The sequence below is a fragment of the Saimiri boliviensis genome, chromosome Y (genome assembly GCF_048565385.1).
Source record: "Saimiri boliviensis isolate mSaiBol1 chromosome Y, mSaiBol1.pri, whole genome shotgun sequence".
NCBI lineage: Eukaryota > Metazoa > Chordata > Mammalia > Primates > Cebidae > Saimiri > Saimiri boliviensis.
The window spans coordinates 21,604,125-21,892,482 of NC_133471.1; the positions used below are offsets into that span (position 1 = coordinate 21,604,125).

At 48.8% G+C, this 288,358-nt stretch overlaps 2 protein-coding genes across 19 annotated transcripts; both read left to right on the top strand.

Annotated features, from left to right (window-relative positions):
* The first annotated feature begins 25,759 nt into the window (after positions 1 to 25,759).
* DHRSX (dehydrogenase/reductase X-linked) lies at positions 25,760 to 221,655 on the top strand. Of its 15 annotated transcripts, none has more exons than XM_074392360.1 (11): positions 25,760 to 25,932; positions 71,198 to 71,305; positions 71,525 to 71,617; positions 75,651 to 75,719; positions 153,259 to 153,360; positions 164,126 to 164,333; positions 184,108 to 184,315; positions 204,510 to 206,068; positions 207,069 to 209,494; positions 211,771 to 215,877; positions 217,365 to 221,655. In XM_074392360.1, exons 1-8 carry the CDS (start codon positions 25,824 to 25,826, stop codon positions 204,714 to 204,716), a joined length of 1,104 nt encoding a protein of 367 aa, XP_074248461.1. In that variant the 5' UTR covers positions 25,760 to 25,823; the 3' UTR covers positions 204,717 to 206,068; positions 207,069 to 209,494; positions 211,771 to 215,877; positions 217,365 to 221,655. The 15 variants fall into 15 exon arrangements, with proteins under 15 accessions (XP_074248461.1, XP_074248464.1, XP_074248467.1 ...); XM_074392363.1 differs by having other exon boundaries at positions 211,771 to 214,800; positions 215,713 to 221,655; XM_074392366.1 differs by having other exon boundaries at positions 211,771 to 211,996; positions 215,713 to 221,655.
* On the top strand, positions 25,852 to 42,776 carry ZBED1 (zinc finger BED-type containing 1). Of its 4 annotated transcripts, none has more exons than XM_039475503.2 (2): positions 25,852 to 25,932; positions 38,204 to 42,776. In XM_039475503.2, the coding sequence occupies exon 2, from the start codon at positions 38,261 to 38,263 to the stop codon at positions 40,361 to 40,363; it is 2,103 nt and encodes a 700-aa protein (XP_039331437.1). In that variant the 5' UTR covers positions 25,852 to 25,932; positions 38,204 to 38,260; the 3' UTR covers positions 40,364 to 42,776. The 4 variants fall into 4 exon arrangements, with proteins under 4 accessions (XP_039331437.1, XP_039331438.1, XP_010334317.1 ...); XM_039475504.2 differs by having other exon boundaries at positions 25,854 to 25,932; positions 38,207 to 42,776; XM_010336015.3 differs by lacking the exon at positions 25,852 to 25,932 and adding an exon at positions 26,076 to 26,452.
* Positions 221,656 to 288,358: the final 66,703 nt, after the last annotated feature.

Consider the following 288,358-nt stretch of genomic DNA (forward strand, 5'->3'; position numbering starts at 1 on the left):
AAAAATCTGGTGGTCTCTTTCGCACCCAGGTGGGAAAATCTCATCAGCAAATGACGGTTTAGGTATTTGATGGGTGGGACCAACACTGGCCGTGAATGAACATATCAAATGAGACAGAGTTGCACAGGTGGCTACATTTCATTTTTTTTTTTTTTAAAAAAAAGCCTATTATTTTAAAAATAGAAGGATTTAAGTGCACAAAAACAAAAGATAAAAAAAACAACTCTAGTATTAACTTGCAGTTTTAGCTGAAAGGCAAGGACATATAAGAATGCTTATTTGCCAAACAGATCTGTTATATAAACTGGCTCTCCTCTGTCTCCCAAAAAAATATAAATAAAACAGAACAGGAAATACACTAAGATGAATAATGTATTTGTTCAATGTTTAAAACAAGTCCAGCCCTTCACGAACATGCCCTAAGAATGTAGTTCAAATAATTAACCGAAGGATAAGAAGTCACACAGCATGAGAAACAGAGCAGGACACAGAGATAAGATCTAGCCACGTAATTGACATTCCCTCTGCGGAAACGTCCTGGCTTTTCAGGGTGACGTCTGGTCCATGGTGAAAGGTGAAGTGACAGCAGGATCCCTTCAAAATTCCCGTTGAGGTTTAATCCCTGATCCAACCGTATTAAGAGGGGGGCCTCCAGGAAGTGATTAAGTCGCAAGGTCTCTGCCTTAATGGGCGGAATTAGCAGGGCCAGAACTACAGAGCCCCAGTCTTGGAAACAAAGAGACAGTCCCCACGAGTGACTCATCTCTCACACCTTGATCTTGGATTTCCAAGGGCCAGCACGGTGACCCATAAATGCCTGTGGTTTATAAGCCACCCAGTCAATGATTGCCTGTCGTTTGCAAGCCACCGAGTCTATTGATATTTTTGTCACACTAGCACAGACAGGTGATCGAATCAGGGCCCACCTTAATCCAGCGTGATCTTGTTTTCACGTAATTAATGATATTTACAAGGACTCTGTTTTCAAAGAAAGTCACACACATAGGTTTCGAGAGTTATCATTTTTCCATATCTTTGGGGGAGAGGGGATATAATTGAACCCATAACCAGTTCATGCATCAAATATTTAATTACCGGCTGAGCACCGGTGGCTCATGCCTGTAATCCCAGGACTTTGGGAGTGTGGAGTGGATGTCCTAACGCCAAGAGTTCGAGACCAGCCTGGTCAACATGGTGAAACTCCATCTCTACTAAAAATACAAAAATTAGCTGGGCATGGTGGTGGGTCCGCCTCCTGGGGTCAAGTGATTCTCCTGCCTCAGCTTCCTGAGTAGCTGGGACTACAGGTGTGCCCCACCACGCCCAGCTACTTGTTTGTATTTGTAGTAGAGACGGGGTTTCACCCTATTGGCCAGGTTGCTCTGGAACTCCTGACCTCATGATCCACCTACCTAGGCCTCCCAAAGTGCTGGGATTACAGGCATGAGCCACCACGCCCGACCAGAAGTTGCGTATCCTTTCATGCTGATCTTGCTAGCATTCAGGTCCACAATGCACAGCCTCAAATACATATTTCGACCATGTTTTTAGGAGAATTTCCTTATGTGTTACAATTTCCGGGAGACATTATTTATCTGTTTAGAGCAGAAACTTTCTGTTTCAATACCAATTCTTTTGCAAAGGCTGGTTCAGGCTGGACCAAGCCCTGTTCCAAGAGCAGCAATCACCACTTTATTTATTTCTTTAGTTAGTTAGTTAGTTAGTAAGTTAGTTAGGTGGTTGAGATGGAGTTTCACTCTTGTTGCCTAGGCTGGAGTGCAATGGCGCAATCTCGGCTCACTGCAACTTCTGCCTCCCGGGCTCAAGGGATTCTCCTACCTCAGCTTCCCGAGTAGCTGGGATTACAAGCACGTGCTGCCACACCCAGCTAAGTTTGTATTTTTAGTAGAGACAGTTTCTCCATGTTGGTCAGGCTGGTCTCGAACTCCTGACCTCAGGTGATCCACCCGCCTCAGCCTCAAAAGTGCTTGGGTGATAGCTGTCAGCCACCGCATCAGGGTATTTTTAAAAAATATTTTTTCAACTTTTATTTTGGCATCAGTGGGTAGCTGTGCAGGTTTGTTACCAAGGTGTATTGTGTGAGGCTGAGATTTGGAGTACGGATGAAACCATCACCCAGGTAGTGCGCTCGGTACCCAACAGATCGTTTTTTTTAACCCTTATCCTCCTATTCTCTCCCCCGCTGTATTCCCAGTGACTGCTGTTCTCATGTATACGTCCACCTGTACACAATGCTTAGCCCCCCACGTATAAATGAGAATATGTGGTATTTGGTTTTTCACTGAGGACCAGCTTGGCCCGGGAGACCCCCACCCAGGTGGCGCTGAAGGCGATGAGAGGCAGACAGCCAGATAGAACAGCCAAGTGTGTCTAGCGGGGGGCCAGCAGCCTTCAGAGCTGAGGGTCTCAGGGGCTGGCGGCATTCCAGGCTGAAGACTCCGCAGCAGATTCTGATCCACAGAGTTATTCTCTCTGAACAGGTGATTCTTCTTAATTAACAGGTGTTCTGTACTTACTCATAACTCAAAAATACACCAGGTAGGCAGCTGTTACCACCTCCCACTCATTGCCAGCTAAAAGTTATTCTCCACAAGGGAGCCACTGGGGAAGGGTAAACTTAATGTTTCTCCGCCGTTTTCTGTTTCTTTGTTAATTGACTTAGCATCATGAACTCCGGCTCTATTCACGCTGCTGCAAAAGACACGATTTTACTCCTTTTTCCCCATTCTAGTAAGTGTTCAAGACTGATGTCAGTTGGAGCCAAAGCTTGCAGGCAGCGTCTACAGTGAGGGTGGTCCTGACGGCCGCTCTGTCTGACTTTACAATTTGACACACTCACGACGGCAAGCATCTGGCTGGGACTTACTGAGTGCCTTGCGATCCAAGTTCCACTTTGCTTAGGGGATGCACAGCAAAGCAAATGAAACATTTGGAAAGGACTATTAATTAAACTCACCAGTGGGCGGGGCGCGGTGCCTCACGCCTGTCAGCCCAGCACTATGGGAGGCTGAGGCGGGCGGATGGCCTGAGGTCAGGAGTTCGAGACCAGCCTGGCCAAAAAGGCGAAACCCTGTCTCTACCAAAAAGACAAAAATCAGGCCGGGCGTGGTGGTTCACGCCTGTAATCCCAGCACTTTGGGAGGCCGAGGTGGGTGAATCACCTGAGGTCAGGAGTTCAAAACCACCTTGACCAACAAGGTGAAACTCTGTCTCTTAAAAAAAAAAAATTACAAAAATTAGCTGGGTGTGATGGCACATGCCTGATAATCCCAGCTACTCGGGAGGCTGAAGCAGAAGAATAGCTTGAACCTGGGAGGCGGAGGTTGCAGTGAGCTGAGATTACGCCACTGCATTCCAGTCTGGGTGACAGAGTGAGTCTCAGAAAAAACCTAAATAAAAATAAAAATAGGCTCACCAAGAGTGATGAGACCTTAATCATGGAGAAAAGTCCGGGTTTTCTTTCTCTGTTTGGTAGTTTTACCCTGAAAATGACTCATTCTCTATCCAGTTCTCACGGATTCCCCAATCACCAGTGATGATACTGCTTTCAATACAAAGTTTCGCCTAACTTGGCTTAACTAAATGGCTTCCTGTGTTGACATGTGGAAACGTACATTTATAGATTCTTTTTAGAAGAAAAATTATAAAAGAAAATCATTGATTTGAAAATCGGTGTTCCAGGCAAGTTTAGATATATGAAAAGCCTAACTCATAATGCATGGGAGAATGTTTGCCAGACCGGTTCACAAGAATCTTCCAATGCTTGGGCTGAACATGCATTTAAAACTTGGAAAGGACATGGCTCGGTGGTTCACCCTTCTCATCCCAGCACTTTGGAAGGCCGAGGCGGGTGGTCAAGAGATCGAGACCATCCTGGTCAACATGGTGAAACCCCATCTCTACTAAAAATACAAAAAACTAGCTGGGTGTGGTGGCATGTGTCGGTAGCTACTCAGGAGGCTGAGGCATGAAAATCGCTTGAACCCAGGAGGCAGAGTTTGCAGTGGGCCGAGATCTCACCATTGCACTCTAGCCTGGTGACAGAGCAAGAGTCCATCTCAAAAACAAAAACAAACAAACTTGGGGAAAAGAATTTTTTTTAAAGTGCAGACATCATTTTCAGCTATCAGTGCCATGGCCATTTTAGAATAAAGTAGGGCAGAGGCTATATGTAAACAGAACAGCAAACCAAACTTCTTTCATGACCGAAGTGGCTAGGGAGAAGACACCTGAGCCTCCAGCTGGATGTCTGATACTAGGTTGGGACTTGCAGTGTGAACCTTACCCGCCCCCCTCCCACCCCGTTGTCACATGGAGAGTTCAAATCGTTGATCATGTGATTCTTCAAGAAAAGGCGAGACCAGATTTAATTTGTACGAAGATTAATAATATAATCTGAGGAAAGTCGACACGTATTGAAAACCACATTCAGTCCTTGAATGTGTGTGTGTCTGTCTGTGTGTGTACATGCGTTTGTGTGCGTCTTGTGTTTTGGGGGTGATATGATTCGGCTGTGTCCCCGCCCAAATCTCACCTTGAACCGTGACTCCCATAATTCCCCTGTGTTGTGGGAGGGACCCGGTGGGAGTTCATTGAATCACATTGTTCTCATGTAGTAAACAGGTCTCACGAAATCTGAGGGTTTTATGAGCCGTCTTTCCTTTCACTTGTCTCTCATTTTCTTTCTTGTGTGCTGCCATGTAGGACACACCTTTCGCCTTCTGCCATGGTGGTGAGGCCTCCCCAGCCACGTGGAACTGTGAGTCCATTCAACTTTCTTTCTTTATAAATCACCTACACTTCGATGGGCACAGTGGTTTGTGCCTGTCATCCCAGCACTTTGGGAGGCTGAGGCAGGTGGATCACCTGAGGTTGGGAGTTTGAGACCAGCTTGGCCAACATGGTGAAACCCCATCTCTACTAAAAAGTACAAAAATCGGCCGGGTGTGGTGGTGTATGCCTGTAACCTCAGCTACTAGAGAGGCTGAGGCAGGAGAATTGCTTGCATCGGAGAGGCGGTGGTTGTAGTGAGCCAAGATCACACCACTGCATTTTAGCCTAGGGGGCAGAAGGAGACTCTCAGAAAAATTAAAATAAAAAAGAAATTACTCAATCTCAGATATGTCCTTATCAGCAGGGTGAAAATGGACTAGTACCTTAGTGGAGGTAAAGCATCCTGAAATGTAACATGTATTAATTATGAAAATATGTGTCGGAAACAGAGGCTCTGTGCCCCAAGGCAAAATCAGATCTGAGATAGAGGATCTCTCAGCAACTCAGTTTTTACCTCCTGGGCTGCAGGGAGGGGACCCTCACTGGCCATCAAGCCCCGAGAATACGATGAACAAAGAAAAACACACACATTGATCCCTGACGCATGTGGGGTCGTCCTTCCTGCCATGTCTGAGCTCCATGGGCTGGAGCCAGACCTCAGCATCTAAACTCAAACCCGACTGGCTAATAACTTAAAACTTTTTTAGCCGGGCGCGGTGGCTCAAGCCTGTAATCCCAGCACTTTGGGAGGCCGAGGCGGGTGGATCACAAGGTCGAGAGATTGAGACCAACCTGGTCAACATGGTGAAACCCCGTCTCTACTAAAAATACAAAAAATTAGCTGGGCATGGTGGCGCGTGCCTGTAATCCCAGCTACTCAGGAGGCTGAGGCAGGAGAATTGCCTGAACCCAGGAGGCGGAGGTTGCGGTGAGCCGAGATCGCGCCATTGCACTCCAGCCTGGGTAACAAGAGCGAAACTCCGTCTCAAAAAAAAAAAAAAAAAAAAAAAACTTTTCTAAACAGGTAAAAGCCACGGAGTGCCGGGACACACCTGTGAGCACGTCCAGCACAGGTGTCTCGGTGACAGTACAGGGACACAGAATGTACTATGTGCCTGTGAGTACGGCGGGTCTAACAGCTGCAGAGGATAGGGCCGCACACAGTTATGAGCACACTTATGATTTATTCTTTAACAAGAAAGAAACTTTAAAAAGGAACTTTTCTACTTCCCGCATCCTGCCTGAGTTCCCCTCCGTCTCAAAAAAAAAAAAAAAAAAAAAAAAAAAAATAGCAGGGGAGAGAATGAGCAGTTCTGCAAAGAATGGCAGCTAAATCAAGAAGTGAGGCGCTGTTCTTGCTGTGCAGTGCCATGCCTCTCAGGGAGATGGTTCATGTGGCCAGCTGACAGCCCCGTTCTGATACCCATTCATTCGAAATCTTTTTTTTTTTGAGACGGAATTTCGCTCTTGTTACCCAGGCTGGAGTGCAATGGCGCGATCTCGGCTCACCGCAACCTCCGCCTCCTGGGTTCAAGCAATTCTCCTGCCTCAGCCTCCTGAGTAGCTGGGATTACAGGCACGTGCCACCATGCCCAGCTGATTTTTTGTATTTTTAGTAGAGACGGGGTTTCACCATGTTGACCGGGATGGTCTCGATCCCTTGACCTCGTGATCCACCCGCCTCGGCCTCCCAAAGTGCTGGGATGACAGGCTTGAGCCACCGCGCCCGGCTTCATTCAAAATCTTAATGCGTCACTGTAACGACACTTTAAGGACTGATGGAGACGTAGACTCTGGAGAATCGCTTGAACCCAGGAGGCGGAGTTTGCAGTGAGCTGAGATCGCGCCACTGCACTCCAGCCTGGGTGAAAAATAAATTACCCAGTCTCAGGTGCGTCTTTATCGGCAGTGTGAAAATGGACTGATACATGGAGGGGAGGTAAAGGATGGTGAACTATAATATGTATTAATTATGATAATATGTAAATAAAACATAAGGTGCCTCATGTAAACCATGTTTAAGTGTAGCACGTGGTGACATGAATTACATTCACGCTGTTGTGAAACCATCAGTATTTTCCAAGTATTTTTCTTTTCTTTTTCTTTTTTTTTTTTTTTTTTTTGAGACGGAGTTTCGCTCTTGTTACCCAGGCTGGGGTGCAATGGCGCAATCTCGGCTCACCGCAACCTCCGCCTCCTGGGTTCAGGCGATTCTCCTGCCTCAGCCTCCTGAGTAGCTGGGAACACAGGCACGCGCCACCATGCCCAGCTAATTTTTAGTATTTTTAGTAGAGATGGGGTTTCACCATGTTGACCAGGATGGTCTCGATCTCTTGACCTCGTGATCCACCCGCCTCGGCCTCCCAAAGTGCTGGGATGACAGGCTTGAGCCACCGCGCCTGGCCTCCAAGTATTTTTCATGTAACGATTCGAGGGGAAAAAATCTGCTTGCTTTCTAAAAACATGTTGGGGCAAATGCTTTTAGAGGGAATGCCAACAAATCTTTCCAGAAACGATGAAATCTCACTGGCGTCTGCTAACGCTGAGGCCGTCAGGAAGCAAACACTGCTGTGCGTTTTGTTCACCACAGACCCTGGGTTTCTTTTCAGGTCCTAATGCTGCCTGGCCGTCAGACATCTCCGCTAAATGAATGAATGCGGCCCCTCCCTGCCTTCCTCAGTCCCTTCTGTTTTTCCTTTGTTACATACTAATTAGGGTTCTTTTTCCCCTATTAAAATGTTTCAATGGTAGAAAAGCGTGGCACGTCTCCTCATCTATCTGCTGTCACTTTTCTTGAATGCCTGCGCCAGGTTCTTTCCTTGTGTGTCTCTGAGTCACTTTGTACGTTTCTCCAACCTTCTCAGCCCAGGGGAGAGCCGAAGGGGCCATGGCGAGGCAGGGAGGCCGAGGCTGACGCACAGACACCGCGTGCGTGGGGTTCTCTTGCCTTCCGGATGCCAGTTTTGGGTCTGACCCTGGGGAATCCCCACCGAGGTTGGAGACAGGAGGAGAGTAAGATCGGAGTGACTTAGCCCTGGGTTCCCTCTGCCCTTGGCTTTCTCCTTCTGTTTTGTTTCATTTTGTTTTTTGAGATGGCATCTTGCTCCGTTGCCCAGGCTGGAGTGCAGTGGCGCCATCTCAGCTCGCGGTAACCTCCGCTTCCCGGGTTCAAGCGATTCTCCTGTCTCAGCCTCCAGAGTACTGGGACTACAGGCACCCACCACCATGCCTGGCTAATTTTTCTTTTTTTTTTTTTTGTACTTTAGTAGAGACGAGGTTTCACCCTGTTGGCCAGGATGGTCTCGATCTCCTGACCTCCTGATCCACCTGCCTTGGCCTTGCAATGTGCTGGGATGACAGGGGTGCGATGTCCCAGCACCGGTCAGGTGGCCTTGTTCGTGGAGTTGTTCCTCGCTGGCTTCTGGCCTCTGCCTCTTTCTTTTGCCGTCATTCTCTGAGTTGGGGGGCGAGCTCTCCTGTTTCCGAGCCTGCAGCTTCTGCCCCATCTCTGGATGCTTGCCCCAGTGTCCTGGCTAGACATCGGTAAAGAGTCCCTTTATGAAATCCTCCTTCCCCGCCCACCTTCCCTGCACCACCCGCTTCCTGCTACACCCGTCTGTGTGTGTACACCCCTGCGCTCTTGCTCTAGACCCACGAGCCTACGCTCTGTGTGAGCACTTTGGCGATCACTGCAAGTTAACGGGAAGCTAACCGTCTTAGTCTGTTTTCACGCTGCTGATCAAGACAGACCTGGGGAGACCGGGTGATTGATCATGAAAAAGAGGTTTTTACTATTATTATTATTATTGTACTTTAAGCCCTGGGGTGCACGTGCACATCGCACAGGGTTGTTACATAGGTACACACATGCCATGGTGGTTTGCAGGCTCCGTCCCCCCATTGCCTACATCAGGCATTTCTCCCAGTGTTTTCTCTCCCCAGCCTGTCCACCCCCGCTGTCCCTCCCCTAGCCCCTCACCCCCCAACCCACCCCAGTGTGTGATGCTTCCCTCCCTATGCCCACGTGTTCTCATTGTTCAACACCCGCCTATGAGTGAGAACTTGTGGTGTTTGGTTTTCTGTTCTTGTGTCGGTTTGCTGAGAATGATGGTTTCCAGATTCACCCATGTCCCTGCAAAGGACATGAACTCATCGTTTTTCATGGCTGCATAGTATTCCATGGTGTCCATATGCCACATTTTCCTTGTCCAGTCTATCATCAATGGGTATCTGGGTTGGTTCCAGGTCTTTGCTATTGTAAACAGCACCGCAATGAACATACGTATCCATGTGTCTTTATAACAGAATGATTTACAATCCTTTGGGTATATACCCAGTCATGGGATTGCTGGGTCAAATGGAATTTCTATTTCTAGATCCTTGAGGAATCCCACACTGTCTTCCACAATGGCTGAACTAGTTTACACTCCCACCAACAGTGTAACAGTGTTCCTGAAAAAGAGGGTTGATGGACTCACAGTTTCACGTGACTGGGAGGTCTCACAATCATGGTGGAAGGTGAAGGGCATGTTTTACATGGCGGCACTCAAGAGGGAACGAGACCCAAGCGAAAGGGGTTGTCCCTGATAAAACCATCAGATCTCTCAGACTCATCCACTACCACAAGAGCAGTATGGGGGAACCACCCCCATGATTCAATTACCTTCCACCTGGTACCTCCCACACCACCTGGGAATTATGGGAGCTGTAATTCAGGATGAGATTTGGGTGGGGACACACCCAAACTGTAACGCCAACATTCTTCCATGCCCTCAAATTCTAAAGGATTTCTGCAATATGTGTTTATTTTTCCTAAGTCAAATCCAAACGCACTACCTGTGAGGCAAACAGTCACCTAACTAGACTTAACTAAATGGCTTAACTTTGTTGACTCATGTATTTATGGATTTCTAGAAAAAGTTTTTAAAGGGCCGGGCGCGGTGGCTCATGCCTGTAATCCCAGCACTTTGGGAGGCCGAGGTGGGTGGATCATGAGGTCAAGAGATCGAGACCTTCCTGGCCAACATGATGAAACCCCGTCTCTACTAAAAATACAAAAATTAGCTGGGCGTGGTGGTGCGTGCCTCTGGTCCCAGCTACTTCGGAGGCTGAGGCAGGAGAATCGCTTGAACCCAGGAGGCAGAGGTTGTAGTGACCCAAGATCACGCCACTGCACTCCAGCCTAGCGACAAAGCAAGACTCCGTCTCAACAAAAAAAATTTTTTAAGAAAAATACATATATATACCTTTATATAAATATATTCTATAGTGTTATTTGACAAAAAATATACATTTTAAAGGAAATATATATATATTTAAAGGAATATACATACATATATATATATGTATATATATATTTATATATATATAGCACTATGGAAGGTAACCAAGGCATGGATGTCTGATGAAATATGATGACATATAAGAAAATAATAACTGATAAAATATTTAAAAAAAATAACAGGCTGGGTGCGCTGGCTCATGCCTGTAACCCCAATGCTTTAGGAGGCCAAGGTCGGAAGATTGCTTGAGGCCAGGAGTTCGAGGCCAGCCTGGGCAACATAGTGAGACCCCCTGACCCTTGTCTTTACCAAAAAAACTAAAAAAATATAGCCGAGCACGGTGAGTACATCCTATAGTTCCAGTACTCAGGAGGCTGAGCTGGAAAGACAGCCTGAGCCCGGGGGTTTCATGCCACAGTGAGGGATGATGGTCCACTGAACACCAGCTTGGGTGATGGAGAAAGACCCTGTCAGCAAAGAAGCAAGGCAGGAAGGCAGGAAGGAAGGAGGGAGGGAAGGAAGGAAGGAAGGAGGGAAGGAAAGAAGAGAGAGGAGGCCGGGCGCGGTGGCTCAAGCCTGTCATCCCAGCACTTTGAGAGGCAGAGGCGGGTGGATCACGAAGTCGAGAGATCGAGACCATCCTGGTCAACATGGTGAAACCCCGTCTCTACTAAAAATACAAAAAACTAGCTGGGCATGGTGGCACGTGCCTGTAATCCCAGCTACTCAGGAGGCTGAGGCAGGAGAATTGCCTGAACCCAGGAGGCGGAGGTTGCGGTGAGCCGAGATCGCGCCATTGCACTCCAGCCTGGGTAACAAGAGCGAAACTCCGTCTCAAAAAAAAAAAAAAAAAAAAAAAAAAAAAAAAAAAAAAAAAAGAAGAGAGAGGGGAATGAAGTAAGGAGGGAGGGAGGGAGAGAAAGAAGGAAAGAAGGAAGGAAGAGAGGGAGGGAGGGAGCCAGGGAGAAGGGAGGGAGGGAGAAGGGAAGGTGAGGGAGGAGAGGGGAGGGGAGGGGAGGGAAGGCTAGGCCACGCAGTCCGCAGGAATATGAAAGTGCTACGTATCACATTTGATTTTTAATGGGAATACAGCTACTAGCGTCATTCAACCAGTTCTGAAGTGAAGCAGTGACAGAGGGAGGGTGACATGGGACCCCGGAGGGTGCCGAAGATGAGCTGCAGAGACTGCATTTGCATTATGGCAATTGCATCTGGTTTTTAAAAGAACGGTGTTAGAATGCAGGGATATTTTAAACACCAGGTGATGTGTGATGCTTCTCCTGTCAAGTCCATCTCGCGGGAAAGCGTCTTAGCCTTCCGTGGCATTTAGAGCGTTGCAGACAGCAGCGTTTCTGCACACAGACTCAATCTGGGGCACTGCTGCACTGAGTGAAACATGAAGTGACAGGTCGTGTCTGTATCAGAATCTCCTTGGGCGAATAGGGAATAGGGACGTGTGGAGCCAACATCAGGCCTTCTGGGGCCCCGTCATCCTGCCGGCCGCTGTAATATTACAGATTCCCGTGCACACAGGAGATCGTTCCAGGGTTTTCGTTTCTTTGTTTGTTTTTCATTTTTGTTTTTGGAGACTGAGTCTGGCTCTTGTCACTCAGGCTACAGAGCAACAGCACGACCTCGGCTCCCTGCGACGTCCACCTCCTGGGTTCAAGCGATCGTCCTGCGTCAGTCTCCCTGGACTGCCTGGGACTACAGCTGCGCACCACCACAACCAACTCATTTTTGTATTTTAAGTAGAGACGGGATTTCACCACGTTGGCCAGGCTGGTCTCAAACTTCTGACCCCAGGTGATCCACTCACCGCAGCCTCCCAAAGTGCTGGGAGGAACGGCGTCAGCCACCACGCCAGACCATCTGAGGTGTTTTTAATCACTGCTTTATTGAGAGGAACTTCAATCTCAGTGTTGATGCTTTAACAGAGTGCAGATTTGACATGTCATGTAGAGTTCAGATTTTTTTTTGTTTGTGTGTTTCAGAATCATTTCAGATTTACGGAAAACTTTTAAACATAGCAGGAGTTCTTTTTTCATTATACTTTAAGTTCTGGGGTCCATGTGCAGATCGTGCAGGTGTGTTACATAGGTCTGCATGTGCCATGGTGGCTTGCTGCACCCAGCGTCCCGTCACCTGCATGAGGTATTTATGCCCCATCATAAACATCGTCTGTTGGTATGGTGCCCACGTGGTAATTCACCAAGCAGTACTGATACATTACTATTAATCAGCCCATACCCTATTCAGATTTCTTTAGTTGTTTTTTTTTTTTTTTTTTTTTTTTCCTCCAATGGTTAGGATACCATTCAGGGACTGTCAGTCAAGAAAGATGAGACAAGTCTCCATCATTTGAGGAAATGTATTTGCCAAAGGTAAGGACGCGCACCCATGACACGGCCTCATGAGCTCCCGAGGGAGGGAGGGACGGGGAGAGAGAGATACAGAGAAAGAAGGGAGGAAGGAAAGAAGGAAGGAGAGAGGGAGGGAAGGAAAGAGGGATGGAGAAGAAAAAGGAAGGACAGAGACAGAAAGAGAGAGACGGAGAAAGACAGGGAAGCAAAGAAGCTGTGTGCTAGGTGGCTGGGCACAGCTTGCTTGTATACATTTTAGGGAGACAGGGGACATCAATCAATACAGGTTAGAAGGAACTGGGTTCTGTCGAGAAGGCAGGACGACTGGAAGCAGGGAGGGGGCTTCCAGGTCAGAGGTCGGTGAGAAGCAAATGGTTTCATTCTTCTGAGTTTCTGATTTGTCTTTCCAGCAGAGGCCATGAGAATATGCATGTGCCCCAGTGAGCAGAGGGGTGACCTTGAATAGAATGGGAGGCAGGCTGCCGGGGAAGTTCCCAGCTTGAGGGGAGCCAAGAGATTTTTCTTTCACCGCCCCACGGGGCGTTTCGTTATCACGTCCACTTGGGTTTCTCTTCACCTGGACAGTTTTCCACACTTGTCTTGGTTTGGAACAATGACCTTGACAGCTTTGAAAAGCGCTGGTCGGCCGGGCGCGGTGGCTCACGCCTGTCATCCCAGCATTTTGGGAGGCCGAGGCGGGTGGATCACGAGGTCGAGAGATCCAGACCATCCTGGTCAACATGGTGAAACCCCGTCTCTACTAAAAATACAAAAAATTATCTGGGCATGGTGGCACGTGCCTGTAATCCCAGCTACTCAGGAGGCTGAGGCAGGAGAATTGCTTGAACCCAGGAGGCGGAGGTTGTGGTGAGCCGAGATCGCGCCATTGCACTCCAGCCTGGGTAACAAGAGCGAAAACTCCGTCTCAAAAAAAAAAAAAAAAAAAAAGAAAGAAAGAAAGAGAGAAAGAAAGAAAGAAAAGCGCTGGTCAAGTCTTTTCAGGAAAAATGCTTTATTGGGATTTTTCTGGTGTTGAGCGTACGGTGGCTCACACCTGTAGTGCCAGCACTTTGGGAGGCTGAGGTAGGTGGATCACAAGGTCAAGAGACTGAGACCATCGTGGCCAACATGGCGAAACCCGGTCTCTGCTGAAAATATAAAAATTAGCCGGGCGTTCTGGCACACGCCTATAATCCCAGCTACCCAGGGGGCTGAGGCAGGAGAATCGCTTGAACCTGGGAGGCGGAGGTTGCAGTGAGCCAAGATCACACCACTGCACTCCAGCCTGGGCGACAGAAGGAGACTCTGTGTCAAAAAAAAGAAAAGAAAAGAAAAGAAAGAAATGCTCTTAATTCTTGAATCTCACTTCCAGTCATTGAAGAATAGTGTGGTCCGAACATCCAGGAGATCACAAGGATTAACTCTGGATCAAGTCTTTCAAAAAACAACTTGAAGGCCCTTGGAATATGACCCCAAACAGGCAGAAACGTGAGCTGAGGAACTCTTTGATAAATAGGGAACTGCCCTGTGGAAATCAGGCTTGACGAGCGTTTCTGCAGGGGGTTCCCAAAGCCAGTTAATTTTGGGGAAGTGAGAACGTCTGTAGGTTTACTAGCCTGCAGAATCGTGACAGAGCTGGCAGCTGCCAGAGACTCTGCAACAGGAAGCGGAAATTTTTGTTTTTGAGACTGGGCCTCACCCTGTCACCAGGCTGGAGTGCAGTGGTGCAAGGTCTCCTTACTGCAACCTCCACCTCCCGATTCCATAGACTCTCCTGCCTCAGCATCCCCCGAGAAGCTGGGACTACAGATGCATGCCACCACACCGGCTAAGTTTTTATATTTTTAGTAAAGTTGGGCTTCACCGTGTTAGCCAGGATGGTCTCGATCTCCTGACCTTGTGAATCACCCACCTCGGCCTCCCAAAGTGCTGGGATTACAGGCGTGAGCCACTGTGCCCGAGAGGAGGAATTTTTTTTTTTTTTTTTTGAGACGGAGTTTCGCTCTTGTTGCCCAGGCTGGAGTGCAATGGCGCGATCTCGGCTCACCGCAACCTCCGCCCCCTGGGTTCAGGCAATTCTCCTGCCTCAGCCTCCTGAGTAGCTGGGATTACAGGCACGCGCCATCATGCCCAGCTAATTTTTTGTATTTTTAGTAGAGACGGGGTTTCACCATGTTGACCAGGATGGTCTCGATCTCTTGACCTCGTGATCCACCCGCCTCGGCCTCCCAAAGTGCTGGGATTACAGGCTTGAGCCACCGCGCCCGGCCTGAGGAGGAAATTTTTAAAAGGAGAATATCCAAACACTGCATATGAGTGCTGCCCAGGAAAAAAATGCCCAATGTTCATATTCATGTTCAGAGCTCTTAATACAGTCTCGACAAATTCAGGCAGAATATGTCCGCCATGATTCCTGTTATTCTCTTAGAAATAATGATCAGAGGCCACATAATTATGAAGACTTTTCTGGCACACACAATAAAACTGGAGGTCAAGGGTCCCAGGAAAAGAAGACAAACTCAGCATTCAAGCTTGGTGATAAAAATGATGATGGTGACAGTGAGGATGGTGATGGTGAGGATGGTGATGGTGAGAACGGGGACAATGATGGTGACAGTGATGGTGGTGATGGTGAGGATGGTGATGGTGAGAACGGGGACAATGATGGTGACAGTCATGGTGATGGTGATGGTGGTGATGGTGATGGTGAAGATGGTGATGGTGATGGTGAGGATGATGGTGAGAATGGTGATGATAATGGTGACAGTGAGGATGATGCTGACGATGGTGAGGATGATGATGGTGAGGTTGATGTGATGGTTGTGAGGATGATGATGGTGAGGTTGATGATGATGGTGAGGATGAGGATGGTGAGGATGATGATGGTGATGGTGAGGATGATGATGGTGAGAATGGTGATGATAATGGTGACAGTGAGGATGATGCTGATGATGGTGAGGATGATGATGGTGAGGTTGATGATGATGGTGAGGATGAGGATGGTGAGGATGATGATGGTGATGGTGAGGATGATGATGGTGAGAATGGTGATGATAATGGTGACAGTGAGGATGATGCTGATGATGGTGAGGATGATGGTTGTGAGGATGATGATGGTGATGGTGATGGTGAGGGTGATGATGGTGAGGATGATGTTGATGGTTGTGAGGATGATGATGGTGACGGTGAGGATGATGATGGTGAGTATGATGATGGTTGTGATGATGGTGATGGTGATGATGATGGTGAGGATGATGATGAGGATGATGATGATGGTTGTGAGGATGATGATGGTGATGGTGAGGATGATGATGATGGTGAGGATGCTGTTGATGATGCTGATGATGGCGATGATGATGGCGATGGTGAGGATGATGATGGTGATGATGATGATGGTGATGGTGAGGAGAATGATGGTGATGATGGTGATGGTAAGGATGATGAGGAGGAGGAGGATGATGATGGTAAGGATGATGATGATGGTTGTGAGGATGGTGATGGTGAGGATGATGGTGAGGATGAGGATGGTGAAGATGATGATGATGGTGGTGAGGATAGTGATGGTGATGATAAGGTGATGGTGAGGATGATGCAATCAGGAGTTCGAGACCAGCTTTACCAACGTGGTGAAACCCTATCTCTACCAAAAATACAAAAATTAGCCAGGTGTGGTGGTGCATGCCTGTAATCCCAGCTACTTGGGAGGCTGAGGCAGGAGAATCACTTGAACCCAGGAGGTGAAGGTTGCAGTTAGTGGAGATCGTGCCACTGCACTCCAGCCTGGGTGACAGGACGAGACTCCATCTCAAGAAAAAAAAAAAAAAAGAAAGAAAACAGAAACCTCAGGCTGGTTTTGGTGGCTCATGACTGTAATCCTAGCACTTTGGGAGGTGAAGGTGGGAGGATCACTTGAGGCCAGGAGTTTAAGACCAGCCTAGGCAACATAGCAAGACCCCATCTCAAAAGGAAGAAAAGAAAGAGAAAGGAAGGAAGGGAGGGAGGAGGAGGAGGAGGAGGAAGTAGGAAGAAGGGGGAAGAGGAGAGAAAGGGAAAGAAAGAGAAATAAAGAAATAAATCAATCTGACCTTACAGACTAGAGCTGAAATAAAAAGTCATCATTAGCTATTTAGAGTTTCTTTTTTTTTTTTTTTTTTTTTTTTTTTTGAGACGAAGTTTTGCTCTTGTCACCCAGGTTGGAGTGTCATGGCACAATCTCGGCTCACTGCAACCTCCGCCTCCGGGGTTCAGGCAATTCTCCTGCCTCAGCCTCCTGAGTAGTTGGGATTACAGGTGCTGGCCACCATGTCTGGCTAATTTTTTGTATTTTTAGTAGAAACAGGGTTTCATCATGTTTGCCGGGCTGGTCTCAAACTCCTGACATCAGGTGATCCACCTACCTCGGCCTCCCAAAGTGCAGGGATTACAGGTGTGAGCCGTCGCCCCCGGCCTAAAGTCCACTTTCAATGAAAGCACACAGCCAGGTGTATGTGGGGTTTGGTGACTGGCAGGCGTCTGAATCTCAGGAAGCTTCCCGCTCTCAAGGAAGGACAGCACAGCCAGCCTGCCGTCTCTGCACCTGCTCTTACTGTCTTTCTGCTCCTTACAATGAAAGAGAATTACAGTGGATAACAGATTTAGCAACAGATTTCAAAGGCAGCATCTCTTTCATGCCTCCCACTGCCCCGCCCAGACACTTCAGCTGTAAACATTCTGTGAGTGCCCACATCATCGGTGAAAAGACTGCAGCTGCTTCCAAAACCAAGGCTCTGAAGAGGTCAGAAACGAAAAGCAGAATCCTCTCCAACACTCACTGGGTGGAATGTGCTAAGCGGAATCGTGCAGAGTTTTTAACAGACATCGCTTCAGAAAGCTGACCATTTCTTGTCTCAAGTTCAGAGTAGGAACAGCAGGAAAGCCTGAGGCTGAAAAGAAGCGTTTCTTTTTTTGTTCTGTTTCGTTCTTGTTTTCGTTTTTGAGACAGGTTCTCGCTCTGTGGCTCAGGCTGGCGTGGAGTAACACTGTGATGACCTCCCTGGTCAAACGATTCTCCCACCTCAGCTTCTCAAGTCGCTGGGCCCGCAGGTGCACGCCACCATCCTGGCTAATTTTTTTGTATTTTTCAAAGACAGAGTTCCACCCTGTTACTCAAGCTGGTCTTGAGCTCCTGAGCTCAAGGGAGCTTTTCACTTCAGCTTCCCAAACTGTAGGGAAAACAGGCATGAGCGACCGCACTTGGCCTGAAACCAAAACATTAATCACCATTTTTTTTTTTTTTGAGACGGAGTTTCGCTCTTGTTACTTAGGCTGGAGTGCAATGGCGCGATCTCGGCTCACCATAACCTCTGCCTCCTGGGTTCAAGCAATTCTCCTGCCTCAGCCTCCTGAGTAGCTGGGATTACAGGCACGTGCCACCATGCCCAGCTAATTTTTTGTATTTTTAGTAGAGACGGGGTTTCACCATGTTGACCGGGATGGTCTCGATCTCTTGACCTCGTGATCCACCCGCCTCGGCCTCCCAAAGTGCTGGGATTACAGGCTTGAGCCACCATGCCCGGCTTTTGATCACCATTTTTATGGTCCCCATGCCAATCTGGGCCCTAACGCGCATGCTTTTTTATGCACGGATAGTGAAGTCACACCACGGTCAACGGCTGGGCACACGTAGCTGCCATTCTATGACGGCGGCCTCATGGTAAAATCAGGTTTGTTTGCCGGAGTGAAGAATGGGAAAAAGTCAAGGAAAACACTCCATGTTGTCACTCATGCATGTGAGAGGTTAAAAAAATTCAACTCATGGGGCCGGGCGCAGTGGTTCGTGCCTGTAACTCCAGCACTTTGGGAGGTCGAGGCAAGTGGTTAGGAGTTTGAGAGCAGCCTGACCAACATGGTGAAACCCCGTGTCTACTAAAAATACAAAAATTAGCCAGGTGTGGTGGTGCGCACCTGTAACCCCAGCTACTCAGGAGACTGAGGCAGGAGAATCTCTTAAACCCAGGGGACAGAGGTTGCAGTGAGCTGAGATCACGCCACTGCACTCCAGCCTGGGCAAAAGAGTAAAACTCTGTCTCAAAAACAATAAATGAATAACTCAAAGTTATCCCTCTACTCACGTGAGACAAATGCATACCTGCCTGCTTCCTTTACCCTATTCCTGTAAATTGTGTATTCAGTTAAAAGCTAATCAGACACTCAAAGGAATGCAACCGTTTGTGTCTTAACCTGTGAGCTGGAAGCCCCCTCCCTGCCTCGAGTTGTCCCGCATTCCCGGACAGGACCCACGCACATCTTAACATGTATTGACCGATGTCTCATGCCTCCTCAACAGCTATAAAACCAAGCAGTGCCCCGACCACCTCGGGCACATGCCATCGGGACTGCCTGAGCCTGCGTCTCAGGGGCACGTCCTCAACCTTGGCAAAATAAACTTTCTGAATTGATGGAGTCTTGTCTCAGGACCTTTTCTGGTTTTCACATGTAGAATAATTAAAAATGGAAAACGAAAACTCAGAAGACTGTCGGCAGCAGTGTGTCTGGGAGATCCTGAGGTCCTGTTTTGGAAATGACATCAGCCTCAGCATCTCCCCAACCCCCTGCGCGGTAGAGAGGTGCTCAGGGAGTTTGTTTGGTGTGGCGGGGTGGGGGCGGGTGGTGAGAATTGCAGCTGTTGCACTTTCTAGGTGCCCTACCTGTCTCTATTCGCAGACTTCCTGTGAGTTCTTGCGGGCAAATGAGCCATGCTGGCTCCAAACAGCTCCTTCTGCTTCTTTTGTGTCTTGGTTTTTGTTTTTGTTTGTTTGTTTTGAGACCAAGTTTCATTCTTGTTGCCAGGCTGGAGTGCCATGGCGTGATTTTGGCTCACGGCAACCTCCGCTTCCCGGGTTCAAGCGATTCTCCTGCGTCGGCCTCCCAAGTAGCTGGGACTACAGGTGTGTGCCACCGCTCCTGGCTAATTTTTGTATTTTTAGTAGAGATGGGGTTTCTCCATGTTGGCCAGGCTAGTCTCGAACTCCTGACCTCAGGTGATTTGCCTGCCTCCGCCTCCCAAAGCGCGGGATTACAGGTGTGAGCCAATGCGCCCAGCTTCTTCTGCTTCTGTTTTGTGTGTGTGTGTGAGATAGGGTTTTGCTCTGTTGTCCAGGCTGCAATCGTACCATCACAGCTCAAGCCATTGTCCCACCTGAGCCTCCCAAGCAGCCGGGACCTCAGGTGCATGCCACTACACTAAGCTCATTTTTTCTTTATTTTCTGTAGAGATGAGGCCTGGCTATATTGCTCAGGGTGCTCTTGAACTCCTAGCCTCAAGCGATCCTCCTGCCTCGGCCTCCCAAACTGCTGGGATTATAGATGTGAGCCAGTGCACCAGGCTGAAGCTCTGCATCTGAAAGAACCCCCTCTAGAATTCAGAGTTAGAAATAGCAAGAATTGTGCACCTTCAGCATCGGAAGGAAGGCCCCCAGTTGGTGAATTTCTCCCTCCCTTGTTATGGAGTCCTTAAGAAACTGAGCTGGGGCCAGCTGTGGGGTTCATGCTTGTAATTCTAGTGCTTCAGGATGAGGAGGTAGGTGGATCACCTGAGGTTGGGAGTCTGAGACCAGCCTGGCCAACATGGGGAAAACCCCTCTCTACTAAAAACACAAAAATTAGCTGGGCGTGGTGGTGGGCACCTGTAATCCCAGCTACTCGGGAGGCTGAGGTAGGAGAATCGCTTGAACTGGGGTGGCGGGATGGGGGCAGAGGTTGCAGTGAGCCGAGATGGCGCCACGGCACTCCAGCCTGCGTCGGAACGCAAGACTCCATCTCAAAAAACAAAAAAATGAAAAAGAAAAAGCCTTGAGAATTGTTCATGTCCAGAGCTAGCTGAGACTACCAGCCAGACACAGAAGGGGAATGAAGGACGCCGCGTCCCTCACCCTCGGGGGGCCCGGCCCACATATCCTGTAACAACCAGGACGGTCCCTTTCCAGCCTGCTAGATTTCCAGGAGAATCTCAAGGTGGGGAGGCACTGAGTTCTCAGGAATTGTGTTCGTGGCCTAAACTTTGGCCCCGCACGTTCTATTTAACAGAACAAGATTCCCTAGAGAAACCTCAAGCTGTGTCTGTTTGAAGTGTGGCTGACCTGACTGTCGTCCTCCTGGGTGACGAGGGGCTGAGGGGAACTGACCACCCAACCCCACAGTGATGTTTTAGGATCAGGTCCCCTGAAGGGCGATACTGAGGCCATCTTTGCCTTTTCTGCTGAAAAACATACCAAATATGGTGGCTCACGTCTGTAACTGAAGGTTTTCGGGAGGCTGAGGCAGGAGGATTGCTTAAGCCCGGGAACTTGAGACCAGCCTGGGCAACGTAGCAAGCTCCCATTTCTGCCAAAAACAAACAAACAAAATAGTGAGGCATAGTGACGTGCACCTGTCGTGCTAGCCACTTCACAAGCTGAGGCAGGAAAATGTTTGGGGCCTGGCGTGGTGGCTCACACCTATAATCCCACCACTTTGGGAGGCTGAGGCAGGTGGATCACAAGGCCAGGAGCTCAAGACCAGCCCGGCCAACGTGGTGAAACCGTGTTTTTGCTAAAAAATACAAAAATGAGCGGGGCACGGTGGCGGACACCTGTAATTCCAGCTACTTGGGAGACTGAGGGAGGAGAATTACTTGAACTAGGGAGACGGAGGCTGCAGTGAGCCACTGCACTCCAGCCTGGCGACAGAAATCAAAGACTTGCTCTCAAAAACAAAAACAAAAACCAGATGCTTTGAACCCCAGAGGCGGAGGCTGCAGTGAGCCGAGACTGCACCACTGCACTGCAGCCTGAGCAACAGACTGAGACCTCATACATCTTATGACTGTGCTGCTAAAAAGACGTATTTTCTGGACTGTGTGCATGATTTACATTCATTATTGTTATTATATACATATATTATTTTCTGATTTGAGGGACATTAACAGAAAGCATGGTTGCAGACTCTGAAGAGTTTCAGGAGCTCCTGACACTCGGCTTAGGATGCGTGGTGGGGAAGTTGGCCCTGGGTCAACCAGAAGCTCAAAGGACAAGGCCCCCCCATGCCGACAATACCCGTCTCTCTTCCACTAGGGTTAAGTCCCTCTACCGAGCACCTCCTCCCCGTGCTGTCTGTTGGAAATAGATGCTCGGTGCTGCAAAGAAGAATCAGCGCTGACACAAAGGATCTTTCCGAAATGCAATTTTTACCTCCTGGACTGCAGGAAGGGTACCCTCGCTAGCCATCTTGTCACGACTGTACAAAGAACAAAGGAAAACACACCAATTTGGGGTTTTACCATGGGCGAGAGAGTGAGACTCTTGTCTCAAAAAAAGAAAAACAATACAGGAAAGTTTTAGTTTATTAGAAACGATTCAATTACAGGCTGGTGCGGTGGCTCACGCCCGTCATCCCAGCACTTTGGGAGACAGAGGTGAGCAGATTACCTGAGGTCAGGAGTTCGAGACCAGCCTGACCAACATGGTGAAATCCCATCTCTACTAAAAATACAAAAATCAGCTGTGCATGCCGGTGCATGCTGCAATCCCAGCTACCCAGGAGGCTGAGAGAGGAGAATCGCTTGAACCCTGGAGGTGGAGGTGGCAGGGAGCTGAGGTTGCACCACTGCACTCCAGCCTGGGCAACAGAGCGAGACTCCATCCCAAAAACAAACAAACAAAAAAAGCTATTCCATTACAGAGGTGTAATACGTTGTGTTTGTTTTAAACTTCGCCTGTATAGGGGTCTGTCTTATCTACGTAAAAGCTAGGTTATGGTCCACGCAGGTAAGCTGACGGGGTGGCATTCATTCCTTTGTTGATTTACAAAGAGCCACTCTGCATTTTCATGGCCAAGCATGTCAAAGCATGACTGTAATTATCTTTAAAAGCATAGTCAGGTGACATGGTGATATCCAGACATTCTGCTGTCGTCTGTGTAGAGTTTTTTGTCATGGAAGGCATTATTAAGCCATTTCTTCTGTTGTAAACATCTCATGACCACAGGCCGTGGCTGGCAAGGAATGTGACTTCCTAGTTTTTAAGATGGAGTTGATTAAAATGGTGTCGCTCTGGCTCTCTGAGGCTCCTGCCTCTAAACATAGCAGGTGCTATGATCTGTGTGGAGTCCTGGATGCCAGGTCTGGGGTCCTCTGGAGGACTGGGTGTGGGACTGGGAGGGTTGTGGTGGGGTGAAGGTCTGGGTGTGTCCTTGTGGGTCATAGTGTGTCTGGGTGGGGAAATCCATGAAGAATTCCAACAGGAGTCTGGGTGAGGGGTCCATGTGGGGGTTTCAGCCTGTCCCCGGCAAGGGTCTGGGTTGGGGGCCCTTGCGGGGTTCAGCCTGTCCCCGGTAACGGTCTGGGTGGGGGGCCCTTGCGGGGTTCAGCCAGTCCCCGGTAAGGGTCTGGGTGGGGGGCCCTTGTGGGGTTCAGCCTTTCCCTGGCAAGGGTCTGGATGGGGGTTCTGTGGTGCTCTGGGGTTCCCTGAGGGAGTCCAGGTAAGTCTGTGGTCATCTGGGGTTCCCATGCAAGGTCTAAGTACAAGTCTGCTGTCCCAGTAGGGATCAGGATGGGGAAGGGGGTTGTTCGTGGTCCCTGGGGTAGTCTGGAGTTCTCTGCAGGAGCCAGGGTCGGGGTCTGCGGTCCCTGCAGGATTGCGGGGCACAGGGCAGTGTAGGGATGGGTTCGGTGGGTGGTGTCTGTGGCCTGGCAGGAATTGGGGTGGGGTCTATGGTCTCAGTAGGAAGTGGGGTGTGGGGTGCAAGGTCCTTGCAGTAGTCCAGAGTCCTCTGTGGGAGTCCTGCCCCACAATCCTGGTGTGGGTCGTGTGGGTCTGGGTGAGACCCATGATTCTGGCTAAGATCCAGCTGGGGGAATGTGGCGCCCATAGTGGTCCCGGTGCCCTGTGGGCTCTGGGTCGGGGATCTTGGTCCCACGGTAGAGGTCCTGGCTGGGGTCTGAATGAGGTTCCATGGTCTTGGTTAGGGTATGGGGTCCCAGCTAGGGTATGGGGTCTTGGGGAGGTGGTCCCAGCTGGAGTCTGTAGTCCTGAGGGGTGTCCTGACTGGGGTCTGTGGTCTCGTGGGGTGCTGGCTGGGGTCTGTGGTCCTGGGGTTAGGGGGTTTGGCCTGTGGTGCTGGGGAGTTTCTGGTGAAGGAGGAGGTCCTGGGAGGGGCTCCAGTGGGGGTCTATGATCCTGGAGAGGAGTCCTGATAGTGGGGGCTCCAGTGGATGTTTGTGGTCCTTGTAGGGGGTGGGGGGAGGCTGGGGAGGATCTGTGGTCCTAGGGAGTCCTGGTGGAGGTGTGTGGTCCTGAAGGGGGTCCCAATAGGAGCCTGTGATCCTGGTGGAGGCCCAGGGGAGGTTTGTGGTTCTGGTGGGCTTCTCGGAGGGGGCCTGTTGTCTGGGGGTACCCCAGTGGGGGAATCTGTGGTCTTGGATGTGGTCCCAGCAGGGTCCTGGGTCCTTGGGGGGATTCTTGGGAGGAGTCTGTGGATCTGGGTTGGGTGCTGGCTGGGATCTGTGGTCCGGGAGGGGGCGGTCCTGGCAGAGGTCTGTGGTCCTGTGGAGCATCCTGGCTGGGGTCTGTGGTCCTGGGGGTTGTCCTGGCTGGGGTCTCTGGTCCTGTGGAGCATCCTGGCTGGGGTCTGTGGTCCTGGGAGGGGGGTCCTGGCTGAGGTCTGTGGTCTTGGTGGGGTGGGGTTTCCCTGCTGGGATCAGTGGTCCTGCGGGCATTTTGGCTGGGGTCAGAAGTCCTGGGGGCTTGAGGTCCTGGCTGGGATCAGTGGTCCTGGCAGGGGGGTTTCTGGCTGGGGTCAGTGGTCCTGGGGGATCCTGGCTGGGGTGAGTGGTCCTGTAGGGAGGTTCTAGCTGGGGTGTGTGGTCCTGTAGGGAGGTTCTAGCTGGGGTGTGTGGTCCTGGGGGGGTCCTGGCTGGGGTAGGTGGTTTTGGGGGGTCCTGGCTGGGGTCTGTGGTCCTTCCTGGCTGGGGTGTGTGGTCCTGGTGGGGGGTCCTGGCTGGGGTCAATAGTCCTGGAGGAGATCCTTGCTGGGGTCAATGGTCCTGGGTGTTGGGGTCCTGGGTGGGGTCTGTGGTCCTGCGGGGGTCCTAGCTGGGGTCTGTAGTCCTGTAGGGAGGTCCTGGCTGGGGTGTGTGGTCCTTCCTGGCTGGGATGTGTGGTCCTGGGGTGTCCTGGCTGGGGTGTGTGGTCCTGGGGGGGTCCTGGCTGGGGTGTGTGGTCCTGGGGGGGTCCTGGCTGGGGTCTGTGGTCCTGGAGGGTTGGGGTCCTGGCTGGGGTCAGTGGTCCTGGCAGGGGGGTTTCTGGCTGGAGTCTGTGGTCCTGAGGGGTGAGGGTTCCTGGCTGGGGTCAATGGTCCCGGGGTGTTGGGGGTCCTGTGTGGGGTCTGTGGTCCTGTGGGGGGATGTTGGCTGGGGTCTGTGGTCCTGTGGCGGGATGCTGGCTGGGGTCTGTGGTCCTGTGTGTGTGGGGGTCCCGGTTGGGGTCTGCGGTCCTGGAGGGGTCCCAGCTGGGGTCTGCAGTCCTGGGGGGTCCCGGCTGGGGACTGCGGTCCTGGGGGGTCCCGGCTGGGGACTGCGGTCCTGCGGGGTCCCGGCTGGGGACTGCGGTCCTGCGGGGTCCCGGCTGGGGTGTGCGGTCCTGCGGGGTCTCGGCTGGGGACTGCGGTCCCGCGGGGGTCCTGGCTGGGGTGTGTGGTCCCGGGGGGTCCCGGCTGGGGTGTGTGGTCCCGGGGGGGGGGTCCTGGCTGGGGTGTGTGGTCCCGGGGGGGTCCTGGCTGGGGTCTGTGGTCCTTCGGGATCCTGGCTGGGGTCTGAGGTCCTGGCGAGGGGGGTCCCGGCTGGGGTCTGAGGTCCTGGGGGGGTCCTGGCTAGGGCGTGTGGTCCTGGGGGGTCCCGGCTGGGGCGTGTGGTCCTGCGGGGTCCTGGCTGGGGCCTGTGGTCCTGGGGGGGGGTCCTTGCTGGAGTCTGTGGTCCTGGGCGGGGGTCCTGGCTGGGGTCTGTGGTCCTGCGGAGTCCTGGCTGGGGTCTGTGGTCCTGGGGGCGTCCTGGCTGGGGTGTGTGGTCCTGCCTGGGGTGTGGTCCTGGGGGTTCCCGGCTGGGGTGTGTGGTCCTGCGGGGTCCTGGCTGGGGTCTGTGCATCTAGGGGGGATTCCAGGCTGAGGTCGGTGGTCCGTGCAGGGTCCCTGGTCCTGCAGGCGTGCGGTGTGGCAGCGGGCCCGGACGGGGGGTGAGGGTCCCCGCAGGCCGGGGCGGGCCGGGGCGGGCCGGGGGCGGGCCGGGACGCGCGCATTTCCGCCGGCCGTCCGGGCGGGCGCAGAGTCCCGCGGGCGGCGCGGAAGCGGCGGCGGCTGCGGCGCTGGCGGGGCAGCCATGTCGCCATTGTCTGCGTTGCGGGCGGCCCTGCGGGTCTACGCAGCCGGCGCCGTCGTGATCCTGGAGCAGCTGCTGCGGCGCTGCCGAGGGGGCTTCCCGGAGCCAGGTCAGCGGGGCGCGGCGGGGCGGGGGTCGGGGCTCCGGGGACCCGCGGGGCGCGGGGCGCGGGGCGGGGGCGCGGGGGCTCCGCGTGACCTTGGCGGGGCTGTGGCGCGCGCGCTCCAGTGGGGGCGCTCCCGGAAGTGGGGCCGGGCGAGCGTCGCGGTGGGGTCGCGGGTCGGGGTCCGGGGTGGGGGGCGTGCGCGCCTGGGACCTTCCGGCCCCGCGCTTCCGGTCCCCCTTGCCCGGCTCCCCCGCGCTCCCGGCGCCGGGCCGGGCCCGGCCGTTCCCTCCGCGCGCGCGTGGCCTCCCCGCCTGCCCCGGGCGGGACTCCCACCGAGAAACCCCCGCGCAACCCCACCCGGTACCCCGACACCTCCCGGGCATGGCCGGGGCCCGCACGCCCCGCGCCCCGCAGCTCGCGCGGCTCCGCCCGCCGCCCGGGGTCGGCCGGTGACCGCACGCCCTTCAGGCCCAGGACGGGAGGAGGGGACGACCCGGGGACCTCCACCCGCACCCGCCCCAGGGTAAGTGAGGACGGGCCTTTCACCCGAGGGGGTGGCTTCGGGGGCACTGGGGAGCCACGGACGTCTCGGGGGGCAGCGCAGGCCCGTTACGCGACAACTTCGTTTGTGACTGCCTGTGTAAACATCTCTGAGTCACTGCAACTTTGCAGGACCCGTTCGCTGTCTCAGCACATCAGTGAGGCCCTTACTGTGTTTCGTCTACGTAGATTATTCAGAGATTTACATGTTCACAATTTATTTATTTATTATTATTTTTAAATAGAGACAGGGTTTCACCATGTTGGCCAGGCTGGTCTCGAACTCCTGACCTCAGGTGATCCACCTGTCTCGGCCTCCCAAAGTGCTGGGAACACGGGCATGAGCCACCTCGCCCGGCCCAGAATTTATGAAACAAAAAAAATTTTTCTTTTTAAAATAGGAAGTACACACAAAGCCTTGCTGTGTTGCCCAGGCTGCTTTGGAACTCCCGGGCCAAAGCGGTCCTCTTGCCTCGGCCTTCCAAAGTGCCGGGATTGCAAGTGTGAGCTGCCACACCCATCCAATGTTTCAAAATTTTTTCTGGAGATAGGGTCTTGCTCTGCTGCCAAAGCTCGTCTGAACTTGTCGGCTGAAGCAGTCCTCCTGCCTGACTTTTCAAAGTGGTAGGGTTGCAGACGTGAGCCACCACGGCCAGCCGCTGTTCTAAATTTTTTGTAGAGATGGCGTCTCACCTTGTTGCCCGGGCTAGTCTCAAACCTGTGGCCTCCAGCAGTCCTTCAGCCTGGGCCTCCCAAACCGCTGGGATTACAGACACGAGCCACTGTGCCGAGCCCATAGTCTCAATTGACACCTAGAAACCTGTAAGCAATTATTTGTGAATTGGTATCAAGGGAGTGTTAATTCTATATTAGGTTAAATGACACTTTGTTTCAAAAGTAACAGTTTTCCTCAACAGAGTGCTCAGAGGGTAGTGTGGTGGACCATACATTGTAGGGAGTGTCTTCAATGTCTTGCCTAGGAAGACAGCTGTTATTTCTGCCTGTGCTGGTGGAAGGTTTCATGGCAAGTCAGGAGGCCTGTCGGGGACTGGGGGTTAGCCAGGTGGAAGAGCATAGGTACCTTGTTGTGAGATGACTTTCAGCTTCCACTATGTACCCACAGAGCGAACCCCCAGGGGTCCCAGGGCCACATTTTGAGAAGCCTGCCTGGAGTGGATTTATTTATTTATTTATTTGAGACAGAGTCTCGCTCTGTCACCCAGGCTGGAGTGTAGTGGTGCGATCTCGGCTCACTGCAACCTCTGCCTCCTGGGTTGTAGCGATTCTAGTGCCTCAGCCTCCCGAGTAGCGGGACCTAAAGGCGCTTGCCACCACGGCAGGCCGATTTTTGTATTTGTAGTAGAGCCGGGATGTCACCATATCGGCCAGGCTGATCTCAAACTCCTGACCTCAAGTGATGCGCCCGCCTCGGCCTCCCTAAAGTGCTGGCGGTGGATGTTTTTAAATGAGACTCACTTTCTCCCGCCTCTGTAGCTAGAGAAAAAGAGCTTTAAGTTTTCTGTGAGTGAAGCATTTGTTTTTCTGCCAGACTGGCCTTCAGTAACCCAGTTAGCATAATTAGAACTGCAGAGAAGGAATTGTACTCAGGCCTGGGGAGGTCGGGAGAGCGCGTCTGTTTGAAGGAAGTAATCATTTGCAAGGTGAAGTGTTTACAGCGGGGGAACAATTTTGCAGATTATGTTTATCTGGGCAGTTTTGCTTACAGAAAGGTCCCATTAAACCTCCTTCGCGGCCTGTGTGTGCCCCGGCGAAGAGGCAGCATTGCATGGAGAGTCCAGTTGGAACACGTCAGGGCCCCTGCGGCAGCCCACCGAAATGCTGGCCTTTGAAAAGCTTGCTCTTTGTGCGGAGAAAGGAGGGCTGCATGCTTATTTTTTCCCCTCTCGGTTTACTGATTAAACAGTTGTTACAGCTGCTGGTGAGTGAGGTCACGTGTCTGCCAGGGGACTCTGTACCCTGGGAGTGTCGGAACAGAATGGCCTTCTCTAAAGATTAACTTTCCTAGCTTGCCGTGATCCTGCCGCTTCCTGTGTATGGATTAAAAAGAATTTTCGATACTGGTGGAGGAATGGCCTTTTCCTCTGTCTGCGGGTGGCTGGCTTGCTAAACGGCATTTTGCATTTGCTTCTAACCGGTAGGCTTTCGCTGCTGACCAGGAAACGAACTTTGTCCAGGGCATTTGAGCTAAAGCTGTTTGAATATCCAAGAGGGCCAATTTCCCCACCGCAGACTGGAAGCCATGGCAGTTTTTTCGTAGAATTTCCAAATGGAGTGGGTTCTTAGCTCTCTTATGACCTAGACTGTGTGAGAAGGAAGAAATTGCTGGTGGAATCCACTCCTCCTGAATGGTGTTTTCTTACAGCCCATCGTGGAAAAACCAGATAATTACAAATTAATCATTGATATTGATCATGTCTTTACAGAGGGGGTCGAAAAGCAAATCCAGAATTCCTCTAAGAGGGTCTGTCTCTGAGTTTCTAAGACCATCCACATGGCCCATTCAGTAACGTGTATCTATCTGTTGGGGGGATTTTAAAATAGGTGATTTAATCAGTGTATTTAATATCCTAATATGGCATCAACACTTGAATGTCGATATGGCCTGAAATCCGTTGAAAATGCTCCCATTGAGTAAAGCACTTCTCTCCCCACCAGTGTTAATCACAGGGTGAACTGTTTAGGACTTACATTTTCTCTGCCACATCAATGCGTTTTGAAAAGGAGAGAAAATTGTTGATGCCTGTTGTGAAGTCCAGTTCCAACACTGCACAGAATCTTCTTAAAAGTCCTGTAGTAAATAATAGGCCACAGAATATTCCTTCATGTTCTGGGATGGAAGATGGACTCGTAAATGCTGTACCACGGGAGTGAGTATTTACAGAAAGTATGCCAACTGGCCCACTTCTAAAGCTATTTATAGAAGTCCTAGTTTTCAAACTTTTTTTAACCTATAAAGGGAAAGTTAATTCTCGTTGGTTTTATGAATAGTGAACAGTGGCTACTAGAATGAGGTAGAAGTAAAAACAGCAGTTTTCCAACTGCTTTTCTTTTTTTTTTGACACGGAGTTTCACTCTTGTTGCCCAGGCTGGAGTGCAATGGGGCGATCTCGGCTCACTGCAACCTCTGCCTCCTGGGTTCCAGCGATTTTCCTGCTTCAGCCTCCCGAGTAGCTGAGATTACAGACACGCACCGCCACGCGCCACTAATTTTGTATTTTTAGTCGAGACTGGCTTTTACCATGTTGGCCAGGCTGGTCTCGAACTCCCGACCTTAGGTGATCTGGCCGCCTCAGCCTCCCAAAGTGCTGGAATGACAGGAGTGAGCCACCTCACCTGGGCTCCAATATCTTCATCATAGAATCCTTTTCAAAAAAATGAGACAGCAGTTTTTGTGGGTTATAACAGTCAATAATTCATCCTGTAAAGACATTAAGCCGGGCGCGGTGGCTCACGCCTGTAATCCCAGCACTTTGGGAGGCCGAGGCGGGTGGATCATGAGGTCAAGAGATCGAGACCATCCTGGTCAACATGGTGAAACCCCGTCTCTACTAAAAATACAAAAAATTAGCTGGGCATGGTGGCGCGTGCCTGTAATCCCAGCTACTCAGGAGGCTGAGGCAGGAGAATTGTCTGAACCCAGGAGGCGGAGGTTGCGGTGAGCCGAGATCGCGCCATTGCACTCCAGCCTGGGTAACGAGAGCGAAACTCCGCCTCAAAAAAAAAAAAAAAAAGACATTAAAAAAGAAATTTAAAACATATTTAATACTTTATTTAAAAGTAATGGTAACAGGCAGATTACCTGTTACTACCAAAAAAAGTATGTATATATTTATTTTTTATATATTTTATTTTCATAAAATTCATATTTATATATTTAGAATAATTTATATTTTTCTATAAATACAAAGTATGAATAGGTTATCTTTATATAATTTAGAGGTCAGTTAAAACCATTTCTTGTTTTCTGTATGTGTACATGTGTACATTTATGGGCTGTGGTGTGATACTTTGCTGTATATTTGCGTTGTGGAAAATTAAATCAAGCTAACATCCATCACCTGCTATTTTTCTTTTGTGGGAACATTTAAAATCTCTTGCAGTCATTTTATGGTTTTGTTTCCATCGGTTATTGGGGAGCAGGCAGTGTCTGGTGACATGAGTGAGTTTTTTGGTGATTTGTGAGAGTTTGGTGCGCCCGTCACCCGAGCAGTAAACACTGCACACAAGACATTGAAAAGCTCCTTTAGCTATTTTGAAACATGTAATATGCTATTAAGTACAGCTGCCATGCTGTGCACGGGGTCACTAAAACTTACGTCTCCTTATGGGACCCTGGTAACCTTTGACTGCACAGTGTATATTTATTAAATAAAAAATGACTGTAATTTCCAAAATAACAAAAACTTAGGGAGAAGAGTGGTGGAGTTTGAGGGCTTTGTCGGCCTCATGCACGAAGGGCCCGGAGGCGGCTGGCTCCTTCCTCTGCTCCTTCGCTCTGGTCCCCTGTGACATGGCGTTCTGGTGGGAGTCAGGTGAGGCACATCCGCTGGCCTCATGGATGTGCAGTTGGGAAGGTGAAATCGCTGGCCCCCCGAGAGCATTTTGGGCGGCGACCCTGGGGATGCTGGACTGTCCTTGAAGAATGAGGCGGGGAGAGGCTGGTTTGCAGCAATACCTTGCTTCATGACCCCACATGCACGGAAGCTCTGCAAGGGAGGCAGAGGGAAGGAGCATCCTCCCGAGCCTGTTACCTGGGTTCAGGTGGAGCCTACCTGCCGTGTGGACGGTTTTTTCCCTGGGAGTGCCATGGATTCCAGCAGCTGCACAGCAGGAGACGGGCTGGGAGGGAGCCTCCCGTGCCTCCATCCCCGAGTCACTCGGGTAGGGATTCGGGAATTTCTGCTCTCAGTGCAAAACTTCATGCCAAATAATCGTAATGATCATCATCGTCATGATAGAATGCAGACCTTTCTTCCAGTTCCTGGGACCTCTTTCACCTAAATAACAACAATAATAATATTGGTAATAGAATATAAACCTTTGTTCGTGGTCCTGGGGCCTCTTTCGGCCTGATAATAATGGTAACAATAGGAATAATGATATAATGATAGAATAGAAACCTTTGCTTCACATCCTGGAACGTCTTTCAGCCAAATAATAACAATAATGATATTAATGATAATAGAATATAAACCTTTGTTCATGGTACTGTTACCTCTTTCGGCCCAGCAGTAATAACAACGATAGAACATAAACCTTTGCCCCAGGTCCTGGGAGGCCTCTTTCAGCCAAATACCAACAATAATATTAATAATAACAGGATATAAACCTTTGTTCCCGGCTGGGCACAGTGGCTCATGCCTGTCATCCCAGCCTTTTGAGAGGCTGAGGTGGGCGGATCACCTGAAGTCAGGAGTTCGAGACCAGCCTGACCAACATGGCAAAACTCTGTGTCTACTAAAAATACCGAAATAAGCGGGGCATGGTGGTGGGCACCTGTAACCCCAGCTACTCAGGAGGCTGAGGCAGGAGGATCGCTTGAGCCTGGGAGGTGGAGGTTGCAGTAAGCCGAGATCATGCCACTGCACTCCAACCTGGGCAACAAAGTGAGAGTCTGTCTCAAAAAAACAAAACATTTCTTCACAGTACTGGGACCTCTTTCAGACCAATAATAACGATAGTAATAATCATTATAATGATAATAGAATATAAACTGTTCTTCTAGGTACTGGGACCTCTTTCAGCCAAACGACAATAATAGTAGTAATAGGATATAGACCTTTTATCCAGGTACTGGGACATCTTTTAGCCAAATAATAATGATGACAACAATAATAATAAAACATAAACCTTTGACCCAAGTACCAGAACCTTTTTCAGCGAAATCACAATGAAATATAACCTTTTGTTCCTTTAAAAAGGATGCTGTTGGCCAGGCACATTAGCTCACGCCTGTAATCCCAGCCCTTTGGGAGGCCGAGGCGAGCAGATCACCTGAGGTCAGGAGTTGGAGACCATCCTGGCCAACACGGTGAAATCCCATCTCTACTAAAAATACAGAAAATCAGCCTGGCATGATGGCACACCTGTACTCCCAGCGACTCGGGAGGCTGAGGCAGCAGGATCACTTGAACCCGGGAGGTGGAAGTTGCAGTGAGCCGAGATCGTGCCACTGCACTCCAGCCTGGTGACAGAGCAAGACTCCATCTCAAAAGAAAAAAAAAAGTAATAATAATAGAATAAAAACCTTCACTCCAGGTTCCAGAACCTTTCAGTCTAATAACAGAATGTAAATTTTTCTTCCAGGTATTGGGACCTCTTCCAGCCCAATAATAGTAGTAGTAATAATAATAATAATAACAACAATAATAAAAACCTTTCTTACAGGCAGCAGGACCTCTTTCAGCCAAATAACAACAATGATAAAGTATAAACCTTTGCTCAGGCACTGGGACCACTTTCAAATAATAACAATAATAATAATAGGGTATCAGCCTTCGCCACAGGTTTCAGAACCTCTTTCAGACAAATAATAACAACAGAGTATAAAGTTTTGTTACAAGTGGCGGGACCTGTGCCAGCCTAATGATAATAGCAATAGTAGCATGTACATCTTTCTTACAGCTCCTGGGACCTCTTTCAGTCACAAAATAATAGGATACAAGCTTTTGTTCCAGGAACAGGGACCTCTTTCAGCCTAGTAATAATAAAAGTAACAATAATAATTACAATATAAACCTTTGTTGCCGGTAATGGGACCCTTCCAGCCTAGTAGTAATAATAATAATAGTAGTGGAAGATAAATCTTTCAGGTTTCAGAACCTGTTTCAGCCACATAATAATAATAATAATAGAGGTTGGGTACTGTGGCTTATGCCTGTAATCCCAGCACTTTGAGAGGCTGAAGTGGGTGGACTACCCGAGGTCAGCAGTTTGAGACCAGCCTTTTCAACATGATGAAGCCATGGCTGTACTAAAAATACAAAAATAAGCTGGGTGTGGTGGTGAACGCCTGTAACCCCAGCTACTTGGGAGGCTGAGGCAGGACAGTCTCTTGAACCCAGGAGGTAGAGGTTGCAGTGAACAGAGATCACGCCACTGCACTCCAGCCTGGGTGACAGAGCAAGACTTCGTCTCAAAAAAAGTAAAAAATAAAAATATTAGAATGTAAACTTTTGTTTAAGGTCCTGGGACCTCTTTCAGCCTCGTCGCACAAATAATACTAATGGAGTGTCGAGCTTTTTCTCCCAAGTAGCAGAACCTGCTTCAGCCACATAAGAATAAGATGATGGTGATGGTGACGTCGGAGGCTCTGGTCCAGCTCCGGCCTGTCAGTCAGGTCGGACTGACAAGGGAGCATTTCCGAGCAACACCGAGGCCTCTCGAGACGCTTTTCCGTCTCCCTTGACTGTCATCTAGGGGCTCCAGCCTAAGTCGGCCGCAGAAGACGCAGCTTGGGGACTCCGCGTTTTCTGGAAGTCCCGGTTGTGACATTCATTCTGCTGGCTTGCTACCTCAGAACACGCCAGGCATTGGTCAGAGGAACCCCATCGTTGCAGCCCACTCCTGGGAAGCGGTGCTGCTGGGCTACAGAGATGCCCAGCTCACCCGGCACTCAGTGGTTTCTCCCTAAAGAGCACAGGGCACGTGCCGTGGACGGAAAGCTGCAGGGCAGGCCGCGAGTGCCCTTGAAGATGGGGGGCTGTTCTAACACCTCCAGGCATCATTTGGGGCAGAATCCACCTCCATAACATACTAGACGCTTTCCGGGGCTCCAGCATCCCTGGGCTTGTGGGCACATCACTCCACTCTCTGCCTGGCTGCCTTCTCTGTGTGTCAGATGTGGACAGATCTTTCTGGGGGCCAGTCTTGGGTTAACTGTAACTGTGTTCAGTTCCTTCTGGAGGGTCTAGAGCAGGGTCCCTCCTGCCTCTTCCAGCTCCCGGGGGCTCCAGAATCCCTGGGCTTGTGGGTGCATCACTGCAGTCTCTGTCTCCACGTGGGCTTCTCCTGTGTCTGTCTCCTCTTCTGCCTCTTAGAAGGACACCTATCCCTGCATTTAGGGCCCACCCGAACCCCAGATGATCTTGTGTCCAGATCCTTAACTAATTAGAGCCACACTTCTTACAACCAAGTCAGATCTCATTCCGGGTCCTGGGCTTTAGGCTATGCACAGATCTTCCCGTGGCCGCTGTTCAGTCCATCATGATTTTATCCAGTTCCTTCGGAGGCTCTGGGGGAGGATCCTTCCCGCCTCTCGCAGCTCCTGGGAGCTCCAGCATCCCCCGGCTTGTGGCCACAGCACACTAGTCTCTGCCTCCATGTGACCTTCTCCTCTGTGTCTGCGTCTCCTCTTCTGTTTTCTTTCTTTTTTTTTTTTTAAGATGGGGTTTCACCAAGATGGCCAGGCTGGTCTTGAACTCCTGACCTCAGGTGATCCACCCACCTCGGCCTCCCAAAGTGCTAGGATTACAGGTGTGAGCCACCGCGCCCGGCCTCCTCTTCTGTTTTCTATTAAGGACACTGGTCACTGCATTTAGGACCACCCTAATTGAGCACAGTCTCGTCTTAAGATCCTTACCTTAATTATTAATACATCTGCAAAGACCCTTTTTGCAAACAGTCCCGTTCACAAGCACCAGGTGGATACAGATTCTTTGGCGGCGGAAGACACTCTTCAGCTCGCTGTGGTCACTACTGACATGTCCTCCTTGTACTGGCTACATCCTGACAGTGACAATGCCTGACTGGAGGCTTTCACTGTTTACCCTCTTGAGCGCCGTACTGCAGACTTGCAGATACACTCACATCTTTTCACAAAGCCCAGCTGCCATTTTAGGCAACCTAGTCACACAGGTAGCCCCTGAGTGCCAGCTGGAAAGGCCTGGTTCTGAGGCAGGAGAATCCCCTGAACCTGGGAGATGGAGGTTGCAGTGAACAGAGATGACGCCACTGTACTCCAGCCTGGGCGACAGAGCAAGACTCAGTCTCAAAAAATAAAAATAATAGAATGTAAACTTTTGTTTAAGGTCCTGGGACCTCTTTCAGCCTCGTTGCACAAATAATACTAATGGAGTGTCAAGCTTTTTCTCCCAAGTAGCAAAACCTGCTTCAGCCACATAAGAATAAGATGATGGTGGCTGGGCGCGGTGGCTCAAGCCTGTAATCCCAGCACTTTGGGAGGCCGAGGCGGGTGGATCACGAGGTCCAGAGATCGAAACCATCCCGGTCAACATGGTGAAACCCCGTCTCTACTAAAAATACAAAAAATTAGCTGGGCATGGTGGCACGTGTCTGTAATCCCAGTTACTCAGGAGGCTGTGGCAGGAGAATTGCCTGAACCCAGGAGGCGGAGGTTGCGGTGAGCCGAGATCAGGCCATTGCACTCCAGCCTGGGTAACGAGCGAAACTCCGCCTCAAAAAAAAAAAAAAAAAAAAGAATAAGATGATGGTGATGGTGATGTCGGAGGCTCTGGTCCAGCTCTGGCCTGTCAGTCAGGTCGGACTGACAAGGGAGCATTTCCGAGCGACACGGAGGCCTCTCGAGACCCTTTTCCGTCTCCCTTGACTGTCATCTAGGGGCTCCAGCCTAAGTCGGCCGCAGAAGACGCAGCTTGGGGGCTCTGTTTTCTGGAAGTCCCGGTTGTGACATTCATTCTGCTGGCTTGCTACCTCAGAACACGCCAGGGTGCTGGCATTGGTCAGAGGAACCCCATCGTTGCAGCCCACTCCTGGGAAGCGGTGCTGCTGGGGGATGTGAGCATTCCCCATCCACAGGTAGCCTAGGGGCTGGCTTCTGGGCCACCTAAGCCGGTTTCTGCACATGATATGCATTTTGAGGGGTTTTAGGGATTGAGAAATCCATGCTCCCTCAGACTATGCCTACAGATCGAGGAGGACCGGCTGCGAAAAACAAAGCCTGCCATGTTCCACATGGCTTCATTTTAAAACGTAAAGTTGGGAAGAGGGTGAAATGCCTCTGAGCCATAGGAAAGCCAGCTTCAGCCACATGGAGGTCCTGTGTGGCCCCTTTAATGCAGTTAATGAAGCTTAGGTGGCGTTGCACAGAGATTCTTGTTGTGATGGTTGGCAGTGGGGGGTCTGCCTGGCTGCTGTGGACTCTCCTATGTAGGCAGCGTCCCTGAAAAAGATGGATGCAGCTTACCGGGCGCAGGGGCTCACGCCTGTGTTCCCAGCACTTTGGGAGGCTGAGGCGGGCGGACCACCTGAGGTCTGGAGTTTGAGACCAACCTGACCAACATGGAGAAACCCCGTCTCTACTAAAAATACAAAATTAACCAGGCATGGTGGTGCATGCCTGTCATCCCAACTACTTGGGAGGCTGAGGCAGGAGAATGGCTTGAACCCAGCAGGCGGAGGTGCAGTGAGCCGAGATCGTGCCACTGCATTCCAGCCTGGGTAACAAGAGTGAAACTCCATCTCAAAAAAAAAACACAAAAAAACAAACAAAAAAAACCACAGTAATATCTATGCAGCTTCACCGTGGTGCGGGTGCTTGGCAAAGCTCGTAGAACTGGAACAATAAGCCCCTGCCATGAACATGGCACTGCCAGGCTGGGCGCAGTGGCTCACTCCTGTAATCCCAGCACTTTGGAAGGCTGAGGTGGGTGGATCACCTGAAGTCAGGAGTTCAAGACCAGACCAACATGGTGAAACCTCGTCTCTACTAAAAATACAAAAACCCCACTCTACTGAAACTACAAAAACCTCGTCTCTACTAAAACTACAAAAATTAGCTGGGCATGATGGCATGCCTGTAGTCCCAGCTACTCAGGAGGTTGAGGCAGGAGAATTACTTGAACCGGGGAGACAGAGGTTGCAGTGAGCCAAGATTGCACAATTGCACTCCAGCCTCTGTGACAGAGTGAGACCCCATATTAAAAAAAAAAAAAAAAAAAAAAAAGTCACTGCCAGGTACACCCCCGCAAAAAATACCACGCTCACTTGGAAAGCCCTATTGTCCACACATGCAGAATGGCTGCATCGGATTGATGTGGAAGAAAGAGCCTGTTCCTCCACTGCTTTGCAAAAGTGACCTGCAGGGTGCTGGGATGCTGACTCCATGATCAATTAGATTGTGTGCTGTGAGCACTGGCAAGGACAACTGAGCCAGGCCCCCCAAGCAGAAAGCTGCTCGGGGGAAAACGACTGGTATAGTAGACAGTACGTGTCTACCACACACCCATTACGCTAGTTCTTAAGCACGGGACGTGTGACCCTGCCCCCGTGGCTCCCTCCTGGAGGATGCTTTCTAGCTTGTCTGTGCTCAGGGGTGAGCAGTTCCCAGCTGCCTACCTCGGTTTTCTTGTTCTGTGAGCAATCACAGGACACCTGCTGTTAATAACCATCACCGGTTCTGGGAGAATAAACGCGTGGGTCAGCGTGTGCTCCAGACCCTCAGTCCCGAATGCTGTCAGCCCGTGAGGCCCTCAGCTCAGAAGGCTGCCGGCCCCTTGGATAGTCTCACTTTGCTGTTCTATCTGGGTGTCTGCTTCTTAATGCCACATCACCGCCGGGGTGGGCATCGCGAGGGCTGAGCTGGGCTTGGTAGCAGCAAGGAAGGTCGACCTGTCGGTCCCAGTGCCTTTCGCTTGAAAGCAGAGCTGCCCCGGCGGCCGGCTGTCAGCCCGGCAGGGTTCCCGCGCATGGCTGGGTGCCTTCTTACGCTCTGTTTGTCTTGGCCCGTTCCCAGCAGGTCCCCACGAATGAGTGGCAGTCCGGGCGGCAGCCTGCGGCGGGCCGAGAAGCGATGGAGACTAATAAAGGGCTGGAGAGCTCGCAGGCAGACCTGAAGCTGGTGGCGCACCCGCGCGCCAAGAGCAAGGTGTGGAAGTACTTCGGCTTCGACACCAACGCGGAGGGATGCATCCTGCAGTGGAAGAAGATCTACTGCCGCATCTGCATGGCGCAGATCGCCTACTCCGGGAACACCTCCAACCTGTCCTACCACCTGGAGAAGAACCACCCCGAGGAGTTCTGCGAGTTCGTCAAGAGCAACACGGAGCAGATGCGCGAGGCCTTCGCCACCGCCTTCTCCAAGCTGAAGCCCGAGGCGGCCCAGCCGCCCGGTCCCGACGCGCTGGCCGCCAAGGCCGCCCACGGCCACGACAGCAAGAAGCAGCAGGAGCTGACGGCCGCCGTGCTGGGCCTCATCTGCGAGGGGCTGTACCCGGCCTCCATCGTGGACGAGCCCACCTTCAAGGTGCTGCTCAAGACGGCCGACCCCCGCTACGAGCTCCCCAGCCGCAAGTACATCTCCACCAAGGCCATCCCTGAGAAGTACGGCGCCGTCCGCGAGGCGGTCCTCAAGGAGCTGGCCGAGGCCACCTGGTGCGGCATCTCCACGGACATGTGGAGGAGCGAGAACCAGAACCGCACCTATGTGACGCTGGGCGCCCACTTCCTGGGTGCGGGCCCCCCCGGCTGCCTCTCCGTGGGCTCGCGCTGCCTCAAGACGTTCGAGGTGCCCGAGGAGAACACGGCGGAGACCATCACGCGCGTGCTCTACGAGGTCTTCATCGAGTGGGGCATCGGCGCCAAGGTGTTCGGCGCCACCACCGACTACGGCAAGGACATCGTGAAGGCCTGCTCGCTGCTGGACGTCGCGGTGCACATGCCGTGCCTGGGCCAGGCCTTCCAGGCCGCCATCCAGCAGGCCTTCCGGCTCCCGAAGCTGGGCGCGCTGCTGGCGCGCTGCCGCAGGCTGGTGGAGTACTTCCAGCAGTCCGCCGTGGCCATGTACATGCTGTACGAGAAGCAGAAGCAGCAGAACGCGCCGCACTGCATGCTGGTCAGCAACCGCGTGTCCTGGTGGGGCAGCACGCTGGCCATGCTGCAGCGCCTCAAGGAGCAGCAGTTCGCCATCGCGGGCGTGCTGGTGGAGGACAGCAACAGCCACCACCTCATGCTGGAGGCGGGCGAGTGGGCCACCATCGACGCGCTGGTGAAGCTGCTGCAGCCCTTCAAGCAGGTGGCGGAGATGCTGTCGGCCTCCCGGTACCCGACCATCAGCATGGTGAAGCCGCTGCTGCACATGCTCCTGAACACCACGCTCAGCGTCAAGGAGACGGACGCCAAGGAGCTCAGCATGGCCAAGGAGGTCATCGCCAAGGAGCTCTCCAAGACCTACCAGGAGGCCCCCGAGATCGACATGTTCCTCAACGTGGCCACCTTCCTGGACCCGCGCTACAAGCGGCTGCCCTTCCTCTCCGCCTTCGAGCGGCAGCAGGTGGAGAACCGCGTGCTGGAGGAGGCCAAGGGCCTGCTGGACAAGCTCAAGGATGGCGGCGGGGGCGGCTACCGCCCGGCGGAGGACAAGATCCTCCCGGCCGCGGCCCCCGAGGAGCCGCCCGTGAAGAAGCTCATGCGCGCGTCCACGCCGCCGCCCACCAGCGTCATCAACAGCATGCTGGCGGAGATCTTCTGCCAGACGGGCGGCGTGGAGGACCAGGAGGAGTGGCACGCGCAGGTGCTGGAGGAGCTCAGCAACTTCAAGTCGCAGAAGGTGCTGGGCCTCAACGAGGACCCTCTCAAGTGGTGGTCCGATCGCCTGGCCCTGTTCCCCCTGCTCCCCAAGGTGCTGCAGAAGTACTGGTGCGTGGCGGCCACGCGGGTCGCACCCGAACGTCTCTTTGGCTCCGCCTCCAACGTGGTCAGTGCCAAGAGGAACCGGCTGGCCCCCGCGCACGTGGACGAGCAGGTCTTTCTGTACGAAAACTCCCGTGGCGGGGCGGAGGCGGAGCCTGAGGACCAGGATGAGGGGGAGTGGGGCCTGGACCAGGAACAGGTGTTCCCCCTGGGGGACGGCGTCAGCGGCGGCTTCTTTGGCATCAGGGACAACAGCTTTCTGTAGCGACGGACCCTCTCGTCTTAGAGGTCACCCCCGCGGGAGTCCGCGGGGTGCTTTACTGTACATACCCACGCGGTTGGCTCCGTTTTGAACCTCAGAGACCATCCACCGTCTTTGATGCCTAGTTGGGAAGGCAGAAAAAGGAAAGAGATGCCAGAAGTGAGAGAGAGCTGGGCGCGGGGGCTCACGCCTGTAATCCCAGCACCTTGGGAGGCCAAAGCGGGCAGATCACCTGAGGTCAGGAGTTCGAGACCAGAGAATCGCTTGAACCCGGGAGGCAGAGGTTGCGGTGAGCCAAGATCGCTCCACGACACTCCAGCCTGGGTGACAAGAGCAAGACTGTCTCAAAAAGAAAAAAAAAAACATGCGAGAGGCAGCTTTGCAGCGGTTGGCTTTCCTCAGCTGTTCCCGGGGCCCTCCCAACTTCTGCTTGGGAATTGCCAGCGCTCCTCCTGGCTTGCCGCAGAGCTTGGAGGAGGGGTTCCTTCACAGACGAGGCATCGCACACCATTTCCCTTTCAGCTCCTCCCTGCGAGAGTTTCTCAGAAATACGGGAACATCCAGGGCTCAGAAATACGGGAACATCCTGGGCGTGGAAGGAGCCTTTCAGCACCGTCGTCGGAAGGGACTTGGAGCTCCTCTGCATCAGCGCATTCATGTTTACATCCTCCTGAAGCCGGGGCCTCTCCCTTCTGAGAAAGGGGGAGGAGACCTTTTAGCCAAAATGCCCTTCTTGAAAAGAGAGACTTTTTTTTTTTTTTTTTTTTTTTTAAACATTCGGTTAAACACATCACAGATGATCACAAGAATGCAGTCACTTATCAGAAAGCAAAAAAAAAAAAAAAAAAAAAGAGGTGTGGAACACCTTGTGTGTTTCACGGGTTGCCGGCAGACACTGTTCGTTCTCTGCTAAAATTCACCTTGCGAAGTTGGTTCTTGAAACTTGGCTGGCGTGGTGGCTCACCCTGAGGTCAGGAGTTTGAGACCAGCCTGGCCAACACCGTGAAACTGCGTCTCTACTAAAAAATACAAAAATTAGCCGGGCGTGGTGGCGGGTGCCTGTCATCCCAGCTACTCGGGAGGCTGAAGTGGGAGAATCGCTTGAACCTGAGAGGCTGAGGTTGCATTGAGCCGAGTTGGTGCCACTGCACTCCAGCCTAGATGACAAGAGTGAAACTCTGTTTCAAAAAAAAAAAAAAGTGGCTGATGGGTCCTGAGGTGGTTGTGTCTTCTGTGTCAGCTCTAAGAGTCCAGTTCACCTGTGCAGCCAGCTTTTCCACATGGACAGGTGTTTCGGATTTTATTCCGGGAGAGGACTGTTGAATTTTCTCTTTTAAACTCGCTCCTATCGGGGAAATGGATTCTGAAGTATTGCCACCGCAGAGTTTCTCTGTGGCTGGACTATTCTAAGTGGCTTTCATTTATTCAGGGAAACAGACATTTTCCAAGAGTGACAACTACTTTTTAACCGGGGAGGGTGCGATGGTGGGGGATACTTCCACGGAGTGACCGGCCCATCACGCCACGAAGCTTCGTGCATTGCTTGGATTCCACGGGCCGTGGGTTCTCTGCCTCCGTGACGACCAGCTGGGGCAGTCGGGGTGCAGGAGGGATGACCCCAGTCAGTTCCAGGCCGTGTTCTGCTGAGACCCTAAAAGCCCTGGGCCTCAGACAGTGAAGCAGGAAGTCCCTGCGTGTTCTTGCCTGGCGGCTTCTCAGGGCCTCGGCATTTTATCCTGACTTCTTGAGCGGGTGTGAGTCGGCAGAAAGTTATGTTCTGGGGAAACCCACGTCACCTGGCTGGCTTGTTAGGGGAAGCGGTTCCCCTGCGAACCTGCCACCCTCTGCTCTGGGTATTCTCAGCAGAAGGGCACTGGAAGCTCACAGTGGGGCCGGCTTTGGGGCTGGCTTCTGCTGTGCCCCGAAGCTGGATGGACACAGCGGGCCGCCGCCGCCCCGTGGTGGGGGGCGGGGGGGACCCTATTCTGTAGCATCAGCAACCTTCCCGTTTTCCAGATCATTCGCTTCTGATCACTCGTGAAGATGCGCGCTGCTCCGGCTGTCTTCATTTTTGTTTTAAAGCCATTGTTCCCTGCTGGACGGTCGCCTCTTTCTTGATGCTTTAAGCCTGGACTCTTGTTCAGTACCGCAGAGGAATAAATCGGCTCCTAATCCACCCGTCTGCCGCGTGTCTGTCTGCACCGCGGGTGCCCTGAACCCCCGAGCCTGGGAGACAGGGAAGGCTTTATTTGCTTTATTTTGTATTTTGTCGTCTTCGTTTAAAACAGTTTTTTCCAGGCCACCTGCAGTCGGTTCTGAGGTCCCTGTTGTCGTCTGTAAATCCTCCAGGGACCGTGTACTTTCGGGCTTGTTGGCATCAGAATATCTGAGTGAATAAAGCCGGCTCCTGGTGAAAGTGTTCTTCGGGCGTGGAGATTTTTGTGGGTTCCTTCACTTAGTGGGTGATTTTATAAACGGAGGCCTGCGGACGAGGTGGCCTGGACGAGGTAGCCTGGGCGAGGTGGCCTGGACGGCGCGTTCCCTCTCCCCTCTCTTCCTGCCTCCCTCCTCCTCCCCGGCGACCCTCCCTCCCTTCTTCAGCAAACCAGTCCTTCCCTCCCTGCCTTCCTCCCCTCCTCTCCCTCCCTCCCTTCCCCTCCTTCCTCCCCCTTCTCTCCCTCCTCCTTTCCTTCTGGGTTCTCCCTCCCTCCCTCCCTGCCTGCCTGCCTGCCCTGCCGTCCCTTCTCCCCTCCTCTCCCTCCCTCCCTTCCCCTCCTTCCTCGCCCTTCTCTCCCTCCGCCTTTCCTTCTGGGTTCTCCCTCCCTCCCTGCCTGCCCTCCCGTCCCTTCTGCCTTTTTCTCCTTCCCTCCCTCCCTGCCTTTGCTTCCTCCTTTCCTTCTTTCCTTCCGTCCCTCCCCCTTCGCTCCCTCCGCCTTTCCTTCCCTGAGTTCTCTCCCTTCCTCCCTTTGTTCCCTCCTCTCCTTCCTTCCTTCCCCCCTTCCCCTTCCCTTCCTTCCCTCCGTTCTCTCTCCGTCCCTCTCGTGTGCCTCCCCTCCGTCCCCTCCCTCCGTCCCCTCCCTCCCTTTTTCCTTCCTTCCTTCCCTCTTCCCTTTCCTTCCTCTCTCCTGTCTTTCACCCTCCCTCCCTCCCCCCGTCCTTCCCTCCCTGCCTGCCTCTGTCCCTCCCGCCTTTCCCCCTGCCTCCCTCCGTGCCTTCCCATCCTTCCCTCTCGTCTTCCTTCCCGTTCTGCTCTGCTCCCTCTCTCCGGCGAGTGCCCCCTCCTAAGAAAACACGGGACCTCGAGAAGCCCAGGCAGGCGGGATGCCGGTCCCCGCGCAGACCTTCCCTTCCCGCCGCTGGCTGGCTGCCCGTCCTTGGGCATCATTAAAATGCCCAGCAGCTTTTTCTTGCACGTTTTGGGCCGAAACGGGTTCCCTTTCAGTCCTCATAACGAAGCATTTGCATCGCGGTGTTGATTCAAGTCGGAGTGTTTACACGTTTCTTCCGGCTGAGGATTTCTGGCAGGGGCGGCCGGGCGCGGTGGCTCACGCCTGTCATCCCAGCACTTTGGGAGGCCGAGGCGGGTGGATCACGAGGTCGAGAGATCGAGACCATCCTGGTCAACATGGTGAAACCCCGTCTCTACTAAAAATACGAAAAAATTAGCTGGGCATGGTGGCGCGTGCCTGTAATCCCAGCTACTCAGGAGGCTGAGGCAGGAGAATTGCCTGAACCCAGGAGGCGGAGGTTGCGGTGAGCCGAGATCGCGCCATTGCACTCCAGCCTGGGTGACAAGAGCGAAACTCCGTCTCAAAAAAAAGAGAATTCTCTGCTGCGGCCCGGGCCAGGCTCCTTCCTCACACGGGTGCTTTGTTTAGGTCTCGTTTTGTTTTCATGCTTGGACCTGGCTGTGCAGCCCTAACTCTGAGCTGGATTTTTGTCTTTTTTTGTCTTTGCAGAATTGCCTGCTTCAAACGCTTTCCACAGCAGGCCTCTGAAGGGCCAGGAAAACAGCGTGGGGGACAGTGAACAGGGTCTCGCAGGCTTTAGCACAGGGCCAGCTGGTGGGGAGGAGCCTGGTGGGCGTCTTGCTGGCACCGACATCTCGGGAAGACATACCGAGACCAGCCCGGCCGTCAAGACCCCCACCCAGGCGGCGCTGATGGCAGTGACAGGCAGACAGCCAGACGGCAAGCAACGGGGACAACCGGGGTGGGGGGGCCTGTGGCCTTCCTAGCTGAGAGCGTCAGGGGCTGAGGGCCTCCAGCAGACTCCGACCCAGGCCGTCATCCTCTCTGAGCAGCTGATCTTTATTACCAAACGGGTGTTCAGGGTTTTCTCATCACACAGAAGTCGACCAGGTAGGCAGCTGTGGCCACTCAGCACTGATCGCACACAAACTGTCCTCCGCAAGGGACCACGGAGGCAGGGCCACGCATCCCGAGCTTGAACTGTTGTAACCGGTGGGTGATAGTTCCATATTGTCCGGCCACTTTACGATGCCCCGGGTCCTTTTCTACTTGGGGGGCGGGCAGCTAGGTTCTCCTCGCCATCCTCCTTCCCAGCGAACAGTGTCTCGGGACTTACCCACAGTGACGCGGGTTTGAGATGAGCCCACGGGAGGCCCACGGCGCGGTCAGCCCCATCTTGGGCTCCGACTTTCCTGCACAGCGTCCAAGTCTCAGAAGCGCTGGGAGTTCAGCAGCTTCTTCAGCGGGCCCTGGGCTGGGTCCATTCCCAACCTCAAGGCGCATCAAGTCCGACCCCGCCACTGGGGCTGCTGGAACAGACAGGGATCTCAGACGCAGGTGCTGGGGAAGCGTCTCTGGGTGGTGGGCAGGGAATGGGCTTGGGTCCTGTGGGTCCCTGAGCCGTCACGCTCTTCTTCCTCTTGCCCGATGCACCCATCGCCACATCCTCATGGTTGCAATTCACATCAAACCTGAGTGAGGGGTTCGGAGGGGCTGTGTGGGGTGGGGGTGGCCCGCTGCTCAGAGGCACAGAGACTGTACTCCCTGGCATAGAAAAATAAATCGGCCCTGGCTGATTCTTTGTATTCTTAGTAGAGAAATTAGAGCCCCTAATTTCTGTACTAAAAATACAAAAAATTTGCTGGTCCCGGCGGCACCTGCCTGTCGTCCCAGCTGCTCGGGAGGCTGAGGCAGGAGCATGGCTTGAACCTGGGAGGCGGAGGTTGCCGGGAGCCCAGATCACGCCGTTGCACTTCGTCCTGGGTGACTGCGGCAAGACTCGGTCTAAATAATAATAATAAATTGGTGGATGGCCTCTCCCAGTGAGTCGTCCTCCGGCAGGTGGGACTCCGATGAGACTTTCTGTCAGATGAACTCCCCGTGTCTGTGCCGGGGAACAGAAAATGCAGGCTCTCACTGGGCCAGCTGCCGACGAGGACAGCAGCCTCTGCCGCACGTCTCCCGCATTGTTGCAAACTGCATGGCTTCCTTTCTCAGGGACTGCCAGGAAGCTTTGAGGTTTCAGGGCTTTGCAGCTGGCTTCCATCCAGCTGCGGCTGCCTGGCGTTTCCTGTTGCAGTCAGACGCGGGCCGAGGCCGTCAGGAGTTCTCCGATGGTGCCAGTAAGGGGAGGACGTTGCACTGAGCCGAGATCGTGCCACTCTGCTCCAGCCTGGGTGACAGAGGGAGACTCTGTCTCAACACGCCAAAAAAGCTGGCCGTGGTGGCTCACTCCTGTAATCCCAGCACTTTGGGTCCTCGATGGCAGATCATGAGGTCATGAGAGCGAGCCTCGGCATCGTTCATTCCTGCCTCTGCAGTTCCTTCTTGTGCCAGGCTTTCAGTTTCGTTTTCTGATGAGATTTCAGTTGGGTTCTTGTGCGCTCCTTCCCTGGGCTGAGGTCACTGGACTCCTATTTTTTCTGTGTCTCACTGGAGAGGCAGGAACTAGGAGAATGTACCATACGGCCAGGTACTGCAGGATTTCCAGAATTTCAGTCGCTTCCAAAACTGGACCCACAAGCTAAGAATGATGCTTAGGCTTTCAAAGGTGTTGCTTTGTTTCTTACAGGTCTCAGTTCTGTGGGGGAGAATCAAAAGAATGATAAGTTTCATGACACAAAAATGATATGAGGCCGGGCACAGAGGCTCACACCTGTAATCGCAGCACTCTGGGAGGCTGAGGAGGTAGGATCACTTCAGCCCAAGAGTTTGAGATCAGCCTGGGCAACAGCCAGATCCTGTGCTTACAAAAATAAAATGAAATGAAAACATAGACCGGGGCGGTGGCTCCCGCTTGTAGTCCCAGGACTGTGGGAGGCTAGGTCAGTAGCATGACGTCAGCTCAGCGGTTTGAGACCAGCCTGGTCAGTATAGTGAGACCCTGTCTCTAGTAATTTAAAAAAAAATTAGCTGGACGTGGTAGTGTGCGATTGTAGTCCCAGCTACACAGGCTGAGGTAGGAGGATCAATCACTTGAGCCTGGGAATTGAAGGCTGCAGTGAAATGCTTAAAGAAAAACAAACCAAACAAAACCCAAAAAGCCAGATGTGGTGGCACACGTGTGTGGTCACAGCTGCGTGCGAGGCTGAGGCTGAAGGATTGCTTGAGGCCATGGAGGTGGAGGCTGCAGTGAGCAACGAACATGCCACCGCTCTCCAGGCTGAGCAGCAGCTTGGGCAAGACCCTGTCTCAACCAAAATGCATTTAAAAAGATAGGACTTTTCTTTACATATTTTAGTTTAAGTTCTGGGGCACACGAGCAGAACGCGCAGGTGCGTTACATAGGCACACACGTGCCATGGTGGCTTGCTGCATCCATCCCCCGTCATCTACATTAGGTATTTCTCCTAATGCGCTCCCTCCCCAATCCCCCCACCCCCATCTACCTCCCCTAGAACCCCACCCGCTGACAGACGCCAGTGTGTGGAAATTTCAGTATGGAAATCGATGTCCCCCACAGCGTCCTGTTTCTTCCCAGCTGGGCTCTTTGTGGACTTCTGCAGGGAGGTTTCTCAGCGCAGCTCACGTGCCGTCAGGAGGATGTGCCCTGCCGTAGCGTCTGTTACGGGACAGCCTGCTCTCAGCAACCCCCCTGAACAGGCCTGGGCCTCCGAGTCATAACTGGAAACACTCACCTCCTAGTGACGGACCTCCTGTGCCCACTGGAAACTCATCCCTCCTGGTCCAGGGTGCGGTGTCCATGCACCTTTTCTGTTTGTTTCCTGTTTTTTTTTTTTCTGAGACAGAGTTTCACTCTTGTCACCCAGGCTGGAGTGCAATGGCGCGATCTTGGCTCACCGCAACCTCCGCCTCCTGGGTTCAGGCAATTCTCCTGCCTCAGCCTCCTGAGTAGCTGGGATTACAGGCACGTGCCACCATGCCCAGCTAATTTTTTGTATTTTTAGTAGAGACGGGGTTTCACCATGTTGACCAGGATGGTCTCGATGTCTTGACCTTGTGATCCGCCCGCCTCAGCCTCCCAAAGTGCTGGGATTACAGGCTTGAGCCACCGCGCCCGGCGGTTTTTTTTTTTTTTTTTTTTTTTTTCTGAGACGGTTTCACTCTTGTTGCCCAGGCTGGAGTGCAATGGCATGATCTCGGCTCACTGCAACGGTCCACCTCCCGGGTTCAAGCGCTTCTCCTGCCTCGGCCTCCCAAGCATCTGGGATTACAGGCGCCCGCCACCGTGCCCAGCTAATTTTTGTATTTTTAGTAGAGGCAGGGTTTCATCATATTAGGCTGGTCTTGAATTCCCGACCTCAGGTGATGCACCTGCCTTGGCCTCTCCACGTGGTGGGATTACAGGCGTGAGGCAGCACACTGGCCAGTGTGGATACATCTTGAGCGCATGGCTGGAATTCCTTTCCTTGGGAACTGGCAGCCCTTTGCGTCCTGGTCATATAAACTGTGTTAAGAAGAGACACCATTAAATATGTCCTAGAAACTCGGACGTGTTTTCATTTCTGCCCGGAAATGTGACTCATTTTTATAGAAAATTTATTTTTTAGCAAAATGAATTGTGTGTGTATATGTGTATATATAGTTTCAGGAATCACATATGAAAGGGTTCCGGTTTACACTTTTAGGACCCAACATGTGAACATGTGAAAACGTTTCTGGTTTGATCTTGCTTTTTTTTTTTTTTTTTTTTTTTTGAGACAGTTTCACTCTTGTTACCCAGGCTGGAGTGCAGTGGCGCGATCTCGGCTCACCGCAACCTCCGCCTCCTGGGTTCAGGCAATTCTCCTGCCTCAGCCTCCTGAGTAGCTGGGATTACAGGCACGCGCCACCATGCCCAGCTAATTTTTTGTATTTTTAGTAGACATGGGGTTTCACTGTGTTGACCAGGATGGTCTCGATCTCTTGACCTCGTGATCCACCCACCTCGGCCTCCCAAACTGCTGGGATTACAGGCTTGAGCCACCGCGCCTGGCTATATGTGTGTGTGTGTGTGTGTGTGTGTGTGTGTGTGTGTGTGTGTGTGTGTATGTATATATATATATGTATGTATATAAATATACATACCCAGCCACCCACCCACACACACAGGCAATGTGATGTTTTGATGCAAATACACATTGTGCAATGATTAAGCTAATTACCATATAACAAGCTAATTAATGCTAATTAACATATTAACAATCAAGCTAATGATCACATTACTGTAACCCTAACTCTAACTAAAATCTATCACCTCACCTACTTTTTGTTGTGGTGAGACTATGTGAAATCTGCATGTAGTCATTTTGAAAGATACGATAGTCACTGTGTGGTGTGATAGAACTCCGAATGTATTTCTTTTATCTAGCTGACAAAATTTAAATTAATAACTTACATTTTTTTGAGAATGTCTCACCCTATCAACCTGGCTGGAGAGCAGCGCCACGTTCATAGCTTACGGCAGACTCCAAGTCCTAGCTCAGGTGATCCTCCCGCCTCGGCCTCCCAGGTAGCTGCGACTACAGGTGTGCACCATCACACCCGATTAATTTTAACATTTTTTGTAGAGATGGGGGTCTTGCTATGTTGCCCAGGCTGGTCTTGATTTCCTGGTCTCAAGGGATCCTCCTGCCTCAGCGTCCCAAGCAGCTGGGATACAGGTCCATGCTTGCACACCCAGCTAATTTTGTCAATGTTTTTTAAGAGATGGGGTTTCATTATATTGCCCAGGCTGCTCTCAAACTCCTGGCCTCCACTGATCCTCCTTCCTCAGCCTTCCATAGCGTTCTGATCACAGTCACGAGCCACTGTTCCTGGCCTTCAGCTGAAATTTCATGTTCTTTGACAAACACTCTGGCAATCTTACCTGGCAACCACCACTCTACTCTCTGCTTTTATGCATTCGGCCTTTTTAGATTCTACGTGTGAGATGATGTGGTATTTGGGTATTTGTCTCTCCGTGCCTGGTTCATTTCACTTCACTTTGTGTCTTCCAGTCTCATCCATGTTGCTGCACATGACAGGCCTTCCTTTTTCATGGCTGCATCCTATTCCATTGTGTGTCTGTGTCACATTTTCTTGATGTACTCATGTGTTCACGGACGCGTGGCTTGATTCCAGTCTTGGAAACTGAGAGTGGTGCAGGGCACAGGGGGTGCAGGTCTCCCGTTGATGGGCTGGTTTCCTTCGGGTACACACCCAGCGGTGGGATGACCCGTGGCCACATTCTAAGGGAACGTCTTCAGTGCCTACATGGTGGTGGTCCCTTGGCTGCATTCCTAGGGAACGTCTTCAGTGTTTACATGGGGGCGGTCCCTTGGCGACATGCTTAGGGAACATCTTTAGTGCGGTCCCTTGGCCAGGTTCTTAGGGAACGTCTTCCGTGTGTACACAGTGACAGTTTCTTGCCCACAAGCTTAGGGAATGTCTTCAGTGTGTACACGGTGGTGGTCCCTAGGCAACATCCTTAGGGAACGTCTTCAGTGTCTACATGGTGGCAGTCCCTTAGCTACATTCTTAGGGAATGTCTTCAGTGTGTACATGGTGGTGGTCCCTTAGCTACATTATTAGGGAATATCTTCAGTGTATACCTGGTGACGGTCCTTTGGCTGCATTCTTCGGGGATGTCTTCAGTGTGTACATGGCAGCTGTCCCTTAGCCACATCCTTAGGGAATATCTTCAGCGTACACATGGTGGCAGTCCGTTGGCCATAGGCTTAGAGACCATCTTCAGTGTGTGCACGGTCGTGGTCCCTTGGCTATATTCTGAGGGAACGTCTTCAGTGCCTACATGGTGGTGGTCCCTTGGCTGCATTCCTAGGGAACGTCTTCAGTGTATACATGGGGGCAGTCCCTTGGCCACATGCTTAGGGAATGTCTTTAGTGCAGTCCCTTGGCCACCTTCTTAGGGAATGTCTTCACTGCGTACACAGTGGCAGTTTCTTAGCCACATGCTGAGGGAACATCTTCAGTGAGGTCCCTTGGCCACTTTCTCAGTGAACATCTTCAGTGCTTACTCAGCGGCGATCCCTTAGCCACATTCTCAGGGAACGTCTTCAGTGCGTACAGATGGCGATCCCTTGGCTGCATTCTTAGGGAACGTCTTCAGCATGTACATGGCAGCGGTCCCTTAGCCATATCCGTAGGGGAACGTCTTCAGGGCTCACGCGGTGGCAGTCCCTTGGCCATATGCTTAGGGAACGTCTTCAGTGCATTCCCTTGGCCACACTTTTAGGGAACATCTGAACTGTGGTAGTGTTGGCGTACGTGATGGTGGTCCCTTGGCCACATGCTTAGGGAACATCTTCAGTGTGGTACCTTGGCCACATTGTTAGGGACCGTGTTTAGTTCATACACGGTGGCAGTCCCTTGGCCGCATTCTTGGGGAATGTGTTAAGTGTGTACATGGTAGTGGTCCCTTGGCTACGTCCCGGGTTCAAGTGATTCTCCTGCCTCAGCCTCCTGAGTGGCTGGGATTACAGGTGCCCGCCACCAAGCCTGGCTAATTTTTTTTTTTTTTAATTAGAGATGGCATTCCTCCACGTTGCTCAGGCTGGTCTCGAACTCTTCTTTAACCATCTCATCTTCTCTCAAACGAGTTATTCTCACTGTTGGGAAGAACTTCTGTGGAAAGCATTGCTTCCAGGTGAAGGTAACTGCCCAGCATGTGATACACCTTAAGGCCGGGCGCGGTGGCTCACACCTGTAATCCCTGCACTTTGGGAGGCCGAGGTAGGTGGATCACGAGGTCAGGAGATCGAGACCATCCTAGTCAACATGGTGAAGCCCCGTTTCTACTAAGAATACAAAAATTACCCAGGCGTGGTGGCGGGCACCTGTAGTCCCAGCTACTCGGGAGGCTGAGGCAGGGGGAATCGTTTGAACCCGGGAGGTGGAAGTTGCAGCAAGCCGAGATCGTGCCACTGCACTCCGGCCTGGTGACAGAGTGAGACTCGGTCTCTAAATAAATAAATAACTAAATGAGCAGAGCACGAATGGTTCCGTTTCTGGACCCATCATTTCCGCTGTCATGTAGAGCGTTTGAGTGACCAGGTCGGGTTTGGGGCTAGCATCTCGCGAGAACCAGAACTCCCTTGGAAAGTGTGTAGAGAACAAACATCACCTGCCAAGTACGCTGTTTTGCGTGGTACCTCGACTGGAGTTGTTTGGTTTTCTGTAAGCATCTTGGGATATCTGCCCAGAAATTAGAACCCTGGCCTAAAGTAAGGTTGAGGGCCGGGCATGGTGGCTGATGCCTGTAATCACAGGACTTTGGGAGGCCGATGTGGGAGGGGAATCCCTTGAGTCCAGGAGTTTAAAAGCAGCATGGGCAACGCAGTGACACCCTCATCTAGATACAAAATTAAAAAATAGCTGTGCGTCGTGGTGTGCATCCAGTCCCACGTAATTGGGAGGCTGAGATGGGAGGATCGCCTGGGAGGGGAGGCTGCAGTGAGCCATGATGACACCACTGCACGACATATTGGGTGACAGAGCCAGACCCTGCATCGAAGAAACGCAAAAGAAAGTAAAATGAGATTGAGAATAAAAAAATAAAAAGTAACGAAAATAAATACAATTAAACACAAATAAAAAGTAAATTGAGGTCATACTCAGCCTCTACATTGACATGCATGGTGTTCTTGTTTCTAGGAAATCGTGGCTGGGTTTTCCTGGAAAATAATGCAGGGATTTGGGCACATTCATGCTGGGAAGGGTATTGTCGCCGGCACAGGATACAAACACATGTCGTTCACCAGCCAGCATGTTCACTACTCATGACGCTGACGGCCAGTGTGTTGCTTTTGTACCGAGCTGTATTCATACCTGGGTGGAACTGAATGTATACACACACACACACACACACACACACACACACACACAATATGTATTATAGCATACAATGTAATTAGATAGAATATATATGCATGTCATATGTAATAATATATAGTATATACATTATATGTATTATAGCATACAATGTAATTAGATATATATGCCTATCATATATAATAATATATAGTATACACATTATATGTCATAGATACATAATATAATGACATGACATCTTTCCTGAATAAGTGTGGATGGACGGGGGGCTTGGGCGCTCGCCAGCAGTTGGCTCCCTCACAGCAGCCAGCGACCATCCCTGGCCCACGTGACTCACTGGACCAGGCGCGAGCGTGGATTTCTCATCGGTCATCGAGTCGGGTCTGCAGGCCAGACCTCCGCAGGTGGCGATCCACACGTCAGCTGTGAACGGTGCACACAGAGGACCTGGGCCCCGCGCTCTTGACGAGAATCTAACGCCTGACGCCGTCACCCTGCTCCCATCAGCCCCACGTGGGACCGTCCGGTTGCAGGCAGATAAGCTCAGGGCTCCGCCTGAATCGACATCATGGCCAGTTTCATAATTCCTTCATCCTATAATACCGTGTAATTATTTAATTGGTTCAATTTATTATACTTTAAGTCCTGGGGCACGTGTGCAGAGCATGCAGATTTGTTACCTGGGTACACACATGCCGCGGTGCTTTGCTGCATCCATCCCACCATCATCTACATTAGGTATTTCTCCCGATGCTCTCCCACCCAATCCCCCCACCCCCTGCTCTCCCTCCCCAGCCCCCTTCCACACCCTGACAGGCCCCGGTGTGTGATGTTCCCCTCCCTGTGTCCCACTTATGAGTGAGAACGTGCAGTGTTTGCTTTTCTGTTCCTGCGTCAGTTTGCTGAGAATGACAGTTTCCAGCTTCATCCATGTCCCTGCAAAGCACACGAACTCATCCTTTTTCATGGCTGCATAGTATTCCATGGTGTCTATGTGCCACATTTTCTTTATCCAGTCTGCCCTTGAAGGGCATTTGGGTAGATTCCAAGCCTTTGCTGTTGTGATAACCCCTTTATCACTTTTTGTTGCATCTATTTGAATCGTCTCTCTTTTCCTTTTTATTAGTCTGGCTCGTGGTCCGTGTGTTTTGTTGAGCTTTTCAAAAAACCAGCCCCTGGATTTATTGGAGGGTGTGTGTGTGTGTGTGTGTGTGTCTCCTTCAGTTCTGCTTTGATCGTAGCAATTTCTTGTCTTCTGCTGGCTTTTGAGTTTCTTTGATCTTGCTCCTGTAGCTCTTCTTTTTTTTTTTTTTTTCTTTTGAGACGGAGTTTCGCTCTTGTTGCCCAGGCTGGAGTGCAATGGCGCGATCTCGGCTCACCGCAACCTCCGCCTCCTGGGTTCAGGCAATTCTCCTGCCTCAGCCTCCCGAGTAGCTGGGATTACAGGCACGCGCCGCCATGCCCAGCTAATTTTTTGTATTTTTAGTAGAGACGGGGTTTCACCATGTCGACCAGGATGGGCTCGAACTCTCGACCTCGTGATCCACCCACCTCGGCCTCCCAAAGTGCTGGGATGACAGGCTTGAGCCACCGCGCCCGGCTCCTGTAGCTCTTTTAATTGTGACGTTATAATGTAATAATAATACAAGCTGGAAACCATCGTTCTCAGGAAACTGACACAAGAACAGGAAACCAAACGCCGCATGTTCTCACTCATCCATGGGTGTTGAACAATAAGAACACACGGACACAGGCTAGGGGAGGGATGGCATCAGGAGAAATACCTAATGTAGATGACGGGAATGGGTGCAGCAAAGCACCGTGGCACGTGTGTACCTATGTAACAAACCTGCACGCTCTGCACATGGACCCTGGAACTTAAAAAATACAGAGTGCACACTCAGTCGAATGCCCTTGAATCATCCCACAGTCACCCCCACCCCACATCCATGGGAAAATTGTCTTCCATGAAACTGGTTCCTGGTGTCACAACCTGCAGGAGCGCTGGACAGAGGAATCTGGCAGAGTGTGGTTTGAAGGTCTCTGTGGATGCTTTGCTGTGCGTCTTGCGTGAATGAATGCATATATACATGTCTGTGTACATCCATGCTGTGGTGTGTGAGTAGATGAAGCTGCAGCGCGTTCTCCTCCTCCTCTGCCGTCCAGTAGTACTGGATCATTCTCTTTCTGAAATGAATGACCGTTCATTTTTTCCCCACATGGTTATGCACCACGACAGAGGCTTGTGAAGCATCAGAAATGCATCATCTCAGGTTCGGCTACAATGGTTGCTATATATTGTTCCGTCAGCCATTTTTCACGAATTGCACTTTTTTTTTTTTTCTTTTGAGATGGAGTCTCGCTCTCTCGCCACGCTGGAGTGCAGTGGTGCGATCTCAGCTCACCACAACCTCCGCCTCCCGGGTTCAAGCGGTTCTCCTGCCTCAGCCTCCCATGTAGCTGGGTTTACAGGCACCTGCCACCAAGCCCAGCTAATTTTTGTATCTTTAGCAGAGACGGGGTTTGTCCATGTTGGTCAGGCTGGTCTCGAACTCCTGACCTCAAGTGATCTGCCCGCCTTGGCCTCCCAAAGTGCTGGGATTACAGGTGTGGAGCACCGTGCCCATGTAATCGGTCTTTCATCTGAATGATGAATACCAGAATCTCCAGCGCTCCAGCTCCGTGCCCTGCTGTTCATGATGACATAAGCTTTGCCTCCATTTAAATAGCTGTATTGAGAAATAATTCACACAGCATACCATCATCCACCCATGAAGTTACAGAATTCCGTGGTTTTGAGATATTTGCAGAGTTAGTCAAGCACCGCCACTAGGTACCCTCTGGGACGATTTTAGCAACCTCAGAGGAAGCCGTGTACCCATTAAGCAGCAAATCGTCTGTCTGCCTTCCTCTAGCCCCTCCGTCCTGACAACCACAAATCTGGTTGCAGTCGCCATGGATTTCTATCACCCGGATATTTCTCTCTCTTTGGAGGCACTTCCACTCTTGTTGCCCAGGCTGGAGTGCGACGACGCGGTCTCGGCTCACTGCAAACTCTGCCTCCGGATTCAAGCCCTTCTCCTGCCTCAGCCTCCCGAGGAGCTGGGATGACAGGTGTGGGCCCCCAGGCCTGGCCATTTGCTATTTTTAAGTAGAGACAGGGTTTCTCCACGTTTGTCAGGGTGCTCTCAGGTGTCTCAACTGCTGACCTCAGGTAATCCGCCCGCCTCGGCCTCCCAAAGTGCTGGGATTACAGGCGTGAGCCACCGCGCCCGGCCCCTGTGTTTCGTATTTTTAAAGAATAAAACACATGGCATAAGTGTAGATTTATTTATATACTTATTTATTTTAGAGACAAGGTCTCGCTCTGTTGCCCAGGCTGGAGTGCTGTGGTCAGTCACAGCTCACGGCACCTACAACCCCTGGGCTCACACGTTCTTCCCACCTCAGCCTCGCACGCAGCTGGGACGGCACGTACAAGCCGGCATGCCTGGCGGAGTTTTCAATTTCTTTGTAAAGATGGGGTCTTGCTGTGTGGCCAAGCTGGTCTCACACTCCTGGCCTCAAGTGATGGCCTCACCTTGACAAAGTGTGGGGACTACACTGCTTCCAGCCTAAACGGATTTTTTTCTTAAATTGTATTTTAAGTTCTGGGGTCCAGGTGCAGAGTACACAGGTTTGTTACGTAGGTGAACATGTGTCGTGGTGATTTGCTGCATCCGTCCCCCCGTCATCTACAGTAGGGATTTCTCCTAATGTTCTTCCTCCCCTTGTTCCCCACCCCCTGCTCTCCCTCTCCAATCCCCCCACCCCCTGACAGGCCCCAGTGTGTGACGCTCCCCTCCCTGTGTTCTCATTGTCCAACACCTGCCTATGAGTGAGAACATGCGGTGTTTGGTTTTCTGTTCCTGTGTTAGTTTGCTGAGAATGATGGTTTCCAGCTTCATCCATGTCCCTGCAAAGGACACGAACTCATCCTTTTTGATGGCTGCATAGTATTCTACGGGTTCTCATTGTTCAACTCCCACTTACGAGTGAGAACATGTGGTGTTTGCTTTTCTGTTCTTGTCAGTTTGCTGAGAATGATGGTTTCCAGCTTCATCCATGTTTTTACTGTGAGATGATTGCAGGTTTATAAGCAGTTGTCAGAAATAATATGAAAGAATCTTGTGTCTGCTTTCCTCAGTTTCCCCCCAGCAATAGCATCTTGCAAAGCAATAATACAACATCGCAAGGACTATATTGACATTGAGGCAATAACCCACCAATCTGACTGGTTTAGGTGTATGCATGTGTGTTTTCGTATGGAGGTCTGTGCAATTTCCTGGCCTGTGCAGGTGTGTGAATCCAGCACCATCGTCAGCAAACAGAACGTTTCTTTCAACTTCCTGTTTTTTTAATCTTTAGATGGAATCTTGCTCTGTCCCTCAGACTGGAGTGCAGTGGTTCGAACTCTGCTCACTGCAGCCTCCGCCGCCCGTGTTCAAGCCATTCCCCTGTCTCAGCCTCCCGAGTAGCTGGGACTACAGGCACATGCCACCATGCCCAGCTGATGCTTTCTACTTTAGTAGAGACGGGGTTTCTGTATGTTGGCCAGGATGGTCTCGATCTTCCGACCTCTGGATCCGCCCGCCTGGGCCTCCCAAAGTGCTGGGGTTACAGGCGTGAGCCCCTGCGCCCGCCCATGTTCCCATTTCTCTGTCTGCACAACTGTATCCTCCCTCAACCTCCTATCCCTTCCCGAACCCCTGAGAATTACTGGTCTATTCTCTTTCTGTAACTTTTCTCATTTCGAGAATGCCGTATAAATGGAGTCATACAGAGAGTAACTCCTTTCAAATCCTGTATTTCTTCCCCCCTCCCCCCCAATACAGTTCCCTGGAGATCCATCCAAGTTGTTGCTGAGAACAATAAGACGTTTCCTTTTATATAACACGTGCAAAAAGGCGTTTACAAAACGACAAACTATTGCCATTTTGATTATAAACAAGGCAGCCACAGGTGGCTTTTGTGTGTATCTTAGCTTACGTGTGGGAGTGTATCTGTGCAGTGAATTCTTCAAAGTGGAATTACTGAGCCAAAAAGAACATGTGTATACATTTTCCTTTTCCTGTTTATTTTTTTATTTTTTTATTTAAAAAATTTTTTTTTTAAAGAGACTGGGTCTTGCTCTGTCATCCAGCCTGGAGTCATAGCTCACTGAAGCCTCGACATCCTGGGCTCAAGTGATCCTTCCCTTGCAGCCTCCAGAGTGGCTGGGACCACAGGCAAGCATCACCACATCTGGCTAATTTATTTTTATTTTTGTAGAGAGAGTGTCTTGCTGTGTTGCCCAGGCTGCTCCTTCCCCTAGCCTCCAGTGATCCTCCCTCCTTGGCCTCCCAAAGTGCTGGGATTACAGGCCTAAGCTACTACTGACTGCATGTAACCTTTCAGGAGTCACATTCAACCTGTCTCTTATGATAATATAGTCTTGGTGGGCGCATTTGAACTGAGTAGGAAAACTTCTAATTTCACCAAGGCATTTCCATTCTGGATACGACCCTGGTCTTCAACCTGTTCTGTCTGATGGATGAAAGCTGCTAATGGCTTTATTCATTATTTCTCGATGAGCGAGACTGAACATTCATTGTTTCATATGCTTACATTTTATTTTATATCTCTGAATTGTATATTCATTTCCTTTACCCATTTAGGGAAGGACTGGGGTTTGGTTACAAGAGCTCTTATTTTTATTTTATTTTATTATTGTGTTTGAGATGGAGTTTCGCTCTGTCACCAGGCTGGAGTGCGGTGGCGCGATCTCAGCTCACTGCAACCTCCGCCTCCCGGGTTGAAGAGATTCTCCTGCCTCAGTCTCCTGAGTAGCTGGGACTACAGGCTCATGCCACCACGCCCAGCTAATTTTTGTATTTTTAGTAGAGATGGGTTTTCACCATGTTGGCCAGGACGGTCTCGATCTCCTGACCTCACGATCCGCCCTCCTCGGCCTCCCAAAGTGCTGGGATTATAGGCGTGAGCCACTGCGCCCGGTCACAAGACCTCTTTATAGACAAAAAAAAAAAAAAAAAAAAAAAAAACCAAATTCCCTTACCTGTTGGCTGCAATTTGTCATATGTCTGTGGATGTTACCTGAGGCAGTTTTGATTATATACAACTAAAACATTTTTAGGTAGTGTATCATTTTTCTTTTCAAACTTGTGCATTTTGTTTAGAAAAGGCATCTTAAACATGAGATTACATGCGTTTTTCAGCTTTTATTGATACATAATAATTGTACCTATTTATGGGGTGCATGTGATATTCTGATACATTGTGCACCCCCAAAATGTGCACAATTATTTGTACATATTTATGGTCTGATGATCAAATCAGGGTGTTTAGGGTATTCATCACCTCCAACATTGATTCTTTTAATTTTTCTCTTTTTTGAGACAGAGTCTCGCTCTGTCACCCAGGCTAGAATGCAGTGGAGTGACCTTGGCTTACAGCAACCTCTGCCTCCTGGGTTCAAGCGATTCTCCTGCCTCAGCCTCCCGAGTAGCTGGCATTACAGGCGACTGCCACCACGCCCAGCTTATTTTTGTACTTTTGGTAGAGATGGGGTTCCACCATGTTGGCCCGGCTGGTCTCGAACTCTCGACCTCAGTTGATCCGCCCGCCTTGGCCTCGCAAAGTGCTGGGATTACAGGCTTGAGTCACTACGTTCGACCCCATTGATTATTTTTCTTGTGCTGGGAACATTTCAGATCTTCTAGCTACTTTGAAATGTAGAATATATTCTTGTTGACTATTGTCACTGCATTGTGCTGTCAGACACGAGAAGTTCTTTCTTTTTTTTCTTTTTTTGAGACGAAGTTTCACTCTTTTTGCCCCAGCTGGAGTGTGACGGAACCATCTTGGCTTACCGCACCCTCTGCCTTCCAGGTTCAAGCAGTTCACCTGCCTCAGCTTCTTGAGTAGCTGGGATGACAGGCGTGCACCACCACGCCCGGCTACTTTTTGTATTTTTAGTAGTGACGGAGTTTCTCCATGTTGGCCAGGCTGGTCTCGAACTCCTGACCTCAGGTGATCCGTCCACCTTAGCCTTCCAAAGGGCTGGGATCACAGGCATGAACGTTCTGGGGCGCATGTGCAGACGGTGCAGGATGGCTGCATAGGTGCGTCCATGGCAAGGTGGTTTGCTTCCTCCATCTCCCGGTCACCTCTATCTGGCATTTGTCCCCGTGTTATCCCTCCCCAACTTCCCCAGCCCCACTGTCCCTCCCCAACCCTCCCAACAGACCCCAGTGTGTGATGCTCCCCTCCCTGTGTCCATGCGTTCCCACTGCTCAACAGCCACCTGTGAGTGAGAACATGCAGTGTCTGCTTTTCTGTTCTTGTGTCAATTTCCTGAGGATGGTTTCCAGATTCATCCATGTCCCTGCCAAGGACCCAAACTCATCCTTGTTTATGGCTGTGTAGTATTCCATGGTGCAGATGTGACACATTTTCCTTGTGCCATCTATCATTGGTGGGCATTTGGGTTGGTTTCAAGTCTTTGCTATTGTGAACAGCGCCACTATGAACATACATGCGCATTTGTCTTTATAATAGAATGATTTATAATCTTTTGGATATATACCCAGTAACGAGATTGCTGTATCTTAAGAAACGACACGACCAGCGTGTTTCTGTCTGGTATTTGTACGATTTAATCTTTACGCAGTCGAACCTTTGGGCCACCTCTGGTTTACTTAGTGGTGAGATGTGAGCTTTGTGTGTGAGAGCTATTAGTTTGGTATTTCCCCAAACCTCGGCTGCCGCTGAGGCCAGCCTTCCAAGTTGGATGGTTACAATGAGGGCAGTGAGCTGAGGGCATTGGAAACGGCGCAGGTTGCGGAAGGGAGCTTCCTCTCAGGTCACCCTACCACCGCATGCGTTTGGCCAACTGTGTGACCTTCAGAGATGCCGGCGACCTTTCCTCTTACTCGAGTTGTGACTTTCCCTGGCATCCTGAAGCCGTGAGGCTGCAAATCTCCCTGAATTCAGAAGGAAAGAGGGGCGCTTTCCTTTTGATTTTTATTGTCACCTTTTATTGAAATTCCAGGTTCCACATGGAGGCTGTGCAGGGGCGTTCCACAGGTAAACGTGTACCGTGGTTCTCTGCTGCACGGATAAACGCATCACCTAGATAGGCAGCTCGGCATCCACGACCTGTTCTTCCTGCCCCCTCAACTCCTGTGTCCATGTAGTGTCATCACTCAGCGTCCACTCAGAAGGGAACATGCCGGCTGGGCGTGGTGGCTCACCCTGTCATCGCAGCACTTTGGGAGGCCGAGGTGGGTGGATTGCCTGAGCTCAGGAGTTCGAGACCACACTGGCCAACACGGTGAAACCCCGTCTCCACTAAAATACAAACAAGTAGCTGGGCATAGTGGCGTGTACCTGTAGTCCCAGCTACTCGAGAGGCTGAAGCAGGAGAATTGCAACAACCCGGGCTGTGGAGGTTGCAGTGAGCCGAGACTGTGCCACTGCACTGCGGCCTGGGTGACAGAGGTAGACCCCATTTCAAAAAATAAAAATAAAATAAAGGAAAAAAGAACATGCCATGTTTGGTTTTCTGTTCCCATGTTGGTTTGCTGAGGATAACGGCTTCCAGCTCCATCCACGTCCCTGCAAAGGACGTGCTGCTGTTCCTTTTTATGGCTGCATAGTATTCCATGGTGTCTAGGTACCACACGTTGTTCATGCAGTCCAGCACCGATGGGCATGTGGGTGGATTCTCTGTCTTCGCTGTTGTGAACTGTACTGTGTCACTGTCCTTGCAGCCTGCTGCACACCCAGCAGCTGTTCAGACAGGAGTCGCTGGCACAGGGTTTCCAGTCACCGCGGGTGCACCTGAGTTCAAGTTGCATCCGGAACTGAACCGAAAGAGAACTTGTTTGTTGATGTCAGGGGCAGAGGGACTGGCCATCTACGAGTCTCTGATGAACACAGGATGAAAGGATGATGAGGGGCTGGGTGAGGTGGCTCCCGCCTGTCATCCCAGCACTTTGGGAGGCCGAGGCAGACGATCACCTGAGGGCAGGAGTTCGAGACCAGCCTGGCCAACATGAATAAACCTCATCTCTGCTAAAAATACAAAAATCAGCCAGGCGTAGCCGTGGGGGCCTGTAGTCCCAGATGCTTGGGAGGCTGAGGCAGGAGAATCGCTTGAACCAGGGAGGCAGAGGTTGCAGTGAGCTGAGATCAAACCATTGCACTCTAGCCTGGGCGACAGAGCAAGACTCTGTCTCTAAATAAATAAATAAATAAATAAATAAATAAATAAAGGGAAAAGATGTAAAGGGTGGGAGAAAGGAGGGTGAGGGAGACAGTCCAGGTGATTGAGAGTGATCACATCTGTTTGCAATTGGACTTTCGGGGGGTGCTGGGGGTGCTGGGATGGATTTGTAGTATAACAAAGCAGAGCCATGGAGACGAGCTGGCAGAGGGAGTGCACGTGGCCCATCCGCCGTCCGACGGAGCTCCGCCTCTCCAGTCCTGGTGTGTGTGTGTGTCCATGTGTGTGTGTGCATGCATCAGGGTGTTAGGGTCCTCATAAAAGGTTAATTGGAGTCGTAACGCCCAGTAACCTGTGAATATGACCTTATTTGATAGTAAGTTCACTGCAGATGATTAAGTGAAGTAAAGGTCACTAGGGCGGACCCTACTTCCACATGACTAGTGTCCTTGTAAGGAGGGGATATTGGCCAGGTGCGGTGGCTCATGCCTTTACTTCCAGCACTTTGGAAGGCTGCTATGGTTTGGCTCTGTGTCCCCACTCAGCTCTCAGCTGGAATTCATCTCCACACGTCCAGGGAAGGATCTGGGAGGCGGAGGTTGTGGTGAGCTGAGATTGTGCCACTGTACTCCAGCTTAAGCAACAGAGTGAGACTCCGTCTCAAAAAAAAAAAAAAAAAAAAAAGACTCTAATGAAATTACCAGTAGGAGACACCAGTCTGACATTAAATAACACAAACGATTACCTCTTAAAAGTTACACGTTTGTTAATTGTCAGTCATTACTGCATTACACAGAACTCTCTTGTCAAATTAATATGAAATATCTTGTTTATGCAGATTTAAAGATGTGTTTGGAAAGCTGTGTTGACTGAGAAAATGGTTAATTATAAAAGGATACTAATTTCTGTCCACTTAGATTTGGAAAATACACAAAGCCACAGAGAAGGACATTAAAATTATTCTTCTGCCCTCTGCAAAATTTTCTGCCATCATTTAAAAATATTTCCCTTTTGGCCGGGCGCGGTGGCTCAAGCCTGTAATCCCAGCACTTTGGGAGGCCGAGGCGGGTGGATCACGAGGTCGAGAGATCGAGACCATCCTGGTCAACATGGTGAAACCCCGTCTCTACTAAAAATACAAAAAATTAGCTGGGCATGGTGGCGCGTGCCTGTAATCCCAGCTACTCAGGAGGCTGAGGCAGGAGAATTACCTGAACCCAGGAGGCGGAGGTTGCGGTGAGCCGAGATCGCGCCATTGCACTCCAGCCTGGGTAACAAGAGAGAAACTCCGTCTCAAAAAAAAAAAAAAAAAAAAAAAAAAATTTCCCTTTTTTCTGGGATTCCAATTATGTATAATATGAGATTATTCGATACTGTCCATGACTCATGGAATCTCTATTTTTATTTTTTCCGCTTTTCTTTTCTTTCTTTATTTCGAGACAGGGTCGTCTTCTGTCACCCAGGCTTGAGTGCACTGGTACAATCATAGCTACTGCAACCTTGAACTCCTGGGCTCAAATGATCCTCCTACCTCCCGAGTAGTGGCAGATTCAGTGTCTGCTGGGGATCTGCTTCCTGGTTCGTAGATGGAGCCTTCTTGCTGTGTCCCTTCATGGTGGAAGGGGTGAGGGGGCTCTCTTGGGTCCCTTTCATAAGGCCACTAATTCCCAGCTAGGGGCTCCACCCTCCTGACCGCATCACCTCCCAAAGCCCCACCTCCCAACACATCACCTTGGGTTTAAAAAATATGTATTAAAAATATAATTTTATGTATTTTATAATTTAATATATTTGTAATATATGTTTATAATTTTATATTTTATAAAAGCTTATTAAATATATATAATGTATTATATAAGTGTAATATATAATATATACATGCATTATATATTATAATTATATATATACATAATATATAACTATACTATATATAAAATATATATTTTTAATATTAAAATTTTATGAAATATATTTTAAATTTATAGAATTCAAAATTTATAAAATATATAAAATGTATATATTCCAATTATATATTTTAAATTATATAAATATAAATTTTTTATATATTTATATGATACATAAATATATAAATTTAAATAATTTAAAATATAAATGTATAAAATATATAAATTTATATAATTTAAAATATATAAAATATATTTTAAATTCATGTATTTTATAAAATATATATAATATATATATATATAATTTTATATATATAAAAAGAAATACGTCTTTTTTGTGTGTAGAGTGCTATGCACAGGCTTTCTGGGTAGCATGTATGCCGTGAAATGGGGATGTTTCGGAACCTGTGTTCTGGTCCATCATGTGTTAACTGTGAAGTTTGCCTCCTTGCCTTGCTTTGAGATGACAGATGAGGACTAACCATGTGCTCAAGATCAGAAGGTCAGGTGTTCGAGACCAGCCTGGCCAACATGGCGAAGCCCCGTTTCTACTAAAAATACAAAAAAAAAAAAAAAAAAATTAGCTGGGGTTGGTGGCAGGCACCTGTAATCCCAGCTGCTCAGGAGGCTGAGGCAGGAGAATTGCTTGAACCCAGGAGGTGGACGTGGCAGTGAGCCAAGATTGTGCCACTGCACTCCAGCCTGGGTGGCAAGAGCAAGACTCCATCTCAAAAAAACCCAAAGAAACAAAACAGATGAAGCTGTTGCCTGCTTTTTCTGCTTTTTGTTTTTGACACTCAGAGCTGTGACACGTTTCATCCATGTAAAGATGTGAGCATGCAGTGGTGCTCACGTTACACAGGCGGCTTTTCCCGGTGAGTACAACGCATCCCAAACGTGTTCCCCGCCTTTTAACCAGGGACAAATGGAGGCTGAGTGGGTGAGGGGTGAAAGCATCATTTGAACCACGAACCGTGGGAAGTGAGCGTCTTGCTTGCCACATTGTGGGACTCCCCCCCCCCCGCCCCGCCCTCCTATCTCTTGGATAACTGAGTCCTCAAGATCTCATATTTGTACAAAGAAGGTTGAGTTTGATCTAATGTTCCTGCCTGCAGTGGCATTCTGGAAAGATTTGTAGAAACCTTAGTAGCCATAAATACATCAGAAGAGAACAGCCTTCTTATTAATGCAGAACATCTTCCCAGGAAGTAAACTCGGGAAGGTAGCAGGTAGCAGTTCCTTCTAGCAGAATCAATTCCACGTGTGTAACAGTGCCGTGGGTATTCTGAAGGACCAGGGCTTTGCAGTTCTGTATTAGGTTAGTGCCTTGCGTGTGGTTTTCCTGATGGACTGGAAACCAGGGATGTGAAAGTCATGATCGGGGTGGGAGACTCGTCATGGTCTCTGGGGAGGTGTCTCTGTTCCAGCATCACCCTTCGCCATTTTCTCTGTAGGGTTATTTCTTCCTTATATCAGCAAGCATTTCTGTGTAAACCTAAATTACTGTCCTTTCAGGGTCTCCGAGGAGGCATCCCTGTTCCAGCAGCATCCTTTGCCATTTTCTTTGTGGGGTTCTCTCTTCATTTCGTTAGCAAGCATGCTATGCTCATGGGTGTCATCTCAGCAAACACCAACCATACCTCTGCTTATTGGAAACAGTTTATAACAAGTGGATCCACTCAGGTCTCTGGCTAGGAGATGAAAATTTTCACATGAGCTTCAGCCACTCTGGGCCATCCCACGATACCTCACGGCTTGGAGGTAGCAGAGATTGCTCCTGCATGCCCCTACTGAGGCTGGTACAATGAGTCATCTGGGGTTCACACTGGCAGTGTACCTCGTATCTTGAGGGTAGATTCCTGGAAGTGATTTTGCCGGATCAAAGGATGCGTACACGTGTCACTGTGACAGATACTGGTCAATTTACTCCACAGGGATTTCGCCATCTTGCCTTCCCACCCACCGTGTCTGTGAGTGCCTGATCTTCACAGACTTATTGGAGAAACTTGATGCCAATGCTTTGGAATTTTTCTCAGTCTGATAAGAGATAATGCTTCATACCATTTGACCCAGCAATCCCATGACTGAGTGTATACCCAAAGGATTATAAATCATTTTACTCTAAAGATACATGCACATGTATGTTTATTGCAGCACTATTTGCTATAGCAAAGACTTGGAACCAACCCAAATGCCCATCAAGGATAGACTGGATAAAGAAAATGTGGCACATAGATGCCATGGAATACTATGCACTCATGAAGAAGGATGAGTTCATGTCCTTTGCAGGGACATGGGTGAAGCTGGAAACCATCCTTCTCAACAAACTGACACAAGAACAGAAAATCAAACACCACATGTTCTCACTCATAGGCGGGTGTTGAACAATGAGAACACGTGGACACAGGGAGGGGAGCATCACACACCGCGGGGCCTGTTGGGGAGTGGGCGCTAGGGGAGGGATAGCAGGGGGTGGGAGGATGGGAGGGGGAGAGCATTAGGAGAAGTACCTAATGTAGATGACGGGGGGATGGGTGCAGCAAATCACCGCGGCACGTGTAGACCTGTGTAACACAGCTGCAGGCTCTGCACACGCATCTCACAACTTAAAGCGTTTCAGTGCAGTCTGAGCATGTCTCTTATCAGGTATAAAGGAGAACATATGTGTTGAGGGCCACTTGAGTCTGTTCTGTATATAAACTGATATTTTCGCCCTTTTCTCTGTAGCATATTTGGGGTTTGCCTGGAGCTGAACTTTTTAGTTATCTGAAAACCAGGTGTTAATATTTCTGACAGAAGTTGCAGATTTTCTCCGAGCTCATGATTTGTTTTACTCTCTGGTTATGGAGATTTGTTTTGTTTTTTTACCATGTATTTGTTTTTTTTTTTTTCTTTTTTAGCGTCTTGTTCTGTCACTTAGGCTGGAGTGCAGTGGCACGGTCTTGGCTCACCACAGCCTCCATTTCTTGAACTCAAGTGATCCTCCCATCTCAGCCGCCCAACTTGCTGGGACTACAGGCACACACCACCACGCCTGGTGAATTAAAAATTTTTTTTTGTAGACTCGAGGTCTGTCAGTGAGTTCAGGCTGGTCTTGAGCTTCTGGCCTCAAGTGATCCTCCCACATCAGCCTCCCAAAGTGCTGGGATTATAGGTGTGAGCCACTGCCCCTGGCCTGTTTTTTTATCATGTGATTTTTTTTTTTTTTTAAATGGTGAAATTTCTCTAACGATCTTTCTGATTTTTGGCTTCGGAAGTCTTTCCTTCCTGCGGAGGTTAAAGTCTTCATGCCTTCCTGTACTGTTCTCATGGTTTAACGTTATCTTGGCCTTGGAGCTCATTGTGAAGCGCTGTGAGGTCTGGATCTAATTTTATCTCTTTGCTGATGTGCCTTCAGGTCGCCTGACACCACTTATTAAAGCGCCCATCTTTGCCGTTTTTGTCATATAGTAAATTTCCACATGCAGTTGGCTTATTTCTGGAAATTCTACCCTGTCCCTTGCTCTGTTAACGCCTTCAGCACCTCCCATCTAATTACAGAGGCTTTTGCACATGTTTTAAGGGCTGGTGAGTTCTCAGCCTTTGTATGTGTCAGAATGTTCCTCTTTGCCTCCCCATTGGGAAGTCTTTTTCCTATAGGAATGTTAGAATTGATTTGTCCAGTTTGCATAAAAGAAATTCTGTGAGCCATTTTTATTGGATCATATCAAATTTGCCTTTTGACTTGGGTGATTCGGAGGCTCTAAGGGTTGTTATCAGTTTAGATGTTTTTATCAGCCCTCTAACTCATATTTTAGATTCGGGGGTAGATATGCAGGTTTGTGCCCTGGGTACCTTGCGTGACGCTGAGGTGTGCAGTGCGAAGGATCCCGTCACCCAGGGAGTGCGCATAGTGCCTGATAGCTTTCCAGCCCTCGGCCCATCCCTTCGTCACCCGCCATATTTCTCAGTGTATGTGGTTCCCATCTTTATGTCCATGTGTCCTTGATGTTTAGCTCCCAGTAATAAGTGAGAACATGCGGCATTTAGTTTCCTGGTTCTGTGTTAATTCGTGTAGGATAATGCTCTCCACGTACATCTATATGGCTGCAAAGCACATGATCCCATCCTTTTTAATGGCTGCGTAGTATTCCATGGTATAGATTCACCACATTTTCCTCTATCATTTGACCCAGGATTGCCATTACTGAGTATATTCTCAAGGGAAATAAGTCATTCTACCAAAAAGACATATGCCCTGTGTGTTCATCGCGGCACGATTCAGAGTAGCAAAGACACACAGTCAAACCAGGCGTCTGTCAGCTCTGCATTGGACAAAGTTTGGGTCTTTTGTTTTTGTTTTGAGACAGTCTCGCTCTGTCACCCAGGCTGGAGTGCAGTGGCGTGATCACAGCTCACTGCAGCCTCAACCTCCCAGGCTCATGTGACCCTCTGAACTCAGCCTCCTGGGTAGCTGGGATGACAGCCGTGTGCCACCGTGCCTGGCTCATTTTTTTTTTTTTGTACCTTATTTTGTTTCGTAGAAATAGGGCTTCACCATTTGGCCCAGACTGGTCTTGAACTCCTGGGCTCAAGCGATCTGCCTGCCTTGGGCTTCCAAAGTGCTGGGATTACAGGCATGAGCCACTGTGCCTGATCAGTTTGGGTCTTTTGAGAAACACACAGCAAGAAGGAAGGGGACGTGCCAGAGATTTACTAGGGAAACTGTGTGTGAAGGGCCAACGAGATGGAGGCAGAAGACAGTGGGGAAGGCTTTCCGATTACAGTGTAGGCTCCTCATACCCATGAAAAGAGAGGGCGTCCCGCCTGCTCTCTGATCATGCTGAGTCCTGACTGGGAAGTCCCAAGGAAGCGCAACGTTGCAACACGTTGTCCCTCCGCAGAACCTCCGAGTGGGTGGCGTCAGGTGACTGTGGCAACCTGCAGTCTGTGTGTGTGTGTGTGTGCCTCTGTGTCTGTGTGTCTGTGTGCGCACGTACATATTTCTCAGCCCCAGTGCCTGCTTCCTGGCCAATTAAAAAAAAAATACTGAACTCTTGTAGCTGGACTTAGAAATGCAGCAAGGATCCATGCTGCTCTCCATGATGCTCTTATTTATTTATTTATTTATTTAGAGATGAAGTTTCACTCTTGTTGCCCAGGCTGGAGTGCAGTGGCACAATCTCGGCTCACAGCAACCTCAGTCTCCCGGGTTCAAGCGATGCTCCTGCCTCCACCTCCCAAGTAGCAGGGATGACAGGCGCCCGCCACCACGCCTGGCTAATTTTTGTACTTTTAGTAGAGATGGGGTTTCTCCCCGTTGGTCAGGCTGGACTTGAACTCCCGACCCTAGGTGATCCACCTGCCTTAGCCTCCCAAAGTGCTGGGATGACAGGCGTGAGCCACCGTGCCCGGCCGCTTTTTGTTAGTGTGTGTGTTTGAGCTGGATTCTCACTACCTTGCCCAGGCTGCAGTGCAGTGGCACGATCGCAGCTCACTGCATGTTTTCAGACCCCACAGGCACCTCAAGGGCACCGCCATGGTGCCATGACATCTCACCAAGACCAAGGGTGTCTTTCCGTTGGCTCAGCTCTACTTCTGTGTCTTTATAGAGGGGCTTGTTTCCTGAGACAGGTTTTTCATGCTCTCGATTACCGAGTCTCATTTGCTGTTCCCGTTGTTCCTATATTACAAGGAGGACTGTCTCTTCTCATGCCTTTTTCTGCTGTCTGTTGTTTTTGTATTTATGGAAGCTGCTGATATTTGCCTCTGAATTCCCTGTCTGGCTACCTTCGGGAATTCTCTTCCTGGATTTGTTTACTGCTGATTTTCTTAGGTGTTTCCAGGCGTACCGTCCTGTCATCCGCAAAACATATTTCCACTCTCCGTCCGCAGCTCTCGTGCCTGCTGTAGTTATCTGACCACATTGGCTAGTTCTCCAACAAGTTAAATGGCAGAGTGCACTCTGTAACCCCAGCTCTCTGGGAGGCCAAGGCGGGAGGATCGCGTGAGCCTTGCGGATTAAGGCTGGTTTTGGCAACACAGCAAGGCCCCGTTTTTTTAACAAAATCAAAATAGTAAAAACTTGCCGGCGTGTGGTGGCTCACACCTGTCGTGCCAGCTACTTGTGGGGGTGAGGAGGAAGGATCGCTCGAGCCCCGGAGGTTGAGTCTGCCTGCAGTGAGCCGTGAGCTTTCTTCAAAGCTTATTCATAACTGGAAGGTGTGAGATCTGGAAAGTTCTAGATGATCGCCAAGCACATCTGTGTATTTAGAGTGGATGGTGTTCCATCCAGGAGACCCAAAGCTCCTTGAGGCAGAGAAGGTGTTTATGGTGACCTGATTTGTTTCCCTGTATGCTGGGCACAGAGTGTGGGTGGCGCGGCACATATTTTATAAAACAGTAAGAGAAGGTTGAAAGATGGACGGAAGGAAGAAAGAAGGAAAGAGTGAGAGAAGGGAATGAAGGGAGGAAAAAGTGAAAGGAAGTAGTAAAGATGGAGGAAAGAGGGAGGGAGGAGAGGAGAGAAGGGAGTGAAATCAAGAGGAGAGGAACGAAAGAGGGAGGGAAGGAGGGAAGGAAAAATAGAAGGAAAGAGGGACGGAAGGGCTGCAGGAAGAAAGGAAAAACGGAAGGAAGAAGGGAAGAAGGAAAGAGAGAGAAGGAATGGAGGACGAATGGAAGGAAGGAAGGCAGAGACACAGCCCCTCAAATGCGGATCACGTACCCGAACCGGACATTCAAGCGCGGTCTCTCTGCACCTGCGGTATCTGCAGCTCTGAAGCCACCTGTGGGAACCGTGCCTTTGACGTTCGGTGTTCTGGTGCTGGACTGCCAGGCCTTGTCAACCCTAGGGAGACCGGCCCTCCCAAAACCAGTGAACCCCGGACCCACTTATGAGCCTGTCTTTCATATGCAAACCCAGCAATCCGGAACCCACACCCCGGCTGTCTTCTCTCCGGGGGCTGCGTGCTCCGCGTCACTCTGCAGCTGCCCTCGGCAGCCACTCTCTCCACAGCGGTGTTGTCCTCTGTGGGGTCCACCACATGGACATCAGGAGCAAGTCTACATTCTAAAACACAAATGAACAAACGTGTCCTGCTCAGGGCTGCCCTGAGAGCAGAGGTTATGTCAGGATTAGCGTATCCGTTCCATCCACCTCTCTGCAGCTCACATTCACAGCGTCTTCCAGAACCTGCCAGGGACTCCCAGGGACTGACAGGGACTTTAGGAGGTGGTGTTTTCTTCTGCACTGTCATTACTCGGGGCTAATCCAGCTTAATACATTCATGCATCCGCAGCCTGTGGGAATTCAGGGGAAACAGGAACAGAAATAATGGAACTCTCACTCCCTTTGGCGTCGTGGGTCTCTGGAGGCTGAATTCTTACAAATATGTGCTTTGCTTTTAAATCTTACTTGGACCATTTTTTTCTTCTTCTCGTTCAGTTTTCACCCCACAACCCGACCGTGTCGCTATAGTGACGGGCGGGACGGATGGCATCGGCTACTCCACGGCGAAGCGTCTGGCGAGACTCGGCATGCATGTGATCATAGGTGAGGACTTTCACAGTTAATTGTGGTTTTTTTCTTTGTTCGGTTGTTTTCTGAGACAGGGTCTCACTCTGTCACCCAGGCTGGGCTGCAGCCGGGCGACCTCACCTCACTGCACCCTCTGCCTCCTGGGTTCAAGCAATTCTCCCATTGCAGCCTCCTGAGTAGCTGGATTTACAGACATGCACCACCCCGCCTGGCTAATTGTTGTATTTTTCGTAGAGACGGCGTTTCGGTGTGCTGGCCAGGCTGCTCTTGAACTCCTGAGCTCAAGCCATCTGCCTGCCTCGGCCTCCCAAAGTGCTGGGATGACAGGTGTGAGCCGCCACGCCTGGGAGGTAGCTCTCAGTTGTTCCTCTAGAGATGTATGCAAACGTTCATTTACAGACAGCAGTTCAGATCTGGGAAACTCGTCAGCGTGATATTGAAACCCTGGAAAACACAGGCAGGGGTAGTGCCCTCTTGGGAACAGATGCATGCTCTGCTTCTATATTGATGCTGGGTCGTTTTCACATGATTTACTGGGAAAAAAATCACGGCATATCTTCATTAGCTTCGGGGGGGGGCGGGGGGCTCTACCGAAGTATCTCAAGGAGATTGGAGGTTGTTTAAAACGCCAAAATTTATCTTCCATGATTCCAGAGGTTGAATTCACAGTGTGGGCGGGGCTCTCTCCTCCTTAGGCCTCGCCGCTGGGCCAGGAGGCGCGTCGTCCCCCCGCGTCCTCACGGGGCCGTCCCTCTGTGCATGTCGGTGTCCTCAGCTGCGCTTCTTAGAAGGGCCCCAGTTCGGTTAGATCAGGGCCCAGCTCGTGACCTCATCTCACCTCGGTCACCACTTGACACACCCTGTTTCCAAACACAGTCACATTCTGAGGTCCTGGGGTGAAGGACTTCAATTTGAGAATTTTGTTCAAACACAAGCTCGTAACAGAATCGGAACGCTCTTGTGGCATTCCTGCTTTCTCCGAACCCGAGCCCTGTAGATACTCAGTCTTTGATTTCTGCTCCTCTTTCTGAACATCTCTCTAAAAGCTCTGCGTGATCCCTGACTCCTCCTTAAGCGCGAGCTCTTCGGGTCTTCCTTCGACTGGGCACATGAGAACAGCCGAGACGGTCCGTTCTCCGATGCTCAGCGTTCTGGTCAGTTGCACAGCTGGGGAGGTTTCACTGAGCTAGCTTTAAAGCAGGAGGGGCAGCGACCGGACGTCTCCAACACCGAGCTGAGGAAGGAAGTGGCTTTTGATTCCGCCGGGAGCTGGGGGAGGGCTACAGCCTCCTTCACCGAGCTTCCCGAGAAGGAACGTGTTTCCCCGTTTATAGGCTCACAACGCTGAAGGGGAAACTGAGGCAAAACTATATCGTTGTCCATTGGCTGGACGTCAGACCGCACAATCTTTTGGCTTCATTGACTTGCTAGTTTATACGCAGCGTGACTGGGACCAGGCAGGGAAGGGGCTTCCAGAGTCACCCCAAAAGCAGTATAAGATGAGCTGGCAGAGCGGGTGTGGGCCGTGCAGACGTGCAGGACGGGACCCAGCGCCGGGCTCCGGCTGGTAGCAACTCTTTCAAGGCTTATGGATAGCAGAGGTGCTGAGAACCGAAAAGCCAGTCCTCTTCCCAGTCCCTGGGCCTCTTCGTGGCCTGGTCAGTGGCGTCAGCAAGTCCCCTGACCACGGATTCAAGCTCTTCGGTATTTTACTTCTTTTTCAGCCTCTTTCCCATCCGGAGTGGAGGGGAGGGAGGAGGTGGAGACCCGGACGCTGGAGGATGCGAGGGGGTCTCCCCCTAAATGACGTGTGGAAATGTCCTTTGATACGTAAAATCTATGATGTGTTTTATGCCCACTCTTGACACCATCTGCATTTCATTCATGCATGCATTCATTCATTCATTCATTTCAGACAGGATGCTGCTGCATCAGCCCAGACTGCACTGCAGTGATATAATCATAGCTCCCGGCAACCTCACACTCCTGGGCTCAAGCAATCCTCCTGCCCCAGCCTCACGAGCAGCTGCTGCTACAGGCACACACCGCCATGCTAAGCTCATTTTATTTATTTATTATTATTATTTCCTTGAGACAGTCTTGCTCCGTCACCCAGGCTGAAGTGCAATGGTGTGATCTCGGCTTGCTGCGACGTCTCACTCTCGGGTTCAAGCAACTCATGCCTCAGCCTACCGAGTAGCTGGGATTACAGGCGTGCACCACCATGCCCGGCTTATTTTTGGATTTTTAGTAGAGACGAGTTTTCGCCCTTTTGGCCAGGCTGGTGTTGCACTACTGACCTCAGGTGATCCACCCGCCTCAGCCTCCCAAAGTGCTGGGATTACAGGCATGAGCCACCGTGCCTGGCCTCAGCTATTAAATAAAAATTATTTTGGTGGCTGGACATGGTGACTCACGCCCTTAATACTACCACTTTGAGAAGTCAAGACAGGTGGATTACTTGAGGTTAGGGGTTCAAGACCAGGCTGGCCAACGTGGTGAAGCCCCAACTTTACTAAAAATGCAAAAGTTATCGAGGCTTGGTGGTGGGTGCCTGTAATCCCAGCTCCTTGGGAGGCTGAGGTGGGAGAAGTCACTAAAGTCGAGAGGCAGAGGTTGCAGTGAGCCACGATCACACCTCTGCAGTCCAACCTGGGTGACAGAGTGAGACTCCCTCTCAAAAAACAAACAAAAACCAAAACAAAAAATGAAACAATGGTTTTGGAGATACCGGGGTTTCACTATGTTGCCCAGGCTTGTCTTGAACTCCTGGGTTGAAGTGATCCTCCCACCTTGGCCTCCCAAAGTGCTGGGATTACAAGCGTGAGCTACTATGCCTGGCCACCCTTTGCTTTTAATGATAACTTTTATGGTGTCTGCTTTTATAAACATCATACTGTAGGGCTGGTTTTATTTATTTATTTTTTGGAGATGGAGTCTCGCTCTGTCACCCAGCCTGGAGTATAGTGCTGTGATCTCAGCTCACTGCAACCATCTTACGATCTGACCTCTCTGGTCAAAGACATTTGAAAAAATGACCACAAAAGAAAACCACACTCCCCTGTTCAATGCATTTTCACTTTCTATGCCATTAAAGAAACCAGGCTGAGTGTGGTGGCTCACACCTGTCATCCTAGCACTTTGGGAGGCAGAGGTGGGTGGATCACCTGAGGTCAGGAGTTCAAGACCAGCCTGGGCAACATAGTGAAACCCGGTCTCTACTAAAAACAGCCCTCCCTCTCTCTCCCTCTCCCTCCCTCATATATGTATATATATATATATATATATGTGTATTTATATTTATATAAATATGTAAATATATAAAAATATGTGTATATATACATATATTTAAATATATGTGTATATATATGTATATACAGATATAATTATATAAATATATATAATTAAATATGTATATATACATATGCATATATACATTTAGAATGTTATATATATTACATATTATAAATATATATTATATATATTTTATTACATATATTAAAGACATACATTTATATATTATACACACACACACAGAGACACAGACACACACACACACACACACATAAAAAATTAGCCAGGCATAGCGGTTGGGCACCTTAATCCCAGGTACTCAGGAGGCTGTGGCAGGAGAATCACTTGAACTGGGGAGGCGGACGCTGCAGTGGGCTGAGATCACGCCACTGCACTCCAGCCTGGGTGATAGAGTGAGACTCTATCCAAAAAAAAAAAACCACACACAAAAAGGCTAATTGATGTTGTTTCACTCCAGATTTCCGGGTCTTTATTTGAGGTGTAACATACCTTCTAGGCAAAACGCCCGTTTGCATCCACCTAAAGGCGTGTTCCTGAAACCGCAGCTGCAGAATGTCACGGTGCTGCGGAGAGGGGAATGAGCAATCAGTAGCGCGAAGTAGGAGCCGTGGCCTGTGGTCACGTTTGTGGCACAGTCTGCCGGTGTACACAGGGGTGTTCCCAGAGCCAAAGCCCCCTCGGAAATGCTGTTTCCATCCTGACGTTTTAATGCACATTTTAATGCTTAGCGTTCTTCTTGGTTCTCACGTGCAAATTATGACAGCAGGGGTCCTGCGTCACTGTCATTATTTAAAAGTGGAATGTCAAGTGCATTTGCACTTTTTGCCCATGCAGGCTTTAAAAAATGGGTCTTCAACGGATAGCTTTATTCTGGCAAAATGCCTGTCACATTAAACGCTAGGGCAAAGGGAAAACCCATCGAAGACACATTTCACAACGGTGTTATACCTCCTTCAAAAACCTCTCTCTTTTTTTTTTTTTTTTTCAGTTAATAGTTTGGGATGACTCCACAAGTCACCATACCTTTTCCGTTTTTCCCTTTTAGCTGGAAATAATGACGGCAAAGCCGAGGAAGTCGTAAGAAAAATAAAAGAAGAAACGCTGAACGTCAAAGGTATCGGGAGATGCCGCAGCGGGTTTTTCTCTTGGGACGGGTGGTTTGAGCGGTTCATGGCCGATTTTGTATCGTGTGCCAGGCGGCCTTCGGGAGAGATGTCTCAGCTTTTCGCACTCCTGTTTTGGGGATTTCTAGTCCCATCGTACAGAAGGAAATGGTAAAGGCAAAGCGAGCATGGCATCGCCCAGCTCCGACGCCTGCTAGGGAAGCGCCCTGGGATGTGCTGGGGGCCTGCACGCATACTCAGGTGTGTGCTGCACGCGGAGCACGGAGCACGAGCCATGTGACTTTCTCGTTGGCCTCAGGCCACCTGCCAGGAGATGCCTCTGCGGGTGGGGAGTTCTGGACTTAAGGCACATCAGACGGGAACGTGTTTGCCCTAAGCTCCTTGACCAGGTGCTAGAGCAGATTCTGGTGTGCGCCTTCTGCCTGTTCACACTGCCTGAGGGAAGGTGTGCACGCGACTTTCTATTCTCGTATCCTTCCAGGTTCGGAATGTCGTTCCCTTGTATTTACTGATTACTTGCATGTGTATACATCAGGGAGGACAGGTAGAGTTTTGTTAGGTGGGTGGATAACGCGGTGGTGAAGTCCGGGCTTTAGCGTGACTAACGCTGAGTAACACACACTGTACCTGACAGGTCATTTCGTCTCGCCTGTGCTTTCTTTTCCTTTATTTTTTTTTTTTTTGAGACACAGTTTCGCTCTCGTTGCCCAGGCTGGAGTGCAAGTGGCATCATGACAGCTCACTGCAACCTCCAACTCCCGGGTTCAAGCGATTCTCCTGCCTCAGCCTCCTGAGTAGCTGGGACTACAGGTGCCTACCACCACACCTGACTGAGTTTTGTATTTTTAGTAGAGACGGGGTTTCATTATGTTGGCCAGGGTGGTCTCTAGCTCCTGACCTCAGGTGATCTGCCTGCCTTAGCCTCCCAAAGTGCTGGGATTACAGACGTGAGCCACCGTGCCTGGCCCCAGGAGGTAATTTCTTATCCTTTGCCCTATTCCACCCTCCCACCCTTCAGAGTCTCCAAGATCTGTTATTCTACTCTCTGTCCATGTGGGCACATTATTAGCTATCACTTCTATAAGTAAGAACACTGGGATTTGACTTTCTGTTTCTGATTTCAATCAGGATGATGGCCTCCAGTTCCATCCATGTTGGTGGTGAACAGTGGATTTCCTTTTTCATGGCTGCATAGTATTCTACTGCATATAGATACTGTATTTTCTTACTTTTTTTTTCTTTTGTCCACTGTAGCAGATACTATATTTTCTTTATCCCTTCATCTGTCATTAGACAGCTAAGTGGTTTCGATATCTTGGCTCCTGTAAATCGTTCTGCAGTATACACAGGCATGCAGGTGTGTCTTTCACACACTGATTTCATTTGCTTTGAGTCCATGCTCAGTAGTGGGATTGCTGAATTATTTGCTGCTCTTATTTTTAATTATCTGGGGAACCTCCATAGTGTTTTTCATACTGGCTGTCCTAGTTGACATTCCCACCCATGGTGTACAGGGGCCCCCTTTTCTCTATACCCTCCCGACACTTATGATCAAGTATAAAAATCATCATTCTGGCCAAGCACCGTGGCTGACACCTGTCATTCCGGCACTTTGGGAGGCTGAGGCAGGCGGACCACCTGAGGTCGGGAGCTAGAGACCAGCCTGACCAACATAGTGAAACCCCGTCTCTACTGAAAATACAAAAAGTAGCCGGGTGTGGTGGCGGGCACCTGTAATCCCAGCTGCTCAGGAGGCAGGAGAATTGCTTGAACCCGGGAGGTGGAGCTTGCCGTGAGCTGAGATCGCACCATTGCACTCCAGCCTGGGTGACACAGGGAGACTCCATCTCAAAAACAAAACAAAAACAGAAATACCATTCTGACAATCTCCATTTGAATCGGTGTGAGATGAGAAGGTGGTTCTGATCTGCAGTTCCCTGATGGTTCGTGATGCTGAGTACCTTTTCATATAAACACCTTTGTACATACCTGTTGGGCCACACACATGCTAAGTACATTTCTGAGCAATGTCTGTGTGTGGTACCTTATGCTAAAAAAAAAAAATGCATGTCACCTCTTCGGCTATTCGAATTTGAGATGGTGTATTGAGAATTCCCGCAAAGCAGGGGATGGGTGTATTTGGATTCTTTGTTTATTTTTTTTTCTTCCACATGATAAAATGTAATTGATTTGTTATTTTATTTTTTAATTTATTGATTATGCTTTAAGTTCTGGGGCACATGTGCAGAGTGTGCACGTTTGTTACATAGGTATACGCGTGCCGTGGTGGTTTGCTGCGTCCATCCCCCTGTCGTCTACATTAGGCATTTCTCCTAATGCTCTCCCTCCCCAATCCCTCCGCCCCCTGCTATCGCTCCCCTAGTCCCCCGGCAGGCCCTGGTGTGTGACGCTCCCCTCCCTGTGTCCATGTGCTCTCATTGTTCAACACCCACTTATGAGTGATTCTTTGTTTCTTTGTTTTTTGAGACAGAGTCTCACTGTCACCCAGGCTGGAGTACTGTGGTGTTACCTTGGCTCACTGCAACCTCGGCCTCCCAGGCTCAAGTGACTCTCCTGCCTCAGCCTCCCCAGTAGCTGGGAACACAGGTGTGTAGCCACACACTTGGCTAATTTTTGTAGAGTTGAGGTTTCGCCTTGTTGCCAAGGCTGGTCTTGAACTCCTGGGCTGAAGTGGCCGTCCATTCACCTCGGCCTCCCAAAGTGCTGAGATCACAGGTGTGAGCCACTGTGCGTGGCCTGTTTTGATTCTGTGTCATAAGCCGTGCGAGTGAAATGAACCCTGCCCAGAGCTGGGCCTGGTCACCGCCTTTGCAGACGTCTCCTCCTGGTCTACCTGAAGCTGCTGTGAAATACCTGTTTTCTCTGCCAAGGGCTGGGGTGTGTTGCAATGTCATGCCAGCATTGCAGGATCTATGATTTTCAGGAACACACACGTAGGGGTTTCCCCTCAGCCAGAGCCCAGCCCAGTGTACAATACCAGGAAGTTGCAGCAGGCTGGTGAGACATTTCCTTCTCATTAGGATCTCCCATGGGGCAAAAGGATTGGTTTCTGTGACAGGAAATACCATTCCCCGCCATGTTGGCCCTACGTCATTTGCAGCATTTCAAAGGAGTGGCATTTCCTCTCTCCTTTTTTTTTTTCGAGATGGAGTCTCGCTCTGTCGCCAGGCTGGAGTGCAGTGGTATGATCTCAGCTCATTGCAACATCTGCCTCCCGGGTTCAAGTGATCCTCCTGCCTCAGCCTCCCGAGTAGCTGAGACGTGTGCCATCATGCCCAGCTAATTTTTATTTTTATTTTTAGTAGACGGGGTTTCACTATGTTGGCCAGGATGGTCTCGATCTCCTGACCTCGTGATCTGCCCGCCTCGGCTTCCCAAAGTGCTGGGATTACAGGCATGAGCCACCGTGCCCTACCCGGAGTGGCATTTTCTAACACAGTGAATCCCAAAGTGCCTTCTTTGGGTCTGTAACATCAGCATTTCCAGACAGCAGATGAGAAATGCAACCTCCCCGGTACCACCTGTGAATCGGGGCCTCTGGGGGTGGGGGTGGGGGTGGGGCTTTGGCATCTCATTCTTCTGAGGCCATTAAAGGATTCCCAGCACCTTCGAGTGGCAGATTTACTGCTGTCCTAAATGCATTCAGCCATCAATATGGAGCCCAAAGAGAAGGTTCTGGAAACTGACCGATGAGGAATTCTCTTATCATGACTTTCTGCTTTTAATCTGAATGGCTTCAAAACTATCTAAAGAATACTTCACAAAAACTCACATACGTGATCCACCTAACCAAAATGATAGTCAAGAAATAATGATTTATAATCACTCATTAATTTTTTTTTTTTTTTTTTGAGACGGAGTTTTGCTCTTGTTACCCAGGCTGGAGTACAATGGCACAATCTCAGCTCACTGCAACCTCCGCCTCCTGGGTTCAGGCAATTCTCCTGCCTCAGCTTCCTGAGTAGCTGGGATTACAGGCATGCACCACCATGCCCAGCTAATGTTTTGTATTTTTAGTAGAGACGGGGTTTCACCATGTTGACCAGGATGGTCTCGATCTCTTGACCTCGTGATCCACCCGCCTCAGCCTCCCAAAGTGCTGGGATTACAGGCGTGAGCCACCGCACCTGGCCACATTAATTTTATTAGATCCCAAAATGTTTCAGATTTGCACAACATAAATTTTGACCAATAACTTTTATTTTTTTTTGAAACTGTCTCAAAATAAATATATATGTATTTTGGTCTGGGATATATATATATATATATATGGAAAAAATATATTTTATATATTTTGAAACTCTCAAAATATATATTTATATCTATATATATTTATATATATCAAAATATATATATTTCAAGTTTTCTATATTATATATAATATATATTTTGAGAGATATAATATATATTATATACATATTTATATATTGTATATATATTTATGTAATATGTATATTTTATATATATTATATATATTGCATATATATTTATATTATATATATTTTTATATATTATATATTTATATATACTATATTTTTATATAGTATATATATGTATTTATGTACATATATCTATATATTATATATATTTATATATGTGTGTGTGTGTGTGTGTGTATATATATATGTATATATTTATATATATTTTTTGAGACAGAGTCTCACTCTTGTTACCCAGGCTGGAGTGCAGTGTGGCATGATCTCGGCTCACTGCAACCTCCGCCTGCCAGGTTCAAGTGATTCTCCTGCCTCAGCCTCCCAAGTAGCTTGGATTACGGACTCACACCACCACGCCCAGCTGATTTTTTGTATTTTTAGTAGAAATGGGGTTTTGCCAGGTTAGCCAGGCTGGTCGGGAATTCTTGCTGTCAGCTGAACCACCTGCCTCGGCCTCCCAAATTGCTGGGGTGACAGGTGTGAGCCACTGAGTCTGGCCACAGCAAACAAATGATTGCTGTGTTTTTGGAAAAGTTTGTGTAGAATATTCCATCATCAATTCTTTAAAATGCAGTTTTTGTGGACAAGTAGCATAACGAAGACAGGGTTTGTCCACACCATTATACAAATTTAGCTTCCTTTTTTGCATATCGATACTGGTGGCTTTCAATTCAGTCTTGTAGAAAAGAATGGTTTGGGCTTTTCTGTCGCTGCTTAAAAGGTTTAAAAATCTCTCAAGAGGTTGGGAAGATGTGGCGTGCAGTGGAGATGCTTAGTACGTACAAAAAATAGATAGAACGGGTAAGATGTAGCTTTTGGTAGCAGAAAAGGGTGACCACAGTCAGCAATACTTCATATCCATTCAAAACGAACTAACAGTGGCCGGGCATGGTGGCTCACGCCTGTAATCCCAGCACTTTGGGAGGCTGAGGCAGGCAGGTCACTTGAGGTCGGGAGTTTGAGACCAGCCTGGTCAACATGGTGAAATCTCATCTCTATTAAAAACACAAAAATTAGCTGGGCATGGTGGCAGGCGCCTGTATTCCCAGCTACTCGGGAGGCTGAGGCAGAAGAATCACTTGAACCTGGGAGGTCGAGGTTGCTGTGAGCCTAGATGGTACCACTGCACTCCAGCCTGGGAGACAGACACTCTGTCTTAAAAAAAAAAGAAAAAAGAAAAAAAAAAGTAACTAAAGTTATAATTGGAATCTTTGTGACACAAAGAAGTTACGAATGCTTGAGGGGACGGATACCCTATTACCCTCGTCTGAGTATTACACTTTGCATGCCTGTATCAGAATACCTCATGTACCCCATAAATATATACACCTACTATATGCATTTTTTTTAAAAGAAGAAAGTTTAAAATCTTAACAGGTTTGACTGATCGCGGTGGCTCATGCCTGTCATCCCAGCACTTTGGGGGGGCCGAGGTGGGTGGATCACGAAGTCAGGAGTTTGAGACCATCCTGGCTAACATGGTGAAACCCCGTGTCTGCTAAAAATACAAAAATTAGCCAGGCGTGGGGGCGGGCACCTGTAATCCCACCTACTCAGGAGGCTGAGGCAGGAGAATCACTTGAACCCGCGAGGCGGAGGTGGCAGTGAGCCACGATTTCGCCAGTGCCCTTCAGCCTGGGCGACGGAGCGAGACTCCGCCTCAAAAAAAAAAAAAAAAAAAAGAAAACGTTAACAGGTTTGGACGTCCATCAGCGGTGTCCCTGGCATGCCCACTCCTGGGGGACCATCCACTCTCAGACAGAGGATGCTGAGGCCCAGCCGGGCGGGGACATATTGGCCGTGTCCCTTGAGCCTGCCCCTCGATTGAGGCTGCCTCCAGCCTCAGGCGCTCCGAGACCAGGCCTCCAGCCACACTGCGGGGTCCGCCCGCTGCCTGAGTGCGCCCCGTGGCCCGCAGCCACACTCCTGCAAGCATGCGCATCCCTGCTCCGCGGAGACCGGGCACGGCCACCCCACACCCGGCCGGACCTTGCTCTAAACTGCTGGTCCCTGGGCCTGCCGGCACCTGCTGCAACTCTGATTATTTATTGATTTATGCTACTTTTAAGTTCGGGGGCACACGTGCAGAGCGTGCAGGATGGTTACGTAGGTCTCCACGTGCTGTGCTGGTGCTGCACCCATCCCCCATCATCTACACTAGCTATGTCTCCTAACGCTCTCTCTCCCCTAGCCCCCCACCCCCTGACAGGCCCCAGTGCGTGATGCTCCCTCCCTGTGTCCACGTGTTCTCATTGTTCAACACCCATTTATGAGTGAGAACATGGGGTGTTTAATGTTCTGTTCTTGTGTCAGTTTGCTGAGAGTGATGGTTTCCCATTTGATGCATGTTCCTGCAAAGGACATGAACTCATCCTTTTTCATGGCTGCAGAGTATTCCATGGTGTCCGTGTGCTAATTTTCTTTATCCGGTCTATCACTGACGGGCATTTGGGTTGGTTCCAAGTCTTCGCTATTGTGAACAGTGCTGCAATGAACATATGTGTGCATGTGTCTTTATAATAGAATGATTTATAATCCTTTGAGTATATACCCAGTAATGGGATTGGTGGTGCAAATGTTATTTCTGGTTCTAGATCCTTGAGGAATCGCCACACGGTCTTCCACAATGGTTGAACTAATTTACACTCCCACCAACAATGTAAAAGTGTTCCTATGTCTCCACATCCTCTCCAGCATCTGCTGTCTCCTGCTTTTTTAATGGTCACCTTTTCCTACCACGCCCAGTGACCCAGCAAGGACAGAGGGGCTGAGCGGTGCTTCGTTCTTGCTCTGCTGGGATCCCTGCGTCACGTAACCGCGGCTCAGCCATGTAGATCTGTATCCCAGCAGGTCAGCAGGCGTCCTGGCCCAGGAACACCGGTGCTGCTGACTCTCGGGCATGCCGGTATTTCCCGGTGCTGGCACCTCCTGCCTTGCCTGCCGTCAGCTCCTCTCCTCCGTTCCTGGGTGAACACTCTGACCTGCACATGTTCTTGTACTTTTTGCCTTTGGAGTCCCGGTCCAGGGAGATCCCACGCTGGGCAGGGCGTGGGGAGCTACGTGCCCACAGAAGGACGGCTGAGTGAGCTCTGGCAATCAGACATTCACGATTGTTTCCCGGAATGTGGGCGTCCGGCTCGTTTCCCAAGCCAGGGATTTTCCAGGGAAGCGTTTTACCTCCTCCTTCAGCCACCGCGCCCACACCTGCCTGGCTCCTGGTTACCGTAATTACCTGCTGATGCAAGCTCTCTTACCTAGAACAAAGAGTCTCATTCATGTACCCAAACTCCTCCAAATAGAAATGAGTCAAACCCAGCAACTCAATGAAAACCAACACACGAAGCATAGTTGTGCTCACATGAACTCCGATGACATAACCACTTAAGCACTCTTTGTTAAAATTATACTTTTAAGTTCTGGGATCCATATGCAGAGCGTGCAGGATTGTTACACAGGTACACACGTGCCATGGTGGTTTGCTGCATCCATCACCCCGTCATCTACATTAGGGATTTCTCCTAATGCTCTGCCTCCCCCATCCCTCCAGCCCCTGCTATCCCTCCCCTAGCCCTCCACCCACCAGGCCCCAGTGTGTGACGCTCCCCTCCCCGTGTCCATGTGTTCTCATTGTTCAACACCCACCTATGAGTGAGAACATGCGGTGTTTGGTTTTCTGTTCTTGTGTCAGTTTGCTGAGAATGATGGTTTCCAGCTTCATCCATGTCCCTGCAAAGGACACGAACTCATCCTTTTTGATGGCTGCATAGTATTCCATGGTGTCCATGTGCCACATTTTCCTTACCCAGTCTATCACTTAAGCACTCTTAAAAGTGCTGAAGGGATGTCCATTCTGTTTTGGAGCCCGTAGGCGTCATAGTGGAATCCTGCTAATCCTAAATCCTGAGAGAGATCAGAGTAGATGTGTGCTGTGTGCCTGCTTTGGAAGGTGGAAGGAATCCTTATTTCCTATAAAGATGGTGTAACTTTAATCACAAAGCCGTCTACTGATTCATTTAGCTTCCCAGCCGGGCCCAGTGGCTCATGGCTGTAATCCCAGCACTTTGGGAGGCCCTGGTGGGCAGATAGCTTGAGGTCAAGAGTTTGAGACCAGCCTGGCCAACATGGTGAAATTCCGTTTCTACCAAAAATACAAAAATCAGTCGGGCATAGTGGTGGGCACCTGTAATCCCAGCTACTCGGGAAACTGAGGCAGGAGAATGGCTTGAACCCAGGAGACAGAGGTTGCGGTGAGCTGAGATCGCGCCACTGCACTCCAGCCTGGGCGACAGAGTGAAACTTCATCTTTAAAAAAAAAAAAAAAGCTTCCCAAATATTATTCTGCCAGGAGCTTGTGCCGTCCTCATTGGGAAGAGGGACAGCTGTTTGCGCTGTGTGCTTTTTACCCAGTTATTAGTTCAAATTTGTTTTCAATAAAAGCAATCACTGCCCAGTGCTTTGTGTGCTGGATGAGTGTGAAGAAGGTAAACGGTGCGTGCTGCCTGGAGAGGCACTTTTACCCTGGAGACAGATCTTTGTGAGCCATCATTCTGGCTTATCCAATTACCTATAAAACACTTGAATGTGTCATGAAAACAGAAGACTGTGAAATCAGTATGAGGCTTGATAACAGGCAATCAAGGTAATTTAGTACCCTGAACACATAAGGATGAATGCCTGCTGTCAGTAGGAGAGCTCTCTGTGACCCGTTCCACGCGCAAGAGAAGAGCGTTGTCGTTTTGGAAACACCCACTCTCCCCATCACCTGTCCCCGGTCAAGTGGGAGCTTAGCGGGAGCAGAGATGGACCCTGTGCAGAGCTGCCTTCTGAGTCTCTGATGATCCAGTGCCTTCCACACAGTGGCTCCCAAGACAATGACATGAGTGCCTGTTTTACAGGCTCACACGGGACCCATGAATGGCACATGTGTTGTTCGTGACGACAGACAAGTCTCTGCATAGGCGTGTACTGGTCCTTATCATCACACAGAGACAGAACTCCAAGCAGGAATGCAGACTGGTGTCAGGGCACAGACGCCCAGAGCTCTTCTGTCTGTAGACTTTCGGATTGCGTAGAATGATTCTGAAGGAGCTTCGGAAACGTGGAAAAATGCTGGCGTGGGTGCTGATGGCATGGCATTCTCCACACACCCTGGTCTCGTTTTTTATTGTTCAGAATTCTTGAGACGTGATGTTGGTGCATAGAGCCGTTGAAACACGATGTCTCTGCTGTAGTTGGGATCACAGCACTCGACGTCAGCTTGTTCGCCAACGATGAATTATGTTTATCTCCAAGAGCAGTTTTAGCCATACTGCGGTTGTGGATTCAGGTGCAGCAAATATTCAAAACTACCTTTGTGTTTTTTTGTTTTGTTTTCTCATTTTTTTCTTTTCCTTTTTTTTTTGAGATGGAGTCTGTCTGTCGCCCATGCTCCGCTCACCGCAACCTCTGCCTCCTGGGTTCAAGCGATTCTCCTGCCTCAGCCTCTGGAGTAGCTGGGATTACAGGTGCCCACCACCATGCCTGGCTAATTTCTTTGTATTTTCAGTAGAGACGGGGTTGTACCATGTTAGCAGGATGGTCTCGATCTGCTGACCTCATCATCCACCCCCGTCGGCCTCCCAAAGTGGTGGGATTACAGGCACCTGGCCCGTTGTTTTGTTTCTTTTTAGAAAAAAGGTCTTGCTCTGTCACCCAGGTTGGAGTGCAGTGTTGTGGTCACAGCTCACCTCAGCCTCCAACTCCCGGGCACAAACTGTGATCCCACCTCAGCCTCCCAAGTAGCTAGGACTACAAGCATGCACCACTACACGTGGCTAATTTTGTCCTTTAAATTTTTACTAGATACAAAAGAAGACATACAGGAGGCCAACAAACACATGAAAAAATGCTCATCATCACTGGTCATCAGAGAAACGCAAATCAAAACCACACTGAGATACCATCTCACGCCAGTTAGAATGGCGATCAGTAAAAAATCTGGAGACAACGGATGCTGGAGAGGATGTGGAGAAATAGGAACACTTTTACCCTGTGGGTGGGAGTGTAAATTAGTTCAACCATTGTGGAAGACAGTGTGGCGCTTCCTTAAGGATCTAGAAATAGAAATTCCATTTGACCCAGCAATCCCATGACTGGGTATATATCCAAAGGATTATAAATCGTTCTACTGTAAGGACACATGCACACGAATGTTCACTGCAGCACTGCTTACAAGAGCAAAGACCTGGAACCAACCCAAATGCCCATCGATGATAGACTAGACAGGGAAAATGTGGCACATAGACACCATGGAATATTATGCAGCCATCAAAAACGAAGAGTTCCTGTCCTTTGTAGGGACATGGACGAACCTGGAAACCATCATTCTCAGCAAACTGACACAAGAGCAGAAAATCAAACACCGCATGTTCTCACTCACAGGCGGGTGTTGAACAGTGAGAACACATGGACACGGGGAGGGGAGCGTCACACACTGGGGTCCGTTGGGGGGAAATAGGGGAGGCACAGTTGGGGGTGGGCAGTTGGGGAGAGAGAGCAGGGGGAAAATGCCAGATAGAGGTGACGGGGAGGAAGGCAGCAAACCACACTGCCACGTGTGTACCTATGCAACCATCCTGCGTGTTCTTCACATGGACCCCAAAACCTAAAATGCAATTTAAAAAAAATTAAAAAAGAATACACTTAAAAAAGGTTGTATATGTCAAAGTTTCCGTCATTATGGTTGGTAATTTCTAGTTTCTCTATAGTCCGTGCCGTTTTTCGTCTCTTCGCCCGTGACTTCATGTTTTCTTGTAAATGCCGTGATTTGTGATCGTTTTTTTAAACGGGTTGTGTGTGTCATCTCTGGGTCTGTGTCTGTTGACCTGTGTTTCTCTCTGTTGACTATGGTTTGTATTTTCCTGTGTTTTTAGGTTTCTGAGGTTATTTATTTATTTTTTTGAGACAGAGTTTTGCTCTTGTTACCCAGGCTGGAGTGCAATGGCGCGATCTCGGCTCACCGCAACCTCCGCCTCCTGGGTTCAGGCAATTCTCCTGCCTCAGCCTCCCGAGTAGCTGGGGTTACAGGCACGCACCACCATGCCCAGCTAATTTTTTGTATTTTTAGTAGAGACGGGGTTTCACCATGTTGACCAGGATGGTCTCGATCTCTTGACCTCGTGATCCACCCGCCTCGGCCTCCCAAAGTGCTGGGATGACAGGCGTGAGCCACCGCGCCCGGCCCTGTGAGGTAATTTTTATAGTGCGTTTGGTGTTGTGATGGATGTGTCATAGACACTTAAGATTCTGTCCTCTTTCTCTGAAGGATGTTGACTTTTGTAGCAGACCGTGATATTTCTTTTTTGGTTTTTAGATGTATTTATTATACTTTAAGTTCCGGGGTCCATATGCAGAGCGTGCAGTTTTGTTACACAGGTGTACAGGTGCCATGGTGGTCTGCTGCACCCATCACCCCGTCATCTACATTAGGTATTTCTCCTAGTGCTCTCCCTTCCCAGTACCCCCACCCCTGCAATCCCTCCCGCAGCCCCCCACCGCCCAACAGGACCCGCTGTGTGATGTTCCCCTCCCTGTGTCTATGTGTTCTCATTCTTCAACAGCCACTTATGTGGCGAGTCCTCAAGGACCTAGAAATACAAGTGCCATTTGACCCAGCAATGCCATGACTGGGTGCCTACTCAAAGGATTAGAAGGCATTCTGTTGTAAAGACACATGCACGCGTGTGTTTATTAGCGAACACAGTGACACTCCGCGCAGCCGTCCTGACCGTGCGGGGCCTTCAGCCCGTCATGATTCACCTATTTCAGTTCTGCTCCTGCGTCTTGGATGCAGCTCTTCATCCGGAGACATGTTCCCTTCCTTCCAAGACGAAGCCGTGTCCAGGGTCGAAAGAGAGCCCGAGGTGTTTACGGATTCTCTCCACCTCGGCGAGACTCAAATGTCATCTGTGTTCCCAGCGCCAGGCAGCGGCTGACGTGTGTCTGCTCAGTCTGTGTCCGCCTTCCCCCGCTGCTGTCAGCCCTGGGCTCCTTGGAATCTCAGGGTGCACGTGCAGTTCTGTAGTCAGACCACGCTGGGCGCGGACTTTCTTTCTTTTAAATTACAGTTTAAGTTCTGGGGTACATGTGCAGAGCGTGCAGGTTTCTGACTTGGTATACATGTGCCATGGTGGTTTGCTGCATCCAGCCCCCTGTCACCTACGTTAGGTATTGCTCCCAATGCTCTCCCTCCCCACCCTCCCCTAACCCCCCACCCCGACAGGCCCTGGTGTGTGACGCTCCCCTCCCTGTCTCCATGTGTTCTCATTGTTCGACACCCACTTATGAGTGAGAACATAGAGTGTTTGGTTTTCTGTTCCTGTGTCAGTTTGCTGACAATTACAGTTTCCAGATTCATCTGTGTCCCTGCAAAGGACACAAACTCATCGTTTTTCATGGCTGCATAGTATTCCATGGTGTATATGTGCCACATTTCCCCTGTCCAGTCTATCACAGATGGGCATTTGGGTTGGTTCCAGGTCTTTGCTATTGTAAACAGTGCTGCAGTGAACATACGTGGGCATGTGTCCTTGTAGTAGAACAATTTATAATCCTTTGGATATATACCCAGTAGTGGGATTGCTGGGCCAAATGCAATTTCTATTTCTAGATCCTTGAGGAATCGCCACACTGTCTTCCACAATGGTTGAACTAATTTACATTCCCACCAACAGTGTAAAAGTGTTCCTATTTCTCCACATCCTCTCCAGCATCCGTTGTCTCCAGATTTTTTACTGATCCCCATTCTGACTGGCGTGAGGTGGTATCTCAGTGTGGTTCTGATTTGCATTTCTCTAATGACCAGTGATGATGAGCATTTTTTCATGTGTTCGTCGGCCTCCTGTATGTCTTCTTTTGTAAAGTGTCTGTTCATGTCCTTCGCCCACTGGGCAGATACTTTCTAGTAGGATGTTGGTGTCCTGAGCCCCCTGGCCTGTCATTTCTGGGATTGTACCTCTTAATTTCCGCTGCCTTAGCAGCCTCTAGCTCTGACCTTTGACCCCTCGCACCATGGCTTTGCCGGTTCCTGACCGAGCCCTGCCGCTGTGCGCCTTGTTACCTGAGAAGAATCCTTGGGGATAGTGAGAGGGAGGACAGAGGATAAATGAGGAAGGGGCGGCTGGGCCCTGTTCTCTACGGAGCTCCTGCAGGGTCCAGGGCAACTCAGCCCTGTAGTGGCAGATCCAGAGGGAGGGAGTAAAGAGAGAGAGAGGCCTGGAGAGAAAGAGAACTAGATGGAGGGAGGGGGAGGGAGAAGCAGAGAAACAAGGAGAGAGAGAAGCAGAGGGAGAGAAGCAGGAAGAGAGAGAGGCAAAGAGAAAGGAGACAGGAGCACAGAGAGAAGCAGCCAGACAGGGAGAGATGGGGACACGGGGGAGGGAGAGACAGAGGGACACGGGGGAGGGAGAGACAGAGGGACACGGGGGAGGGAGAGACAGAGGGACACGGGGGAGGGAGAGACAGAGGGACACGGGGGAGGGAGAGACGGGGACACGGGGGAGGGAGAGACAGAGGGACACGGGGGAGGGAGAGACAGAGGGACACGGGGGAGGGAGAGACAGAGGGACACGGGGGAGGGAGAGACAGAGGGACACGGGGGAGGGAGAGACAGAGGGACACGGGGGAGGGAGAAATGAGGGGCAGAGAGAAACAGGCAGAGAAGAGGGGAGAGGGCAAAAGAGAAGGGCAGGTGGGGGGAGGAGGGGGAGAGAGGAGAGAGCGCAGCGCTTGGTGCTGGAAATAATGACAGTAATAACTCACACAGCTTCCAATACTATCTATACACCGGGTAATGAGAGGGAGGGAGGGACAGTGTGTGTGTGTGTGTGTGTGTGAGAGAGAGAGAGAGACTGTGGGTCTGTGTGTCTGTGTGTGGGTGTGTATGAGAGAGAGGCTGTATGTGTGTGGGTGTGTGGGTGTCCGTGTGTGTGTGTGAGACAGAGACTGTGTGGGTCTGTGTGTCTGTGAGTGGGTGTGTGTGAGAGAGAGAGAGACTGTGTGGGTCTGTGTCTGTGTGTGGGTGTGTGTGAGAGAGAGGCTGTATGTGTGTGGGGGTGTGTGTCCGTGTGTGTGTGTGTGTGTGAGAGAGAGAGAGAGACTGTGTGGGTCTGTGTGTCTGTGTGTGGGTGTGTGTGAGAGAGAGAGAGACTGTGTGAGTCTGTGTCTGTGTGTGGGTGTGTGTGAGAGAGAGGCTGTATGTGTGGGGGTGTGTGTGTGTGTCCGTGCGTGTGTGTGAGAGAGAGACTGTTGGTGTGTCTGTGTGAGAGAGAGAGACTGTGGGTCTGTGTGTCTGTGTGTGGGTATGTGTGAGAGAGAGGCTGTATGTGTTTGGGGGTGTGTGTGTGTCCGTGTGTGTGTGTGAGAGACTGTTGGTGTGTGTGTGTGAGAGAGAGAGTGACTGTGGGTCTGTGTGTCTGTGTGTGCGTGTGTGTGAGAGAGGCTGTATGTGTCTGGGGGTGTGAGTGTGTCCGCGTGTGTGTGAGAGAGAGACTGTCGGGTGTGTGTGTGTGTGTGTGTGTGTGTGTGTGAGAGAGAGAGAGACTGTGTGGGTCTGTGTGTCTGTGAGACAGAGACTGTATGTGTGTGGGGCTGTGTGTGTGTCCGCGTGTGTGTGAGAGACTGTTGGTGTGGGTGTGTCTGTGTGTGTGTCAGAGAGACTGGCTGTGTGTGAGAGAGACTGTTGGTGTGGGTGTGTCTGTGTGTGGGGGGAGAGAGAGACTGTATGGGTCTGTGTGTGAGAGGCTGTATGTGTACGTGTGTCCACGTGTGTGTGAGAGACTGTTGGTGTGGGTGTGTCTGTGTGTGTGTCAGAGAGACTGGGGGTGCGGGTGTGAGAGGGAGAGGGAGACAGACGCCGGGAGAGAGCAGATGGAGGGGCAGAGAGAGAACGCAGTGCTGGCTGTTGGAGAAAACGATAATGACAGTCATAAGTCACAGCGCTGGATACTGTCTATGTACATGTGATGAGAGGGACACAGCGACAGAGCCAGGGAGGGAGGCAGGCGAGAAGGCAGGAGGAGAAGCGGGGAGACAGACACAGAGAAGCTGGGGACAGGAGGTGGGCAGGGGACAGAGAGCACAGCGCTCGGTGCTGGGGTGTTGGAAATAAGGACAATGACCGTGACAGTGCTGGCTCTCGTGGCCTTCCTCCTCCCTGTGTGCCGGGTCGAGCATTCGTCTCTTTCCCGGTGCCGTCCCGGGAGGTCGGTCCCGTGACCATCCCAGGCATCAGGGAAGGGCCTCCACACCGCGCGCGGAGTGACATGGAAGCTCAGAGCCTGGGAGGGCACCTGGGAACACAGCGGCATCTGTAGGCCCGAGAGGGGAGGCAGCCATTGAGAATGAGGAGGGGAGGGGAGCAGAGGAGAGGACAGCTCAGCAGGTGGGAATGGGTGGCTGTGGACCATGGAAGCTCTTTGAGGGACAGGCGCTTGGGCAGCTTCCTGGTGCCTTCTGGCGTCCCCTGTCCCCAGGAGCATCGGTTAGAAGCCCGCCTGCCCTGACAATGCCTTTCCCAGAGAGCCCTGCCCTGGGAACCACGCTGCTTTCAGTTGGAAACCTGCATGCTGGCCTCGAATCCCAGCACTTTGGGAGGCCGGGGCGGGTGGATCATCTGAGGTCAGGAGTTTGAGACCAGCCTAGCCAACATGCTGAAACCCTGCTGTACTGAAAATAGAAAAATCAGCCGGCTGTGGTGGTGGGCGCCTATAATCCCACCTACTCAGGAGACTGAGGTAGTAAAATCCCTTGAACCCAGGAGGCAGAGGTTACAGTGAGCTGAGATCGTATCATTGCACTCCAGCCTGGGCAACAGGGGTGAAACTCTGTCTCAAAAGGAAAAAAAAAAAAAAAAAAAAAAAAAAAGGAAAATAATAAATATGCATTGGCCAGGCGCAGTGGCTCACACCTGTAAATCCCAGCACTTTGGGAGGCTGGCAGGGCTGCATCATTTCGGGTCAGGAGGTCTACAGCAGCGTGGCAGACATGGTGAAACCCTATTTCTCCTAAAAATGTAAAAATTGGCTGGGAGTGGCGGTACGAGCCTGTAGTCCCAGCTACTTGGGAAGCTGAGGAGGAGAACCGTTTGAATCCGGGAGGCAGAGGTTGCAGTGAGCCGAGATCACGCCATTGCACTCTAGCCTGAGTAATAAGGGCGAAACTCCGTTTAAAAAAAAAAAGAAAAGAAAAAGAAATAAGCATTGGCCAAGCACAGTGGCTGACGCCTGTAATCCCAGCACTTTAGGAGACCGAATCATTTGAGGTCAGGAGTTTGAGAACAGCCTGACCGACATGCTATAACCCCATCTCTACTAAAAATATGAAAACTAGTCAGGAGAGGTGGCGCGAGCCTGTAATTCCAGCTACTCGGGAGGCTGAGGAGGAGAATCGCTTGAACCCAGGAGGTGGAGGTTGTAGTGCGTGGAGATCGTGCCACTGCACTCCACCCTGGGCGACAGAGCAAGACTCCATCTCAAAAAAAAAAAAAAAAAAAAGAGTATTTAAGTTTCCTTTCCGCCTTTTCAGGGCTCGATAGCTTATTTCATTGGCTGCCGATATCTTCACTAACGAGCAAAGCCGCCTTTTCTCGAGATTTTTAAATACTTGAGAATTAACAATAAGCACAAATGAAGGTGAGTTGCAGTTCAGAACCTCGTCGGTTTTGGGTCTCCAACTCCTCGGCTCAGGCGGTCCTCGTGCCTCAGCCTCCCAAAGTGCTGGGCTGACAGGCACGGGGGGCCATGGTGTGCAGCTGCTGTTTGAAAACTCACTCTCATGTTTCCCTAAAAGTTTTAGGGGTAGGGCTGCAGTTAGAGGTGCTCGGACTGCAGTGTTCCAGCGAGTCCTGGGACTGACCTCTGGCCACATCACCCCCTGCAGTCAGAGCACCTCCGAAATCGTTTGCTCGTGAATGCACGATGGCAGGAGCCGTTCACAGAGCCTTCTGCAGCGCTGCGAGATCCTTCAGCGCGCGTCCGCTCACTGTTGATCACCCTCTGAACGAAGAGACCCCCCGAGCAGGCTTTGTGTGAGCAACACGGCTGTGTATTCACCCAGAGGCAGTGCAGGGCGGTGGGGTAGGAGTTGGTTTGATAGGTTTGGGGTGGGCAGGAGAAGTTCAAAGACCCTTGTACTCACCTGCAAGGGTCTGCAAGTGAGCCCCCTTACGAAACTCATCTCTTTTTGCAATCCTCCAAACGCTGAATATATCAGCCTGTTTGCACATGTGTCTATATGTGTGTGTGTGTGTGTGTGTGTGTGTGTGCACGCTCTGAGTGTCGTAAGTAGAATTTTCAATGCTGCAAAAGAAGTAGCAGTCAAATATAAATTTCCTCAGCAAGGCGGTTTACTGCTAGAGGAGGGTGCAGCTCACAGACGGAGCCATGGCGAGCACACACCTGGACAAGGGAGGGAAAGGGGTTCTTATTCCTGACGGATGTCGCCGACCCTACTGCTGTGTCGTTCCCCTGTTGGCTAGGGTTAGATCACACAGTCTAGTCTGATTCCGATTGGTTATTTTAAACGGAGCAGGGTACGAGCCAGACTGGCGGGTTGGCTAGTTTGGTGGGAAGGACAGGGCAGGTGAGAGCAGATAAGCGGGGGTGAAAGCAGGTGAGCAGGGCAGGTGACCAGGATGAGTCACGGAGGGGCAGGGGACAGGGGTGTGGGGGGAGGGGGGAACAGATGTGAACGACTGATTAGAACTGGTGGGAAACATTGTTTACTGAAACCACAAGGAAGTTAAACTTTGAAACAGAGAATTTAAGAATAAGAGAGATGAACATACTGACACACCTATACTTTTTTTTGCTATTTTTTGAGAGGGAGTCTCTCTCTCTCGGCCACGCTGCAGTGCAGAGGTGTGGTCTTGGCTCACTGCAACCTGCACTTCCCAGGTTGAAGCGATTGTCCTGCCTCAGCCGCCGGGTCGCTGGGATTACAGGCACGTGCCACCACACCCAGCTAATTTTGTATTCTAAGTAGAGATGTGGTTTCTCCACGTTGGTCACGCTGGTCTCGAACTCCCAACCCCAGGTGATGCACCCTCCTTGGCCTCCCACAGTGCTGGGATGATGACAGGCGTGAGCCACCACGCCCGGCCATTCTGATTCTTTGAAGAGAAACTTGGAGTTCAGTGTACCTAACAGGAGGATGCCGGCCCTTTTTAGTCTTCCATGACACGAGCAGGCTGAGGGCTCCCCCTGCCTCTGACTTGCCGGCACCCCGGTGGGGGATGTTTCATAAGCGATAGTGTATGATGCACTTGGCAAATGTGCCGCTCCAGATTGTTCAATCCCGCCCGTCAGGAGGACTGAGGTTGTTTTACAAGTTAATTACCCGAAAGATTGCCGAGTGGGTTTAGAGGCGCACATTGTACGCGCTATTGAACAGATAAGAAATAATGAGTGTTGTTTAAATGGGGAAAAAAATGTTGCTGTCAGCGGAGGGAGATATCTGTACCTTGCCTGCTGTCTTATTATTGCCTTTCTTTCTTTCTTTCTTTTTTCATTTTGAGAACTGAGATAGAGAAACAAGGTGTATGTCGTGAGAGCATTTCTGCCATCGGAGCTCAGGGAGCGTGTGTAAAAATGAGTATTGATGGCCGGGCGTGGTGGCTCACGCCTGTCATCCCAGCACTTTGGGAGGCCAAGGTGGGCGGATCACGAGGTTAGGAGTTCAAGACTGGCCTGGCCAAGATGTTGAAACCCTGTCTCGACTAAAAATACAAAAATTAGCTTGGCGCAGTGGCCAGGCGCCTGTAGTCCCAGCTACTTGTGAGGCTGAGGCCGGAGAACTGCTTGAACTTGAAGGGTGGAGGTGGAAATCGCGCCACTGCACTCCAGTGTGGGCGACAACTGAGACTCTGTGTCCCCCCAAAAAATTATTTACAGCCCCTTTTCCACTGTGTCTCAAGAGGTGAGTGCCAGGGCCGGGCACGGTGGCTCACACCTGGAATCCCAGCATGTGGGGAGGCTGAGGCAGGAAGATAGTTTGAGGCCAGGAGTTCGAGACTCAGTCTGTACAAAATATTAAGACATCGCCTGGCCTGGGGGTGTGCAGCTGTGGTCCCAGCTACTCAGAATAGGACCTCATCTGGAAATTGGGTCTTTCAGATGCAATTAACTAAAGGCTCTCAAGACGAAATTATCTTGCATTTAGGGTGGGTCCCCAATGCAATGACAAGTGTCCTTATAAGAACAGGAGACTGGTCGGGTGCAGTGGCTCATGCCTGTTATCCCAGAACTTTCGGAGGCCGAGGAAGGCGGATCACCTGAGATCAGGAGTTCGAGACCAGCCTGGCCAACATGGCGAAACCCCATCTCTACTAAAAATACAAAAACTGAGTTGGGTGTGGTGGCAGGCACCTGTAATCCCAGCTCCTCATGGAGACTGAGGCAGGAGAATCACTTGATCCCGGGAGGCGGAGGTTGCAGTAAGCCGAGATCGTGCCACTGCACTCCAGCCTGGGCAATGCAGCGAGATTCCATCTCAAAAAATAAAATAAAAATAAACAAAAATTGCCCTCAAATTGGAAATGCTCAACAACCCATCCCTTCCGTATCTGAAAGGGCCAGATCGGTAAGATACAGAGAAGCATAAAATAAAACACGAGGCAGGAGAACACGTGTCCCGTGAGCCTCCTTGTACTGCAGTGTGGGCGAGTGAAGGGTGTGTGAGAGTTGTAACACACTCATTAGTGGGTAGAAGGAGACATGTTTTAGGTCTGGGGCTGGCGTTATATCCGGCATACCAAACGCTGAGCCCTCCCTGTGTCCTGCTCCTGAGACCCTGGATGGAAGCGGAGCTGGACCCTGGGCATACCTGTCCACCCCTCCCGAGTGCTGCTATCACCTTCATCACAGCACAGAGCCCAGATTCAGCCGAGGGCAGGAGCTGATGCCGTCTTCTTCTTTCAGAAGGGAGATTCCTGCTGCCTCTGGCCCAGCCCTGGGATGAGGCGGGCCGGGGCGGGGGGTCCTCTTCTCAGTCTTTCCCTGTCGTTCCCCCCAGTGGGCTGCCACCGGAGCACCCACCTGGGGCCAGGTGAGAGAAGGGAGGAAGGAGACCAGGTGACCCCTACCTGGCTGCTTGCCCTGTGTCCCAGTAACCTGGAGGGTGGTTAGAGCTGATTCTCATGATAGAAGTGTGGCTGCCGGGGACCGGCTGAGTGGCTTCTCACGCTCTGGTCCCTGTACTCATCTTGCGGGGCCGCTGATCCTTACAGAGTCCCACAGAGCAGGCGGCTTCAACCAGACATCTTCATTCTCTCACAGTGGTAGATGGGAGACTCTGTGACGGAGGGCTCGCTGGGAGACGCCGTCTCCTGTCCGTGTCCTCACAGGGTCGTCCCTGTGTGTATCTGTGTCCTCACCTCCTCCTCTTCTGAAAAGCCAGTCCCATTGGATCAGAGACACCCCCCCCCCAGTGACCTCATTTTACCTTCATCCCCTCTTTAAAGACCCCATCTGCAACTACAGTCACATTCTGAGGTCCTGGGGTGAGGACCTCCATGTATGAATTTGGTGGGGGCACAAAATTCAGCCCATAACAACCAGCGCTTCTCTACAAGCGTCCGCCTGCGCTTTCCTGCAACCCTCAGAAAGCCCGCGCCACCTCAGCATCTTCCCACGGGGCTCCCTCAGTGCCTCCCAATGGCTCCTTTGAGTAGGACCAAGGACAGCCCCACAGTGGGGACTTCTGCTTTGTCTGCTCTCGCCGTTCCCATAACCCACAGAACCTCTGATCCTGCAGCCGTGAGCAGTGGCTTCCTCAGCAGTGAGCCAGGCGCCTGCACTCCACACCTCCCTGGCACAGAACAAGACTTAGGTTCTGGGGGTCTCTGGGGGAACCCCATTTTATGTAGGGGAGGGTGGAGGCCCAGAGCACGGAATGCTTTTCCTTTTTCTTTTCAGGCTGCTGTGTAGAAATCCACCCCCGTAAACTGCTCCAGGCACACTCTGGAGCTGGCTAAGGTCCTAGGTCGGGGGATACACCCCTCAGCCCACTATTTCCTCCGTAAACCTCTGCCCTTGCGACGGGTTCTGTGATGGTTAATACTGAGTGTCAACTTGATTGGATTGAAGGATGCAAAGTATCGATCCTGGGTGTGTCTGTGAGGGTGTTCCCGAAGGAGATGAACGTTTGAGTCAGGGCCTGGGAAAGGCCGAGCCACCAGTCATCTGCGTAGACACCATCTCAGCAGCAGCAGCAGCACATCTAGAATATAAGCAGGCAGAAAAACGTGAAAAGACTAGACTGGCCTCGCCTCCCAGCCTCTATCTGTCTCCGGCTGGAGGCTCCCTGCCCTCAAACGTCAGACTTCCAAGTTCTTCAGTTTTGGGGCTCGGACTGGCTCTCCCTGCCCCTCAGCCTGCAGACGGCCTATTGTGGGGCCTTGTGATCGTCTGAGTTCATACGTAATAACTCCGCTCTCTGTCTGTCTGTCTGTCTGTCCTCTAGAGAACCTGACAAACCCCGCCCCTACTTCTGTAACCCTGCTGCTTCAGGTGATAGTGAAGCTGGAAGAGCTGCTTTTTAACGTTTCATTGTATTAAGTGTGCAATTTCCCAGGGCCCAAGCTCATGTTGATTTCAAAAAACTGTCCTTCGCATGCAGACTGGGTTACAATTCGTAGCAGGTGACAGAAATGTTTTATAAATAATATCCACGGAAATAGATGGTGTCACCGTCTGCAGAATGTAGCCAAAATATTCACAAGATTTCCATCACTCTAAGTTCTTGTGGTAGTAAGAAATGGAAAACCAGGCCAGGCGCAGTGGCTCACACCTGTGATCCCAGCACTTTCGGAGGCTGAGGTGGGTGGATCACCTGAGGCCAGGAGTTCGAGACCAGCCAGGCCAAGATGGTAAAACCCCATTTCTACGAAAAATACAAAAATGAGCTGGGCGTGATGGCACGTGCCTGTAGTCCCAGCTACTCATGAAATGGAGGCAGGAGAATCCCTTGAACCTGGGAGGCGGAGGTTGCAGTGAGCTGAGATCATGCCACTGCACTACAGTCTGGGCAACAGAGCAGGACTCTGTCTCAAAGAAAATTAAAAAATAAATAAATAAATAAATGAAAAAGCCAATGATGACTGAGCCTTTAAGAAATCAAGTAAAACTAGGAACCAGGAATGTGAAAGTAATGACATCGTGCAGAAATAAAATACGAAAGGAAAGTGGCAGGGAAGGAAAAAACAACCGGCAGCCACAGTTTCCTCAGAAACAAATGAAAGTATCACAGCCACCAGTTATTCACGCTTCTTTCCACAAAGAAAAGAAGCAAGAACCGCTTAGCATGAATTGGAGCAAGAAAGCAGAAATAACACATAATAAAAATATGCTTCCAACTTGCACAAGAAAAGTAATTTATTCTTAACTCTCAGCTAATATATCTGATTACCTCCTCCTGGGCAAAGGATGTCTCATTGCAAAAAAATCACAATTTTGCTAAATTAATGCAGATAGAATTACAGATCACAAAGAAAATAACATGCTGAAATTTCAACAGTCAGAGCCTTCTACCAAGCGTCCCTAATGAATTATTGATGATCTGGCCAGGCGCAGTGGCTTACGCCTGGCCTGTAATTCCAGCACTTTGGGAGGCTGAGGTGGGTGGATCACCTGAGGTCAGGGGTTTGAGACCAGCCTGGCCAACATGGTAAAACCCTGTCTCTATTAAAATTACACAAATAGGCCGGGCGCAGTGGCTCACGCCTGTAATCCCAGTACTTTGGGAGGCCAAGGTGTGCAGATCACGAGGTCAAGACATCGAGACCATCCTGGCCAACACGGTGAAACCCCATCTCTACTACCATACAAAAATTAACTGGGCATGGTGGCGTGCGCCTGTAGTACCAGCTACTCAGGAGGCTGAGGCAGGAGAATTGCTTGGACCCAGGAAGCGGAGGTTGCAGTGAGCCGAGATCATGCCACTGCACTCTAGCCTGGCACCTGGCGACAAAATGAGACTGTGCTCAAAAAAAAAAAATCACAGAAATCAGCTGGGCATGGTAGCGTGGGCACCTGTAATCCCAGCTACTTGGGAGGCTGAGGCCACAGAATTGCCTGGATCTGGGAAGCAGGGGTTGCAATGAGCCGAGATCAAGCCACTGCACTCTAACCTTGGCAACAAAGACTCTATGTCTCATACACAGACACACACACACACACACACACACGCACACACACACACATGCACACACACACACACAAATAGGTAAATAATTTTCTTTTTTAAAATTATTGATTATACTTTAAGTTCTAGGGTACGTGTCCAGAACATGCAGGATTGTTGCATAGGTACACATGTGCCATGCTGGTTTGTTCCATCCATCACCCTGTCATCAACGTGAGATATTTCTCCTAATGCTGTCCCTCCCCAATCCTCCCACCACCTGCTCTCCGTCCCCTAGCCCCTCACCCTCTGACGGGTCCTGGTGTGTACTTTTTCCAAACCGTGAAGCACAATCTAGACCAAGTGTCTGGGAACTTAACCCTGGGATACATCTGGCCCTTCATTTATTTTTGTAATTAAAGTTTTATTGAAACACAGACATAGACCTTCATTTATTTATTGCCTATGACTGTTTTTACCCTAGGTACACAGCTTTGGAGAGTTACAGAGACCATATGGCCCACAAATTCTAAGATGTGTAGCATTTGGCCATTTATACACAAATATACTCTTCAAGGTGACCAGATCCGCCAACCTGTCTCTGAGTTAAATACTGTTTTATTCCCAAGGGAACACTTTTCAAAGCAATATCATCAGCTGGTTTTACTCATCACCCTAGATAATGAAAATCTAGATTAATCTTATCCATTGAAGAGCCTTGCAGGTTAAAAAAAAAAATTACCCGTGACTCAGTTACACCTCATCTGCTTGTAGATGAAAGCAGGAGATAGTGAAGCATTTGGGATCATTCAGCCTCCCTTAGTTAGTAAACCTCTGAAGGAATCACCTCACAGCAGCAGCTGGAATGCTGCTCTGAGGTGCTGTCTCTACACCCGAGTCACGAGTTGAATGGACAGCAAATGGATTTTCACTCCTACGGCTGATTGATTGGTTCTGGCTGCCAGCACCCTGAGATGAGAATGATCCTGCAGCAAGGGATGGTCATCAACTAGTGATGCCTGCTGTGGCTACAGAGTGAGAATAACGGTCTGTGTGCTGGATTCTTTCCATTCTTGGTGGTTCTCTCCTAAACGATGAGAAAGCATGCATCTTTCAAAGCAGCCACGATCATCACCAGGCACCGTCACAGCTCTCTGGCCGATTCGTGGGTGAACTTCCATATTCAAATGTGAACGTCCAATGCCACATTTGTGTTTATTTCCCTAAATGATGATGATGGTGATGGTGGTGATGGTAGTTGGTTGGTGGGTACTTAGCAAATGTATATTTTTAATGTAAAACCCAGTAAGCTTGCTTTTTGCCTGTGTGGAATTTATATTCCAGCTGGAGTGATGAATTGATCAAATAACCATCCACTTATCTGAGCGAGCACAATTATGATAAGCTCTTCAGAAATGCCCTTCAAGCAGCTGTCTTGAGAGATTCAGTTCTGTCATCTCCCATGAGGCTTCACCCTCTGGGTTGGCTTTTCCCAAGGCTCACACTTCTGTGTGGGTTCCTCTTTCTTGACTGTTTCTTTTACGCTGTTTTTCCCCGTGTTTCCTCCTCGCATGTCACACGGCACCTTTCCTTGGGTCTTGCATCCACATCCGTGTTCTCCAAACCTCCACCCTGCTAGTTCTTACCGATGTATTTGTCTCCAAAGCCCTGGCTCCTAGAGCTCTCTGCTTCCACAGCAAATCCAGGAATGTACTTGATGGTTTCCTCCTCTGTTTAGGTCAGTGGTGCGACCATCCTCTCAGCTGGGTAGACTTGATCCTAGAACGTCTGAGATGATTTTCTTCACCTTGCCATTCCTCTCCCTGGTGGTCACTGAGATCTCTGTAGAGCACCAACAAACCTATCAAAAACGCTCATTCATTTTCTCTATCCCACCTGGCCCTTCACTTGTTTTTGCAATTAAAGTTTTATTGAAACCCAGACAGAGACATTCAGTTAGTTATTGCCTCTGACTGTTTTTGCCCTAGGTACACAGGTTTGGAGAGTTACAGAGACCATATGGCCCACAAATTCTAAGATGTGTAGTACTTGCTTACACATCTCAGACCTACAGCAGGTCACACCTGTCCCTTACCTGCCTCATAACACTGCTTCCTGGCTAGTCTCTCGGCTTCTAGGTTTCCCTCCCTGGACTGTCTACATTGCAGTCAGAGAGATCCTGCTGAGTCAGACAATGGTCTTCCCTGCTTAAACCCATATGGGCAGAATGCCTTTCATGCCTCCACCTCTCTGCTATAGCTTTGCACGTGTATTCCCTGCTTCTTGTACTTTCTTCTCGTCCTGCCCATCCAAGTCCCTTTCACGCCAGAGTTCCCAGGTTTTACAGCACGCTGTAAAGCAGTGGTCCTGGAGCAGGTGCCTCCTGCTCCTTGCTCCCTTGCCTCTCTTAATCTCTTCAGTCACCAATCTCACACATTTGTTTAACTGTGCACTGATTTCCCCAGCCCCAGCATGCTCCATGGCACATCACTGGGATATAAAAAGTACTGGCCGGAAGAATCAAATACTGGAAAACATTTTGCACAGTGTGGGATCTCAACGAATGATAGCTGCCACGATGATGATGTTGGTGATAATGGTGATTCTGATGGCGATGATGGCATTGATGATGATGGTGGTAAATATGGTGACAGTGATGGGGATGATGATGGTGATGATGGTTATAATGTGATAATGATGATGGTGATGGTGATGACGGTGATGGTGGTGATGGAGTTTACGATGGTGACCATGGTGATGATGGTGATAGAAATGATGGTGATGATGGTGATAATGTGATAATGATGTGTTTATGATGGTGATGGTGATGATGATAGGGAGAATGATGGTGATTATGGTGGCAGTGGTGCTGATAATGGTGATTATGGTGATAGTGATGAGGATGATGATGGTGATTGTGATTATGGTCACAGTGATGAGGATGATAATGGTGATGGTGGTGATTACGATAGAATGATGGTGATGATGGTGATAGTGGTGATGATGATGATGATTATGGTGATAGTGATGAGGATGTTGATGGTGATGATGGTGGTGATGATGATGGTGATAATATGGTGATGGCAGTGATGATGGCGGCGATCATGGTGATAGTAATGATGATGAAAATGGTAGTGATCGCTACTCTGTTACTCATCATAGTTGTGATCACATGGAATCACAGATTTTTGTGTTTGCCGCACAGAGAAATGTATGGGCTCCCTAAGGATGCCAGCTGTCTGCTGACACTGACTGCTACATTTGTCTTCATTTCCCTAAAATATGCTTTTTTTTCCCACTGTGACATAGGGGAGACTCATTAAATCTGTGGCTTTTCTGAATGCTGTGTTGTAACTGTATTTCATTGAAGATAATCGTCCAGCTGAATGTTGGGATAACCTAATCACAGCTGTCTGACCTTGGACATGATATTTTTCTAACTTTTAAGACTTTTCTCTTGAGATGAATTTTTTGCAACTTTTGCACAAACTGAGAGCATGGACATTTTCTCCGACACTACCAAGAAATGAGCTAATTCATGTTCCTATTCATTTCATTGATATCTTTGTCACTTGGTAATAACACTTCTGGCAAGAAGTATTATCTGAAATCACCTTTGTGACTTCGCAGACTTTCTCCTGCAAAGAGCATTCATCAGACATTCACAGGCAGTGCTGTAGCTGCTGCTGTGTATTGATGAAACGATTGCTCGGGGCAATGTAAAACACGAAGTTCCTCAGTCACTTTGCAACTTTATCACCTAAGCTGCTGCGGTAATTCCATCCCTCTATTCTTCCGGTCGCTGGATTTTCACATTTAAAAAGCTGGTTTTTAATGTCTTTTCTCAGTGAAACCAATTGCATTACAGGTAACTTTTGCATGTGGACACATGGGCACAAAGACAGGACACCTCCCTTAAGGAAATGCAAGTCAGAGAGAATCAATTTTCTCTTCCTTCTCTCTAAGGAACAAACAGTCCTAGCATTGTAAAGAAATTCCAGGGGAACAGTTTGTTCCCCCTTTTTCTGAAATCGGTTTTGTTCAGGTCTGAATTATCTGAATCCTAATAAGCAAATACTTCCTGTAATACCTCCTCCTTTCACAGCCTGAAGAAAATGTCCCGCAGGAAAGAAAACTTTGCTTACATTAGTTAGCGTTATTTCAAATTCATGTATCTCGTCACCAAATCTTTTTTTTTTTTTTTTGTATGGCACATCTTGTTTAATTTTGCGTGTAACTTCTCTTTTTTTAAAAATTGTATGAGGTTTTGGGGTACGTGTAAACAACATGCAGGATTGTTGCACAGGGACACACGTGGCAGCGAGATGTGCTGCCTTCCTCCCCTTCACCTCTATCTGGCATTTCTCCCCATGCTATCTCTCCCCAACTCCCCACCCCCCACTGTCCCTCCCCTATTTCCCCCCGACAGACCCCAGTGTGTGATGCTCCCCTCCCTGTGTCCATGTGTTCTCATTGTTCAACACCCGCCTATGAGTGAGAACATGCGGTGTTTGATTTTCTGCTCTTCTGTCAGTTTGCTGAGAATGATGGTTTCCAGGTTCATCCAGGTCCCTACGAAGGACACGAACTCATCGTTTTTGATGGCTGCATAGTATTCGTCACCAATTCTTTTCCTTTGAGGATGTGATTGCTGTAATATCATGTAAAGGTAGCAACTAAGCCATTCCTCTGGAATGGTGATGATGATACTGATAATTTTCCTGGTAATGATGATAGTGATGATGGTGGTAAGAGTGATGATGATGAAAATGGTAATGATTGCTGCTCATAGATTCTGTGAAAGCAGCAACGCCTTTCCCTGAAACAGTCTTGCTGTACTTGACTGTGGACTGTTCTGTGTCTTTCCTCCCAAGTCTCTGTGGTTTGTACCCCCTCCTTCAGGTGGGTAGGTTGGCCGGGTCTGACACCCTCAACTCTGTTCTCCTTCCATAGCTAACAACAGCCATAACATCTAAACACTCAGAGATCCTGCTGTCAGCTCCCTTTGCTCAGCCAAACAAAGACTGTGCTTGTGGGAGCCCAGAAAGAGGGAATGCTTCTCCAGAGAGTAGGCGGTACATTTCTGGATATTTTAATTAAGCCAGATGAATCTAGGCAGGCCCACAGGACCTCTTCAGGCATCTTCCTGTCTCTGTTTTGCACTATGCAAAGCCATGGGTGACATGAAAAGAATGCTCCCCACCCCAGCCCTCCCATAGAGCAGACTCCTACAAAGCGCCATAGGTTGCAGAAAATGCTGTGCCTTGGTTTCATGTTACCCGCTGCAGATTTGCACATCTAGGCTCTGCTTTTAAAATAATCATGCACCTGTCAGCCTGGTGGGTTTCAGGAAAATCCCTGTCGCCGTATGTGTCTGCTGGCTTTTCTCTGGTTGTGGCTTCCTCCTGAGAACTGTGATGCCACGGTCTGCTGCTCTTACAACAAAGGCCCTTTCAGTCTCTCAACCTGTCGCTTTTAGGGAACTTACAGGGCCCTCAGGGGAAATATGCTGATGTCCATTTTGCTTATGCCTCTTCTGCCGCTTCCTTTTTATACTCATCCCTTATCCGATGCCCACTTGAACTTTAGAAGCTCCAAACACAGTGTCTTTGTCTGCCTGGGCTGCTACACTACAATACTTCACATTAGATAATTTATAAACAGAAGATACGTATGGCTCAGAGTTCTGGAGGCTGGAAGTTCAAGGTCAAGGCATGGCAGATTCAATGTCTGCTGGGATCCCACCTCCTGGTTCACAGATGGCAGCTTCTCCCTGTGTCCTCACATGGCAATAGGGTCGAGGGAGCTCTCTGGGGTCCCTTTTATAAGCAGACTCATCTCATGGTGATAGGGTCAGGGGACCTCTCTGGGACCCTCATCTCATTCCCGAGTTTCTGTCTTCATGACCTTATCACCTCCCAAAGGCTCCACCTCTTAACGCCATCACCTTGCGGGTTATGTCTCAAGACAGGCATTTCAGGCTGGGCTCGGTGGTTCACGCCTGTAATCCCAATACTTTGGGAGGCTGAGGCAGGCGGATCACCTGAGGTCAGGAGTTCGGGACCAGCCTGGGCAACATAGTGAAACCCCATCTCTACTAAAAATACAAAAATTAGCTGGGCGTGGTGGTGCACACCCATAATTCCAGCTACTCAGTGGCTGAGGCAGAAGAATTGCTTGAACCCGGGAGGAGGAGTTTGCACTGAGCCGAAATCACACCATGGTGCTGCAGCCTGGGTGACAAAGTCAGACTCTGTCTCAAAAAAAACAAGAACCAAAACAAAACGATGACAACAACAAAAAAAAGATAGGGATTTTGGGAGGAAATAGATATTGAGAGCATAGCAGATGGTGGCCTTGAGTCTTTGAGCTGACACGTGTGGCATGAATGTCTGGCGGTGATGGACGATGGTGGACCACACTGCCCTCCTGGAGCTGCCCTATGTCCTGGGGAGACTCTTGTGTGGATGTTTGTGTGCTACATCATAAACTATCTTCCCACCAGCTGGCCCTGTCCATCAGTGCCTCGCCTGCTTCCTGCCTCTCTAGGTCCTCTGTCTCTCCTGTGGTCCTACCATCTGTCTGGGGTTAGCATGGAATCTGTTTTTCTTTTCTTTCTTTCTTTCTTTCTTTTTTTTTTTTTTTGAGACAGAGTCTTTCCCTGTCACCAGACTGGGGTGCAGTGGTCAGGCTGGTCTCGAACTCCTGACCTCAGGTGATCCACCTGCCTCCGCCTCCCAAAGTGCTGGAGTTACAGGCGTGAGCCGCTGCACCTGCTCCCCGCTGGATTTTTAGAGGCACTCACGCTGCCCTCCCATGGCGGAGGATGATGCCCAGCCTTAGCAGCTGTGGAGAAGTAGAAATTGCACCAGCTGCAGAATCTTGACCGTGGGAACACGCCTTTGTTGAGTGATGAAGATGAAGCAGGGATTTGCCCGTTCCAAAGGCCACTCCTGCAGATGTGTGTGCCATGAACTTGGCTATGAAAGCCAGCTGTGGGCAGGAGTTGGTGTTCTGAGTCATACTCTGTGCTGGTGCCCAGTGAAGCTGTGGGTGTGAGGGTGACTGGGCAGGCTGGGCCTGTCTAGAGGACACTGGGTGGGGAGGTCCTCCTGTTTCAGCATCCTGAGTAGCTGTGACCACAGGCGTCAGCCACCACTCTCATAGTCTTACATGTGCCCCAAGCTGGTCTCAAACTCCTGGGTTTTCAAGCTCTCGTCCTCCCTCACCTTTTGACATGCCACATAACATGGTATCAGCTTCCATCCCCTATGACATGTCGTGTCAGCTCCTGACCACCAGACCTGTAAGGGAACCCACCTGCGTGGTTTTAAGCCACCGCACGTATGTCGCCATTCATCCTAGCAGCTGTATTAGGCCTTCTCACACTGCTATAAAGAGCTGTCTCGGGTCGGGCCCACGCCTGTATCCCAGCACTTTGGAAGGCTGAGGTGGGTGGATCACCTGAGGTCAGCGGTTTGAGGCCAGCCTGGCCAAAATGTTGAAACCCCGTCTCTACTAAAAATACAAAAGTTAGCCGGGTGTGGTGGCACATGCCTGTAATCCCAGCCACTTTGGAGGCTGAGGCAGGAGAATCGCTTGAATCCAGGAGGCAGAGGTTGTGGTGAGCTGAGATCACACCCTTGCATGGAGCCTGGGCCACAGAGTGAGACTCCATCTCAGAAAAAAAAAAAAAAAGAAAAAGAAAATAATCAGAACTACCTCATGACTCACGGCTGTAGTCCCAGCACGTTGGGAGGCCACGTCAGGAGGATAAGTTAAAGGCAGGAGCGTGAGACCAGCCTGGCAGTGTAGCAAGACCCTGTCTCTACACACAAAAAAAGCCAGGCGTGCTGATGCATGCCTGTAGTCTGGTGAGACTGAATACTATATGAAGAAGAGAGGCTTAATGGGCTCCCAGTTCTACAGACTGTACAGGCAGCATGGCCGGGAGGCCTCAGGAAACGTACAATCATGACGGAAGGCCAAGGGGAAGCCGGCACTTCTTCAAATGCCAGCAGGAGGGAGACACAGCAAGCACGGAATGCCGCCCACGTTTAAACTGTCAGACCTCGGGAGAGATCACTTGCTGTTATGAGGACAGCGAGGGGGAAACCTGCTCCCATGATCCAGTCACCTGCCACCAGATCCCTCCCCCAACATTGGGAATGACAATTTGACATGAGATTTGGGTGGGGACACAGAGCCAAACCGTATCAGGAGCAACAGTACATCATACACGATGTATAGACATCTCTCCTGAACCATGCCTGCTGGACTCAGCAGGACCTGCAGAGACCATCTTTCCCGGTGTGCCTTCAACATCCCGTGCTGGGACAAGTCCTAACGTGTGTGATGGATTATACTGGTCGCTGGGAATGACGGCAAGGAAAACCGAGCCGCCCCCACAAGCAGAAAACTGCCCAGGGCGTTCTAAACTGGTAAACAGTGTATGTGTGTCACATGCCAGTTAAACCAGTTCTTTAAACACGGGATATGTAACCCTGCCCACATTGCTCCCTCGTGGAGAATGCTCTTTAGTGACCAGTGGGAAGCAAGCACCAGCTCCCTGCCTAGTTTATGTTTGTTCCGTGAAAAAACCCGGAACACCTGCTTGTTAATCATAATCCCCTGTTCAGAGAGAATAACGACGTGGGTCAGAGTCTGCACGGGGCCCTCAGCTCGGAGTGCTGTTACCTCCCTGATCCTGCTTTGCATTCTGCTTTTGTGTGTGTTTGTTCCTTCCCACAGCGCCTCCTGGGTTGGCGAGCTGGTCTGGGCCGTACTGCTTCCATATCACCTGTTTCTAAGGGTCTGTAGTTCCATGAGAGAATACAGCTACTTTAAAAAAAAATTTTTTTTAAAAGACATCCTGTTCTGCAATGCAGTCTTTTAACAGGATATCCAGGATTTCAGCATCGATGGAAGAGACAGACCTTGGGTCTTTGGGTGACAGAGTCTGTCACTCCTGCTAGCTGTGATGATGAGTGTGTTAGGCCAGTTAATCACCCTCATAATTGTCTTAATTGCTTTTATTCTGCAAATATCCCTCTGTGTTCGTTAGCTTTGCAATTACGACTGAGCCCAGTTTGACTGAAGAAAGCCTGAGATTCCGCCATACACCATTTTTGTTTTGGCAAAAGAGCTTTCTCTCTGAATCTGGCCTTAATGCGTGGTGAACGCCCCCATACCGACAGGGTCATTCAGGAGCTCTCCTGGGTAGAGTGGCACACAAAAATTCAAAGCCCTTTTTAAGAAACAGCAGCATCGAAAAAACAAAAACCAAAATCTCCACTTCCAGCCCACACAGGTCACTAATTTTATTCACAGAAATAAATTCCAGTTGAGCAGAAACGTCTTTTACGGAGGAATGTTCATTCATCCCGATCATCCGTTGGCCTATTTAAGATGATTTTTCAAGGCGCTGGGCTGTCCATCCCCATTCACAGATAACTCAGGAAGGCTCAGATTAACTAACCCTTCGTTTGTTTGCCATGTAGGACTAATTAGCCGTCATCCATCCACAGGGAGTCAGATGTCATTGGCACAGTTATCAAGGACGGGGACGTGGCAGCCTTAGCACGTGGAAGGAGGATTCGTGGCCTTGGTGATAGATGGTCTGATGTGGGTGTACGGTGTTTCTTTCTCTCTTTGCTTCGCTTCCTTCTTTGTTTGCCATGCGTTCATTTACATGGACTCTGAAGTCTGTGAGGGTTAGTGGCATGTGAAGGCCCTCATGTAACTTTTCACCCCAAAAACTTAATTAACAGCTCGCTGCTGTCTGGAAGCCTTTCCTACAACTAGACGGCCCCATCTGGGGGTAATGGGAGACAGTGACAGACCTTGAGGCAGGTAATTATTGCACCAGACACCAAGTATATAGCAATATTCTTAACAATGAAGTAGGCTAGAGGCTGGGCACTGTGGGAGGCTGAGGCGGGCAGATCACCTGAGGTCAGGAGATTATGACCAGCCTGACCAACATGGAGAAATCCCTGTCTCTACTAAAAATACAAAAAGCCAGGCGTCCCCGTGGGTGCCTGTAGCCCCAGCTTCTCAGGAGGGTGAGGTTGGAGAATCACTTGAACCCGGGAGGAGGAGGTTGTGGTGAGCTGAGATCGCACCACTGCACTCCAGCCTGGGCAACGAGATTGAAACTCCATCTCAAAAAAGAAGTAAGCTGGAGAAAAAAAATGTAGAAGTAAGCTGGAGAAAAAAAATGTATAGTATATATCATATACTATATTGTTACAATAAAGTAAGCTAGAGAAAAAATATAGAATATTTTATATACTATATTCTTAAAGTAAGCTAGAGAAAAACATAGAATATATTATATACTATATTCTTACAATAAAGTTAGAGAAAAAATAGTATATATTATATACTATATTCTTATAAGGTAAGCTAGAGAAAAACACAGAATTTATTATATACTATATTCTTACAATAAAGTTAGAGAAAAAATAGTATATATTACATACTATATTCTTATAAAGTAAGCTAGAGAAGACATATAGTATCTATTGTATACTATATTCTTACAATAAAGTAAGCTAGAGAAAAACATAGAATATATTATATACAATATTCTTTTTTTTTTTTTTTGAGACAGAGTTTTGCTCTTGTTACCCAGGCTGGAGTGCAATGGCGCGATCTCGGCTCACCGCAACCTCCGCCTCCTGGGTTCAGGCAATTCTCCTGCCTCAGCCTCCTGAGTAGCTGGGATTACAGGCACGTGCCACCATGCCCGGCTAATTTTTTGTATTTTTAGTAGAGACGGGGTTTCACCATGTTCACCAGGATGGTCTCGATCTCTCGACCTTGTGATCCACCCGCCTCGGCCTCCCAAAGTGCTGGGATTACAGGCTTGAGCCACCGTGCCCGGCTATATACGATATTCTTATAATAAAGTAAGCTAGAGAAGAAATAGAGTATCTTTTATATACTATATTCTTAAAGTAAGCTAGAGAAAAATATACACATAAATATATATATTAGAATATATACTATAATCTTGTAAGCTAGAAAAAAACATTGTTACACTAACGTAAGCTAGAGAAAAATATAGTATATGCTATATAGTGTATTCTTACAATAAAGCTGGAGAAAAAATATATAATCTATTCTTACAAAAAAGGAAGCTATGATTTTTCTTAATAATCATAAAGATGAGAGAACATCTTTACTGCTCATCAGGTGGAAGTGATCATCATAAAAGTCTTCGTCCTCCTCATCTTCACGCTGAGGAGGCTGAGGAGCAGGAGGAGGAGGAGGGGGTGTCTTGGGGGTGGCAGAGGCGGAAGAAAACCGGACACTCATGTAGTTCAAGCCCATGTTGCTCGAGAGGCCACTGGAATAGGTGAGGCAATATTTTAGTCTACGCCAGGCGCGGTGGCTCACACTTGTAATCCCAGCACTTTGGGAGGGCAAGCTGGGTGATTCACAAAGTCAGGAGTTCGAGACCAGCCTGTCCAACGCAGTGAAGCCGCGACTCGATTAAAAATACAAAATTTAGCCAGGCGTGGCGGTGGGGGCCTGTCATCCCAGCTACTCGGGAGGCTGAGGCAGGAGAATCACTTGAATCCGGGAGGCAGAGGTTGCAGTGAGGGGAGATCACACCATTGCACTCCAGGCTTGGTGACAGAGGGAGATTCCATCTCTAAATAAAGAAATGATTACCTGGGTGACAGAGCTGGATTCCATCCGTAAATAAATAAACAAGTAAGTAAGTAACTGTCTTGGAGCTGCTGCAGCACAATTCTGCGGACCAGCCAGCTGAAAGCGGCAGAAGTCAAATCTCTGACAGTTCTGGACGCCGGAAGTCCGCCGTCAAGGCAGGCTGAGCACCTGGTCATGAGAGGGTACGGCCCGTCTCAAAGAACATGCCAGGAGAGCAGAAAGGCCACACACCCAGGCGGGAGAACGGCTCCCGGTCGCTTACTCCAAGGTCAAATCTGCAGCCGGACCGTATCGCAGCAGCCACGAAGGATTAATGTCTGTGCACGCTGTGACTGTGAAACGCCTTTCATCCTTTTTTTTCATATTCAGATGTATTTTCCATATTGAATTCTTTTGCTGAGTGATGTATAATTTAATGATTACTATATGTATTTTTGATTACACACATATTTAAAATTTTTTGGATTTATGATACTTTGAGTTCTGTGGCACATGTACAGACTGTGCAGGTTTGTGACAGGTATTCACATGCCATAGTGCTGCTTTACCGTGCCCATCCCCTGTCATTTACATTAGCTATTTCTCCTAATGCTCTCCCCCCGTCCCCCCAGCCCCTGCTCTCCCTCCCCTAACCCTCCCACCCACTGACAGGCCCTGGTGTGTGACGCTCCCCTCCCCGTGTCCATGTGTTCTCATTGTTCAACACCCACTTATGAGTGAGAACATGCGGTGTTTTTCTGTTCTTGTGTCAGTTTGCTGAGAATGAGGGTTTCCAGGTTCATCCACGTCCCTGCAAAGGACACGAACCCATCCTTTTTCATGGCTGCAGAGTATTCCATGGTGTGTTATGTGCCACATTTTCCCTGTCCAGTCTATCATCGATGGGCATTTGGGTTGGTTCCAGGTCTTTGCTGTTGTAAACAGTGCTGCAGTGAACATTCGTGTGCATGTGTCTTTATAATAGAATGATTTATAATCCTTTGGATATATACCCAGTCATGGGACTGCTGGGTCAAATAGGTATTTCTATATTTCTAGTTCTAGATCCTTGAGGAATCTTTTTTTTTTCTTTTTGAGACAGAGTTTCACTCTTGTTGCCAAGGCTGTCGTGTAATGGCAATTATGAGGTGCCAGCCTTTTCTGCAAGAAGAAAAAGGCTTCCTTTTTCCATGCAGTCCGTGATACCCAAGAGCAGAACACATTCACAGCTGCCGTGTGCGCACAGTGCTTTCACTTCTTACCGGAAGCGAATTCTTGTGTCGTGTGCAATCATCACCCGCTGGAGGCTCGCGCACGCATCTGGTGACTGGCAGGTTGGATTCCCACCTGACAGGTCTGCTTTCTGCACTGGATTCCCTTTCAGATGGGCTCCATCCCTCCGGAACGGGGCGTCAGCTTGCCCTGTATTTGAAGCACTGTCTGAAGAATACAGGATGGTTTATTTGTTTGTTTATTTGAGATGGAGTCTCACTCTGTCACCAGGCTGGAGTGCAGTGGCTCAACATCGGCTCACTGCAACCTCCGCCTCCCGGGTTCAAGCAATTCTCCTGCCTCAGCCTCCCGAGCAGCTGGGACTGGAGGCATGCGACACCACACCCAGATAATTTTTTTCTATTTTTAGTAGAGATGGGGTTTCATCATATTGACCAGGCTGGCCTTGAACTCCTGACTTCGTGATCCACATGTCTCAGCCTCCCAAAGTGCTGGGATTACAGGCATGTGCCACCATGGTTTATTTTTATTTATTTATTTATTTTAAAGGCAGGTTCTCACTCTGTTGCCCATGCTGGGGTGTAGTGGTGCGATCTGACTCACTGTAGCCTCCACCTCTGGGAATCGGGTGATCCTCCCACCTCAGCCTCCTGAATAGCTGAGACTACACATACGTGCCACCATCACCCAGCTTTCTTCATTTTTTGTAGAGGGAGGGTCTCAATCTGTTGCCCTGGGTGGTCTTGAATGCCTGGGCTCAAGGGATCCTTGCACCACAGCCTCCCAAAGTGCTGGGATTACAGGCCTGAGCCTGGCCTCGCCGGGATCTGTTTTGAGAAGGATTCATTTGTCTTTAAACAGAACCGCACGTTCCTATTTCAGAGCCAACTCTTCTCTCAAGAATGCAAATCCGCCAGGCACAGCGGCACGCTCGTGGAATCCCAGCGATTCCAGAGGCTGAGACAGAAGGATCCTGTGAGCCCAGGAGTTCCAGATCAGCCTGGGCAACATAGTCAGACCCCATCTTTTTAGAACAATACTCGTCATATGGCGGTCGTGGGCCATGGGCTGGGCTGAGCCGGGGACTGGAGGGCAGCCGTGCAGGAGCAGAGGTCTGTTTTGTCTTCAGTCCACACAGAGCTCTGTCACACTTCCTACGCTAAGATGCTGCCGGGGCTGGTGTTAAGCTACAATACCACTGCCTTTTTATCTTCCCTTCTGTGGCCGCTCGTTCCCACACTCTCTCACCTGTATGCCCTATTTTTAAATAACTCTCCTCCTGAGCTCCCTTCTCGCCATCTACTGCTGTCAGCATCTAACCTCTATTTCCCTGCCAGATGATGCCTCCTCCAGGAAGCCGGCCTCGGTTTCCTGTTGGCTGGCAGACTCTACGTGGGTGTGACACGCCCCTACCGCGTCAGGTATGCAGGAGCCCTTGAAGTATCGCATGTCGGCAGCCCTGCCCTGAAAGCTCCAGCTGCAGACACAACGCCTTCCCCTTTTCTTCACCCTGATAATCGGTGACTCGGTTGAGCTGCGCTGCAATTCCTCAGCTCATCTTTGGAGCAGGTGTGGTTTGCATGGGCTGCAAAGGGGTTCGTGCTTGTAAAGTCATGGGAGCCGGGAAGCTAGAGGCCCCCTAATTCTGGCGTGGGGAGAATTGAGGCCCCAGAGGAAATGTGGGAGGTGTTTTAGTGGAAAAGCTGGTTTTCGAATGCCAGCTGTGGGAAGTAGAAAGGTTCCTCTTTAAAGTGTGCTTTCTTGTTAAAGAATAAGTGTGCTGATAACTCTGTGAGGCCCCGTCCTCTGCAGCTGTCAGACCCGCCGTGCTCACAGGCACGTGGAACATTCCGTGTCCCTGGACTGTCCCCGAGACACCTGCGCCAGACGTGCTCACAGGCGTGTCCCCGCTCTCCGTGGCCGTCACCTGTTCAGAAACGTTTTCAGGTGTCGGCCGGTCGGGTGTGAGTTTAGATGCTGAGGTCTGGCTCCGGCCCACGGAGCTCAGACACGGCAGGAAGGACGACCCCACACGCGTCAGGGATCCGTGTGCGTGTTTTCCTTTGTTCATTGCGCTCTCGGGGCTCGATGGCCGGCGAGGGTCCCCTCCCTGCAGCCCAGGAGGTAAAAACTGCGTTGCTGAGGGATCCTCAGGGTCAGTGCTGATCTGTTTTCAGCACTAAGCATCGATTTCCAGCATCGATTTGCACCGGCAGCCTTGCTTCAGAACACAGCGCGGTTTCCGCAGGGCACGTTTCTTTGGAAAGGTCTGTAACTCTGTAACAATGTCTTGGCTGTGTTTCCACCCAGATCTCACCCCGAATTATAATAATCCCCACCGGTCAAGGGTGGGCCATGTGGAGAAAATTAAATGCTGGGGACGGGTACTTCCAGTGTTTCCGTGATAGTAAGTTCTCACGAGGTCTCATATGCCTTTGGAGACAAACACGTGGTACCCCATTCCGCAGCTGCCGTTGTTGGGAAGGTGGGCTCGGTTCTCCTGCGCCCGCTGGAAAGCTCTTTAGAGAGTGAGCAGGTTTGGAAGCAGGTGTCTTCACTCCTGAACTCTGACCTTGTGCTGGAAAAGACAGCCTCGGGGTCTCTGTCGTGCGCGGTTAAACTGCAGAGATCCGGCCGGGTGCGGTGGCTCACGCCTGTCATCCCAGCACTTTGGGAGGCCAAGGTGGGCAGATCACCTGAGGTCAGGAGTTGGAGACCAGCCTGGCCAACGTGGTGAAACCCTTTCTCTACGAAAAATACACAAAATTAGCCGGGTGTGGTGGTGCGCGCCTGTAACCCTAGCTACTTAGGAGGCTGAGGCAGGAGAATTGCTTGAACCCGGGAGGCGGAGGTTGTGGTGAGCCGAGTTTGCGCCATGACACTCCAGCCTTGGCAACAAGAGTGAAACTCTGTCTCAAAAGAAAAATAAAGCGAACCTTTTTCCCACTTGGTAGGGTAACGGAAGCTTGTGAATGAAGGGTATGGTAGCTTTGCTTCCATAGGGGGAAGAGAGCCGCCCTGAAAGTCAGAAGGATTTCACTTAATTTACACAAAAAATGCTTTTTCAAAGGCATTGTGAACAGACACGTAGTTTCAAAATGTTCTGTTCTTTGCTTTTAAGACAATCTTTTTCTGTCGCCCAGGCTGGAGTTCGGTGGCAGGATCTCGGCTCACTGCAACCCCTGCCTCCCACGTTCCAGCGAGTCTCCTCAGCCTCCTGAGTAGCTGGGATTACAGGCGCCCGCCACCTGACTAATTTTTGTATTTTTAGGAGAGATAGGGTGTCACCACATTGGCCAGGCTGGGCTCAAACTCCTGACCTAAAGTGATCCATCCCCCTCGGCCTCCCAAAGAGTGTGGATTACAGACATGAGCCACTGCACCCGGCCTCAAAATATTCTTACTGAATACATACCCATAAGCCTTCGATCACAACCATTGATCTTTCTCATTGGTTAGCAATTGTTTGAACTTCAATGTCCCTTATGAAAAGATTTCATTATAAAACATTTCACGCATTTGAAAGAGGCAGAGAATGATTGGAACAGCAGTTGTACACCCACCATCCATTTGTATCAAATCATAACATTGTGCTAAATTGGTTATAAATTATGTATGTGTGTTTGTGTGTCTGAGTGTACATGAAATAAGACATTTCAGAGACTACTGTGCTCCACGCTCTCCCCCTCCAATTATTTTGTTATTACATAAAAAATGACTTCATAACTTAGGTCAATAGGAGACCTTTAAAATATTTTCAATGCATCTTTGTCCTTGTTTATTTTCTCTAGAAGAGAAAAATGTATTTTCCCTGTTCTTATTTTCAATTCCCAAATGAAGCTTCAATGTAAAACTAATTATCTGAGAACATAGCATCTCTCTCTTTTTTTTTTCTTTCTTTTTTTTTTTTAAACAGAGTCTCGCTCCTGTCGCTCGGGCTGGAGTACAGTAGCATGTATTTGGCTCACTGCAACCTTGCCTCCTGGTTCAATTGTGTTTATAGTAGAGACGGGGTTTCACTATGTTGGTCAGGCTGGTTTCGAACTCCTGACCTCGTGATCCGCCCTCCTCGGCCTCCCAATGTACTGGGATTACAGGCATGAGCCACTGTGCCCGGCCGATATTTTGTATTTTTAGTAGAGACAGGGTTTCACCATGTTGGCCAGGCTTTTTAATTTTTATTTTTAAATAAACCATGTAGACTTATTATTGAGATTAAGAAACGAGTAGTGGTGTGGGCACAGACGTAGGAGCGTGTGATTCTGAGGTGTCAGCTGCAGGGTGCATAGGCAAACGATGTTCAGACCGGATTCTGACATTCTGCGGAAAAACGATGACCCGTGTCTCAATGCTGGATCACAATGTATGTCTAGGGCCCGTTGAAATCTCCTGCATGTGGAATTATGAAGGTGGCATAGGTTTTTTTTTTTGGAGATGGAGTCTCACTCTGTCACCCAGGCTGGAGTGCAGTGGCACAATCTTAGCTCACTGCAACCTCCGCCTCCTGGGTTCAAACAATTCTGCCTCAACCTCCCAAGTGCCTGAGACTACAAGTGCTGGCCACCATGCCCAGCTAATTTTTTTCTATTGTGTTTGTAGAGATGGGGTTTCACCGTGTTGCCCAGCCTGGTCTTAAACTCCTGAGCTCAGACAATCCGCTCCCCTCGGCCTCTCAAAGTGCTACGTTTACAGGCGTGAGCCACCATGTCTTGCCAAAGGTGGCATAGATTATAATGACAGACATGTTGATGGCAACAAAAATAATATAACTGTTTTTTTTGGACGGCCCTACTAAGATTTCCATTTCTCTACACCAGGGCTTGTGAAGCTTGGAGGTATCTGTCTGTCTGTCTGTCTGTCTATCTATGTACCTATCTATGTATCATCCACCCACGTATTTATGTACGTATCTATGTATGTGTCTATCCATCTGTCCGTCTGTCTGTCTGTCATCTATTTGTCTGTCATTTTCTCATTTATGAAATGGGAATAATAATGCCGGCCTCAAAAATTGACAAGTGAGATCTGTTTAAACTAAAGAGCTTCTGCACAGCAAAAGAAACTCTCACCACTCTCTCCAGGAGGCTTTTTTGTTTGTTTGTTTGTTTGTTTTTTGAGACGGAGTCTCTGTCAGAAAGGCTGGGGTGCAATGGCGTGGTATTGGCTCACTGCAACCTCGGTCTCCTGGGTTTAAGCAATTCTGCCTCAGCCTCCCAAGTAGCTGGGACTACAGGCATGCACCACTATGCCCCGCTAATTTTTGTGTTTTTTTAAAAAGTAGATATGTGCTCTAACCATATTGGCCAGGCTGGTCTTGAACTCCTGACCTCGTGATCTGCCTGCCTCGGCCTCCCAAAGTGCTGGGATGACAGGTGTGAGCCGCTGCGCCCGGCAGGGCCTTTGGCACTGTGAATGGAAGCACGTGTTGCACATCTGCATGTCTCCTGGGAAGAAAATTAAAGGACTAATTAAAGAAAGAATGAGAAACGCTGAATCCACAGCAATGCAGCCACACTCTGTGACTAAGTTTTGAAGGAAAAGGAAGGGCTTTGTCGACGGTGAACGTCTCCAGCATTTCCGTTAGATATTTGCATTTTCTGTCTCTTCCATTAAAAGTGCATCTAATCAGACCATCGATCAAAACTGCTTCTCCAGACGTCTTTGTAGAATTTGAATCCTGCTGCATTCTGTGTGGGAGGGAGACCTTGCCACCAAGACAGGGCAGGGCTTGCTGTGCGCGCACAGGGACACGTTATCCAGGTTGAACGGATGGAAACTCCAGCTCTCTGGATCCTTCTTTGTCCCTCTTACATTCTGTTATAAAGACACCTGCACACATATGTTCATTGCGGCACTGTTCACAATAGCCAAGACTTGGACCCAATCCAAATGCCCATCAAAGATAGACTTGATAAGGAAAATGTGGCACATAGACACCATAGAATACTATGCAGCCATCAAAAGGGATGAGTTCATGTCCTTTGCAGGGACATGGATGAAACTGGAAACCATCATTCTCAGCAAACTGACACAAGAACAGAAAACCAAACACTGCATGTTCTCACTCATAAGTGGGTGTTGAACAGTGAGAACACATGGATGCAGGGAGGGGAGCGTCACAGACCGGGGCCTGTCAGGAGCTAGGGGAGGGATAGCAGGGGGTGGAGGGATGGGGGAGGCGGAGCATTAGGAGAAATACCTGATGTACATGACGGGGCGATGGATGCAGCAACCCACCATGGCACGTGTGTACCTGTGTAACAATCCTGCGTGATCTGCACATGGACCCCAGAATTTACAATAAAAAAAATAGGTATTATATATAAATCTGTGCAGATTTATCCTTATATAAATACGTGTTTCTTATATTTAAAAACAAAAACAAAAAATACTTGGGCAGTTTTCCCTCCGTTAAAAATTCAGACTTTAGTACCAATAAGAAAATTGTGGCTGGGCGCGGTGGCTCACGCTTGTCATCCCAGCACTTTGGGAGGCTGAGGCGGGCGGATCACCTGAGGTCGGGAGTTCGAGACCAACATGACCAACATGGGGAAACCCCATCTCTACTAAAAATACAAAACTTAGCTGGGCGTGGTGGCACATGCCTGTCATCCTGACTACTCAGGAGGCTGAGGGAGGAGAATCGCTTGAAACCAGAAGGCAGAGGTTACGGTGAGCCCAGATCGCGCCACTGCACGCCAGCCTGGGCAACAAGAATGAACCTCCGTCTCAAAGAAAATTGAAGGGTTTCAAAGAACTTCGATAAGCCACAGAACTAGGTCTGTGTAAGACCTCTGTAAGCAGTTGTGGATTCTGTGGTTTGTACCTGCCGTAACTGGTGTGGAACAGTGAGCATCCCGGCATGTGGTGTTTGGTTTTCTGTTCCTGCATTGATTTGCTGAGGATAACGGCTCCTACCTCCATCATGGCCTTGCAAAGGACCTGCTCTCGTTCTTTTTTATGGCTGCATAGTATTCCACGGTATGTATGTACCACACTTTTATGATCGTTGTAGCATTAGTGATAGACTTTTGAAAACTTTTATTATAATGTATATGGAAGGTGTCCCCTCTTAAAATGTTGCATTTTCTCTAACCGAAGCCAGCACGCCATCCAGCCCATGGTGGCGGCCGGTAGGACTGGGAGAACTGGTTGCTCCTATCATCACTAGCATCCAGAGAGTAAAAAGTATTTCCTCACTCCCCAGCTCCAGCTCTGCTTCCTCTGAAAGCATCCTGATGTTTCTTGCTTCGGAGATTTGTTTGGTGTTTAGTCATTACATATCTAACTCTGGCAGTGAGTGGGCAGGATTCTAAGTTCTGGCATTGCAGGAAGGGGAAGCTTTGATCCGTGTCTGAGCATCTGCCCACGCCAGGCAGTGTTTGAATAGCAGCTTCCCCGGGAGTGGAGTGACAGTGAGTGACAGCGGTAAGAACGTTCCCACCAAACTTGATAACTTGGCCGCCTCAGTTTCCTGGATTACAGACCCTTCAGTGATTCCAGAGGTGGATGCAGATACCCAAGAAATGGTGTGTGACATGTATGTGGCCCTTAAACCCTCTTGCATACCGCATCCGTCCCTCTAGTTAAACGTTTAATGAGATGTTGAATAAACGTTAATATGTTGTATATCTTTCTTCTTTGCCTCTCTGTCATTCTTTCTGCCGCGGGCGGCCATGGTGAGTTCTTTGGCACCCATGAAACCTTCACACCTCATCACCCCAACCCTCTGGAAAATTTGATTCTTCTAGTTGAAACTTTCATAATTTTTTTAAAAAAAGTTTAAGTTCGGGGATACATGTGCGGGCTTGTGTCACAGGTGAACTCATGTCGTGGGGGTTCGTGGTACGGATTATTTCATCACCCAGGTATGAAGCCTAATACACGTCAGTTCTTCTTCCTGATGCTCTCCCTCCTCCCCCTCCCGCTCCTGATGGGCCTCAGTGTGTGCTACTTCCCTCCGTGGGTCTGTGTGTTCTCATCATTTAGCTCCCACTTATACGTGAGAATATGTAGTCTGGTTTTCTGTTTCTGTATTGATTTGCTGAGGATAACGGCTTCCATCTCCATCCGCGTCCCTGCAAAGGACCTGACCTCCTTTTTTATGGCTGCATAGTATTCCATGGTGTGTCTGTATCACACTGTCTTCATCCAGTCTAACACCCATTTGCTCTCATGAGTGGTGCTGTGTCTTTATGATAGAATGATTGATAGTCCTTGGGGTATATACTCAGGAATGGGATTGCTGAGTTGAATGCTATTTCTGTTTTTAGGCCTTTGAGGAATCGCCACACTGTCTTCCCCAGTGTTTGAACTAATTTGCACTCCCACCAGCGGTGTACAGCTGTTCCCTTTTGTCTGCCGCTGGTTGCTTGGTTGGTTTTTGCTTTTCCCAGCATCTGTTTTTTGACGTCGTTCTGACTGGCGTGAGACGGATCTCATTCTGGTTTTGATTTGCAGGTCCCCAGCGATAAGTGCTGCTGGACGGTTTTCATATGCTCGTTGGCTGCGTGTGTGTCCTCTTCGGAGAAGTGTCTGTTGACGTCTTTTGCCTGAAGTGGCAAAGGGTGTGCTTTGAACGGGGTGGTTTGGATTTTTTCTTGTAAGTTTGTTTAAGTTCCTTATAAACGCTGGATGTTAAACCTTTGTCAGATGCACAGTGTGTAGACGTTTTCTCCCGTTCCGTAGGTTGTCTGTTTACTCTGTTGACAGTTTCCTTTGCTGTACAGAAGCTCTTCTAAACTTTCATAAATGGCCGGGCAGGGTGCCTCACGCCTCGAATCCCCACACTTTGGGAGGCTGAGGCAGGTGGATCATCTGAGGTCAGGAGTTCGAGACCAGCCTGGCTAACATGGTGAAACCATGTTTGTACTGAAAATACAAGAATTAGCCAGGCGTGGTGTCAGATGCCTGTAATCCCAGCTACTGGGGAGGCTGAGGCAGGAGAACTGCTTGAACCTGGGAGGCGGAGGTTGCAGTGAGCCGAGGTCATGCCATTGCACTCCAGCCTGGGCACAGAGCGAGACTCCATCTGGAAAATAAATAAATAAATAAATAGAAAATCAGCATGTGATAGAGTTGATGCTTGTGCCATGTTGCCCTGGTGTGACTATGCCAGCATCCCCACGGGGATGCACACCTGCTTGGCTGTTTTCCATGCACACCGCCGTCCTGCAGGCCACGCCTCCATCCCACAGACACGCCGTCTCTCCCTGTGAGTGGGGTATTGATGTGCCTGGAAATCTCAGCTTCCTGCAGTGTGTGTCCAGGCACGTTTTCTAGAGACACGAGCAATGACTCTTTATTAGTATTATTTTTTTAATTTCCTGAGTCCTCATGTGTTTGAGACAAATCTTGTTTTCCTACTTCAGGTCTAGAGTTTTTTGTTCAAATCCTCTGTCGTCCATGACTCTGTAGCTGTTTTTTAAATTTTTTTGAGACTGAGTTTCGCTCTTGTTGCCCAGGCTGGAGTGCAATGATGTGATGTCAACTCGACACAACCTCTGCCTGCCTCAGCCTCCCGAGTAGCTGGTATTACAGGTGTTCACCACCATGCCAGGCTAATTATATATATGTTTTTTTTTAGAAGAGATGGGGTTTCTCCATGTTGGTCAGGCTGTTCTCGAACTCCTGACCTCAGGTGAGCCACCTGCCTTGGTCCCCCAAAGTGCTGGGATTAGAGGCTTGAGCCACCGCACCCGGCCTATTTCTTTATTCTTTACTGAAATCTAACACTGACAAAAAGCTCTTCCCACCTGATTTGCTTTTCCACGCTCAGATGTCCTGCCTTTTGGTTTTTCATTGTCAGATATCCTTTTTTGCTCCCCTCCTTTGATGCTTTTAGGATTTTCTCTTGATCTTTAAATCTCCACCGTTTTATCAGGATGAGGTTGATGGACATATGGGCATGGAAAAATAAATTGTATGGCTTACTCTACGTCTTATCCGGGGCAGATCTGGGCGTTTATCTCAGGGATTTTTTTCTTTTCTTTGCACGAAATATTTCCATTGACAATTGACCCTTGGAAAACACGGGGGTTCGGGATACCAACCCCCCACAGAGTCAAAAATCCTTGCGTGACATTTTTTGTTTTGAGAGGCGAGTTTCACTCTTGGCGCCCAGGCTGGAATGCAATGGAGTGATCTTGGCTCACTGCAACCTCCGCCTCCCGGTTTCAAGCGATTCTCCTGCGATTCTCCTGCCTCAGCCTCCCAAGTCACTGAGATTAATTACAAGCACATGCCACCACGTCCGGCTATTTCTTGTATTTTTAGTAGAGACAGGGTTTTACCATCTGGGTCAGGCTGGTCTCGAACTTGTGACCTCAGGTGATATGCACACCTCGCCCTCCCAAAGTGCTGGGATTACAGGCGTGAGCCATTGTGCCCCGCCCACATGTAACTTTCAGTTCTCCAAAAAACTAACTACAAATAGCCTTCTGTTTACAGGAAGCCTTGCCATTAACATAAACAGGTGATTAACTCATTTGTATTTTGGATGTTCCATGTACTGAATACTGTATTCCTAGAGCAAAGTAAGCTACAGAAAAGAAAAATGTTATCAAGAGAATCATAAGGAAGAGAAACTGTTTCTATTCATCAGGTGCAAGGGGGCTTATCCTCCTCATCTTCACACTGAGGAGGCTGAGGAAGAGGAGGAAGAGGAGGAGAGGTTGGCCTTGCCTGCTTTTACTTTTTTTTTAGACAGCGTTGCTCTTGTTGCCCAGCCTGGAGTACAATGGTGTGATCTTGGCTCATTGCAACCTCCGCCTCCCGGGTTCAGGCAATTCTCCTGCCTCAGCCTCCTGAGTAGCTGGGATTACAGGCACGCGCCACCATGCCCAGCTAGTTTTTTGTATTTTTAGTAGAGACGGGGTTTCACCATGTTGACCAGGATGGTCTCGATCTCTTGACCTCGTGATCCACCCGCCTCGGCCTCCCAAAGTGCTGGGATTACAGGCTTGAGCCACCGCGCCCGGCTCATCTTCTTCTATATCCTACGAGCTTCCACGAGCCTGCCCTTGGCACCCCTGTGATGATTCTCCATATTTTTCTTCTTTTTTTGAGACATGATCTTGCTGTGTCGCCCAGGCTGGAGTTCCGTGGCAGGATCTCGGCTCACTGCAACCTCCGCCTCCAGGGTTCCAGCGATTCTCCTGCCTCAGCCTCCCAGGTAGCTGGGACTACAGACACCCACCATGACGCCCGGCTACATTTTGTATTTTTAGTAGAGACGGGGTTTCACCATGTTGGCCTGGCTGCTCTTGAACTCCTGACTTCACGTGATCTGCCCACCTCCGCCTCCCACAGTGCTGCGGTTACAGGTGTGAGCCACAGCGCCTGGCCCATTCTCCTCATTCTTGATTCTGATCTTCCCTCTGTCTAGTGTTGTCAGAGTTGTCTAGAACATGATGTTATAATATCTCCCACTTGATTCCAGCACTTTCTAATCTTATCCCATTACTCCATGAACCCTTTGTTCAACATTTAATATATTTGCTCTTAATTTTTTTTTTCTGTCTGATATGAACATATTAGGTTGGTGCAAGAGTAATTGCTGTTTTGTCATTAAAAGTAGTGGCACGGTTGGCTGAGCTCACTGCCTCACGCCTGTAATCCCAGCACTTTGGGAGGCTGAGGCAGGCGGATTACCTGAGGTCGGGAGTTCAAGACCAGCCTGCCCAACATGGGAAATGATGTCTCCACTAGAAACACAAAATTAGCCGGGCAAGTTGGTGCAAGCCTGTCATCCCAGCTACTCGGGAGGCTGAGGCAGGACAGTGACTTGAACCTCGAGGCTCAGGTTGCAGTGAGCCTAAATCAGGCGTCCCCAAACTTTTTACACAGGGGGCCAGTTCACTGTCCCTCAGACCTTTAGAGGGCCGCCATATACTGTGTGCCTCTCACTGACCACCAATGAAAGAGGTGCCCCTTCCTGAAGTGTGGCGGGGGGCCGGGTAAATGGCCTCAGGGGGCCGCCTGCGGCCTGTGGGCTGTAGTTTGGGGACACCTGGCTTAGATCATGCCATTGCACTCTACCCTGGGCAACAAGAGCTAAACTCTGTGTCAAAAAAAAAAAAAAAGTAATGGCAGGGTCTTCTTTTTTTTTTTTTTCTTAGACGGGGTCTAGTTCTGTCTCACAGTCTGGAGTGCTGTGGCACCATCTTGGCTCACTACAACCTTAGCCTCCCTGGCATAAGACATCCTCCTGCCTCAGCCTCCCGAGTAGCTGTGACTACAGGCACGCACTGCAGCTCAGGGCTCATTTTTGTATCTGTGTAGAGACAGGGTCTCACAGTGTTGCCTAGGCTGATCTCGAACTCCTGAGCTCCGGCAGTCCGCCCTCCTTGGCTTCCCGAAATGCTGGTATTCCAGGTGGGAGCCGTCGCGCCCGGCCTGGTAACGTTTTGACTCTGGCTTTCTTTTCGTTACTTCCCTGTAAACCGCATTGACGTTCCACCTCAATTTCCCCTCCGTGTGTGTCCTTTCCAGCCTGTATGTTTGCGTTCTGTTTCCAGCCTGTTTCTTGCTGCGGTTGAGATGGTGAAAGTCGAGTGCTGTACACTCCTTCTGCCTCGACCAGCCTAGATCTCCCTTTTAACAGATGCTCCCGTTTGTTTTTTATGTGATGTTACTTTCTGGGTTTTTGCGTGTGCCTGTGTTTGCCTGTTTTCCTCGTGGGTCCCCAGGTGAGTATCTTCCCTCAGTATGGGCATTGATTCTCATGCCAGCTCTTTGCCCCTGGACGATGCGGCTCGGTTCCGTTCTCCTTCCCCCGTGGACCTCAGACATGGCCACACATCTCGGATTTTGAGGCCTTTGTTTTATCTGTTCAGGTCTGCTTTGTTTTCTGTTTGTTTTGAGAGAGTCTCACTCTATCACCCAGGCTGGAGGGCAGTGGCTCGGTCTCAGCTCACGGCAACCTCCACCTCCCGGGTTCAAGCAATTCTCCTGCCTCAGCCTCTCAAGTAGCTGGGACGACAGGCACACACCACCACACCCAGCTAATTTTTGCGTTTTTAGTAGTGACGGGGTTTCCCATGTTGGTCAGGCTGGTCTCCATTTCTTCACCTCGTGATCCTCGCAAAGTGCTGACGTGACAGGTGGGAGCCACTGTGTCCAGCTTGGTTTTAGACTCTTCTTTTTGGGTCTGGCCAGAACTTTGGTGGCTCACATGGACCCTTATAATTTTGTTTTGTTGAGACAAAGTCTTGCTCTGTCACCCAAGCTGGACTGCAGTGGTGCAATCTCAGCTCACTGCAACCTCTGACTCCCGGATTCAAGCAATTCTCCTGCTTCAACCTCCTGAGTAGCTGGGCTGACAGGTGCCTGCCACCATGCCCAGCTAATTGTAATATTTTTAGGAGAGACGCGTTTCACTGTGTTAGGCAGGTGGGTCTCAATCTCCTGACCTGAAGCGATCCGCCCACCTTGGCTTCCCAAAGTGCTGGGATTACAGGCGTGAGCCACCACGCCCAGCCTATGCCTTCAATTCTTTTTTTTTTAATTGTACTTTAAGCCCTGGGGTACACGTGCAGGTCCCGGAGGGTTGCTGTGTAGGTACACACATGCCATGGTGGTTTGCAGTCTCCGTCCCCCCGTCACCTACATCAGGCATTTCTCCCACTGTTTTCTCTCCCCAGCCTGTTTTGTAACTCTTTCAAGTATTACCCAATAGATGAATGATCTGTTAGCTCCTGGAGCTGCCTCCCCTTCGCTTCCCTCCCCTCTCCCCTCCCCGCTCCCCTTTCCCTCCTGTCTCCTCCTCTGCCCTGCCCTCCGCTTCCCACCTCTTCCCCTCCCCTCCCCTGCCCTCCCGTCCCCTCTCCCCTCCCCTCCCCTGCCCTCCCCTCCCCTTCCCACCCCTTCCCTCCACTCCCTTCTCCACTCCTTCCCCTCCCCTCCCCTCCCCTGCCCTCCCCTCCCCACCCCTTCCCTCCCCTCCCCTTCCCCTCCCCTTCCCACCCCCTCTCCTCTCCTCCCCTCGCCTGCCCTCCCCTCCCCTCCCCTGCTCTGTCCTCCCCTGCTCTCCCCTTCCCACCCCTTCCCCTCCCCTCTCCCCTCCCCTCCCCTTCCCTCCCCTCCCCTACCGTCTCTTCTCCCTTCCCCTCCCCCTTCCCTCCCCTCCCCTGCCCTCCCCTACCATCCCCTCTCCCTTCCCCTCCCCTCCCTTCTCTACCCCTTCCCCTCCCCTCCCCTGCCCTCCCCTCCCCTCTTCCCTCCCCTCCCCTTCCCACCCCCTCCCCTCCCCTTCTCCCCTGCCCTCCCCTCCCCTCCCCGCCCCTGCCCTCCCCTACCATCCCCTCTCCCTTCCCCTCTCCCCTCCCCTCCCCTCCCCTCCCCTGCTCTGCCCTCCCCTGCCCTCCCCTACATCCCCTCTCCCCTCCCCTGCCCTCCCCTACATCCCCTCTCCCTTCCCCTCCCCCTCCCCTCCCCTGCCCTCCCCTACACCCCCTCCCCTTCTCCCCTGCCCTCCCCTCCCCTTCTCCCCTCCCCTCCCTTCCCCTGCCCTCCCCTACCGTCTCTTCTCCCGTCCCCTCCCCTCCCCTGCCCTCCCCTACACCCCCTCCCCTGTCCCCTCCCCTGCCCTCCCGTGCTCTGCCCCGCTGTCTCCCGCCCTCACTTCCCCTTTCTCCTGTGCGACTTCACGTGTGGGTAAATGAGGCCAGCACCTGAGTGTCCCAGGCCCCTTTGCGTTCTCTCTGGGGCTGAGACGGGGTCTGGCCTATTGCCCAGGCTGAAGTACATACAGTAGGGCAGCTTCTGCCTCCTCGGCTCAAGCAACCTTCCTACCCCAGCCCCTCGAGTTGCTAAGACTGTAGGCACATGCTACCATGCCCTGCTAATACTTGTGTTTTTTGTAGACATGGGGTCTTGCCATATTGTTCAGGCTGATCTCAGACTCCGAAGCTCACGTGGTCTGCCTGCTGTGGCTTCCCAAAGTGCTGGGGACAGCAGGCATGAGCTGCCACATCCAGCCTGGTTTTGGACTCTTGTTCGTGGGTCTGGCCAACACTTTGCTGGTTCGGATGGACTTGTATGGATTTTTTTTTTTTTTTTTTTTTTTTTTTTTGAGACAGAGTCTCACTCTGTCACCCAGGCTGGAGTGCAGTGGTGAGATCTCGCCTCACTGTAACCTCTGCCTCCCAAGTTCCAGCGATTCTCCTGCCTCAGCCTCCTGAGTAGCTGGGACTGCAGGTGCCCGCCACCACGCCCGGCTTTTTTGTATTTTTAGTAGACACGGGTTTCAGCATGTTGTCCAGGCTGGTCTCGAACTCCTGACGTCGTGATCCACCTGTTCTCAGCCTCCCAAAGTGCTGGGATGCCATGCGTGAGCCACCGCGTCCGGTTGGACTCTTGTAGACCTTAAGGGGTATTTGAGTTCTGCGGCTTTAGCCGAACGGCTGTTCTCCATTCCCAGGCTGCTCCCTAAAGCCCTTCATCCACTGTGGCGGGCCCTGTAGGTCCGTTTTCGTGGCTACAGGAGCCTTCGCCTGTACCTGTAGCAATCACCGTGAGATTCGACGCAGCTCTGCGGTCTCTGGCCCCAAACAGTTTCCACCCGGATAAGTTGCAGCAGAGGCCGCCCGCAGCTATGCCTGCAGAAACCTGTTGGCACAAAGGCGGGTCGGGGCATGTATAACGTCGGGGCTGATCCCGCATATCAGAAGTCCGAAGAACTTGATGGAATTGTCCCGTGGTGAGTTGTGACGGAACGCAGTGATACTAAGCAGAGCTGTCACCTGCTAAGCTCCCAGGCCCTCGGCCCCGCAAGCAGGAAGGCGTTTCGACACCTCTGTTGATGCAGCTCCTCGGATGGCTCATCTCTTTAGAGACAGCCTCGTGGGAGTTTTACTTTCAACATGATCTGCTCTGGGGGCGGCTGGTTCTCTGAGTCATTGCCCGAGGCTGTAGTGAAGAAAACAGATACAGTCCGGTTTGCTTCTTTGCAAATGCCCAACAAAACCCTGCATTTTCATGCTGAACGCCGTGGGATACCATTTATTTTCCTCCAGAGTTGTTTCATGGTTTAGGGTTGACTGGACCTCCGAGAGCCAGCAGCTAAGGCTCCTGCTTTGCAGGCAGAGAATATGGAAGGACAGCAGATTTCCCTGTCAGTGCTGGCCTCAGGCTGCGATTGTGGTAGCCCAAGGGCGCTTTTAGGGTACAAAAATGCACAGCTATTTCTTAAAAAAACAAATGCCCCCTGTGCCTCGAGAGAGCTGGCTAGCGGGAATTGGCGTCATCTTGGAGAAGAAGCTGGGGTATCGGCCTCCTGCCTGCTGACCACCTCCTCATTATCGAGAGTAGGGGGTGCTCTCAGTGTGGCGCTGTCACCTAGGTGGTCCAGGATTCCAGCCTGGGAGAGCCGGGGAGCCGACTCCCACAGCACCTGTCTGTTCTTCAGCTGGGCAAGAAGGCAGGGCTGGTCCCAAAGCTTCATCCACACACAGCCCTCTCCATCTTCAGCACGCTGACCATTCACTGAATGACGTCTTCTTGTTTTTTTTTTTTTGTTTTTTTTTTTTTTTTTTTTTTTTTTTTTTTTTTTTTTTTTTTTTTATGAGACAGAGTCTTGCTCTGCTGTCCACGCTGGAGTGCAGTAGCATGGTCTTGGCTCACTGCAACCTCCGCTTCTGGGTTTAAGCAATTCTCCCACCTCACTCTCCTGAGTAGCTGGGACCACAGGTGCGTGCCACCACGCCCGGCTAATTTGTTTTTGTATTTTTAATAGTGACGAGGTTTCACTATGTTGGCCAGGCCCGTCTCAAACTCCCGACCTCGTGATCCGCCCACCTCGGCCTCCCAAAGTGCTGGGATGACAGGTGTGAGCCACCGCGCCCGGCCTGATGGCGTCGTCTTCTTCCCGTTGGGTGGCCTGTGCTGTGTTCTCCATCCCAGAGTCCCGATGTCAGCAAGGAAGTGCTCCATCCCTAACTGACTCGTGACCTCTCTGAGGCCGACAAGTGCCAGAGCTCGTGTTATTAAGGCATATTTAGAAGCAGTGATTTTCACTTAAAGACTTAGTCCACGTGACAAGCACTCTGATGTAGTCATCAACACAGATACGGAAAGTGGGTCAGTCTCATTTTGAATGACACGATGTAGCTGAACATTTACGAAACTGCCTTTGAGTTTCTTCTTCATGTTTTTTATTATTATTTTTTTATTTATTTTATTTTATTATTTTTTTTTTTTTGAGACGGAGTTTCACTCTTGTTACCCAGGCTGGAGTGCAATGGCGCGATCTCGGCTCACCGCAACCTCCGCTTCCTGGGTTCAGGCAATTCTCCTGCCCCAGCCTCCTGAGTAGCTGGGATTACAGGCACGCACCACCATGCCCAGCTAATTTTTTGTATTTTTAGTAGAGACGGGGTTTCACCATGTTGACCAGGATGGTCTCGATCTCTTGACCTCGTGATCCACCCGCCTCGGCCTCCCAAAGTGCTGGGATTACAGGCTTGAGCCACCGCGCCCGGCATGTTTTTTATTATTTTAAGTCCCGGGGTACACGTGCAGAACATGCAGGTTTGTTACGTGGGTACACATGTGCCATGGTGGTTCGCCGCACCCATCAACCCGTCATCACCTAGGTTTTAAGCCCCGCATGCATTAGGCATTAATCCTAATGCTCTCCCTCCCCTTTTCCCCCACCCCTCCTGACAGGCCCCGGTGTGTGATGCTCCCCTCCCTGTGTCCATGTGTTCTCACCGTTCAATACCCACTTATGAGTGAGAACATGCGGTGTTTGGTTTTCTGTTCTTGTGTCAGTTTGCTGAGAATGATGGTTTCCGGTTTCATCCATGTCCCTGCAAGGGACATGAACTCATCCTTTTTGGTGGCTGCATAGTATTCCGTGGTGTCTGTGTGCCTCATTTTCTTTATCCAGTCTATCATGGATGGGCATTTGGGTTGGTTCCAAGTCTTTGCTGTTGTACATAGAACTACAGTAAACGTATGTGTTGAGATGTTTATTTTATACGGTCAGAACCCTTAACGTGGGAGGTACCCTCTTGACAAAGTGTTATGTGTATAATATGGTGGCGTTAACTCTAGGCACACCTGCTGTGCTGCATACAGCTATACACCAGGCTGCAAAACCGATTCATGTCATCTAATGAAACGTTATGCTCATGAAACAACAGCTCCCAACCTCCCCACATCCCTGTCCCTCATTTCCTGGTAAGCATCATTCTACTGTCTGCTTCTATGAATGTGACTGATTCAGATTCTACATGTCAGGGAAATCATGCAGGATTTGTCGATCTGTGCCTGGTCTGTTTCACATAACATCCTCCAGGTTCATCCATGTTGTAGCAAATGACAGAATTCCCTTCTTTTTAAAGGCTGCATACTATTCCACTGTGTGTATGTGCAGCGTTTTCTTTGTTTGAGATGGAGTCTTGCTCTGTCGCCCACGCTGGAGTACAATGGCGTGATCTTGGCTCACTGCAACCTCTGCCTCCCGGGTTCAAGTGATTCTCTTGCCTGAGCCCTCCCTTGTAGCTGAGATTACAGGTGCTCGCCAGCATGCCCTGCTCATTTTTGTACCTCCTAGAAGCTAGGGAGTTTCACCCTGTTGGCCAGGCTGGTCTCGAACTGCTGACTGCAAGTGATCACCTGCCTCGGCCTCCCAAAGTGCTGGGGTTATAGGCATGAGCCACAGTGCCCAGCCACACTGGATTTTCTTAGAAAACAACCAAGATATAGAATAAACGCTTGGGTTTATTGCAGCACTATTTAGAATAAATGCTTGGTTAATTGCAGCACTGTTTAGAATAACCTAGATTATCCAAGATATAGAATGATCTAGGTTATTCTAAATAGTGCTGCAATGAACGTGCTGGTGCAGATGCCTGTCATACACCAATTTCTCTTTTGGATAAATACCTAGAAGTGTGCTTCCTGCTTCACAGAGTAGTTCTGCTTTTAATTTTTGGAGGAGCTGCCATATTATGTACCGAGGTCAACCATTTCTGCAGGAAACAGTGGCAGAGGAACACGAGTTCCGCTTCGTCCGCCTCCCACCCATGCAAAAAAGAGACCCATGGGGGCCTTGTGCCTCCTTTCCTTGCAAGGGAAAAAGTAATAATAGAACCGGCATCGGACTGCTTTTCATTCTACTTTTTCCGTTTTCATTTTTTGCTTCTTTCTGTGCAGTCTCTGCTGGTGCCTCTTTCTTATCTCTGAGAGGTAACCCCCCTTTCCATCATCCTTTGGAGACTTTCTATTTTCTTTTGAAAGCAAGTAAATAAAACCCCACACACGCAGAGAATAGGAATACAGGCATCAAAACCCTGGCTGTGAGGGACTGACCCCACCCAGGGAATGAACAAACGTATCAAAACTCTGGCCGCAAGCACCTGACCCCAGCTTGATCCAGCGTAAGCAGAAGCGCCTTGGCTTTTGTGTTTAATCTGCCCCGAGCTTACTGATCACTTTTTTCTCAGAGGCCAGAACACAGAGCCCAAGCTTTCCAGGATGCCAGCTTCTTACTGCTGGGGTCTCATCTTCCTGCAGAGAAGCGTGACTCTGCTACACAACCTTCTTCCCCACTCCTTCTGCCTTGCTTTGCCTCTAATACCGACAGACTCTTTTTTTCTTTTCGTGGGGACTGTCCCAAGCCAGGGTTCTCATTGGCCTGGCTTGAGTTCCCTGCCTGACTCTGGACTTGGCTTGGGTGTGCGCGGGGATTTCCAGACGCCAACGCTCCCAGAACTCCTGGGCATAGGGGTTTGTGGAGGCAGCTGCTCTCTAATCAAGCAGATATGAAGGGGTGGTTCATTAAGTGGGCAGAACAGTGGTTCTCCATGAGCAGGGTGGTCCTACCAGGGAGCCTACAGGCCACCTGCACAAGGGTGGTCCCATTTTACATGTCCCATCCATAACATCGATGGGTCCCTATGCTGCCGGACGCTGCGTTACAGCAACTGAAAAGCAAAATGGCATGAAATGCCTGGGAAAATGTGCAGATCTTTACGTATGGTACGGTTTGGCTCTGCCCCCATCCAAATCTCTATCTATGTTACCTTATTTTTGGAGACGGAGTCTCGCTCTGTCACCCAAGCTGGAATGCAGCAGCGCAATCTCAGCTCGCTGCAGCTTCCCTGGGTTCCAGCGATTTTCCTACCTCAGCCTCCCAGGTAGCTGGGATTACAGGTGCCCGCCACCACACCTGGCTCATTTTTGTATTTTTAGTAGAGTTGGTGTTTTGCCATATTGGCCAGGCTGGTCTTGAACTCCTGATCTCAGGTGATCCACCAGCCCTGGTCTCCCAAAGTGTTGGGATTACAGGTGTGAGCCACCGTGCCAGGGTCTAAATCTCATCCTGTATTCCCACGTGGTGTAGGGGGGACCACTGGGAGGTAATTGCATCGTGGGGGCGTGTCTCTCCTATGCTGTTCTCATGATAAGTCTCACGAGATCTGATGGTCAGTATCAAGGGGACTTTTCCTGCAGACACACTGTTCTCTTGCTTGCCACCATGTGAGATGTGCCTTTCCTCTTCTGCCATGATTGTGAGGCTTCCCCAACCACCTGGAACTGTCAGTCCAGTGAAACCTTCCTTTTATAAATGACCCCGTCTCAGGGATGTCTTTATCCCCAGCGTGCAAACAGACTCCTACAACATCCCTACAAACAGGAATGAAAAAAGGGAGGCGACCCTGGTAGTCCACTCGTAGTTTACTTAGATTGACTGTGAGAAGAAGCCACAGGGAGGGTCTACAAAGGCAGTGAGAGGGAGTTGGGTTATTTTCGGGAGATTAAGCTTGACAGCAGCTTCAGGGCGCCTTGCGGGAGGGGAGGATAGAAACAGGCAAATCAGGTGGGTGGAAAATACACTTATGTGCAGACACATGGTGCCAGCTTGCAATGTGGAAACAGAAGAGAAAAACCACCCTCAGCAATATTTGAGCACTATTAAATCCTGGATGGCCTGTTACATTTTTTACAGATGCTGTTCCTAAGAGATTCACAGTCAGGGGAAGATGGTACAATTTTTTTTTTTTTTTTTTTTTTTTTTGAGATGGAGTCTTTCTCTGTTGCCCAGGCTGGAGTGCGGTGGTGCAATCTCGGCTCACGGCAACTTCCACCTCCCGGGTTGAAGCGATTCTCCTGCCTCAGCCACCACAGTAGCTGGGATTACAGGTGCGCCACTACCCCTGGCTAATTTTTGTAGTTTTAGTAGAAACGGGTTTCACGACGTTGGTCAAGCTGGTCTTGAACTCTTGACCTCGTCATCTGCCTGTCTCTCCCCCCGCTCCAAAGTGCTGGGATTACAGGCATGAGCCACTGCGCGTGGCCCACATGGTACCTTAACAACAACTTAGAGGCATCTCAAATGCACCTCTGCCGCTGTGTGCCCAGATGCCGTGGGGTGAAATGCCTGGTTTTGCCTTTAGAGGTAGAAACATTATCAGAAAATACATGCATTTGACTTGAATTTTAGGGAGTGAGTGGAAATTCATCAGGTCTTGAAGGAGGCAAAGACCTTTCCTGGATGAAATTCCTCCTTGGTGTTCACCTAAAACTTACTAATTTCTTACAGAAGAAGGCTACCATGGGAGGTGGGTGCCACGGAAGCAGGGAACTGTGTGTATGAGTCAGGATGCTGCAGAGAAATAGAAGCACTGAGATGCATGGATTGATGCAAAGCACATTTACTTTAAGGCATTTTGCTCACATGATAATGCAAGTCCCACGATGCGTGGGGGAGACCAGCCGGGGGGGCAGGTGTGAAGGAGGAGTTGATGTTGTCGATGGACTCCAAAAGGTGTCTGTTGGCAGAGTCCCTTCTTACTCAGGGACATCAGTCTTCTGTTCTATTCAAACTGTCAACTGATTAGACCAGGCCCACCCACCATTAGAAGGACAAATTACTCAAAGTCTATGGATTTAGATTTTTTTTGGGTGGGGGCAGACAAGATTTCACTCTTGATGCCCAGGCTGGAGTGCAATGGTGCGATCTCAGCTCTCTGCAACCTCCGCCTCCCAAGTTCGAGCAATTCTTCTGCCTCAGCCTCCCAAGTAGCTGGGACTACAGGCACAAACCACCACACTCGGCTAATGTCTTGTATTTTTTTTGGTAGAGATGGGGTTTTGCCATGTTGGCCGGGCTGGTTCGAACTCCTGACCTCAGGTGATTCGCTGGCCTCGGCCTCCCAAAGTGCTGGGATGACAGGCGGGGGGGCGCCGTGCCCGGCCGTGTTACCTGCTTGTGAAGCCTGCATCGGCTAAAGAGCAGACAGAGGTGCAGCCTCGCTCTTCACAACTTCATTATACAGTCTCACGGCTGAGGAGCACCGTTCAGATTTGAGTGACACTTATCTTCCTATCTCCAGCTAATTAGCTATCATCATCTCCGGCTTAAGACCCGTCTAGTCGGGGCACACTTTCTAGCCGCTGAGGCTCAAGTGTCTAAACAGCAATTGTAGATTTTCCTAAATCAGAGTTTCTCTCCTGTGCAGCAATCAGTTCGTAGCCTTGAAGATGCGCTCTCTCCTTCATTTCACAAAAAAAGAAAAACTTGTTTGAAGCAAGATTAAAAGTGAATTTTCTATTAGCAGTAATTTTCTATCATTACTCGTCTTGCCTCTTAGCCCTCACTGAATTGAAGATAATGGTATGAAATTTCCTGGAAATACAAATGAGAGTGATTTTCAGAGCCGAACAATAGTACCTGTGTGAGAGAATATGTAATGGAACCTTGAAGCGTCCATCAGTCCCGAATCGGGGATGCCCTCGTCCTGACGTGCTTAACTCGAATACAGCTTCCGTGATCGTATGTTCGCGTACGTTTACATTCACACGCTGGGTTTTTTTTTTTTCCACAAAGTATTATGTGCCAAGCACAATGTTGGGTACAAAGGATACAAAGGCGACTAAAACATGGTCCCTGCCTGTAAGAAGAGACTCTCCTGTGCCCTTGGAGAACGGGAAAAGTGAAAGCCGCTGTGCTGTAATACGGTGTTACAGATGATGGAAGTTCGAGTCGTTCTGGAAAGAAGGCTGTAGATTATCATGAGTGACTATGAAACTCAGGAGCCAAGGGTTACCCCCAGGTTGGAGATTGTGTTTGAGTCATCCAGCCAACATTTACACAATTTCTACCACGTCCAAGCATGCCAGCGGATGCTGCAGAGGCTGCGTGGCCCCAAAGGGACAAGGGCTTTCTTCTTGGAGAGCTGATCCTTGCGTGGACAAAGAAAACAATACACGACTGTCTTTTTGAAAAACAAGGTAATGTCAGCTACAGATAAACACAGTAAAGAAAATAAAACAGAGACAGGAGCGGCTACCTTAGCTTGGGTGGTCTGAGAAAGTCTCCCTAAGCGGCTGACGCTTGCGTTGACATGAATATTAAGCAGCCAGCCATGACAAGGTCCTTCCGGGCCAGGGAACAGTAATTGCAAGGAGTACTCCCACGTGGTGAGCTCGGATTGCACAAGGTGGAGCTGTAAGGTACTGTGGCCGCAGCTCAGTGGGCAGTGGGGAGACCCTCAGAAGCTGATGGGCACACAGGCAGGGTCATGCCCCGAATGCCACGTGGGCTCTGCTGCCCCGAATCAAGTTTTTGGGAGTCAGGACGTGAGCATATCATCACAGCGAAGATGTTTCCTTTTCTGGTTTTAGGTAGAAAGAGCAGAAAAACGTTACCTTAAGGAGAGTTTGCTTCTGCTGGTCATGGTTTGAATTATGTCTAGTTACTTGATAGTAACTCAACCACAAACAAAATGTTACCGATCGTATTCACGATAGATACGGAGGTGTCAGAAACTCACTAGCTTTGATGGCACTCACCTACACGCCAGAATGACGTTTGGTGTACTTTTGCACCATGACGGTTCTCTGATGATACTACTCTTTAATAATATCTCGAAACGGAAGACAGATTCCCTGACCTGAGAAACTGTGGCGGAAGCCCCTCTATTTCACAGGAACAAGATTTTTTCCCAGCCCGACTCCATGACTACAAGAGATCATTGCAAAGTCAAACAACATGGCAACTTGCCCCAAGGCTATTTCAAAATACAGACATTATTATGTTTTTTAAGTTTTCTTTCTTTTTTTTTTTTTTTTTTTTTTAAGATGGAGTCTTGCTGTGTTGCCCAGGCTGGAGTGCAGTGGCTTGATCTTCGCTCACTGCAACCTCCTCCTCTCAGGTTCAAGCGATTCTGCTGCCTCAGCCTCCTGAGTAGCTGGGATTAAAGGTGCCTGCCACTTTGCCGGCTACTTTTTGTAGTTTTAGTACAGATGGGGTTTCACTATGTTGGTCAGGCTGGTCTTGAACTCCCGACCTCAGGTGATCCACCTGCCTTGGACTCCCAAAGTGCTGGGGTGACAGGCGTGAGCCACCGCGCCTGGCCAGTGATGGCTTCTTTGTGCGTCGGCCTCCCTTGTGGCTTCTCATTTCTGGTTGGAGTACCGTGAGCCTAAAAGACAGAGTCACTCTTTCCGCAGTGGCCTCCCTAGAGTCCCACGCGTGTTTCAAATGCATTCAGAGAGGCGCGTCTGCAGCGAAGGAGTCCGTCCCTGTAGCAGCTTTCCTGCTTCCAAACTGGGCGGATGAGCACATCGCTGCAGCATCACTCCTGCGTGAAAACCGCTGTCGGGTAGCAAGAGTGAAACTTTGTCTCAAAAAAAAAAAAAAAAAAAAAAAAGAAAGAGAGCTAAGAGAAACTGAAATTCGGCTAGGCGTGCTGGCTCATGCCTGCAATCCGAGCACTTTGGGAGGCCAAGGTGGGGCGGAGGTCAGGTGTTCGAGACCAGCCTGGCTAATATGGTGAAACCCCATCTCTACTAGAAATAAAATAAAATAAAATAAAATAAAAAGCCAGATGCGGTGGCAGGAGCCTGTAATCCCAGCTACTGGGGAGTCTGACGCAGGAGAATCACTTGAACCCGGAAGATGGAGGTTGCAGGGAGCCGAGATTGCGGCCACTGCACTGCAGCCTGGGCGGGAAGGGTGAAACTCTGCCTCAAAAAAAGAGAAAGAAGCCGAGAAGAGAGGCGGAGGGGAGAGGAAGAAAAAGAAAGAAAGAGAGAGGGAGGCGGAGGGAGGGAGGGAGGGAGGGAAGGGAGGGAAGAAAGAAAAAAGGAAAGAAAGAGGCAGAGAAAGAAAGGAAGACCGTGAAATCTACCATGTTCTTTCCTCCGGGTTACTTGGTGCGGAGCAGTTCACCCCGAGGGCAGGTAGGACACACACTGCTTCGGGCCGATTCCAAAGACTTTCTCCCTGGGAACGGACTTGTCCCCAGTAGCACACCCCCCGCTACTGCTTGATCTCCACCCAGGGAAGCTGGCGGGGCTCCTAGAGGTAAAATGTGTGAAAAGGCAGGGTCCCCTCGACGATGGGCCCCCAGGACTCAGTTTCTTTCCTTCGTTCCTCCCTCCCCCCCTCCTCCCCCTCCCTCTCTCTCTCCCTCTCCCCCTTTCTTTATTATATTTTAGGTTCTGAAGTACGTGTGCAGATTGTGCAGGATTGCTACATGGGTATACGCGTGCCATGGTGGTTTGCTGCACCCATCTACATTAGGTATTTCTAATGCTCTCCCTCCCCAGCCCCTACCCACTGCTCTCCCTCCCCAGACCCCCACCCCCCTGCTCTCCCTCCCCAGCCCCCCCACCCCCGCTGCTCTCCCTCCCCAGCCCCCCCACCCCCGCTGCTCTCCCTCCCCAGCGCCCCACACCCGCTGCTCTCCCTCCCCAGGCCCACACCCCCGGCTCTCCCTCCCCAGCCCACACCCCCTGCTCTCCCTCCCCAGGTCCCCCACCTCCTGCTCTCCCTCCCCAGGCCCCCCATCCCCTGCTCTCCCTCCCCAACCCCCACTCCCTGCTCTCCCTCCCCAGCCCCCACCCACTGCTCTCCCTCTCCAGCCCCCACCCCCTGCTCTCCCTCCCCAGCCCCCACTCCCTGCTCTCCCTCCCCAGGCCCCATACCAGGCTCTCCCTCCCCAGCCCCCACCCCTGCCCTCCCTCCCCAATCCCCCCACCTCCTGCTATCCTTCTCCTAGCTCCCCCACCCCCAACAGGCCCCAGTGTGTGATGTCCCCTCCCTGTGTCCGTGTGTTCTCATTGTTCAACACCCACTCATGAGTGAGAACATGCAGAGTTTGGTTTTCTGTTCTTGTGTCAGTTTGCTGAGAATGATGGTGTCCAGCTTCATCTACTCCCCGCAAAGAATGTGAACTCATCCCTTTTTGATGGCTGCATAGTATTCCATGGCGTCTGTGTGCCACGTTTTTCTTGTGCAGTCTATCGTGGATGGGCGTTTAGGTTGGTTCCAAGTCTTTGCTATCATGAGCAGTGCCGCAGTGAACATCTGATGGTTTCCAGCTTCATCCACGTCCCCTAGACTTGTCCACGGTCAGACTGCAGCTGTTCAGTAATGACCCTGCCAGTGTATCCATCCCTGCCGGCTCCAGCAGGAACTCCCAGTCCAGCAGAATGCCATGCACCCGGCTGTCTGTCTGTCTCGTCTTCAGGCGGCATTTTGTCCTGTGGTTTCTATTTTCTGATGGATCAGAGAGTTGTCGATTTTCAGTGCATTCCGCTTTGTGGCTGTTGTGAGCATGGGGGCTGTAGCGTGCAGGGTGTCTACGCATCAGTGAAGGGGCTGTATTGTCAGGGGCGTATACCCTGGTGTTCACTGGGCGCCAGGAAAATTTAGGACAAACACACACAAGATACTGCGCGGTGGCTCACGCCTGTCATCCTAGCACTTTGGGAGGCTGACGTAGGCGGATCTCCTGAGGTCGGGAGTTCGAGACCAGCCTGACCAACGTGGAGAAATGCCGTCTCTACTAAAACTACAAAATTAGGGGATGTGGTGGTGGTGCGCACACACACCCCTGGATGTTCCAGTCTAAAGTGCTGACTCGAGGCGTCTCCTCTTTTTACGTCACTGAGCTCTGAGACAGGCTGCATGCCAGCTACACGTCCTGGCTGGTGTCTTGGACTTACCCTCTTCATCGTGAGACCTGGATTCTGCACCTGTTTCTCAGTGAAAGCTAATGGCGATCCAGGAAGGTGCCGTGCAGTGACTGTGTGTGATTGTGTAGGCAGGGGTTGCCGCATCCACCCGCATTGTTGATTTTCAAGAGTGCTCTCGAAAGGCATCCAAAGTCAGAGTAAACGTGGGCTCATGTTTCCGAGCACAGCAATTTCAGAAAACTCCTCTGCACGGGGTTAAAGTCGAGCAAATCCGACCAAGCCGGACTCGCAGATGCAGAATCCTTTTTGTTTGTTTTTGTGAACTTTTTAGAAAGTTTAAGTTCCGAGATACAATGTGCAGGTTTGTCACATGGTACACACGTGCTACAGTGGTTTGCTGCATCCGTTACACCACCATCTACATTAGGTATTTCTCCTAATGCTCTCCCTCCCCCATCCCCCACCCCCTGCGGTCAGTGAGTGAGTGTTCTGAACGCGCGCGCACACACACACACCCCTGGACGTTCCAGTCTAAAGTGCTGACCCTGCTATCTCTCCCCCAATCCCCCACCACCCGACAGACCCCAGTGTGTGACGCTCCCCTCCCTGCGTCCCTGTGTTCTCATTGTTCAACCCCCACCTATGAGTGAGAACATGTGGTGTTGGCTTTCTGTTCTTGTGTCAGTTTGCTGAGAATGGTGGTTTCCAGCTTCATCCAGGTCCCTGCAAAGGACAGGAACTCATCCTTTTTGATGACTGCATAGTATTCCATGGTGTGTATGTGCCACATTTCCTTTATCCAGTCTATCACTGATGGGCATTTGAGTTGGTTCCAAGTCTTTGCTATTGTGAACAGTGCCTCAGTGAACATACGTGTGCATGTGTCTTTGGAATAGAATGATTTATAATCCTTTGGGTATAGACCCGTCCTGGGATTGCTGGGTCAAATGGCATTTCTAGTTCTAGACCCTTGAGGAAACGTTTATTTTAGGTTTGGGGTACATGCAGGTTTGTGGTAGACAAATCTGTGTCACCGGAGTTTGTTGAACAGATGATTTCATCACCCTGGTGTTAAGCCCACTCCTCCCCCTCCTCCCTCCCTCCCTGCCGCCCCCCTCCCTGCCTCTTCTTTCTTCTTGCCTACCCTTTGCTCTGAAGAGCAGTCTGTTCGCAGTGCAAATACGTGGGAAGATATTCTAAAACAGACGGCAGAAAAACTGCGCCTCACAGGAAGGAAACCCAGAACCCTGAGAGGCCGCAGGGGGAGTTTGCTCCCGGCAGGATGAGGCGCCCTGCGTCCGCTCATTACACAGCGGTGCCCACGGCAGGCGGCCCGTTGCTCAAGGGAGGTGCCAGTTTTCCGTGTTCAGCTGTCATGGAGCACGGCGGTCCTCTTCACCCTGAACTTGGCGGGAGCTTTGCTTCCTGGCTGGCGGGTTGGCGTCAGGTCTGTGTGCTAGAGGTGAAAGACGCAGTCGAAGATACTGTCACTTCTCCACCGTATCTGGGAGGGCTTCGGGATGTTGCTCGTTTTTCAGCAATCCCCTGGATGTCTTAGGGAACAATAAAATTAACCAAAAGGACACCAAGCCAAATTTGGGAAAATCATAAAGAAAAGAGGATATGTTTACTATTTATTGGGTGGAACTGGATGGTCATTGTTAGTCACGTCCGATAGCACTGAGTATGAAACGTATTTAGTACAGAGATCTTCCGAACGGTCTTTGTGTGGGCAACACGGCTGTTTATTCACCTGGGTGCACGTGGGCTGAGGCCGAAAAGGTTGTCAGCAAAGCACGGTGGGATAGGAGTTGGTTTGATAGGTCTGGGGAGGGGGCAGTGGTGTTACATAGTAAGGTAGTTACAGTGGGGGGTTAGGGACAAAGCGTAAACGCTACCATCAGTCCCGCTGCAATGGCGGTGCCGTAACGTGTAAGACCACTGAAGACGGCAGGGTGGGTCACAGGGATATTCACAGAGCAAGAACAGTTAAGATGGCAGGGTGGGGTGAGGAGTATTCACATTATCTTAAGAACAGTTAAGCCCGCAGGGTGGGGAGAGAGGCTTAGTGTCCGGGGAAGCTTCCCTGGGCGATTAGGGATAATGGGGAACGTAGGGGTGGGGGTGTGTGGGGCGATCAGCTGAGGCACGCAGGACTGCAGACTTTCTGTGTGCATCCAGGCTTGCACACGCAGGTCTGAGTGTCATAAAGGTCGTCATCCTCCTTGTCTTGACGTGGAGTACCCTAAGGAGGAGAATGAACAGGAGGGGGTGGTCTTGTGTCTCTGAACGCTCGTGTCCCTGGCTGGTCGTTCTTGTCTCGTTTCTGTACCTACCTCCCAGTGGAGGCTCTGTCACAAATGGCTCATCAGGAAATTAATTGTGGGCTGCAGAATCTTTACCCTAGAACAGAGTTCTGTGTCAAACCATTTTGCTCACAGTTTCAGCAAAGGTGGAGGGTCTGGGGGTGCACGTCCCACTCACAAAATACATGACATTTGAACCGTAATATCCAAGGGAGGTGGAAGGAACGTGCGACACACTGAATTCCACATTAAGAGTTCCTTGAGACGGCTAATGCTCAAAGGAGGAAGGGGCTTGGTTTCCCGCCATACTGTGGTACCCGAGGGAGTCAAGGAATGTGCCACCCTCTGAGAATGAATTATGAGTCCTTTATTACACCGGTGACCAAGAGTGTCGAATGCCCCAAATTCTCTGGGCCCCAAGGAAGAAGTCAGGTGGTCTTGTATAAACTAGTTTTAACAGGAAGCGGGGGACCTAGCTGAAACAAAGATCTCACAAAGGCAGAGTAAGCAAAGAGTTAAAAAGAAACACTGATGCCCAAGAAATCCAACAGTGTCGGGTGTGAGGAGTGCAGCTGTCATGGAAGACACACAACATCGAGATAAGGGGGGCTCTGGGGCTCGCTGCAGCTGCGTTCCCAGGCTCTGCTGATCCCACTTCACTCGGCCTCTTATCTACAAAGGCATTCCTGGGTGCCCAGAGTCAGTATGGCCTCGCTTGATCCTGCGGTTACATCCTTAGCGGGGAGAAGGTTACCACGGTGCGGCAGTGAAAACGGCGTGTGTCCGGCTCAGAAAGGCTGACGGAAAGCCTGAGCAGCTTTAGTCAGGGAGAGGAGAGTTCCTTTCAGCTGGCACAAAGCAGGGTGTCACAACACCTTGATTTACGAAGGGGAGGGGAGCCAGGGTGAAGCGGAATTTTACAGAAGCAGAGCAGGCGACTTAGCTAGTGACGGGGGTGGGGAGGAGGGTCCCAGGATGCTTGGTTGCTAAGGGTATTTCCAAACAGTCACCCAGCGGGGTTCGAAGGGAGTTATACACGCTAGCAGGTGCACTGGCCGAGCAGGACGCAGGAACATTGGTTCCCTGGCGGGATGAGCACAGCGTCAGCGTGGCCCAGTTATGCCCCCAAAGGGGCTCAGGTCGGGAGGGGGAAGCTAGGTGGCAGTTTACAGCTAAGATGGAGTCAGCGATCCTAGCCCAGGGTAGGTTATTACAGAACAACCTGCAGGCTGGGGTACCGACTTCATGTAGTTGAACATCTATGTATAACCTCTGACGCCTCCAAAAGTTCACTGCCGGTAGTCTGCTGTTGAGCAGAGGCTTCCTTCATGACATAAACAGTCGATTAATCCGTATTTTGTATCTTATGTGTATTGTTTTGTTTTGAGCTGGAGTTTCGCTCTTGTCACCCAGGCTGGAGTGAATGGCGCGATCTCAGCTCACTGCAACCTCCGCCTCCCGGGTTCAAGCAATTCTCGTGGCTCAGCCTTCCGAGTAGCTGGGATTACAGGTGTTTACCACCATGTCCAGCTAATTATTGTATTTTTAGTAGAGACAAGGTTTCACCACGTTGGCCAGGCTGGTCTTGAACTCCTGACCTCCGGTGATCTGCGCACCTCGGCCTCCCAAAGTGCTGGGATGGCAGGCGGTGCCCGGCCCCTTGGCTGTTGTTTTAACGTACTGTTACTTTCTTGTGTATCCAGTTGCCCACTGACTTCTCCCAGCCTGAAATTTCCTTCCTGGAAAGAGCTCCCGATTTCCCTAATTTCCATGCTGGGTGTGGGGTGAGTGGAGGTTCCTGGTAAGCCCCTAAGATGGGTCCCTGCCCCGTCTCAGTTCCTCAGCAGACAGATACGATCACACCTTACAGGGCTTGGAGCGTGGGTGGTGGTGGTGGGGATTTTGTTGCAGTTGGATTTTTCTCAGTTTTTCCATTTGGGGCTCAGGAGCGTTACTCTTCAAGCGTTTAAATTTGAAGAGAGGAGCAAACGGCTTCTTAGAAATTAATGTTTTCTTTTTTTGACGGAGGTTTGCTCTTCTCAGCTAGGTCGGCGTGCAGTGACACAGTCTCCACCATGTTGGCCAGGCTGGTCTCGAACTCCTGACCTAAGGTGACCCACCTGCCTTGGCCTCTCAAAGTGCTGGGATGACCGGCGTGAGCTGCCACAAGCAGCTACAAATTAAATTTTAACTGGTTTCCAGTGTATCCAAAGACCAGACAGGTAGACCCTTCTTCACTTCTTTTTGATGTTCCCAATGTATAAACAGTGAGGTGCAGTAAATCTAAGCTAAATAGAAACCTGTGCAGCTCGGCCGGGCATGGGGACTCACGCCTGTCATCCCAGCACGTTCGGAGGCCGAGGTGGGTGGGTCACGAGTTCAGCAGGTGGAGAACCTACTGGCTAACAAGGTTACACCCCTTCTCTACTAAAAAAAAAAAATAAATGAGCGGGGGCTGATGCCTCTGGTCCCAGCTACTCAGGAGGCTGAAGCAGGAGAATCGCTTGAACCCGGGACGTGGACGTTGCCGTGAGCCGAGATCGCGCCGTTGCACTCCAGCCTGGGCGCCTGCACGAGACTGCATGTCAAAAACAAAACCAAAAACAAACAAAAGAAATAACAACAAGAAGAAAAACAGAAACGTAGGCCGCTGGTCCCCGCTGGGCTGGGGTTCGCTGTAGCCGGTGCTGTGGGTGGATAATGGAAACGCGTTCCCGGGAGGACCGTTTCCTTCCCTGGAGACAGAAGTGTTCTTTAAAGCTTTCTACACAAGTGTCGTTGCCACAGCAACGCAGAGATTGACTTGTCGCCCAGAGCCCGTCTCTGGCCCTCTAAGGGCCGTTCTTTCTTCCTCGCCCATGGGGCACTTTGGGGCACCTGCTCTTGGCCTCAGGGGCAGGTCAACGGGGCTTTCACCTTAATTTCCTTCCTAGAATAGAGCTGGGGGTCAGAAAACAATTTTAATCATCTGAACGTTGCACCGTCAAAACGACAGTGTCTGCAGGGTTTATCCTGAAGGTGGATTCCGAGGGCAGTCGCGTATCCCACAGCTTTCTGCTAACTTGAGATGTCCCCTAGTCACGTCTCCAGAGTGCTGAGCGGGCAGAGGCGGCCGCCAGAGGCGTGGAGAGCGGACGGGCTCCCTGGACCCTGAATGTCACCGCCGCTGGGTGGGAGCTCGCTGGCTCTCTGTGTGTGTCTGCATCTCTCTCCCGTGTCCCTGTCTCGCTCTGTCGTTCTATTCTTCTCTTTCTCTGTCACTTTTTCCATCTCCTGTTTGCTTTCTCCGCCTCTGTGTCTGCCCCTGCCTCCGTCTCTCTCTCTCTCTCTCTCTCTCTGTCTCTCTCTGTCTCTGTCTCTCTCTCTGTCTCTCTCTCTCTCTCTCTCTCTCTCTCTCTCTCTCTCTCTCTCTCTCTGGAGTGCAGTGGCGCGATCCTGGCCCACTGTGACCTCCACCTCCAGGGTTCCAGCGATTCTCCGCCTCAGCCTCCCAAGTAGCTGGGATGACAGGCGCCTGCCACCACGCCCGGCTAACGTTTGTACTTTTAGTAGAGACAAGGTTTCGTAATGTTGGCCAGGCTGGTCTTGAGCTCCTGACCTCAAGCGATCCACCCGCCTCAGCTTCCCAAAGTATTTGGATTAGAGGTTGGAGCCACTGCCCCCGGCCTCTCTCTTACTCTGTCCTTCTCTGTCTGTCTCTCTTTCTTGTTCTGTGTGTCTCTCTCTGACACACTCTCTCTTTCAGTCTGTTTTTCTGCTTCTGTTTCTGTGTCACAGGCTCCATGTCTGTGTCTCTCTCATCCTCCACTCTCATCTCTGTCACTTCCCCTTCTTTCCCTCTCTCTCTGTCACTTTCCGTCTTTTATTCTTTCTTTGTCTCCCTCTTTCTGTCTCTCGCTTATTTTTTTCTCTCTCCCTGTCTCTCTCTGTCACACACGCACACACACAGACACACGCAGATTCTCCCTCTCTCTCTCTCACACACACACAGACACATGCAGATTCTCTCTCTCTCTCTCTCTGTGTCACACACACAAACACACAAACACACACAGATTCCCTCTCTCTGTCACACACACACACACAAACACAGATTCCCTCTCTCTCTGTCACACACACAACACACACACACACACAGATTCTCTCTGTGTGTCACACACACAACACACACAAACACAGATTCCCTCTCACACACACACAGACACACACAGATTCTCCCTCTCTCTCTGTGTGTGTCACACACACACAGATTCCCTCTCTCTCTCTGTCACACACACAACATGCACACACACACACACAGATTCTCTCTGTGTGTCACACAACACACACACACACACACAAATTCCCTCTCTGTCACAGACACAACACGTACACACACACACAGACACACACAGATTCTCTCTGTGTCACACACACAACACACACACACACAAACACACACAGATTCCCTCTCTCTGTCACAGACACAACATGCACACACACACACACACAGACACACACAGATTCTCTCTGTGTCACACAACACACACACACACAAACACACACAGATTCCCTCTCTCTCTCTCACACACGCACACAGACACACACCGAGAATAATGTCACTCCATCCTCTTTCGCCGTAGGTCTTAGGGGCAGATGGGTCTCTGCCGCATACAAACAAACCAGGAGTTGAGGTCTGCAGAGAGGAGCTGCACACCCGCGTAAGGACCCGGAGCCACTGACAGTTCCCCTTCATCTTCAAACTGAGAAAGAAATAGAAACGAGAGAGGCAGGGAGCGGGACCCGGCTGCCCTGCTTCTTCATTCCGGCAGTTCCTGCACCTCTTCCCTCCCTCTGGAACGCGGAGCACGCAGGCCTGCTGAGCTTCCTCCCTGCCAGGAGTTCGCTCCCTGGATCAGCGCCTGGCTCCCAGCACAGGGCTTCCTGGGGGCCGGGACAGAAGGTGTACCCGGACGGCTAGTGCGGGGAGAAGTGTGCACTGGCTGCCTGGATCACGGACGTTCTGGCTTCCTAGTGTCACCGGATCCTCAGCTGGGGCTCCGGGCTCACGTGCTTGGCTTCCCTGGCTCTAGGATCGCGCAGAGAGCCTTACCCCACGGTGAGTGTCCAGCTGCAGGCAAGACTTCCCGGACCCGGACAGTGAGCAGTGATGAGGTTTATCGACCGAGCCAGAGTCGAAGCTTCCAGATTACGGAAGGGGACCCGAGGGGGTTGCCATTGCTGGTCAGAGCTGCTGGGCTTATGTCCCCAAGTAATTCTGAGTTGCTGAGTGTTTGCCCTAGTCCTGTGTGCAGAGGGGACTTGTGACCACGAGTCACCTACTGAGTGTTTGCCCCTAGTCCTGGTGCGGAGTGGGCTTGTGACCACGACTTACCTACAGATATTTTCTTTAAGTTTGCAGTTTTAAGATTTCTTTCTTCTGTATAGATTAATGTTACTCATCAAGCAATTCCTGTTTTCCTAGCAAATTTCTTCTGCTACCTTTTTTTTTTCAGAATTTCTATCAGAACAACAGAAATTTCACAAAACAAATCACCTCACACTCTTTGTCCAGCCAGTCTGTATCAGGGCACCTACCTGTTGCTTTAAAGTCTACAAAAATTGTCTAAGAAAATTAGAAAATTTTCTAATTTTCTCTGCTCCCATCTCCCCTTTCTTCGACTCATTGGTTCATTATTTTCTTCTGTTTTTCTTAGAACCATTGGTCTGATTAGACTTAATTTCCTTGGTTAAATTGTGATAATTAATATCGCTCAGAAAATTATTTCCTTGAGATTTTCACATTTTACTTACAAATGTAACGTATTATTAGGGTACTAAGAAACAGAAACCTCTCATTTTAGCCCTTTCATACAGCCCAGGGTTTCCTGTTAGTGATTTTGCCTGTCCAGCCTCATTAAATAGATTGTTCACAGTCTTTTCTGGAAGCTTCTTTCTGCTCCGTCCTCCCTCCCTCCCTCCCTCCCTCCCTTTTTCTCTCCCTCCCTCCCTCCCTCTCTCCCTCCCTCCTCCCTCCCTCTCTTCCTCCCTCTTCCCTCCCTCCCTCTCTCCCTCCCTCCTCCCTCCCTCCCTCCCTCCCTCCCTCTCTCCCTCCCTCCTCCCTCCCTCCCTCCTCCCTCCCTCTCTCCCTCACTCCCTCCCTCCCTCCCTTCCTCCCTCCTTCTGCCTTCCCTCCCTCCCTTCTTCCTTCCCCCACAATGTTGGTTCTGTTCATTTCTCCGTGCCTAGCTAGGAGTTCTTGACATGGGATATTGTGCTACCCTGAAGACAACGCTTTGGAAAATGCCACATCACATCTTAACTTCATGTCAATGCAGCATTGGGTTCATGACTTTCCAGTTAGCCCCGCTGGGTTATGGGGTTGGTCACACAGATGCAAACTGTGCCCTCACAGGTGACGCTCTCATCCCTCCATCCGGGTTTTACACTTGAACCGTTGCTGTCCTGTGTGACTAGGGCCCTCTCTCTGCTTGTTTGGCCAATAGGTGTGAACGTTTTAACAACGGCAATTCCTCCTGTTTAATGCTCTGTTTGTTCACCATCAAGGCACAGATGTCACTTTTGTCACATGCTCTGAACGTGGTCTTCCGGGAGGAGGCCAGCATTTTGGTTTTATGTCATGAGCAGTAACTGGGGTGCAGCCATCGGCTGAAGCTCTGCTCCCTGGTTCTTTTCTCTTCTTGGCACACGCGTAACTGGCATACAACATCCTGTTCCATGAGCGGCTTGGCAGACACTCCCAAACCCTGTCACTTCCATTTCTGTAAATTATCTAAATAGAATTAAAGTATCCTTATCTTTTAAATTGCATGTTAGGTTTTGGGGTACATGTGAAGAACATGCAAGATTGTTGCATAGGTACACACGTGGCAGCGTGGTTTGCTGCCTTCTTCCCCTTCACCTACATCTGGCATTTCTCCCCACGCTCTCTCTCTCTCTCTCTCTCTCTCTTTTTTTTTTTTTTTTGAGACAGAGTCTTGCTCTGTCACCCAGGCTGGAGTGCAATGGCGTGACCTCGGCTCACCGCAACCTCCATCTCCTGGGTTCAAACAGTTCTGCCTCAGCCTCCTGAGTGGCTGGGAATACAGGCATGTGCCGCCATGCCAGGCTAATTTTTGTATTTGTCGTAGAGACGGGGCTTCACCGTGTTGGCCAGAATGGTCTCAAACTCCTGACCTCGTGATCCACCCGCCTCGGCCTCCCAAACTGCTGGGATTATAGGCGTGAGCCACTGCGCCCAGCCCCGAATCAAGGTATCCTTGAAGGACCTCCTGCTGGAATGAAAAAACATTTCCCAACTCTTCCTGAGATTCTCCTGCGTTAGGTTCTCGGGCTCCCTCTCACGGCGCCCCGGGGCAGGGTCACAGCTTCTACAGGGCTTGGGTTCCAGCCGAATGCAGCCACGAAGCTCCTAGCAAGTAGGATTTCCTGTGTCCTGCGGGCATGCCACCCTGGCATCTTGGTGCAGGGGTCTTGAAGCCTCGTACTCTTTTTATTATTATTTTTTTCTTGTTTGTTTCTGTTTGTTTTCTTTTCTTACTATACTTTAAGTTCTGCGGTCCATGTGCAGAACGTATGGGTGTGTTACACAGGTACACACGTGCCGTGGTGGTTTGCTGCACCTGTCAACCCATCATCTACGTTAGGTATTTCTCCTAACGCTCTCCCTCCCCTACCCCCAACCCCCCAACATGCCCCAGTGTGTGATGTTCTTGCATTCTCGCTGTTCAGCTCCCACTTAGGAGTGAGAACATGCGGTGTTTGGTTTTCTGTTCTTGTGTTAGTTTGCTGAGAATGATGGTTTCCAGCTTCATTTATGTTCCTACAAAGGATGTGAACTCATCCTTTTTGATGGCTGCATAGTATTCCATGGTGTCTACGAGCCACGTTTTCTTTATCTAGTCTATCATTGATGGGCATTCGGGTTGGCTCCAAGTCCTTGCTATTGTGAACAGTGCCATAATATGGCCTTGGATTCTCCTGCCTCAGTCTCCTGAGTAGCTGGGATTACAGGCACACACCACCACACCCAGCTAGTTTTTGTATTTTTAGTAGAGATGAGGTTTCACCATTTTGCCAGGCTTGTCTTGAACTCATGACCTCGTGGTCTACCAGCCTCGACCTCCCTAAGTGCTGGCATTACAGGCGTGAGCCACCATGCCCAGTGGCTCAGGGTTTTCCTGTTTCTCACATCCCCGCAAGTATTTCTGGGCGAAATTACAGTGGAGTGTGAGGAATTCCTATCCAGATAGCAGTATGCTCAGAAGCAGCGCTTCCAAACTGTGGCAAAACTCTCTCTCCCCCAATCTGCAGGAGATTGATAACTGCCTTAGATACAATAAAAATGAATTAGTTTAAAAAAAAAAAGTGCTTTTAAGAAATTTAAGAAACATGCAAAGTAGAAGCTCCTGATGTGTCTTTTTTTTTTTTTTTTTTTTTTTTTTTTTTTGAGACGGAGTTTCGCTCTTGTTACCCAGGCTGGAGTGCAATGGCGCAATCTCGGCTCACCGCAACCTCCGCCTCCTGGGTTCAGGCAATTCTCCTGCCTCAGCCTCCTGAGTAGCTGGGATGACAGGCACGCGCCACCATGTCCAGCTAATTTTTTGTATTTTTAGTAGAGATGGGGTTTCACCATGTTGATCAGGATGGTCTCGATCTCTTGATCTCGTGATCCACCCGCCTTGGCCTCCCAAAATGCTGGGATTACAGGCGTGAGCCACCACGCCCGGCCCCCTGATGTGTCTTTTTTAAGCCATTGGACTGAGCACAGCTTACGTGACTGTCATTATTTTTTCTTAGGTCTCTAAATGTTGACTTGCAGTTTCTGAGCACAGCTCATCACAGACAGTTTGCAGTAACAGTTCACGGGGTAGCAGCCGTCTGTCCGCTCTACCGCGAGGGACTCCGATTCAGGAGCGTGCAGACCATCATTCCATCCGGTGTTTTACTTTTTTACTGGTATTTTTGAGACAGAGTCTGGCTGTGTTGCCCAGGCTGGAGTGCAGTGGTGTGATCTCAGCTCACTGCCACCTCCGCCTCCCAGGTTCAAGCGATTCTCCTGCCTCAGCCTCCCGAGTAGCTGGGATTTCAGGTGGCTGCCACCACCCCTGGCTAATTGTTGCATATTTAGCAGACACAGGCTTTCACCACACTGGGCAGGCGGATGTCAAGCTCCTGACCTCAAGTGATCCACCTGTCTTGGCGTCCCAAAGTGCCGGGGTGACCGGGGGAAGCCAGCACACCCGCAGTCCCCAGCCCCGCAGCTGTATTTCTCAAAGGAAAAGACTGAAAGTACCATTTCCTTTTTCTTGATGGCCTGGTGAGTTGGCACAGACAGGCTTCATTCTCCATGAGGAAGACGCTCTTACACTGTCTTAAAACACACCTTCCAAGAGGAGGTGGAAGGATACGTTTCAGACTTTGGGCTTTGCCTGCCACCTTGGGCTGACTGCTGGCTGTTAACGGTATTTCAGGTGCGCTAGATCAGCCAGACACAACGAAACCTGAACGCCCTGTCTCAGCCTGAGCTCTGTGCTGCAGGAAGCATCATCTCTTATGATCGACGGCCATGCCCACCTCTGTTCTAGGGTCCTGGAACCCAGGGATTGATCTGAGTGTGTTACCAACAGCTAGGCGAGGCTGGGCACGGGGGCTCACGCCTGTCACCCCAGCACTTTGGGAGGCCAAGGTAGGCAGATCACGAGGTCAGGAGTTTGAGACCAGCCTGGCCAACATGGTAAAACCCCGTCTCTACTAAAAACACAAAAATTAGCCGGGTATGGTGGTGCACACGTGTAATCCGAGCTACTCAGGAGGCTGAGGAAGGAGAATCACTTGAACCCATGTATTATACTTTAAGTTCTGAGATACATGTGCAGAGCGTGCAGGTTTGTGACATGGGTGTGCATGTGCCATGGTGGCGGTTTGCTGCATCCATACCCCCGTCACCTACATTAGGTATTTCTCCTAATGCTCTCTCTCCCCAATCTCTGCACCCCCTGCCGTCACTCCCCGAGCCCCCTATCCCTCAGACCCCAGTGTGTGATGCTCCCCTCCCCGTGTCCATGTGTTCTCATTGTTCAACTCCCACTTATGAGTGAGAACATATGGTGTTTGATTTTCTGTTCTTGTGTCAGTTTACTGAGAATGATGGTTTCCAGCTTCACCCATGTCCCTGCGAAGGACACGAACTCGTCCTTTTTGATGGCTGCATAGTATTCCATGGCGTCCATGTGCCACGTTTCCTTTATCCAGTCTGTCCTTGATGGGCATTTGGGTTGGTTCCAAGTCTTTGCTATTGTGAATGGTTCAATAGAGTCTCAATCTGTCCCCCAGGCTGGAGTGAAGTGGTGATCTCAGATCACTGCAACCTCCACCTCCCAGGTTTAAGCAATTCTCCTGCCTTAGCCTCCCGAGTAGTGGATTACAGACACCCGCCACTGCGCCCAGCTAGTTTTTGTAATTTTAGTAGACACAGGGTTTCACCATGTTGGCCAGGCTAGTCTTGAACTCCTGACCTCGTGATCCAACCACCTTGGCCTCCCAAAGTGCTGGGATTATAGGCGTGAACCACCGCGCCTGGCCACAAAACGTCCTTCACACAATTGAGCACATCGCTTTCACAGATGCAGCCCAAATGGGAACTGGGAGAGGAGCTGAAGAGTGGGACGGACACGTTGGATACAAAAGACGTGAACCTTCCTCTCTGCCTGCTTGATGTCACAAAGGTGTCCCTGCGTCTTTCACTCTCTAAAAGAGTCATCTCTAGCCAGACACAGCAGCTCACGCCTGCAGTCCCTCCCTTTGGGAGGCTGACGTGGGAGGCTCACCTGAGCTCAGGCGTTCAGCAGCAGCCAGGGTAACATAGCGAGACCCTGTCTCCAGAAACATCAATGTAACAAAATATAAAATGCCCTCTTTTATTATTCTACTGCAGAAAAAGGAAGTCCTGCCTTCTGAGTCCTTCTGTGCTTCTGTTACATATGCTGTGTAACAAAATAACAGACTCAGAGGCGTGGGAAGGGCTCATACTTACTCCACAGCTTCTGTGCGTCTCACCCGGCCTGGGGTCCTCTCTGGACCTCAGGATCTTCTTCAAAGTTCACGTGGGTATAGGCAGAATCCAGTTCGAGGTTCTGAGTATCGCTCTGGCGTTTGGACAGGGGCTGTTCTCAGCTCTTAAATAGCCCACACCCAGGTTCCGGCCGCAACGTGTTCTCACAAAACATCAGCTCACGTCAAGGTCAGGAGGAGAATGATGTGTCCCACATGCCCTCAAGGGAAGGGGATTATGCAAGAATGTGACTCATGGATGGTGTCCCTAGAGTATGATGTCCTCATCATACCCCGCTGACATGTCCAGTTAACTGTTACTTCCTGGCCAGATGCAGTGGCTCCTGCCTGTAATCCCCGCACTTTGGGAGGCCGAGTGGGGCGGATCACCTGAGGACAGGAGTTTGAGATCATCCTGGCCAACACGATGAAACACTGTCTCTACTCCAAAAAAAAAAAAAAAAAATCAGCTGTGCACGGTAGCATTTGCCTGTAATCCCACCTACCCAGGAGGCGGAGGCAGGAGAATCGCTGAGGCTGCAGTGAGCCGAGATGATGCCACTGCACTGCAGCCCGGGGGACAGAGCAAGAGTCCGTCTCAACAAGAAAAGAAAAAAAAAAAAGTGTCACTTTAGGTCAGATTGAAGTTGACCTGTTTAGAAATTTCGTTATCCTCTGCAACAGGTTTGAAGATAACCAGATATTCTTTGTGCGTGTGTGTCTTTTTCCAGTGGAGTTTTTATACTGTGACCTGGCTTCGATGGCGTCCATCTGGCGGTTTGTCCAGAAGTTCAAGATGAAGAAGATTCCCCTCCATGTGCTGGTTAACAATGGTGAGTCCTGGTGAAATTGCCGCATCCCAGGGGTTAATTAGGATGCAGGCAGGAGCAGGCGAGAGACGCGTTGGAGCAGAATGGGATGGCCGTGGCGGTGACCGCACAGACTCACTGCTTCCCTTCCCCCATAGCGCTGGAGGAGTGTCCCGCACATTAGCATGCGACTTTCGGATAATGGTCAACGTGATGACGTGTTGTGTGGGATTGACACGCTGACCGGCCCACTTTGGCCGAAGTGTATTATGCACATGCCAAGGGTTGGTATTTTCCCAAATGTTGTCTTACAAAATCATCCCCACACTCCGTCAGGAGTCACTCTTAGGGCTCTAGGAGGTCAGTACGGTTTCTCTTCTGATTTTACCCATCACTCTGATCCCCTGCTCAGTCGTTGTCTTTGTTTTCTAAAAGTTACGTGGACCCCTCCACACTTGACACCTCCAGACTAAGTAAATACATAGAGCCGAAGCGCTCAGAAATGCCCCGGAAACACATGTGTGCCGGTAGAATTGAACACATCTCGTTCAGAGCTGGAGACAAAATGGAAATTTAGAGAGGAAATGAATCGTGAAATTAATACGGCGGATGGAACAGACATAAGTGAGCTCATAGACAAAGCACATTCCTTTCAAATACATGAAATATTTATCAAATTAGTGATACTTTACATGGCAGAGAACAAAAAGTCACCACAATGGCCTTGTGATTATCCATGTAATTACTCAATTACCCACATAGAGCATTAAAGATTCTTAATTCTGCAGAATCCCCGTTGCTATCTAAGGCACCATCGTCCCTAGGACAGGGACACGTGTGTAAAGAGGGAGGAAGCGTTATTCTTTCTACGAAAGTTGTAATCCTGGTCTGTGTCCGGCTGCTGAGATGTGGCACCTTCCCTGCAATTTTTTCTCTTTTTGTCTTGATGTGTTTCGTCTTTTTCTATAACATTAATGCGATTGGAGCACATGGGAATAGCATATGAACAACGCTGGGTCTACGGTTGTGTCTCCCACGTGGGGTCAGGACGTGGACATCTCTGGGGCCATTATTCTGTGTCCCACATGGGGATTAGGACGTGGGCATCTTTGGGGCCATTATTCTGTCTCCCACATGGGGATTAGGATGTGGACATCTCTGGGGCCATTATTCTGTCTCCCACATGGGATTAGGATGTGGACATCTCTGGGGCCATTATTCTGTGTCCCACATGGGATCAGGACGTGGACATCTTTGGGGCCACTAGTCTCTTTCACACGTGAATCATGTGGACCTGGATGTTGCTGGGGAAGCAGCAGTGGAGGAAGGGTTTCCGGTGTGCCTACATAAACTGGTTATAAGGAATGTACGAAAGAAATCAGGAACAATAAACTGTGGAAGGCTGCAGGAGGCGTCTGGGGAAGAAGGCTTCTCTATTGCCAGCATGTCCCCAGAGCAGAGTGACCTAGACTCGGGGCCTTCCCCACCGCCATTACACGTGACGGTCCCCTGATCCCACTTTCATTCTGAATCTGTCTTTTTCTCATTCCTTTGTCACCACTGATCTCAGGGTACCCATGGGTGGGGTGTGCGGCTGGTTCCCTACAGACATCTTGGGGTGTGCATTAACTTGCCATAACCACTTGCTCTGCACCTCACATACTTTAGTTGCAGGAAAAATACAATTATAAACCAGATTCTTGATCTCGTGGAGATCGTAGTCTCAAAGGAAGCAAGGTCAATAATGATTCTGTGAAATGTCCCGCCTTAGAGAAAACACTTCTCGCCGTGTGAGAACACAGTCACAGAAAAGACAGAGAAGGCTGCATCCCAGTCACAGCGGTCCCTAGAATTTCCCCGCCGGGGCTGTCCAGGAGATGATCCTGGGAATCCGTGTGTTACAAGAGGGTGGCTTGAAATCACACTGGGTGCTTTCTTCTGTGTATCTTTTTTTTCTACATCATTCAGGAGGTTGGCCTGGCTGCGGCTTCTCTGGGCTCCCTGGAGGTTTATGTGGCTGGTTAAGGACATCCACATTTATCATGTCCCTGGGGTCATTGTTGAGAGGAGCTCAGTTGCAGAGGGTCTCCATTTTTCTTTTTTTTTTTTTTTTTTTTTTTTTTTTTGAGATGGAGTCTTGCTCTGTCTCCAGGCAGGAGTGCAGTGGCGCAATCTCGGCTCAGTGCAACCTCCGCCTCCCAGGTGCAAGTGACTCCCCTGCCTCACGCCCCTGAGTAGCTGCGCCTACAGATGGCCACCACCACGCCCAGCTAATTTTTTCTATTGTAGTACAGTTTGGGTTTTACCATGCCGGCCAGGATGGTCTTGATCTCCTGACCTTGTAATCCACCTGTCTCAGCCTCCCAAAGGGCTGGGATTACAGGCATGAGCCACTGCGCCCAGCCTATATATATATATATATATATATATATATATATATATATATATATTTTTTTAACCTCTCTGGGTTCACTCAGAAGCTTCCAGAAAAGAGCTGGAGACTCCACTCCTGGAGGCTCTGTTGAATACCCATGGCACGTTCTCCACAAGAAGACAGAAAAACAGAGGGGGGGTGTCTCATTGGCAAATCCTGTTGATTCTCTTGGAAAGGCAGCGGAACCACGGAGCTCACAGAGGCTCTTGGCCTTGGACGGGCCTCCTGAGATACCCGGATGCGTCACCGGCCCGTCTCCTGGAGGCTTGATTTAGAGAAGAAGTAAAGGAGTTTTCTCACTTGTCGCGTGAGTGTTTTACACATCAGAATTCATCGTTGCGTGCAGGGGAGAAGGCTGGATTCTACACCGTCGGTGCTAGAAATGGATTCATCACCAGCTCATGTGCTGGAGGCTTGGGCCAGGTGAACCCTGGTTTAGAGAAAAAGTAGATGATGTTTTTTTTTCATTCGTTGCATGACTTGGTTTTTGCATCAGAATTCATCTTCGCTGTGTGCAAATGAGATTGCTGGATTCTATGTTATATTGCTGGGGTCAACATCTGGGAGTAGCTTCCACTTACAGGCAGCCTCGGAAGGACTCCAGCAGTGCTACTTTTCGTGTCTAAGAAGCTGGCAGAGGGTCTGCAGATTTCCCCTGCACCAGGGCTCTCTGCCCTCCAGGTCATCGTAGGTGTTAGGACCCACCCGCACAGCAGGCGGTGAGTGCCAGGGAAGAGAGCAAGGCTGCCTCTGTGCTGACAGCTGCTCCCCACTGCTCTCAGCAGCACCTGAACTCCACCTCGGGTCACAGCAGCGGCAGCGTTTGATTCTCACCAGAGCACAAAGGCTACTGTGAACTGTGCATTGCAGGGATCCAGGCTGTGCGCTCCTTATGAGAATGCAGTGCCCGATGCTCTGTCACTGTCTCCCATCACCCCCATATGGGACTGTCTAGTCAGGAAAACAAGCTCAGGGCTCCCAGTGACTCTACGTGATGGTGAGTTGCAGAATTATTATGTAGTGCAATGTAATAATAAAAGACATAAAATGCATAATCAATGTCATGCCCTCGAATCATTCTGGAACCATCCACACCCCACCACACACACACCTCCACCATCTCTCTTCACAAAATTGTCTTTCACTGACCGGGCGCAGTGGATCATGCCTGCAATCCCAGCACTTTGGGAGGCCAAGATGGGCGGATCACGAGGTCAGGAGTTCGAGACCAGCTTGGTCAACATGGCAAAACTCCGTCTCTACTAAAAATATGAAAAGTAGCCTGGCGTGGTGGTGGGTGCCTGTAATCCCAGCTACTTAGGAGGCTGAGGCAGGAGAATCACTTGAATCCAGGAGGTGGAGGTTGCAGCCAGCCAAGATCATGCCACTGCACTCCAGCCTGGGTGACAGAGCAAGACTCCATCTCAAAAAAAAAAAAAAAAAAAAAAAAAGAGAAAAGAAATGTCTTTCACAAAACTGGTGCCTGATGCCAAAAAGGTTGGGAACCACTGCCCTGAACTGTTTCCCCGGAATCTTCCCTCCAGAACTGCTGCTAATCAATCACAAACCTCAAGCCTCATGGGAAACAGCCCCAGCTGAGCCCCACAACAGTGACGTCCAGGGCAAGAAGGAGGCACACTCTGTGCTTTTCTTGTGTTGTCGTTAGAGAGAGCAGTCAAGGTTTTGCAAACATTAAATGATTCGGACGTAGAACAGTTTTTTTTTTCATTTGCTAGTGGGTTGAAATAGAACCCGACCGCCTCTGTCTGGCTGCTGTAGGAGGCTCAGAGGGAATGTGATGATTTATCACGTGCAAGAATAAATCAATAAGAGACCTCCCTCACAGCTGGTATTTATGGTTTATTCACTTCAAAACTGTATTTATCTAGCTTCCCATCCCCATGTCTGAAAATTGATAGATTTTTAATAACTGCAGAGGATTTATAGATTTATCCTTGTCAGACATCTTCCCATAACTCAAATGGATGTATTTCTTTCCGAGGTAAAGAATTACTAAGCATTATTTTCCCTACCACCAAAGAAATACGTCCATGCTACAGGGTGACCCTGAAAACCAACAGTGATTGATTTTTGCTTGGCCAGAGACTTTCAGGCTCTGTTTTTGGTACAGTTCTTCATTCACTCATTCACTCACTCATTCATTCATTCATTCAAATGAATGAATTAATGAATTTGAATGAAGGAAGGAATGCAAAGGAATGAATTCAAAGGAATGAACAAATGAATTCAAATGAATGAACGTATATGAATGAATGAATGCAAAGAAATGTATATAAATGAGTGACTTCAAAGGAATTAATAAATGAATTCAAACTCATGAACAAAGGAATGAATGCAAATGAGTGAATTCAAAGGAATGAATTCAAAAAGGAATGAATGAAATCAAAGGAATGACTGAATTCCAAGGAAGGAAGGAATTTGAAGGAATGAATGAATTCAAATGAGTGAATAAATTGAAATGAATGAGTGAATTCAAATGAGTGAATGAATTCAAATGAGTGAAGAAATGAATTCAAAGGAACAAATGAATTCTAAAGGAACGAATGAATTCGAAGGAATGAATGAATGAATTCAAAGGAGGGAATTCAAATGATGCCGGTGAATGAATGAAATCAAATGAATGAATGTATCTGATGAGTGCATTCAGATGAGTAGATGGGCACAGAGCACCTAGAAGCCCCGTGAGAGTGAAGGGAGTGCGTTTCAGGGGAGGCCCAGGCGTGGAAGTTGGCATCCACAGAAGGCTGAGGTGCCATGGAGACCGTGCTCACTGAGGACCCACTGTCTGCTGGGCAGACAGGTGAGCGGGTGTCTCCTGGGTTAGGCGCCTGGCATCTTCCATGTGAATCAGGCTCTGCGGCCATCTCAGGAAGACAGCGTCACCTCGCTGCCCGTGCGTGCTCTCTGCCAGAGCTGCTCCCCTTTGGGTACGGCAGGTTTCTGTTGTGTAATGACTTCCTCTGCCTCTCCTGGGGCGTCTCTTCTGAGCAGAAGGCATTTGGATGTTCTTTTTGTGCCGGTGGTGGTGGCACCAGGGGGTGTGGCCTGCTGTGGCTCCATGCCCAGCGGTTCCCTGCCCGGGAAGGGTGGATGGTCAGGATGCCTCCTTCCCATGGCCCTGCTGAGATGCTAGGGGGTGGGTGGATGAGCCGCGCTTTCTCAGTGACTCCTTGCTTTTCTCGTCTCTCTTTCTCTGTGTCTCTGAGTCTGCCGCTCTCTGTGACTCCGTCTCCTCCTCTGTCTGTCACTCTGCCATTCCCCCTCTCCACCGCTACCCTGTCTCAGTTTTCCTCTGCCTTTCGGGTTTTCTGTCTGTCGGTCTCTCTGTCCTCAAGCCCCTCCGTCACCCGCTTCTTCTGTGTGTTTTGCCGTCGCAGCCTCCCTCCTGCCGCCCTCCTCCCTGCCTTCTCTCTCCCTCTCTCCCTTCTCCCTCCCCTTTTCCTCCTTTCTCCTCTCTCTCCTCTCTCCCTCCCTCCCTCTCTCCTCTCCCTCCCTCTTCCCCCCTTCCTCCCTCTCTCCGTTTCCCTCCCCGACTCTTCCTCTCCTCTATCTCCTTTCTCTTGCTGTGTCTCCCCCCGCCCCGTGTCTCCTCTGTCGCTTACCCTCCTCCTCTCTCCCCCTCTCCCTCTCTTTCTCTGCCCCTGTCCCTCTGTTTTTCTATCTCCTTCTGTTTCTTCCCTCTCCTGTCTCCCTCTCCTCGTGGAGCTCCGTCTCTCCCCACTCCCTCGCCAGCTCTCTGTCTCTGTCGCCGTCTCTTCTCTGCCCGCCCTCTCTGGCCCTGCTCCCTCTCTGTCTGTCTGTCTCTGTCTGTTTCTCTCTCACTGTCCTGTCATCCACACCACTCTGCTTTCTCCTCCCAGCAGAGAACTCTCGCTTACCCTCCCCTGTTCCAGACACGCCTCACCCGGGTTCACTGCATGAGGCACAACATGGGATTGTCCCCACGAGCGTGCAGTCCCCCGTAAATACCGTCAGGCGCGCAGATCCCCGAACGACAAGGCCTTCTTCATCACCCACCTTGCAGTGGGCAGAGGGCGCTGCCGACCCTCCGTGCTTGCCCCTAGCGGGTGCATCCCATACGGAGACGTGGCCACAGTGTTTGTTCGTTCCTTAGACAAACCGCGATGACACATCAGTGTATTTGCTAACGATGACACATTGAGCACCAGGATCCCGGAAACCGCCACTCAGGAATGTATCCATGGAACCAAAACCCACTGGTTCCCCAAAAACTATTGAAGTTTTTAAAAATGGGCAAACGATTGTTATTATTGTCATTTTATTGTACTTTATCGAGACAGACCCTCGCTCCGTCGCCCAGGCTGGAGTGCAGTGACGCTCTCTCTTCTCACTGCAACCTCTGCCTCCCAGGAAAAAAAAAACAAAAACAGGCGAATGAAATGTATGGTGTTAGAAGCTAGAGTCGTACTGACCTCATGGGAATGTGATAATTAATTTGGGGTTAAAAAATGGCTTACGGGGTGCAGATGTGGGAGGCGCTTACCTGAGAGGGGGGACTGCTCGAATTATGTGATTCCACTAACATTTCCCTAATGATCTGTATACCTTTTTTTTTTTTTTTTTTTTTTAAGTGGAGTCTGTCTCTGTCACCCAGTGGCACGATCTTTGCTCACTGCAACCTCCACCTCCCGGATTCAAGCAATTCTCCTGCCTCAGGCTCCTGAGTAGCTGGAACTACAGGTGCGCACCACCATGCCCTGCTAACATTTTGTATTTTTACTAAAAACGGGATTTCACCATGTTGGTCAGGCTGGTCTCGAACTCCTGACCTCGTGAGCTGCCCGCCTGGGCCTCCTAAAGTGCTGGGATTGCAGGCGTGAGCCACTGCACCTGGCCAGTGCACTGTAATTATACATTCCTTTGATTTAAAAGTAAAACAAAAATGACAAAAATAAATTTTTTTTACAAATAAATATATATTTATAAAATAAATATTTTATGAATAAATAAAAATTGTAGATACAGAAAAAAACATGATTATGGAAAATTTAAAACACACACAAAAGCTCGTAGGCTCTGAATTTGCAGTGGATTGTGTAGCTAGTCCTGAGTCCTGCGTTTCTGACTTCGCCCCATCCGTCCCTCCTCTGGGCCGCCATGATTGCTTCCTAGGCCATGGTCATGGCCTCCGAACAGGCACCCAGGCACCCATCCAGTCGCTCTAGCTGGCACCAATCTGGTCTTTCATAGGAAGAGGAAAAATAATACATAAAGCCATTGGCAAAGAACTCAACAACTAAATTCTCCTTCAGCACAGGTCAAACTTTGGAGTTGGATGTGCTGACTAGAAAGATCCCGACGACACTGGTCTAAAGTACGCGTGCATGGCCGGCCATGGTGCCTCACACCCGTAATCCCAGCTCTTTGGGAGGCCGAGGTGGACGGATCACTTGGGGTCAGGAGTTCGAGACCAGACTGGCCAACATAGAGAAACCCCATCTCTACTAAAATGTAGCTGAGCGTGGTGATGCATACCTGTCATCCCATCTACTGGGGAGGCTGAGACAGGAGAATTGCTTGAACCTGGGAGAAGGAGGTTGCTGTGAGCCGAGATTGCGCCGTGGCACTCCAGCCTGGGCAGCAGGAGCTGAACTCCGTCTCAACAACAACAAAACAGATGGAAAGAGCAGACAGAAATTCATGACTGCACATTCTCACTTAGACCTGGAAAGTACACACCAGGCACTCATGGACACAAAGGTGGGAAGAACAGGCCGGGCGCGGTGGCTCACGCCTGTGATCCCAGCACTTTTGGAGGCCGAGGTGGGCGGATCACCTGAGGTCGGGAGTTCGAGACCAGCCTGGCCAACATGATGAAACCCCGTCTCTACTGAAAATACAAAAAATTAGCTGTGCGTGGTGGCGGGGACCTGTAATCCCAGCTACTCAGGAGGTCGAGGCAGGAGAATCACCTGAACCCTCCCTGGAGGAGGAGGTTGCAGTGAGCCGAGATCGCACCATTGCACTCCAGCCTGGGCAATGAGAGCAAAATTCTGTCTCAAAAATAAATAAATAATACATACATATATACATATATGCAGATACGCATCATGTATACACGTGTGTATACATATGGATATACAGGCATACATGCAAAGTCAGGTTCATGTGCATGCAGTGTTTTCTTTTACATATATGTGAAAGGTACAAATGGATAGGCATTTGAAAATGCACCTGTGCATGCAAAGACGTGAACACACATACGTACATGCAAACACCCATCCCTGTAAGTGTATAGCTTTCAGTGAATCGTGCATACATGCAGTCACACACCCAAGTGCATGACAGTATAAACACGTTCACAAATACATATGCATGTGTCTATGAATATGTCTGCATGCATTTACATGATACAGAATTCCTGATCCACACCGTGCCTCTGTATACATAGCCACATCATGCATGTACATACATATACGTATCTACATATACACATTTGCATTAATACCCAAGCAAGCTGGTCTGCTCTCAGTACAAGACAGTATGGTTCCTGCGTGTTTCTAGAATGAGTCATCTTTGAGGTCATGTCCCCACGGCAAGGACGTCAGGGCAGGCACTCAGCCAGGCTTTGCCTGACAGGGGTGGGGCGTTCTGCGTCTGGGAGATAGAATCGGTCAAGCACAGAGCCTCCAGTGGTAATTATGTTTACAGAATCATGGCCAGCGGGACTGCCCTGTGATCTGTGGTGAGGATCAGCCATGTTTATACTGAGGTCAGCATTTCCCAGAGGACGTCTGAGCAATTTGTTTGTGGGACATTCTGAAGAGGGACTGCCATAGCAGCGATTCTTTTTTTTTTTTTTTAATCAAATGTGTTTTATTTTTTTATTATACGTTAAGTTCTGGGGTACGTGTGCAGATCATGCAGGATTGTTAGACGGGTACACGCATGTCATGGTGGTTTGCTGCCTCCATCCCACCATCATCTACAACAGGGATTTCTCCTAATGCTCTCCCTCCCCAATCCCCCTACCCCCTGCTCTCCCTCCCCAATCCCCCTACCCCCTGCTCTCCCTCCCCGATCCCCCTACTCCCTGCTCTCCCTCCCCAATCCCCCCACCCCCGGCTATCCCTCCCCTAGCCCCCAACCCCACGACCCGCCCCAGTGTGTGACGCTCCCCTCCCTGTGTCCGTGTGTTCTCATTGTTCAACACCCACTTATGAGTGAGAACGTGCGGTGTTTGGTTTTCTGTTCTTGTGTCAGTTTGCTGAGAATGACGGTTTCCAGATTCACCCATGTCCCTGAAAAGGACAGGAACTCATCGTTTTTCATGGCTGCATGGTATTCCATGGTGTCTATGTGCCACATTTTCTTTATCCAGTCTATCACGGATGGGCATTTGGGTTGGTTCCCAGTCTTTGCTGTTGTGAACAGTGCTGCCATATTCTTGTCCAGATTTTTATTTTTGGAGACAGGATCTCTGTCGCCCAGGCTGCAGGGCAATGGCTTAGTCTCAGCTTACTGCAACCTCCGCCTCTTGGGCTCAAGCAGTCCTCCCACCTCAGCCTCTCGAGTAGCTGGGACTACAGACGAGCACCACCATGGCCAGCTAATTTTTTGCATTTTTGGTACAGAAAGTGTTTCAGTATGTTGCCCAGGCTGGTCTCGAACTGCTGACCTCAAGCAATCTGCCCTTCTCACTTGCCCAAAGGCTGGGATTACATGTGTGAGCCACCACACCCAGCCACCCAGAATTATTGTCCAGGGGAACCCATTTGGTGACTTCGAAGATTTTCACTCTCTCTGTGTGTGTGTGTGTTACTGTATTATCATAGTGGCTTTTTCTTTTTTGAGAGAGTTTTGCTCTTGTTGCCCAGGCTGGAGTGCAGTGGTGCAATCTCAGCTCACCACAACCTCCGCCTCCTGGATTTAAGCTATTCTCTCGCCTCAGCCTTCCAAGTAGCTGGGATTACAGGCATGTGCCACCATGCATGGCTAATTTTTGTATTTTTAAGTAGAGACGGGGTTTGTCCATGTTAGTCAGGCTGGCCTCGAACTCCCAACCTCAGGTGATCCGCCCACCTCAGAAAGTGCTGGGGTACAGGCGTGAGCCCCTGCACCCTGCTGTGAATATTATTTTTAAACTCAAGGCATAGAGATGCAGAGATGGAAAGCAGGGACGGACTTCACTGATCTAGAATGTTCCTCACCACATGGAAAACAGGAAGCAGAGGCTCAGGAGGAAGACCCGGCAGCCAGCTCTAGACCCCACCCTCTGACGTCCTGGGACATTTGTGCATCCCCGGAATCCGTCAGTGAGATTTCTCCACTATCTCCGCCATCTAACTCCCTCTGATATTCCCTCTTGTGCAGCTGGGGTGATGATGGTCCCTCAGAGGAAAACCAGAGATGGATTCGAGGAACATTTCGGCCTGAACTACCTGGGGCACTTCCTGCTCACCAACCTTCTCCTGGATACCCTGCGAGAATCAGGGTCCCCGGGCCACAGTGCAAGGGTGGTCACTGTCTCCTCCGCCACCCATTACGTTGCTGAGCTGAACATGGACGACCTTCAGAGCAGGTGGGTGCACCGTGTGAATAATCATAACAGCGTCTGTCCTTGGGGGGTTAAAGGTTACTGGTCCCCTGTGTCTAGCGGGTGTGGTGCTGCCTGCATCCGCTGGACACGGTTGCTCTAGGGACAGGGCTCCCTGCATCTGCTGGACACAGGTGCTCTGGGGACGCTGCTTGCTGCGTCTGCTGGGCAGAGGTGCTCAGAGTGCGATGCTCTGTGCATCCTTGCCATCAGCACCCCCTGCAGGACCATGTAGACCTTCCACTTCCAGCTCCATGCAGAAGGATTTACCTGGGACTCCCTAGCAAGAAGAACAGCCCTGCCATGCCTGGCTTCCCTAACCCCAGGCTTGAGGCAGGGCTGAGCACGCGGCGGGCAAGCCTTCCGCGATGGCCGCTTGGGGCTCCAGGCCTGTGTGTGCCGCCTGCTGTACAGGAGGGCCCGGCAGGAGGGAGGAGGGGAGTCCGCACAGCCAGCACGTGCTGCAGACAGGAGTCACGGAGCAACGCACGGAGTGGGACGGGGACACCGGAATGTGGGACGTGGAACCCGGGGCATGTGGGACGGGGAGCACCGGGAATGTGGGAAGGGGAACCCCGGAAATGTGGGACGGGGAACACCGGGGCATGGGGGACGGGGAACACCGCGAATGTGGGACGGGGAACCCGGGGAATGTGAGACGGGGAACACCGGAATGTGGGACGTGAAACGCGGGGCACGTGGGATGCGGAACCGGGGAATGTGGGACGGGGAACCCGGGGAATGTGGGACGGGGAACACCAGGAATGTGGGAAGGGGAACCCGGGGAATGTGGGACGGGGAACACCAGGAATGTGGGAAGGGGAACCCGGGGAATGTGGGACGGGGAACCCGGGGAATGTGGGACGGGGAGCACCGGGAATGTGGGACGCGGAACCCGGGCCACGTGGGATACGGGGCCATGTGGGATGCGGAACCCAGGGAATGTGGGACGGGGAACACCGCGAATGTGGGACTGGGAACCCGGGGAATGTTGGACGGGGAGCACCGGGAATGTGAGACGGGGAACACTGAGAACGTGGGACGCGGAACCCGGGAAATGTGGGACGGGGAACACCAGGAATGGGGGACGCGGAACCCGGGGCATGTGGGACAGGGAACACCGGGAATGTGGGAAGGGGAACCCCGGAAATGTGGGATGGGAAACACCGGGAATGTGGGAAAGGGAACTCGGGGCATGTGGGACGGGGAAACCCGGGAATGTGGGGAACCGGGGGAATGCGGGACGAGGAACCCAAGGCATGTGGGATGGGGAACACCAGGAATGCGGGGGACGGGAAACCGAGGGAATGCGGAACGCCGAACCCGGGGCATGTGGGAGGGGGAACCTGGGGCATGTTGAACGGGGAACACCAGGAATGTGGGACAGGGAACTTGGGGCATGTGGGACGGGGAAATGCGGGGAAGGGGAACCAGGGGAATGCGGGAAGGGGAACCCTGGGAATGTGGGACGCGGACCAGGGGAATGTGGGAAGGGCAACCCCGGAAATGTGGGACCTGGAACCTGGGGAATATGGGATGGGGAACCCCGGGAATGCGGGGGACGGGGAACCGGGGGAATGTGGGGGAAGGGGAACCCGGGGAATGCAGGACGGGGAACTCGGGGCATGCGGAGGGCGGGGAAAGCCGGGAATGCGGGGGAAGGGGAACCCCGGAAATGCGGGGGAAGGGGAACCCTGGGAATGTGGGACGCGGAACCCGGGGAATGTGCAAAGGGGACGCCCGGAAATCTGGGGGACGGGAAACCCGGGGTATGCGGGAAGGGGAACCCCGGGAATGTGGGACATGGAACCCCAGGAATGTGGGGGACAAGAAACCTGGGGAATGCGGGACGGAGAACCCGGGGAATGTGGGAAGGGCAACCCCAGAAATGTGGGACACGGGAACCCCGGGAATGTGGGGCACGGGAAACCCGGGGAATGCGGGAAAGGGAACCCTGGGAATGTGGGACGGAGAACCCGGGGAATGTGGGAAGGGTAACCCCGGAAATGTGGGACACGGAACCCCAGAAATGTGGGGGACAGGAAACCCGGGGAATGTGGGACGGGGAATCCCGGAAATGTGGGACGGGGAATCCCGGAAATGTGGGACACGGAACCCTGGGAATGTGGGGGACAGGAAACCCCGGAAATGTGGGACACGGAACTCCTGGAATGTGGGGGACGGGAAAGCCAGGGAATGTGGGACGGGGAACCCCGGAAATGTGGGACACGGAACCCTGGGAATGTGGGGGACGGGAAACCCGGGGAATGTGGGACGGGGAACCCAGGAAGTGTGGGACACGGAACCCAGGGAATGTGGGGGACGGGAAACCCGGGGAATGTGGGATGGGGCACCCCGGGAATGTGGGGGACAGGAAACCCAGGGAATGTGGGACGGGGAATCCCAGAAATGTGGGACACAGAACCCCCGGAATGTGGGGGACGGGAAACCCGGAAATATGGGACACGGAACCCCAGGAATGTGGGGGATGGGAAACTCGGGGAATGTGGGACGGGGAACCCCGGAAATGTTGGACACGGAACCCCGGGAATGTGGGGGATGGGAAACCCGGGGAATGTGGGACGGGGCACCCTGGAAATGTGGGACACGCAACCCCGGGAATGTGGGACGGGGAACCCCGGAAGTGTGGGACACAGAACCCAGGGAATGTGGGGGACGGGAAACCCGGGGAATGTGGGACAGGGCACCCCGGGAATGTGGGGGACAGGAAACTCGGGGAATGTGGGATGGGGAACCCCGGAAATGTGGGACACGGAACCCCGGGAATGTGGGGGACGGGAAACCCGGGGAATGTGGGACGGGGAACCCCAGAAATGTGGGAGACAGAATCCTGGGAATGTGGGGGATGGAATAGCCAGGGAATGTGGGATGGGGCACCCCGAAAATGTGGGACACGGAACCCTGGGAATGTGGGGGACGGGAAACCCCAGAAATGTGGGACACGGAACCCCTAGAATGTTGGGGACGGGAAAGCCAGGGAATGTGGGACGGGGAACCCTGAAAATGTGGGACACGGAACCCCTGGAATGTGGGGGACAGGAAGCCCCGGAAATGTGGGACACGGAACCCCTGGAATGTGGGGGACGGGAAAGCCAGGGAATGTGGGACGGGGAACCCCGGAAATGTGGGACACGGAACCCCGGGAAAGTGGGGGACGGGAAACCCGGGGAATGTGGGATGGGGAACCCGGAAATGCGGGACACGGAACCCTGGGAATGTGGGGGACGGGAAACCCGGGGAATGTGGGACGGGGAACCCCGGAAATGTGGGACACGGAACCCCGGGAAAGTGTGGGACGGGGATCCCGGGGCACGCGACCTGCCTGGCAGGTACCCCCGCCCGCCGAAGCAGCGGCAGCACCCCGTCCTCCGAGCGCCCTGCTGGAGGGCCGCCTCCTGTCGTTGCGGGCGCTCCCTGCGCGGCCCATGCTGCGTATCAGAACCGTCTCTGTGTCACTCATTGATTATCAGAACCGTCTCTGTGTCACTCATTGATCTTCTGAGACGGAGTCTCGGTCTGTCGCCCGGGCTGCAGGGCAATGGCGCGGTCTCGGCGCACCGCAGCCTCCGCCTCCCGGGTTCAGGCGAGTCTCCTGCCTCAGCCTCCCGAGTAGCTGGGGTTACCGGCGCCCGCCACCACGCCAGCTAATTCTTGTCGCTTTAGTAGAGTCGGGGTTTCTCCGTGTTGGCCAGGCTGGTCTCGAACTCCCGACCTCAGGTGATCCGCCCGCCTCGGCCTCCCACAGTGCTGGGATGACAGGCCTGAGTCACCGCGCCGACCACAGTCTCTGTTTTAAATAATGAAGACGAGCAGATCAGATCCAGAAAACCCCACCCAACGTAAACGACAGGTACTTGCTAAAGAATTTCGATGTTAGGAAGCGCTTAATAGACATTGAGCATCATGATCACGGAAGAAGCCCGAGGAAGCTTATACTACCAAGTGCAGTTAACAGGAGACTTGTTATCCCTATAAAAGCACCTGGACGTTAAAGAAAGGCTGTGGTGGCGTTGCTCATGTGCCATGAACGCTCTTTTTCCCTCTTTGAGATGAAGTTTTGCTCTATGGCCCAGGCTGGAGTGCAGTGATGCAATCTCAGCTCCCTGCAACCTCCGCCTCCCGGGTTCCGGGAATTCCCCCACCCCAGCCTCCCAACTAGCTGGGATTGTAGGCACCCACCACCATGCCTGGCTAACTTCTGTATTTTTAGTAGGGGTTTCATGATGTGGACCAGGCTGATCTTAAACTCCTGACCTCGAATGATCTGCCTGCCTCGGCCTCCCAAAGTGCTGGGATCACAGGTTCGAGCCACCGCCCCTGGTCGCCATGAACTCTTTATTTATATACATATATATATATGTGTGTGTGTGTGTGTATGTTATATATATAATTATATATTATATAATTATATAATAAATGTTATAAAAGTCACTTCTTCCATGGCAGCAGGCAAGAGAGGGCGTGTACAGGGAATGCCCCTTTATAAAACCATGAGACCTCATGAGACTTATTCACGACCACAGGAACATGGTAGAGAAAACCACCTTCCTGATTCTGTTATCTCCCACCGGGTCCCTCCTGCAACACGGGTGAATTATGGGAGCTACAGTTCAAGATGAGATTTTGGTAGGGACATGGCCAAACTCCATGAGACCTCATTCTCAGATAAGATCCCATTCAGACGTACCAGCGGTTAGGAATTTCTCTGTATTATTGTTATTTTTTTTTCTGAGAGGAAGTCTCACGTCACCCAGGCTGGAGTGCAGTGGCATGATCTCAGCTCACCGCAACCTCAGCCTCCCTGGTTCAACAGATTCTCCTGCCTCAGCCTCCTGAGTAGCTGGGACTACAGGTGTGCACCACCACGCCCGCCTAATGTCTTTGTATTTTTAGTAGACACAGGGTTTCACTATGCCGGTCTAGAACTCCTGACCTCAGGCGATCTCCCGTCTCGGCCTCCCAAAGTGCTGAGGTTACAAGTGTGGGCCACTATGCCCAGCCCCTTCCACCAATTTTTTTGAGACATGAAACCCCCATTGCTTTTCTTTTCCTGGTCTCTCCTTTTCCCTTCTCCGGTCTGATTATGTAAAATGAATCCTGCTGACAGGTGCTTACCTGAGCCAGGATTCATTTCTGCTTCATTGCTCTGCGGAGGATGATGAGAGTGTTACCAGACGTCTCCTCTGAGCTCTCGGGGAAGTGTTTTTTGGTGACAGCACACAGTCTTTCTAAAGCTGCTCCTTTCTCATAGTTTGTAGCTTTGGACTGAACTTTTTTTTTCTTTTAATTGTACTTTAAGTTCTGGGGAACACGTGCTGATCTTACAGGGTTGTTTCACATGGACACACCTGCCGTGGTGGTTTGCTGTCTCCATCCCCCGTCGCCTACCTCGGGCGTTTCTCCCAGCGTTTTCCACCCCCAACCTCCCGGCTGTCCTCCCCAGCCCCCCACCCCCAACATACCCCCAGTGTGTGATGCTCCCCTCCCTGTGTCCGTCTGTTCTCATTGTTCAACACCCGCGTGTGAATGAGAACATGTGGTGTTTGATTTTCTGTTCCTGTGTCAGTTTGCTGAGAATGCTGGTTTCCAGGTTCATCCATGTCCCTGCGAAGCACACAAACTCATCCTTTTTTATGGCTGCATAGGATTCCACGGCGTACATGTGCCACATTTTCTTCATCCAGTCTATCATTGATGGGCGTTTGGGTTGGTTCCAGGTCTTTGCTGTTCTAAATACTGCCACAAGTGAACACACGTGTGCATGTGTCTTTATAGTAGAACGACTTGTAATCCTTTGGGTATGTGCCAGTCATGGGATTGCGGGGTCAAATGGAATCTCTAGGTACTTGAGGAATCGCCACACTGTCTTCCACAATGGTTGAACTCATTTACTGCAGTGACCTCTTAAAGGAGAGAACGTTGCTTTCCTGGGGCTGCCCTAATAAAATATCGCGGACCCAGTGGCTTAAACAGCAGACATTGATTCTTCCACAGTCCTGGAGGCTGGAGGTCTCAGATCCAGGTGTGGGCACGGCTGGTTTCTCCTGCGGCCTCTCTGCTGGGCTTGGAGATGCCGTCTTTTCCCTGTGTCCTCACAGGGTCGTCCCTCTGTGTGTGTCTGTGTCCTCACCTCGTTGTTATGGGATGTCTGAGTCCATTTCAGACTGCATCACAGAACGCCATACAGAGGGAGTCTTGCTCTGTCACCCAGACTGGAGTGCAGTGGCACGATCTCAGCTCACTGCAACCTCCACCTCCTGGTTGAAGAGATTCTCCTGCCTCAGCCTCTCGAGTAGGTGGGATTACAGGCATGCGCCACCCGGTGCTGCTGATTTTTGTATTTTTAGTAGAGACGGGGTTTCACCATGTTGGCCAGGCTGGTCTCGAACTCCAGACCTCAGCTGATCTGCCCGCCTCAGCCTCCCAAAATGCTGAAATTACAGGTGGGAGCCACTGCGCCCGGCCAGCAGGCCTTTAATTCTATCATTTTGTTTAATGTTTACCCAAAGGGTTGACACAGTTGAGAATCGGGCTCTCACACGACTCCCTCGTAGACCAGCAAAATCAGTATCAACAGGGAACGTGTTTGAAGCAGAGATGCTCGCGTTCTGAGGCCATACCCCACATCTGCTGAACCCAAATTTTGGAGAGCAGGGGTTGATGAAGAGACAGTCTTCAGGGAATTCTGATGGATGCTAAAATGGGAGAAGCGCTCGAATTTAAAATAGGCTACTTACTTTTTGTATGCAAGATGTGGTTGTTGGCTTTCACCTGATAAAATCACTGCCAGTAATTAGTGTTAATTGCGAAAATTGATTTACTGGCTTGGAAAATTAGCGTTCTTGTGAAGGAATAAATCACAGTATTGTCACGTATTCCAAAAATCCAACACAGTTTTCACACATGAGAGAACCCGTGTCCTCCACTGGGCTCATCATCCCCATGGTGAAATAAATTTCGGTGGGAAGCATTTTGGGAGGCCGAGGTGGGCAGATCACCTGAGGTCAGGAGTTCAAGACCAGCCCGGCCAGCATGGTGAAACCCTGTCTCTACTAAAAATACAAAAATTAGCCAGGCATGGTGGCCGGCATCTGTAATCCCAGCTACTGTGGAGGCTAAGGCAGGAGAATCGCTTGAACCCGGGAGGCGGACGTTGCGGCCAGCCGAAATCGCGCCATTGCACTCTGGCCTGTGTGGCTGAGTAAGACTCTGTCTCAAAAAAAAAAAAAAAAAAAAAAAAAAAAATTAAATGGAATAGGTGGATAGAATATACTGAGAATTGTTTGTAACTAATGCAATCCACTCTTGAAGAAGTAAGTAGCTTGGGTAAAAAGTTACGTTGTGGGCTAGTCCGAGTGCAGTGGTGTTTACAACGAATTGATCACACGCAGTTACAGATTTCTCCGTTCCTTCTCCACTCCCACTGCTTCACTTGACTAGCCTTAAAAAACTTAATTAAAAAAATAAAAAAGTTAAATTGTGGCCAGCTGTGGTGGCTGACACCTGTAATCCCAGCACTTCGGGAGGCCATTGCCTGAGGTCAGCAGTTGAGACCAGCCTGGCCAACATGGTGAAACCCCGTCTGTACTAAAATAAAAAAAAGTGTTAGCCAGACGTGACGATGGGGGCCTATAATCCCAGCTACTTGGGAGGCTGAGACGGGAGAACCACTTGGATGGTGGTTTCAGTGAGCCGAGATCGCGCCGCTGCTCTCCAGGCTGGGTGGCTGAGCAAGACTCTATCTTGAAAAAAAAAAAAAAAGTTACATTTAGGGGTCAGGGATAAACATTTGTGGATTCTTTCCATTAATGTTATTTCTAGTTTGTCGACCCCCCAATGCATTTTCCTGTTAAGAAATGGCAGTAAGGAGTATCTCTGCACAAGGTCCATGCAGTGCACGAAATGCCACGACGACCTCTTGCAGTATTGATAGGAAACACTCCTGTGTTTACAGTGGCTCCCATTACAAGCAGAAAAAAGTTCAGCATACCACCTGTTTATTATTTAATTTACTGATGAGTAGAGGCGGAATGGCTTTTTGTTTGTTTGTTTGTTTGTTTTTCAGTAAACGGTCTTGCCCCGTCACCCAAGCTGGAGTGCAGTGACATCATTTGCTCACTGCAGCCTTGACCTCCCCGGCTCAAATGATCCTCCTACCTCGGTTTCCCATGTAGCTGGTACTACAGGTGTATGCCACCATGCCCACCTACATTTTTTTTTAATTTTCTTTGTAGAGACAGGGTCTTGCTATGTTGCCCAGGCTGGTGTTGAACTCCTGGCCTCAAGCGGTCCTCCTGCTTCACCTCCCAGTAGCTGGCAGTGCACATGTGCACCACCACACCCAGCTAGTTTTTAAATACTTTGTAGAGACGGGATCTCGCCATGTTGCCGAGGCTGGTCTTGAACTCCTGGCCTCAAGCGGTCCTCCCGCCTGGCTTCTGTAGTCACTGGGATGGTATGCTTTACTTCATCATCTGGATTGGGTCTCACACTCAGTTTAGGAACTTCAGGTCCATGTTTGATCTGTGTGCACTGCACCTGCTGCCATTTCACTCAGTCCCTTCTGCTGCAGTCATTAAACCATGAACGAAGACTGTCTGTAGATAGCGTCTATATTTCCTCCCAGGCATGAGCTATTGAAAACAAACTTCCAGGAGAGGCGAGAGATCACCTGAGGTCAGGAGTTCGAGAACAGCCTGGCCAACGTGGCGAAACCCCATCTCTACAAAAAAATCAGCCAGGCTTGCTGGCGGATGCCTGCAACACCAGCTACGTGGAAGGCTGAGGCAGGAGAATCGCTTGAGCCAGGGAGGTGAGGTTGCAGTGAGCCAAGATCGAGCCGCTGCAGTCCAGCCCAGCCTCAGTGACAGCACAAGACAAACTCTCAAAAAAATAAAATAAAATAAAAAAAAAACAGGGACACAGACCTCCCAATGTATGTTCTATTCTTTAAGATTCCTTTCCTCTGAGACCCTTAAGTTTGTTATATTTTATTTTATTTGAGATGGAGTTTCGCTCTTGGGATACATAGGCACCCAGGCTGGAGGGCAGTGGCGTGATCTCAGCTCACTGCAACCTCCGCCTCCCGTATTCAAGCAATTCTCCTGTCTCAGCGTCCCGAGTGGTTGGAATTACAGGCAGCACCACCATGCCTGGCTAATTTTTGTATTTGTTTGTAGAGATGGGTTTTCACCATGTTGGTCAGGCTGGACTTGAACTCCTGATCTCAAATGATCCCCCCACCTCAGCTTTCCAAAATGGTGGGATTACAGGCATGAGCCACGCCATCCAGCCATGACAGATTATCCATTTAAGAAATTCCTTATTTCACTCTGATGTCCCTTTAAAGACTCAGTGATGGAGGCGTTATACGTATGGGCGTGCCTCTCTGTGAACGTGGATGTTTTGGTTTGAGTTTCTCAACTTAGGTCACTTTGGGCCACTTCTTTATTATTTTATTTCTAAGCATGTCTTCACATCAGGTGAAACTATCGTGTATAGACTGTGAGTTGTGAAACGTGTTTTGAGTGTGCTATCCAATACCGATTCGGGTTTCACTAAAGGTTTAACACATTCCCCCTGTGTCGTGATATATACATCGGTCAGCTGACACACTCACTATGTGTCTATTAGCCAAAATATCAGGGTTTCTGGATGAGGAAACAATTTACAAGATACATGCCACGTCCCGGGGTGTTTTGTCTTTTTTTCTGTTAGCAGAAAAACTCAAAAGAAGTCTCTTTGTTCACAGTATGTTCTGAGTTCATGGTGGGTTGATACTTATCAAGAATGTTACATGTAGGTGATAGTTGTCAAGAATGTTACATGTAGGTGATAGTTGTCGAGATGTTACATGTAGGTGATAGTTTGTCAAGAATGTTACATGTAGGTGATAGTTGTCGAGATGTTAAATGTAGGTGATAGTTTGTCAAGAATGTTACATGTAGGTGATAGTTGTCGAGATGTTAAATGTAGGTGATAGTTGTCAAGAATGTTTCATGTACATGATAGTTATCGAGAATGTTACATGTAGGTGACAGTTGTCAAGATGTTAAATGTAGGTGATACTTGTCAAGAATATTCCATGTAGGTGATAGTTGTCGAGAATGTTACATATAGGTGATAGTTATCAAGAATGTTACATGTAGGTGATAGTTGTCAAGATGTTAAATATAGGTAATAGTTGTCAAGATGTTAAATGTCGGTGAGAGTTGTCAAGAATGTTACATGTAGATGATAGTTATCAAGAATGTTACATGTAGATGATAGTTGTCAAGAATGTTACATGTAGATAGTTGCAAGAATGTTACATGTAGATAGTTGTCAAGAATGTTACATGTAGATGATAGTTGTCGAGAATGTTGCATGTAGATGATAGTCATCAAGAATGTTACATGTAGGTGATAGTTGTCAAGATGTTAAATGTAGGTGATAGTTGTCAAGATGTTAAATGTAGGTGATAGTTGTCAAGAATGTTACCTGTAGATGATAGTTATCAAGAATGTTACATGTAGATGATAGTTGTCAAGAATGTTACATGTAGATAGTTGCAAGAATGTTACATGTAAGTGATAGTTGTCGAGAATGTTACATGTAGATGATAGTTCTCGAGATTGTTACATGTAGATGATAGTTATCAAAAATGTGACATGTAGCTAGTTCTCAAGAATGTTACATGTAGATGATAGTTATCACAAATGTTACATGTAGATGATAGTTGTCGAAAATGTTACATGTAGATGATAGTTCTCGAAATTGTTACATGTAGATGATATGTGACATGTAGATAGTTCTCAAGAATGTTACATGTAGATGATAGTTATCACGAATGTTACATGTAGATGATAGTTATCACGAATGTTACATGTAGATGATAGTTGTCGAGAATGTTACATGTAGATGGTAGTTATCAAGTATGTTAAATGTAGATATCCTAGAAAGAATATAATAGTTTGTTCTCTCAAAGGGAAAATTCAGTGTAGACATGAAGGATTGTTATAAATGTATTCGATGCCAGCCATAGTTGCTCACTGAAACAGTGATTGTCATGAGGTTTAATGAGCACTGGAAAAATACCTGCGTTCAACTAGGCCATGAGTAGCAGACTGAATTTCCGTAATTGCATTTGCAGTGTGATTGCCCACTACTCTCCTGCAATGGAAATGCATTGCAGTGCAACGTGTTCACAGGAAGTTGACATAAAGCCATTCAATTGTCTCTGCTTCTATACAGCTGCCCCTCAGAGTGGATAAATAATCAATGCAAATACTGGCTGTTGATCCATATAAAAGGACACCGCTTACAGAGGCTAGCTGGGGAGGTACCGAGATATGACATGTGTGTATCCTGCAGTCCTGGCACGGTAACATAGAAACAGCTTCTTTCCTATCATCAGCACTCAAAAGTTGGCTCAGTCTTCATTTCTTTCTTTCTTTTACTTTTGTTTTTGAGACACAGTCTCACCGTGTCACCAGGCTGGAGTGCAATAGCACCATCTCAGCTCACCACAACCTCCGCCTCCCGGGTTCAAGCGATTCTCCTGCCTCAGCCTCCTGAGTACCTGGGATTATAGGCGTGCGCCACCACTACCGGCTAATTTTGTATTTTTAATAGAGGCAGGGTTTCTCCATTGAGGTTGGTCAGGCTGATCTCAAACTCCCAATCTCAGGTGATCCACCCACCTCGGCCTCCCAAAGTGCTGGGATTACAGGTGTGAGCCACCGCGCCTGGCCCATTCTTTCCCATTTCTGGTGTGGATATGGCTTTATCCCTAACTTCCACCCCAGGGAATCTCTCCTGAAACTACCTGCCCTCTTGAATGTATTTCTCCACCTCCTGTAGAGAAATGTATGGACTTTCCCCCTGCCCCCAGTGTGTATTTTTAAACAATGTTAGTTCCCTCTTCTCCACGCTACCGTGTAAAGCCGTAATTACACAAGCCATCCATTTACTCTGGAGAAATCCGCCTTTGGATGGTACATGCTCTGCTTTTTAAAGTAACCATTCCTCTTACCCATCCATCAACCCCGCAGATTCAGAAGCAAATGCTGGTACGTGACAGTGAAAAGACGCTTGTGCCAGCAGGAAAGCCAGTCTCTGCCTCCCTGCTCTTAATGACTCCCTGTTTCCGTGGGGTGAGGAGATCAGAGAAGTTTGCCTGAAAAGATATCTCGACAGTAATTGGGGGTTTGCAGTTTATCTTGGATCAAAGACGGGACTTGAGCTCGGAACGGCTCCATTTCCTTGTCTTAATTCTTCCCGTCTCTTAATTTTTTTTTTTTTTTTCCAGACAGAGTCTTGCTCTGTCGCCCAGGCTGGAGTGCAGTGGCGCGATCTCAGCTCACTGTAACCTCCGCCTCCTGGGTTCAAGCGATTCTCCTGCCTCAGCATCCTAAGTAGGTGGTGCAACAGGCATCTGCCACCACACCCAGCTAATTTTTGTGTTTTTAGTAGAGACAGGGTTTCTCCATGCTGGCCAGGCTGGTCTCGAACTCCTGACCTCAAGTGATCCACCCACCTCAGCCTCCCAAAGTGCTTCGATTACAGACGTGAGCTACTGTGCCAGGCCTGGGAATTCCTTTATGGCCAGTTTTTATATACTCAGGGTGGAGGGAAAGTTAAGAGTTCTGTTGTTAGGATTTATGGCTGGCGTGGCGGTAAAGGTGTTTTGGTTCCTAGGACCCACCTTGTGAAACAGTGATTCTAGTTTCTATTGGTATCGTGGGGCAAAATGGGTCTGAGAGACGGGCTGGGAGAAGGTCAGAGAGAAAGGTTTGCTCCTGAGGCTGCTTATGAGCTCTTCATTTTAGTGTGTCCGTTCCTGAGACCCAGCCTCGGCATAAATTATTGGTTTTGTTCATTTACTTTATGAAAAATTACATATATTAATATAGAGGGCATCTAATTTTTTTATAGCGTTTCCTCCCTGCTCTGTAGTTGTGATGTTCTCCTTTTCATCTGGGAAATACAGTGTATACTGAACATTTTATAACAGGAAGTGGATGAAGCCACACCAGGGCCAGCCACTCACGTCTCTCATCCCAGCACTTTGGGAAGCTGAGGTGGGCAGATCACCTAAGGTCAGGAGTTCGAGACCAGCCTGGCTATCCCGATGAAGCCCCGAGTCTACTCTAAATGCAAAAACCATCTGGGTGTGGTGTCGTGTGGCTGTTGTCCCAGCTACTCAGGAGGTTGACGCAGGAGAATCGCTCCAACCCTGGAGGCGGAGGCTGCAGTGAGCCAAGATCGAACCACGGCACTCCAGCCTGGGCAACAGAGTGAGACTCTGTGTCAAATAAAAACAGCAACAAGAACAGCAAAAAGAAAGCAGTCCCGGACTCTGTTCCCCCGGGATTTCGCTTATGTGTATACCGTTTTCAGCTGCGTTTCTCATTTGCTCTGATCTTTTTGGTTTCTTTGGCGTGTTTTCCACGGGAAAGCGTGGTGATTCTTCTTTTCCAAACCCTTAGGTCAAAGTGTACTTTGTTTATGTCACTTTTCTATTCTTGGTTAGGAACGGCCTTTGTTGGTGCGATGCACTGGATTTTCACTGATGCTTTTTCTGGAACGCGTATGATGACCATGTCTTCCTTGTACTGTTTTGAATGTGTTAAACATTCTTTTATGCTTTTTGATGTAGTGTTTATTTATTTAGCATAAATATCATGCCGATATTCAAAATACATCTGAGATGCTTTTGTGAACCCCAACAATTTGAGACAGGACTCAGTTCATTTAGAAAGTTTATTTTGCCAAATTTAAGGACGCATGCCCACGACATAGCCTCAGGAGATCTTGACGATACGTGTTTCAGGTGGTCAGGGCGGAGCTTGGTTTTATTACTTTAGAGAGATGTGATACATCAATATATGTATGAACTACATTGGGGCGGGCGTGGTGGCTCACGCCTGTAATCCCAGCACTTTGACAGGCTGAGCTGGGTGGATCATCTGAAGTCAGGAGTTCGAGACCAGCCTGGCCAACATAGTGAAACACCATTTCCACTAAAAATACAAAAAATTAGGCCGGGCGCGGTGGCTCAAGCCTGCAATCCCAGCACTTTGGGAGGCCGAGGCGGGTGGATCACGAGGTCAAAAGATCGAGACCATCCTGGTCAACATGGTGAAACCCCGTCTCTACTAAAAATACAAAACATTAGCTGGGCATGGTGGCTCATGCCTGTAATCCCAGCTACTCGGGAGGCTGAGGCAGGAGAATTGCCTGAATCCAGGAGGCAGAGGTTGCCGTGAGCCGAGATCACGCCATTGCACTCCAGCCTGGGTAACAAGAGCGAAACTGCGTATAAAAAAAAAAAAAAAAAAAAGAAAAAGAAAAAAAAAAAAATTAGCCAGGCATGGTGGTGGACACATAATCCCATCTACTGGGGAGGCTGAGACAGGAGAATCACTTGAACCCAGGAGGCGGAGGTTGCAGAGAGGTGAGACTGTGCCATTGCGCTCCAGCCTGGGCGACAAGAGCCAATGTCCATCTCAGAAAAAAAAGGAAGTACAGTCATTGAAAGGCACGGAGAACTGGGGCAGGGAGGGGCTCCCAGGTCACAGGTGGGTGACATGCAAATGGTGCATTCTTTTTTTTCTTTCTTTCTTTCTTTTTTTTTTTTTTGTGAGATAGAGCCTTGCTCTGTTGCCCAGGCTGGAGTGCAGTGCTGTGATCTTGGTTCACTGCAACCTCTGCCTCCCTGGTTGAAGCGATTCTCCCGCCTCAGCCTCCAGAGTAGCTGGGATTACAGGAGTGTGCCACCACGCATGGCCAATTTTTTGGATTTTAGTAGAGACGGGGTTTCACCATGTTGGCCAGGATGGTCTCGATCTCCTGACCTCATGATCCGCCCGCCTCAGCTTCCCAAAGTGCTGGGATGACAGCCTCCATGCCCAGCCAATGGTTGCATTCTTTTGGGTTTCTGAGTAGTGTTTCCAAAGAAGGCGGTCAGACATGCATCTATCGCAGTGAGCACGGGCTGACTGAACAGAATGGAAGGTGGGTTTGCCTTGAGCACGTTCCAGCTTGACTGTTTTTTTAGCTTTTTGATTTTGGGGACCGAGGGTACTCTCCTTTCACAGCTTCCTTTAGGATACGTAGACCATGTGCTCAATTCAGAAAATTAAAATATACTTATATATATATATCTAAAAGAAGCAAGAGCTATGAACCTTCGGCCACCTTGAAATAGTATTCAGGTCATTGTATAGCAAGTTGATTTCCTCTGGGCATCTCTGGAGCCAGAGGAAAACGTTACTGCTCAAATACTTCTCCTTGTCTTATTGAAAAGAACTATGAGGCCAATTCTACAGCCAGTGGCCTATTCCTAACATTATATTCTGAAAGGAGTGTATGACGGCTATGTACCTTCAAGGCACACAATGCAACACCACAAATAACAGCTCTTTCAAAACGGTTTCTGGCCAGCAAGGGCAAGGTGGCTCAGGCCTCTAATCCAGCACTTTGGGAGGCCAAGGCGGGTGGATCACCTCAGGTCAGGAGTTCGCGACCAGCCTGACCAACATAGTGAAACCCTGTCTCTACTAAAAATACAAAAAATTAGCCGGGCACGGTGGCAGGTGCCTGTAATCCCAGCTACTTGGGAGGCTGAGGCAGGAGGATCACTTGAACCCAGGAGGCTGAGGTTGTGGTGAGCCGAGATCACACCATTGCACTCCAGCCTGGGCAACAGAACGAGGCTCCATCTCAAAAAAATAATAATAATAAGTATTTCTAAGGCATCACTGTAAAAGGTGGGACATACTTAGAAGGGCATAGCTGGATACAGCCAGTTTTCTAAGCTTCTGGTGATTGAGCTTACGAGGGACAGAGAGGCGGACATTTCTCACTGTACCACAGTTATTGGGTCAAGTTTTATCACCATGTCGTGTGATGCTAAAACATTTCTCTAAGCTGCTTGAACCAAGGTGCACAGAGTTTCATGTGGGCCTAGCACACTGCAGACCTCGCAATACGTGTGAGGAAAATTCTTCGTAGCTTGGTAAATTTGCAAAATTGCTTGTGCAAATGTGTTTTATGATTTGAGACTCATCACAAAGACCATATGTGACCGGGCGCGGTGGCTCACGCCTATAATGGAGCACTTTAGGAGGTCTGGGAGGGTGGATCACGTGAGGTCAGGAGTTCGAGACCACCCTGGCTAACATCGTGAAACCCCATCTCTAGTAAAAATACAAAAAAAATCAGCTAGGCGTGGTGGCGTGTGCCTGTAATCCCAGCTACTCTGGAGGCCGACGCACAAGAATTGCTTGAACTCGGGACGCAGAGGTTGTGAGGCTGCATTCCAGCCTGGATGAGAATTTAAAAGAAAAGACCACAGGTGACTCATGCCTGTCATCTCTGCACTTTGGGAGGCTGAGGCAGGTGGATACCTTGAGGTCAGGAGTTCGAGAACAGCCTGGCCAATATGGTAAAACTCCCATCTCTACTAAAAATACAAAAAATTTGCTGAGTATGTTGGCGGGCACCTATACTCCGGGCTACTCGGGACGCTGAGGAGGTTGCAGTGAGCCAAGATCATGCCACTGCACTCCAGCCTGGGTGACACAGTGAGACCTTGTTCCAAAAAAACAGTCCAGACACAGTGGCTCATGCCTGTAATCCGAGCACCTTGGGAGGCTGAGGCAGGTGGATCACTTGAGGTCAGGAGTTGGGTATCAGCCTGCCAACATGGCAAAACTCCCGTCTCTGCTAAAAATACAAAAATATTAGGTGAGTGTGATGGCAGGCACCTGGAGTCCTGGGCCACCTGGGAGGCTGAGGCAGGAGAATTGCTTGAACAGGGCAGGTGGTGGTTTCACTGAGCCGAGATCGCGCCACTGCACTCCAGCCTGGGTGACAGAGTGAGACCCTGTTTCAAAAAGAAACAAAACAGGCCAGGTGCAGTGGCTCACGCCTATAATCCCAGCACTTTGGGAGGCTGAGGCAGGAGAATCGCTTGAAACGGGCAGGTGGTGATTTCAGTGAGCCAGGATTGTGTCACTGCACTCCAGCCTGGGTGACACAGTGAGACCCTGCTTCAAAAAAGACAAAACAGGCCAGGTGTGATGGCTCATGCCTGTAATCCCAACACTTTGAGAGGCCGAGGCAGGCAGATCATGAGGTCAAGAGACAGAGATTGCCCTGTCCAAGATGGTGAAACCCCATCTCTACTAAACATACAAAAATGAGCGTGGCGTGGTGGCGGGCGCCTGTAGTCCCAGCTACTCAGGAGGCTGAGGCAGGAGGGTCGCGTGAGCCCAGGAGGCGGAGGTTGCGGTGAGCCGAGATCGCACCACTGCACTCCAGCCTGGCGAGAGAGCGAGACTCTGTCTCAAAAACGAACAAACCAATAAAGGAGAGCAGATGCACAAGTAGCATTCAATAGATGGTGGGAGGACGCGTCACGGGTGGCATGCAGCCGCGTGTGCATCCGCGCTGAAACGTGGTGAATGCTTAATTGGGTGGATTACATCCATGACTTTTCTCGTATTATAAAAAATAATCATTGAGGTTGAAAGGATAAGGGAAAAACAGCCAGGAGGGCACATCCATCCCCACCCCCAAAAGAGCTGATGAGCTACGTTAATATCAGAGGAAATCAAGTTTAAGGGAAAAAGAAAATCTTCTGTTCCTTTTATTCAGCAAATGGGCTTCCTGCTTCATGTCCACAGGGGCGAAGACCGAATCACGGGCTTTTCAGAAAGAGTATTTCTTTTTTTCTGGTATTTCTTTTGTTGCAAGGCTGCAGAGCAAAAACACAAAGGTCAGGCTCAAATCTGTCTCCCGGATTTGGGGTCAGAGACCAGTTTCGTTCTGTTTTTCTTCGTTTTGGAATCAGGGTCTCACTGTGTTGCCCAGGCTAGAGGGCCGTGGAGTGAACCTGGCTCACCGCCGCTTCGACCTTGTGGGCTCAAGCAATCCACTTACCTCACCCTCCACGGTAACTGGAACCACAAATACTTGCCTCCACACCCAGCTAATTTTTAAAAAAATTTTTGTAGAGATGGGGTCTTGCTGTGTTGCCCAAGCTGGTCTCAAACTTCTGAGGTCAATGGATCCTCCTGCCTTGGCCTTCCAAAGTGCTGGGAATACAGGCCTGAGAATCACTTCAGGCCAGCAGTTCAAGGCCAGCCGGATTAACATAAACTAGACACCATCTCTACAAAAAAAAATTAAAATTAGCTTGGCGTGGTGATGCGCACCTGCTTTCCAAGCTGACCTAGAGGCTGAGGCAGGAAGATCACTTGAGCCCAAGAGTTTGAGGCTACCGTGAGTTATGACTGCACTCCTGTACTCCAGCCTGGGCAAGGGGAGACACTGTCTCAAAAACAACACAATTTATATCACATGTGCCATGGAAATATGTATAATTATTATATAGTGATAATAATTAGAACTTCAAAAAATTAAAACATTAAGAACCCCCTTTCAAAAATTCGTATTGCAGTCCTGGCACTGTGGCTCATGCCTGTAAACCCAGCACTTTGGGAGGTCAAAGTCGGATCCCCTGAGGTCAGGAGTTCAAGACCAGCCTGGGTAACCTGGTGAAACCTCACGTCTACTAAAAATACAAAAAATAGCCGGGTGTGGGGGCGAGTGCCTGTAGTCTCCGCTACTCGGGAGGCTGAGGAAAGAGAATCGCTTGAACCCAGGAGGTGGAGGTTGCCGTGAGCCGAGATTGCACCATTGCACTCCAGCCTGGGCGACAGAGTGAGATTCTATCTCAAAAAAAAAAAAAAAAAAAAAAATGGTAACATAATTTAACATCTCTGGCCAGGCACGGTGGTGGCTCACGCCTGTAATCCCAGAACTTTGGGAGGCCAAGGCAGGTGGATCACGAGGTCAGGAGTTCAAGACCACACTAGCTAACCTGGTGAAACCTTGGCTTTACTAAAAATACAAAAATGAGCTGGGCGTGGTGGCACACGCCTGTAATCCTAGGTGCTCTGGAGGCTGAGGCAAGAGAATCGCTTGAACATGGGAAGCGGAGGTTGCAGTGAGCTGAGGTCACACCACTGCACTCCAGCTTGGGTGACAGAGCGAGACTCTGTCTCAAAAAAAAAAAAAAAAAGAATTTAACATCTCTGGCAGGCTGAGCTGGGTGGATCATGAGGCCAGGAGTTGCAGACCAGCCTGGCTAATATAGTGAAACCCCGTCTCTACTAAAAATATAAAAATTAGCTGGGGGTGGTGACACGTGCCTATAATCCCAGCTACTCAGGAAGCTGAGGCAGGAGAATCACTTGAACCTGGGAGGAGGCGGTTCCGGTAAGCCAATATCATGCCGCTGCACTCCAGCCTGGGGGGACAGAACAAGACTCCGTCTCAAAAAAATAGAATGAAAAAAAGGAATCAAGAATGGCTAGTCCACAGGCAGAGCAGCCCCGAGGGCTGCTGTTTGCCCATTTTTATGGTGATTTCCTGATGATATGCTAAACAAGGGTGGGTTATTCATAACTGGGTGGACATAGTGAGCCTCAAAAAAAAAATTAGCGACGTAATTTAACATCTCTCACCCCAGTACAATTAAGGGATGCGTTTGTAATAGAAAGACGAACTAGAAAAATCCACATGCATTGCAAAACTGGCCAACAGACTGCGTGATCACACGTGGGTCCAGGGGAGGTGGCTGCCTGTAGACGTGGCCAAAGCCACGGGTGCCGTGAGGACGAAGCGTTTCGGTGTGAATGCCGTCAGCCTCTTACAGCTTGTCCTGTTTGTCCTGTTTGCCCTGAAGTGCCTGCTACTCACCCCACGGAGCCTACGCCCAGAGCAAGCTGGCCCTCGTCCTGTTCACCTACCACCTGCAGCGGCTGCTGGCGGCTGCGGGGAGCCACGTGACGGCCAACGTGGTGGACCCCGGCGTGGTGGACACGGGCCTCTACAGACATGTGTTCTGGGGTACACGTCTAGTGAAGAAGCTTCTCGGCTGGTTGCTTTTCAAGGTAAGGCGCTTCAGCGTCTGTGCTTTCACGGCTACGCCTGGAGCTGTTGACAGGAAATAGGAGCTCCCCGAGCAGACCCCAGACAGGGTTCTTGGATCTCATGCAAGAAATAATTCACAGCAGTCTGCAGTGCAAAAAGGAAAGCAAGTTTATCCAGAAAATCATAGGCCGGGCGCGGTGGCTCACGCCTGTCATCCCAGTACTTTGGGAGGCGAAGGTGGGTGGATCCTGAGGTCAGGAGTTCGAGACCAGCCTGGCCAGCATGGTGAAACCCCGTCTGTGCTAAAAATACAAAAATTAGCCAGGCGTGGTGGCAGGTGCCTATAAGCCCAGCTACTCAGGAGGCTGAGGCAGAGAATTGCTTGAACCGGGGAGGTAGAGGTTGCAGTGAGCGGAGATCACATCACTGCACTTGAGTCTCGGTGACAGAGCAATACTCAGTCTCAGAAAACAACAAAAAAAGATAAAATAAGTGAATAAAGAATGGTGATTCTGTAGAGCAGCCCCGAGGGCAGCTGGTTTCCCATGTTTATGGTTATTCCTTGATGATACACTAAACAAGGGGTGGGTTCGCAGGCCTCCGCCTTTTAGACCATACAGGGTGGCTTCCTGAGGTCGCCACGGCGTGTGCAGTCTGTCATGGCTCTGGTGAGAGCGTAGCAGTGAGGAAGACCGGAGGGCCCTCTTGTCGCCATCTTGGTTCCGCTGGGTTCTGGCCGGCTCCGTGACTGCAGGCTGTTTTGTCAGCACGGTCTTTATGACCTGTGTCTTGTGCCGACCTCCTGTCTCATCCTGTGCCTTAGAATGCCTTCACCATCTGGGAGGGCTCAGCCTCAGTTTACCCAGCGCCTGCTGAAGATGGAGTCACTGCGGCTCACACATCTCTGACACAGCCACTTCTAGGCAGCGTGTGTGGGGTGCTGGGTGCATAGATTCCGGGATTTATTTGTACATTCTCACCCCAAAACCCTGATTGTCTGCGCTCGGTGGGTGACTGTCTGTCACGGTGTGGTGGCCATAAATGAATCTTCTTAGGAGCTGGAGACCCTTTGGCGAGGCTGTGGTAGGGGCCAAGGGAAAAACATCCCCCTTTGCCCTCCAAAGGTTTGCCGAAAAATCAACTCACAAAATACAGTTTCCCTTATTGCAAGATGAATAAAGGAAAGGTCATGAAAATGTATTCTCATACATGGAGGAGAAAGAGGGATTGCCCTGTCACACTGCGGGGTATGTACTCTTCTTTTTAGGGGACAAAGGGTGGGGAATTGGGGTGAATTTAGGGGAACGGTAAATGGTTTTTAAGGGAAGTGAATGGGTTGGAAGAATGTACAGCAGCCCGTGACAGAGGTGCTTGAACCCACAGAACAGACAGTGGTTTCTGAGGCATTTGTACACAGCTGTTGACCGACGCCAGGCTTCCCTCCTGCGATATGGGTTCAGAAACCCAGGGAAGGGGCCCCGGGTCCTTCCTCCTCCTCTGGCGGGTCCGGACTTTGGGGAATTTCAGAGGAGAGCTTTACCCTGTGCCTTGGGAGACACAGAAATCAACAGGGGTGTCGAGATCACTGCCTGTGGCTGTCCGTACTGCAGACCTTAACTTAGTGACGGATGAATAAAGCACATGGACACACAGATATTGTATTTTGGCCAGTTCAACCGAGGGACTGGTTGGCTTGCAGACTCCTTGGAGAATTCTGTAAAGATATAGCAGCCGCTGGCCCCAACCAGCCAGTGAGACTTGCATTTACTCAGTAAAGTTTAGTTGGCAAATGCTTGAGTATAGACCAGTAGAGGTTGAAGATCAAAGGACAGGTTCTGATGCCCAAAGCAAACACCATTAGTGGGTAACATCCCTGGTTCACCTCCCCGCCATTGACAGGCCATCCAGCTCAAAGGTTAGTTTTAAGACCACATGAGGCCGGGCATGGTGGCTCACGCCTGCAGTCCCAGCACTTTGGGAGGCCAAGGCCGGCAGATCACGAGGTCAAGAGATCCAGACCATCCTGGCCAACATGGCGAAACCCTGTCTCTACTAAAAATACAAAAATTTGCTGGGCGTGGTGGCACGCGCCTGTGGTCCCAGCTACTCGGGTGGCTGAGGTGGAAGAATCACTTGAACCCAGAGGCGGAGGTTGCAGTGAGCCGAGGTTGTGCCACTGCCCTCCAGCCTGGGCAGTAAGGCTTGTCCCTCAGTTGAGGAGGACAAAGCACCAGACTTTGGGGTGTTGGTGTTTCAAGACCCAACAATTGAATGGCCCACATTTCTGCAGTGATCTTCGTTGTCCTGATACGTGATCTTCTGACGCAGGGCAATGACTCGTACCCCAGCTATTCCCTTCTGGTTTTTGGATGAAGATCTTTTGTTTGTTTCTGAGATGGAGTCTTGCTGTCAACCAGGCTGGAGTGCAGTGGTGTGATCTTGGCTCACTGCAACCTCCACCTCCTGGGTTCAAACTTTCTTTTCCCCTCCCTCCCTCCCTTTCTTCCTTCTTTCTTTCTTTGACAGAGTTTTGCTCTTGTCACCCGGGCTGGGATGCAGTGTTGCTGTCTCGGCTCACTGCAACCTCTACCTCCAAGGTTCAAGCAATTCTCCTGCCTCAGCCTCCTGAGTAGCTGGGATTACAGGTGTGTCCCACCATGCCTGGCTAGTTTTTGTATTTTTAGTAAAGACAGGGTTTCACCACATTGGCCAGGCTGGTCTCGAACTCCTGACCTGAAATGATCTGTCCACCAGATCCTCAAGTGCTAGGATGACAGTCAAGAGTCGCGTGCCCATCCCCATGGAGGTGTTTTGCAGTGACATTGACCTGGGAGCTATAGATTTACTCTCTCTGTTGTCTATCTCAAGCTGGGATACTGAAGTTTTAATAATTTGTTTGCAAAAGAAAAGAAAGAACCTTGAGAAGTTTTTCTGTTTTTCCCATTGCATTGCAGAACCATCTAATTATCATGTTTTAAAGTGTCTGCTTTTGAAACACTGCCACGGTTCGCCTTCGAAACCGTGTGGGCCGGGGAATGTTAGGAAGAGCGATTCTCACACAGCTTTTAACATTTCTTGAACGTGTATGGCTTTGTTGAAGCTTTCCACCTCTTTGTGAGTCAGTTTAGACTGCTTTTCTCTTTAGAAAACTGCTCCATCAAGGTTCGGAACGAATGAGCATGGCTACAAATCCCCTCTTCTTCCCGTTGGACTGCCTGGTTTTGCTCTTGGTTTCCTCTCAAAGTCTCTTATGAAATCAGCTGTCCACTGCCAGCCTGGACTTTTCTAAGGGATTAATTACCTCACTTATTTTGCAGTTTGCTTTCTTATCAATTGTTCTTTGAATGTCTAATTCCTCAAGCAAAGAAATTTCAAAATATTACTTTTTGGGGGGTTTTCTTGAGACGAAGTTTCACTCTTGTTTTCCAGGCTGGAGTGCAGTGGCGCAATCTCAGCTCACTGCAACCTCCACGTCCTGGGTTCAAGCGATTCACCTGCCTCAGCCTCCTGAGTAGCTGGGACTACAGGTATATGCAACCATGCCTGGCTGATTTTTGTATTTTTAGTAGAGGCAGAGTTTCCCCATGTTGACCAGGGTGGTCTTGAACTCCTGACCTCAGGTGATCCACCTCCGTCTGCCTCCCGAAGCGCTGGGATGACAGGTGTGAGCCACTGCGCCTGACAGAATATTAGTTTTTGTAAGCACTAAGTTTTCACTAACAAAACACTGACACTTGCACACGTTCCTTATAAAATCCCATGAATTCCTCAGAATGACTTCAGTATCCGAGGACATTCACTTCCTTTTTTCTTTTAAATGTTTTCTAGGCAGGCCGGGCGCGGTGGCTCAAGCCTGTCATCCCAGCACTTTGGGAGGCCGAGGTGGGTGGATCACGAAGTCAAGAGATCGAGACCATCCTGGTCAACATGGTGAAACCCCGTCTCTACTAAAAATACAAAAAACTAGCTGGGCGTGGTGGCGCGTGCCTGTAATCCCAGCTACTCAGGAGGCTGAGGCAGGAGAATTTCCTGAACCCAGGAGGCAGATGTTGCGGTGAGCCGAGATCACGCCACTGCACTCCAGCCTGGGTAACAAGAGCGAAACTCCGTCTCAAAAAAAAAAAAAAAAAGAATGTTTTCTAGGCTAGGTCTTGCTCCGTATCCCTGGCTGCAGCATAGTTTTTCATACAGATGGGATTTAACTCTTCACTCAGGATGCTCTTATGCGCTGGGATTATGACTCCGTCACTTGCTGAAGCCTCGAAATCCTGGCTTCAAGCGATTCTCCCACCTCGGCCTCCCAGAGTGCTGGGATTACAGGCATGAGCCATCGTCACTGGCCTTGATTTTATTTTTTTTCTAAATATTCAACAAGCAAAGTGGAATTCTAGCCACATGAATCATTCCTTAATCCTTTGATTATCATCTGCAAATTTGGATTAAAAACAGCGACGGGGCATTGGTTGAGTCATAGTGCCTTTACATAAGAGAAAACATTATGGAACTTTAAAATTATAAAGCAGAAGAGTATGCATTAGCATGGAAATGAAATAAAAATAATGTCAGAATTTTAAAGAAAAGTCTATGCAGCAGTGGTAGCTATGATGCTGTCTTTATAAAGATAATTCTGTATTGCTGTATATGTATTTTTCCTAGTGTGTATGCGTGCATGCCTTCTATATTAAGACTTGGAAGACCAGCCAGGCACAGTGTCTCATGCCAGTAATCCCAGCAGTTTGGGAGGCTGAGGTGGCCGGATCACTTGAGATCAGGAGTTCGAGACCAGCCTGGCCAACGTGGTGAAACCCCATCTCTACTAAAAATACAAAAAAATTAGCCGGGCATGGTGGCACATGCCTCTAGTCCCAGCTACTTGGGAGGCTGAGGCAGGAGAATCACTTGAGCTAGTGAGGCAGAGGTTGCAGTGAGCCGAGATTGTGCCATTACACTCCAGCCTGGGCAACAAAAGTGAAACTCCATCTCAACAAAAAAATAAAATAGAAAGACTCGGAGGACCTGCCTAGTGGACTCTGGGAGAATCTGTGTGACGTACACGTCTTTGTGTTCCTTTATTTTTTGGAGACGGCGTCTCGCTGTGTTGCCCGTGCTGGAGTGCAGCAGCACAATCACGGTCACTGCAACCTCCGCCTTCTGAGTTCAAGCGATTCTCCTGCCTCAGCCTCCTGAATAGTTGGGATTACAGGAGCACACCATCACAATGAGCTAGTTTTTGTATTTTTAGATGTCATCTCACTAGCTGGCTTATTGATTGATTGATAAGTAATGGGTCTACTTCTGGTAATGGTAATGTGATTCACTGATCTCTTCTAAAAAACTGGAAGTCACATGAGGGGTCTAGTACAGGAGGCAGACCCAGGAGATAGACTGAATCGTGTATTCTAAAGATGTCCACATCCTCATCTCCGTGTTCTAGACAGAATAATGGCCCCAAAGATGTCCACGTCCTCATCCCCATGTGACAGACAGAATAATGACCCCAAAGATATCCACATCTGAATCCCCATATGAGAGACAGAATAATGGCCCCACAGATGTCCACATCCTAATACCCATGTGACAGATGGAATAATGGCCCCAAAGATGTCCACAACCTGATCCCCATGTGGGAGACAGAATAATGGCCCCAAAGATGTCCACGTCCTGATCCCCATGTGGGAGACAGAATAATTACTCCAAAGATGTCCACATCCTAATCTCCGTGTTCTAGACAGAATAATGGCCCCAAAGATGTTCATGTCCTAATTCCCATGTGACAGACAGAATAATGACCCCAAAGATGTCCACATCTGAATCCCCATATGAGAGACAGAATAATGGCCCCACAGATGTCCACATCGTAATACCCATGTGACAGATGGAATAATGGCCCCAAAGATGTCCACAACCTGATCCCCATCTCGTGGACAGAATAATGGCCCCAAATATGTCCACATCCTCATCCCCACAGTTTGTGGATAGGGAAGTTCCTTGGCAAAGGGAGTTTTTAAAAGTAGATTTTGGGGCACAAGGACAGGCTGGCTATGTGGCTGTGTTGTGTAGTAATGTTGTCTGGACTTTTAATGTAATCACCACCCAAACAGAGTACATCGTACCCGTTTGGCAATTGAGGACTTTGCAGATTTGCTTAAATTGGAGATCTTGGGATGGGAACATCATGTACTCTCATCATAAGTAGGAGACAGGAAAATTGGAGCCACAGAAAGAAGTCAGAAGCAGAGGTGACACGGCTCCTGGCTTTCAAGATGCAGTAAGAGGCCAGGCGCCCACAGGAACAGCCCCTGGAGGCTGGGCAAGGCAAGGAAAAGGGTTTTTCCTGGAAGCCTCCAGAAGGAACCGGCCCTGTTGACACCACGATTTCACCCCTGTGACCCCCAGTTTCTGATTTCTAACCTCTAGAACTTTAAGAGGACACACATGTGCTGTTTTAACCCACTGAGTGTGCGCTGGCTTGTTACACAGCCACAGTACATGCATACACTCCTCGACGTGGCTAAGGGCGTGGTTTCACTGGTCCTTTGGGGCTGGAGGCGGTGCACGGGAACAGGCGGAGACCGTTTTCGCAAAGCCTAAAGTGGGCTTGATTGGTTGGATATGGAAAGGAGTAGAGAGTGTGAGGTTTCTGACTGAGGTTGTTTGAAGGAATGATCGTGTCTGTCCAAGAGATGGAGGAATGGGGAAATGCCCCAGTGGGGACTTGGGGAAAGTTGACTTTGAGGGCTCTCTGCTTAGATACGCCCACCGTGCTACCATGAATGTGAATCTGCAAATGAGAGGGCAATGGGGGATAGAGACTGCACCTTAAAAATGCAGGCAGGGAGGGAGGTGCGGAATGCATGTACATGGATACAGCTGTGTGCATGGATCAGAGCTGTGTGCATGGATCAGAGCTGTGTGCGTGCGTGAAGGCAGGCAGGGAGGTGCAGAATGCATGTGCGTGGATACAGCTGTGTGCATGGATCAGGGCTGTGTGCGTGGATCAGGGCTGTGTGCATGGATCAGGGCTGTGTGCGTGGATCAGGGCTGTGTGCATGGATCAGGGCTGTGTGCGTGGATCAGCACTGTGTGCATGGGTGGAGGCAGGGAGGGAGGTGCTGAATACATGTACATGGAGCCAGCTGTGTGCATGGATCAGGGCTGTGTGCATGGATCAGGGCTGTGTGCATGGATCAGGGCTGTGTGCATGGAATAAATCATGGAAGAAGATGCTGAATGCATGTGCATGAAGACAGCTGTGTGCATGGATCAGCTCCAGCTGTGTGCGTGGATCAGGGCTGTGTGCATGGACTAAATCATGGAAGAAGATGCTGAATGCATGTGCATGAAGACAGCTGTGTGCATGGATCAGCTCCAGCTGTGTGCATGGACTAAATCATGGAAGAAGATGCTGAATGCATGCTCACGGAGACAGCCGTGTGCGTGGATCAGGGCTCATGATCCCAAAGCAGGCGAAGAAGGGCGATGATGAGGAAGGGTCCCCGAAGAACCAGAATGTGGCGACTTCCTGCAGCTGCTGCCTTCTCTGCTCCTTCCCGCCATGCCTCTCATTTTTCTAATTTGTTAATTCTGGATAATAATATCACGTAAGATTGTTGTGAGCATTGCTGACAGAATCTACGGGAAAGCGTTTTCCCGGCTGGAAAGCCCTATGTAATTATGTAATTAGGAGCCATTCATTCCTCTCTCGACTACATCGCTTCTGGCTGTGTTCAGTGTGCTTGAAACCCCATCCTCTGTGCTATTTTGTGTGTGTTCCGTCTTGTTTCCTCCCTGCACTTGTGCCTGACCATGCACCCAGTGCCCATGCCTGTGGGAAGGTCCGAGGTGGCATGGGTTATTTCTGAGAGCGTCTTCCTTTGCCCCAAGAGCTGGCAGTATGTGGGTGAGCATGTAACAAACGTTCACTGCACTGAAAGAAGCTGAAATGTTTCTCGTAGCTTGCAGTTCAACCGTCCGTAGGAATGAAGAGTGGCTTTATGCAGATTTGACTACGTTTCTGCTCAGTCTCCCCGGAACCCCAGCGGGCATCTGGCACTTCACAGAAAAGATTCCCTTTCCTTTGAACACATGCACACGTGTGTTTGTGGCGACACTATTCACAATAGCAAAGACTTGGAACCAACCCAAATGCCCATCAATGACAGACTGGATAAAGAAAATGTGGCACATAGACACCGTGGAATACTATGCAGCCATAAAAAAGGGATGAGTTCCTTTCCTTTTCAGGGACATGGATGAAGCTGGAAACCGTCATTCTCAGCGAACTAACACAGGAACGGAAAAGCAAACACTGCATGTTCCCACCCATAAGTGGGAGTTGAACAGTGAGAACACATGGAGACAGGGAGGGGAGCATCACACACTGGGGCCTGGGGGTGGGGGTTACGGGAGGGATAGCAGGGGGTGGGGGGATAAGGGAGGGAGAACAGGGGTGGCGGATTGGGGAGGGAGAGCATTCGGAGAAATCCCTAATGTAGATAATGTGGGGATGTGTGCAGCAAACCACCCTGGCACGTGTGTACCTACGTCACAATCCTGCACGCTCTGCACGTGGACCCCAGAACTTAAAGTATAATAAATATTTTTTTTAAAAAAAAAAAAAGGGAACACACTGCATTCTTGGAATTGAGCTCACACTTTTGCATCTTCTGTCCTCTTGCCAGTCTCTTACAATGATCATTTTTTTTCTAAAGCAGGAGATAAGACAGGATGTGTTATTGAAGCCGCGGGGAGCCTGATTTACAGGACCGCGTTGTGTATTCACAAGGCAACTTTCATTTCCCTGCAGAAGCCCCCAGCAGGGAAGCGCACTCCATCATTCTCAGAACGTGAGGAAGACGGTGCCTGTCAATGACAGCTGCGCAGGGGCGGGTCATTAAATTCTGCCGGGAACCGGCAGCTCCTTGGTCTAGATGAGAGCTTGGACGGATAGGGGGTGTTTTAGTCTTTGTGGGGGGCCTCTAGTCTCTTTGGCATATTTCTTTCTTTTTCTAAAAAAAAATTATTGTACTTTAAGTTCTGGGGTCCATGTGCAGAGCGTGCAGGATTGTTACACAGGTATACACGTGCCAGGGTGGTTTGCTGCACCCATCCCCCCATCTACATTAGGGATTTCTCCTAATGCTCTCCCTCCCCAATCCCCCCACCCCCTGCTATCCCTACCCTAGCCCCCGACCCCACGACAGGCCCCGGTGTGTGATGCTCCCCTCCCTGCATCCATGTGTTCTCATTGTTCAACCCCCACCTATGAGTGAGAACGTGCGGTGTCTGGTTTTCCGTTCTTGTGTCAGTTTGCTGAGAATGACGGTTTCCAGCTTCATCCATGTCCCTGCAGAGGACACGAACTCGTCCTTTGTTATGGCTGCATAGTATTCCATGGTGTCTATGGTGTGCCACATTTTCTTTATCCAGTCTATCATCAGTGGGCATTTTGGTTGGTTCCAAGTCTTTGCTATTGTAAACAGTGCTGCAATGAACATACTTGTGCGTGTGTCTTTATAATAGAACGATTTATAATCCTTTGTGTATATACCCAGTGACGGGGTTGCTGGGTCAAATGGTATTTCTAGTTCTAGATCCTTGAGGAATCTTTTTTTTTGGCGGGGGGGGGGAGACAGAGTTTCACTCTTGTTGCCGAGGCTGGAGTGCTGGCACAACTTCGGCTCGCTGCAAACTCCGCCTCCCGGGTTCAAGCGATTGTCTCAGTGTGTGCACGGGTCTAGCTGTGTGCATGGATCAGGGCTGTGTACATGAAGGAAGGCAGGGAGGGAGATGCCGAATGCATGTGCATGGAGCCAGCTGTGTGCATGGATCAGGGATGCGTGCTTGGATGAGATGCAGGTTTTTGCATGGGTCAGGACTGTGTGCATGGGTGAAGACAGGGAAGGAAGTGCTGAATGCATGTGCATGGATCTAGCTGTACATGGGTCAGGGCTGTGTGCATGGGTGAAGACAGGGAAGAAGATGCTGAATGCATGTGCATGGAGCCAGCTGCGTGCATGGATCAGGACTGTGTGCTGAAGCGATTCTCCTGCCTCAGCCTCCCAGGTAGATGGGATTACAAGTGCCTGCTACCATGCCCAGCTGACTTTTTTTTTTTCTTGTATTTTTAGTAGAGACAGAGTTCCCATTGTTGTCCAGGCTAGTCTCAAACTCCTAACCTCAGGTGATCCGCCAGCCTCGTCCTCCCAAAGTGCTGGTATTAGAGGCTTGAGCTACCACACCCAGCATCTCTTTAAAACTTTTAACAGCACTTTCAGAACATAAAAACCATTCTTAGCCAGTAGCCTGTACAAAAACAGGTATACGCTGAATTTTGCCCATGGGGTATGGTTTCCAGAGCCACACAGGAAGCCAGAATTAGTGACAGTTCCAGCGTGGCCTCTGAGACCAGCAGCCTCCAGGAGGTAATTGGAAATGCAGATTATCAGGCCTCCTAACACCTGCCAAGTCGCGAACACCAGGGGTGCAACTGTTTTCACAAGATCTCTGGCCGATTTTGTTGTGTGCTAAGTGTGAGGACCTCTGACCCCAGGACTGCAGGGGACAGAGCCCCAGCTCTGGGCATGGGGAGAAAAGAAGCTAGCTGTCCTGGCCGGGTGCAGTGGCTCACACCTGTAATCCCAGCACTTTGGGAAGTCAAGGTATGCGGATCACGAGGTCACGAGATCAACACCTTCCTGGCCACCATGGTGAAAGCCCCTCTCTACTAAAAATACAAAAATTAGCTGGGTGTGGTGGCGGGTGCCTCTACTCCCAGCTACTCTGGAGGCTGAGGCAGGAGAATCGCTTGAACCCGGGAGGCGGAGGTTGCAGTGAGCCGAGATTCTGCCATTGCAGTCCAGCCTGGGCGACAGTGCGAGACTCAGTCTCAACAGAAAGAGGAGGAGGAGGAGGAGGAAGAGGTGTTAGCTCTCAGTAATTCCATCTGAATTCTCCATAGGAATCCTGAAGGAAGCTGTGTGGCTTTAGTTGATGTTGTTATTTCTGTTTTCTAAATAAGTGAATAAAAGTTCACTCAGGACTCCCCAGACTCACACAACGGAACAAGGAGTAATTTAGTGAGACTCGGAGAAACAGAAGAACGTAGGGTGAAACTTGTCTAGTGTTTTGGGAAAGTCTGGATTCGACCGGAAATTGATAGTACAGGGGCAGAGAGAGAGGAGGGAGGGAAGGGAGAGAGAGAAACAGGAGGGGGAGGAGGAAGACGGGGCGACAGGGACAGGAGGAGGCGGCTCTGTGCAGCTCAGAGCTGATGTCACATGCTGACGTCACCTGTGCAGAGCTGATGTCACCTGTGCAGCTCAGAGCTGATGTCACATGGAGGGGAGCGTCAGTTCTTGCTACACGGTGGAAACGCCGTGGAAATCACAGCACTGGGATCTCGACTCACTGCAACCTCAACCTCCCAGGTTCAAGCGATTCTCCTGCTTCAGACTCGGGAGTAACTCAGACTACAGGCGCGCAGCACCGCGCCCGGCTGGCTGTTTGTGTTTTGGTAGACACGGGTTTCACCGTGTTGGACAGGATGGTCTCGATCTCCTGACCTCACGCTGTCTGTGCTGAGCTAACACAAGAAATTGCGACCATGGTCTGAGTGGGGGTTTTTCTCTTGTTTGTTTCTTTGTTGTTTTTTCGAGATGAAGTCTTGCTCTGTCACCCAGGCTGGAGTGCAGTGGCGGGATCTTGGCTCACTGCAACCTCCGCCTCTCGAGTTCAGGCGATTGTCCTGCCTCAGCCTCCCGAGTAGCTGGGACTACAGCTGCCCACCACCACACCCAGCTAATTTTTGTATGTTTAGCAGAGACGGAGTTTCACCATGTTGGCCAGGCTGGTCTCGAACTCCTGACCTCAGGTGATCCACCTGACTCGGCCTCCCAAAGCGCTGAGGTGACCGGCATGAGCTACCTCGCCCAGCAAAATATTAGTTTATTAAGTGCTAAGTTTTCACTCGTGAGACACCAAGAGTTGCGTACATTGAGTCCTGGAGGGATGGAGACAGCAAACCACCCTGCAGGAATCCTGCAAGATCTGCACACGTGCCCCAGAACTTAAAGTACAATTTAAAAACAAAACAAAACAAAACAAAAAACTCTCCAGCAGAAGTGACTCTGAGGCCAACAGGAGACGCTTTCCTGCTTCCCCTTTCTGTGACAGCGTTTGTGCTGCCTTCGCAGAAGAAATTGCAGCCATGTCTGCATGTCTGGGTGCGTTTTTCTTTTCTTTTTTTTTTAAACAGAGTCTCACTTTGTCGCCCAGGCTGGACTGCAATGGCGCGATCTCGGCTCATTGCAACTTCCGCCTCCCGGGTGTGGGGTGCGCGAGGCAACATCTTGAAGCTGACGCACGTGGCATTTGAGGCCAGGGCATGGGAAAATACTGATGCACTCTGTGTGTGTTGTTGACGCATGGGTGTGAAACTCCTGGACTCTGAAAACCGGACGGGAGGGGAGTGTGTGGAGCCGTGAAACCAGCCTCCTGAGAATGCAATTGGAGTGTGGACGAGGTCACAGGTGCCTCAGCAGCCCACCTCACGTGACCATGTAGTGGACATTATAGTTAACACAAGCCCTTTCAGTAAATACTTGGCGGATTGCAAATTTCTGCACGTTAATTTTCTGTCCTGAGACTTTCCTGAAGTGGCTTATCAGTTTCAGGAGATGTGGGGCTGAGACGATGCGGTCTTCCAGACATACAATCATGTCATCTGCAAATAGAGACAATTTGGCTTCTTCTTTTCCTAGTTGAATACCCTTTATTTCTTTTTCTTGCCTGATTGCTCTGGCTAGAACTTCCTATTGAATAGGAGTGGCGAGAGAGGGCATCCTTGCCTTGTGCCAGATTTCAAAGTGAATGCTTCCAGTTTTTGCCCGTCTGACACAAGAACAGAAAACGAAACACAGCATGTTATCGGTCGTATGCAGGTGTTGAACAATTAGAACACCCGAACACATGGAGGGGAGCATCACACACTGTGGACAGTTGTGGGCGATCGGGGAGGGACAGCGGGGGATGGGGAGGGTGGGGCTAACATAGGGAGAAATGTCAGATGTGGGTGATGGGGGATGCAGGCAGCAAACCACCTTGCCATATGTGTACCTATACAACAATCCTGCATGATCTGCACATGTACCCCAGAACCTAAAGTATAATTTAAAATAAATAAATAAATATTCAGCGGACGGATGTTGAGGCGGAGGCTCTCGGAAGAGCTACCCTGAGCTCTGCTGAGCTAGAACTGAGTTCTTCATTCTTGGGATTCACTACAAGCTATAAGCTCCACCTCCCGGGTTCAAGCAACTCTCCTGCCCCAGCTTCCTGAGTAGCTGGGACTACAGGTGCCCACCACCATGCCCAGCTAATTTTTGTACTTTTAGTAGAGATGGGGTTTCACCATGTTGGCCAGGCTGGTCTCGAACTCCTGACCTCAGGTGATCTGCCCGCCTCGGCTTCCCAAAGTGCTGGGATGACAGGCGTGAGCCGCCGTGCCCGGCCAGTCTGGGTGTTTTCTTGGGGGAAAAATGTCACAAAGGTCTGTGCCGCTCGGAGGTCTGCTTTGCAGAGTGTGGCGTCTCCGGCAGGAACACGGTGTTCGTGAACCATCCCTTGAATGGGGAGGGCTCTGCTTGCAATAGACTCCTGTGGCAGACGGAGTGAGCTGTGGACGCAGCAGGAAACTGAGGCGACTGTGGAGGGAAACCCCAGTAATCCGTCGTGCACCTGAAATATCTCCCCTCCCTGAGTCTTGAGGTGGTGGATACGTGTGGGGATAATCGCCTGTTTCCCGGTAAACAGGTTTTCTTGACATAAGCACACAGCAGCCTGTGCCTATCACAGTCAGCAGACTAGAAGTCACCTGGGCTTTGTCTCAGTCTGCGGGGGTGTCACCATGAGGCCCCCTAGACTAGGTGGCTTAGAAACAGCAGACTGATTTTCCCCGCAGTCCTGGAGGCGGGAGGTCTGAGATCCAGGTGTGGGCAGGCCTGGCTCCTCCGGAGGCCTCTCTCCTGGGCTTGGAGGTGCCGTCTTCTCCCCGTGTCCTCACAGGGTCGTCCCTCTGTGCATGTCTGTGTCCTCACCTCCTCCTCTTATGGGATGTCTTAGTCCCTTTCAGGCTGCTGTCACAGAACACCACAGACTGGGTGGCTTATACACAGCAGACCCTGATTCTCTCACAGTCCTGGAGGCTGTGGGCAGGGCCGGTTCCTCCGGAGGCCTCTCTCCGTAGCTTGTAGCTGCCAGCTTCTTCCTGCGTCCTCACAGGGTCGTCCTTCTGTGTGTGTCTGTGCCACCTCCTCTTCTGTGACACGTCTTAGTCCATTTCAGGCTGCCGTCTCAGAATACTATACACTGGGCAGCTTAAACAACAGGCATTGATTCGCCACAGTCCTGGAGGCTGGAAGTCTAAGATCCAGGTGTGGGCATGTATGGCCATGAATGAGTGTGTGCATATGAATGAATGTGTGCATCTGTGTTTGCACGTCAATGAGTGTGAGCATCTGCATGTGGATGTGTGCATGTGAATGAGCATGAGCATGTGTGCATGTGAGTGTGTGTGCATGTGAATGTGTGTGTCCCTGTGAACGTATGCATGTGAATGAGTGTGTGGGAGCATCTGTGCATGTGGATGTGTGCATGTGAATGAACATGAGCATGTGTGCCTGTGAATGTGTGTGCATGTGTGCATGTGAATGAGCGTATGTGAGCATCTGTGCATGTGGATGTGTGCATGTGAATGAGCATGAGCATGTGTGCGTGTCAATGAGTGTGCATGTCAATGTGTGAGCATGTGTGCATGTGAATGTGTGTGTGCATGTGAATGTGTGCATGTGAATGACTGAACATATGTGGTTGTGTGCATGTGAATGTGCATGTGAATGTGTGAGCATGTATGCACATTAATGAATGTGTGCACGTGAATGAGTGTGTGTCAGCATATGTGGATGTGTGCATGTGAATGAACATGAGCATGTGTGTGTCAATGAGTGTGCATGTGAATGTGTGAGCATGTGAATGAGCATGTGTTCATGTGAATGTGTGTGTGCATGTGAATGAGCATGAGCATGTGCATGTGAATGTGTGTGCATGTGAATGAGTGTGCATGTGAATGTGTGAGCATGTGTTCATGTGAATCTGTGCATGTGAATATGTACATGTGAATGTGAGCATATGTGGATGTGTGCATATGAGCATGTGAACGAGTGTGCATGTGAATGTGAGCATGGGTGCATGTGAATGTGTATGTTAGCATGTGTGAGTGTATGTTAGCCTGTGTGTAGATGAATGCGTGTTGAGTGTGAGCATGTGTGCAGATGAGTGTGTGCATATAAACGTGCATGTGTGTATGCACATGAATGTGTGAATGAGTGTATGTGATCATATGTGGATGTGTGCATGTGAATGAGCGTGTGTTCATGTGAATGTGTGAGCATGTGTTCATGTGAATGTGTGAGCATGTGAATGTGTGAGCATGTGTTCATGTGAATGTGTGTGCATGTGAGTGTGTGAGCATGTGTGCATGCGATGAGTGCATGTGAGCACATGTGCACATGAATGAATGTGTGCATGTGAATGAGTGTGTGAGCATGCATATGCAAGTGAGTGCATACGCATGACTGTGTCCATATGTGTGAATATATATTGCTGTGCATGTGAGCATGTGAGTGCATATGAATGTGTGTGAATATGTGTGTGTGTGTGTGCGTGTGTATATGTGTGCCTGTGAATTTCTTACAGAAAAAAACCCTCAAATAGAACTTCATCAGGTCATCCTCTCTGTGCCCCCAGAAACAGCAACATTTTCAGCACGACACGCTGTCTTCTGGAAATCCCACGTTCATTTTCAACATACTGTGTGGTATGTTGTCCCCTTAAATGGTATCTTGTCCCCTTGAATGGTCGTACTCATGCCACAATTGAATGTGCATAGCCGAAGAACCCTTACTCAGATAAGAGGAGTATTCGATATACAGTGGAAACCAAAGCCCCCCAGATGCAGCCCACAGGGGAGTCACAAGGAGGAATCCTCCCTTCAGAGAGTGCTGAGTGTGTTCCACAATATAGACAGTGCTGAGGAAGCCAGGAGCGGTTACAGCTGCATCTGGAGGAGTCAAGGGTCTCTCTGGATGGAGGCATCGTACCACATGGTCACAGCACAGGGGAGGTATTTGGGTCATAAGCCCCTGGATCCTCATTATGAACGATGGCAGACTACAACAGAAACCTGCTCCAGAGCTGACCGAAGGATTTGTTTGCAAAGAAGGCACAGCACTAAATATACAATGAGGCGGGTGAGCCTCTCAGGCACCCGTGTGAAGCAGAAACACCGAGTTCTGTGCACCCAGAGCCGTGGTCTCTCCTGGGCACGCAGGGCGGCCCCCATCCGGCCTCTCCGATCGCCGCGTCCACAGCGGCAGTGTGGGAAGGTGCACCGTGCTGGACTCAGAGCCGCGGTGCCTGCGGACCCTGCCTGTGTGGAAGCGGACCGGCCCCCGGAAGACCCTGTATTTTCCAGTTGCAATGTGATGAGGAAGGAAGAAGAATCCTGGCTTTGGGGGCAGAACTTGGCCGCAGAAGAGAGAAGCACGAAGCAGATGGATAAAACCTCTTCGTGCCTTGAAGGCTGCCCCGGGGAAACACCTTCAAACCCCTTGGTGGGCTTCAGTCGGCCCCTGCCTTCCCTCTTTCCTGCCTCCTCCTCTGCTCTTTCCTTCTTCCCTTCCTCTTCTTAACATTTTCACCTTTACCTTTGGTCTTTAGATGCCCAGGGCATGGTAGGACACGCAAGACCCAAGCCATGGGTTCCTCTATCTGCCCCTGAGCTGTTTTCTTTTTTTCTTCATTCCTTTTTTTTTGGAGAACGGAGTCTCGCTCTGTCACCCAGCCTGGGGTGCAGTGATGCGATCTTGGCTCACTTCATCCTCCGCCTCCTGGGTTCCAGCGATTCTCCTGCGTCAGCCTCCTGAGTACCTTGGACCACAGCCTGCAAACGACATTGATTGCTCACAGTTCTGGAGGCTGGGAGTTCAAGATCAAGGCATGGAAGATTCCATGTCTCTCAGGGACCTGCTTCCTGATGCATAGATGGTGACCAGATTCTGTCACCACTGCCAGCTAATTCTTGTATTTATAGTACAGACAGGCTTTCTCCATATTGGACAGGATGGTCTCGATCCCTTGACCCCGTGATCCACCCTCCTCAGCCTCCCAAAGTGCTGGGATTACAGGCATGAGCCACCAGGCGCAAGTTGAAATATTTTCAGATACAATCTCTGCGTTTATCTGTTTTCATGCTTCTAATACAGACGTATCCATGACTGCGTAAGTTATGAAGTGAAAGAGATTTAATGGGCTCACAGTTCAGCATGGCTGGGGACACGTCCTAATGATGGCAGAAGGCAAAGGACGAGCAAAGGCATGTCTTACAAGGTAGCCAGCAAGAGACAGTGTGGGAAGGGGAGCTCCCCTTTATAAACCCATCAGATCGCCGGGCGCGGTGGCGCGTGCCTGTAGTCCCAGCTACTCAGGAGGCTGAGGTGGGAGGATCGCTTGAGCTCAGGGGTTCTGGACTGCAGTGTGCTGTGCCGATCGGGTGTCCACACTAAGTTTGGCATCAATATGGTGACCTCCCAGGAGCGGGGGACCACCAGGTTGCCTCAGGAGGGATGACGTGGCCCAGGTCGGAAACGGAGCAGGTCCAAACGCCCGTGCTGATCAGTAGGGGGATCGCACCTGTGAATAGCCACTGCACCGCAGCCTGGGCAACAGAGTGACACCCTGTCTCTAAAGAAAGAAAAAAGACACGTCGGAATTTTGGGAGCTGCAATTCAAGATGAGATTTGGGTGGGGACACAGCCAACCGTATCAGACTCCGAATACCCAGGACACTTCAGCTTTTGAAGAAAACCTCCAGGCACCCGGAGGCGATTTCCAGACAGGAAGTTACCTAGCTCGATCCATTTCCTTTTATGCAGCAAAAAAGCAGAGGCAAGAGTCAGCGAGAAACAATCACAGGAGTTCGGTAGCTCTGTCGGTTGGCTGGGGTCCAGCCTACCTGGTCCCGTTGCTTCCAACCCGGAGGTTGGCTGGTGGGCACACTGCATTCTCTATTATGGCTTTCTGTGCCACGCTGGCCACTGAAGTCAACACCAGGAGGCAGTGAACTGAGAGCAACAGAATTTCTGAAGTCACCGGGTCTCAGAGGCCACTGCGGGCAACCTGGGGGAGGGCATGTTCCCGAGCTCTCATCAGTGCCGGCTGTTGCCATGTTGCTCAGCCTCGTCGTGAACCCCTGGATTCGAGCAGTCCTCCTTCCTCGGTCTCCCAGAGCACCGGGATTACAGGCATGAGCCATCACAGTGCCAGGGACAGTGCTGAGGGGTGAAATCAATGCGGGCAAATTCACCATCACGCACAGAAAACTCCAGGGAATATAACCAAGGCAGTATCTGCTCGTTATTTCCGATTCTGTAAGGGGGAGGAGCTTCTAAAACTCCTGCAATTTCACGAAGGCTAGCAACGCCCTGCTTATACAATGAGGTGACTCCTGCTGCTTCCTAAATGTCTTCAAGGTGGGACTGGCCACCAGAAACACCAACCATGTCATTGGTTGGGTGGTGGAATTTGGGGCCAGCGTGACCTCCAGAGAGGAGAGAGGGAATGGGGGTTGAATCTGATTACATGGGCAGTAACTTAATCAGTCATAGCTATGCCATGAGACCCCAGGATAAACTCTGGACTTCAGATGTCTTAGTCTGCTTGCGTTGCCATCAGAAAGCACCATGGCCTGGGCAGCCTGCAGACAGCACACATTGATGGTTCACAGTTCTGCAGGCTGGGAGTTCAAGAACAAGGCATGGCAGATTCCGTGTCTGGCAGGCACGTGCCTCCTGTTTCACAGATGGTGACTTCTGTCTCGGTTCTACCATGGTGGATACATTGACCGGATTCCCAGAAGCTGATTACAAGAGATAGGCTCCTGAAACGTCTTCATCATGACAATAAGACGTTAAGAGGGGGCTGTATTGGTTTCTGGACTACTGTATCCTAACCGTGAAGGCTCTCATACTCCAGCACTTCTAACTCCTCTGAGAGTCCACCATTTCTTCCGTCCCACTAACCACGATCAAAGGCCAACTCCCACTGCAGAAAACCAGGGTGTGGTGTGTTCCACGATGATCGCTTGCCACGAGGGTAAAATCCCCAGTCTCTGCAACATGTCCTTCTGCCTCGAAAGTTCCTTTTTGAACCGTCTGTTTTCCATGAAGCGTGTGATCACAGACCACAAACGCCTCAGTTCTCCGTTGTGGCATACCTTGCTGAATGGAAAACAAGAATCTTTTTTTGATGTCAGGAAGTTTCATCTAATTGCTAAACATTATTTATTAGATACAGAGGCAACATGCTCACTCATCTGCTTCTAGTCAACTGATAAGCGCTTCGGTCCGATAAAGAGCGGGTGAGTTAAAGACGTACATCAGGGATTTGCACATGCGTCTGCCTGGTGAGACGGATTTACCCATCATTGAAATGCAAACCACTCGGGAGTGTTATTCTCAGTGCCTGTTCCAAAGAAACCCAGCAGCAGAGAAGCTGGGGCTCAGAGACATTACCCAACCTGACTTCCTCTGCACGTGTCTCGGTGCAGCGCATGGGTATATTCCACCTGTCCCTGAAGCATCCCCGGGAGTCCTGAGAATCCTGTTTCCTGCTCAGAAATTTTTTTTTTCTTTTTTTTCTTTTTTTCTTTTCGGTTCTGGGGTAGGTGTGCAGATCATGCAGGATTGTTGCATAGGTACACACATAGCAAGGTGGTTTGCTGCCTCCATCGCCCCATCACCTGTATCTGTCATTTCTCCCCATGTTATCTGTCCCCAACCTCCCCACCCCGTGCCGTCCCTCCCATAGCCCCACCAAGAGACCCCAGTGTGTGACGCTCCCCTCCCCGTGTCCATGTGTTCTCATTGTTCAGCACCCGCCTGTGAGTGAGAACATGCCGTGTTTGGTTTTCTGCTCTTGTGTCAGTTTGCTGAGAATGATGGTTTCCAGCTTCATCCATGTCCATACGAAGGACACGAAGCCATCCTTTTTGATGGCTGCATAGTATTCCATGGTGTCTATGTGCCACCTTTTCCCTGTCCAGTCTATCGTCGATGGGCATTTGAAGTTTGACCCATGTTACTGTTCTTCTTCCCACAGACCCCCGATGAAGGAGCACGGACCTCCGTCTACGCAGCAGTCACCCCAGAGCTGGAAGGAGTTGGAGGCCGTTACCTGTACAACGAGACAGAGATCAGGTCCCTCCCCATCACCTATGACCAGACACTGCAGCAGCAGCTCTGGTCTAAGAGCTGTGAGATGACGGGCATCCTTGATGTGACCTTGAGATACCCTGTGTCAGGATAGCTGCGGCGCCCAGAAGCCCGCTGCGCCTCCCACCGGCTGCTGGCTCTGTGAAGACCGTGGTGATTGTCTTTCTCATGCCCGTCTCCCCATGGGGGTGGGGCCCTGTCCTCTCGTTTGGAGAGCTGCCTGGACTTCCGCAGGACTTCAAGGAGCCAAGGAACCATTGTGGGGCCGGGTGGGGCTGGCGGGGGGGCAGTCACCACCACGGGGGTCCTCAGCCATTCAGCCATAAACCTTGCCGTTCCAAAGTGCCCAATGGTCACAGGTGCCTTAAATCATTAAATCTTCCAACGTGCATGTGCGGTTTATGTTGCTGTGTTGACTACGACTTAACTCCCAGAAAACTGGACAGACAAAGCCGGGACCATATTATATGCTCTTTCCTCCTGCTTCTGAAGCAGGCAGGAGCTGCTACAACTCCGGCAATTTCACGAAGGCTTACGACGCCCTGTTTGTGCCATGAGGTGACTCCTGGTGCTTCCTCAATGGCTTCAAGATGGAGGTGGCCCCAGAAACACCCACCATGTCATTCAGGGGGTGGAATTCGGGGCTAGTCCAACCTCCGCGGAGGAAAGAGAGCGCAAAAGTTCCAGGAGAGGGGACCTCTCTGAAGAGGCCACAGTAGCCTCTCTGAGACCTGCTGGTGCATGAGGTCTTCTGTTTCACTTTGTCCCCATACTCACTGATTTCTTTTCCAGAGACCCAGCTGTGATTGACAGGTGTCAGGACTGGGGAGAGGTGTGAGTCTCACTTGTGACACCGCGTAGGATCTGCTGCATGTGGCCAGCAGCACCATCTGGTCAGCGTGACTCCAGGGTGGCTCAGTCCCAGGTGAAGCGTGCCACTGTCACATCTGACAGTGTAAACCACTGCACAGCGACGGGGAGAGATTCAGAAGGGCAGGAACGACCGCACGGCCTGGGCACTGTCACCAGGGGCTTCTGTTCACAGCAGCAAAAATAGGGCATGTACGGGGGATGATGTGAGAGTCACTAGAACATGAGACAAGGATAGGTCTGGGCGGTGGCATGAGATTCTATAGATGGGAGGAGGACAGGATTTGGACACTGGTCACCATGGGATTCTGTAGACGGGACAAGGTCCGGACCCCGACAGTGCTCACCGTGGAGCACTGGTTGTCTGGCTGCCCACTCACATCAATGCAGGATCCTGGAGTAATACTAAGAATCATATGAAACATAAAATGCTGTCCCATTTGTTTATTCAGGCACCGTCCAGTAGCACCTGCCTAGGCGGACATCTCTTCTTGACGCCTCCTGAATCTACAGTACTCACCTGTACTCCACTCACCAGGGACATTAACACCTTTCTTCATGATGCCCTGGCACGAGGTGAGTCATGGAGCAGGGTTTGGGGTTTCCTCTGTTGACTCTATAATGGATCAAATGGTAGCCCTCCAAAAGACATGTTCACGCCCTCACCCTCCGAACCTGTAAATACTCCTTTATTTGGAAAAGAATCTTTGCAGATATAATTAAGAATTTTAGCCAGGCGCGGTGGCTCACACCTGTCATCCCAGCACTTTGGGAGGCCGAGGCGGGAGGATCACGAGGTCAAGAGATCGAGACCATCCTGGTCAACGTGGTGAAACCCCGTCTCTGCTAAAAATACAAAACATTAGCTGGGCATGGTGACGTGTGCCTGTAATCCCAGCTATTCGGGAGGCTGAGGCAGGAGAATTACTTGAACCCAGGAGGTGGAGGTTGCGGTGAGCCGAGATCGCGCCATGGCACTCCAGCCTGGGTAACAAGAGCGAAACTCCGTCTAAAAATAAAAAATAAAAAATAAAAAAAAGGTTTTAAGATGGTTCATTGTGCATCATCCCAATGCGATCCCAAGGGTTCTTATCAGAGACAATCAGAGGGAGATGAGCGAGATTTGAGTACAGAAGGGCAATGTTCATATGATGGACACAGAGACTGGAGTCATGCACCCACCAGCCAAGCAACCCCCGGAGCCAGCAGGAGCTGCGAGAGGCAGGAAGCCTTCTCCCTTACCCTCCTCAGAGCGATCTCGGCCCCTCTGCATCTGGGCTTCAAACTTCTGGTCCCCAGAACGGAGACAGAACAAACCTCTCTTGTTTTCAGTCTCCAGCAAATTGGTAGTCACTTCTTACAGCAACCACAGGAAATGTATCCATGTTCTGATCCTCCTGAAAGCCTCACACAGCCAGACGGGATGTCCTTGGTGTAGAGGCTCACTCTTAGTCACCATCAAGGAAGGCTCCATCCTGTCTCTGCTGTTAGAGATGAGTGTTGCATTCTCAAATGTCAACATGGAGAAATCAGTCATTTGCAATGCTTTCAAGAGAGTACTGTGTGTCCCCTACAGGCCTGCGCTCCTTATGTGTGAGGCTGATGACCACTGGGTGGCTTATTATCCATTCCCCTAAGTGACAAATCCCCCTGACTACTCAAATCCAACATTAGCTCCTGGCACACCTGTACCATGGAATCAATCAGCTGCGATTCTGGGATGGACTTCTAACCAATGGCGGGAGCACAGGCCTCTTCCATGAGCGGTTGATTGTTCTCACATGGGTAAGTTTGCCCTGTTAAGTAATTTAGGTGAAAATAATAAATGTATCGTTTGACCTCTTTAAGAAAAAAATTAGTCATCCTCTGTGAATGCGTTTGTCCCCACGGATGGTGATTTTCCTTTATAGATAACCAGGATGCCTGGCTTTCTGGTGTTCCTTTACAGATAGCCAGGAATTCTGTGTCCTGGGCCTACTAGACAAGGGACCTCCCTTGGTACAAAAGAATTAGAAATGTGGACTTTCTTCCCTGGGATATTCACTTATCTAAGGGGATATCTTAGACATCACTTTAATCGCCAACATGGTGAAACCCTGTCACTACTAAACATACAAAATTAGCCAGGCGTGGTGGCACATGCCTGTAATCCCAGGTACTTGAGAGGCTGAGGCAGGAAGATCGTTTCAACTCGGGAGGCGGACGTTGCGGTGAACCGAGATCGCACCATTGCAGTCCAGTGTGGAAGACAAGATGTCGTCTACGTCAGGCGTCCCTGAACTTTTTACACAGGGGGCCAGTTCACTGTCCCTCAGACCGTTGGAGGGCCGCCACATACTGTGCTGCTTTCACTGACCACCAATGAAAGAGGTGCCCCTTCCTGAAGTGCGGCGGGGGGGAGGGGGGCGGATAAATGGCCTCAGGGGGCCGCAGTTTGGGGACGCCTGATCTACGTGATACCACTCAGACGCTCAGTATGCTGCGTGTTGAGATCTGAGCTCTGCGCAAGAGCTCATTCTCTCCGCATTGACGGTCCTGTATGTGGAGGTCTGATCTCTGCTGTTTCCAGCAGAGCTGAGACCTCCACACACAGGACCGTGAACGCGGAGAGAATGAGTTCAAGCCCCTTCTGCAGAAAGACACCGACTCTGTGCAGGGTGGTCGCTGAGATCTCGAGACCCTTCTTAGGAAAACTGTGATGATAGAACCAGGCTGAGTCAGGGAAGCAGCATCAAAGGAGGAGACGTCTACCAGAGGTGACAGGAAGGACCCCGCCCTAGGACCTCCAGAAAAAACGGAATGTCATTATAGTGGCGTGAACAGTGGCCTACAGAAAGATCTGTGTATACTCCAATACCACGGTATAGACATCTGTCATTATGCTAGTCCCAGAGCCTGGGAATGAGACCTTGTTTGGAAATAAGGATTTTGTTCTTTCTTTTTATTTATTTATTTTTTTTGGCAGTGGACCCCGGGTTCAAAGTCTCTTTTCTCTATGTCTATTTCTTCTGTCTTTCATTTCTACAATTTCTCATCTCCACAGCAGCAGAGAGGGGCTGTCAGAATCCTGTAGTGCTGGACCCTACAATGGAGCCCAGACACACGTGTGTCTGAACGGGAATGCCTTCTTCCGTTAAACCACAATCCAGGCCGTGCATTCATCCCAAAAGCATTTCCCAGCAGTCAGGACTCCAGAGCAAATATTTTCTTCTAAAAATACCACCACCTCTGTACATCTGCACCGTATCCAACAGCATTTTGCAGTTTCAAGCCCTTGCAAGACATGCCAGCTGGTTTTTTTTTTTTCTTTACATGGATTCTCACCCTTTCAGTCAGGCTGGAGTGCAGTGGCACGATCTCCACTCACTACGACCTCCCCCTCCCGGATTCAAGGCATTCTCCTGCGTCAGTCTTCCGAGGAGCTGGCATTACAGGCACCCTCGACCATGCCCAGCTATATTTTTCATGGGTGTGTGTGTTTAGTAGAGACGGGGTTTCGCCACGTTGCCCAGGCTGGTCTCAAACTCCTAGCTTCAAGGGATCATGACCTGCCTGTGCCACCCAAAGTGCCGTGATGACAGCTGTGAGCCACCGCACCCGGCCGCAGCTGCTCTATTCATCCTCAGCTCGTTCCAGGTACAGGCTCTGAGTGGGGTGACAGGATGTCTCCTGGCCACGCTGACAGTCTTTATCGCTGGGTAAACAGACACTCTGGAAAATGACAGACTCCACGTTCCCCGGGCTGAGCCGATGAGCTCTGAGAGCAATTTCAATCTTGTTACGAGTCTGGCTTCAGACGGCTCCTCTGTGTTTCACAGTGACCCATTGGTCACCCTTCCTCCGAGGGAAACAGAGAACATGATTCTGGAGAAATTAGCATGTGCTGTTTGACACCTGATGGTGCAACTTCCCGGAGCCTGGAGACACCTCCTAGCAGCCGGAGGAGCTGCGTGGACTGCTGGGTGAGCGGAGGAGAATCCACGCTGTGGCTGCAGCTCCCAGGTTTGACATCTTTCTCTCCTTCCTTCCTTCTTTCTTTCTTTCTTTTATTTCTCCTTCCCTCTATCTCCCTGTCTATATCTGTTTATGGATGGCTAGATAGATATAGGTAGATAAACAGATACAGATAGGGAGATAAATAGATAGTAGCTAGGTATATAAACAAATATATAGCACAGATAGATGGATAGACACATGCCATAAGACGGATGGACGGATGGATAGACAGATAGATAGACAGACAGATAGATAGATAGATAAACAGTTTGATTTCATCGTCCTGACAACCTCAGCTGGCATCATGGACCATAAAAAAAAAAGCAAGATGAAAACAGGGAAAATCCTGGGATTCTTTTTCTAGGGATGTAATACCTATATTTACAAATCAAATGCCTCATGGACAAAACAGAAAAGAAGAATGTCTGGGGTTGTGGGAGCCAAGACGGAATCATGCAGGTGGCACCTGCAGGCAGCAGGCTTCAGAGAGAATAGACGATAACCATTTCTTACCAGAATGAAGGTCTGTGTGGATGTGAGTGGAGTTGGCCCTTCCTGAATTCCGGAAAGGAGTGCCCGACCCACGCTTCCATCACGGCCAGAACTATTTTTACAACTTAAGTTCAGAATGCCATTGGCCAAGGTGGGGGTCAATTCCGATGGCTGAGGGCTTATAAATTTATTTTTGGTTCGCATTGGAGTTTGGTTTATAGCCTGAGAGCCATAGGCAGCACCATATAGCCTGGCTGTCTGGAAGGCTGTGTCACCTGGGTTTGTGTAACTGTGCACTACTTTCTTTTGTACAGTGATGAAATCCCCTGACCACACATTTCCCAGAATGTATCCCCATCGTTAAGCAACACCGGAGTGTATTTTCATATGCAGTGTTCTAACGCTTGGTACCTCGGACAGCGCTTTTGAGGGCTCCACAGAAACGTGGCTTGACCTCCAGAAATTACATTAATCATGCAGATGAAGCCTCCAGACAGCGAACCACTGCCATAGATGATAGGTAGATACGTAGATAGTTAGATGATAGGTGATAGATAGATACATAGATAGATAGATAGATAGATAGATAGATAGATAGATAGATGATACGTGATAGATACATAGATAGATAGATAGATAGATAGATAGATAGATAGATAGATAGATAGAAATGGATGGATGGATGTTAGATAGATACATAGATATAGGTAGTGACGTAGATAAAGATGATAGCTAGCTAGATAAATACAGTAGACAGATAGATGACATCGGTAGATGGATGGATGGATAGATACATACATAGAGAAATGGATGGATAGATACATACATAGAGAAATGGATGGATGGATAGATGAGTAGATAGGTACATAAATAGATATTGATTGTGAGATACATAAATAGATGATAGCTAGATAAATAAAGTAGATGGATAGACAGGTGACATGGATGGATAGATAGAGAAATAGATGGATGAATGGGTAGATAGGTAGATAAATATAGTTGTGGAGGTAGATAAATAGATGATAGCAAGCTGGATAAATAAATACATAGAGTAGATAGATGGATAGATGACACAGGGAGTTGGATGGATGGGTAGATAGGTAGATAAATAGACATAGATGGGGAGATAGACAGCTAAATAAATACATAGAGTAAATAGATGGATAGACGGATGGATGGATGGATGGATGGAGAGATAGAGAAATGGATGGATGGGTATATAGGTAGATAAATAGGGAGATATATAGATGATAGCTAGCTAGATAAATACATAGAGTAGATAGATGGATAGACAGATGACATAGGTGGATGGATACATAGATGATAGAGGGATGGATGGATGGATAGGTAGATAAATAGACATAGATTGGGAAATAAGTAAATAGATAGATGATAGGCAGCTAGATAAATAAATAATAGAGTAGATAGATGAATAAGCAGATGACCTGGGTGCGTGGATGGATACATAGATTAGGTAGGTAGGTAGGTAGGTAGGTAGATAGAGAAGTGAATGAATCCCATCCAATGTTAATCTCCATGTCAAGTCAATGCCTCAGACAGAGAAACATAGCTACTTCTTGAAGGTCTTAGCCTGTCTTACTACAACGCTAGTTTTTCTCCTCCTCAACGTAGAAACATGTAACATCTAGTCAATGTCATCTCACGGTTTTGCCTGGCTGAGAACCAGGTTTCTTTCCGCCATCTCCTGGGCTGGTTTTAAAGTAACCCAGGTCATAAACTGGAATATAAATGACTTTCATGTGGCTTCGCTTTTTGTCTTTGACCTTCAGGTATCCTAAACCCAGGCAAGAAGGTGTTAAAACTCATTTCTACCAAAAGTCCTGCTTCGTTCAAAGCTCCAGCACCCTATTTCTAAAGGGTAAGGGAGAAGAAGTGGATGGAATGTTCCCAGTAACCTTCAAAATGGAAATGAATTCGTCCAGTTCTGTTTCTTCATTTTCTGCAAGTCCTTGAAATTTTTAGAGCCATGGAAATTTTTATAAGTACCACAGCACGGTGAGACACAGCAATCGACGTTTTAGAATTCAGGGCCTGCAAGGAGGCAGCATAAATTGTGGGGTGCCCTTCCTGTGGCTGCAGGAAGTCATAAAACCGTCCTGGATGATTAAGAGACGTCAGGCTACTGCCAAATGCACAAGAATTGCTTACAAAATATGCCTCGGTGTTAGGACGCATGTCTCACAGGGAAGTTATATATGCAGAATAATTCCCCTGCAAAAGTGACACAAACCCTCACCAAGCAGTAGTAATGGCAGCTTTCTGCTTGGAAAATGGTGAATGAAGCATCCATATGCCAAGCAGAAAAATGGATGCATTTCAGCAGTTTATAAACTCCCCACTGGGGACCACGACAGAGCAGTAAACAGCAGCAATTTTTCTGTTATCTATGTATTGATCTAGTCTATCATCTTTCTATTATCTATGTGTCTAGTCTATTATCTTTCATTATCTATGTATCTAGTCCATCCATCCATCATCTATCAATCCATCTATCTTTCTATCATCTCTCTAGTCCATCCATCCATCCATGCATCCATCTATTATGTATCTGTTTATCCATCCATCTGTCATCTGTCAATATATCTATCCATCTTTCTGTCATCTATCATCTATGTATATATGTATCTAGTCCATCCATCCATGCATCCATCCACCTATCATGTATCTGTTCATCCATCCATCCATCTATCCATCCATGCATCCATCTGTCTATCTATCATCTACCCATCCGTGCCTCTCCATCCCAGACCCAGGGAGATTCCCAGCTAGGATGCACCTAGACCTTGTGTTTTTCACAAATTTGTTTCATCAGTATGTGAAAATGTAGAACGTTTATCGGTTGATGTTATTGGCTACTCCAAGTATCTGCCACCTGGACAGTATTGGTATTTAGGGCTGGATGCGTATCTGTGGTGGGGCTGTCCTGTGCACTGGAGGGCATTGAGCAGCGTCCCTGGCCTCTACCCAGCAGATGCCAGAAGCTCACCCTCCATCCCAAAGTCAAGATGATCAAATATATCTCTGGACATCACCAAGCATCCTTTGGGGGAGTAAAATTGTGCCTGGTTGCAAACCACTGCCGTAAAGGATACATAGATTAGACATAGATAGATAGATAGATAGATAGATAGATAGATAGATAGACACATACATGCATGGATAGAAATAGACGCATAGATGGATAAATAGACATATAGATACATAGAGATAGATGATACACACACAGATACATGGAGACAGACACAGAGATAGATGATAGATACATAGAGATAAATAAATAATAGATACATAGATACATAGATAGATACATATAGATAATAGATGATAAAGAAAAAAAGAAAGAGAAATGGATGGATGAATGGGTAGAAAGGCAGATATATAGGTATCAATAGGGAGATAGATAACTAGATGATAGCCAGCTAGATAAATAAATTACATAGAGTAGATAGATGAGTAGACAGATGAGATAGGTAGATGGATGGATAGATAGATGCATGGATGGATGGATGGATGGATGGATAGATAGATAGCTAGATGCCTAGATAGGTAAATAGATAGATGATAGCAAGATAGATAGATAAATACATAGAGTAGAAAGATAGGTGGGTAGATAAATGAGATAGGTAGATGGATGGATAGGTAGATGAATGGATAGATAGATACATAGATAATAGATAGAAGACAGGTTCCCCAGCCTATCTTCTTCATCATTGAGTGGCAAGGGACAGGAAGGCAGGCATCTCCATCTCCCTGGGTCTGGGATGAAGAGGTACAGATGGGTAGATGATAGATAGATGAATAGATAGCTATTTAAATGATAGATGGATAGATGGATTGAAAGATGATGGATGTGTAGGCAGATACATTATGGATGGATGGATTGGATGGATGGACTAGATAGATAGATGAGCGAGAGAGAGAGAGAGAGAGAGAGAGAGAGAGACAGATACAGGCTAGATACATAGATAGGCTAGATAAGTAGATGATGGATGGATGGACGGATAGGTAGGTAGGTAGATAATAGACTACATAGACACATAGATGACAGACTAGATAGACACATAGATAGAAGGATGGATAGATGGATTGATAGCCGATGGATAGATACATGATAGATGGATGGATGCCTGGCGTAGATAGATATGTAGATAGATACATAGATGATGGATGGGTAGGTAGATAGATTGATTAGAGGGAGGTTAAGGGAGAGAGCTGTAGACTGATACAGAAAGAGATGGCAGAACGGAAGGAAGGAAGGAGGGGAAGAGGGAGAACAGAGAAGGAGCAATGAGAGACAGTCACTCATGCTAACAGGCTTTTTCAGCCTCAGCACTGCGGATACATGGGCGGCATGACCCTTGGTGGTGGGGCCGCCCGTCCTGGGCACGGTAGGCTGCCACTCCACCCGCCAGGGCCAGGAGCACCTACCTCCTCCGCCTCCATCGTGACGACCTAAAACGTCTGCAAACATTTCCAAATATACCCTTGGAGGGCAGAATCACCTCCTCTGAAGAGCCACAGAGCTACCACAAACACGGCACCGTGACAAACATTTAAACACTGCTCAAGATTTTAGAATTGCGTAATTGGAGAACACATTAAAATTCCGACTGAGTTATCGCTCTCTTCCAGACCAAAACAAGAAAAGAAAGAAAATGCCCGTGAAATCCACAGCAGGCTCCCCGCCAAGCCCTGCTGCTTAAGCTTCAAAGGAGAGGTTCCTGCCTCTCCAAGTGTGGAGGGCTGGGAATCTGGGCACCTCCCAGGGCCTGGGATGTGGAAGCGTCCAGGAGAAGCAGGTGGGTGTGGATATCCCACCCCTCCACTTCGTGGACCCCATGCTGGCTGGAATCCGCCATCCCTCTCTGAGAAGCAGTTCCCACATCTGCATAGAGCCGATACCATAACCTCCTCCTGGGAGAGGGATTTGGGGAAGGAAGAGATCAGGGCTGGCCTTTGTCAAACACCCAGTGACAATGACATTCTTGTCCTCTCTCCAGTTGAAACTTTTTTTTTAAGTTTTTTTTTTTTTAATTTTTTTTATTTTTTTATTGTGCTTTAGGTTCTGGGGTACATGTGCAGATCATGCAGGATTGTCGCATAGCTGCACACATGCCATGGTGGTTTGCTGCCTCCATCCCCCCATCACCTACATCAGGCATTTCTCCCAGTGTTATCCCTCCCCAACCTCCCCACCCTCCGCTTCTCCTCCAGCCCCCCACTCCCCAACCTACCGCAGTGTGTGACGCTCCCCTCCCCGTGTCCATGTGTTCTCATTGTTCAACACCCACCTATGAGTGAGAACATGCGGTGTTTGATTTTCTGTTCTTGTGTCAGTTTGCTGAGAATGATGCTTTCCAGATTCATCCATGTCCCTACAAAGGACACAAACTCATCGTTTTTGATGGCTGCGTAATATTCCACGGTGTCTATGTGCCACATTTTCCCTGTCCAGTGTATTATCGATGGGCATTTGGGTTGGTTCCAGGTCTTTGCTGTTGTAAACAGTGCTGCTATGAATATTCGTGTGCATGTGTCCTTATAGTAGAACGATTTATAATCCTTTGGATATCTACCCAGTCATGGGGTTGCTGGCTCAAATGGAATTTCTATTTCTAGGTCCCTGAGGAATCGCCCACACTGTCCTCCACAATGGTTGAACTAATTGACACTCGCACCCACAGTGTAAAAGTGTTCCTATTTCTCCACAGCCTCTCCAGCATCTGTGTCTACAGCACTTTCCTCTGGATTCTGGAGCTCTGGACCAGTTTGTGAGAGTCACGTGCGGGATGCTGCCTGCACCTGCACCTTCCGAGGCTTGGTGCACACCTTTGACAGCAAAGCATTCTAGCCTATGCCCTCGTGCACATCTGCAGGTGTGCACCCATCAAACGCACCCATTTTGGATGTCCCCGAGGCTGCACCACACATAGAGAAACATTTTAAAGCTGTCAAGTGAAAATAAATACAGGCCAGGCGCTGAGGCTCATGCCTGTAGTCCCAGCACTTTGGGAGGCTGAGGCAGGTGGATCAGGGAGTCGAGATCAGGACCATCCTGGCCAACATGGTGAAACCCCGTCTCTACTAAAAATACAAAACTTAACTGGGCATTATAGCTCACGCCAGTAATGCCAGCTATTTGGGAGGCTGAGGCAGGAGAATCGCTTGAACGTAGGAGGGGCAGCCTGCAGTGAGCAGAGATCGCGCCCCTGCCCTCCAGCCTGGGCAAAAGGGCAAGACTCTGTCTAAATAAGTAAATATCGATAGCCCTTCCAATACTTAGTTCCAGACCCTAAGGATGACTTCATATGCTCTCTCCTCACTCTGAAGTAGCACCTTTTACATGTAGGAGTCTTTTTTTAGTTAAAAATATTAATTCTATAATTTTGTAACATGAAATTTACCAATTTAAGTCTCTTTTCTTTTTTGAGACAGAGTCTCACTCTGTCTCCAGGCTGGAGTGCAGTGGTGCGATCTCGGCTCACTGCAACCTCCACCTCCTGGGTTCAAGCGATTCTGCTGCCTCAGCCTCCCGAGTAGCTGGGACTACAGGCACCCGCCACCATGCCCCGCTATTTTTTGTATTTTTAAGTAGAGATGGGGTTTCATCACGTTAGCCAGGCTGGTCTTGAGCTCCTGACGTCAGGTGATCCTCCCGCCTCAGCCTCCCAAAGTGCTGGGATGACAGGCACGTTTTAATTCTTTGTAAGTGTGCGGTTCAGTGGCGTTGAGCACATTCACTTCGCTGTGCAACTGTCTCCACCAGGCATCTCTAGAAATTTCTCAGCTTCCCAAACGGAGACTCTGTCCCCATTAAACTTTCACTCCTATCCCACGCCGTAGCCCCCCAAAACATATCTGTCTTCCTTCCTTCCCTCCCTCTTTCTTTTCCTTTTTTTTCTTTCTTTTCTCTCCTTCTCTTTTTCTTTCTTTCCTTCCTTCTGTTTCCTTCTTTCTTTCTCTCTCCCCTCCCCTCCCCTTCCCTCTTTTTTTCAGAGCTAGTCTTACTCTGTTGCCCAGGCTAGAGTGCAGTGGTGCAACCTCGCCTCACTGCAACCTCCACCTCCCGGGTGGAAACCATTCTCCCACCTCAGCCTCCACAGTGGCTGTAATTCCAAGCACATGTCACCATGCCCAGCTAATTTTTGTATTTTTTTTTTTTTTTAGTAGAGTCAGGGTTTTACCATGTTGGCCAGGCTGGTCTCGAACTCCTGACCTCAGGTAATCCATCCATCTAGGCCTGCAAAAGTGCTGGGATTTCAGGCGTGAGCCGCAGAACCCCGCCTTAGGGGAGGGACATGGCTTGGATGGATGGAAGGCAATGTGTTAACGGAAGCTACCAAAGTATGTTTCTGTATTTTAGAGACATTCAGAGATGCTGCTCTGCTGGCTTTGGAGCTGGAAGACGTGTCTAGGAAGTAAGAAGTTCAGGGAATGCATGCTGTAAAAGACAGAAACAGGAAGCGAGTGGTACCTTAGAGTTTCCAGAACAAACCAGCCGTGCCGACACCTGGATTTCACCCCGGGGAGACGCATTTCGGAGTTGTGACCTCTACGACTGCAAGGTCATCTATTGGTGTTGCTTTGAGTCACCGAAAGCAACTTAGCGCCGTGGGCGTTTGTGACAGCTGGCAGTGCCGCTGTGCCTGCCTCCCGCGTTCCACCCCGTCCAGCGGGCTGTGATGCGTGTTTAAGAGTTTCTGGCCAGGCACGGTGGCTCCCGCCTGTCATCCTAGCACTTTGGGAGGCCAAGGCAGGGGGATCACGAGGTCAGGAGTTCAAGAACATGGCAAAACCCCGCCTCTACTAAAAACACAGAAAATAGCCGGGTGTGGTGGCAGGTGCCTGTCATCCCAGCTACTCGGGAGGCTGAGGCAGCAGAATCGCTTGAACCCAGGAGACGGAGGCTGCAGTGAGCCGAGATCGTGCCACTGCCCTCCAGCCTGGGTAACACGGCAAGACTTCATCTCACAAAGAAAGAGGGGAAAAAAAAAAACAAAGAGCTTCTGTTCTGTAGAAACGGCGTCTTGCTCTATTGCCCAGGCTGGTCTCGAACTCCAAGCTGAAGCAGCCCTTCAAACCGGTTCGTCCCATTTAGAAGAAACTGCCTCACACGCTGGACGTTCCAAGGCCTGAGCTGCTGCCTTCCCTCCCTCGTTGCCCCTCTCTTTCCCTCCCTTGCTGTGAGGGTTCCTCGCCCCCTCCTCTCCCCCCACCCCTCTCCTTGGATTGCTATTTCAAACTCCTACCGCTTTAATATCAGCTGCAGCACAGCCTGTCCCTTAGAAATTAATTTAGTGACTTTCACACGGAGACAAGCATTGCTCACTTCAAAGCACCGGACGCGGGGGTTGAGCCTCTGTCCAAGGACACAGACGGAGACGGGGAGCCTGCGGTCGGAGCCGTGCCCAACCTGCGTCAGTCACTGACGCCCCAACCTGCCTCCCAAGCAGACGTTTCAGCGCTGTCCTTGGAAAGTTCTGCAAGTCACTGTGGGTCTCAGCGTCTGTCAGTATGAATGATAAGCTAGAAAAAAAAAACACCAAAAAAAAAAAGAAGGCAAAGGAAAAATAAGTGCTCGGGCCTGTATCCCAGCACTTTGGGAGGCCGATGTGGGCAGATCACGAGGTCAGGAGTTCACGACCAGCCTGGCCAACATGCTGAAACCCCATCTCTACTAAAAATACAAAACCTAGCCAGGTGTGGTGGCGGGCATCTATAATCCCAGCTTCTCGGGAGGCTGAGGCAGGAGCATCACTTGAACCCGGGAGGTGGAGGTTGCAGTGAGCCGAGATTGCACCACTGCACTCCAGCCTAGATGACAGAGCGAGACTCTGTCTCAAAAAAAACACATATTAAATAAAACCTTACAATTTAGTTGCAATAGGTCCAGGTAAAGGCGTGCACCTGTGAGTCTCTTTAACACCTCACCCGGCCTCCCACCTTTGCTCTCTGTTCTCTGCATAGGACCTCATCTGTAAGGGGAACCCGGGTGGATCCCTTCCCTTCCGCAAAGCCCAGGAGTGGACACTTCCTACATCCCGAAGGCATCCACACAATACATCTTCCGAGCTGCTTCTGTATTTGATTGAACCATTTCTTGCAGATTTATTGCCAATTAATGTTCTTCATCAAAAAAGGTGGCTATCAGTGTTACTGTCTTCACTGACGCTTCATACTAGCTGTAACTGGGTGTAACATGTAGCGTTCTGAGAAGGCATCATTTGTATTCAGATTTGCACTTTTTAAAATTCTGTTTTTATGATTGTTAAAGTTCTGGGGTCCATGTGCAGAGCGTGCAGGATTGTTACATAGGTATACACGTGCCAGGGTGGTTTGCTGCAACTACATTAGGTACTTCTCCTAATGCTCTCCCTCCCCTGGGCCCCCACCCCGCTCCAACAGGCCCTGGTGTGTGACGCTCCCCTCCCTGCATCCATGTGTTCTCACTGTTCAACACCCACTGATGAGTGAGAACATGCAGTGTTTGATTTTCTGTTCTTGTGTCAGTTTGCTGAGAAGGATGGTTTCCAGCTTCATCCATGTCCCTGCAAAGGACACGAACTCATCTTTTTTTATGGCTGCGTAGGATTCCATGGTGTCCTTGTGCCACATTTTCTTTATCCAGTCTATCACTGATGGGCATTTGGGTTCGTCCCAAGTCTTCGCTGTTGTGAACAGTGCCGCAGTGAACACACATATGCATCTGTCTTTATAGCAGAACAATTTATAATCCTTTGGGAATATACCCAATAATGGGATTGCTGGATCAAAGGGTATTTCTAATCCTAGACCCTTGAGGAATCGCCACACTGTCTTCCACAATGGTTGAACTAATTGACACTCCCACCAACAGAGTAAAAGTGTTCCTGTGTCTCCACATCCTCTCCAGCATCTGTTGTCTCCAGATTTTTAAATTTCATTTTCTAGCCCTGAGGTTGGTGGGCTAGAGTCCTTGGGGATGTTATTTCTCTAGCCCTGCAGGAAGTCGGTCGCTGTGCCTCCTTCCAAGGTGCTGATTCATTCCGATGCCCGTTAATAGGCACTCATGCGTAACAGGCATTGATAGGACTCATCCACAGCTGAGTCTCCTGCTCGACTATGCCGCCGTGTGTGTGTGTGCTTGCAGGCATGGAGAGGCACTGCTGAGATCTCCTTTGGAGGGACCTTCAGATCTGCCAAGATGGGGCTCGGGTCCGGGCCATGCTTTCCCTGGCTGCTCCCATGTAATGACTGCACACGGTAGAGTCACCGGTGACAGGCAGGTGCCTGACACCCTTCCCCTGTTTGGGGTCTCCCTATTGGCCTGGCTGAGGTGCACTGCTAGCTGACAGTCTGTCAGTATGAATGATAAGCTAGGGAGAAAGACCAAAAAAAAAAAGGCGAAGGAAAAAGAAGCACCTTCCTGTAAAATAAAATAACATCTGCTGGGTGTGGGGCTGCATGCCTGTCATCCCAGCAGTTTGGGAGGCCGAGGCAGGTGGACCACAAGGTCAGGAGTTCGAGACCAGCCCGGCCGACACGGTGAAACCCCCTCTCTACTAAGAATGCCAACATCGGCGAGGCGTGGTGGCTTCCTACGCCACGTTTCTTCGCTGTTGTCAGACACGCATTGCTGCCTGAAGGGTCTCTGTCTATTCATTGCCGCTTCTTCACAGGTATGTCTTTAATACGTCTCTTGCACATCTCAAAAGAAACAGGAAGGACAGAAAATGAAGGAAGGAAGGGAAAAGAAAAAGAAATTGTGGATTATTGTAAAAGGTCAAGTTTCTGCAGGAAGCACGGCTGGATAGTTATAAGTAACATTTCGGTGCTGCAAAGGCACAGCACCGGAAGACACATCCTCTCAGCAACGCGGTTTACTTCCATAGGAGGGTGCAGGGCGCAGAGAGGGAGCAATCCTGGCCTCTGCAGGCTTGGACAGGGCGGAAGGGTGGTTCTGCCTGATGGGTCCACCCTGCTGCTGTGCTGTCCCCCTATTGGCAGGGTTAGATGGCACAGGCTACACTCGTCCCGATCGGCTATCTTACAAAAGGAGGGGTCCCAGCTGCAGAGGCAGGGTGGGTGTTTTGGCGGGAAGGAAGGTGACCCGCCATGTCAGAGCAGATGGCCAGGGTGAGTCAGGAAGGGAGCTGGGGAAGGGGGCACGTGTCCATCTGTGATTAGAACCGGTGGAAAAGGTGGTTTCCTGGCATCACAAGGAAGTTAAACTTTAAAATAGACAATAAGAGAGCTGAACATGCTGCCATAGTGATTATTTGAAGACAAACGTGGCGTTCAGTATAACCATAAGGTCCCACAGTGGGGTCTCACTACCCGGGGACGGCGCCTTCCACAGAAGACTGCGACGGGGTCACGGGGATTCTGCATTGAGCCTTTGCAAAGCAGAGGCTGATGATTTGGAAACAGTCTTGTTATTGCATTTCAGGTTTTGGGGTCCATGTGAAGAACATGCAGGACTGCTGCACAGGTGCACACGTGGCAGCGAGATCTGCTGCCTTCCTCCCCATCATCTGTATCTGGCCTTTCTCCCCATCCTATCTCTCCGCAACTCCCCACCTCCCCGCTGTCCCTCCCCTTGATGCTGAAACTTGGCCTTTCACGGCAGGGATCACCAAGTTTGCTGGTTTTGCATTAAAAATTCAGTATCTTCAGATGCTTTCGTGTTCTGGAATGAAGTTCCTCAGCCTCAGCACTGCTGCTATGGGTGGGCAGGAAGATTCCCTGAGGAGGGCACTGCCCTGTTCACTGTAGGGTGTGGACCCGCGTCCCTGGACTCTACCCGGCAGATACCAGGAGCTCCCCCACCACTGTGACGACCAAAGGTGTGCTCAGGTATGACACAGTGACCCCAGGGAGAAAAATCACCTCCAGTTGAAAACCAATGTCATATACAGATAAATGATAGTGATAGCTGCATAGCTATAGACAGATGATACATGGATACATATAGATTATTGATAACGAGATAAATAGTGCAGAGATGATACATGGTAGATCAATAGATAATTGATAGGCAGATGATAGAGACAGATGATAAACAGGATACATAGCTGCATAGATAGCGTATGATGCCTTGAAAGGACAGATGATGGATGGATGGATGGATGGATGGATGGATGGATGGATGGATAGACAGACAGACAGACAGACAGTGACCCCAGGGGAGAAAAATCACCTCCAATTGAAAGCCACTGTGATGGACAGATAAATGATAATAGTAGCTAGATAGCTATAGATTGATGATACCTAGGTACATATAGATTATTGATAAAGAGATAAATACATGATAAATAGATGATGGATAGGCAGATGATAGAGACACAGAGAGATGATAAACAGGGTAGATAGTACATAGAATATGATGGATTGAAAAAAGCATCGATGAGAGGTAGGTAGACAGATGGACAGTGGGTGCATGGACAGATAGGTAGATGCACAGATGGCCGATGCTTCAATGAACAGATAGAATCTCATCGCGCAGGCATGACCTTGTTGCCAGGGCTTCTCAACTTCAGCACCATTCGCATTTGGGGATGGAGGAGTCTGTAGTGGGGCCGTCCTGTGCACGGTAAGGTGAGCGGCATCCCTGGGCTCCACGCTGCAGAGGACAGGAACACCTTCATCAGGCAGTGACAACGGAACATGCCTCAGGTATTCTGCAGTAGCCCCTGAAGGGCAGGATTCTCCTTGCTTACAGATCACTGCCGTAGATAGATGGGTGGGTGGGTGGGTGGATAGATGGGTGGATGGATGGAAGGATGGATGGGATGGATGGGATGGATGGGACGGATGGATGGATGGATGGATGGATAGGTAGATAGATGGATAGTAGATAGAAAGTGATAGATGGTGATGATAGGTAGATGGATAGATACATAGATACATGGATGGAGATAGATGATCGATAGATTAGATAGATGATAGGTGGGTGAATGGATGGCCAGATAAATATGAATAGATAATGGTGATCATAGGTGATAGATGGATAGATAGATGATGGTTAGATAGTGATAGCTGGATACATGATAGATAAATAGTAGATACACAGATACATAGATAGATAATGGTGATGGCAGATGATAAGTAGATGATGGTTAGATAGATGGTGGATAGATAATAGATACATAGATATATACATAGATGACGGTGATGATAGATGATTGTTAGTGATAGATAGATAATAGATGATAGATAATAATAGAGGGATACATAGAGATAGATGATAGATAGATAGATAGATAGATAGATAGATAGATAGATGATAGATAAAAGTGATAGGTAGATAGAGATGGATGCTACGTGAGGCCACATGAGACATAAACAGATAGACAGAACCTCTCATGCTAAACCAGAGTTTCTTGATCTGAACATTATTGCCATGTGGGGACGGATAATTAAGGGGCTGTGCTGTACAGCACCCCGGTCTCCACTCACTAGACGCCCAGAGCATCCCCACCTTATGACCTCCAAAAGTGTCCCTAGATATTGCCAAGTGTCCTGGGGGTGGGCAGGGAACAGAATCTCTCCCAGATGACAATGACTGCTATAGAACAAGGTATTTACGGTTTCCATGTGAAAAATATCAGAACGACTCCCTGAGCGTAACACCACACAGACACAGACACAGACACACACAGACACGCCTGTCTGCGCCGTGGCGCTGACCCCCAGCTGTGCGTCAGGTGCAAAGCAGGCCTCTGCCTGCATTCTGGTCACGTTCCCGCAGGCACTGAGTCTGTCCTTCCCGCCTCCAGGACCGGAGGCGGCACGTCTAGGGATTTAATTCTGTCAATGTGAATCATCGCAGAGACGCCAAAGCCCCAGCCGCAGGCAGCATTCGGGGATGAGGCATGGTCATGCACACAGAAACAGGAAATGATCCCAGAGGGTGTGGGGGCATCCAGCACCCCAGTACTGAGAACAGAGGCTGACACCCTGATACCTTCCCTGGAGCATACAGCTGCAGGTGTATGCTACAGGACATTACCGTCATCCATCCATCCATCTACCTACCTATCTATCTATCTATCTGTCTATCTGTCTATCTATCTATCTATCTATCTATCTATCATCCATCATCTATCTACCTATCACTAACCATCATCCATCCATCATCACCATCATCTTCATCTATCTACCTATCACTAACCATCTATCAATCTATCATCGCTATCATCTATATATCTATTTATGTATCATCTATGTACCTGTCACCAACCATCTCACCGTCATGTATCAATATCACCTGTCTATCATCTATGCATCTATCTATCGTCTATCTGTGTATCACCATCTACCTAACCATCCTCTATCAATCTATCATCACTATCATCTATCTATGTATTTATCTCTCATCTGTCATTTATCTACCTATCACCATCTAGCTAATCATCATCTGTCCATGTGGATCTATGTACCTATGTAACTATCTATGTGTGTATGTATCGATCCATCCATCCACCCACCTCTCATCTACCTACATCTGCCTCTATCTACGTATCTATGCCCATAAATCTGTCCCCAGATCTAAACCCATTTGTGTTCCCTATCTGTGACTGTCTTTCCTCTTCCGTGGCTTCTGCCTTTTCTTCCTGGCTCTATTTCAGGTGAAAAACCAGCAGCTGACGCATCGCTGACCCTATTTGCTGGAAGCGTGCATTCGTCCACAAGTACATTCATGGATCTTCTCAATTCATTCTCAGTGTTTCTCTCTCAGCCTCCCTCTCTTTTATGTTTTGAGATTCAGTCTCAAAAGGGTGAACTCGTGGCTGTGTTAGTCCCACAGGTCTTTATTTTTGAGGCGACGGTTTAAAGATACGGCATAAAAGAGCGCATTTTGTGAAGGCAGCCTTGCACACAGGGAATGTTAGACGTTTCTTTGACTCCGGGCTGTGACTTCGGGAACTCCCCACCCCCCATTGTCCCCTCCATGTCCCCCCAACAGACCCCAGTGTGTGACGCTCCCCTCTCTGTGTCCATGCGTCCTCATTGTTCAACACCTGCCTATGAGTGACAACATGCGGGGTTTGATTTTCTGCTCTGTGTCCGTTTGCTGAGAATGATGTCTGCTTCCTATTCAGACGGAGAAACGGAGTTGGATTAAAAACCACTGTACCTGGTGGGCCACGGTGGCTCACGCCTGTCGTCTTTAGGACGCAGAGGCGGGCGGATCACCTGAGGTCAGGAGTTTGAGACCAGCCCGGCCAATACGGCAAGACCCCGTCTCTACTAAAAATACAAAACAGTAGCTGGGTGTGCTGGGTGCCAGGTCTCCATAGGGAAGCCTGGAGCCTGGAAGTCTGAAGTCCTGCTTCCCATGGGTGATGTCCCCCACCCCCGCCTGCATTCTCCATTGTCCCTGACACCCAGGGGAGCTTCCCGGACAAGCCCCTCACCCACCCCGCCATCTTCCCTGTTCTTATGATAACGTGAACACCCCTCACCCACCCTGCCATCTTCCCTGTTCTTATGATAATGTGAACACCCCTCACCCATCCTGCCATCTTCCCTGTTCTTATGATAATGTGAACACCCCTCACCCATCCTGCCATCTTCCCTGTTCTTATGATAACGTGAACACCCCTCAGCCATCCTGCCATCTTCCCTGTTCTTATGATAACCAGAGCACCCGTCACCCATCCTGCCATCTTACCTGTTCTTATAACGTGAACACCCCTCACCCACCCCGCCATCTTCCCTGTTCTTATAACGTGAACACCCCTCACCCACCCCGCCATCTTCCCTGTTCTTATGATAACGTGAACACTCCTCACCCATCCTGCCATCTTACCTGTTCTTATGATAATGTGAACACCCCTCACCGACCCTGCCATCTTCTCTGTTCTTATGATAACGTGAACACCTGTCACCCATTCTGCCATCTTCCCTGTTCTTATGATAACGTGAACACCCCTCACCCAAGTCTGCCATCTTCCCTGCTCCTTGCCCTACCCCACCACTGTAACTGATCTTACTCTGAAACTTCCCACTGCCCGCTCCAAACCTATAAACCAACTCCTGCCCCACCGCCCTTGGCTGACGCCCTTTCCAGCCTTACCCACCTGCACCCAGGTGAATAAACACCCACGTTGCTCACACAAAGCCTGTTCGGTGGGGGGGGGTGTCTCTGCATTCAAAGCGTCCGTTTTTCAACAGTGGCGTGTGCCTGTAATCCCAGCTACTCGGGAGGCCGAGGCAGAGAATTGCTTGAACCTGGGAGGTGGACGTTGCTGCAAGCCCAGATCACACCACTGCACTCCAGCCTGGGCAACAAGAGTGAAACTCCGTCTCAAACAAAGAAGCAAAAGGCTACTGTATTTCACGATGTTTATAGTGTTACCCCAGGGCTGGTGCTTTAAACCCTAAAGTCACCCTAAAAGACAACGAAACACCCTAAATAGAGTCACTGGTTCCCATTAAATTCTCCTTCTCTGAGCCTCAGGTCTTCTGTTTTCTTATACGAAATACTGAGAATCACCACGCACGGTGGCTCACACCTATAATCCCAGCACTTCTGGAGGCTGAGGCGGGTGGATCACAAGGTCACGAGTTCAAGACCAGCCTGGCCAACATGGTGAAACCCCATCTCTACTAAAAACAGAAAAATTAGCCGGAGAATGGTGGCAGGTGCCTGTGATCCCAGCTATTCAGGAGGCTGAGGCAGAGAATCGGTTGAACCTGGGAGGTGGAGGTTGCAGGGAACCGAGATCACACCACTGCACTCCAGCCTGGGCAACAAGAGTGAAACTCTGTCTCAAACAAAGAAACAAAGAAAAAGCTACTGTACTCCAGGATGCAGATAGTGTTACCCCAGGGCTAATGCTTTAAACAATGAAACACCCTAAATAGAGCCACTGCTTCCATTAAATTCTCCTTCTCCAAGCCTCATGTCTTCTGTTCTCTTATGAGAAATACTGAGAAGGGCCAGGCGCAGTGGCTCATGCCTGTAATCCCAGCACTTTGGGAGACTGAGGCAGGTGGATCATAAGGTCAGGAGTTCAAGACCAGCCTGGCCAAGATGGTAAAATAGAAAAATTAGCCAGGTGTGGTGGCGGGCGCCTGTAATCTCAGCTACTCGGAAGGCTGAGGCAGGAGAATGGCTTGAACCCGGGAGTCGGAGGTTTCAGTGAGCTGAGATCGCGCCACTGCACTCCAGCCTGGGGGACAGAGTGAGACTCCGTCTCAAAAATAAATAAATAGATAAATAAAAGAGACATCACTGAGAATTAATGAAGATCCATGAATTTACTTTTTGCTGAATTTATTCTTCCAACAGGAAGATAGGAAACAGAAATGTATTTAGATCTAGGGACAGATAGAGGCCCGGGCGTAGATAGGTAGCTATAGACAGGTACAGGCATAGAAATGAATGTGGAGGGATATATAAAATAGACAGACCATACGCTCACATAGAGGCCAGACATGGACATCCACACTGAAGTGGATCTGGACACAGATGTGCATAGATGCACAGGTACACACGATAGGTTTATACACTAGGTGATCGATAGATGATAGGTAGATGATACAGGTAACAGCTAGATTAGATAACTGATAGACAACAGGTAAATAACAAATGATACAGATAGATAAGTGATGACTGAGAGTCATAGATAAGAGATAGGTTAGATGATCAATAGATAATAACAGGTACTTAGATATGCATACATTAGATAGGTGGTAGATGACAGATGCAATTAGATAATAGACAAATAATTTCACGGCATCATACATAAGTGTCTGGATGATCAATAAATAATAGACATACATAGATTCATTGATTCACATTAGTTAGATTGGACTAGATCGATTGGACTGGAAAAAAAGAAAGAGAAAGACAGAAAGAAAAAGACAAAAGAAAAAGATAGGAAGGGAGGGAGGGAAGGAGGAAGAAGGGAAGGAAGGAAGAAAGAGAAAGAAAGAAAAGAAAGGAAGGAAGGAAGAAAGGAAGGAAGAAAGAAATAGAAGAAGGAGAAGAAAAGAGAAAGAAAGAAAGAAGAAATAAAGAGAAATTAAGAAAGAAAGAGAAGGCAAACTGTCATGCTGAGCTGAAAGCAGAGAGACTGGATAAAAAAGAGGGAATGTCGGGCCGGGCGCGGTGGCTCAAGCCTGTCATCCCAGCACTTTGGGAGGCCGAGGCGGGTGGATCACGAGGTCAAGAGATCGAGACCATCCTGGTCCACATGGTGAAACCCCGTCTCTACGAAAAATACAAAACAATTAGCCGGGCATGGTGGCGCGTGCCTGTAATCCCAGCTACTCAGGAGGCTGAGGCAGGAGAATTGCCTGAACCCAGGAGGCGGAGGTTGCGGTGAGCCGAGATCGCGCCATTGCACTCCAGCCTGGGCGACAAGAGCGAAACTCCGTCTCAAAAAAAAAAGAGGGAATGTGCATGCTTAGGGGAGGGAAGCCCACTGACTGGAGCCCTCAGGCATTTGGCGATGATGGCGCCTTACAGGATTGCGTGGGTGAAGCTTCTGACCTCCCTGAAGCTGCTCAGAGTGTCGCCCACACGTAGCCACTTGTTGGAAGCTTGGCATGGCTTCAGATGCCCGCGAGATGGAAGATCAGATGAGCAGCCCTCCTTGACACCCGTATCTAGTGGGGAGGATTTTCATTCACAGCTTCCCCCTGAAGGACCGTGTGGCCCTCTCACTAGGGTCGTGACATCATTCGCCAGAGTTGTGCCAATGGCGACTGTTAAACACACACTGAAAGAAGAGACCCCCCCCAAACCAGCTCTGTGTGAGCAACGTGGCTGTTTAGTCAGCCGGGGGTGGGAGAACTAAGCCTGGAGAGTCAGTGTGGAGTAGTGGGATAGGACTTCATTTTGTAGGTTTGGGGTAGGCAGTGGCAAGTTACGGAAGTGACAATTCAGGGAGGCTTTGGCAAGCTGGGGAACGGGTGGGTGTGACGGGGGTGCTGTCATGACATCTAAGGTCCCCTGTCACAGGGTTGGCTTATCAGCTGAGGCAGGAAGGGATGAGGTAGGAACAATGGCCGAGCGAGGCATCCTGCTTGTTTTCCGGAGGTGCAGCTGCACGTCACAGGTGTGGCCGTGGCTACGGCTTGCCCGTGGTGCAGCCGCTTCCAAGAACCTTGCGGCAACACGCCTGTGCAGGTGTGCAACACTGCAGAAAGGAACCCACGGAGGGGGACCGATCACCTCGTCTGGCGTCGTGGACGGAAGGTGGGGATTCCACTCACGTCGCAGGGGGTGAACGCAGGCACATAACCCAGCAGCAGAAGACAGAGGAGGGACCAAGCAGGGTCGCACGTCTCAGCAGGAAGACAGTGAGAGAGCCAGGTAGAGAGAGCATCAAGGGGTAGCCGTGCCTGCTGTCCCCCACCTGCGAGGGACCCTGCGCAGGTGAGTAACACACCTCACGGGCCGGTTTTCCGTTCTGCACTGGGCGAGCAATCAGACGTGCGTGTGAACGCCTCGCGGGTATGCAAATGTGTGCTCAAGGCACGTGCGCCGCTACGTGGTGACAATGTCCTGGGAGCAACTGCTTAAGATTCCGGTTGCCGGCCGGGCGCGGTGGCTCACGCCTGTCATCCCAACACTTTGGGAGGCAGAGACAGGTGGGTCACCTGAGGTCAGGCGTGCGAGACCAGCGTGACCAGCGTGGCGAAACCTCGTCTGTACTAAAAATACAAAAATTAGCCGGGCGTGGTGGTGGGTGCGAGGTTCTTTGAACTGGGTACAGCGTGGGGATCCCTGTAACACACACGCACACGCCTCCAGGTGGACTCCGAGAGGTACAAAGTCTGAGTCAACCAGACCTTGGACTTTGTGACACCCTCCCCCCAACTGCCCACAAAAGAAGAAAACCGGCTAGCTCCTGCAGTGCCTGATTAAGCGACCTTGCCACATTCTGCCATTATTCTGCCTCAAGTGATAAGCCAACCTTCTGACACTGGCCTTTGTATCTTGTCACACCGCCCCCCGGCAACACCTGCTGGTTTACAAAAACCACCCTGAACTGTAACTTCTCTCACTTTCCACTGCCTACCCCAAACCCATAAGGCCAACTCCTAACCCACCGCCCTCCACTGACTCTCTTTTGGGACTCAGTCCCCCTGCAACCAGGTGAATAAACAGTCTTATCGCTCACACAAAGCCTGTTTGGGGGTCTCTTCACTCAGAGCACGCTTAACGGGGGGCGCCTGTCATCTCAGCTACTCAGGAGGCTGAGACAAGAGAATCGCTTGGACCTGGGAGGCGGAGGCTACAGTGAGCCGAGATCGCGCCACTGCACTCCAGCCTGAGCAACAGAGCGAGACTTTGTCTCAAAAAAAAAGAAAAAAAAATTGTAGTTGTCGTGGTCAAATTCTAGGGGAATGTATTCTCTTCAGCAGAACAGAAGCAGCGAAAGAGCCTGGCTGACTTCCTTGCGGTCACAGAGCATCCCAAGCCTTTCTGCAATGTTGAAAGAAGAGTCGTGTTGCCCCCGACAACACTAGGGCCATGGAGGCATCACTGGATCAGAAGTCAGGAGGCAGGAGCGCCTTTGGGCCAAAAGTAATGGATTGTATCGGGTGATTGCTGATTTTCAAGAGGCCAAATGCAACCACCCAGTTTTTATTCTGTGATGCACGTCTCCGTGTGCCTCAGCGTGTCTCAATATGCATGCATGTGGCTTGTACGTGTGCGTGATGTGTGTGTGTGTGTGTTTGCATGCACTCACGCATGTGAATCCACGCCTGCACACGTGGCTGCATGCCTGCAGATGCAGATGAGAAGGGGCGCGCTTCCCGGGGTGAATTTGGATGCATGATTGTGGAAACGCCTTGCGCACATGCAGACGTGTGTCCACAGCAAAACTGCGTCTCAAACAAACAAAAAACCCGATCACACTGCTGAAATGCTGTTTAGTGTTCTTAAAAACGAGAAAGCTGTCATGTGTCTCGCAGGTAAAATACGTGTGTTAGAGAAGCTTTGCCCAGGCCTGAGTCATAGTGCCGTTGACTGTGGGTTCAAAGCGAATATATCGGAAACATCTATTCGGTGAAGTGTCTGTAAACAGAAACACATATGAAACAAGCCTAGGTTTGGATTAGCTGCCACAATTCTTGAGACCAGTTGCTCACAGGGACCTAACTCTGTATTTCTCCTATCACCCATGGATTCATATGTGCTAATTCAGTATTTGCTATGACTTTATACACTATCTCTACCCTAAATAATGAGAAGCTACTGCTACTGTAAAGAGAAAATCGTGGCCGGGTGCGGTGCCTCACCCCTGTAATCCCAGCACTTTGGGAGGCTGAGGTGGGTGGATCACGAGGTCAGGAGTTCGAGACCAGCATGATCAACATGCTGAAACCTTGTCTCTACTGAAAATACAAAAATTAGCTGGTCGTGGTAGCACACGCCTGTAATCCCAGCTACTCGGGAGGCTGAGGCAGGAGAATTGCCTGAATCCGTGAGGCAGAGGTTGCAGTGAGCCGAGATTGTACCACAGCACTCCAGCCTGGGCGACAGTGTGAGACTTTGTCTCAAAAAAAGAGAAAATCTTGTGGTTTTTTTTTTTTTTTTTTTGAGACAGGGTCCTGCTCTGTCACTGAGGCTGGAGTGCAGTGGCATACTTTTGGTTCATTGCAGCCTCAACCTCCTGAGCTCAGGTGATTCTCCCACGTTAGCCTCCCGTGTAGTTGGGACTACAGGTCCGCAATGCCATGCCTGGCTCCTTTCATTATATTTGTAGAGATGGGGTTTTGCCATGTTCCCCAGGCTGGTCTCAAAGTCCTTGGGTCAGGTAATCCACCTGCGTTTGCCTCCCAGATTCTGGGATTACAGGCTACAGAGAAGTCTGATGGATTGACAAGTCGATTCACTTCTTTGAGGTCCTGTCTCCTCTTCAAAACTCACCTCAACAACAACAAAAATGCCACCCAAATGACAAAACCTCAAAACCTTGATGTAAACATCTTTTGGAGCAAGCAAATCCACCTGTTCTTCACAGATGAATAGCAGGTAGCCTTTTGGAGTCTATGAATATTTTTTTGAATGGGTCCAAAGTTTCAGTTTTGCAAAATGGAAATAGTTCAGGACATGGGGGGTCATGATGCTGGCGTAACTATGTGAATTTGCTCCATGTCCTTGAACTGTAGACTTAAGAAGTGGTTCGGAATGTAACTTTTGGTACGTTCTTCTACCATACTTAAAAAAAGACCTGAAACCAACCCAATGCCCATCCGTGATAGACTGGATGAAGAAAATGTGGCAGATAGACACCATGGAATACTATACAGCCGTCAAAAAGGATGAGTTCATGCCCTTTGCTGGGACATGGATGAAGCCGGAAGCCATCGTTGTCAGCAAACTGACACAGGAGCAGAAAACCAAACACCGCATGTGCTCACTCATAAGTGGGAGTCGAACCACGAGAACACACGGATGCAGGGAGGGGAACATCACACACCGGGGCAACTGGTGTTGTTTAGACCTTCACCTGCACCTTGGAAGATGAACTGGACGAAGACCGCCAGCGGGAAAGAAGCAGCTGCTTCCAAAGCTCGCTCCCTAAGGACACGAAGCGGCCTTCAGGTGACAGAGACACTTTGATGAAAGTGGCCACGGAAACGTACCCTTCGTTCATTCTTGCAGCTCGATGCCAACTTCCCTTTCCCTGTAGACCTGCACCCAGCTCTGCGGGAATGTTAGACACAGCCATGGCACAACGGGTCCCCAAGTTTGCCTCTGAACTCGTCTGCACGTAAAGGCGGTGACAGCTCCTTCACGGTGTGGTTTCAAAGGTCAAAGGCAAAAGCTGTGTGAGTCCTCACACAACGCTCTGGCGCCGTGATGCATTTCTAAAGCCTGTTTGTTGCTGGGAACTGAAGAAAGCCTTGAGGACATCCTGTGTGCGTGGTGTCTGCCCTAATGCCCAGAAAATACACATGGGACATTTTCTGTTCCCCATGGTCCAGCAGCCTCGTGGTAAACAGTGAACGTACAATGTCATTGGAAGATTGTGCACCGATATGGCACCCGCCGGAAACCCATACTGGCCACGTATGTAATAAGAGTTTCCTCTTCTGTCTGCTCTGCGTGTGCCAAAGCTCTGTGTCAACATCGCAAAATCTGGAGACTTATCCTGTATATTCCACAAGAAATACCACGTCTGACATAAACATGGCCGGTCCTGGAGTCCACTGCCAATGCCTTCCGCATGCCCCTCTGACTTACAACTTGCTCATCAACTTTTCTCTTACCGTGTCTTGGAAAAAGTATTGTTAGTGGTGGCAAAAATAACATACCGTCAAATGTACCATCTTGATTATTTTTGGTCTTTTATTACACTTTAAGTTCTGCGGTACATGTGCAGAACGCGCAGCTTTATACACGGACCATGCTGGTTTGCAGCATCCATCCCCCCGTCATCGACATTAGGTATTCCTCCTAATGCTCTCGGTCCCCAGTCAATCCCCCCCACCCCCTGCTATCCCTTCCCTGGCACCCCCACTCCCAGACAGGCCGCGGGACGTGATGTTCCCTCCCTGTGTCCCTGTGTTCTCGTTGTGCAACACCCACTTATGACTGAGAATATGCAGTGTGTGGTTTTGTGATCCTGTGTTAGTTTGCTGAGGATGATGGTTGCCAGCTTCATCCAGGTCACTGCAAAGGACAGGAACTCACCCTTTTTTATGGCTGCATACTATTCCATGGTGTCTACCTGCCACGTTTGCCTTATCCAGTCTATCATGGATGGGCATTTGGGTTGCTTCCAAGTCTTTGCCATTGTAAACAGGGCTGCAATAAACATACGTGTGCATGTGTCTTTATAATAGAACGTTTTATAATCCTTTGGCTGTATACTCAATAATGGCATTGCTGGGTCAAACGGAATTTCTATTTCTAGGTCCTTGAGGAGTCACCACACTGTCTTCCACAATGGTTGAACTAATTGACACTCCCACCAACAGTGTAAAAGCATTCCTGCAGCCAGCAAACATATGAAGAAAAGCGCATCATCACTGGTCATTAGAGAAATGCTAACCATCTTGATGTTTTTTTAATGTGCACAGCTCAGTGGCGTCAAGTACATTTACAGAGTTCTGTCAGGGGCTCCAAGGGGAATCTGTTCCTTGACTATTCCAGGTTCTGGTGGCTGGCTGATTATTTTTGATATTTCTTGGCCAGCTTGTAGTTTATCTTCACGGGGGGTCCTCCTTCTGTGCGTGTCTGCGTCCTAATGTCCTGTTCTTATAAAGACTCCAGCCAGAGGCCAGGCGTGGTGGCTCACACCTGTCATCCCAGCACTTTGGGAGGTCAAGGCAGGCGGATCACAAGGTCAGGAGTTCGAGACCACTCTGACCAACATGGTGAAACCCCGTCTCTACTAAAAAGACACAGACACAGTGAGAAAAAAATGATCTGAGCATGGTGGCATGTGCCTGCAGTCCCAGCTACTTGGGAGACTGAGGCAGGAGAATCGCTTTAACCTAGGAGGCGGAGGCTGCAGTGAGCCGAGATCACGCCACTGCACTCCAGCCTGTGTGACAGAGCAAGACTGTGTCTCAAAAAAAAGAAAAAAAAAGACACCAGCCAGATTGGATGAGGGCTCATGGGAATGGCCTTATCTTACCGTAAATCACCTATCGAAAGACCCATCTTCAAACAGAGTCACATCCTAAGGTCCTGGGATTTAGGGCTTCCCTGGATGTGTTTAGGATAGATGCCCTTCAGCCCATTACACTTGACAGTTCTCCATCCAAGCAGACCAAGCTCTTCAAGGCAAAGGCTTGCTTCTCGGGCTTATCCTCAATGCTCTGCACTTACTAAACCTCACATAAACATATGTTCCTGCTCCGAGAATTGCAGGTGAGTGAGACGTTTCAGGACACAGCTAAGAACAAGGCATGAGAACAAGACCGCAGCCCACAAGGGGAGACCTTGCTAGGCAGTAATTGTCAGACAATGGTACGTGCTCACTTGCTCATCTGCAGTTCCAACACTCTGAGCTGAGCACAGTGGATTTCAAACCTTGCCCCCGGTGAACCAAATAGCATCTCTACCGCCGTGTGTAGACTGGGAGGTGAATGAAGATGTTAATTTGACAAGGGAAAGTCTTCAATCAGAAGGCTGGGATCCTGGATCCACAATACGGGCCGTGAACAAGGAAAACTGTGAAAGAAATCAACAAAAGGGACTGTGGATTTTTATGTGCCACAAGAGTAGTCAGTAGAATTGATAACAAGAAGGTATAATACGTGTCTCCTCTGAATGCATAGTCTTTAATTTTTGCTAATAAAACACAACTAGGTCATAAATCATGAGGAAAGGAGTAGTAGCTTTGGGGGGGTACAGTATATCTCCTCATTCTCAATCAGGAGATGAGATCCTTCAATATGTGGGGTTGCATTAATTTTTCTGAGATCCAGAAGGAGGCCTGTTTCTCAACACGGTTGAGAGTGATTGATGTGTGTGCAGCTGCTGGCCACAGATGGTTCCTGAGATAAATCCCGACATCAGCTGATGTGACTCAGCATTGGCAGAATAACCCCTGCTCCAGACAGAACTTCTTGCTGCAACCACAAAATCCAGGTCAGGGAATGGTTTTAAAATATAAACTTTATTATGACTTAGGTGGAGTAAGGACAAAAGACCAGGAGATGACCACTATTGATTAAAAAAAAAAAAAATGGTTTGTTACTCACAGGTCCCAGAAGAGAAGGGAGTCATATCATTTATGGCCCCAAGAAGGGATGGGAAGAAAAAGGTGAGAGGCTTTATTGTGCTTTCTGTAGGAAGGAGCAGGTGAGGAGGCTTGGAATTGCCTCGTTTGAATGATTTCAGCAAGCTCTGGGGCATACGGGCTGATGTGTTTTTGGCAGTGACCCCACCCAAATCTCATCTTGAATTCCCATGCACTGGGAGGAACCTGGTGGAAGGTAATTGAATCATGAGATCAGATCTTTCCCATGCTGTTCTCATGATAGTGAATAAGTCTCATAAAATCTGATGGTGTTGGCTGGGATGGCTGGCTTGAGCCTGCCATCCCAGCATTTTGAGAGACCAAGGCAGGTGGATCACCTGAGGTCAGGAGTTCGAGACCAGCCTGGCCAGCGCGATGAAACCCTGTCTCTACTAAAAATGCAAAAAAATGAGCCAGGCGTGGGGGCTCACGCCTGTAATCCAAGCACTCTGGAGGTCAAGGCAGGCAGATCACCTGAGGCCAGGAGTTCAAGACCAGCCTGACCAACACGGTGAAACCCTGTCTTTAAAAAAAAAAAAAAAAAGAAAGAAAGAAAAAGAAAAATGCAAAAAAATAGCAGGATGTGGTGGCGTGCACCTGTAAGTCCCAGCCACTCGGGGGGCTGAGGCAGGAGAATCTGTTCAATCAGGGAGGTGGAGGTTGCAGTGAGCCAAGATCATGTCACTGCACTCCAGCCTGGGGCGGGGGGGTGACAGAGCGAGACTCCATCTTAAAAAAGAAAAGGGGGAGACATTTCCCTGCACAAGGTCTCTCTGTCTCTGCCTGCTGCCATCCATGAGACAGGACATGTTCTTCCTTGCCTTCCACCATGACCGAGAGGCTTCCCCAGCCATGTGGAACGGTAAGTCCATGAACCCTGCCTTTCTTCCTAAACTGCCCAGCCCGTGGTGTATCTTTATAAGCAGTGTGAAAACCGGGTTTTCGTCACTCTGGCTGCTTTTCACAATACCCTCAAAATCCGAAATTGCTTTGGAAGGCTCCAGATTTCTTTCTTTCTTTCTTTTTTTACATTGTACTTTAGGTTCTGCGGTACATGTGCAGCTCACGCAGACTTGTTGCATAGGTCCACACATGGCAAGCTGCTTTGCTGCCTCCATGCCCCCGTCACCTGCATCTGCCATTTCTCCCCAAGTTATCCGTCCCCATCCCCCCCACCGCCCTCTGCTGTCCCTCCCCCGGTCCCCCCCAACTCACCCCAGTGTGTGACGCTCCCCTCCCTGTGTCCACGTGTTCTCACTGTTCCACACCCACCTATGAGTGAGAACACGCGATGTTTGGTTTTCTGTTCTTGTGCCAGTTTGCCAAGGAAAATGCTTTCCAGATTCACCCGTGTCCCTACAAAGGACACAAACTCATCTTTTTTATGGCTGCATAGTATTCCATGGTGTCTATGTGACACATTTTCCTCGTCTAGTCTATCACCAGGGGGCATTGGGGTTGGTTCCAGGTCTTTGCTAGTGTACACAGTGCCACGGTGAACATACATGTGCCTGTGTCTTTATAACAGAATGATGCGTAATCCTTTGTGTATACGCCCAGTTTTCTCACTGCCTCCTTCCCCAATGTGGTTGTGTCTTTTAAAGTACTTTCTTGGAAACGTTCCACTTCTGTATCTCTGCCACGACTCTGTTTCCCCACGTCTTGGTTCCTAGCTGTCTTTAAAGAAAGCTAGACACACAAAACACACAAAACACAAAACATACAAGGCACTGAAAGTCAACTTGCTCTATTTTAGACTCGTAAACGCCTCAGCGAGAACACTGAGAGATACCAAATCCCAGTTCAGTGAATCTCTCTGGTTGTAAAGATGGTGTTTCTTATATAGGATAGCAGCTTTGAGAAGAAGCAGAATTCCCATGTCTGAGAGTCCTGCCTAGGCTGCCTGGCAGGGATGAGCTGCCCAGCTCTCAGGGGAATTTCCTGTACCAAGCAGAGCTGGCGAAATAGTGAGCCCTGAATATATCAAGGTCTTAATCCTCAGAGACGACAAATGTGTGACCTCCCGAGACACCACGTACTTGGCAGGTGTGGTTAAATAGAGAATCTTCGGATGGAGCAATGATCCAGAGGGACGCCATGTGACAGGCAGAGAAAGCTTTGCAGGGAAAACAGCATCATCTGAAAGATGAGTTTCCTAGGCTCCCAAAACTGATCGACATAAACTGGGGTGCTTAAAACTACAGACATTTATCCTCTTCCAGTTCTGAAGACCCAGGGTCCGAGACCAAGGTATCTCAGGGGCTGTGCTTCCTCAGGACGCTCTTTCCCTGCGCCTCTCAGCTTATAGGGGCTGCACGCATCCCTGGGCTTGTGGCCACATCACTCCAGCCTCTGCCTTCATCTCCACATATCTTTCTCCTCTGGGTCCATGTGTCCTCTTCTAGCTCTTAGAGGGACACCTGTCATTGCAGTTAGGGTTCACCGTAATCCAGGATGACCTCACATTAACAGGATGACCTGCAAAAGGTGTATTTCCAAATACAATGACATTCTGAGGCTCCAGGTGGACACGTGTTATCTTAGGAGAACTATTCGACACAGTTAAACTCTCCATGAGGGTGGCTGTTGGGGGGTTCATGGTCTCAAATCTATTTTATGCTCACTACTTAATAAAATACATATGTATTTTATACAATATGGACATATTTATAGTTATTCATTTATCAAGATAATAAGGTGACTTGGCTATAAATGTCATCCCCACAGCACAGGGATGTGGCCCAGTTGCAAGCTGGCGGGACGCAGGCACAGACATCCGAACGTGAGATAGTGCCGCCTCCGGCTCTTCCCAGCATAAGGAGTTGCATCTGATTGGCTTCACCTGTCCCAGATGCCTGACTGTTATGTCCAGTGCAGATACCCATCCAGGAAACAAGGTCCCCATTTACCTAGAATGGGTCAGCATTGAGAATCTTCAACCCACGAGGACCCGTCTCTTCTGCAAACATTTGAAAACACATTTGAACCCTAGAACACTTCTTAACAATCACTGGAAGCCATGTATGGAAATTGCACCCAAATTTTAATTGTGTATATTGAAGGTTTTGTTTGTTTGTTTGTTTGTTTTTCATGATCTCTAGCCAGCTAGCTGGAGACACGTCAACTCCGTGAGGAGCTTGGTCTGTGCACCTTTCAACTTACATTTTATGACTTGGAAGAGAGCCTCGTGTCGTGCGATTTTGTCTAATGATGCATTTGCTGCCTCAGGGGCTGAGGCTCTGTTGGCTTTTGTAAGCACATCGGTTGATGACCCCTGGGTAGAAATCCCAGGCACAGGATGCTTCGTTCACACACAGGTGAACCTTGTCTGGCTTACACGAACAGGGACAGCTGAGGTGGAGGAACAATTTCAACAACACTCATTTTTTTAGGGTGATATCACACCCACAGCTATCACGGCCAGTGTCTCCGTGGCCACCCCCAGAATTACGTTACGTTAGCCTCCAAATGTCTGACCCTATGCAATGGCAAAAAAAAAACATGGGCAAGCTTCATGTCCTGGGTGTTGAGTGATCGCATAAGAAGCTGATATCATCGGGACTTTATTCCAAGGCTCTGCCTTGTGCCTGCTATCTTCTCCCAAACCATTATGTTGTAGAGGAATCAAAATGCCCATCGAAGACAGACTGGATCGAGAAAATGTGACACACACACACACCATGGAGTACTATGCACTCATAAAAAAGGATGCGTTCATGTTCTTTGTAGGGACAGGGATGAAGCTGGAAACCATCCTTCTCGGCAAACTGACACAAGAACAGAAAACCAAATACGACGTTCTCACTCATGGGTGGGTGTTGAACAATGAGAACACGCAGACACAGGGAGGGGAGCATCACACACCGGGGCCTGGTGGGTGGGAGACTAGGGGAGGAATAGCAGGGGGTGGGGGATTAGGGGAGTGGCAACAGTGGGTGGGGGGATCAGGGAGGGAGAGCATTAGGAGAAATACCTAATGTAAAAGACAGGGGGATGGACGCAGCACACCACCAGCACAGCACGTGTGTATCTATGTAACAAACCTGTACTTTCTGCACATGCACCCAAGAACTTAAAGTATAATAAATAAATTAAAAAAAAAAAGAATAGAGTAAAAGCTCTAGGCATCTTGAAGCACAGTAACACCCAAAACTCAGACACCAGTACACAAGGCATTGCTAGTGCTTTTCTTCTCACCCAGCACAGCTCATTCTCCCAGGGACAAAGCCGGAGAGACTTGGGGACGTCCCATGGTTGGGTAATTGGATTTAGAAACTCACAACCTTCCGCGGGGTGACAGAAGCAATTTGTCACCTGTGAGGTTGGCGTCTCTGAGTCTGCGCTTGTCAGCACCCACATTGGCTGCCAAGTCCTGTTCATTCACACCTCCCCTGTGACTCCCCCACCTCGGCCTCCTCCACAGAACTTTCATTTTCAAAGATCAAAAAAAGTTTCTGCAGAACAGAGCTAACTTCGTGACAGCCATTTCTCCATCTGTGCAGCAAAGGAGGGTTCAGCTAGACAACGGTTAGCCTCTCTTCACAGGCTTGGAATCCTTGCACCTTTACCTATTTCTTCAGAGCTGAGAAGCGGCATATAATGAGGGCTCGGGCCTTTTTTGGAGGTAATCAGATGCTCAGGACCAAGGGGAAGAGGGAGTTGAGAATCTCTAAACAGGCAGTGAAGGCAAAGACCTGGAAGAACAGGAGAAGAATAATCCTTAAAATTAATTTCCCCAACGAGGGAGGAGAAGAGGGTAGTCAACCAGGCAGAACCGAGACCTGAAGGAAATATCAATATGCGTGCCAGCTCTTGATTTGGTATCTCAATTGTGTCTTGTATTGATTTTTCCTGAGCATTTTCTAGGTAGCCTTTCCGTTCCTTCTCTCCCTGCTAAAGAGTGATATTCTTGCCCTTGCTAATGAATCATTTTGACATGGAGAAGCTGTCAATATCAGTTGGTGCAGCACTTAAGATGTTGGTCATACTCACATCATGCACATACTCGAAAGTCTTGGACATGACAGAAACCATGACAATCTTAAGAATGGTGGATGAAGTGTCCGTGTAGCTTTCAGATGTACAAAGTGCCATACTATGCTCAAAATCCAAGGAGAATGAAAAGGATTGATGGATTTAAAAGTATCTGTATTTATTTTTATCTCCCCTTTCATGTCTAAGGATCTGCCAAGACATGTAGACATATCCCAAGACACATATACATATCCCAAGTTATATGGACATATTCCAAGAGATGGAGACATATTCCAAGACATGTAGACATATCCCAAGACATATATACATATCCCAAGATATGCAGAATTATCCCAAGACATATATACATATCCCAATATATACAGACATATTGCGAGACATGTAGACATACCCCAAGACATATATACATATCCCAAGATGTGCAGAATTATCCCAAGACATATATACATATCCCAGCATATACAGACATATTGTGAGACATGTAGACATATCCCAAGATATGTCTACAGAATTATCCCAAGACATACATTTTCCAAAATATATATACATATCCCAAGATACATAGACATATTCCAAGACATGTAGATATATCCCAAGACATACAGACATATCCCAAGACATATAGACATATCCCAAGATATATAGACTTATCCCAAGACATATACACATATCACAATATATATAGACTTATCCAAAGACATGTAGACATATCCCACAATATGTGGAAGTATCCCAAGACATGTAGACATATCCCTATATATATATATATCTCAACACATGTAGACAAATCCCAAGACATATATACATATCCCATGACATAGAGTTATCCCAACACATGTAGACATATCCCAAGACATACACACATATCCTAGGACATACACACATATCCCAAGATATGTAGAATTATCCCAAAACATGTAGACATATTCCCAGACATACAGCCATATCCCAAGACATGTACACATATCCAAAGATATATACGCATATCCCAAGAGCTATGTCTATGTCCTAAACCCTCATAAGCTCAGAAATGTGACCTTATGATGGAAACGGGTCTTTGAAGACGGAATTAAGGTAAAGTTAGGAAGATGAGATCATAGGATGGGGATGACGTCCAGTGACAGGTGCTGTAATGACTGATGGATGAAAAGATATGAAAGGAAGGTCGTGTTGGAGAGAAAAGCAGAAATCAGGGTGATACATCTACAAGCCACACACTGCTGATGAAGACATACCCGAGAGCAGGCAATTTACAAAAGAAAGAAAGAGAGGTTGAGGCTGGGTGCGGTGGCTCATGCTTGTAATACCAGCACTTTGGGAGGCTGAGGTGGGCAGATCCCAAGGTCAGGAGTTCGAGACCAGCCTGACCAACATGATGAAACCCCGTCTCTACTAAAAATACAAAAATTAGCTGGGCATGGTGCCCAGCACCTGTAATCCCAGCTACTCAGGAGGCTGCGGCAGAAAAATTGCTTGAACCCAGGAGGTTTGCAGTGAGCTGAAAGTGAGACACTGCACTCCATCCTGGGCAACAGAGCAAGACTCCTTCTCAAAAAAAAAAAAAAAAAAAAAAAAGAGAGAGAGGGGTTGAATGGACTTACAATTCTATGTGGCTGGGGGGGTCCCATGATCATGGCAGAAAGCAAGGAGGAGCAAGTCACCTCTTACATGGATGGCAGGAGGCGAAGACAGGGCTTGTGCAGGGAAACTCCCCCTTACTAAACCATCAGATCTCATGAGACTTCTTCATGATCATGAGAACAGCATAGGAACGACCCATCCCATGATTCAATTACCTCTCACCGAATCCCTCCCACAACACGTGTAAATTCAAGAGGAGATCTGGGTGGGGACACAGCCAAACCAGATCACCAAATACCTGGACCCAGTAGAAAGCAGGCGATAGCCATCGGACAGATTCCTCTCTTGCTTGCCACCCTCATAAGGAAGCAACTCTCCCAACACCTTGATCTGAAACGTCTTGTCTTCCAGAACTATGAAAGAACATATTTACATTGTTGTAATCCACCCAGTTTATATACATTTGTTACAGCAAGTTCAGGAAAGGAATTCGAGGTGCAACCCAAATGTCTCTCTTTGAAGACTCTCTGAACCCCATACACGCCACTCCCCCGTGTGAAATATCTTCATTTATTGTAGTATTTTTTTCCAAACGTTTTTTTGTTTTTTGTGGGTTTCTTTGTTTTGTTTTTTTGAGATGGAGTTTTGCTCTTGTTGCCCAGGCTGGAGTGCAATGGTGTGATCTCAGCTCAGTGCAACCTCTGCCTACCAAGTTCAAGCGACTCCTCTGTCTCAGCCTCCTGAGTAGCTACGACTGCATTCCAGCTTGGGGAGATTATCTGCTTTGGCATGGCATTACACTCTCTCCAGGTGACCTCAGTAGACAGATCATCATCTAATTCCTACAATGATGGAGAAATATTGCTTAAGAATGAATGTCTATGCGTTTTAGAGTTTATGGAAATTGGTAAGGTAAAGGTGTTTGCAAAATGATTTCAAACTGTATCTTCAGTGGCATGTCTAAGGTCAGATATAAAATCTGGATTTTATATCTGGACTACAGGTACATGCCACCATACCTGGCTAATTTTTTGTATTTTAAGTAGAGACAGGGTTTCATCATGTTAGCCAGGCTGATCTCGAACTCCTGATCTGAATTGATTTGCCCACCTGAACCTTCCGAAGTGCTGGGATTATGGTGTGAACCACCACGCCCAGGGATTGTACTTTTATTCCAGTCATGACATGGGTCCCTTATACACATGGGATTTAGGTATTATACATCCATGAATGTCAACCCCTCGACGAGGAGCCTGATGTTTTAATTCTTCTCTTATAAGCATGCCTCACACATGGGAAATGATAAACAAACATCCGTGCAGAAAATAAATTGTCAGATGCTCAGAGTGTGACCTGTCGTGTATCTTACTGAACCTTTGCCACGGATGGAAATCTAGCAGCCACAGCAATTAATTTCTTCTCTGAGCCGTCCAAGGTTAATTTTAGCCCCAGTACCCATCTCCTGCCAGATCTGATAAGTTTCCTTTGGTTCTGACTCTCTGGTTCCTGATGGCAGCTGGCTGTGTGGAAGCTGGCCTCCTGACTACATTAACAATTTCCAGAAACCAAACGGAGTCGTTGGTGAATAGGAGTGACCTTGTCATGGGGTTATGGGATTATGGTAATAGAATCTGACAATTGGCATGGGTGGTCTCCACACTACCCAGATGCAAAAGCTCTGCTATGCATTGTGGTGATGGAGAAGAGAAGAGACAGCTAAACACACAGACGAAAATAATTTGAGAGCTGCATCACGAAATATCCCCATTTACATTTGGAGAAAGAGCTCACTGTGAAACTCTCTCAAATGGCTCAGGTTGGAATGTCCATTCTGAAGAACAAAGGCCACTTTAACTTCTCTCTTCCTTGAGAGACACCTCCAGCATTGGAAGCAAAAGTAGGCACTGTATATCCATGGAAATATTCTGTATTTTGCCTGTCATGTGGCTGCTGGGCAATAGCACACAGAAAATTCACCAAAGCGACTTTCCCTCCTGGGACATTCATTCATCCATACTTACTTCCCTTAGTGGACGCTGAGGGGGTCGTTGACATTCATCTGCCAGCATCAATGGAGAGGTAAGTCAGGCTGGCTTGGGGAGAGTATCTGATTATGTCATGGAATTATCCTCTTCCTAAGCGAGCTCAGTGGATAGATCAACATCTAATTCCTATAGTGATGGAGAAATATTCCTGACGATGGAAAGTCTCTGAGATTTAGAGTTTAGAAAAATTGGTAAGGTAAAGGTGACACGTGCTTGGAGACTCAAGGTTTGAAAAGAGCAGTTACAACGTGATTGGAAAAAAGATAAGAATGTGGCCGGCGAGGTGGCTGACTCCTGTAATCCCAGCACTTTGGGAAGCTGAGGCAGGCGGATCGCCTGAGGTTGGGGGTTTGAGACCAGCCTGACCAACATGGAGGAACCCCATCTCTACTGAAAATACAAAAAGTTGGCTGGGTGTCGCTGTGGGCTCCTGTAGTCCCGGGTTCTCAGGAGGCAGGAGAATCACTTGAATCTGGGAGGCGGAGGTTGCGGAGAGCCGAGACGGCGCTATTGCACTGCAGCCTGGGCCACAGGGCAAGACTATCTCAAAAAAATAAAAAATAAAAAAAAAGAAGAAAAAGAAAAAAAAATAAGAATGTTTAAATGGCAGGGCACCCTGTGAAGGTAGAGGAAATGTGATTCTGATCGTAAAAGGAGGACGAGACGTTGGTATAGAGTTTGCTCTCCACAGGTGTCCTTCTATATTTCCCAGATTGTGAATTAGACTGTGGCATCTTAAATACTTTTCCCAAATGATTTTAAACCTGATCATTAGGGGCATGTCTGATGCCAGATATAAAACCCCTCGCTGGGAGGCCAGCTCGTAAAATTTCCACATCTGAGGGTAGCATCTGAGTGCCTGTCCTCTGATGTTTTCTATGATCTTAAGCTAGGACAGAAATCTGAAATGTTGGCTGGCTTCAGACATCCACCTCATCGGCTTCACTTTCTACGGGATGAATTCTACCCGATTTCTTTTTAAAGGAAGCTAAAAAAGAAATAGGAATGGCTATCTCATGGACTTCTGCACTCAACTCTCTGTTGCTAAAATTACAGAAACCATGGGCGCCTGGTATCATGCCTGAGCCCCAGTGGGCTCCGCAATCCTGACTGTGCCTGACACAGCTTAGGGATCGAATCCCTTTTTTGCTGCAATTTCAAAGAGCAAGGGTGCACTGCCTGCTTTTTCCTCTTCGTTGTGAAAGCTTATGGTAGCTTAGTTTCCTAGGAACTCATGCCCACTTGGCTAAGCTCATGCTGATGCCCTTTCTCCCTTAAACCACGCAGCCCTCTTTCCCTCTACAGCAACCCGTTGCTCCCCTGCAGTCGTTTATTTTGGGCTAAGCAGATTTCCCCGAAAGCTAAAAGAAGGCTCCGCAAAGCAACGAGAAACCCATGCGAAGTCATTGACAGCGGGCTGTTTGTCACCCTGCTGGCAGCACAGAGCGTCTTTGGTTCCTGCCAGTCATTTCTGGAGGAAGCTCACAGGTCGTTGTCACGCGTGGGATTTCCTGTCGAAGTCCGCGGCTTTGTTTTAGGGAGGCACTCATGACACACCTTCTTCTTCCAGCCTCTCCCACCGGGCTTCATGCACCAGAGTGATCCTGGCCTCCTCCACGCCTCCCCGACTCTCTCATTGCCTGCAAGCCAAACCCCCTGACCCCCTGTTTGTAGCCTCCTACCCTTCATCTGGACAAATCACTCAGCAGGTGTCTTGCAGCTGAGCTGCCCCAGTGTCCGTACTGTTCGCCAAGCAAGACTTGATGAATGATGCTTGCCTTGTGTTTGCGGGAGACCCTCTCTTCCCTCCACCGGTGCAAATGCTGCGCTCATTCCGGCTTCCACTCAGCTTCAACCCCGCATCTGCACTTCAACGTATGTCCTTGGATTTTATGTTCTCTCTCTTGATCCTTATTTTTTCCCGAAGATTTCTTCCCTGCCCCTTCCCAGCTTCTCCACCAACAGGGTCATTTTCAGGACTGTTTTCCTATATGAATCCCAGCTTGAGCCAGGGAACCGTTCAGCTAGCCATGGAGAAAACCCTTCTTGGACCAGCACTTTTGTGGAGAGGGTAGAATGATATTCTTGCTCTCACAAGGCTCCCTGAGAAGTGGGTGCCTTGGTATTCATCAGTGTGTGCTACGTTGAGCTCTGCCTTTTGTGGTCTGCCTGTCTTCTTAAGTGAGGGATTCTTGCATCTGAATTCCTAAACTCCTGCTCCTCTCTGTTCCCCAAAAGGAAGAAGTTTCTTTCTTCTTGAACCTCTAACTCTGGCCTGGAGCTTGGAGTTCTGGGCCATATCTTGATGCCCTTGTGTCCCCAAGGCCAGGGAAGTTTCTGATACATGATGCATGCGTGTTGAATAGAAGGAAGGATGGATAGACGCATGGGTGAGTGCATAGATGGATAAATGGCTGGATAGTTGGATAAATGGATGCTGGATGTGTGCATGAGTGGGTGGATAAGTGGATGGGTCGATAGGTAGAAGACTGTCTGTCTGTCTGTCTGTCTGTCTGGATACCTGAGTGGATAAGTGGGTGGATGGATAGATGGGTGGATGGTAGACGGATGAATAAAGGAACGCATAGTTGGATGAACGGATGGATGGACGGATATGTGGATGAGTGAATGAACGGGTGAACGGCAGGTGGGTGGATGGATGGCTTATCCAGATGCCTCAAGTCTTCCCGCCTGGGAGAATGCTCAAGTTTTCCACCCTAACTTTCCTCCTGAGCTCCATCTACCTTGACAGACCCCTTACCACTTCGCTTTGACAGCCTAACGGCATTTATCTTCCCGAACAATTATTTGAGCTTGCGGAGTCTCAGGCTGGCCTGGTTGAGTCTCAGCTTCCAGCTGGATGTTCTCCCAAATTCACTAAGACTTGGATTCAAACTCTCACGTTGCTAAAAAAAAAATAAAAATACTCCCAATCCTCACTAATGGCCCCAGGACCCAACCACCCAGCGCAGAAGCTCTCCTCCTCCTCCTCCTCCTCACCACTCCTTCACCTTCTGTCCATGGTTTCTCCTCCTCCCCCCTCCTCCTTCTCTCTTTTCCTCCCCCTCCCCTCTTCTCCTCCTGCTTCTCTGTTCTCCTACCGTGTCCTCCTCCTCCTAGCATCTCCTCCCCCTTCTGTTTCGCCACCTTTGATTTGCTGTCGCTTCTCCATGGGACCCAGGTGTGACATCCGCAGAGGCCACAAGCAGACGTGTATGTTCGGTCCAGTCAGGTGTAGCCGTGTGTGGCCAAAACAAATGCCATTGTTTTACATTTTCTCACAGAGCTCTTTTTCCTGCTGCATGCTCACAGCTCTGCTGTTCTCCCACTCCTACGCACATCTAACTTCAATCTCACAGACGTACGCTGCACATCTAATGCCAAATCAGTTTATTTCTAAATCAACTTATTGGCCAAGTGATGGCCATAACCACAGATGGCTCCACTCCCCCTTATTTTCCCAGAAAGGTGAAGTCACAAAAATTAGCATTTCCATGCCTACACTTGTTCTGGACAACCAGTTGCTCCAGAGGGGGGATAAATAATACTTTTTGAAGGGAAGCGAAGACAGAAAGAGACATTGTCCAAGTCTGTCTTGTTAATTTATGCCCGAGAAAGCAGAGGACAGCACAACCAATGGGTGTGCAGGAACCGAAGCCACACTTGGAATCACTTAGGACTCCTGAACCGGACCAATCTGTCACAAGGCCACTTAGACGCTGTCTCTCAAAGACGTTCAGGCATCACGCTAGGTTGTTTCCAGCCCATGGAAGATGCTTCATAGTCCAAAGGAGAACATCCGTCAAACCACTGCCGTTCCAGATAAAAAGAAACGGAGAAGGCCAGGCGCGGTGGCTCACGCCTGTCATCCCAGCACTTTGGGAGGCTGAGGTGGGTGGATCACGGGGTCAAGAGATCGAGACCATCCTGGTCAACATGGTGAAACCCCGTCTCTACTAAAAATACAAAAAACTAGCTGGGCGTGGTGGCGCGTGCCTATCATCCCAGCTACTCAGGAGGCTGAGGCAGGAGAATTGCCTGAACCCAGGAGGCGGAGGTTGCGGTGAGCCGAGATCGCGCCATTGCACTCCAGCCTGGGTAACAAGAGCGAAACTCTGTGACAAAAAAAAAAATAAAAAACAAAATAAAAAAAGAAACGGAGAAGATCTTCCAGGGTATACTGTTCTCAGAAACCCAGTAGCAGCACTGCTGACTCGTCCTGTAAGATTCAGAGTCTCATAGCTGATGATAAACATTTTAGTGATGATGATGAGGAGGAGGAAGAGGAGGATGTTGATGTTAGTGTGATAATGACCATGGCGTGCTGTGATGATGATGGTGATGATGATGGGGATGGTGGGGATGGGGATGATGGTGATGGGGATGATGGTGATGGTGATGATGATGGGGATGGGAATGATGGTGATGGGGATGATGGTGATGGTGATGGAGGTGATGATGATGATGATGATGGCAATGATGGCGATCATGACGATCCTAATCATGATGATGATGGTGGTGGTGGGGATGATGGTGATGTTGATGGTCGTGATGGTGATGATGACGGGGATGGGGATGATGATGGTGATGGTGATGCTGATGGTGATGGTGATGATGATGATGATGATGATAATGGCAATGATGACGATCATGAGGATCGTAAACGTGATGATGAGGGTGATGGTGATGATGATGGTGGTGGTGGGGATGATGGTGATGGGGATCATGGTGATGTTGATGGTCGTGATGGTGATGCTGATGGTGATGCTGATGGTGATGATGATGATGATGATGATGGCAATGATGGTGATCATGACGATCCTAATCATGATGATGATGATGGTGATGGGGATGATGGTGATGTTGATGGTCGTGATGGTGATGATGATGGTGATGGGGATGACGGAGATGGGGATGATGACGGTGATGGTGATGCTGATGGTGATGATGATGATGATGATGGCAATGATGGTGATCATGAGGATCGTAAACATGATGATGAGGGTGACGGTGATGATGATGGTGGTGGGGATGATGTACTGGTGATGATGATGATGATGATGATGATGGTAATGAGAATGGTGATGATGATGGTGATGGGAGAGGTAATGACAATGATGTTGGTGATGATAATAACCCTGTCCTTCTCCTCCTTCTCTCCTTTCCTGCTCCACCTCTTCTCTCCTACTCCACATTGTCCTCTTCCTCGTCCTTGTCTCTCTTCCTCCTCCTCTCCTCCTCTTTCTCTCCCTCCTCCTCCTCTTCTTCCTCCTTCTCCCCCTTCCTCCAACCCCTTCTGTTCCTCCTTCCCACTCCTTCTCCTTCTCTCATTTCCTCCTCTCCTCTCCACCCTCCTCCTTCTCTCCTTTCCTTCTCTTCCGCTCTGCTCCTGCTCTTGCTCCTCCTTCCCTCTCCTCCTCCTTCTCTCATTTCTTCCTCCTCTCCCCTCCTCCTCCTCCTCCTCACCCCTCCTCTTCCTTCTTCTCCCGCTCCTTTCTCCATCTCTCTGCTCTCCCTGCTCAGCCACATACACATACACCACAGCTTCTGCCTGTCTTCCCTTTTCTTCCAGGCTCCAGTAACTATCCACTGATTGTACAGAGAGGCTACAGTTTCTTTGGCTACTGGGACAGATGCTGCATTCTTGGTGGCTGGCTCCCCTGAGACTCAGGTCCTTCCCCTACCTTCTGCATTTGTCTTTCCGTAAGAGAACATCAACCCCGCTCAGTGACTGAGGTCTGCCCTGCACGCAGCCTCAGATAATATCTGCCAACGACTCCTTGAAGATGTGATGCTGGAGGTGAATTCAGCATCTGGAAGCGTGAGGCGTGTGTGATTGATTACAGTGGAGCCAAATGGTGGTGGACTGTGAACCACGACTAAAATAGCTCCTTGCTCTGCTGCCTTTTGAAAATCTTCTCCCTGGTGTGTTCCAGCTGGCAGCCCTCAGCATATGCTAACCAGCAGGTCACTTACACTGATGTCCAAAAGCTGGGCTTTGAGCAATGTATATGCTACATGTCAGTATATATATGCACGTAGGTGATGAAGGCAGCCGACCACAGACGATCCCCAGTGCTGGTTCCAGGTGACCCAGGTGGGGGTACATGCCCCTGAGCTTCAGCTCCTTTCTTTCGAGAATTTACTCAGGATGTGACATTCACCAGACTTAACACAGCAGCTGTGGCTTTTTGAAAGGACAGCTCCAAGTCCAGATGGAACCATAAAACAATACATGAAAAATGAGATTAAAGAATGCATCCATTAGAGTTGTCATAAAATATATATAAATATTTTTGCATATATGTGTGTGTATATATATATATGCACACACAATAAAATAAAATAAAATGAAATAATATATTATAAATATTTTATATTTATAATATAAAATACATATATTTCCTGTGTGTATACATTATATACAAATATAAATTATATATAAAATGTATGTTTAATACATTATATTATTCATAAACATATGTTATATATTACATTAAATATAAAATATGTATATTATGTTACCTATGTATTATATGTAATATATTTATATCACATTACATATGTATTATATATTATATATTATATATTTATAATATATAGTTAAATATATAATTATGTTTATAATTATATATAATTTCATATAATTAAATTTATAATTATATTTATATTATATGCAATATATAGTATATATTATACTACATAGTTATAATATATTACATAATAAACATTATATTGTAAAAATATACTTTATACACAGACATATGGGAAATATATATTTTTTTCTACAGGTATATATATATATATATAAATACTAGTCTTTTTTAGAGATTGCTTAACATTTAAGAATAATTATAGATGTTTTATACTTTATTGTAAACTTTAATAAATTAATTTATTTATTTTTAGACGGGGTCTTGCTCTGTCACCCAGGCTGGAGTGCGGTGGCATGATCATAGCTCACCACAGCCTTGAACCCCTGAGCTCAAGCAATTCTCCCGCCTTGGCCTCCCAAGCAGCTAGGAATACAGGTTCACACCACCACAGCCAGACAATTTTAAAAAACATATTTTTGTAGAGGTGGGGGTCTCCCGTATCTTGCTCAGGCTGGTCTCGAACTCCTGGGCTCAAGTGATCGTCCTGCCTCAGCCTCCCAAAGCACTGGGCTGACAGATGAGCCAGTGCACCTGACCTATTTTCAAATTTTAAAACAAGGGTTATGTGCGCAGGTCTGTGACGCACGTACATGGTGTGATGCTGCGGCTTTGGCTTCTGATAATCCCGTCACCCAGGTAGTGAGCACACCACCCAATAGTTCTTCTTTTTCTTTCTTTTCTTTTCTTTTTTTCTTTTTTTTTTTTTTTGAGACCGAGTCTCACCCTGTTGCCTAGACTGGCGTAGAATGGTGCAGTCTTGGCTCACTGCAGCCTGTCTACCAGGTTCAAGTCACTCTCCTGCCTCAGCCTCCCAAGTAGCTGAAATGACACGTGTGTGCGTCCCCACACCCAGCTTTTTCTTTTTCTTTCTTTCTTTTTTTTTTTTTTTTTTTTGGTATTTTTTGTAGAGATGGCGGTTTCACCATGTTGGCCAGGCTGGTCTCGAACTCCTGACCTGAGATCCACTCACCTCAGCCTCCCAAAGTGCTGGGATTACAGGTGTGAGCCACTGCACTCAGCCCCCAACAAGAAGTTTTTCAACCCTCGTCACTTTCTTCCCCCACTGCTTTTGAAAACGCTGCTGTTTATTTTTCTCATCCTTCTTTTTTATTTTATTCATTTATTTCTTTTTCTTCCTTCCTTTTTTTTTTTTTTTTTTTTTTTGAGATAGAGTCTCTGTTGCCAAGCTGGAGTTCAGTGGCACGATCTTGGCTCACTGCAGCTTCTGCCTCCCGGATTAAATCAATTCTCCTGCCTCAGCCTCCCAAATAGCAGGGATTACAGGTGCTCACCGCCACGCTTGGCTAATTTTTTGTATTTTTAGTAGAGACGGGGTTTCACTATGTTGGCCAGGCTGGTCTTGAACTCCTGACCTCGTGATTCGCCTTCCTCAGCCTCCCAAAGTGCTGGGATTACAGGTGACACAACATGCCTGGTCATACAGGTTTTTAAATTTAAAAAAAAAACTTTATGAAAAAATATTAGTTTTCCATACAATTTTTTTTTTTTTTTTTTTTTTTGAAGACAGAGTTTCGCTCTTGTTACCCAGGCTGGAGTGCAATGGCGCGATCTCGGCTCACCGCAACCTCCACCTCCTGGGTTCAAGCAATTCTCCTGCCTCAGCCTCCTGAGTAGCTGGGATTACAGGCACGTGCCACCATGCCCAGCTAATGTTTTGTATTTTTAGTAGAGACGGGGTTTCACCATGTTGACCAGGATGGTCTCGAACTCTTGACCTCGTGATCCAGCCGCCTCGGCCTCCCAAAGTGCTGGGATAACAGGCGTGAGCCACCGCGCCCGGCTCCATACAATTTTTTAAAAGAAATTGGTCTATATTAAAAAATTAAAACCTGGCCTAAGAGGAACTGGGATATACAAATACATAGAATAGCAAGGGGTTGTTCCGTTGTTTATGTTTGTTTCTTTGTTTTCAATGACTTTTGATACAATAACGGGGCACTTTTTTCCTGGGTAATTGACCTTTCACTCTTGTCGCCCAGGCTGGAGTGCAGTGGTGCCATCTCGGCTCACTGCAACCTCTGCCTCCTGGGTTCAAGCGATTCTCCTGCCTCAGCCTCCCGAGTAGCTGGGATGACAGGCGTGTGCCACCACGCCCCGCTACTTTCCTTGTATTTTTAGTAGAGACGGGGTTTCACTATGTTGGCCAGGCTGGTCTCAAACTCCTGGCCTCGTGATCCGCCTGCCTCAGCCTCCCAAACGGTAGGATTACAGGCATCAGCCATCGCATTCGGGCTAAAATAATATTATATTTTTATGTTTTGGCTTCCCCTTGTTCATTGTCACTGTATAGAAGTACAATTGAGAGGCCAGGCGCGGTGGCTCAAGCCTGTGATCCCAGCACTTTGGGAGGCCGAGGCGGGTGGATCACGAGGTCGAGAGATTGAGACCATCCTGGTCAACATGGTGAAACCCCGTCTCTACTAAAAATACAAAAATTAGCTGGGTATGGTGGCGCGTGCCTGTAATCCCAGCTACTCAGGAGGCTGAGGCAGGAGAATTGCCTGAACCCAGGAGGCGGAGGTTGCGGTGAGCCGAGATCGCGCCATTGCACTCCAGCCTGGGTAACAAGAGCGAAACTCCGTCTCAAAAGAAAAAAAAAAAAAAAAAAAAAAAAAAAGAAGTACAATTGATTTTTATACATTGAGCTTGTATCCTGTGAGCTTACTGAGTTCATTTATTGGTTCTAGAAAGTTTTTCCAGACTATTTGAGATTTTCTATCTAGACAATTATGTCACCTCCAAATAGAAACAATTGTTTTCTCTCTTTTCTTCCATGGCGGTTTGTTTTTCTCTTTTGACTATTTTTTTTGTATATTTTAAATTCTTCATATTAATTTTGTTTGGGTCCTTAATATACTTCCCTGAACCTCACCCTGGAAATACTCTCAAGATATACTTGGGTCAGAGTTCTCCAAGGAGCACCTGCTTTGAACTCCACTCAGTGACCATGTGATATACCCAATCCTTGCAAATGCTTCCAGAAAATTTCTTTCTTGATGTAAGACTTCTGCTGATAAGTTTCATCAATTCACCAGTTTCAAATTTTCTATCCATCATGTCAATAAACAAGACTTTCACTGTTAACTCTTTCCCTTTATAGGTAAAGATCTAAACACGGAATTGGTGCCTTTTCATGCTTCCTGCTTTGCCAAAACCACCCTTACTTTTCTGTCTATGAGACATCAGTGTCAGGGCCAGACGTGACAACTCACGCCTGTAACCCCAGCGCTTTGGGAGGTCAAGGCAGGTGGATCATGAGGTCAGGAGTTCGAGACCAGCCTGTCCAACACGGTGAAATTAGCCAGGCGTGGTGATGTGCGCCTGTAGTCCCAGCTACTCGGGAGGCTGAGGCAGGAGAATCACTTGAACCCGGGAGGCAGAGGTTACGGTGAGCCAAGATCACACCACCGCACTCCAGCCTGGGCAAGAGTAAGATTGCACCTCAAAAAAAAAAAAAAAAGTTTGCCTTTTTTCCGTTGTCAAAAATTAGTGTGACATAATTCTACGTGTCTGTTTCTGGGTTCTTTATATTGTTACATTTATTTATGTGTCTACCTCTGTTCAGTGCCAGGCGGTCTTCATTTCATCAGAGCCATATAAAAACCCAAAGGTTGGCCTCTGTCACTTCATTGTCTCTCAAAATGGCTTCAACTCTTATAGAGCTTTTCCATTACTTGTTAAATGTTATAACAAGCTCTTCCACGTATATACATTTTAAAACATTTGTGAGTATATTTTTTAAATGCTTGCATTTTAATTAATTTTGTTTGTTTGGGTGTAGAGACACACACCTCTAATCCCAGCTATTCGGAAGGCGGAGGCAGGAGAATCGCTTGAACCCAGGAGGCGGAGGTTGCAGTGAGCCGAGATCATGCCACTGCGCTCCAGCCTGGGCAGCAAGAGTGAAAGGTCAATGACCCAGGAAGAAAGTGCCCCGTTATTGTATCAGAAGTCAGGTTGCAGTGAGCCGAGATGACATCATTGCACTCCAGCCTGGGCTGCAGAGTGAGAGACTCTGTCTCAAAAAGCAAACAAAGAAATAAGTCATTGTCAACACGCATCCTTGGTCTGAGCCTGGCTTTCCTTCTCCTTTAAATGAAACTGCTCAAAGGCAGGTCATTTTTCTCTGCACTGTATCCCTCCCTCCCACTTCTGTTTCCCCCACTTTTTAAAAAGTCTTAAATAATAACCATCATGTCGATCCCAGGCCCTCGTGACTGAAAGCCCATTTAGCTAAGCTAGTGCTGTGATCTCCCGGGCGTTTTAATGACGCTGTGGAGCGCGACCCCCTCAGTGTGAGCAGAGCAAGCTGTGTCACTTGTGTGGATCTGCAGAAATCAGCACATAATAGCCCCCCTGCCTGTAAGATACCCAGGGCTAGGCTCGGCCTGTCTGCTCCCTGCTGGAGCATGGCCATGAAATGTTTCATGATGCCTTCTCGGAATTCTAGCCAGTCTGGCATCCACAGAATAATGCTGTGACACAGTGAATAACACCTCCCCATCCTACGCAGGTCATTATCCTTAAAACCCATGAAGAGCCTGTAACCCCAGTGCTCTGGGAGGCCGAGGTGGGAGGATCACATAAGGTCAGGAGTTTGAGACCAGCCCGGCCCACATGGCGAAACCCCGTCTCTACTAAAAATGCAAAAATTAGCTGGGTGTGGTGGCATGCACTTGTAATCCTGGCTACTCGGGAGGCTGAGGTAGGAAAATTGCTTGAAGCAGGGAGGTGGAGATTTCAGTGAGCCGGGATCACACCAGTGCACTCTGGCCTGGGCAACCAAGCAAGACTCCATCTCAAAAACAAAGAAAAGGCTGGGTGTGGTGGCTCACACTTGTAATCCCAGCACTTTGGGAGGCCGAGGTGGGAGGATCACGAGGTCGGGATATCAAGACCATCCTGGCCAACGTGGTGAAACGCTGTCTCTATTAAAAATACAAAAATCGGCTGGGCATAGTGGCGCCCGCCTGCAATCCCAGCTACTCGGGAGGCTGAGGCAGGAAAACCCCTTGAACCCGGGAGGTGAAGGTTGCAGTGAGCCAAGATCATGATACTGCACTGTAGCCTGCTGACAGATCCATCTCAAAAAGATTCTAGTGGACAGGGTTGTGTTTTGTGATGCATTTTTGATGCCTATAGGTATTTCCATGACACCGGGTTTCTCTCTCTTCTGAGGCATACACAAGGCAGAAGTCATGCAGCTCCGGGAACTAGAAACATGATATGTCCTTTCTTAGATCAGACATCACTAAACATTTTCTGTGAAGGGCCACAAGATAGCTACCATCAGCTTTGTAGTCAATGTGTCTCTGCTGTGCCTACTTCACTGTGTCCTTGTAGCAGAAATGTAGCCAGAGACAACATGTAAGTCTTTAAAGGCATGGGGCCGTGTCCCAATAAAACTTTATCTAAAAACAGCACATGGTGGGCCAGATGGATCCTGCGGGGTGTGCTAGGTTGACTCTCTGTCTTAGGCAGTTTTCACTTCCAGGGCACTTTGTGCGTTGAAAATATAAATAAATTAGAAGAAATGTACTCAAAAGTCCACTCCCAATTCCCTTTACATTTTCTGAGTGGCTTTTGTGTTGTAGAAACGTGTTTCTTTTCTTGCGAATGCCCACAATTTGGTGAAGATATTTTTAGAATCCAAAATAATGATAACGTGTGTAATAACAGCCTTCTACATTCCTCACCATCTTTACTTCTTTTGTTACAAGAAAATAAAACCTAAGGCACAGGACTTGAATACAAAGTAGGTGAGAAGGCTACTTTCTTTTCACGTGGAAGACATAGCCTGGGAACTGGGAGAAGGGTCTTTCTCTGTTGCTTGAGTTCGTGGCTGGCAGGAGACCTAGAGGTATACAGTGAGCCCCCTGTGTTTCAATTTTCCATGTCTCTGAAAAAGCCACGAAACAATGCAGACTTCATTCACACTCTCTTTCTAGTTCCCTCTTCATTTATTTTTTTAATTTTTATTTTTTAATTTTTTTGAGACGGAGTCTCGCTCTGTCACCAGGCTGGAGTACACTGGTGTAGTCTCGGCTCACTGCAGCCTCCACCTCCCGGGTTCAAGTGATTCTCCTGCCTCAGCCTCCCTAGTAACTGGGATGACAGGCACCCGCCACCATGCCCGGCTAATTTTTGTATTTTTAGTAGAGACGGGGTTTCACCATGTTGACCAGGCTGGTCTCGAACTCCTGACCTCAGGTGATCCACTCATCTCGGCCTCCCAAAGGTCTGGGATGACAGGCGTGAGCCACCACACCCGGCCTCTAGTTCTCTCTTCTGTAAAATCCAGGAATGCTAATACAGGTTCACCATTCCTCATCTGGAAGTCCAAAATCTGAAATGCTCCCAAATCTGAAGCTCTCTGAGCAGCAGCCTGATGCCACATGCAGAAAGTTACAATGACACTAAGGGTGCTATGTTTTGGAGAGCTCTTTTTTCGTGGAATAAAGACAAGAACGCTTGACCTTATGTGAAAGGTCGTCGTCAAAATGCGGCCAGAACTTTGTTTTATGTGCAAAATTGTTAAAATATATAAAGTTACCTTTGAGTCATCTGTATGAGATGCACATGCATCACAAATGAATTTTCAGTTTAGACGGACTCCAGTCCCCACACAGCTCATTAAATATACAAATATAACAAAATATGAACAAATGATACGTATTTTTAAATTTTTAAATAGGTTTTTATATTACACACACACACACACACACACACACACACACACACATATCTCGACTATTGTTCCCATTCATGTCTTTGACATTGGAATTCTATTTAAAAAAAAAAGAGGGGATGCTGGCAGCATTTGAGCCTTTGTCAAGGAGTGAGTATGGGAAACAGTTAGCTGACAGAGGTAGAAATGTAACAGAGTAGTTCTAAACCCAACTGTTAAAGTAGCATATTGTCCTTACACGAAGGCTCTCAGTTGGGGCGGGCATGGTGACTCACATCTAATCCTAGCACTTTGGGAGGCTGAGGCTGGCGGATTCCCTGAGGTCAGGAGTCCAAGACCAGCCTGACCAATATGGGAAAACCCAGTCTCTACTAAAAATACAGAAATCAGCTAGGTGTGGTGGCACGTGCCTGTAATCCCAGCTACACGGGAGGCTGAGGCAGAAGGATCGCTTGCACTGGGGAGGCTGGTTTTGCAGTGAGCTGAGATTGTGCCACTGCACTCCAGCCTGGGCAAGAGAGTGAGACTGTGTCTCAAAAAAAAGAAAAGAAAAGAAAAAAGTTTCACAGCTGGGTCGGGTGCAGTGATTCACACCTGTCATTCCAGCACTTTGGGAAGCAGAGGCAGGTGGATCACCTGAGGTCAGGAGTTCAAGACCAGCCTGACCAACGTGGTGAAACCCATTCTCCACCAAAAATACAAAAATTAGTCGGGCATGGTGGTGCACGCATGTAGTCCCAGCTACTTGAGAAGCTGAGGCAGGAGAATCCCTTGAGCTGGGAGGTGGAGGTTTTAGTGAGCTGAGATCGTGCCACTGCACTCCAGCCTGGGCAACAGAGCAAGACTCCAGCTCAAAAAAAAAAAAAAAAAAATCTCACAATTGGGCTGGGTGCAATGGCTTATGCCTGTAATCCAACCACTCTGGGAGACAGAGGCGGGCAGATTAGCTGAGGTCAGGAGTTCAAGACCAGCCTGACCAACATGGTGAAATCCAGTCTCTACTAAAAATACAAAAATTAGCTGGGCGTGGTGGCGGGAGCCTGTAATTGCAGCTACTTGGGAGCGTGAAGCATAGGAATAAGTTGAAGACGGGAGGCAGGCATTACAGTGAGCTGAGATCGCGCCACTGCACTCCAGCCTGGGCAACAGAGAGAGACTCCAGCTCAAAAAAAAAAAAAGAGTCTCACAGTTCAGCAGGATTCTTTGATGGGATGATGAGGATAAGGGTAGGTGAGCAGGTAGAAAGGGTGAGGACAGGTTAACTGCGATGGAGAGAATCATAAAGACGAAAAACCAAGACCAGCACCTAAGTAGCAACGTGTCCCGTCAGATACAAAACTAGAGCCACCCGCAGTCAGCATAGACCCTTCACCTCTGCAATGGATTTCAGTCCTTTTTTAAAATAGAAAGCTCCCTTCGGAAATGAGTCCAAATAAACATCAAATCCATAAATCCCCATTTACATAAATAATAGAGCCGGGTCTTATTCTTAGAACCATGCCTTTTTCATGGCTCATTAAGAAAATAACGCCCGGTGCGGTGGCTCACGCCTGTAATCCCAGCACTTTGGGAGGCCCAGGCGGGTGGATCATGAGGTCAGGAGTTTGAGACCATCCTGACCAACATGATGAAACCCCGTCTCTACTAAAAATACAAAAATTAGCCGGGCATGGTGGCGCGTGCTATAATCCAGGAGGCTGAGGCAGGAGAATTGCCTGAACCTGGGAGGCGGAGGTTGCAGTGAGCCAAGATCGTGCCACTGCACTCCAGCCTGGGCGACAGAGTGAGACTTCCTCTCAAAAAAAAAAAGAAAAAAGAAAAAAGAAAGAAAGTAACTTGGTCCTCAGCAAATTGGTGGCAGGATACAATCTCCAGGGGCTATGATTATTATTTTCTTTCGCAGCAATGAAAATACAGCCATCAGAGAAAAGGCTAGAACCACTGAGTTCTCACACACCTGGAAGGCGGAGAATACCTTTCTTTTACTTTACCCTCTGCTCAGAGAAGACGTCAGCTGCTGTTTCTAAATGCCTTGCAGATGTTTATATGACAGTTTTGCATTTGGTAATAAATGCCGCGGAGTCTAGTTTCACCGTGAGCTGGAAACCCGCCCCTAAGACACGGTTTCTCAGGTATGTTCATCGCCAGCTTATCACACCGTGTTTTAAGTACCTAGCGTGGAGCAGAAGCTTAGCCATGGGAAGCAATTGTTTTCTGCACCCCAGTGATAGAGAAGGCAGGTTTTGTGTACAAATACTGTGAATTTCTCATGGACACAGGGAGGGGAGCGTCACACACTGGGGTCTGTTTGGGGGAAACAGGGGAGGGACAGCGGGGGGTGGGCAGTTGGGGAGAGATAGCAGGGGGAGAAATGCCAGATACAGGTGATGGGCAGGAAGGCAGCACATCACACGGCCACGTGTGTCCCTATGCAACCATCCTGTATGTTCTTCACATGTACCCCAAACCTAAAATGCAATTTAAAAAAAGACTGCAAATTTCTTCAAGATATAATTAATACGTTGTCACCTTCTCCCCTGAAAGCTGCCTTTGTTTATTGCATGACAACATTGAAAGTTGGTCAGGTGAGAAGTACTTTCCTGTGCAAATACACTGTGATTTTTTTTTTTTTTTCTGTAAGAAATTTAAAACGATGGTCAGGTGTGGGGGCTTTTGCCTGTAATCGCAGCACTTTGGGAGGCCAAGGCGGGTGGATTCCTTGAGGTTGGGAGTTTGAGAGCAGCCTGGCCAACACGGCGAAACCCCGTCTCTATCAAAAATATAAAAAATTATGCAGGTACAGTCTCACGCACCTGTCATCCCAGCTACTCTGAAGGCTGAGGCAGGAGAATCACTTGAACCCGGGAGGCGGAGGTTGCAGTGAGCCGAGATTCTGCCATTGCATCCAGTCTGGGAGACAGAGAGAGACTCCACCTTAAGAAAAAAAAAAGAAAGAAATTTAAGATGACAATGAATAACGTTTTATTAACAAGGAGTGACATGGCTAAGGCTATGGAGGAAATGCCACTATTTAAATGTAGGGAAGAGGTGGACAGAAGAGAGAGGGAACGAGAATTCCAGAAGCACCCAGTGAGCAGTCACGCCCAAGTTTAAGAACAGTCGAGAAAGATTAACTTGCTTTCTTCCAAGAAAAAGCCAAAGCTGCCTTGACTCAGAGAAGTCTGTTGGTCCATAACATGGATTTTCATTTTTTTGAGCTACAGTCTTGCTCTATCTCCACTGCACTCCAGGCTATAGGTTGTCTGAATTCTAGCATTTCTGATTTCTACACTTATAGAATGTCTGAATTCTAGAAACATAGAATGCTTGAATTCTAAAATCATAGGATTTCTGAATTCTAGAATCGCAGAATGTCTGAATTCTAGAATCCTAAGGTGCCTGAATTCTAGAATCATAGAATGTCTGAATTCTAGAATGGTAAGACGTCTGAATTCTAGAATCATAAAATGTCTGAATTCTGAAATCTGAATTCTGTCTTTCTCTTGCTCTGATCCTTGAAAGGATTCCCGTCAAGCTGCCTCTTTCCCAAGCAAAGAGATTGGAAGTCCACCTGTGGCAATTGCGTTTTTATTATAGAATCTCCAGTAGGGCATAGATGTTGAATTAAAATGCAAACACAGGGTTCACTGCAACCTCCACCTCCTGGATTCAAGCGATTCTCCTGCCTCAGCCTCCCGAGTAGCTGCAATTACAGGCACACACCACCACACCCGGCTGATTTTTGTATTTTTGCAGAGACAGGGTTTCTCCATGTTGGCCAGGCTGGTCTTGAACTCCGAACCTCAGGTGATCCGCCCACCTCAGCCTCCCAAAGTGCTGAGAGGACAGGCATGAGCCACCACGCCCGGCCCAACTGTGAGCCTTTTTTTGTGTGTACCACAGACAAAGGAATCACACTGTGACGACTGCAAATTCCTTCTATCATTTTCTTCCTGGATCTGGGCAAAACTTTTTTATTCTAATCCTTATGTTTCTGACCCAAATCAAATACACTAGTGATTGGAGCAGGCAGCACTTTTATGAAAGCATCTGGGACAAGGGCGAACATTGTCCCCTCTCCGGGACCGTCTCTTTTGTCCTGAAATCTTACTTTGTCTCATTCAGGGTATCGTTCACATTGCTCTGCTCCTTCAGCAAACGCGGGGGCCCTGTCGTGCATTGAAAACAGAGGCTTCTCATTATTGCTAATTACACCCTCGCCGAACGCAGGAAGAGGACGCTGTTGGCAAGACGGGCCTTTCGTCAAGATGCTGAGGTTCTTACCACCAACAATACCCTCCTCGGCCATCTGCCCCCCTCCCGTCTCCCCACTCCCCTGGAATTCTTCCTTCCCCCAGCATAATGACTGGCTTATCACGCTTGAAGCCTTGCTGCGGAAATGTCATCCCTGGCACACACGCAGCCTCCTTGTAGACAGCCGGCCGGCCCCTCTCATTTCTTCTGCTCCACAGGACGCCACTGTCATCTGGTAGCAGCGGGAATGTGCCAACGTGTCAGAGTCCAGATTCCAGGAACCCCGCCGGCTGGGGTTTGTGTGGAGACCGCTCTGTGGACCTGGGAGCACTTTTTTTTCTTCTGGCTGAAGATGGTTTTGTGTGTGATTCCCCCGGGCCGTCTTTCTTCTCATGCAGGAGGCCAGGGGAACGGACCCTTATTTCAGCAGCTCAAACATTTTTTAGTAAAATTGCCTATTGTTGGCTGAGTGGGGTGGCTCAGGCCTGTAATCCCGGCACTTTGGGAGGCTGAGGGGGGTGCATTCCTTGAGGTCAGGAGTTCGACCCCAGCCTGGACAACATGGCAAAACCCCGTCTCTACTAAAAATACAAAAATTATCTGGCTGTGGTGACGGGCACCTGTAACCCCAGCTACTCGGGACGCTGAGACAGGAGAATCGCTTTAACCCAGAAGGTGGAGGTTGCAGTGACCTGAGATCACACCACTGCACTCCAGCCTGGGCAACAGAGCGAGACCCCATCTCGAAAGATTAAAAACAAATAAATTAAAAAAAAAAAAAGAAAGAAACCATAAAACCAAGCTACTGGTTGGGCACGATGGTTCACGCTTGTAATCCCAGCACTTTGGAAGGCTGAGGCGGGCAGATCACATGGGATCAGGACTTCCAGACCAGCCTGGCCAACATGGTGAAACCCCGTCTCTACTAAATAAATAAATGAATAAATAAATAAATTAGCTGGGCATGGCAGCTCACGCCTGTAACTCCAGCTACTAGGGACGCTGAGGCAGGAGAATTGCTTGAACCCAGGAGGCAGAGGTTGCAGTGAGCCAAGATCGCGCCACTGCACTCCAGCCCGGTTGAGAGAGTGAGACTCCGTCTCAAAAAACAAGGCCAGGCACCGCACCTGGCTAATTTTTGTATTTTTAGTAGAGATGGGGGTTTCGCCATGTTGGCCAGGCTGGTCTCAAACCCCTGACCTCAGTTGACCCACCTGCCTCAGCCTCCCAAAGTGCTGGGATGACAGGTATGCGCCACGGTGGGAACTGTGGAGTGGAAGGAAGGATGCTTTGCAGCGACACTGACTGATGGGGATGACGTCCCCAACTCTGAACTCTCCTTGAGCTGGGACTTTGGGCCACGAACCAAAACCAGATGCTGACAACAGCTAATTTATAAAGTCACCCAAATTCAGCTGGGCGTGGTGGCTCGCGCCTGTAAACCCAGCCCTTTGGGAGGCCGAGGCGAGTGGAGTTGGAGATGAGCCTGGGCAACACAGGGACATCCCGTCTCTACGAAAATATAAAAAATTAGCACAGTCATGTCTGGCACCTGTCATCCCAGCTACTCAGGAGGCTGAGAAAGGAGAATTGCCTGAACCCGGGACGTGGAGGCTGCAGTGAGCCAAGATGTCTCCACTGCACTATAGGGCAACAGACCAAGGCTTCGTCTCCAAAAAAAAAAAAAAAAAGAGAGAGAGACAAAGAAAAGAAAAAGACCCTGAAGCTGCTGTTCTCTGCTGACGATGCTGGCTGTTACTATGTTCCTGTCGCCTGAAGATCATTTTATCATGTCGAAGCCCCTGGGCCTGAATGAATGAATTCCCCCTGCAGTGATATTTAAAATTCCATTTCCCATTATTAATGTTTTATCATGGGGGCAAAGCCGTGCTCTGCCCTCACTTCAGAGGCTGCTCTTTCTCTCTTTCTTCTTTAAAATTTAATTTTTAAGTGAAAAATAATGACAGAATGTATTTGCAGGGTACAGCGTGAGGTTTTGATATATGTTTACATCATGGGATCACTGCATCAAGCCAATGCACGTATCCATCAACTCACCTACTCTGTGTGTGTGTGTGTGTGTGTGTGTGTGTGTGTGTGTGTGATACAAGCATTTAAAAAAGTCGTAGGTTTATTGCAGGACTGTTTACAACAGCAAATACGAACAATCAACCCAAGACTCAATCCATCAACACACGAATGGGGCCAGTCGAGGTGGCTCAGACCTATAACCCCAGCACTTTGCGAGGCTAAGGCAGGCGGGTTACTTGAGGTTAGGAGTTCGAGACCAGCCTGGCCAACAAGGTGAAACCCCATCTCTACTAAAAATACAAAAAGTAGCCAGGCATGGCAGCGGGCGTCTGTAATCCCAGCTACTCGGGAGGCTGAGGCAAGAGAATTGCTCGAAGCTGGGAGGCAGAGGTTGCAGTGAGCCAAGAATGCCCCACTGCACTCCAGCCTGGGCAACAAGAGCGAGAATTCCTCTCAAAAAACAAACAAACAAACAAAATGTGCTTCTAATGAGAATACTGCCAGGTTCTTTGTTGGCTAAATCATTCTCAGCACTGTCGAGGTAAAGCCCTTAGGGTTTTTAGTTTGCAGTGAGCCAAGATCGTGCCACTGCACTCCAGCGTGGGCAACAGAGCAAGACTCTCTCTCTAGAAAACAAAACAAAACAAAACAAAACAAAACAAAACAAAAAAAAACAGAAAATAAATGGCTATAAAACGATGTTGGCAGGAAGAGAGGAAGTTTCCCTGCAGCTATCTATCAGCCCAGAGCTGTGGCCTTGGCACCCATGCCCACTATGGAGCAGGAGGGGCATCAGCAAACACCCCCATCTGGCTGGTCCCATGCAGGAAATAAAGAATTTATTCTGATACTCCATCGAGGGTCACCTTTCTGGTGTAACCACAACACGGACATGGCGGGTGGCGGGGGTAGAGGGGAGTGAATTAGCTCAGAGGCCAGCAGAAGACACCCTGGGCGTAAGTGAGGCTGCAAACCGCTTTTTGGGTTTTGCTCTTAATGTGCCTCACCTGGTGCTTTCTGTAATACTCAATTTGTATATTTACACACACTCCCAAAACGTGCTGCGAGTGGTACAGTATTTGCAAGACGGAAAGGTCATTCTTTTCTTTATTTTGAGAGAGTCTCGCTCTGTTGCCCAGGCTGGAGTACACTGGCATGATCTTGGCTCACTGCGACCTCCGCCTCCAGGGTTCAAGTGATTCTCCTGCCTCAGCCTCTCGAGTAGCTGGGATTACAGGTGCGCCTCACCACGCCCAGCTAATTTTTGTATTTTTAGCAGTGATGGGGTTTCACCGTGCTGGGCAGGATGGTCTCAATCTTCTGAACTTGTGATCCGCCCACCTCGGCCTCCCAAAATGCTGGGATTACAGGAGTGAGCCACCGCGCCCGGCCAGGAATTATGCTTTCTGAAACCACACAGCAATTTACGTTGTGTTTTAAGAGATTGTTTGAGCATTCCTACTCTTTCGGGAGAAAAAAAGGGTGTTTGTATGATTTTTTTTTTTTAAGCAGAGACACCCAATTCCATGAAAATAAGATTGTTTCATGCCATTTGGCCTCAGCCTTTGTTAGAAGAAACATGTCCTTCTCCAGACCCCAAGAGAGGGTTCTTGGAGCTCACATAAGAAAATCAGGACAAGTCCACAGTGCAAAGCCACAAAGAAGTTGATTAAAAAAGTAAAGTGGCAGTTTGGGAAGCCGAGGCAGGGGGATCACCCGAGCTCACGAGTTCAAGACCAACCTGGCCAATATGGTGAAAACCCGTCTCTACTAAAAATCCAAAAATTAGCCGGGTGTGGTGGTGGGCGCCTGTAGTCCCAGCTACTCAGGAGGCTGAGGCAGGAGAATCGCTTGGACCCTGGAGGCGGAGGCTGCAGTGAGCCGAGACCGTGACACTGCACTCCAGTCTGGGCAGCAGAGTGAGACCATGTCTCAAAAAAAATAAATAAATAAAAAGAAAGTAACGTGGTAAAAGAAGAGCTGCTCCATAGACAGAGTAGGATATTTCAAAAGAGGAGAGATGTGCTTCCCTCAGGTCCAACACTTGCTTATATACAGGATGATGCAGGTCACGGGAAGATATCTCGTACTGCAGGTGTTACTGTGGAACACAGTGTGGCGATTCCTCCAGGACCTAGAAATAGAAATTCCATTGGACCCAGCAATCCCATGGCTGGGTATATATCTAACGGATTATCAATCGTTCTATTATAAAGACATGCACACGTATGTTCATTGCAGCACTGTTTACATAGCAAAGACCTGGAACCACCTCAAATGCCCATCAGTGATAGACTGGACGGGGAAAATGTGGCACATAGACATGATGGAATACTATGCAGCCATCCAAAAGGATGAGTTCATGCCCTTTGCAGGGACATGGATGAATCTGGAAACCATCATTCTCAGCAAACCGACACAAGAACAGAAAACCCAAACATCACATGTTCTCACTCATAGGTGGGTGTTGAACAATGAGAACACATGGACACAGGGAGGGGAGCGTCACACACTGGGCTCTGTTGGGGGGGCTGGGGAAGCTGGGGATGGATAACATGGGGAGAAAGGCCAGATGTGGGTGACAGGGGGCTGCAGGCAGCAAAGCACCTTGCCATGTGTGCACCTCTGCAACCCTCCTGCATGGTCTGCACATGGACCCCAGAACCTAGAGTCCAATGAAACAATTTAATTAAAGGATCCGTTTTCTTATTTACTACATTTTGCAAGAATCGAGACTCCATTTAAAGCAACATTAAGGATGCTTCTGTCCTCAGGAAATGGGCATATGAGGACATTCCCAAGGCTGGGTCTGTTTAGGAAACATTGCCAATCTGTTCCCTAAACCGTAAGCACCTGCAGGCTGGCACTAGCTACCTTCTGGGACTAAGCTAGCCGTGGCCAGCCGCATTTCCCAGCCCTCACTCAAGGTGGAGTCACTCCGGTTCAAACGCAACTTGACACCGGCAAAATAAATTTTCTTAATTAACTGAGACCTTGTCTCAGATTTTCTGTATTCACAGAACAACCCCCCATGACCAAAGTTTACCTCTAGAACCCATCTGTACATGCACCCCTGAAATTAAAGTTTGAAGAAACGGATCCTGTCTCTGTGCAAGGAACCATGAGACAGCGACACATAGACAAATCTGATTTTTCATTTTTGCTCTGAATCACTCAGAAGGTCGCCACCCTCTTCCAGGCCTGAGTCTGGCGGCAGAGTCAGAGTGCAATTTGCCATGTCTTCAGGTGGTGGTGCCTTGAGACTCAGACAAAACTGTCTCCCCAGGAATTGCGGGCACAGAAGAGAATGAGACGGACCCTTCAGTCATCCTGAGGGAAGGCGGAAGATGGTTTTCTCTTGCTGTGCTGGGAAAAAAAACAGGACATGTATTCGCTGCGATTTCTTTTTGCAGACCACTCTCAGAAGCCTATTTTCTCCTCAGCAGGAGTTGGGAGAATGAAATAGGAAGAGAGAAAAAGGCAGAAAGGTTAGCTTTGGGGATGGCACTGGATGGAACAGTGCCTTTCCCTCTGCTAAAGTCACAAGCACGAAGAACGTCGGAATGATGGGATGTCCGAAAAGAGGGCCTTTGCAGATAAAAGACGGCACAGGTGTCACGATATTTTTATACTGCAAGTCTCCCGGCTGATGTATTCCAGGCCTTCCCAGCTGAGGGACTGCCTGCCTGTGTGATGCATTCCACTGGTTTCGTGGCAATCCTTGCTGTACCTTGTCTTACAGACACGTACCTCCAGCCTCTCCATCTGTCTTTACCTACGTCTGCCTTTGCGTCTACGTAAGACCCTCTTACAACACCAGTCCCATCCATGCCAGTGATTGCCATGAAACTACCAGAATCAGCCAGGGAGCAGGCATGCAATACACACCTCAAAGAACCTTCAGGGCATCAGTCCTACAAAGGTATAATCATATTTTGCAGTATTCTATCTGGATAGGTATCATCATATTTTGTACTATTATATCAGGATAAGTATAATAATACTTTGAAGTATTGTATCAGGATAGGTATAATCATACTTGGCAGTATTCTATCAGGACAGGTATCATCATACTTGGCAGTATTCTATCAGGACAGGTATCATCATACTTGGCAGTATTATATCTGAATAAATGTAATCATACTTGGCAGTATTAAATCAGGATAGGTATAATCATAGTTGGCAGTATTCTATCAGGACAGGTATAATAGTACTTGGCAGTATTATATCAGGACAGGTATAATCATACTTCACAGTATTATATCCAAATAAATATAATCATACTTGGCAACATTATATCAGGATAGGTATCATCATACTTGGCAGTATTAAATCAGGATAGGTATAATCATACTTGGCAGTATTATATCAGGATAAATATAATCATACTTGGCAGTATTCTATCAGGATAGGTATAATCGTACTTGGCAGTATTATATCAAGGCAGGTATAATCATACTTCACAGTATTATATCCGAATAAATATAATCATACTTGGCAGTATTAAATCAGGATAGGTATAATCATAGTTGGCAGTATTCTATCACGACAGGTATAATAGTACTTGAATCATACTTCACAGTATTATATCCAAATAAATATAACCATACTTGGCAGTATCATATCAGGATAGATATCATCATACTTGGCAGTATTAAATCAGGATAGCTATCATCATACTTGGCAGTATTATATCGGGATAGGTATAAATGTACCGTGTACACACAGTATTACATCGGGATAGGTATAGTCATAGTTTGCAGTATTCTATCACGACAGGTATCATCATACTTGGCAGTATTAAATCAGGATAGGTATAATCATACTTGGCAGCATCATTTCAGGATAAATATAATGATACTTTGCAGTATTATACCAGGATAGGCATAATCATACTCTGCTGTATCATATCAGCATAGCTGTAATCATATTTTGCAATATTATATCACGATAGGTGTAATCATACTTGACAGTATTCTATCACGATAGGTGTAATCATACTTGTCAGTATTCTATCAGGATAGGTATAATCATACTTGGCAGTATTATATCGGGATAGGTATAAACGTACCGTGTACACACAGTATTACATCAGGATAGGTATAGTCATAGTTTGCAGTATCATATCAGGATAGGTATCATCATATTTGGCAGTATTAAATCAGTATAGGTGTCATCATACTTGGCAGTATTATATCAGGATAAATATAATGATACTTTGCAGTATTATACCAGGATAAATATAATCATACTTTGCTGTATCATATCATCATAGGTGTAATCATATTTTGCAATATTATATCACGATAGGTGTAATCATACTTGACAGTATTCTATCACGATAGGTATAATCATACTTGGCAGTATTAAATCAGGATAGGTATAATCATAGTTGGCAGTATCATATCACGATAAATATAATGATACTTTGCAGTATTATATAAGGATAGGCATCATCATACTTTGCTGTATCATATCAGCATAGCCGTAATCATATTTTGCAATATTATATCACGATAGGTGTAATCATACTTGGCAGTATTCTATCACGATAGGTATAATCATACTTGTCAGTATTCTATCAGGATAGGTATAATCATACGTGGCATTAAAGCTCATCTCCAAATATTCTCCTATCTTTTTGAGACGAAGTCTGGCTCTGTCACCCAGGCTAGAATGCAGTGGCATGATCTAGGCTCACTATAAACTCCACCTCCTGGTTTCAAGCAATTCTACTGTGTTTCAAATAGATGCCCAGTGGCCCAAAGAAAAATCAGCACTGAGACAAAGTATCTTTCGGCCATGCAATTTTTACTTCCTGGACTGCAGGAAGGGGACCCTTACGAGCCATTGTACCACAGAGTACAATGAACAAAAGAAAACACACACATTTATCCCGGACACATTTGCGGCTCTCCTTCCTGCTGTGTCTGATCTCCGTGGGCTGGAGCCAGACCTCAGCATCTAAACTAAAACCCGGTTGGCTAACGACTTAAAACTTTTCTCCAGATTTCAGGGATATTCTGACAAACTAACAAACAAACAAACAAAAAAAAACCTAGAACAAGAAAGAAACCTCTTGGGAATGGAAACTGTAAAAGACGGATGATAATTCAGCCTGGAAAAACACACAACACAGATGGCAGCAGAAAATGCTCCCCCCGAGGCGAGGTCATTGAGCAGTTTAACAGCAACATTAATTCGACAAACAGCAGCACAGAGCAAGATGATAACGCAAGGAGATGATTTGAACAGCATGATCTGACACCTACCGGGGAATACTGAGAATCAAAGACAATCCTACAGCTGTAGAAAAAGCAAATACATGGCCGGGAGTGGTGTAATCCCAGCATTTTAGGAGGCTGAAGCAGGTGGATCATCACCTGAGGTCAGGAGTTCAAGACCAGCCTGGCCAAGATGGTGAAACCCCATCAAAAATACAAAACTTAGCTGGGCGTGGTGACACTCGCCTGTAATCCCAGTTACTGGGGATGCTGAGGCAGGAGAATCACTTGAACCCCGGAGGCGGACGTTGCACAGTAAGCCTAGATCACGCCACTGCACTCCAGCCTGGGTGACAGAGCGAGACCCTGTCTCAAAGAAAAAAAAATCTGATGAGAATTTATGGTTTGTAGGGTATGACACCCCAAGCCCCTTAGATGGGAATTTGGGCAAGATAATAAAAAGAAAACATCAGAGCTTTGTCCTGATATTGATGTGACCTTTGTATTAGATTGATGCCATTAGATTGTTGTTTTTTGTTTTATTGATACGGAGTCTCCCTCTGTCACGCAGGAGATCTCAGGTCACTGCAACCTCCTCCTCCGGGACTCAAGCGATTCTCCTGCCTCAGCCTCTCGAGTAGCTGGGATTACAGGCGCCCGCCACCATGCCTGGCTAATTTTTCTTAATATTATTAGTAGAGACAGGGTCTCACCACGTTGGTAAGGATGTCTTGATCACTTGATGTCGTGATCCACCCACCTCAGCCTCCAAAGTGCCGGGACTGGAGGCATGAACCACTGTGCCCGGCTAATTCTTCTTCCTTCTTTTTTTTTTTTTTTTTTTTTTTTTTTTTTGAGACAGAGTCACCCAGGCTGGAGTGCAGTGGTGCTATTGGGCTCACTTTAACCTCCACCTCCCTGCGCCACAAAAAAAAAGAATAAAATGATGTATTTTGCAGCAACATAGATGCAGCATGTTTCATCATTTTAGGCTGGCAAAGTCATCGCATGCCTCAGAGAAAGGCTTGCATCTCCTTATGCAACTCAGGATTCTATAGAGAGGTTGATCAATAGGTATAAATATATAGTTCGATAGAAGAAATAAGACAGAGTTCTGTAGATTAGTAGGGTGAACTCCGCTTTCCAGGTTCAAGCGATTCTTCTGCCTCAGCCTCCTGAGAAGCTGGGAGTACAGGTGCCCGCCACCACACCCAGATAATTATTGTATTTTTTACTTGAGACAAGGTTTCACCATGTTGGCCAGGCTGGTCGCGAACTCCTGACACTGTGATCCACCTGCCTCTGCCTCCTAAAGTGCTGGGATTATAAGCGTGGGCCACTATGCCCAGCCAGAAGAAGCTATTGCAAAATTTTAGAGCAGAAAGACAAGATAAATACTGAAGGTGAGGGAGAGTTCCATTACCCGGATTTGATGATTTGAAGGTATCTCATTATCACATGCACCCTGAAAATACATGTATCTATTTTGTAGCCATAAAAAAAGAGAAAATGAAAGAAACAGAAACATACAGTGTTTGTAGCTGAGAAATGCCGGCCAGGAACGACACTTTTATTACAGCCCTTGAGAAAAACCCTTTGAAAATTCCCAGGACCCTTTTTTTGAGAACGGGCAGAGATGAAGCAAAGAACCTGTTTCTCTGAGGATTCATATGGCTTTCTGTTTTTATTTCATTTATTCCTTTTCGTTTCTTTCTTTCTTTTCTTTTTTTTTTTTTTTTTTTTTTTTTTTTTTTTTTTGAGACACAGGAGTCTTACTCTGTCACCCAGGCTGGAGGTGAAAAAGAGTTGCTACATTATTCTGTGGGGTTTTATGATAGAAAGGGGTAGCCCTAGGGCGTCTGGCTGTCTGACCACACTAGTTCCAAAAGGTACTGGACTTGGAGCCTTTGATGGACTCCTGAATGATTCAGACGTAATTTGATTCAATTTTTCAGCTTCTCAGTGCTTGAAGCATCTGTCGTCTTTGAAGCAATTTTACTGAATAGTTCAATTTTTTTCAGGGCAGCAGATGAGGCCAGAAAACCCACCTCAATAGGTTGTGGTTGCTAAAAAATGTTCGTTAAAATTCAGCTTCCATCTTCATCCTTCTCATGGCGTTTTATTCCACCTGTACACCTTTTTAAAAATTATTTTTATTTCAGTAGCTTTGCAGGTAGAAGTGGTTTCTTGTGACATGAATGAATTATAGAATGTCTGATTTCTAGAATGAACTCTGATTTCTCAATGAATTGTTGGATGTCTGAATTCTAGAATCATCGAATGCCTGAATTCTAGAATCATAAAATTTCTGAATTCCAGAATCATAGAATGTCTGAATTCTAGAATTGTAGACTGTCTGAATTCTAGAATCCTAGGATGTCTGAATTCTAGAAATCGAGTATGTCTGAATTCTAGAATCATAAAATGTCTGCATTCTAGAATGATAGAATGTCTGAATTCCAGAATCGTAGAGTGTCTAAATTCTAGAATCCTGGGATGTCTGAATTATAAAATCATAGAATGTGTGCATTCAAAAATCATAAAAATGTCTGAATTCTAGAATCTGAGGATGTCTGAATTCTGGAATTCTAAAATGTATGAATTCTAGAATCATAAAAAGGTCTGAATTCTAGAATCCTAAAATGTATGAATACTAGAATTATAAAATGTATGAATTCTAGAATCTGAGGATGCCCAAATTCCAGAATTGTAGAATTATAAAATGTCTGAAATCTAGAATCCTAGAATGTGTGAGTTCCAGAATGGTAGAAAGTCTGATTTCCAGAAATCTAGGACATCTGAATTCTAGAATTGTAGAATGTCTGAATTCTAGAATCTTAAAATGTATGAATTCTAGAATGTTAAACAGGTCTGAATTCTAGAATTTTAGAATGTATGAATTCTAGAATCATAAAATGTCTGAATTCTAGAATCCTAGAATGTCTGAATTCTAGAATCCTAGAATGTATGAATTCTAGAATTCTAGAATGTATGAATTCTAGAATCATAAAATATTTAAATTCTAGAACCTGAGGATGTCCAAATTCTAGAATTGTAGAATCATAAAATGTCTGAATTCTCATATCCTAAAATGTGTGGGTTCTAGAATTGTGGAAAGTGTGCATTCTAGAATCCAACAATGTCTGGATTCTAGAATTTTAGAATGTATGAATTCGAGAATCATAAAATGTCTGAATTCCAGAATCATATAAAGTATGAATTCTAGAGTTGTAAATATGCCTGATTTCTAGAACCCTGGAATGTATGAATTCTAGAAACCTAAAAATGTTTGAATTCTGGAATTCTAGAATGTATGAATTCTAGAATCATAAAATGTCTGAATTCCAGAATCTGAGTATGTCCAAATTCTAGAATTGTACAATCATAAATTGTCTAAATTCTAGAATCCTAGAATGTGTGAATTGTAGAATCATAGAAAGTCTGAATTCTAGAATCTGAGGTTGTCTAAATTCTAGAATCCTAAGATGTATGAATTCTAGAATCGTAGGCTATCTGAATTCTAGAATCCTAGGAGGTCTGAATTCTAGAATTGTAGAATGGCTGAATTCTAGAATCATAAAATGTCTGAATTCTAGAATGATAGAATGTCTGAATTCCAGAATCATAGACTGTCTGAATTCTAGGATCCTAGTATGTTTGAATTCTAGAATCGTATAATGTATGAATTCGAGAACCATAAAATGTCTGAATTGTAGAATCCTAGAATGTACGAATTTTAGAATCATAAAAATGTCTGAATTCTAGAATCCTAGAATGTCTGTATTCTAGAATCACAAAATGTCTGAATTTTAGAATCTGATGATGTCCAAATTCCAGAATTGTAGCATCATAAAATATCTGAATTCTAGAATCCTAGAATGTATGAGTTCTAGAATTATAGATAGTCTGAATTCTAGAATCCAATAACGTCTGAATTCTATCATCGTAGAATCTCTAAATTCTCGGATCCTAGGATGTCTCAATTCTAGAATGTCTGAGATTTTAGTGCACCTGTCATCCGAATAATGTGTAACGTGTAGGGATTTTTTTAACCCTTTACCCCCCGCCAAGCCTCTTCTCATTCGAGTTTTTGCTGTACATTATACGTCCTCTGCTTGCCTTTCTATACAAATAGTTTTGCTCTTACTTCTAAGAAAGAGGATGTGATATTTGTGATATTTTTCCATTTCTGAGTCTTTTCACTTAGACTAATGACCCTCAGCTCCATCCACATTGCTGCAAAAACATTATTTTGTTCATTTTTGTGGCCGAATAATGTTGCCTGCTGTGTACGGACCACATTTCTTCTTTGAGACAGAGTTTTACTCTGTCACCCAGGCTGGAGTGCAATGGCACAGTCTCAGCTCACTGCAACCTCTGCCTCCTGGGTTCAAATGATTCTCCTGCCTCAGTCTCCCAAGTAGCTTCGATTACAGGCGTCCACCACCATACCCGGCTAATATTTGTATTTTTAGTGGAGATGGAGTTTCACCATGTTGACTAGGCTGGTCTTGAACTCCTGACCTCAGGTGATCCGCCCACCTCGGCCTCCCAAACTGCTGGGATGACAGGCGTGAGGCACTGCACATGGACTCCAAAATTTTTATAATCCTTCTTCTCTGATAATGCCAAGAGTCCCAGATCAAGATGTTGACAGGTTTTGTTCCTTCTGAGAGCTTTATAGTAGAACAATTTTCATTCGCTATTTATTTCTTATTAATTTTATTTATATATTTTATACCTTTGTAAATATATTTAGCTTACATATACTTAATATTTATAATTATTATTTATTGTGTTTATATATTTTTATAGATTTATATTAGTCAGCTTATATGTATTTTTATATATTTATAATAATTTTTCTTTAGTTTATATGTTTTTATAAATTTAGAAATACTTTTATTTATTTTGCTGATATACATTATTGTATACTTGTAATTGGTTTTATTTGGTTCGTTTACATATGTTTTTGTAGATTTATAAATATTTTAATTTTAGTTTATATACATTTATATATTAAAAGTATATAGTTTAATATACTCATAGTTGGGGCTTTTTTCCCCAGCACACAATATAGTCTATCATATACTAGACTTGTTTTTATTTATTTAGTTTATATACTTTTTTGTATTTTTACATTTACATATATTTTTTATATTTTATATTTTATGTATATTTTATGTCTTTTTAAATTTATGTATTTATTTTGTTTCTATATTTTACTATATTTGCAATTATTTTTGTTTATTTTGTTTATGTGTGTTTTTATATACCGATATTTTAGTTATTCATTTATATTTTAATATATTTATAATTATTTTTATTTATTTTGTTTATGTATTTTTATGTATTTATAATTGTCTATTATACATTTTAATATATTTATTATTATATATTTTTATTGTTTATTGTATTTGTTTTTTATTTTGTTTATGTATATTTACATATTTATAAGCTTTTATTTTGTTCATATATTTTTATACATTCACAACTTTTATTTAGTCATTCAGTTTATATGATTTTATATGTTGATAGTTATTTCATTTATAGATTAAAGTTAAGTTGCAGAAGCAGTAATTCCTACCGAGAAGAATGGGATGGAAATTACAGAAATGTCAAGAGAGATCACAGCGGTGAGTTAAGTACATTTCCCAAAACATGGCTGCCCACTGGCTTCTCCATGAAAATTTAAAAGAAAATCAATGCTAGACATATTCTGACAGAATGTCAAACAAACAAAGAAACAAAAAACTGTTCATGCTAAGAGGCTAAGATTAAAGAAAAAAAAAAAAACAAGAGAAGGTATGCTGTTTTGATTTTATTTCAGCCACAAGAAACGACAGCAATATTAAGAGCCAAGTACTCCTGGCAAAAATATAATAATATTTTATTATAATATAGTATATAATTACAAATATAATATAGTACTCAAGCCAAAAATAATAATAAGCCTTGTCACTGAGATCATGGTAGAATTCCATGTATTTTTCAAAGTATTGTGAAAGGAATTTTAAATATAGTTTATTCCGTTAAGTACGTTTCACTTGCTAATCGTGCCCTGCTACAAACCCACCCAGTGGACAGAAAACTACTTTCTCAGTAAGTGAGCGAATTCAGAGTGGAACTGTCTAATCCTCTCAATCAGTTTTTGTCACGGTGGACTTCTAAGTATTCAGAGTTGTCAGGAAAGTGTAAAAGAGGGCAGATTCTCAATATCCACTTCAAAACGTCTCAAAACCCAAAAGTCAGATTATGATTTTTCTAACCTCTCACAAAACTCAGAGCACAGCTCACGCAACCCCCTCGTCCACTCCATGAAGCCACAGAACGGGAACAAAATATCTTTAATAGGATTTTCTAAATATGCCTAAATAATGTACAGATTCATCTCTGAGGGGTGACATCACAGGGAGTTTATTTTAATGTGTTGGATGCTTGTTTCTCTGTAGATGACCGCCCTGTCCTTGCGGGGAAATGTCTTGCCACATTGCAATTTACACTGGAAGACTTTACACATCATTAAAATCGTTCCTAACATGTCCTCAATGGATCTCTGCCACCAAGAATCCTGTCCAGTTGGGAAAAAGACTTCTCTCTAAGAAGAGGTGCTTGGAGAATTAATTTATGAATCTGCTGAAATGTTCATAATTTCAGAAAATCAGGATCGTTCCTTTAGCTTATGGACAAGCCATTTAAGAGCCTGAGAATGAAACTGAGGTGAGTGAAACCCACAGACAGCAACTCCAGGGCTTTTCCGCAGAAAGCACGCTGGGTGAATCCCGTCCTGGGGGGTGTGTGTGTGTGTGTGTGTGTGTCTGTGTGTGTGTGTGTGTGTTGGTGTGTGTATGTCTGTGTGTCTGTGTCTGTGTGTGTCTGTGTCTCTGTGTGTGTGCATGTGTGTGTGTCTGTATGTGTGTGTCTGTGTGTCTGTGCATGTCTGTATGTCTGTGTCTGTGTGTCTGTGTGTGTCTGTGTGTGTCTGCGTGTCTGTGTGTTTGTGTGTGGGTCTGTGTATGTGTCTGTGCATGCGTGTGTGTGTCGGTGTCTTTGTGTGTGGGTCTGTGTGTGTGTGTGTGTCTGTGTTTCTGTGCATGTGTCTGTGTGTCTGTGTCTGTGCATGTGTGTATCTGTGTGTGTCTATGTGTGTCTGTGTGTGTCTATGTGTGTCTGTGTGTCTGTGTGTGTGTGGGTGTGTGTGTGTGTCTATGTGTGTGTGTGTATGTGTCTCTATGTCTGTGTGCATGTGTGTATGTCTGTGTGTGTGTCTGTGTCTGTGTGTTTCTGTGTGGGTCTGTGTGTGTGTGTCTCTGTGCATGTGTCTGTGTGTCTGTGTCTGTGCATGTGTGTGTCTGTGTGTGTCTATGTGTGTCTGTGTGTGTGTGTGTGGGTCTGTGTGTGTGTCTATGTGTGTGTGTGTCTGTATGTATCTGTATGTCTGTGTGCATGTGTGTATGTCTGTGTGTGTGTCGGTGTCTTTGTGTGTGGGTCTGTGTGTCTGTGTCTCTGTGCATGTGTCTGTGTGTCTGTGTCTGTGCATGTGTGTGTCTGTGTGTGTCTATGTGTGTCTGTGTGTGTGTGTGTGGGTCTGTGTGTGTGTCTATGTGTGTGTGTGTCTGTATGTATCTGTATGTCTGTGTGCATGTGTGTATGTCTGTGTGTGTGTCTGTGTATCTGTGCATGTCTATACCATTTATATATTAAGTATACCATGATGTATGCTTTGCTGTGGAATGTGCAACCTGTACCATTGACATATTGATTAAGTACACCATGATGTATGGTTTCCAATATGAACTAACCTGGGGGGTACTTGGGCCCGTGTGACCCTGTGCCTGACTGTCAAGTCAACAGAAAGTGCTAAGTAGAATTGTCTCCCTGCAAACTCCTTGTAGCTCGTGCTGATATGGACAGGAGCCAGGGAAATACTGGGTAGAAAAGGGTGGAGTCCCTGGCAAGGACTCCACCCTCAAGTCTGGACACATGACCCTAAAGGAAACCTTCACATCCCTTCACACACAGGAAGCATGGCAGGGGAGGCCTCAGGAAACACACAAGCATGGTGGCGGGGAAAGAAGACGGAGGCACATTTTATTTTATTTTTTTTTGCTTTTTATTTTTTTAGACAGAATCTCACTCTGTCACCCATGCTGGAGTGCAGTAGCTGATCTTGGCTCACCGCAACCTCCGCCTCCCGGGTTCAAGCGATCCTCCTGCCTCAGCCTCCTGAGTAGTTGGGACTACAGGTGCGTGCCAGCACACTCAGCTAATTTTTGTGTTTTTAGTAGAGATGGGGTTTCACCTTGTTGGCCAGGATGGTCTTGATCTCTTGACCTTGTGACCCTCCCGCCTTGGCCTCCCAAAGTGCTGGGATTACAAAGTGCTGGGATTACAGGTGTGAGCCACCGCGCCTGGCCAGTGCTAAACACTTTTAAACAACTAGATCTTGTCAGATCTCACTATCACAAGAAAAGCAAGGAAGAAATCTTTCCCCGTGATCTCATCACCTCCTGCCAGGCACCGCCTCCATCACTAGAGAATCACAGTTTGATGTGACATTTGGGCAGGGACACAAATCCAAAGCCTCTCACACGGCAAACTGAAACTGCAGGAAAGTCACCGTCCCCATCAGTGGGGCTGGGTGGGGGTAACCCCTCATTTCGCAGAGGTGCCTGAAAGAGCCTTGACGTAAGTGACTCCTTCTTAGAATAAAGGCTTTGTCTTGCACTTCAAAAGGCACCTTGCCAACAGAGACCAAATGTTACTGCTGGATGGAGGGTATCAGCACCCCAGCCCCCTCACCCCTCTGCTAGAATAATTCCCACGTGGGTGATTCATGCCGTTTCCCAGAACATCACAATGCGATTAAGCTGTAGGTATCCTCTGCAGAGCTGGCTCGATAAATCACCCCGTCTGGAGAATTCCCTTCCCTGTATCACGACCGCATGACCCCCTGCTCTGGCCAGAGCCCCTGCCCTTTCCATTACTCAATCCGTAACCTGGAGTCTGTTTCTGGGAGAAGCCCAGCTGAGACACCTGACCTAGATTATAGTCAGGAGGAGGTGGTGGGAGAAATACGTAAAAACTGTTTTGGTGGTTTAGGGAGAAATTTTAGCAACTTGGGCCAGATGGAGCATGGACGTGCAGTGGTGAGAGGCAGGCACATTGAGGACCTGCTGATAAATTGCGTGGATGGGTACGAGAGACCTAATGTGGTTATCCATGCTTCTTTTTTTTCTCTCTGATGCTATTGCGCTGACCTTTTTCTACCTCATTTATTTCTCTGTTGTTTGCTCTATTTATTTCCCCTCTCCCTTTCACCTTGCCGTATACAGCTCTCCCCCACACCCATCACCTCGATCTGGCTCATTGACATTACTGCAGAATTTAATTCAACTTGGCACCTTTGCAGACCAGCTCGTGGCTGTGAGACACAGAGCCAAAGGCCAGAGAGAGAAATGAACACTCCATGTCCAAGGTGCCATGAGCATAGCGAACAAATACGCGGGATATGGCATAAAATTGGCATGCCACGCCTACCTAGAGTGAGGACAAAGTCTGGAAAAAGAAAACCTGTTAGTCTTTTTTTTTTCCCCATTTTGACCCAGCAACCTGTTAGTCTTTACTGAAGAGTGTTTTTAAATCTCCATCTTTATTGTAAAATCCAGTGGGTATCTATTCATGCATCTGTCTTTACAGACAAATGCATCCACCTGTTCTGCTACATGCACACACAAAGAAACAAACACATAAGTCATCAATAAATAACACCCTTCTAATTAATTGAAGTAGGTTATTTTGTAATGTGAGCCTCCAGGAGTAAAAAAGATTTCCATAAGAAGTGGTCCATTAGTACAACAACTAATTTTCAAGAAACTGTATCATTTAGCTCATTTGTGTCTTGCAATAGTTCTGTAAGGCGGGCGAGATTATTACTACCCTCATCATCATCATCACCATCACCACCATCACCATTATCATCACCATCACATCACCATCACGATTTATGTCATCATCATCATGATTGCCATCACATCATCATCATCATCATCATCATCACCACCATCACATCATCACCATCATCACCATCACCATCATCACCATCACATCATCACCATCACATCATCATCACCATCATCACCATCACCATCACATCATCACCATCATCATCACATCATCACATCACATCATCACCATCACATCATCATCATCATCACCATCACTATCATCACCATCACCATCACATCATCACCAACATCATCACATCATCACCATCACATCATCACCATCATCATCATCATCATCATCATCATCACCATCATCACCATCACCATCATCACCATCACATCATCACCATCATCACCATCACCATCATCACCATCACATCATCATCACCATCATCACCATCACCATCACCATCACATCATCACCATCATCACCATCACCATCACATCATCAGCATCATCACCACATCATCACATCACATCATCACCATCACATCATCATCATCATCACCATCACATCATCACCATCACCATCACCCCATCACCATCACACCGTCACCATCACCATCATCACCATCACCATCACATCATCACCATCACATCATCACCATCACCACCATCACCATCATCACCATCACGTCATCACCATCACATCGTCACCATCACCATCACCTCATCACCATCACATCATCATCATCATCACCACCACATCATCACCGTCACCATCACTATCATCACCATCACCATAGCATCGTCACCAACATCATCACATTATCTCCATCACATCATCACCATCATCACCATCACAAGAATCACCATCACATCATCACCATCATCATCATCATCACCTTGTTACAAAACAGGAAACTTGGGTCCACAGAAGTTAACCCTTTCCCAAAGCCACAGAGCTTAAAATGAATGACACCACTCTTACCCATTCCTTAGAAATGTGAAACCTTTTTCTTTCTGTACCCACTGCTGCTGCTACACACTACAAACCTTCCTTCAAAGGCTTACATGGTTTGCCATGTGCCCTCTTCCTCTCCTCTCCTTCCCCCACTTCCTTCCCAGAATGTAAGAGCTACCATCTTGCATCATGAGGACAAAGGGAATATAACCTAGCAGAGGGGAAGCAAGGAAAGAAAGTGAGCCTTATTTCTGAGGACTCTGTGACACAAAGCCACTACGCCAGCCCTGGACCATGCACCTGAGGGTCACCTTGACATAAGAGAGAAATAAACTTCTGTTGCTTTCAAGCACTGTTGTTTCAGGGTTTCCATGTCACTCAAGCCAAATCCTGATACAATTTTCAAGCTCCACATACCCTGCAAATAACTCCCAAGCTCCCACCTCGGTGCACACCCTAAACCCCCTATAACAGCTACCTCTAAAGGGAGCTCAGCCATTTCTCTAATCTGATTTGCTTTTAATCCACGGTGCACACGATACAGGCAGTGACTTTCAAGGACAGTCCTGAATGGAAACTGTTCAACTGCCATTCAAACCAGGTAAACACGCTATGTGGGGGATAAGCATTTGTTTGCAAAGCTCCGGCTCACCCTGAGTAATCTCTGAAAGAGCTATTACAAAGCATTAAAAATTTAGTGTCGTTCTAAAGCGCACATTTTCCATCTCTGATCTGGGTTGAGTCAGCGAAGGGAGGCAATCATTTGGCTTGAGGCAACTTTTATCCCTCATTGCAAATTAAGCATCACTGCTAAATGAATTACAAAAGCTTTCAAGCCACCGTCCTGCAAAGCTCCTGGAAAGGGAGTTGGTGACTCACCACTGGAGACTGCACCCTGGCTGAGAGTGTGATGAGTCCGAACTCTAGCTAGGTATTACTGAGTTTCAGCCTTTCCCGTTTTCTTACACCATTGTCCTGGAATATGGCATGCCAAATCCTCCTCTGCAAAGACCACTCATCTTCAAAACACATTCCCTGTCTCAGGCTGGTTTTCCAACACAACAAGACACCTGATAGTCCTGATCATTCCAGAGAAAGCAATACTTGGGTTACTTATCCACAAGCCTCAAAAGAATTTGCACAGAGAGTATTGTTCACATCCACGTAACACTTTACAAATTACACGATCCAATGAGATCTTGGATTGGAGAAAAGCAAAATCATTAGTTTAGATATGCAGGGATATTGGTTTGCAGGGGACTCACCAAATTCATTTCACAAAGGAAGCTCCCATCACGGAGAGGCAGGGAAGTTTATTACAATCAGTGAGGTCATTACGGGCCCAAAAAGAACAAACTGTGGGTTTTCTCACGCCAAATATCCAAGTTTATCTTGCAGAGGGCGAGGATTTTATCCAGTGTAAAGAAAATGGGATGGAGGGAAAAGTAACTCAGGAAATGACACGAAAACATTTTCAGAAGGCATCGTGTGAGCCTTTCAAAAACAGTGTTGGCCAGGCCCAGTGGCTCATGTCTGTAATCCCAGCACTGTGGGAGGCCAAGAAGGGAGGTTTACTTGAGGCCAGGAGTTCAGGACCAACCTGGGCAACAAAGCAAGATCTCATCTCTATTTAAAACAAAACAAAAATAGAAAAAATTAGCCAAGCATGCTGGCACATGCCTGTAGTCCCAACTACTCAGGTTGTGGGGGGCTGGTGGGAACTGAGGCAGGAGGATCACTTGACCCCAGCGTTTGAAGCCACAGGGAGCCATAATTATACCACCGCACTACAGTCTGGGTGACAGAGCAAAACCCCATCTGAAAAGAAATTAAAAGAAAAACTGTTTACAAGAGTGCGACAAAGCGTGTGTGTGTGTGTGTGTGTGTGTGCGCTGGGGGGGAATAGAATGAGACAACAGCTAAAGAAACCATGGGGGTGGGGCACAGCGGCTCATGCCTGTCATTCCAACAATTTGGGAGGCTGAGGCGGATGGATCACCTCAGTTCGGGAGTTCTAGACCAGTGTGGCCAACATGGTAAAACTCCACCTCTACTAAAAATACAAAAATTAGTCAGCCATGGTGGAATGCGCCTGTAGTCCCAGGTACTCTGGAGACTGGGGCAGGAGAATGGTTTGAACCCAGGAAGTGGAGGTTGCAATGAGCCGAGATCACGCGACTGCACTCCAGCCTCGGCAACAGAGCGAGACTCTGTCCCTTCCCACACAAAAAGAAGTCAGCAAGAGCAGCAGAGTGCGGTGGCTCACACCTGCAATCCCAGCACTTTAGGAGGTTGAGGTGGGTGGATCACAAGGTCACAGTTCAAGACTAGCCTGGTCAACATGGTGAAACCCCGCCTCCACTAAAAAGACAAAAATTAGCCAGGTGTGGTGGTGGGTCGCAGTAATCCCAGCTACTCTAGACTCTGAGGCAGGAGACTCGCTTGAACCTGAGAGGCAGAGGTTGCAGTGAGCTGAGATTGCACCACTGCACTGCAGCCTGGGTGACAGAGTGAGACTCCCTCTTAAAAAAACACAAAAGTCAGAAACAGCAGCCATGCGCGGTTGCTCATGCCTGGCCTGTAACCCCAGCACTTTGGGAGGCCAAGGTGGGTGGATCACCTGAGGTCAGGAGTTTGAGACCAGCCTGGCCAACAATGGCAAAACCCTGTCTCTACTAAAAATACAAAAATTAGCTGGTCATGGTGGCACATGCCAGCAGTCCCAGTTAATCAGGACGCTGAGGTAGGAGAATCACTTGAGCCCAGGAGAGGCTGAGGCTGCAGTAAGCTGTGATTGTGCCACTGCACTCCAGCTTGAGGGATAGAGCCAGACCCTGTCTCAAAAAAAATAAAAAGTAAGGTAACACTAGCTAAAACAGGTACAGGCTAAAAGGGCTTCTGTGTAAGCCCCGCCCGCCAGCGTGCCATGTCAGTTTATCTGTGTAAGCCCCGCCCACCAGTGTGCCATGTCAGTTTCCCTATGTAAGCCCAGCCCACCAGCGTGCCATGTCAGTTTCCCTGTGTAAGCCCCGCCCACCAGCGTGCCATGTCAGTTTCCCTGTGTAAGCCCCGCCCACCAGCGTGCCATGTCAGTTTCCCTGTGTAAGCCCCGCCCACCAGTGTGCCATGTCAGTTTCCCTGTGTAAGCCCCGCCCACCAGTGTGCCATGTGAGTTTCTGTGTAAGCCCCGCCCACCAACATGCCATGTCAGTTTCTGTGTAAGCCCCGCCCATTAGTGTGCCATGTCAGTTTCAATTTGCCATGGCAACAGCCAGAATGCCAGTCTCTTTCCATGGTAAAAATGCAAGGATCTGGACGTTACCACCGTTGTTCTAGAGAAGTCTGCATCTTCTGCCCCTTCATTTGCATGTAATTAGCAGTGGGTATTAATTTCACTGTGGAACTGCCTCTCAGCTGCTGCTCTGGGTGCTCTGTATGTGGGGTAGCTCTGTTCTGGAAGGAACGGGTACCAGCTGGGTGCTGTCTGGGGCCGGGCTCGGTGGCTCATGCCTGTAGCACTTTGGGAGGCTGAAGTGGGTGCATCACGAGATCAGGAGTTCAAGACCAGCCTCGCCAAGGTGCTGAAGCCCTGTCTCTACTAAAAATTACAAAAATCAGCTGGGCACGGTGGTGCATGCCTGCAATCCCAGCTACTCAGGAGGCTGAGGTGGGAGAATTGCTTGAACCCAGGAGGTGGAGGTTGCAGAAAGCAGAGATCACATCATTCCACTCCAGCCTGGGAAAGAATGAGACTTTTTTTCAAAACAACAACGAAAAATGTGGCTACCACCACCGATTCACCCTTGAATTCTTTCCTGGGCAAAGACAAGAACCCACTTAGGTTGGTTTCCCTAACTTGGGGCCTCACCTGCCCTGCATCAGAAGGACCCACCTTTTCCTCTCTACCCTGTGGCCCCACGTGGCATAATCAGGCTCAGTGAGAACCTGCTGTAAGAGGATTTGAAGAGTCAGAGGTCATATTTGCCTTGGGTCTCACCGGTGATCAATTCTTATTGCCCACAGCACAGCACTCATGAGAGGCAGATGTGACAACCTAATGCACAGATTAATGAAGGGGCATTGTGGCTGATTGTCCAGGGACATGATACATAGCCTATTTATTAAGTATCCTCTGTTTTCACGCATCCAGAGTCCCCTGATTTCTCTGCAGGAGATGCTCGAACCTCAATGACTTGTGTACCTACATTTAGCGTTTTGGTTTTTTTTGTTTGAGATGGAGTCTCGCTCTGTCTCCCTGGCTGTAGTGCAGTGGTGCAATCTCGGCTCGCTGCAACCTCTGCTTCCCTGGTCCCAGTGATTCTCCTGCCTCAGCCACCTAAGTAGCCGGGATTAAAGGCACTTGCCACCACGCCCAGCTAATTTTTCTATTTTTAGTAGAGATGGGGTTTCACCCTGTTGGCCAGGCTGCTCTTGAACTCCTGACTGCAGGTGATCCACCAGTCTTGGCCTCCCAAAGTGCTGGGATTACAGTCGTCAAGCCTGAATTATCCAATCCCTTTCTTCCAAGTCCTTCTCCCTGAACAAGCTGGTTTAATCACACCCCTGTGCCCAGCTCAAGGAGATATTCAATAAATAATTGCTAGATAATAAGCCAATGCGTGAGCAAGAAGCGTGGCATAAATTTCAAGACAGCCGAGGCTGAATTAATGATGAAGGGCAGGCCCTATGTTTGCATTCTAATTCAACATCTACGTCCTGATGAAGATTCTATAATAAAAAGGCAATTTCCACAGGTGGACTTCCAATCTCTTTGCTTGGGAAAGAGGCAGCTTGACAGGAATCCTTTCCAGCACAAGAGAAAGACAGAATTCAGATTTCAGAATTCATACATTTTATGATTCTAGAATTCAGACACACTAGGATTCTAGAATTCAGAAAACTTACAATTCTAGAATTCAGGCAGTCTATGATTCTAGAATTCAAGCATCTCAGGATTCTAGAATTCAGACATTCTATGATTTTAGAGTTCAGAAATCCTATGATTCTAGAATTCAAACATTCTACAATTCAAGAATGCAGACATTCTATGCTTATAGAATTCAGACATTCTATGATTCTAGAATTTAGACATTCTATGATTCCAGAATTCGGACATTCTACGATTCTACGGTTGAGACATCCTAAGACTCTATTTTACACAGCCTATGATTCTAGAATTCTGACATCCCATGATTCCAGAATGCAGACATTTTATGATTCTAGAATTCAGACATACTAGGATTATAGAATTCATACATCTTATGATTCTAGAATTTAGACATCCTAGAAATCTAGAATTCAGACATTTTATTATTCTAGAATTCAGACACCTTAAGATTCTAGAATTCAGACATTTTAGGATTCTAGAATTCAAACACCTAGGATTCTAGAATTCAGACATCCCATGATTCCAGAATTCAGATATTTTATGATTCTAGAATTCAGACATACTAGGATTCTAGAATTTAGACAACTTATGATTCTAGAATACAGACATTTATGATTCTAGAATTCAAAATCCTGGGATTCTAGAATTCAGACATTCTATGATTCTAGAATTCAGATAGCCTATGATTCTAGAATTCAAACATTCTACAATTCTAGAATGTAAACACTCTATGATTATAGAATTCAGACATTCTACGATTCTAGAATTTAGACATTCTATGATTCCAGAATTCAGACATTCTACGACTCTACAATTCAGACATCGTAGGATTCTATTTTACACATTCTATGATTCTAGAATTCAGACGTCCCATGATTATACAATTCAGACATCTTATAATTATAGAATTCAGACATCCTAGGATTCTAGAATTGAGACATTCTATGATTCTAGAATTCAGATATTTTATGATTCTAGAATTCAGACGTTTTAGATTCTAGAATTCTGACATACTAGGATTATAGAATTCAGCCATCTTATGATTCTAGAATTCATACATCCTAGAATTCTAGAATTCAGACATCCTACAATTCTAGAATTCAGACATCTTATAATTCTGGAATTCAGACATCCTAACATTCCAGAATTCAGACGTTTTATGATTCTAAAATTCAAATATACTAGGATTCTAGAATTCAGCCATCTTACGATTCTAGAATTCAGACATTTTTATAATTCTAGAATTCAAACACCTAGATTCTATAAATCAGACATTCTATGATTCCAGAATTCAAAAACCCTATTGCTCTAAAATTCAAACATTTAACAATTCTAAAATTCAGACATTCTATGATTCTAGAATTCAGACATTCTATGATTCTAGAATTCAAAAATCCTGCTAGAATTCCGACAACCTACATATTTGGAATTCAAACATCCTAGGATTCTAGAATTTAGACATCCTACAATTCTAGAATTTGGACATCCTTTGATTCTAGAATGCAGACCTATAGCAGTGGGTTTTCTGCCCTCATCTGATGCCTTGAAAAATTTGGACTATTCAGCGAAATTGCTTCAAAGGCGACGGACACTTCAAGCACTGAGAAGCTGAAAAATTGAATCAAATTACCTCCGCATCATTCCAGAGTCTGTCAAAGGCTCCAACTCCAGCACCTTTTGGAACTAGTATGGTCAGACACCCAGACACCTTGGGGCAGCCCCTTTCTAGTGGAAAACCCCACAAAATAACACACCAGGTATTTTTCACCTCCAGCCTTTCAAGTCCATGAAATGTTTAGGTAATTACCTATCTCCCTTTTGGAGGTTGCGGTGAGACAAGATCACACAACTGCGCTCCAGCCTGGGTGACAGAGTGATCTCAAAACAAGAAGAATAATAACAACACCTGTAATCCCAGCACTTTGGGAGGCCAAGGCAGGCAGATCATGAGGTCAGGAATTTGAGACCAGTCTGGCCAACATGCTGAAACACCATCTTTACTAAAAATACAAAAACCAACCGAGTGTGGTGGCATGCACCTGTAGTCCCAGCTACTCAGGAGGTTGGGGCAACAGAATTGCTTGAACCTAGGAGGCCGAGGTCGCAGTGAGCCAAGATGGTGCCACTGCACTGCAGCCTGAGCAACAAAGTGAGACTCTGTCTCAAAAACATATGATAATACCTGTAATCCCAGCACTTTGGGAGTCCAAGGCAGGTGGATCACCTGAGGTCAGGAGTTCAGGACCAGCGTGACAAACATGGTGAAATCCCGTCTCTACTAAAAATATAAAAGTCAGCCTGGTGTGGTGGCACATGCCTGTAATCCCAGCTACTCGGGAGGCTGAGGCAAGAGAAAC

What these genes read in the sequence shown, in the direction of transcription:
- DHRSX (XM_074392358.1), top strand. Translation starts at nt 25,824, where the DNA reads ATGTCGCCATTGTCTGCGTTGCGGGCGGCCCTGCGGGTCTACGCAGCC. An exon ending in AGGGGGCTTCCCGGAGCCAG is followed by an intron (nt 25,933 to 71,197) that starts GTCAGCGGGGCG and finishes CTTCTCGTTCAG; the next exon opens with TTTTCACCCCACAACCCGAC. An exon ending in CCATGTGCTGGTTAACAATG is followed by an intron (nt 153,361 to 164,125) that starts GTGAGTCCTGGT and finishes CCTCTTGTGCAG; the next exon opens with CTGGGGTGATGATGGTCCCT.
- ZBED1 (XM_039475503.2), top strand. Translation starts at nt 38,261, where the DNA reads ATGGAGACTAATAAAGGGCTGGAGAGCTCGCAGGCAGACCTGAAGCTG.